This window comes from Trachypithecus francoisi, unplaced genomic scaffold (assembly GCF_009764315.1).
Source record: "Trachypithecus francoisi isolate TF-2019V2 unplaced genomic scaffold, Tfra_2.0 Lachesis_group15, whole genome shotgun sequence".
Lineage (NCBI taxonomy): Eukaryota > Metazoa > Chordata > Mammalia > Primates > Cercopithecidae > Trachypithecus > Trachypithecus francoisi.
The window spans coordinates 49,109,395-49,397,752 of NW_022681460.1; the positions used below are offsets into that span (position 1 = coordinate 49,109,395).

The 288,358-nt window shown below is 41.0% G+C and overlaps 1 protein-coding gene and 1 pseudogene across 2 annotated transcripts; both read right to left on the reverse strand.

Annotated features, from left to right (window-relative positions):
• Positions 1 to 36,139: 36,139 nt before the first annotated feature.
• PREP (prolyl endopeptidase) lies at positions 36,140 to 176,214 on the reverse strand. 2 transcript variants are annotated; one of them, XM_033234727.1, is made up of 15 exons: positions 175,455 to 176,214; positions 170,134 to 170,208; positions 143,258 to 143,391; positions 141,998 to 142,128; positions 138,919 to 139,128; positions 134,519 to 134,640; positions 118,870 to 118,975; positions 99,477 to 99,668; positions 95,016 to 95,213; positions 89,853 to 89,956; positions 45,468 to 45,604; positions 42,150 to 42,244; positions 39,125 to 39,256; positions 38,440 to 38,596; positions 36,140 to 36,899 (listed from the first exon to the last, which is right to left on the reverse strand). In XM_033234727.1, the coding sequence occupies exons 1-15, from the start codon at positions 175,497 to 175,499 to the stop codon at positions 36,605 to 36,607; spliced, it is 2,133 nt and encodes a 710-aa protein (XP_033090618.1). In that variant the 5' UTR covers positions 175,500 to 176,214; the 3' UTR covers positions 36,140 to 36,604. The 2 variants fall into 2 exon arrangements, with proteins under 2 accessions (XP_033090618.1, XP_033090619.1); XM_033234728.1 differs by lacking the exon at positions 175,455 to 176,214 and adding an exon at positions 168,733 to 168,882 and having other exon boundaries at positions 170,134 to 170,207.
• Positions 56,844 to 57,768, reverse strand: LOC117097146 (annotated as a pseudogene).
• Positions 176,215 to 288,358: the final 112,144 nt, after the last annotated feature.

Here is a 288,358-nt window from a genome sequence, read left to right on the forward strand (position 1 = left end):
GGAAATTCTGACACATGTTACAACCTGGATGAACCAGGAGGACATTATGCTTAGCAAAATAAGCTAGTCACGAAAGACAAGTTATTATTTAATGGATACAGAGTCTTAGTTTTGCAAGGTGCACAGAGTTCTGGAGACGGGAGGTGGTGGTCATTGTACAACATAAACTCAGCACTGCTGAACTGTTCATATGGTTTTGCTGTGTCCCCAACCAAATCTCTTCTTGAATTTCCACATGTTGTGTGAGGGAACTAGTGGGACATAATTGAATCATGGGGGCAGGTCTTTCCCATGCTGTTCTCATAATAGTGAATAAGTCTCATGAGATATGATGATTTTATAAGGGAGAGTTCTCCGGCACAAGCTCTCTTCTTTGCCTGCTGCCATCCGTGTAAGATGTGACTTGCTCCTCCTTGCCTTCTGTCATGATTGTGAGGCCTCCCCAGTCACATGGAACTGTAAGTCAATTAAACCTTTCTTTTGTAAAAAAAAAAAAAAAAAAAAAAGCAAAAACAAAACATCAACAACAAAACAAATTACACAGGCAGCAAAAGGCATGATAAATGCAATTGTGTCTCACATTTCAGTACTAACATTGAATGTAAATGGCCTAAAAGCTCCACTAAAAAGATACAGAACCAAATAATTTTCTGTTTTTTCCTTAGATAATCTTAATTTTTTATCACTACACAAAGCTAAATATTCTAGCAGTGATGTAATGAAAAATTACATCTTACTGTTGATGTATGTATGCTGTGGTACACAGATGTCATTTTGTTGTCACAGCACTACAGTGAAATACACAAATAAAAAATTTATATAATGACTTAAATGTATGTTAGAATTGACAACATAAACTACTTTTTTTGAAATGATATATGCTTTAGTAAAATCATACTCAAAATTTTAAAAATGATACAGAACTGCAGAATGGATAAGAACTCACCCACCATCTGCTACCTTCAGGAGACTCACCTAACACATAAGGGCTCACATAAACTATAAAGGGGTAGAAAAAGGCATTTCATGAAAGCGGACACCAAAAGTGAGCAGGAGTAGCTGTTCTTATATCAGACAAAACTAACTTTAAAGCAACAGTGGTTAGAAGAGGCAAAGAGAGGGACATTGTATAATGGTAAAAGGCCTTGTCCAGCAGGAAAATATGACAATCCTAAACATATAACACTGGAGCTCTCAAATTTATAAGAAAATAACTAGACCTAAGAAATGAGACAGACAGCAACACAATAATAGTATGGGACTTCAATACTCCACTGACAGCACTAGACAGGTCATCAAGACAAAGTCAACAAAGAAACAATGGATTTAAACTATACCTTGGAACAAATAGACTTAACAGATATTGACAGAACATTTCATCCAACAAATGCAGAATATGCACTCTATTTAACAGTGCATGGAACTTTCACCAAGATAGATCAGGTGATAGGCCATAAAATAAGCCTCAATAAGTTTAAGAAAATTGAAATTATATCAAGCACTCTCTCAGACCACAGTGGAATAAAACTGGAAATAAACTCCAAAAGGAACCTTCAAAACCATGCAAATACATGGAAATTAAATAACCTCCTGAATGATCATTGGGTCAAAAATGAAATCAGGAAGGAAATTAAAAAATTCTTCAAACTACATGACAATAATGACACAACCTATCAAAACCTCTGGGATACAGCTAAAGCAGTGCTAAAAGGAAAGCTCATAGCCCTAAATGCCTACATCAAAAAGTCTGAAAGAGTACAAACAGACAATCTAAGGTCACATCTCAAGGAACCAGAGAAATAAGAACAAACCAAAACCAAACCCAAACCCAGCAGAAGAAAGGAAGTAACCAAGATTAGAGTAGAACTAAATGAAATTGAAACAAAAATATATATATACAAAAGATAAATGAAACAAAAAGCTGGTTATTTGAAAAGATAAATAAAATTGATAGACCATTAGCAACAGTAACCAAGAAGAGAAGAGAGAAAATCCAAATAACCTCACAAAGAAACAAAACAGGAGATATTACAACTGATACCACTGAAATATAAAAGATTATTCAAGGTTACTATGAACACCTTTATGCAGATAAACTAGAAAACCTAGAATAACTGGATAAATTCCTGGAAAAATACAACCCTCCTAGCTTAAATCAGGAAGAATTAGATACCCTGAACAGATCAATAACAAGCACTGAGATTGAAGCAGTAATTTAAAGATTACCAACAAAAAAATGTCCAGGACCAGATAGATTCACAGCAGAATTCTACCAGACATTCAAAGAAGAATTGGTACTAATCATTTTGATACTATTGCACAAGATAGAGAAAGAAGGAACCCTCCCTAATTCATTCTATGAAGCCAGCATCGCCCTAATACTAAAACCAAGAAAGGACACAACCAAAAAAGAAAACTACAGACCCATATCCTTGATGAGCATAGATGCTAAAATCCTTAACAAAATACTAGCTAACTGAATCCAACAACATATCAAAAAGATAACCTACCATGATCAAGTGAGTTTCATACCAGGGATGCAGGCATAGTTTCACACACACAAGTTAATAAATACGATACACCATATAAACGGAATTAGAAACAAACATCACATGATCATCTCAATAGATGCAGAAAAATCATTCAACAAGATCTAGCATCCCTTTATGATTAAAACTCTCACCAAAATTGGCATACAAGGGACATACCTTAAAGTAACAAAAGCTATGACAAACCCACAGCCAACAATACTGAATGGGGAAAAGTTGAAAGCATTCCCTCTGAGAACCGGAACAAGACAAGGATGCCCACTTTCACCGCTCCTCTTCAACATAGTACTGGAAGTCCTAGCCAGAGCAATCAGACAAGAGAAAGAAATAAAGGGCATCCAGATTAGTAAGGAGGAAGTCAAACTGTCCCTGTTTTCTGACAATATGATCATTTACATTGAAAACCCTAAGGACTCCTCCAGAAGCTCTTACAACTGATAAAAGAATTCAATGTTTCCAGATACAAGATTAATGTACATAAATCAGCAACTCTTCTATCCACCAACAGCGACCAGAGAATCAAATCAAGAACTCAACCCCTTTTACAGTAGCTACAAAACCAAACAAACAAAAACAATAAAATACTTAGGAATGTACCTAACAAAGGAGTTGAAAGACCTCCACAAGGAAAACTGTAAAACACTGCTGAAAGAAATCATAGATGACACAAACAAATGGAAACACATCCCATGCTCATGGATGGGTAGAATCAATATTGTGAAAATGACCATTCTGCCAAAAGCAATCTACAAATTCAATGCAATCCCCATCAAAATACCACCATCATTCTTCACAGAGTTAGAAAAGATTCTTCTAAAATTCATATGGAACAAAAAAGAGCCCACATAGTCAAAGCAAGACTAAGCAAAAAGAACAAATCTGGAGGCATCACACTACCTTATTTCAAACTATATTATAAGGCCGTAGTCACCAAAACAGTGTGGTACTGGTATAAAAATAGGCACATAGACCAATGGAACCTAATAGAGAACCCAGAAATAAACCCAAATACTTACAGCCAACTGATCTTCGACAAAGCAAACAAAAACATAAAGCGGGGAAAGGACACCCTTTTCAACAGATGGTGCTGGGATAATTGGCTAGCCACATGTAGGAGAATGAAACTGGATCCTCATCTCTCACCTTATATAAAAATCAACTTGATGGATTAAGGATTTAAACCTAAAACCTGAAACTATAAAAATTCTAGACGATAACATTGGAAAAATCCTTCTAGACTGACCAAGAACCCAAAAATCAGTAAAAACAAAGATAAGTAGCTGGGACCTAATTAAACTAAAGAGCTTCTGCATGGCAAAAGGAACAGTCAGCAGAGTAAACAGCCCACAGAGTCAGAGAAAATCTGACAGAGGACTAATATCCAGAATCTACAATGAACTCAAACAAATCAGAAAAAAATCCCATCAAAAAGTGGACTAAGGACATGAATAGATAATTCTCAAAAGAAGATATGCAAATGGCCAACAAACATGTGAACAAATGCTCAACGTCACAAATGATCAGGGAAATGCAAATCAAAACCGCAATGTGATACCACCTCACTCTTGCAAGAATGGCCATAATCAAAAAATCAAAAAACAGTAGATGTTGGCATGGATGCGATGATCAGGGAACACTTCCACACTGCTGGTGGGAATGTAACCTAGTACAGCCCCTGTGGGAAAGCAGTGTGGAGATTCCTTAAAGAGCCAAAAGTAGAACTACCATTTGATCTAGCAATCCCACTAGTGGGTATCTACCCAGGGGAAAAGAAGTCATTATTCGAAAAAGATACTTGCACACACATTTATTGGCAGCACAATTCACAACTGCAGCATCATATAACCAGCCCAAATGCCCATCAAATCAATGAGAGTATAAGGAAACTGTGATATATATATATGATGGAATACTGTTCAGTCATAAAAGGAATGAATTAACAGCATTTGCAGTGACCTGGATGAAATTGGAGACTATTATTCTAAGTGAAGTAACTCAGGAATGGAAAACCAAACATTGTATGTTCTCACTGATATGTGGGAGCTAAACTATGAGAATGCAGAGGTATATAAATGATACAATAGACTTTTGGGACTTGGCGGGGAAGAGTGCAGGAGGATGAGGGGTAACATACTACAAATATGGTCAGTGTATATACTGTTTGGGTGATGGGTGCACCAAAATCTCACAAATCACCACTAAACTTATGTAACCAAATGCCACCTATACCCCAATAACTTATAGAAAAATAATTGTTTTTTAAAAAGAACTGGAGTGAAAAATGAAGGTGGTGTTGGAGTACAGAGAAGTAATGACCAAAGATCACAACGGAGAAGTGTTAATAGCTGCAGATAACACATTCAATAGCAATTCTTAATGGCAGACACTGTGGGTTCCTGTACGGTTTCTTTTACGCTGAATTATGGCACTGAAGCAAACTGTTAATTACAAAAGGCGGAGATGAAGCCTTCTCGATGCTGACCTATAGCTCTTACTCATCTTTGGCAAATGCTGTTCCAGGGCATCACAAGCTCTACTCATGGGGTTGAAAGTGTTTCTTTAATACTCATTTTAGTTCATGAGGAGACCGCTATCTTCCAGATCCATTTATGCTGCTTGATTTTTAAGGAATCAGGTTTCAGTTTCCAGGCAAAGCAAATTCAGGATAAATAAAATAGAAACACTGATAAGATAGGGCACTTCTATTTGCCTGAGTCAGTATTCATTGTAATATATGTATATATGTGTGTATATGTATATAAGTATGTATATATTATCTGTATATGTATATATATTTAAAGTTATTTTGGAATAATTTTAAAAGTATGGAAAATTGCAAATATAGTAGAGAGAGTTCCTATATACTCTTCATTAGCTTCCCCTGATGTGAACATCTTATATAATATTGATATATTGTCAAAACTAAGAAAATAACACTGGAATACTATTAATTCAACTAGAGATTTTATTTGTATTTCATGAGCTTTCCCACTACTGTACTGCTTCTGTTCCAAGGTCCTATCCAGGATGTCATATTGCAAGTAGTGGTAGTGTCTCGTTACTCTCCTCTCATCTGTGACAGTTTTTCAGTCTTTCCTTGTTTTTCATCAACTTGACAATTTGAAGAGTATTGGTCAAGTACTTTGTAGATGCCCCTCAGTTTGGCTTCTCTGATGTTTTCTGATGGGGTAGGGGTTTGAGAGATAAATACTACAGAGGTAAAGTGCCATTTTCATCACATTATACGGAGGAAAATACATGATGAATATGACTTATCACTGGTGGTATTAACCTTGATCACCTGGTCAAGGTGGTATTTGCTAGGTTTTTTCACTGCCAAATTGCTGTTACCTTTCCCATTGGCCACAGTCTGTCCTTTGCAAGCAAGTTACTAATTCAAGTGGGGGAGGGGATTAAGTTCTACCTATTGGAGGGCAGAGAGCTACATACATTATTTGCAGTTCTTTGTAAGGAGGACTTGTCTCCTCTCCCACATTTATTTCTTCATAATTTATTTACATCAGTATGGACTCGTGGATATTTATGTTATACTTTGGATTCCAAATCCAATGCTATTTACTTCATTGCTCAAATTGTTCCAGCTTTGCCCACTGGGAGCTCTTTCAGGCTCACTCTTGTTTCCCTTTGACATGCCTCATCTTTTAAACCTTTTATGCATTTATTTTTTGAGCACTTTCTTTCAGGCATTGAGAGATGTTCCAGGCTTATCTTGTACTTTTGCTGCCCTATGATCAGCCATTTATTCGAGAAGCCCTGGTGCTTTTCATCGGAGACTTGTGCCTTATATTTAATACCATTCTGGAAGCCTTAGCAGTCCTCTCTGCAGAGAAAACTTTGGCACAAAGGAAATCACTTTGGGTGCAGACTGAGAGAATGAAATGTTAGTAGTATTAGGTGGTCTTACAAGAGGCTTCAGGGCATGGATCCAGAGGGTTTGAAATCATGCGTCAAGTGACAGGGTTACCACGTCTTGGTTTTTCAGAATTGATGCAGAGAAATATGAATTATTTTGCCCAGTCTTTCAACAGCAATTGGGGTGCCTAAGTCAAATAGGTTTTTGTGCTTGTTATCTGTGATTCTCAAGCTTGGGGAATTAATCTTAATACCTCTATTGCCGACAGTTGTTTCAGTTAGAAATCTCTTTTGTGGGTCATAAATCGTTGGAAGTTGTTGTCTGTGGATGTTATAAACAAAGAATAGACTGGAGATGCCCTGTGGAGATTATGAACTGGAGAAAGGTTGAGTAAGAGTGAATTGCTGTTAATAGCAGAGAGAGAATATTGAATAAAAGTTGCCAACTGTTACTAGGAAGTAGATGACTTTGGTCAGAACGTTCCTTAAAGAAAGTTAACCTTACTATTTTTGTAGCAGGACAACCTGTTATTTTATGTTTTATTCATACTGTTGTAGAAGATTCAAATAAATAGTTAATTCCTACCCATCCTTTCTCCTTCTTCCTCTACTTCCTTAGCGCACGCACGTGCGCGCGCACACACACACACACACACTCTCTCTCTCACACCCTAACCTCCATATATTGAGTATCAGATATTTGCTCTTGAGCTCTAGGATCTCTAGCCCCTGGAAGGAGTATCAGTGACTTCGGGCCAAATTCTGAGGAACTAGATTGTAAACTGATTTTCTGAAAGGGGGAGGGAGCAAGCCTGTATTCTTCAAGAAAGGAGGGGGCTGAGATGAAATCTCTAGAAACTATGTTACCCTGGAGTTGTCTGGACTTTGGTACAGGGGATAGGAGAGGGTAAAGCGGGATGTCTGTATGTCAGCCAGTGGACAGCTGGAAGGCCCACTGTGCGGAGCACCATTGCCCAGTGCCTGGGCCATGGGAAAATAAGCAGTAGTGAAATAGCAGCAGCCATAGACTGAAAGCTTCTTGCAGGATGCTTCCATAATTCTACGGAAGGGGAGAAAACTTGAAAATGATTTTCTGGCCGGGTGTGGTGGCTCACGCCTGTAATCCCAGCACTCTGGGAGGCCGAGGTGGGCAGATCACGAGGTCAGGAGTTCGAGACCATCCTGGCTAACACGGTGAAACCCCCCTCTCTACTAAAAAATACAAAAAATTGGTGGCGGCGCCTGTAGTCCCAGCTACTCGGGAGGCTGTGGCAGGAGAATGGTGTGAACCCGGGAGGCGGAGCTTGCAGTGAGCCGAGATTGCGCCATTGCACTCCAGCCTGGGCGACAGAGCAAGACTCCGTCTCAAAAAAAAAAAAGAAAGAAAGAAAGAAAAAAGAAAAAGAAGAAAATTATGACAGTATGTATAAATCAGCCTTGGCAATGATGGATGTAGACCAGAATTGCTTTGATTAGAAAAGTAAAGAATAATTACAGCATCTGAACTGAAAGAATGGCTACTGTGACTCACACGACACAGCATATAGTGGTACTCATGGCTATGATTTATTACAGTGAAAGGACACCAAGCACAGTCAGCAGAGGGAAAAAGTGCGTGGGACAAAGTCCAAGTAGACCAGGCACAAACGTTCAAGGGTCCTCTGCCAGGGTAGTCACACAGGATTCCCTTAATTCCCCCAGCCATAAGTTGTCGTAACAATGCATGTGAAATGTTACAAACATTACAGACCTAGTGTCCAGGGTTCTTACTGGCGGCTGATCATGTAGGCGCCCTCTGCCTGGCATTATACCCAAGTTCCAGATTCCTGTAAGGAAAGTATTGTTCACCATAAACCACACTGTGTGGACAGATAGTTTAGATGCAGTAAGCCACACTTATCGGCTAATGATGGAAATCTTCCCAAAATCTAAGTTCCCAAGACACCAGCCAAGAGCCAACCTTGTAAGCAGGACTTTGAACATTAACTCTTTTCTGCACAGTGTGGCTTTGGATTCTGTTTTAAGTAGGACAAATGGACAGAAGAACCTTTGTACCACTCTCACTCTCCTTCAGAATGTATGGGCACTACTGGTGGTTTTGACTGGTCCTTTATCTCAACCGTACCTAAGGAATTTTTAATTTGTGGAGGTTACTGACCGCATAGGGATGCTAATGCCACTGAAAAAAGAATGTATTATTTACAGTTCCCAAGAGAGTGGGAGCATGCCACACAGAGCCACATGGTGAGCACTAGGTTTGGTCAGGAGGCAGAAAAAGTAAAAGGAAAGTAGAGCCTTTATTATGTTTTCCACGAGAAAGGCACACAGCCTAGGATTAGCTAGTTCGAATAATGTTGGCGGGATCTGGGTGGTTTCTGGTTGTCTGGTACCTGGCTCTGGATTGATTTAAGGCAATATAATTATTGGTTTTGTGTGTGAAAGTCAGATTAAGTAGGGGTGGCTGGGGATGTAAACTAGGGACTGATTTGTTTGTATATTAGAGAAATGCTTGCAGGCAACTTGTTATCTCTAGGAATTAGCCCTGGGAAAAGGCCGTCTCTCTCTGGCCAGCAAAGCCCCCAAGATGTCAAAACATCATAATATATACACATGGTTACTAGACTGTTAGTCCCAGTTCTTATTGCACAACCACTGTGTGGTCATTTACAGTCATCTTCATCTGTCTCCATTGATCAGATTTCCACATAGAGGCACACACATCTACAAAGACCAAAGGACTGATAACGCTGGTGTCCACTGGGACTTGTCATAGGCTCCTAAGGAAAATCACTTATGAATATGCAATGAAGTGTTTTAGAAACATTTGAGATGGCTGGAAAGAGAGAAACAGAGATTTTAACTGGGTAGAAAGATCTATTTTATGAGAGTGGATACGTTATATGGGAATATTGGCTAACTATTTGGTTTTCATGAATGAGCATATAGACTGAAATCAGTTGAGTTAGGGCAAGGGGTAGGGAAGTTTGTCACTGGTTGTTCTTAGACATGTGGGTTGAAAAGCAACTGAGAGGTACCTTTGCGTTGGAAGATGATGAAGTGTTCAAAATCATGTAAGAAAGAAGAGTCCTATATCTGGGAGCAAGGGAATGGGAATGATTAAAGAAGCCAAGGGGTAATTTGCAGATAGGAAGATCAGTAAAGAGCCTTGTAGGGGAAACAAGCTGAGGACAAATAGCGGCTGGATGTTAATAAAGAAAGGGAAGACAACTTCTCCGGTCTTGGCAATATGAAGAATGATTGGCAAAACAGTGGGAAGAGCCCAAGTGCCCATTGAGAGATAAGTGGATAATCAAATGTGGTCTATCCATACAATGGAATATTCAGCTGTAAAAAGGAATGAAACTGCTGATACATACAACAATAACATGAATGCATTTTGAAGACATCATGAGTGAAATAAGGCAGACACAGAAGGACAAATATTGTCTGATGCCACTTACATGAGGTAGGGCAAATGCATAGAGACAGAGAATAAAATAGTAGTTAGCAGGGCTTGATGGAGAGGCGGGAATAGGAGTTATTTTTAATGACTACAGAGTTCGTTTCGGTTGATGAAAAGGTTCTGGAGATAGACAGTGGTGATGGTTACACAACATTGTGAAAGTACTTAATGCCACTGAATTGTACACTTAAAATGGTTATAGTGGTAAATTTTAGGTTATATATATTTTACCACAATGAAAAAGAAAAAAAAAAAAACATGATGAAAAAAAGAATAAATGGCAGTTGAATAGTGACTCTGAGATAAGCCCGGAGGACAAGATGGGTGGTAGTAATCTGATGACTGGTAAAGCCAATACCAAGGTCATAGGCCCTGTGGGCCTATCATCGTTAGTGCCTGGCCCTACTGACTGTTCCGTGACTCCTGGCTGAGTACTGTGAATGACGGTTTGAGTCCAAGGAAGACAGGAGGGAGTACTGACAGAACAATGCAACGTTATCAATTCTCCTGAAAAATAAAATAAACACCTTATGATAATGAGTCAGGAGACTTGTCTCTGTGTGTGTGTGTAACCCAAAGACTATACTAGTAATAAAACCATGGGGGTATAACTCTGTGAAAAATAAAGGACCGTCTACTTTTGCGGAAAGAGTACTAAATAAGGCATTCATATCTGTGAGTTCTTGTTCTCACTTTTTCTTAATTGCTTGAGATTGGACAGGTCATTCCCCTCTCTGAATCTGTTTTCTTAATTTCCCTTCACTTTAAAATAAGGAGGTTATTGACTTTATTTCTGTTTTTAGTAGTTATTCTTAAAATTTTAAAGTCATTAGTTCTGTCTACAATTAATCAGTATCTCTACATTTGGGAATGGCACTGCTGATGGCCATCCCAAAGGTCCATCTATATCCTTTCTTTGCAGTAGAGTTTGCCTCCCGCTAAAGTGTTGAAGATCCTAGATGCTCCCTTGACAGTCTACCTTCCATCAAGAACCTAAGCATGTGACAGAATCCCTGCCTGGGGCTGAGGGGAAGTCTGCTGAATGGGAAAGTTGCTTGCCAGGAAGTGAGACACGCGTGAGGAGCAATGCCATTGCTCCTCATCGTGATGGTTAACTTCGTGTGTCAACTTGGTCAGACATGGAGTGCTCAGATTAAACATTATTTCTGGTGTGTCTGTGAAGGTACTTCTGGACAAGATTCACCATTGAATCAATGGATTTAGTAAAGTAGACTGGCCTCCTCATTGTGGGTATGCATCATCCGCTCCACCGAGGGCCTGAAAAGAACAAAAGGCAGAGGAAGAGGGAATCACCCTCTTCCTGCCTGACTGGTTAGTCAGAACCATCCATCTTCTCTTGCCCTTGACATTCCTAGTTCTCAGGCTTTCCAGCCTGGACTAGAATCTACATATTGGCTCCTCTGGTTCTCAGGCCTCTATATTTGGGTCTGAATTACACCACAAGCTCTCCAGGTTTCTAAACTGCAGATGGCAGATCATGGAACTTCTCAGCCTCCATAGTTGTTCAAGCCAATTCCCTATAATAAATTTCTTAATATATACATATATATGAAGATATATAGGCTGGGCATGGTGGCTCATGCCTATAATCCCAGGACTCTGGGAGACTGAGGCAGGCAGGTCACCTGAACTCAGGAGTTCATGACCAGACTGGGCAATGTGGCGAAATCCTGTCTCTACTAAAAATACAAAATTAGCCGGGTGTGGTGGTGGGCACCTGTAATCCCAGCTACTTTGAAAGCTGAGGCAGGAGAATCGCTTGAACCTGGGAGACAGAGGTTGCAGTGAACTGAGATTGAGCCACTGCACTCCAGCCTGGGTGACACAGCAAGCCTCTGTCTCAAAAAAAAAAAAAAAAAAAAAAAAAGAGAGAGAGAGATGTATATATCTCTCTCCATATCCTAGTGGTTCTTTTTCTCTTGAGAACCTTAACACTAATCTCTGCCACTGAACTTTGATCAGACACTATTATGTCTTCAGCATCCATCTTGCAACCATGAAGGGTCAAGTTAAAACAAGTTAAAAGAACCACGTCAATACCCTGAAGGCTAAAATGGGAATCTGGAAAAAGGCTGAAACCTCGGAGTTGTCCCTGAGCTACTGAACAAAACCTGGAACTGTCTACTTCAGAACTACTTGTAATGATCCTGATTATTTAAGCCATGTTTTATTGGATATTTTGTTTTTTCCAGCCCAAAGTACTCTAGATGTAATTTACTTCCTGAGAAATATGAATAACCTTATAAAACAGAAGCAATTCAAAGACAACTTTGACATACCATCATTAAATCTAGTAATCTCAGCCAGGAACGGTGGCTCACGCCTGTAATTCCAGCACTTTGGGAGGCCAAGGTGGGCGGATCACTTGAGGTCAGGAGTTCAAGACCAGCCTAGCCAACATGGTAAAACCCCACCTCTACTAAAAATACAAAAATTAGCCGGGTGTGGTGGCGGGCAACTGTAGTCCCAGCTACTTGGGAGGCTGAGGCAGGAGGATTGCTTGAACTCGGGAGACGGAGGTTGCAGTGAGCTGAGATCACACCACTGCACTACAGCCTGGGCGACAGAGCAAGACTCCATCTCAAAAAAAAAAAAAAAAAAAAATCTAGTAATCTCCTGTGTACCTATACCTTTCTCCCCTCCTGTTACAGTGGACAAACTGTCCAAACTCCTGCTCAAGTACTACCCCTCCATCTGTGCACAGATTCCGTCCTCTTCTGCCTAATCAAGGACATCACGCTCTCTTTGTTTGTTGTCATCATTTGCTCTCTCTGGATTATTTCCTCTCTGTGGATTATTCCCACCAGCACTGTATATACAGTTCAATATCTGCCATTCAAAACAGAACAGAACAACAAATTTTTTTTTTTTTTTTTTTTGGAGACAGAGTTTCCCTCTATTGCCCAGGCTAGAGTACAGTGGCGCAATCTCGGCTTACTGCAACCTCTGCCTCCTGGGTTCAAGCGATTCTCCTGCCTCAGCCCCCGGAGTAGCTGGGACCACAGGCACATGCCACCATGCCTGGCTAATTTTTTTGTATTTTTAGTAGAGATGGGGTTTCACCATATTTTCCAGGCTGGTCTTGAACTCCTGACCTCGTGATCCACCCACGTTGGCCTCCCAAAGTGCTGGGATTACAGGCGTGAGCCACTGCTCCCGGCCCAAAAATGTTTTTTACTCCATCTCCCAGACTAGTCACTACCCCATTTTCTTGCTTGCATTATGCCACAATTCTTTGAAATATTTCGCTATACTTCACATTCTTCACTCTCCTTCCTCTTATTCTCTCTTGACTCCACTGAATTCAGGCTTTTGTCTCTGCTACTTTTCAGAGATGCTTATCAAAGTCACCCATGACTTCCATGTTACTGCATCCAATGGCCAATTCTCAGCACACATTTTTTTAACCCATCAGGAACATTTGGCACAATTGTTACTCTCTCATTAAAACACTTTAATTTCATTCCTTTCTATATTCTTCTCTCTTATTTGTCTTCCTACATATATTGGGGCTCTTCCTCAATCTCTTTTGTGGGTTCTTTTCAACTTCCTGACCACTAAATGCTGGAGTGCCTAAAGTGCTGGAGCATCTCAGGGCTCAAAACTCTTCTGTTTACCATCTACATTCCTCAGGTGATTTTATTTAATTAAATTCCATCTCTACTATGATGAATTCCAAGTAATTCCACCCAGAATGACAGTTCAATCCACCCAACTGTCTAGTAGATATCTAGGTTTGGTTGTGTAATGGACATCTCAAATTTAACGTGGTAAAAGTAGTTTTTATTTTCTTAAAACTGCTTTTCTCATTGCTTTTCATTCTCAGTAAATGGCACCTCTATTGTTTCAAAAGCTCTGGCCAAAAATCTTGGAGTCATTCTTGATGCATTTTTAAGCAGCAGATACCTCTTGGTAGAACTTCTGCTACCATCATTGCCCAACTCTTACCCATATTATTGCAGCAGAATCTAAATCTGTTAAATATTAAATTTGGCTACAAGGAGATTGTTTATAAAAGTATTCCTTTTTGGATTAGAATGATTCAGCAAGTTTATTTAATACTACAAGTGAATAACGAACTTAACTATAAGATCTCTTTCCTAGCACAATCACAACACACTTATTGATTGCTGCTTTTTCCTACGGCCATTATTCTTCCCTACCTTTGTGAATAATGGCAATAAAAGCTAGGTCTACTCCTCATTTTTCCTGAAAGATTGCTCCTAATTCTTAACAATGCTTCCCCAGGACAGGCACATGACTTCCCATTTTTATTTCCATTTATACAGCGCTACAAAGGGTACTGCTGAAGACTGTCATGGTTCAACCTTGATATCTCCTACCTTTAACACACCAGAGGGAATCTGAAATTGCAGGAACAGCAGGCAGCCATAACCTGACCCTTGCTTGGCCCCTCACAGAGCTGAATACTGTGGTATGCATTAAATATTCAGCAACCTATTCCCAGTTTAAAACAAACGGAGGTGATCTTTTCAGACTGTCTAGTGGGCCTGCATTGCAACTGAAGAATGACTTCCCTGCTTCATTAAACATTTAGGCTACTTCTTGGCTTGGTGCAGCTGCCTGTCATCATGACAGCAAATAGAGTGCGGTAGTGTAGACTCCCTCTTTTTTCAGTACATGAAAACTTCCATCGCATTTTTGATGATCTTTGGCAAAGGTGACAGGGAGGGGATGGCAGTGTCAATTCTCAGAAAATTGGAACAGATTCTCAAGAAACAAGTGTTAGACCTTTCAAATATGTAGGAGGCTTGACAATGGTATTACCACCATCTATTTCAGTTTTGAAACACATTCTCTCTTGCTCTGTGGTCTTGATGAAAGCATGAGAGATTTCTAAGAGCATAGCTAAAACTGTGAAAAAAAACTTGTCTTAATATACGTATTAATAATGGCCTAAAAGACACTAAAACTTTAAGCTGTTCTTGTGTATTAACTAGTTCCTTTGCATTTGGAGCTATCTGGCCCTCCTAAATTTTTACCATCATTATTTCAAGATTATAATTTTGCCCTATTTTCATAAGGATGCACTTACTATTTGGGCTGTCACCTTCTGCTTTTGTAGCATGTATTAAAACTCAAGAAAGAGCTGAGTGCACTGGGAACTCAAAGAACCTGTGCTCGACTCATCTAGTTAGTTGATAACAAAACCATGAATTACTCTGTATTTGTAAAGTGAAATTTGAAACCATGAACTACTCTATATTTGTAAAATGCTTGGAAATTGTGCTCACAACTTTCTCAGTGTATAAGAGACCATTTTCCATTTCTTCTACTAAAACCAGTGAAAATGTAAAAGATGTTAAGTATAAATTCATTTTAAATGTAAGGTCTCAAATTATTTTCTTTGCGTGTCACTTTCTCTACCTTCCATTCATCAATCTATTTTTGCATTGTAGCTTCTTTCTCATGATCACATAGAAGCAATTCCAAAAAGTCTTCTGTGCAAAGATCACATGCTACTCCTTTTTTTTTTTTTAATTGTTGTTGTTCAAATTCTACTTTGGAGCAGAGGCTCTTTTCTAAAAAAACTGGTTTAATGTAATTTGTCCTAAGAGACATTTCAATGGATAACGTTGTTTTGGCCTAATTCTTCTACATTCTTCTGGTTCTTCAATATCATTTGGTAATAAAATTTTCAGGCTGGATCTGATTTCAGATTATTTAACTTCCTCATTTTATAGATATGACACTGAGGTCTAGACAAGTGACATGCACTGCCTGACAGTTGTTTAAATCCTTCTCACTGTTCTCAGTTTTCTGTCCCACAGGATAATATTTTCATATTTGTCCTCATAACCTTGTCCTTTATGACGTTCCACTTTGTTCCACTTACCACGACCTTTTCCAGGACAAGTCTTCCTGGGTCGTGCACATCTTCCTTGCAACTCCCCACCCTCCCCCACCGCCTACTGTCCCATCATTTCTAGCTCCATCATTTTGTGAAAGGGATGGTTTGACCTTTGACATGTGAATCTTTTAATTTTCCGCCCTAAATAAATTTCCTAAACTGAGACGCAATTATGTATAAATAATGTCCACTTCCTCCGATGGCAGAGTCACAAAATGTTTTGTGCTCTAGTCCTTATATCAGAAGGTTTCCATCCATCCAATTTCTGTCGCTTGCTCCTATGAACCAGGTAGAGCTAACACACAGAAAGCGGACATCAAGCAACCTAAATTTTGTCCTACCTCTTTCTGTTAATGTCCAAATTCACCAGTTATATTTTATCCTTTCTGCTTTATTTTTGTGTCACAAATTTTTTCCCCATATTTTTTCTATTCAAAGTGTGTGGCAAAGAATTATCACTGGCCTGGCTGCCACGCATACTTCTTCAATAAAATCCCACTTCTCCACTTTCTTTTGTGGTTTTGCATTTTGCTTTATTAACTCTTGCTTCAGATTCTCTGGGTTATCAGATACGCATGTCAACCCAGAACACCAGTTTACTGATTTTCACAGGAAACATAAAATACCCAGAATCAGTGTCTCTTTCCCTGGACAAGCCTGGCTTAACCTCATACACCTGGTCTCACTCATACACCTTTGACTCACTCTTTTTTCTAGATTTTGGGCTAAACAGTTTTCCTCAGCATGTTACTCCTTGCTGTCAGATTATGGTACAATGGAGTAAAGTACTGCATTCTTTGGCCACATTCCAGGCTGAGAGCTCTACCCTGCTCGCCCTGATAGGGCTTTGCCAGCATCGGCACATGACGTGAAATAAGTGACTCTTAACATGTTTATTTAAGTGGATCTATTTTAATTTTCAAGTTCCCAGCAACATTTTTGCAATGAATATTTGCTTGCTTATTCTAAATTTTGCTTAATTTCTTCCACTATATTTATTAGTTTCCCTCCAAAGGGGCCTTTTCTAGTTCTTTTTTCTGTTTTTTTTTTGAGACAGAGTCTCATTCTGTCGCCCAGGCTGGAGTGTAATGGCATGATCTCGGCTTACTGCAACCACTGTCTCCTGGGTTCAAGCAATATTCCCTGTCTCAGCCTCCTGAGTAGCTGGGATTACAGGCACCCGCCACCACACCTGGCTAATTTTTTAGTAGAGACAGGGTTTCCCCATGATAGCCAGGCTGGTCTTGAACTCCTGACCTCAGTTGATCCACCTACCTCTGCCTCCTAAAGTGCTGGGATTACTGCTGGGATTACTGCTGGTATTACAGGCATGAGCCAATGCACCCAGCCCCTTTTCTAGTTCTTGACTCTCCTTCTTTTAAATATTTATCTCGGCTGGGTGCAATCCCAGCACTTTGGGAGGCCGAGGCAGGTGGATCCTTTGAGGCCAGGAGTTCAAGGCTAGCCTAGCCAACATGGCAAAACCTTGTCTCTATTAAAAATACAAAAAAAAAATTAGCCAGGCGTGGAGGTTGCAGTGAGGTTGCTACTGCGCTCCAGTCTAGGTGACAAAGCGAGACTCTGTCTCAAATAAAAACAAACAAACCAAAAAACATAAAGATTGATCTCAAGTTTTAGCCAGACAACTAATTCTGGCTCCGATATTTAGTAATGTCAGTGCTCTCCAGTTTTTATTATAGTCATATGCTGAATAAAATTTCGGTCGACAACAAACTACTTATACAACAGTGGTCTCATAATACCATTTTTTTAAACTGTACTTTCTGTGTAGGTATGTTTAAATGCACAAATACCATTGTGTTACAGCTGCTTACAGTATCCAGTACATGAACATGCTGTGCAGATCTGTAGCCTGGGAGCAACAGGCGACACCACATCACCTAGGTGTACCTCGGCTGCACCGTCTCGGTTTGTGTAAGTACACTCTGATTGCACAGCAATGGAATCATCTAATGACATGCTTCTCAGAACATTTCTCCGTCATTAAGTGATGCATGACTGTATTCTCCCTTTACTTTTATAATTAACCTTTACCAGCATTCCTTGTTTTGCTTGTTTGTTCTTTCCATTACTGTTCTCTATAGACCCCTCTCTGCCTTCCATTTGGATGAAAATCCTGGGGATAAAGAGTGGTCTCAAGTTTCATGGTATAATAGCAATGTTATCCCCCACTTCTCTGGTTACCAAAGCACATCTCCCCTCTCAATTAGCAACTTAGAACAGCTAGTAGAACTGCAGGAGATTTCTTTGCTGCCCCTTGTATTCTGTTCTGGCTTCTGTCCTCTCTCTAGCTTTTAACAAAGCTTGGCATAGAGAAGTGCCATTTCGGCTGTGGGTCTTGCTAGCACTTCAGCTTCCTCCACTTGACCAGACGCCAACAGACTTGGACCATGACGGTTCGGTTCAAGGTAGTTTTATTAGTAACCATCTGGAGAACTCAGTCCCGTGGAGTGAGTCTGCTGTGGCTGTAAAATAGCTTTCAGGGAATTTTCCAGCACATGACTTAGTCACTGATACACAATCACATGCGAGAAGTGCCCCCTTAGACTCCACAGTTAGTGCTCCTGGAGCATTTTGTACCTCAGTCACGTTTTCCATTGTTTCAGAGCTTCCTATGTAGTTGCTCCTCCCCCTCTCCCTCTCCCTCCATAGTTGGACTTTTCTGGGGTGCAGGGTCCCTGACTTACTCATCTCTACGTTGCCTGCAGCACTGTGCCCTAGAAGGAGTGGAGTAAAATGTCTGTATGAGGAATTTCACAAAATATTTTATAGAATTGGGATTGAGAATGAGCAGACTCTTAGGGGTGGTGAAGAGCTGTTAGGGTAGCAAAAGAGCTATCCACAACTGTGAGAGGTTTGAAAATCTGTTTTAAAATTCCTATCACAAGGGATGCATGTCTTTTGAAATCTTACTTTAAAGGAAAGGAGACTGAATGTTTGAACCCAGTTGTCTTAAGACATACACATGACCTACAGGCAGTAGGTGATGAGGCGAGGGAAAAAGAGCTGCAGCGACTTGCTTTATCCTCAACAATCCATTTTTCTAGCCCCTAGCCCCCGTCTTTCCAACTTCTTAGTTTAAGTTATTCCTCTTAGGGGAACTTTAAACCCTCTTTAATTAGGAGAGAGAAAATGTGAGATGGAGAGAGAAACTATCACAGGGAGGGGTGTGGCGTTCTGAAGAAGTGTTTGTTATTTGAAATATATTCAAGTATAGCTTTGCATTTTCTGAGCAGGAATGTTTAGTGTTCCTCCAGGGAGGGTTAGGACGGCTGCAGCAGGAATACAAGGAGAAAGACTCGAGTCTAGGATTCAGTCCTAGACTTCTAGAGGAGGACTTCCGGGTTTGCAGAAAAGCACTAGTTTTGAAAGGCAAGCTTTGTGGAGAGAGAATTTCTTTAGCATCTATTAAGAGCTGTCCTGGTGGACCAGATGACAATAAACAGCAGGGACAGAGAGAAGTAGCCTATGACAGGGGAGGAGGAACGTGTGAGAGAGGAGGGAAGATAGACGGAGGGGAAGCAGGCAGTGAGACATGTCCTGACCACTCCTTTATGGGCTGATGGCTGGAGAGAGGAGCCATGGTGAATCAGTGGACCCAAAAGCAAAGGGGTTTGTGTCCTGCCCCGCTCTGGATCCCTTGGGAGGATGGCAATATCGGCTGGTTGGCACATTGGCTGTGATGTGTCCCTGAGCGAGAAGCTGGCTGACAGATGGGCCTGAGGCAGCTCCTGGCTCTCCCCAGCCTGCAGACGGTGTGCAGAGGACTAGAGACCCTTAAGAGTCCTGCTGAAGAAATTGAGGGATTCTGGGAGGATGGAGGAGTAGCTGGAGCCTGAGGTCAGCATGAAGAAGCTGCAGAGCAAGTGACTGGCACGCTGGAGCCAGGTGGTGGATGACAGAATGCTGTCCCCAGTGGGCAGACGGATGGGCCTACTGATCCTCAGCAGTCACCAATGTGAGACATGAGCTGGACCCTAGAAGGAAGATGGAGAGACCAGCTGGCAGAGAGGGTATCTTTGGGTAGGGCAGTCATTTACTCAATCCAAGTATTATATAATAGCCTTTTTGAGATCAATAGATTTGTATTTTGTGACTGAGAAGCTGAGGCTCTTGAAGTGAGGGTAATTCACCCAAGTTCATCCAGGAGCCTGTAGACTCAGGGCTAAGTTCTGTGTTCAGCCTCAGCAGTTCATCCCATGTGCTTAACGTCAGTTTCTCTGCTCCTTTCAAGTTTTTTTTTTTTTTTCTGGTTTCTACTTTTAGATGTCTCATTTAATCTCCAAAGACGTTCATGATTCTTCCGAGATACATACTCCAAACAGATAAAACGTAGTGTGGTTTGGCCTTATAGTAATGACTCAGTCCATCACCTTTTAATAAAAATGCTGTAGTAATCCCCAGTGGAAAATCCCATACAGTATAAAATTGTTTTTTGGTGAAACCCTCAATTAGTTCTCCCAGTTGATTTTATGTTTCATTCATTTGGAGCTTATTGGATTTACATTTGAGACTCCAAAATTAAAAAGTAATAATTAAACACAGCAGAATACTGAATTTTTCAAATTCATAGTACTTTGTTAATTTTCAAGTTTTCTTTCTTTTGCATATGGTCAGAGTCTATGATAAAGATCTTATCCCACTATGTATATTTTCCTCATTCATTCATGCAAACTACAAGAAAGTTTCTTTTTTTTTTTTTTTTTGAGATGGAGTTTCGCTCTTGTTGCCCATGCAATGGCTCCATCTCAGCTCACCACAACCTCTGCCTCCTGGGTTCAAGCTCTTCTCCTGCCTCAGTCTCCCAGGTAGCTGGGATTACAGGCATGCGCCACCATACCTGGCTAATTTTGTATTTTTAATGGAGATGGGGTTTCTCCACGTTGGTCAGGCTGGTCTCGAACTCCCGATCTCAGGTGATCTGCCTGCCTTAGCCTCCCAAAGTGCTGGGATTACAAGCGTGAGCCACTGTGCCTGACTGAAAGTTCATTTCTTAATCAAAATTTTGTCATAATTTGTATCCATTAATTTTTCTTAACAGTTAAAAAATACACATTTGTAGACTCCTGGTTTCTCTCTTTCATGTAAAGAGCTTGGAATCACTGTTTCATCCTAATAACGAGTAAAACCTGAACAGACTAAAAAGTCAAGAAGTCTTCTTGGTCTGTGAGAGGGGAGGACACAGGGCAAATTGTTGTTCCCAAGATTGGAGAGAGGCAAATACAGAGAGACACAGCTTACTGGAGCAAAGACTCACGCCCAAGTGGAACCTCGATGGGAACCAGTGCCAGAGTAGGAAAACCTTAACTGTAATTGATGAATTCTCAGAGATATAGTGTGGACAGCACTGACTTTTAAAAACTCCAGGGGCCAGGCATGGTGGCTCATACCCATAATCTCAGCACTCTGGGAGGCTGAGCTGGGAGGATTGCTTGAGCCCAGGAGCTCAAAACCAGGCTGGGCAACATGGCGAAACCCTCTTTTTACCGGGAAAAAAAAAAAAAAAAGCTCCAGGAGGACCTGGTCATAGTGGGGGCCCTTACAATATTGTGAAATTTCTCTCCAAGAGCTTGAGCAGTTCCAGAGAAAAATTGCCTTGTACTTTTGGTAAAGGGAGGGGAAAATGAACCCTGTTGAAATATGCCAGGGTACTTTGTTCTTAATACCAGTGTTCGCTATCAGGAGAAACTGGCTGACCAGAACCTAATCTGCTGGGTATTATCAAAGCCTAACAGATGGGGGTAGGGAATACCCAATTCCAGTCAGTTTTAGCATTTCATGTGGAAGAAGGGAAATACCCAACTCCAGCCCACTCCAGTCATCCTGTACCACCTAAGGGGAGGGAAAAAACTGAGAAACACTTGTGAAGTTCACAGCCCAGAGTGAGTCATAGGACCACTAAGACCGAGATATAATTATAGCACTATAGCATGCTGCCCCGCCACCCATACCTTACCCCACCACATTACAAAAGAACTATTTACAGCATTTCCTTTGATCCAACACATTGTGTCCAGCTATCAAGAAAAAATTACAAGGCATACTAAAAGTCAACAAACAAAAACAGAAAAACAAACACACCACAGAGCAAGTATCAGTGGCAGGCATGGCAACGATGTTGGAATTATCAAATCAGGAGTTTAAAACAACTATGATTAATGTGCTAAGGGCTCTACTGGGTAAAGTAGACAGCTTGCAAAAACAGATGGGCAATGTAAGCAGAGAGATGGAAATCCTAAAAAAGAACAGAAAAGTAGTGCTTAACGGATATGAAGAATGCCTTTCATAGGATTACTAGTAGACTGGACATGGCCAAGGAAAGAATCTCCAAGCTTGAGGATACATCAATAGAAACTTCGAAAACTGAAAAGCAAAGAAAACAAAGATTGAAAACAACTAACTAGAATATCCAAGATCTATGGGACAACTACAAAGGAGTAACATGTGTGTAGTGGGAATACCAGAAGAAGAAGAAAGAGGAGCAGAAGAAATATTTGAAACAATAATGGCCGAGCGTGGTGGCTCATGCCTGTAATTCCAGCACTTTGGGAGGCCAAGGAGGGTGGATCACCTTAGGTCAGGAGTTCAAGACCAGCCTGGCCAACATGGTGAAACCTCGTCTCTACTAAAAATACAAAAATTACCTAGGTGTGGTGGCGGACACCTGTAATCCCAGCTCCTTGGGAGGCTGAGGCAGGAGAATCACTTGAACCTGGGAGACAGAGGTTGCAGTGAGCCAAGATTGTGCCACTGCACTCCAGCCTGGGCAATACAGAGAGACACCATCTCAAAAAAAAAAAAAAAAAAAAAAAAAAGAATTCCTCCTATTAACATCAGACACCAAACCACAAATCCAGGAAGCTCAGAGAACACTTAGCAGGATAAATGCCAAAACACCCACACCTAGGCATATCATTTTCAAACTACAGAAAGCCAAAGATAAATAAAAAATCCTTTTGCTTGAGATCAGGAGTTCAAGGCTACAGTGAGCTGTAATCACGCCATTGCACTCCAGCCTGGGTGATAGAGTAAGACCTTGTCTCTAAAAATGAATAAAGAAATGAAGCAAAGAAAAAAGAAAACCCTGAAATAAGCCAGAGGAAAAGAACATGTTACTTTTAAAGGAATAAAAAATAAGAATTGCATCCTGCTTCTCCCCAGAAAGCATGCAAGCCAAAAGAGAATGGAGTGAAATATTTGAAGTGTTGAAAGAAGCTCGGTGCAGTGGCACATGTCTGTAATCCTAGTTACTTGGGAGGCTGAGGGAGGAGAATCACTTGAGGCCAGGAGTTCAAGGCCAGCCTGGGCAACATAGTGAGATTCTGTCTCTAAAACAAAATGGAAAAAAATTATATCAGAAATGAAAAGAGGGGTCATTATTACATACCCAAGGACATTAAAAGGATAACAAAAACATACTATGAACAACTCTACACCCACAAATGTGATAACCTAGAGGAAATGGATTGATTCCTTGAAATACGCAAGTGGCCAAAATTCAAACAAGAAGAAATGGACTATTTGAGTAAGTCTGTATCTATTAAAGAAATTGAATCAATAATCAGCTTCCAAAACAGAAATCACAGGCCCAGGTGGGTTCACTAGTGAAATCTACAAACATTTAAGGAAGATATTATATCAATTCTTCACAATCTCTTTCACAGGATAGAAGCAGAGGGAATACTTTTTTTTTTTTTTTAAGATGGAGTCTTGCTCTGTCAGCCAGGCTGGAGTGCAATGGTGCAATCTTGGCTCACTGCAGCCTCTGCCTTCTGGGTTCCAGGGATTCTCCTGCCTCAGCCTCCCAAGTAGCTGGGACTACAGGCATGTGCCACAACACCTGGCTAATTCTTGTATTTTTAGTAGAGACGGGGTTTCACCATATTGGGTAGGATAGTCTCAATCTCTTGACCTTGTGATCTGCCTGCCTTGGCCTCCAAAGTGCTGGGATTACAGGCATGAGCCACTGCACTTGGCCCAGAGGGAATACTTTCTAACTCATTCTATGAGGCTAGCATTATTCTAATAACAAAGACATTACAAGAAAACTATAACCAATATTTCTGATGAACGTAGATGCAAAAATCCTCAAAAGAATTACCAAATCAAATCCAACAATGTATAAAAGAATTATACACCATGACCAACTGGGATTTATCACAGCTATTTCCAGTCCTGTTCAACATTTGAAAATCAATTAATCCACCATATCAAAAGGCTTAAAAAGAAAAAAATCAGTGTTATCAATAGATGCAGGAAGAGCATTTGACAAAATCCACACTCATCCATAATAAAAATTCTCAGTGAACCAGGAACAAAGGAGAACTTCTTCAGCATGATAAAGAATATCTACAGAAAACCTACAGCTATATCATGCTTTATGGTGAGAAAAAGCTTTCCCCCTAAGATCAGAAAGAAGGCAAGGATGTCGCTTCTCACAACTCCTTTTCAAAATGGCACTTGAAGTTACTAATGCAATAAGACAAGAAAAGGAAATAAAAGTTAAACACATTGGGAAGGAAGAAATAAACTCTTGTTCATAAATGTCATGATCATCCATGTAGAACATCCAAAAGAACTGACAAAAAACAAACTACTGAAACTATGAAGTGATTATAGCAAGGTTGCAGGGTACCAGGTTAATATATAAAAGTCAATTGCTTTCCTGTATTCTAGCAGCAAATAAATGGAATTTGAAATTAAAACCACAATACAAATGTAAATATTACATTAACACCTCCACAAATAAAATATTTAGCTATAAACCTAACATGTATAAAATCTATGTGAGGAAACCTATAAAACTCTGAATGGACTCAACTACATAAGTGGGCTGATATTCCATGTACATGGATAGGAAAACTAATACTATTAAGATGTTGGTTCTGACCAGGAGCAGTGGCCCACACCTGTAATCCCAGCACTTTGGGACACTGAGATAGACAGATCTCTTGAGCTCAGGAGTTTGAGACCAGCCTGGGCAACATGGCAAAACCCTGTCTCTACAAAAAATACAAAACTTAGCCAAGCATGATGTTGTGCACCTGTAGTCCCAGCTACTTGGGGGGTGGAGGCAGAAGGATTGCTTGAGTCCAGAATATCGAGGCTGCAGTGAGCTGTGATCGTGCCACTGTACTCCAGACTGGGTGACACAGTGAGACTGTCTCAAAAAAAAAAAAAAAGTTCTTTTCAACTTGATCTATACATTCAATGCAATCCCAATCAAAATCCCAGAAACTTATTTTGAGGCTATTAACAAACTGATTCTAAAGTTTATATGAAGAAATGAAATATCCAGAATAGGCAACACAATTTTGAATGAGAATAACAAAGTTTGAGGACAGACACTACCTGACTTCAAAACTTAACTATAAACTACAGTAATCAAGACAGTAATCAAGCCAAAAGAACAGGCAAACAGATCAATGGAACAGAACAGACAATCCAGAAATAGACCCACATACATCTAGTCATCTTACATTGGCAAAGGAGCAAAGGCAATACAATGAAGAAAGACAGTCTTTTCAACAAATGGTGCTGGAACAACTGGACTTCCACAGGCAAAAAACAAAAACAAAACAAAAAAAAAAACATAGACCTTACACCCTTCACAGAAATTAACTCAAATGGATCATAGACCTAAATATAAAATGGAAAACCGTAAGAGTCCTAGAAGGTAACATAGACAATCTAAATGACCTTGGGGATAGCAATTACTTTTAAGATATAACACCAAAGGCATGCTTTGTGAAAGAAATGGTAAGTTGGACTTTATGAAAATGAAAAACTGCTCTGTGAAATACAGTGTTGAGAAAATGAGAAGACAAGTCATAGACTAGGAGAAAGTATTTGCAAAAGTCTTATCTGATAAGAGACTATAATCCAAAATATAAAAAGAACTCTTAATATTGAAGAATAAGAAAACAAACAAGCAGTATTGGGTTCTCAGCAAAATTTAAGAGGAATGTAGAAATTCCTCTTTGGCCCTTAAAAAATGGGCCAAAGACCTTAACAGACATCTCACCAAAGAAGATATACAGATGACAAATAAGCATATAAAAAGATGCTCCGGCCAGGCGTGGTGGCTCATGCCTGTGATCCCAGCTACTCGGGAGGCTGAGGCAGGAGAATCGCTTCAACCCGGGAGGCAGAGGTTGTAGTGAGCCAAGATCATGCCACTGCACCCCAGCCTGGGTGACAGAGCGAGACTCCACCTCAAAAAAAAAAAAAAAAAGATGCTCCACATCACATGTTATCAGGGAAACACACACACAGAAAACAAATACCACTACATGCCTGTCAGGATGGCCGAAATCTGTAACACTGACAAATGCTGGCCAGGACGTGGAGCAATGGGAGCTCTCATTCATCGCTGGTGGGGATGCAACATGATGTAGCCACTTTGAAAGACAGTTTGCCAGTTTCTTACAGAACTAAACATTCTCTTATCATACAGTCCAGCAATTGTGTTCCTTAGTATTTACTCAAAGGAGTTAAACTCACATCCACACAAAACTCGTGCATGGGTGTTTATAGCAGTTTATTCATAACTGCCAAAACTTGGAAGCCACCAAGATGTCCTTCAGTAGGTGGATGGATAAATAAACTGTAGTACACACAGATAATAGTATGTATTTCAGAACTAAAAAGAAATTAGCGATCAAGCCATGAAAAGACATGGAGAAAATTACTAAGTGAAAGAAGCCAATCTGAAAAGGCTACATGCTGTAAAATTAACTATATGATATTCTGAAAAGGCAAAACCATGGAGACAATAAAAGGATCTGGGGTTTTCAAGGGTTGGGGAGGATGAATATGGAGCACAGAGGATTTTCAGGACAGAGAAAATGCTCTGTATGATACTAAAATGATAGATACATGTCATTATGCATTTTTCCAAACCAACAGAATGTACACCACCAAAAGTGAACCCTAATGTAAACTATGGACTTTGGGTGATTATCATGTGTCCATGTAAGTTCATCAGTCAGAACAAGATGTACCTCTGAGGTGGGGGATGTTGATAATGGGGAAGTCTATGTCGTGTGTGCGGAGAGGGGATATATGGGAAATCTCTACATTCCTCTTTAATATTGCTGTGAACCCAATACTGCTTAAAAATAGTCTTAAAAATATATGCATATGTGTGTATATTTGCCACAAGAAAAAATATGAAGGAACAGGTGGTGAATGAGTTAGCTCTAGACCTACAAAAAAGTCACATTCTGCAGTGGTTCTGACTTAGAGTAGAGGGTTTAGGGAACTGGGAAGTACAAATGATCACAAGCCAGTATCTACTGAGACTCCTCTACTCCCCATCTCCTCTCTCTCTGCCAGCATTTCCCCAGCGCATTCAAGTGCAAAACCTGCAACATCAGGAGAAGTGGAGGGAGGTACATGTGGACTGAAAAAAAAAAAAAATCAGATTAGATGCCACTCCTTTTATTTTGTTGGGAGATAAAATGTTTGTTCACATTTTATCTGTACATAGATTTAAATATGTTTTTATTTTTATCGATTTAGGGAGTACAGATTTTTTTTTTTTTTTTTTTTGAGGCGGAGTCTCGCTCTGTCGCCCAGACTGGAGTGCAGTGGCCGGATCTCAGCTCACTGCAAGCTCTGCCTCCCGGGTTCCCGCCATTCTCCTGCCTCAGCCTCCCGAGTAGCTGGGACTACAGGCGCCCGCCACCTCGCCCGGCTAGTTTTTTTTTGTATTTTTAGTAGAGACGGGGTTTCACCGTGTTAGCCAGGATGGTCTCGATCTCCTGACCTCGTGATCCGCCCGTCTCGGCCTCCCAAAGTGCTGGGATTACAGGCTTGAGCCACCGCGCCCGGCCCAGATTTCTTACGTATGTTGCATAGTGGTGGATTCTGGGCTTTCAGTGTACCTCTCATCCTAATAGTGTTCACATTATTTAGTGTTTAATGTATAATATATCATATATTATAAATTAATATAATTAAATTAATATATGAATATTATATATTATATTTAATATATATAAGTCGAACTTTAAAATTCATTGGTGGATCATGTATTTTGCTATCTTAGAAATGAGGCTAAAGGTTACCATGCAGGGAATTATGCTGAGGCATTAATAAGTCTGGCACAGGTAATGAACTTGATAGAAATAATTGCTTACTTACGTTTTTGAAATTGCTGAGTTTTTATTTAAATTTCAAAGTATTGGGGCTAGGCACGGTGGCTCACGCCTGTAATCCCAGCACTTTGGGAGGCCTAGGTGGGCAAATCATCTGAGGTCAGAGGAGTTCAAGACCAGCCTGGCCAACATAGAGAAACCTCATCTCTACTAAAAATGTAAAAATTAGCTGGGTGTGGTGGTGGGCGCCTGCTGTCCTAGCTACTCTGGAGGCTGAGGCAGAAGAATTGCTTGAACCCAGGAGGCAAAGGTGGCAGTGAGCTGAGATTGCACCATTGCACTCCAGCCCGGGTGACAAAGGAAGACTCCATCTCAAAAAAAAAAAAATTGGGAATGACTAAAAATACATTTTTAGCACTAGGTGAACTGGCTGTATTTGCCTACTCCACAGCCATGCACAGGGCCCCACCTAAATTTTAAAATATGGGGACCAGAGCTTGGTAAATGTTCTTTGCTGGACACTGGGATCTTTAAAATAGGACAATAGAACTACATATCATGATCCCAAGAAGATTGTATGCATACCACTAGGGATTTAAATATAATGAGTCTTAGGAAATAAAATGATCACCATTCTTAAGAAAAAGAACATTCTTGTAATAATGTGCAAATTCAACAGAAGTTAGAATATGCAAAGAGTTCATATTTTGCTGATTTTTAAATAAAACCTTTAGTATAATATAACTTTTAAAGATATATTTAGAAATTATAGCAGAATTGCAACAGCATTACAGAAAGTTGAAAAATGGAGGAAAAAGTTCCTCCTGGGAACCAACATCAGAACTGACATCATTTTGCTGTGTTAAGTCAGTGATTCCTCAGTTGACCACCAAATTGGAATCACCTGGGGAGCTTGTTAACCAGCAGCTCTTGGTTCCTTGTGAGTCAGAATCTCTGTAGGTAGGACTCCATGGATTTATAGCTGTAATAAGCTCTCCAGCTGATTCTGATCTGCAGCTGGGAGATTAACTTGTTCAGCTGCCTAGATCATTCTACCACCAGTTCATCCTGCAGGGCCCATCCCAGGCTTTGCTGCAGAGATTGTCTCTGCTTAAGACAAGCCACAGAAGGCTTAAAATGGGAGGTGACCTGATCTTACCCATTTGTATAAAGCCCTGGAGTAGAATCTGAAAGGAACAAAACTTGGAGTCAGGGAGAGCAATTATGAAGCATGGTGAGGATAGAGAGACATGGGTACATTTGAGGCAAATTTAGAAGGTAGAATTTGGTAGAACTTGCTGACAACTGGATTTAAGAAGGAAAAAAATCAAGACATCGTCCAGGTTTAGGGACAGATGGTAATAACTATTTGAGATAGGACACACAGGAACCTTATTTATATAAATTTTTATTATAATTTGTCTGAAATATTTTTCCAAAGTGGTATTTAAATATGCATCTGAATTAAGACAAAAATACAACTTACCTTAAATTTTAAGGTAATCTTTGAGAGGGAAAAATAGTCACTTTATAGTGGAGAGACTAGGGAGACACCACCTTAACCAAGTGATCCAAATTGATGTCACCAGGAATAAGACATATGAACACCCTGTGCCCCCATTAGGACGCACTGAGAAGAGCACAACGTCACATCTGGGGTATGCTTGCTAAAACTGCATAACCTTGGCTGGCGTGCTGTGGCTCACGCCTGCAATCCCAGCACTTTCGGAGGCCGACGGGGGTGGATCACCTGAGGTCAGGAGTTCGAGACTAACCTGGCCAACATGGTGCAACCCTGTCTCTACTAAAAATACAAAAATTAGCCAGGCATGGTGGTGGGCACCTGTAATCCCAGCTACTCGGGAGACTGAGGCAGGAGAATCGCTTGAACCCAGGAGGTGGAAGTTGCAGTGAGCTGAGAACGCACCATTACAGTCCAGCATGGGCGACAAGAGGGAAACTGTCTAAAATAAATAAGTAAATAAAAAATAACACTTAGCTTAAAACACATACATTGGGCTGGGCGTGGTGGCTCACCCCCGTAATCCCAGCACTTTGGGAGGCTGAGGCGGGCAGATCACAAGGTCAGGAGATGGAGACCATCCTGGCTAACACAGTGAAACCCCATCTCTACTAAAAATACAAAACATTAGCCAGGCATGGTGGCAGGCACCTGTAGTCCCAGCTGCTTGGGAGGCCGAGGCAGGAGAATGGCATGAACCCGGGAGGCAGAGCTTGCAGTGAGCTGAGATCGCACCACTGCACTCCAGCCTGGGCGACAGAGCGAAACTCCGTCTCAAAAACAAGAAACACATACATTGTACAGCTATACAAAACTATTCGTTTTTCATGTATATATATATTTTTACTTTTAAAGCCTTGTTAACTAAGACACAAACACACACATTAGCCTAGGCCTACATGGGGTTAGGATCATCAGTATTGCTCACTGTCTTTCACTACACATCCTTCCAAGGTCTTCAGGGCCAGTAACGCTCATGGAACTGTGATCTCCTATAACAGTGACTTCTTCTGGAAAACCTCCTGAAGACCTTGCCTGAGACTGTTACAGGGTAGCTTTTTTGTTTTTAGGAGTATCCTCCAAAATGATAAAAACCATAATATAATGAACACATAAACCAGGAACAGCTGTTATGATCAAGTATTAGGTACTGTACATACTTGTTTGTGCTAGACCTTTATACAACCGGCAGTGCAGTAGGTCTGTTTACAACAGTATCACCACAAACACGTACGTGTTGCACTGTGACATTAGGGTGGCTATGATGTCATGAGGTGATAGGAATTTTTCAGCTTGTTATAATCTTATGGGACTATCATTAAACAATGCACTCATATGCAGAAATGTCGTTATGTGGTGCATGATTATGTCTTGGATGAATTGCAGAATTTCACACTCCAAGGCAAGACGAGAGTAGTGACGGAGCAGGGGGTGGCACTGGTGTTCAGGTTCCTGCATCTTCTGGGGCCTGAGGTCGCAGGCAACCTGGTCCTCTGGAAAAATGCCAATCACAGTGCCAACGCCTGAATGTCCTGGGGAAATAACTCAGTGCTACCTGTGTTAACTTCCATCATTTTCTCTGGAGTTTTAGGGTGATTATGTTTTGATGCTGACTTTGTTTTCAAATTAACCTCAGTTTGACTCTCCATAGAGGTGACTGGAAGCTGATGTTTATCAAAGCCTTTAATACATTGGAACTCAAAGACACTATAATATTTTGTTAATTAGATGTAAATCAGTTTCTAAATCATATATTACCATTATGACATTTTGTTTATAATTTCTGGGATTATTTGGCGTTAATAACTTCCACAAATGGCCACCAAGACATTTTCTCTTGCATGATAAACAAGAGCTTCCTTAGTCACTTCCTTGGCATTGAACGAATGCCTCCTTGCCTGTGCCTCCCCCCTGCCTGCTTCTCAGTGCTGCGGTCTTGTGGCTGCAGGAGGCCCTGAGCTCCCGAGCAGAGCAAAGTCTGTAAGGTGGATGCAGGGCATATTCTCAGGACACCGTATCAGCAGGCCTGACATTTGATCTACAGGAGCAAACTCAGCAGAGAGAGAGAGAGGGACAGTTTTGCCTGCAAATGTGAACTCTGACCTAAAGACGGCTGCTCAAAATAGCCCTCATCCTCTTTGCGTAAAACTGATATGCAAGCTTTTATCTCAGTTGCCCCTGGTCACCTGCCTTTCTTACTTGACTCTGTAATTCTCCAGGTGGCTATTCCTGGATGACACTCATCCAGAAAGGGTCATTGCTCCTTTTTCTCTTTATTTCACTACCGGAGATTATTTTGATAACATTATGATTTACAAACCATAAAATTCATACATTTCAAGTGTACAATTCAATGACTTTTTTGTAAATTTACCAGGTTGTGCAACCATTACTGTAATGCAGTTTTAGAACATTTTCATCATCCCGGTTAGATCCTTTATGCCCAAGTAGTTAATTACCATCTTCACCCCCAACTCCAGGTAGCCACTAATCTACATTCTGTCTTTATAGAATTGCCTTTTCAGGATACTTCACTTAAATATAATCAGACTATACACGGTCATTTGTGTCTGGCTTCTTTCACTTATAATGTTTTTGAGGTTCATCCATGATGTGGCATGTCAGTGATTTCTGTGATGGTGGGTTCCTGCTGCCCCCTGCCCCCAAATTCCTTAAAGGTGCTAAGCCACCTGCTCTTTGAATAACCCCCGCCGCTTCCCCCTAGGATCTCCTTCCGTCAGTTTCCCAAGGGTTGTCGGGTCTCATCTCTCGGTGGCTTCACCTGACTGAGCTGCCTGCCTTCTCCAGCCTATCCTCCAGGCCCCGCCTGGCTCCCTGTTCCCCCCACACTGGCTTCCTGCTCTTCCTCCAAAGGCTTGGCTGGTTCCTGCCTCAGGCTCTGCCCATTGCTGCTGTCCCTACCACCCCCCGCCAAAGCCCCAAATCTTTACCCAGTGTTTGTCCCCTCATTCTGTTCGGGTCTTTGTTCAAATGTTGCTTCCTGAGGCACCCTGACCTCGACTCAAATAGCATTCCTTCTCTCGGACTATTGATTTGCCTCACTTTGTTTCTTCACAGCTCTTTTTATTCCTGTTTCTTGTTAATTCCTGAAATTATACTTTCTGTTTATTATCTTAATAGGCTCGTGGCTATCTTAGTCTGTTTAAGCTGTTATAATAGCATAAACTGGTAGCTTATCAACAACAGAAATTTCTCTCTCACCGTCCTAGAGTCTGGGATATCTAAGATCAAGGCACTGGCAGATTTGGTGTCTGATGAGGGTTGCTTCCTAGTTCATAGGCGACACGGTCTCCTGTGTCCTCACATGGTGGAAGGGATGAGGGGTCTCTCCTTGGGCTCTAATATAAAGGCACCAGTCCCATTCATGAGGATTCTGTCCTCATGACCCACCACCTCCTGAAAGGCCCTGCCTCCTAACACCATCACTCTGGGATTTACGATTTCAACATACACATTTTGGGGAGGATATAAACACTCAGACAACAGCAGTAAGAGAGCTGTCGCGGCCGGGCATGGTGGCTCATGCCTGTAATCCCAGCACTTTGGGAGGCTGAGGTGAGTGGATCACCTGAAGTCAGGAGTTCAAGACCGGCCTGGCCAACATGGCGAAATTCCATCTCTACTAAAAATACAAAAAGATTAGCTGGGAGTGATGGCATGCACCTATAATCCCAGCTACTGGGGAGGCTGAGCCAGGAGAATCACTTGAACCCAGGAGGCAGAGGTTGCAGTGAGCTGAGATAGCACCACTGTACTCCAGCCTGGGCCATAAGAGCAAAACTCCATCTCAAAAAAAGAGTGCAGTCTCCAAGGCCCAGCTCCTGGGGTTACTGCCCTGCCTGCCCACTTCCTGGCTGGGGGACTTAAGAGACTTTTGCCAAATGGGGAAAAGGTATTATGTGCTTCCTAAAGTTGTGTGAGGACAAACATTCATCCACACAGAGCGCTTACAGCAGGTGGCACAGGGTAAACACGAGCAAGATAATTTATCATCTCTGAATATCAGTATCAGTTGATATTCCAGGGAGGAATATCAACTGAATGAGGGCAGGAATTTTTCTCTCTGCACCTTCAGTCCCTGAGATATGGAGGCAGAGAATGGCTCAATGTTTCTCCTTCATGGGCCTCAGTCCTCATCCCACTGGCCTGACCACCCCAATAGTATGACCTCTGCCTCTTTACAGCAACCCCCACAGCTTTCCAGCCTGTCCTTAACCTGCCTTGGAGTCGTTGCAACTCCTTCTGGGCATTAGCTGTGTGGCCTGCTGGGAACTTCCAGAGGCTGGTAAAACTGACAAACCTTGGGAGACTGGTGACAGGCTTCCTTAGTTGAAATTTATCCTTTTCAAACTCGTAGCACCATTTGTGTGTAGCTGCTTAAGCTTTAGTGGGAGTATTTAAGAAACATGATTAATTGGAAAGTTTTACAGTATTCCAGGTATGTACATAGTGAACATAGATGTGACTTTATCTTACTAAGGTAACAAATGCTCTGGTGTGTTTAGCAAGGCCTTGTGACAAAGCAGTGAGGCCACCTGTGCAACATGTACAACTATTTTTTTTTTCAAAACAACACTCCTCAAAAAACTAAACATAGAGGTCCTCTATGATTGAGCAATTCCACTACTGGGTATAAATCCAAAAGAAAGGAAATTAGTATGTCAAAAAGATATCTGCACTCCTGTGTCTACTGCAGCACTATTCACAATAGCCAAGAGAGGGAATCAACTCACGTGCCCATCAGCAGATGAACAGATAAAGAAAATGTGGTGCATATATACGGTGGAATATGATTCAGACATAAAAAAGACTGAGATCCTGTCATTTGCAGCAACATGGATGGAACTGAAGGTCAATATGGTAGTGAAGTAAGTCAGGCACAGGAGGACAAACATCGTATGTTCTCCACTCACGTGGGAGCTAAAAAAAGTAGGCGGAGAAAGGGAGAATGAAGAGATTAATGGGTACAAATACACAGTTTGAAAGAAGACCTAGTGTTAGATCAGTAGGGTGTCTATAGTTTACAATCATCTGTGCATTTCAAAATAGCTAGAAGAGAGGAATGATAAGACAGACCCTAAGGGCAGAGCACAGGATACGGAAAAGTGGGATCGAACAGAGAAGAATCCCTTAAAGTTCTGGGTAGGAGCCCAGTCTCAAGTCTTATTTCTAATGTTTAAAGCTCCCCACACTCCCCAAAATATCTTTAGTTGGTGGGATTAGTGATCCTGTTAAAATCTAGATACAAACATTAGGTTGGAAAAGAGAATTCCTAACTGGAGGCCGATCATGCTAGGCATTAAAAATGTATTACTGTATTCCTCATCATCAGTTCCTAAGTGACATTTGAGATTTGAACCCAGTCCTGACGTCTGAAGCTCAGACACTACACACTGTATTTTCTGCTGTGAAGCAGACCTCAGAAAGTATGGTTAGATTCTGTGCAACCTTGAAAATGCTCTGGACTCGGTGGATACAACTCAGCTATCTGTACTTCACACAACACAGCTAGTCTAGGAAAGAGGCTGCCTTTGGCTTGACTGTGCAAATGTATTTTCTTTCTTTCCTGCCATGCTGGTCAGCAGTTATACCAAAGCTAGCTAGTATCGGCTTCTGAGTAGATGGTGATGATGATGGAGACATGGTATGCAACACTGGCTACTGACACAGTTTCCAGAGGGGTTATGGTGAATCATATGTTCAATGACAGCTATATTATGTACAGTACTCAATAGTAATGGAAAACATGATTCCAGAAGAGAAAAACCAAGCCATATAGCTGTCTTTCAGTATGCTTGGTATGCAGTGATATGATACAAAATGGTATGTCTAATTTTTGACCATAACTTGAAGTAGAGAATGAGAGAGAGCTCTTAAAAGCACATACATGTACAGCTTGGAAGATGGGACTTACTTGGAAAAGTACAAAATTATTGGAATAATGAAGTATTTTAAGTTATTTTATATAAGGTTAAGATACTATATAAAATAATTTTCATCATATCTGATAAAGCAAGACAAAGGGGAAAAAACTGTTTTAAGTTAGATCAGCATTTCCCAAACTGATATTCAAAGGAACATTGTTTCATGAGATGTTAAAATATATGTCCTGAAAAAAATTATATGGATGAAAGTTTAAGGAATAGTATATCTTAAAAAACTTTTTTTTTCCCCCCAAGTATAACTATTTCTATTTCCAGGAGTGATCTATGCAAGAGAAACAGCTTGGGAAATGCTGGAATTTCTGACTGTAAGATACGCTTGGATATATGTATCTGTTTGGATAATGTACTCATGTGATCTCTTGGAACCAACGATCCTTGGTTCCGAGAGCTCCTTGGGGAACTCTGATTTCTAGGAATACTTTGTAAACAAATCAATACACAGACCAATAGGTGAATAATCTGAATTTTCCAGTCCAGTGATTTTTGAAAGGAGGCATCCAAACCAAAAGATCCCCAGATTTTTACCCAACTAAGTGGTTAGTGTTTATGATAGTGAACCCCCTCTGACAGCTTCATCACCTCTAACAAGGGAGATGGAGTGGCTGAACAACTTATTTTCAAAGCTAACAAACATTCTATGACTTCACTGCTTGGAAACTAACTTGTTGCAGAAAGGTGAAATGCTTTATTCTCACAGAAAACTCCACTTCTGGAGTTTGCCCCTCAATATGAAGAAACCGGAAGTAAAGCCTGTCATTCTTAAATAACATTTATTATTGTTGCAAAGAAGTCTTCTCCATGAGAACATTTCTCACATTTATTGAAAGATATAGAGGTTATGGATATAGAAGCAAATTTCGCTGAGGTGTTATATATAAGTGTGCCCGACTATGATCCTTAATTCAGCAATCTAATATTCACAATGTGTTTGTTGCCATTTAGCTATTTATCCAAACATGCCTTTTTTTTAAAAAAAAAAAAAAAAAAAAAAAAAACCACATGTGCCTAGACTGGGTGGAAAAAGAAACGCCAAGGGCTTGCTAAAAAGGAGAAGCCTAAAAAAGATAAAATTCCCACAGCAGTTCTGTTCAACTGTAGCCTGTGAGTGCAGGAATAATGTTCCCGTGGGGAAGCATTATGCCCAGTGGTTTCTCGGTCTGAACGTGGGAAAGCCCTTGAGGTTTTCTGTCGTTGCCAGGAGGAAGCAGGAAACTGTTTATGGAATCCAGTCGATGTTCAGGCACCGCGCTATGAATGCAAACATGTCTGAGACTTCCTCTATCACTTTGGCTGTGGGCTTCCCTGCCCCATGGCCCGCCTTGGTGTCCACGTGGATAAGCAGGGGGTTGCTTTGCTTCCTGCTGCGGCCCACGATGTACTGAAGGGTGGCAATGAACTTCAGGGAGTGAAGAGGGACCACACGGTCATCATGGTCAGCAGTGAGGAGCAGCATGGACGGGTACTGGATGTCATCTGCTTCCGGTAACTTCACGTTATGCAATGGAGAGTATCTGGAAGGCAAAAACGCCTTTGTGAGGCTGGAGAGCAACAGTAGAGTTTTATGGCACAGGGACGTAGGTAGTTTACTAGCAAGGAGGACTGCAGTTAACTAGTATGTGAGTGACTACCACAGACTGTGCTTGCATTACCATTTAGGCCATGAGGCAAGGGCTCCTGGAAACTGGGGAGCTGTGTCATTTATGTGGCTCCAACTTTGAAAGACTGTAAGAAGTAAGCTCACGGGGCTGCTGAAACAACGCAAATCATAGGCACGCTTACTGCCAAAAAGAAGTTTTAATGTCTGTTTACTCATTGTTATCAGCATAGTGGTTGCAGGATACGAGGGAAGTTGTATAGGATTTCAATAATGCAACTTGCAGTTTCAAACATATGTAGCTATATTGAGCATAAAAGAAGTTTAACTGTACTTGAATATATTCCTTTTTTTTTTTTTTTTTTTTTTTGAGACAGGGTCTTGGAATGCAGTGGTGTGATCTTGGCTCACTGCAACCTCTGTCTCCCAGGCTCAAGCCATCCTTCCATCTCAGCCTCCCGAGTAGCTGGAACCACAGGCATGCACCACTGTGCCCAGCTAATTTTTTAGAGACAGTGTTCCACCACATTGCCCATGAAGGACTGGTCTTGAACTCCTAAGCTCAAGTGATCTGCCTATCTTGGCCTCCTAAAGTGCTGGGATCACAGGTGTGAGCCACCACACTCAACACCCTCTTCCCCTACTTTTGGCCTATCATTTCAGGAGCATATATTCTTTGCTTAATTTAGAAAAGGAAATCCCATATATGGATATAAAGTATAATAATACCTTTTGATTGCTATAGTAACAAATTACCACAAATTTAACAGCATGAAGCATCACAGACTTCTTATCTCACAGTTCTGTAAGTCTCAGTTGGCTCAGCTGGGTTCTCTGCTCTGGGTCTCCCAAGGTCAAAGTCAAGGTGTTGGCTGGTTGGACTTTTACGGGGAAACTCTGGAAAAAACCTACTTGCAGTCTCGGGATGTTGGCAGAATTCAGTTGTGTGCGGCTGTGGGACTTAGGTCTTGTTTCCTTGATGGCTGTTGGTTAGGGGTTGCTCAAAAGTTCTAGAGGTCCTGCTTCCTCCATCGTCAAAGCCAGCAATGGCAGGCTGAATCCTTTATATGCTTCCAATTTCTCCCACCTCCCTTTCTGCTGCATCCCTGACTCCAGCCAGAGAATGTGCTCAGCCTTTAAGGGTTTATGTGATTTGGGACCCCTCAGGTACTCCAAAGAGCAGCAGATTAATATCCTGCTCCCTCACAGCAAGCAGTACCTAGATAAGTGTCTGAATAACAAGGGTAGGAATCTTGGGAGGCCCTCTGTAGAATTTTGTTCTACCACATTTTTGTAACATTTTTGTAGTTTGTTGCTTTTGTTAAAGACTATATTAAAACAAGAAAGACAAGTAGGTATTCCTACCTCTTCTCCAGTAGATTATATGCAAATGCAAGGCACTGTGTTCAACTTTATATTAAACCACTAACAACATATATATGTCAATAAAACCTTACTTGACAAGCCATTCAAAGTGTTGTTTGCTGTCCGAGCACCCATAATCAGTGGTCCAAGCATGGCCGATGGTATATTTATGAAACTTCAGCATGTCCATTACTCCAACTTGGGCAATAACACAACCAAACAGGTCAGGTCTCTGATTTGCACAGGCAGCTAAAAACCCAAGGTAGAAAGAAAAGGGAGGCAGTCTATCATTAAACAAAGCAAGGCAATACTTACAAGCTTCCAGAGCCCTGGTTGCATTTATCCTTAGAGCATAGGAGGAAACCATCAGAAATCACCTGCCCAATGGCCCCAAAGCTCCCCACCCTCTCCGGTATCTGTCAGAGGCATGGGGATTCTCATCAGTAATAGAGCTTTACTCCCCAAAGTGAATGTTGAAAAGCTTGAGGACTTTCTGGAAACCCTGTATCCCCTCCTCCCATCCTCACTTGCTTTCACAGTGATAAGGGAGATTAAGGGACTTGTTCAAGATCTCAGGACCTGCCCAAGGCAGAATAGGGTCTCTTTGTATGTCATTTATCAGATGCCCAAATACAAATGGTACAAACAGGTTTTGCTCTCCTGATACCACTTTGTGGTCCTATCCACAAAGTAAATCAAGAGCTGCCTACAGATGGTGTATCTGAAAACCCCAAGAGGGCTAACTAGTAAGTACAATGAATAAAATCCAGTACTTACCCACTAAGAGGCCTCCATTTGAACCTCCATTAATAGTCAGCCTCTTGGGAGATGTGTAACCTTCCTTGATCAGATACTCAGCAGCGCACTGAAAGTCATCAAAGCAGTTCTGTTTGTTGGCCAAGATACCACCTACAATGTGCCAAAGTGGAAGAAAGTTAATTAACAAAACATAAAAATCAGTTTAAAGGGAATTCAAATGATAGGGCACAGTTTCAACTACTGATTAACTTAAAAACCATGGGTTAACACTGCATTAAAAAAAAAAAAAGCCTCAATTTAAGTTCTGTTATGCACTGTGGAAATATATCATCAATACCACAATGCTAATCCATATGGCGGATCTGTATTTTTCTAAAAGCCTCTAGAACTTAAACAGGAAACGCCCCAAAGGGAACAGATGGTTGGTTCTAAGAGAAGCATGATGATGAAAGGATAGCAGCATGGCATCACAAGGAACCTGTATTTTGGGAAGCTGAACTTACAAGTATAAACCAAGACCTGCAGCAGTGTTTAGTCCTCTGGGTTGCACCCGACACCTGAGTCGGAGCTGGCCGTGGGAGTGCTCGTGCCTCCCCTCCCTGCAAAGATGGAGGTGGAAGTGCTCTGCAGAGGCGTGCTTCCCACCCCACCTCTGCAGGAGTCTGACATGGTCGGGGATGAGGAGAAAGAAATTCCCCAGTCTTGCTCTCAGTTGTTAATGGAAAGAACCAGCAGGAATTGGGTGGTGAGGCAGTGCTGCAGCAGAGCATCACATTATGGTTTCTCAATTCCAGAACGAAAGATCTTCAACATTTCCCCAGAGAATCTGGGCTTTATCATCTGCAAATCATTCCAGTGTATTAAACCAAACAAATTACTTGGAGAAACATTTACAGGGCCCTGAAATATCTATAAGTAAAGGCCAAAAGTCAAAAGCATGTCCTCAAAGGAAGAGATGTCTGAAATAACTGCCTTTGAAATGAACAAAGACCAGACACAGATCTAATTAGATATTTGAGATTAACCACTTCTGCTGAAATTTAATTAAAGATAAAGCAGTGCTACTGAAATGTTTTTCGTATCAAAACAAATGTTAAGATTTCAGTAAGAAATTACCAGTGAATTTAGAATAGCTAGGATTACTTAGTTACCGGGAATAACAGTATTTTGGGTATATGACTATATTTTAAAAAGAGCATTAAATTTTAAAGTCAATTAACAGAATGGAATTCAGATTTACCAGTGTTATATCCTAGGCTATAACTGGAAAAGGTCTATTTCTGGTCCTTTCATCATGGCCTAAATTTCGAGGAAGTTTATAAATCAGTCTAAACATAGTCTACTGTTAGCCTTAGTCAAGCTTGAACCTGCCTAATCCCAAGACTGGAAAATAACTTGGTTCTAATTAATAAAAGAATGGGAGAGCAGACTAGGAGCAAAGTTACTCTTCCCTATCAGAGCATGGTGGACATCTGATGACCAAAGGGGTTTTCTGGAGAAGAATCCAGTTCTTTCAGGAGAGGATCCCAGGATCAGGGGACCATGAGTAGGGGGTATGGTACATAAACTACATACAACTTAAATAAGAAATCAGGTGAGTCAAGGGGTTCAGAATTAGCACACATATTTGGGATGTAAATCAAACATGGTATACAGAAATTTTATCTTCTTATCACTCATCTTTTAATATCAGTTTCACAGTATGATTTTAGTGTAAACTCTAATCTCAGCTCAAAATTATGCAATGAATTCTTTGCAGTTTCAAAGACAGTCACAGTCAGTAGTTTCTGGGGATGATACCTGGCAACGGTGGACCAGATGGCCAGCCAGGGGCACTCACTTTCACTAAGGTGCACTTGAGAAGTCTGCTGTCAGCCCCTGGCGTGCATGTTGGATGCCCAGGGGTCAGGCCTAAGCTTTTCCTGCATACGGTACCTAACAGGTACTTACGGAAATCTCTTTACAGGTTTATCCTCATGTCTGCTGATTTGATTTGATGAAAAAATTCCGGAGCCTCAGGCCTCAGGTTTAGGGATGGCGTAGGAAACAGAAGGGAGGTACAGATATCTGAAGGGTGGTCTCTGATACTGAGGAGACCCCTCTCACGTAGAGCTGCTGACCAACCCCAAGCACTGGGGGCCACGCTGGTGTCAAGATTGGGGGAAGCACAGAGCTGGTGGAGGTGAAGGTGCTTTCCCATGTCCTCCCTCCCCCAAAGACACAGGACCAAGACAAGTGAAGAACCTCTCCAGACCACTGGTTAGTCTATGAATTCAATTTCAGATACACAAAAGCCTGGGTGAGGGGTGCTCCACATAGAAAGAAGTGGAACAGATGTGGTTTTAAAATACAGACGATCATTCAAAAAAATTGTGACCATCTGGGGTATAAAGTTGGGTATTAGTCAATCAGCTACAATACATGCTTCAGGAGGCCAGAGAATGGAGATGGAATAAAACTAGGAAAGAAAAATCACTGTTTTTATGTCTAAAACTCACGCACAATAGAGTCACAGCAGCAATGCTAGGAGGATGCGATTTCTCAGCAATGCCGGGAAGATCTCAGAAAACCAGCAGGAGGATGCCCACACTGGGAACAGAAAGCTCCAAGATTGCTCCTTTCTCTTAAGAGAAAATGACCTGCCTTGACTTCTGTTTCAAGACAGTCAACTCATGCTAAACTACAAAAACAAGGCTAACAGGAGATGGAACAAATACCAAAAAGCTCTCCAAGATTCACTCCTGACAGTGATAATTAAAAACACAACCTCTGAGTTAAGCCCCAAAATAACAGGGAATGCTTCTGAAAAATATGTACTTCATCTATTTATTGTAACAAAGGAAAATAAAATCTGAAAAGAGTGAGTTGTTTTTAAGGGGGGGGGGTGGTGCCTAAATGTGTCTGATAATATCCTTGCTTTTCATTCATCTAGCCAAAAAGCTTTCCTGCTTCTAACCCCCTCAGCTCATTCCAACAGGAAGGATGAGCACAACCTCAGCTTTGATTATGTCAGACTTGTGTTTCTGTAGAGCAAACACCTCACCTTTATGCCACGTCTCTCCATATTCGCCACCTCCTCTGATGTTGGCCACTGCCAGGATACCGCCCATGTGTCTCACGAAAATAAGCCTGGAAACACTGAGAAGCAGTAGAAACAGTTAACCTTCCATTAACTGCCTAGTGAAGACCATGCTCTCTCTCCATCTCAAAAAAGTGTATGCCCAGCAACACTCTGAGTAATATCAGAATAGAAGCTTGACATTTCTTTTATTGCTCGATTAAAGTAAAAAATACATAACTTCCTATTACTACTTAACTGCAAAGCTAATATATATACATATTTTTTGAGACAGAGTCTCACTCTGTCACCCAGGCTGGAGTGCAGTGACACAGACATGACTCACTGCAACCTCCACCTTCCGGGCTCAAGTGATCCTCCAGCCTCAGCCTCCTGAGTAGCTGGAATTACAGGTGTGTGACGCCATGCCTGGCTAATTTTTGTATTTTTAGTAGAGACGGGGTTTTGCCAAGTTGGCCAAGCTGGTCTTGAATTCCTGACCTCAAGTGATCCGCCCGCTCTGGCCTCCCAAAGTGCTGGGATTACAGGCGTGAACCACTGCGCCCAGGCAAAGCTAATATGTTTTCATGAGCATTCAGTGTCTTATTTTTCTACATTGATAAATATTTCACTACACAATTCATAATCTAAACAGAGAAAAAAACAAAACCCTGCCAGCCCAGGCATGAATGGTGCTGGGCTCACAGGAGGACCTGATGATAGTCCCTTTTATCATTTTTTGAGTAACTTTCTCCAAACTGTTTAAGTTGGAAAAAAGAAAAAGCTTTTTCTGGAACATGGATTTTTAAACATGTTTTCCAGTTCTACAGAAATTTCCATGGTAAATTAACCAACACAGGGTGTGCAAGAGGTAAAGGAGATCAGGAATAGAGTTATCAGGGCTGGAGGATATTTTCTAAAGATAAGCAGAAGAAACTACAGCACAAACCCTCTAGGAAACAGCATTAAGTCCTTTGGAAAATCTGGATTTTGTTTCCCTCTTCTCTTTCCATGGTGACCCTAAAAGTACTGACACGCTGTTAATTAAAATTAACTGTGCTTTGAGAACTATTTCTGAGAACTGTGTCACTCTTTTAGTAACTGGGGAAACCATGGACTTCTATATACTGAAGGCTCTCAGTGATTTGAATGCTAATTTCCTGAGTATTGAGGATGAACAGGAAAGGTCAGATGAGTTAGGGTAGATGTATCAGACCACCCAACCACACCTTATTAGCCAAACTGATGTTTGATCACTTGGTCCTCTCTTCAAGATTTTCACGCATCTCTGATGGTCTCTCCTGAGACTATTATTAAATGCACTGGGTTCTGGGGTGAAAATGGCCCCAGGACTCATCTCTTGAATCCCAACGGGGCAGGCTTAATAAATGCTTGTTGCCCAAATGAACAAAGACAAGTGGTTTTAGCTACAGTAGATCCACTTGGGAATCAGTGTTGTCTTGATCCTGGCCCACCTGCTGGGACCAAGGGAATGGGGCTCGAGGTGACTCATTGTCCACTGATGAAGCACGCGTTCACTGCCCCAAACTCGAGCATTGCTGTGAGGTAAAACTGAACCCTGCATTTTAATACTTCGAGTGATATAAGGATTAGGTTAATACAATATACCCCTACATTTATTGTCTTTTTTATTTTTATTTTTCAAGGAGCAAGGTTGCTCTACCTGAGGCTTGCATTCTTAGACTAATAATGTCAGAGAATAATATGGCATGTAATATTAACACATAGATATCAATGTGTTAATATTACATATTTGTTATTACAATCATAACAAATCTTGTTGCCTGGGAAACTTTGGAAAGAGATGGGAAGTCCCCATATCTGGAATGTTGCCTGGTATATGGAGCTGTCAATATAGAATGAATGAACAGCAACCGTTATGACACTTTTCTAACTAGTTTCCCTTCATTTGCTCATATGATGATGCTACATATATCTTTCGAAAATACTGTTCTACATCGTGATTTTACACAAAGCCTCCCATCAGCTCCTTGCTAACAAAAGGATAAACGCAAACTCTTCAGCCAGTTATTTGAGGTCCACAATTTCATTATAAATCACTTGAGGGCAGGCATCATATTTCATACTTCATTAAATCTAAAATAATGAGCTTCTACAGATATTGAGTGCTCAAAACAAAGTACCAGTGTTCTTGTATTCAACTTCGGGACAGATGGTTGAATCTATTCTGAATTTATGTCCTGGTAGTCACCAGTCCATGAATCTCTTCCCAAACAGAGAAGATCCTGGATGAATCTGTGAATCAGATTTCATATGGGGTTCTATTTAGAAGCTGGCTCAAAGCTAGTCTTGCTGGTGGGAACCTCCTTGTTTTTATTAAAAGTGCTCAAAGCAAATTCCATTTTATACTAGCAATGGGATATTAAAATTAAGTTTGCAAATAACAAGATATTTATACCAACAATAGCAAACATATAAATGTAGAATTTTCTCCCTGAACGTAGTTATCTGGGAAATAATCACAGAAACAGCACACAATAGTCTAAAATAGATGATGTAACAGAGTACACAGAAAACATTTATGGCTGAATGTTAAGACAGTCTATTTTAAGACTGCTGGTGAAAAACATCATCAGCTAAGAAATCATTCCCTCTGAAGAGAATACTGAAGGTAGTGTGGTGGCAGCAAATGACAAACACTGAAGAAAGGAGCTTCCTTTAAGACCTTGATTAATACTAATCTTCTGTAGTCACGCAGCCATAGATAGCCTCCCTATCCAGTTCCCAAACAACCTATTACACTGAGGACATTTTTGGTTGTTTTTCAAGATTAGCTTGTAAATAATCCTTCAATTCCTGGTCAAAAATTCAGATAGTTAACACATAATCCTCCCCATCTATGAAAACAAGCAGCAAGAATTTTCCAGAACTGTATTTTATTTGAGATGGAGTTTCGTTCTTGTTGCCCAGGCTGGAGTGCAGTGGCGTGATCTTGGCTCACTGCAACCTCTGCCTCCTGGGTTCAAGTGATTATTCTCCTGCCTTAGCCTCCCGAGTAGCTGGGATTACAGGCATCCGCCACCACGTCCAGCTAATATTTTTGGTATTTTTAGTAGATACGGGGTTTCACTACGTTGGCCCGGCTGGTCTTGAACTCCTGACCTCAGGTGATCCGCCCGCCTTAGCCTCCCATTATAGGTGTGAACCACCACGCCTGGCCAGTAATGTATTTTAGAAAGTTGATTTAGTAGAGCACTCTGGTTTGTTTCCACTATATGGAAAAGATCAAATACTAGCACTCTGAGTGTGTTCTGAGCTCACCTGTAGTTGGGTGTGATGGATATGTTGAAGCCGCCATAGCCATATAAGAAAGCGGGATGAGAGCCATCCAATTTTATGCCTTTTTTATGCACAATGAACATTGGAATCTTCGTACCATCCTTGCTAGGGTAGAAAATCTAGAACATAAGAAAGCAGAATATAAGATTTAGCATTACTCAGTAAATACTGCATGCTTTTAAATGGGAAAGATAGTAAATTCTCTCTTTATGATGTACAGTAGCACAATGAAAACCTAGCACCTCTAAAGGGCTATTTGGTGAAGCATCTTTCAGTTTTTATGGAGAGAATATAGAGCAGTTTAAAGAGCCTGCATTTGAAAACAGGGAAACCTGCATTGGAATTCTTATTCCACAACTATCTTGCAGGATGCCCTTCACATATCATTTATCCTCTCCCAGCCTCAATTCTGCATCCCCACATGTGGCCGTTGTGCCCACCTCTCTGGGCCTTCCTGAGGCACACAGAAAACAGCCTTTCCATTCTCTGCTCCTTCTCATCCGTCTCAGTGCTGGGAGGGGCAGATTTGCCATCCTGCCAAGCAACTCAATCTAGTGAGGCTTGTATTCCAGAAAACAAATTTCATATTCAACTTCCTCTCTAAATGTTAAGATGCTCGACGTCATTTTTCTATGCTGAACTACTAAACAAATGCTAGCAGCAACAAAACTTATTAGCTTAGAAAGTTGATGAGGAAAAACACAGAAATCCTATTATTCCTGGTTAAACAAAGACCCTTCTCTCCACTATTGATAATTAAGGTTCATAAAGCCTTCTTGAATCTGGGCTACCTCTGGTAAGTTCAAAGTCAACATCTCCATATCCTTTTGGATAAAGGATTAAAAAAAAAAAGGCATAAAGAAGGGAACATTAAAAGTTAGTCAACTGATAAGCCATAGAATAAGTAAGCCACAAAAAGCTGATAATGCTTTTTCTCCCAAAAGGAAAGCTGTGAATAGCTTTCTCTTTGTGTAAACATGGTGTTTTTACCCCCAAACAACCCCTGGAAAGTGCCCCAGTTTGGAATCATCTTGTTGACCTTATGTTCCAGTCACGGGCATAAGTCTTTACACTTCATGTGACCTGGAGCCATATTTTATCCGCAACTTTTTAAGGTAGCAGTTCTGTTGCGCAAAGTTGCCACCAAGTCCATAGAAATAACTATGGGGCGGGGGGAGGTGTGTGGAGGGGGAGAATGGGCAGGGATGCAGATTTAGAGATAGGAGTTACAGGACCATGATAAATGCCTGCAATCTGGTAGTTTTCTGAAACCTGCCAAGAAACAGTAATATAAAAAGCATGTTTCGGACTCTGTAGAGAAATACTGAGAGATACATTTAAATTTGGCATCTGAAGAATCATGGAGAATACTCTTCAGAGTTCAAAATTATCAGAGGGAATACAGTTTTATTTAAAGTTATTTAGTGCCAGTTAGCAGCCACCAATAGAATGTAACTGTGTGGGTAGGTACAAGTAAACACGGAGTAAGAGGAACAAGTTCCAAGGGACTGGCTGGGATTAGTGAGCTAAAATACATAGCCTTCAACTCAAGAGTTAGAATTCAGAGCACTATACCCACAGAGGCAACAGCATCAATGAGCAAGCGAGCAAACCATCTCACATGATGCTACCTTCACTGAATCATCTGTTCAAAAACTCAAATTCCCTCCAACTACCCCCAGCTTCTCATCTAGTTTCAAATCCAGGTGCAGCTCAATTCTCCCCAGGCTGACCCCTTCTCATGTACCCTGATCTTCATGCAGCCAGCTGGACTGATATACTCCTCATCCCAGCTAACTGACTCTCAGACCCTCCATCATTCCCAACGTGCTCTATCTCTTGATGCTTCATGACAATTCAACTTCCTCCTCCCATATCACTTTTCTTGCTACCATCTGTAAGATTTCTAGTACCTGAAAGCCAGCCTGCAACTCACTTATCTGACTCCAGGACAAAGGCATCCTTGGAGAATACCACTGAAAGCACAAAGTTCCCATTATCCCTGTAGTTGCAGAAATATATCCAAGCTTTAAGCTGGTGTGGTTCTAATGTTAAAAGCAATATTTTGAATGCAGTCCAAAATGAAAGAACACTGTGAAGATGACTTAATTGTGGGCAAGAAGACTCATTACAGGAAGTTTCTGTATTTTAGTCTTGAAATAAACATACAGGCATACCTCGGAGATACACTGAGTTTTTGGTTCCAGACAACCACAATAAAGCAAATAAGGCTATAGTTGACATACATTCCTCAGCTGGATCTGGGTAAAGTCAATTGAAAACCTTCTAGAAAGGATTCACCATTCTAGATACCATGAAGAACATTCATGATTCAAGGGATGAGGTCAGAATATCCGCATTAATAGGAGTTTGAAAGAAGTGATTGTAACACTCATGGATGATTCCAAAGGGTTCAAGACTTCAATGGAGGAAGTCACTGCATATGTGGTGGAAATAGCAAGAGAATGAGAATTAGAAGTGGAGCCTGCATATGTGATTGAACTGCTGAAATCTCACGATAAAACCTGAAGTTCAAAAAATCAAATTCCCTCCAACTACCCCCAGCGAGACCAGCCTAGACAACATGACATGGCAAAACGCTGTCCCTACTAAAAACACAAACATTAGCTGGGTGTGGTGGTGCGTGCCTGTAATCTCAGCTACTCAGGAGGCTGAGGCAGAACAGCTTGAACCCGGGAGGCGGAGGTTGCAGTGAGCTGAGATGGTGCCACTGCACTCCAGCCTGGGTGACAGAGTGAGGCTCTGTCTCCAAAAAAAACCGTAATAACAAAACATGAAAAGGCCGGTGGGATGGCTCACACCTGCAATCCCAGCACTTTGGGAGGACAAGGCAGGAGCATCACCTGAGGTCAGGAGTTCAAGACCAACCTGGTCAACATGGAGAAACCCTGTCTCAACTAAAAATACAAAAAAATTAGCTGGGCATGGTGGCAGGCACCTGTAATCCTAGCTACTTCAGGAGACTGAGGCAGGGGAATTGCCTGAATCCGGGAGGTGGGGGTTGCAGTGAGCGGAGATCTGGCCATTGCACTCCAGCCTGAGCGAAACTGTCTCAAAAAAAAAAAAAGAAAAGAAAAAAGAAAAAAGCCCATGAAAAAGGAGTATGTGAAGAGACTGGGAACTTTTTTTTTTTTTTTTTTTTTTTTTTTTTATCAGTAGGAGAGTCTGTCATTTGCTAGTGGACACCAGCTTGACTGGAGACATTTGATCTAGATTTGATTATGAAATTCACTTGCAAATCCCAGGTTTTCCAGGACAAAGAGCGAGTGTATGTAGCTCTCATCCTTCCCTTGGCTATGAGGAGCCATCTTCTTAGGGAACTGCGACTTGGAGAAATATAAATGGGTCACTATAAATTATGTCAATGAAAACTAACAAACCTAAAAGGTCTACCTGGTTCTTGAGGGCTTTTTATATGAACTGTTTTTTTGTAAGGGACACAAATTAATATCAACTAAAACCAGAAGTTTTCCCAGAATTCTTGATCATTTTAATACAAGTCTCTATACTTCTCTTTACCTGGGTCTCCTGTGATTTCCCTCAGTGACTAACAGTGAAGCCTGTCCAGCATCCTCACCTTAGAGATACCTGAATGCCTCAACACCAAGACCTTAGTTTCCACCCTACCCTAGCTGCTGGTTCCCTCCAATGTTTGCTGTGTGTCTATTATGTGCCAGGGACTGCACTCAGCCCTGGAGATGTAAAGAAGGCGAGATGCATAATCCCTGCCCTCATGGGACTTAAGAGTCTCCTGCGACAAACCAACAGCATGATACTCACCCATCACCTTGGTTACACCTTGGCCCTTAGAGCCTGAATTTCTTCTGCAAGGAACTAGGACAACCCCCCTTGTGGCTCCAACTTGCTCTTTTGCCACTTCTGTCATTTCCTTACCCCGGGGTATCTGCCTTTATTTTTTAAAAAACTCTAATGAAGTCATTCAGTTCTTTACATTCTCTCAGGCTGTCAGCATTGCTTGGGCTTTCCTGGCCCAGCTTGGGACCCCTGGGCAGCTCTTTAAATGTCACTAAGTTCGGAACTCCTCTACTTCTGACCCAAACCCACGGGATTCCTTCTCCTCCCCTGGGCTGCTGGACACTCAGGAAATGGCAACTTGCTTCATTACAAAAGAAGACCTGATTTCAGCTGGCTCTGAACTTACGTCTTTTCCTTCCTCAGTGTCTTCCATCTTTCCCCACCTAAATCAATTCAAGAGTAGTTTCCAATGTCTTCTTTTTTTTTTTTTTTTTTTTCATTTCTGACAGCACAATTTGCATCCCTACTCTCTGCCTCTGGCCTTGCCTATCCCTCATAGGGTCCATCTGCTTGTAGCTCCTGGTAAAGTTAGTTTCTGCTAACTTCATTCAGTCTCTGCAAGCCCAGAGAAAGGAGGATCGCCCTGTCTTGATTCCATTCCTCACTGCCTCCACTACTACTGTGCTCTTTCAATTATTAGTTTTTGTTTTTTGTATTTTTTCCCTTTGGCATACAGCTAGACTCAAATTTCTCCTCTCCTAGCCAACAGAACCTTATGTATCACCCTGTCTGCCTCTTCAGCTACATCTCCATCTTCCTAATCATTAATCCTGAGTACCCCATACTCACAGCTCACCACTTTCCCACCCCATTGATTCCCATCCCCATCCCTGCTCTTTCAAAGGTCATCAATGAACGTTTCTGTCTTTCTCGTTGCCTCTCCATCCCTGCCTCTATCTACCCTGTTGGTGTATGTTCTTCCCAACATTTTCATGGGTGTATAGAGACACACCTATTTACATGTTCAAATACACATAGGGGTTATTATTAGTGATAAATGAGATCGGGCTAATATTGGGCTATGATTCATTCTCCCTCTTCACATAGCAATTTATCATGGAATTCTTTTCAGAGTAAAACACCCAGATTTACCTCTTTTTAAAAATGGCTGCCTAATATTTCATTCTATGGATGCACACACATTTAACCATTTTCTCACTGATATTTAGGTTATTCTTTATGTTCTGTGATTGTTAATGACGCAATAAATCCCTTTTAGATAAATCTGGTATTCTCATGGTATGATTTCTATATGATATATTCTTAGACATGAGACTGCTAAATCAAAGTATACATACACTCAAAAATTCAATAAATCTGGACCAAATATTCTCAAAGAGGACTGGACAACTTAGGTGCCCAGGGATAATGTCTGCCTAAGTGTCCATGCCTCATCAGTAGTGGATGTTAAAATGGATTTTAATTTTTACTAGTCTAACAGGCAAACACTGCCATTTCCTTATTGTATTTTTTTATTAGCAAACATTTTCATAGTCATTTTATATATTGTCCTTGGAGAACAAAGTATACCTGCTCTTTTATTCTGTTACTTCTCCTTTCTGATTACAGAAATTTATCTTAAACTAAAGGGTAGTAACCTTTTTTCTATCATGCTTTGTTTATATTTTGTCCCAGTACACCACCAGTTGTTGTTGTTGTTTTTTTTTTTTTTAACTTTCTCTGTGGTGTCTTGAGATGCAAGAAGGTGTTAATATTTATGTACCCAAATATCTGTTTTTCCTTTTCAGCTTCCTAGCTTATAAAACATTCTTGACCCCAAGTTATAAAAATATTTGTCTATAATTTCATCTTGACTTTTTACATTTATATTTTATGTTTACATATGGTCTGGGATCTAACTACTTTTTCCCAAATGGCCAACTATTAGACACCATTTATTGGAGAATCTGTTCTTTCTCTTTCTCTCATTGTTCAGAAATGACATTATTGAATGGTTCCTTTCCAGGCCTCATCCCTTTCAATCCCTCTATGGCAACTGTTTCTTTGGCTTCCTGGGTGGAGTATTTCTCTGGTTCCTTTACATTCCTTGAAATCTTTTTCAACCTTCCTAATTGATCCATTATTACCTCCTCTTCCTCCTGTTTTGCAATTTTCTATACTTGGCTATCTCTTTTCTCTTTTCAAATTCCCTCTTTGCCATCTCAGAGAGCTCCAACAATCTGCTCTATGCAAAGGACCTCCATGTCCACATCTGCAGGGCCATAGCCAGACGTGTGTTTCCTGGAAGTCACCTGTGAGGGGCTGGTTAAGAAGCTGGTCAACTTGCCTAGGCTATGGGAGTTCATGATCTCATGTGGTAGATGGCCTGTCCACATCTCCAAATCAATGTGCCCAGATACATGCTCCTCCATGGGCCTCTTACTTGGGCTAATAGCAACACTCTCTTCTCAGCCACCCTATTTTCAACCCTCAGGATCATCTTGTGCCAAGGCCCCTACACCCAGGCACCCACTTGGTCATTTAGTTTTACAAGCAAGTGTCTTCTCTGTCATTTGTACAGGCAAACCAGCTCAGAGCTCTCTACTTCACTAGCATCATGACCAACCAGTCTCCCTGACTCCTCTCATCGTCTACAGTGGAGTTGTGGTAGGAATATTAGAACCTTAAACTATTATTAGTAACATATAAAATGTCATTTATACATACATATAAGAGCCATTAGTGCTTGATAAGTAAACAGTTGCCAAAGCTCAAATGCATGTTGTTTCTTTGCTTGGTAGTTTATTGCTACCACAGTACTCAGGTTCAAGGTAAACAAAATTACTTCCTTTTCCTTTTTCCCATACTGTAACCAATGAGAGAGCTGATAATACACCTCCATTCTTTCTGAGTGTCCACTGTGCACACAGTTCTGTAGTAGGATGCCAAAGCTTTTATGAGACCCTCAATGGACAGGAAGACAAAGTGCTCACATGGGATCTAACAGATGCCCACTTGAGTAATAGGAAAAGTCTGTCTGTCTTCCAGGGCTAACAGCTCATCATGTGAGGCAGACAGGGCCCTGTCTTCCTTCTTCTTGTCAACAGCAGAGTAAATGGGTTGTACAATAGATCCAGTTCGACAAGGAGCCTGGACCTGGCACCCCCTTTCACCTTAACAGACTACAAGCACCACCAAAGAATTCACAATGAAGAGAAAGATTGTCTTTGGAAGCACCGGTAAGATCTCATAAGCGGGACTATCTTGGAGTATATTGATATGAAGCCTTCATGACGGACACAGAAAATAAAACCAAACATTACGACAGTGATTCAAAACCACAGTTAGTTCTAAGCATCAGTGAGCCAGCCAGCAGCCGACCGAAGTTACACAGTAAATTAAGAAGCTGCTTTCCTTAATTTCATTTTCTTCTTCTTTAAACGTTAGACTCTACTGGTATCTTGGGCAGCTGGAGACGGTGGCCCCAGGCCCTGTTGTGAAGAAGCAGGCAGCCAAGGTGATGAATCACCTGAGAGAGACCCAAGAATGTTGGCACTTGCAGGACATCCAACCCCAAGAGACCTCACCTGCTTTGTCAAGCAGCCCCGCTACATCCAGCTGTGGTGACAAAGGACTGTCCTCTAAACATGGCTGAAAGTGCCTTTGTGAGGAACCAGTTCGTCCAGGCCTTGGGCAGCAAAACAGCACTCAGCTGCCTAGGCTGGCCCACAGGTACTGACCAGAGACAGAGCAAGAGAAGAAGCGATGGCTGCTGGCCTGGGCTGAGAAGAAAGCTGCCGGCAAAGGGGAGGTCCCCACTGGAGACCACCTGTCCTTGCAGCAGCGGTTAACACTGTCGCTACCTTGTGGGAGAACAAGGTGGCTCAACTGGTGGTGACTGCACACGACATGGATCCTTTCCAGCAGGCTGTCTTCCCATCTGCCCTGTCTCATGAGAGGGGGTTCCCTACTACGTCATAAAGGAACGGCCAGACCGGGACGTCTAGTCCACGGGGAGACTGGCACCAGTGTTGCCTGCATACAGGTTAACTGGGAAGACAAAGGAGCTCTGGCTAAGCTGGTGGAAACTACCGGAACCAGTTACAGTGATGGGTATGCTGAGATCACTGTCACCCGGGAGGCAATGTCTGGGGTCATAAATCTGCGGCTTACATTGCCAAGTGGTAAAAGGCAGAGAGGTCAAAGAACTTGCCACTAAACTGTGTTAAATATATACTGCTGAGTTTCTGTACTTAATAAAAATTCTCCTTCAAAAAAAAAAAAAAACCCAAAAAACTTGAACTCTTCACTGTGGAGACACACAGCAGCATAACAGTATTATTCCACATCCCAAACCAGTAACATTAAGCACCACAAGGCTGTAAGGAACCACACCCTTCACGAAGCCCACATTGATTCTTGATAAAGGGCTGAGAAGGGTATTTTTGGAGCAGTCACAAGACTGTATCACCTGGTAAACAAAGCTAGTGTCAGTTCTTTCTCAGCCCTGAGGATATAAGATAATAATAGTAAATTCTGGGACTTCAAAATGTTTCAGATATAAGGAGAGGTTGTCACTCCAGGCTTTCATCCAGCTAGCAGTCCTCTCTTATTTTACAAATGACAAAATAAGAGTCAAGAAGATAAAGATACCTGCCAAGGGTTGGGTGTGGTGACTCATGCTTGCAATCCCAGAACTTTGGGAGGCCAAGGCGGGCAGATCACTTGAGGCCAGAAGTTCAAGACCAGCCTGGCCATCAAGGCAAAACCCAGTGTCTACTAAAGATTCAGAACTTAGCCAGTTATGGTGGAGGGCACCTGTAGTCCCAGCTATTCAGGAGGCTGAGGCACGAGAATCTCTTGAACCCAGGAGGCAGAAGTTGCGGTGAGCCGAGATCGCATCATTGCACTCCAGCCCGGGCAACACAGCCAGACTCTGTCTTTAAAAAAAACAAAACAAAACAAAAAACAGAAAAAACAAAAAAGATACCCGACAAGGCAACACTGCCAGCTTATGGCAAGTTACTACCAAGGTCTCCCAAGTCCCTGGTTCAGTGTTTTTTTCCTACTACATCACAAAGTAATTAACTTCAAGTTATTACTTCCTTGTAAATATCTTTATTGGGTGCAATTATGCAAAATGTTGAAAGTGTTAGAGCCTTTGGCATAGATTTAACACATTCATTTCTTTCTTTCCCAAGACAATGACCACCCATCTCTAGGGAATCCAGGGGACAAATATCATTCTGCCAGAGATGCTATCCCTTATTTGCTTTTTTTTTTTGAGACGGAATCTTGCTCTGTTGCCCAGGCTGGAGTGAAGTGGCACGATCTCAGCTCACTGCAGCCTCTGCCTCCTAGGTTCAAGCAATTCTCCTGCCTCAGCCTCCTGAGCAGCTGAGAATACAGGTGCACACCACCACGCCCAGGTAATTTTGGTATTTTTAGTAGAGACAGGGTTTCACCATGTTGGCCAGGCTGGTCTCGATCTCCTGACCTTCAGTGATCTGTCCACCTCAACCTCCCAAAGTGCTGGGATTACAGACGTGAGCCACCGCACCCAGACTATTTTCGTTATTTTCTTAAAAAGGAGACTCATTCAAGCATTTCAAAAGCGATATTCCAGATACAAGAGTGGCTGCTGTTACTATTTTAGCCAAATGAGTCAGCTTAGAAAGATGATCCTTTTCCACATAGTCATTAGTGTTACCATCTTGAAGACAGATTATTAAAACAATAAAAATCCCACTACATCTTTCCATGGCCATTCTACTAAAAAAATTCCATTTCAATAGTATTTTTTTAAGGCTTAACAGACACCATTCATTTCACAAATGAAAAAAATGCTTGAGCGAATCATAAAGCTCTCCCAACTTTTTAAGTAATCGTAATCAATTAAATTTAAAGCAGCTTCTGATTTTGCACATTTAAAACCATATTCTAAGAATAATTGTTTAACAGATAAGAACTCACAGATCCTTGAGCTGAATGTTTTGCATTAAAAAAAAAGGAAGAAACGGTGTACATTTATATAAAGTACATAAGTATAAAGTTTCACAAATCCCATCTCTGTTATCAAGCACAACTTTCCAGAGGCATCACCAATGATAAAGCAGTTTAACTCTGGAAGCATGTTTTAGCACAAGATGGCAATCACTAAATACACATCTAGCTGCCTTAACATGCAAATCTGGTTTCAAAAAAAAAAAAAAAATCTTCCTTTAAAGAAAAAAGTAAGTATGACAAATCAATGGAACATTACTGTTCCTTCAAATGAATGACCTTAGTTGTGCAAAGATCACCTGTCTCTCTTGAAATTATTCTCCTTGAGATGCATACATTTAGTAACAAAATCAATTGTGTTAAGACACGCGAATGTGCAATCAGTTAGGTTCCTGAAAACAATCTTCAGTAACACATTTGATCCAGTTCAGATACTGTGCTATCTGAGGCAAATGCCAGGACTCCCATTATCGCCAGTCATGGGATGTGCTCATCTATGAAAGATGAAAGTAGGCTGCAAAGGGCAGCCCCTTCACACAGAAGAATGTCTGGTGATAGCAACTCCTGCCTAATTTTAGAGCCTGACAGGTTTAAAGAAGAATGTTCATAGAAGGGTGTTGAGCTCCCCCTTTCTATCAGAGTTGACAGAGGCCACTTGTGTGGTCTGTGCTACATGTGCCAAATAAATCTGACAAGGAGCAGAACTGCTCTGAGTCCACCGGCAGCACATAGAGGAATAAGACATTCCATTACCAAAAGAACTGGGCAGTAGGCAGGCAACCTCTGTGCTTCAGTTACCCTGTAAAACGAGCATATGAAGAACTTCCCAGGACTCAGAGGGAGGCACTACATGTTTCTGTGCTGTACTAAGGTGAAAAATGCTAGCCTGGCATTAGAAGGTTGTCATCTTGTCTATGTTCCAGGCATTTCACTTTTGGGGAGTGGAGAGGAGTTAAAGAGTCATCTTTGGGCAGAAAATAGGGAAGGAAAGCCTATTCCAGACTGCTGTAGTTTTTCCAAGGATGGCTGGTCATTTTGGTAACACTGGGGATTTAAAAGCTCCCTTAGGATACCTCAATAACAGCAAAGTCTATCTATTTAAAATCTGTTTTAACTTTCAGTACATTTCTTGAGCACCAATAATGTGCTAAGTGCTATACTGATCATCTCTGCAGAAATTCAGCAGCTTTCTAAGGCTCAACCATCTGTTTTTTGGAATAATACGCCTTTTCCCAGTCTCAAACTGTGAAGCCAAAAGTGAAATAGAAAGTGGAAGTTCTGAACACAAGGAAAGAAGGGCAGCGATGGAGGCACAGCTGGACCTCATGCTATGGCACTTTGATAAGTTTATTTGGATTTCAGCGGTAACCTGGTGTTTTGAGGTAGAAAGACTCACAGGGCTATGATGAATAAATCTGACTTGATTGTAGAACATCAAAGCCATCTTCAGTTGCACTGGTCTGATCTCTTTGTAGTCAATGAAGACACACAATCAGACATTTTCATTAAAAGTGAAGGAACCCTGCTACACGCGGAGGCCCAGAGAAAGCAGCTTCTGTTTTGGTACAGCCAGAAACTGCCCTGTAACATGGCTCCTTGCAATGGGATTTAGGCTGCACATGAAAGGCATATGCTGTGTGTTTTGCTCCTGCATGAGAACCACATGATGAATCCATCATCAGGGGGTTATGAGTTCTGCATTGTTTGCCTTCAATAATATTTGTTGAATGAATACAGAATTGCATATTAAATACACACTTTTCTTTTGTTTTCCTCAGCCAGTTCTCTTTTTTGACAATGTGACGACGTTCAGGCCTTCACTGTGTACTTACGCAGCGGGTACAGCCACTCCTTCCGCGGCTGTTTCTTGGTCTTCCGGTTCTCCTCGTGCTTGCTGGGCCAGTGGCGCATAGCACACGTCTTCTCAGGCCGCAGGTCCAGAGGTTTGTACTTCTTGCCCTTGTAGAATTTCCTGAGGTTTTCTTTGTGTTGAGTCTGGTTAATTACGGTAAGAACACGGGCAATGGAATTGCGGATGACACGATCTTAGAGAGCTTGGAGGCTGGTGGCGACGCGCGGCTGGGACTGCTCCACCTTCAGGTCGTCTAGCTGTTTGAGCAGCTCCTCCTTCTTACCGCGAAGGTCTCGAGACTTGATCTTGGCCATTGCTGCACAGGCCGCCCCTGCCGCCTGCTCCGAGGGCTAAATACTCTCTTTTTGATCCTCAAATACCTATACCAGCTTGCCTCAGGTCTGGAGCTCAAAGTCATTGTAGTTACCTCTCCCACACCATCTTATCCCTGCCTGCCTGCACAAGGGCCTTGGCTTCCAGGACTCCTGCTTCCAATCTGAGCACCTGTTACCAGATTAATCCATCTAAAACCTCCTTTTTAATCTAAGTCACTCTCCTATTCAAAAATGCCTCTCCATTCTCTACAAAATGAAGTCCATGTATGTATGTATGTATGTATGTATGTATATAAAGCAATCCTCATCCTCCTGGCTCAGCCTCCTGAGTAGCTAGGACTTCAGGCATGCACCACCACACGCAGCTAATTATTTTTTGTAGAGACATGGGTCTCATGATGTTGCCCAGGATGGTCTCAACCTGCTAGCCTCAAGCAATCCTCCTGCCTGGGCCTCCCAAAGTGCTGGTGTGAACCACCAAACCCAGCTAAAGTCCACGTTTTAGACCAGCAATTAAAGCTCTCCACTCTCTGCCTTCAACTTCTCTCAGTTCTTCCCAACTTCAACCAGCCTCTCTAGCGATATTGCTGTTTCACACCTCCAGAGCCCCAATCCCAATGTCACATGCCTTTCTAGACCAAATCACGAATGAAAAAAAAAAAATCTATTGGCTCTTAGAAGTTCACTTGTTTGACCTCCTCCTTCCCTACCCAATGCAGACACCCACAAAGCTACATCTCAGGCAGGTTCATCCTTTGCTTAAATATTTCTAGTAGCAAGAAAGAAACTTAAAACAGCACAAATGGCCATTCATTGCATTTTGGAGCCTCTCTGTTAGAAAGTTACTCCTTACCTGAAAACGTTAAAACAACCAAAACCAAAAGAAACAAAAGTTAGCCAAGGTTCTGGAGACAGAACTTAGTGACAGAAGCTTGCAAGCTAATTATCAACTAAAGTTTCCATACATTTAAAAACAAATGTTAAAATACCTGCCAGTTAGTTTATTTTTCACAACAGAGTTTTCTTTAGTTCATACTTTGGTCAAAATTCACATTATCTATTTTACTTGACTTGTTTAAAACACTTATTTAGTTCTTACCATGTATCAAGCAAGCCCTAGTCTAAGGGCTTTAAAAAATTCTTTCTCATTTTAATCCAAATATGAGGTCTATACAGTTGGCTCTCTATATCCACAGGATTCACACCTGCAGATTCAACCAACTGTGGGTTGAAAAAAATTTTTTAAACCCAACGAAAAATAATAATACAATTAAAAATTTAAAAAACAGGATAGTATAACAACTATTTACATAGAGTTTACATTGTATTAGCTATTATACATAGTCTAGAGATAATTTAAAGTGTGTGGGAAGATGACCATAGGCTGTATGCAAATGCCGTGCCGTTTTATATAATGAACTTGAACATCCTCAGATTTTGGTATCCACAGAGTGTTCTGGAACCAATCCCCCGTGGGATGTACTATGAATATTCCCACTTTTCAGCTGGGGTCATTCTAACCCAGATAAATTGTTAAGTAAGGAACCCAAGTCATACATCTCGTAAATGATGGAGTCAGAATTTGAACCCAAGCTTTCTGGCTCCATGCTCCATGCTCTTAGCTACTCTAAAAAGGAAATCAGCCAATCCCCTCCCTGCTCCTCTGGGGGCCCCTCCTGAACTCTCCATGGCACTCTATTATGCTCCCATGTGTCCCCATTCTAGGCCTGTGCATCTGTTTGCCTCCGTATCCAGCACGGTACTCAGAAGACAGTAGGCGCTTAGAAAACATGCTAGATTAATACATAAATTAATGCCCAAACTACACCCTATATTTCAATTAAGTATCAGAAAAGGTAGTCTGAATGGTGTTTCATTAAAAAAAAATTTATACAAACGGAGCAGCCTACAGTCTTGCCTGAAAATGCTTGTAAGTTGAAAAATAATAAGATAAAATTAACTTTGGTTGAGGCACTTAAGAGATTATATAAGCTTTTTGAGGTCACAAATTTCCAACTTAATACTAATGAAAAATACTTAACATCTGACATATTCCTTATGTGTAGCTGTTAATCTATTAATTTAGCAATGCCAGGGCAGAGGAGCTTTATGGGCTCTTAAACTGGTTAGTTATGGTAATTTACTGCATAAGATTGCACCTGCATAATAAAAACCCAACAAGGATACGTGAAATCCATTTCAAATCCTCATTAACTCAAAACTACAGCAGACCACTTATTTGTTTTATTGCATTAGGTAGAAAAATAAAATTAATAACCAAAATGCTAGAAAGACAAACTCTGGTCAGAATGTTCATTAATAGAACAGAAGAGAACCGTGCAGCCTTAAAAATTTGTGGCTGGTAACTATTCACCCCTTAAAAGGGTGAACTATTAAAGACAGGCAGATGTTAGTGGGGAAAAAGCAGAGCAGTGTTTGTGCAAGCAAGCAGGTCATGACAGTGTACGGGATTAAATGGGACTGTATGAAGCTGAGTGTGGCCCCGAATTGAGGACAGCATCAACAGAAGTCCTAGAATCAGGAAGTTGGCATAACTGTTCAATATCATTTTTTGTTTTGCAAAGAGGTGGTCAATTAGAAGAGACTGAACTCGAGGTGTAGAGGCGGCATCACAAATAGCTACTGGGAAGCAACTCACTAGGGTGGTGGGGAAAAATGGGCGGGGAGGTGGGGGATGAAGGCAAATCACAAAGTTCAGGAATCCTGCTGTGAAGGTACAAGAACAAATTCTTTTTGATTTATATTCTGAACTTGGCTGTGTGAAATGTTTTATATTTGTGCAGTGGAGTAACAGTAGCAGAAATCTTACCAGTCAAATCATATGTATCTTTTTTGATGGCCCAGACTGCCTCCCACCACTGCAGCCCCAGTGCTATCATCATAGACAGATTTTTGCATATTCGTTTCTAAACACAGAAATACACTTTTAATCTTATAGATATACCCTTTTCTTTCCCTTTTTTTTTTTTTTTTTTTTGAGACAGGCTATCACTCTGTCACCCAGGCTGGAGTACAGTGGTACAATCATAGCTCACTTGCAGCCTCAAACTCCTGGACTCGAGGGATCCTTTTGCCTCCGTCTCCTGAGTAGCTGAGACTACAGGTATGTGCCACCATGCCTCACTAATTTTAAAATTGTTTGTAGAGATGGGGTCTCACCTGTGTGTCCCAGGCTAGCCTCAAACTCCTGGGCTCAAGTGATTATCCCGCCTTGGTCTCCCAATGTGCTGGGATTACAGGCGTGAGCCACCTTGCCCAGCCCTATATATACCTTTTTATTATCACCAGTAATCAACAAAATGAAAGCTGAAGATGACTAACTGAATCATGTTCATGAACGATTTAGAAAAGAACATGGTATACTTTAATGATAGACGGCATACAGGATGGTGGATGGGGAATATTGATGATTATGAAGTACTGGGGTGCATACAGAAAGGCTGGCAACAAAGTCAGTACATGGAGTGCAATCGCTTTCATTTAGTGCATTTCAAGTAATATTTCTACTACCTGGTAATTAGCACACATGTCCTGGGCTGTAAGGAAACCCCTCAATCATGAGGAGCAGTTAGGCTCCCTGACCCCTCACATGGCCAATTCACTACTACTTGACATTCACTGGCTCCTCTCATAGTCAAATGCTCACGGCCAATCCCAACACTGCCCAGTCTATATGCCCTGTGACTTCTCTGCAATACCACACCATCCTCCTTGAAACTCTTCTCCTCCGGCTTCTGTGATGCCAGCTTTTGTGGCTCCTCCTCCTCCTGTGTCCCTGAAATGTGAGTGTTCCTGGAGACTGTGGTCCTCTTCTCCCACCACACACACTGCTGGAGTTTTCGGCTGTGCCCATGGGCTCCTCCACCACCACCACTGCCCCGCCCTCACCACCCCCTTCACAACTTTCCCTGGAACGTGACTAATTCTCCAAGCACCTGGTACGTAGATGGCCTGATGTGAATCCTACACAGGCCCTTAAGGGTCTGGATCTGTCTCCCTTTCCAGGCTCATGTGCTGTGGGGCTCCAATCAGTCTACTTGCTTTATCTGCAGCACTGTGAGGACACCTTTGCTTTTGTACAAGTGATTCATTTCCACCAGATTGGTGCCTTCTAATTCCAGGTTGCTGCACGCTTACAAATGTTTGGAAAGTTTTTAGACAAGCTGACCAATAAAAAAACAATTCTACTAACATGTAAATTCCACCAACCTAGTTCTTATTGTGTTTTATGAGACTCTGGGATCATTACTTTGGATTTATTTTCTTCAGACTCCGGATGCTTATAGCTTCATCCTTTTAGTGGCTTTTGGCTTTTCTAATATCATGTTTTTAAAAGTAGCTTATTTCTTGCATTCAAGTTCCTTTCCCTTCTTTGCTTCTCAGTATTTGTATGAATTTTTATGTATGATTTGTGTTTTCTTCATTATTTGCTTCTTGTGCTCTTTCTGTCTGCCCAAAGCTCCTTTCCAGGAGGCCTTGTTTCCAAGAGCAGCCGCCTTAGATACTACTCCTTCTCCAGGTTCCCACAGAACCTGTGAGCAGCTTATTCATATGGTTTTCCCGCCACTGAATTGCTGCAAATACTTGACTACATCTCCATTTTCCCTAGTAAACTCTATCCTGCCTTATATTTCCAAAAATAATCATTTCACAGATATTTACTAAGCATACCACAGTGCTTAATAAATATCTGTGACATAATTACTTTTATTTGCTTAAGCAATCTTTTCACTCAGTCATTCTTTTTTTTTTTTTTTTTTTGAGATGGAGTCTTGCTCTATTGCCCAGGCTGGGGTGCAGTGCCGTGATCTCGGCTTACCACAACTTCCACCTCCCGGGTTCAAGCGATTCTCCTGCCTCAGCCTTCTAAGTAGCTGGGATTACAGGCACCCACCACCACACCCGGCTAATTTTTGTATTCTTAGTAGAGACAGGGTTTCTCCATGTTGACCAGGTTGGCCTTGAACCCCTGACCTCAGGTGATCTGCCCGCCTCAGCCTCCCAAAGTGCTGGGATTACAGGTGTGAGCCACTGCGCCCAGCCACACTCAGTCATTCTTAGATGCTTACTGTGATTTCTCACTTGAAAGTGAAGAAGGAAAAGGAAACTGAATGCATGAAAGAAGCTATTTTTAAAAAGATGATGTTAAAAAAGCCAAAAGTCACTAAAAGGATGAAGATCTCATGGTCCAGAGTTTGGAAAAAAAAACAAAAAAACAAAAAAACAAAAAAACAAAGCAATGATCCTAGATTCTCATAAAACACAATACGGAATGGGTCAACTGAATTTACATGCCAGTAGAATTCCTTTTTTACTCGTCAACTTGTCTAAAAGATTTCCAAACCTCTGTACACATGCAACAACCTAGAGCTGGAGGGCTCCAATAAAATAAAAGCATGCTAGGAAAACAGAAAAATTTACTTTGAAGCTCTGTAAGGGAGGCATAATATTATTTTCTGTTTTGGTTATAAACTGTGGCCTAAAATAACTCTTAAAGACTAAATAGCACAAAAAATTTCACAGAGGTAAAACTGGTAGTAAAACATTTATTTTCTGACAATATTTGTCCATTTCTAGCGGACAAATTACCCTACCAGAGGAAAGGGAGATGGTCCAACACAGAAATATTTTTTAAAAAAGAAATGTTTCACTTTTATAGGTTTCTGGCAACAACTAGATCATTTCAGACTCCATCTGTCACAACTGCTTTCATTCGTCAAGCATTTATACATAACTACTCTGTGTTCTGGACTCTGGGGACACAGCAGTGGGGAAAACCATATTCTAAAGGGCAGACAGACAAACACATGAATGAAACTCTAATGTCAGCTGGTGATGAGTGCAATGGAAATACGGGTAAGTGAGTGGGGAAGGGCTGCTACAGTACACAGGATGGAGAGGGAAGGAGTCTCTGATCCATGCACAGAGTAAGTGACTCTGCATAGTACAAAGGATGGAGGGCCAGGAGTAGGGGCAGTCCAGGCAGAGGGGAGGGGGAGAGTGGATGAGTACATGCATGTATGCCAAGCAAAGAAAGGAGGCCAGAGCGGCTGCAGCAGGTGGGTGAGGGAGAGTGGCAAGAGATGAGTGAGGGAGAGGGCAGGGGCCAGGCTGGTGGGGTCTCATGGGCATTGCTCAAGGCTGGTCAAATTGGCAGACAAATATGATCGTGAGGGCTAGGCTATTTATTAAGAAGCCACTTTATCCTATGAAAAAATGGCAGAGTCCCTACTGTTTTAGTTTTGATCTCAGGACTGACTGCCCTGCCTGCTAACACCGACCCCAGCCAGGATGTCAGCCCACTAATGCATCAAGAATGATACAAATCATTCCCCAAACTGACAGCAGCACAAGCTCTCAATATTGTGGGGGTAATGTGTTTACGCGATCTCGACTCACTGCAACCTCTGCCACCCGGGTTAAAGCAATTCTCCTGTCTCAGCCTCCCAAGTAGCTGGGACTACAGGCACGTGCCACCACACTTGGTTAATTTTTGTATTTTTAGTAGAGACAGGGTTTTGCCATGTTGGCCAGGCTGGAAAACAACTTTTTTATTTTTATTTTTAGTTGAAACTCAAGAAAAAATAAGTAAGCAGATGGAGAACTCAGGGCCTAAGAGGTCTCATAGAAGGAGAGCAAGGAGCTGGTGCTTGGATAACCTGCACTGACGCCCCCAGGCACTCTTTTACATTTATTTTTGGTTTTTTATTATACTTTAAGTTCTAGGGTACATGTGCACAACGTGCAGGTTTGCTACATATGTATACATGTGCCATGTTGGTGTGCTGCACCCATTAACTCGTCATTTACATTAGGTATTTCTCCTAATGCTATCCCTCCCCCTACCCCATGACAGGCCCTGGTGTGTAATGTTCCCCTTCCTGTGTCCAAGTGTTCTCATTGTTCAATTCCCACCTATAAGTGAGAACATGCGGTGTTTGGTTTTCTGTTCTTGTGATAGTCTGCTGAGAATGATGGTTTCCAGCTGCATCCATGTCCCTACAAAGGACATGAACTCATCCTTTTTTTATGGCTGCATAGTATTCCACAGTGTATATGTGCCACATTTTCTTAATCCAGTCTGTCACTGATGGACATTTGGGTTGATTCCAAGTCTTTGCTATTGTGAATAGTGCCGCAATGAACATACATGTGCATGTGTCTTTATAGCAGCATGATTTATAATCCTGTGGGTATATACCCAGTAATGGGATGGCTGGGTCAAATGGTATTTCTAGTTCTAGATCCTTGAGGAATCGTCACACTGTCTTCCACAATGGCTGAACTAGTTTACACTCCCACCAACAGTGTAAAAGTGTTCCTATTTCTCCACATCATCTCCAGCACCTGTTGTTTCCTGACTTTTTAATGATCGCCATTCTAACTGGTGTGAGATGGTATTGTGGTTTTGATTTGTATTTCTCTGATGGCGAGTGATGATGAGCATTTTTTCACGTATCTGTTGGCTTCATAAATGTCTTCTTTTGAGAAGTGTCTGTTCATATCCTTTGCCCACTTTTTGATGGGGTTGTTTTTTTCTTGTAAATTTGAGTTCACTGTAGATTCTGGATATTAGCCCTTTGTCAGATGAGTAGATGGCAAAAATTTTCTCCCATTCTGTAGGCTGCCTGCTCACTCTGATGGTACTTTCTTTTGCTGTGCAGAAGCTCTTTAGTTTAATTAGATCACATTTGTCAATTTTAGCTTTTGTTGCCATTGCTTTTGGTGTTTTAGACATGAAGTCCTTGCCCATGCCTATGTCCTGAATGGTATTGCCTAGGTTTTCTTCTAGGGTTTTTATGGTTTTAGCTCTAACATTTAAGTCTTTAATCCATTTTGAATTCATTTTGTATAAGGAAGGTATCCAGTTTCAGCTTTCTACATATGGCTAGCCAGTTTTCCCAGCACCATTTATTAAATAGGGAATCTGTTCCCCATTTCTTGTTTTTGTTAGGTTTGTCAAAGATCAGATGGTTGTAGATGTGTGGTATTATTTCTGAGGGTTCTGTTCTGTTCCATTGGTCTATATCTCTGTTTTGGTACCAGTACTATGCTGTTTTGGTTACTGTAGCCTTGTAGTATAGTTTGAAGTCAGGTAGTGTGATGCCTCCAGCATTGTTCTTTTGGCTTAGGATTGTCTTGGCAATGCGGGCTCTTTTTTGGTTCCATATGAACTTTAAAGTAGTTTTTTCCAATTCTGTGAAGAAAGTCATTGGTAGCTTGATGGGGATGGCATTCGATCTATAAATTACCTTGCGCAGTATGGCCATTTTGACGACATTGATTCTTCCTATCCATGAGCATGGAATTTTCTTCCATTTGTTTGTGTCCTCTTTTATTTCATTGAGCAGTGGTTTGTAGTTTTCCTTGAAGAGGTCCTTCACATCCCTTGCAAGTTGGATTCCTAGGTATTTTATTCTCTTTGAAGCAATTGTGAATGGGAGTTCACTCATGATTTGTCTCTCTGTATGTCTGTTATTGGTGTATAAGAATGCCTGTGATTTTTGCACACTGATTTTGTATCCTGAGACTTTGCTGAATTTGCTTATCAGCTTAAGGAGATTTTGGGCTGAGACGATGGGGTTTTCTAAATAAACAATCATGTCATCTGCAAACAGGGACAATTTGACTTCCTCTTTTCCTCACTGAATACCCTTTATTTCCTTCTCCTGCCTGATTGCCCTGGCCAGAACTTCCAACACTATGTTGAATAGGAGTGGAGAGAGAGGGCATCCCTGTCTTGTGCCAGTTTTCAAAGGGAATGCTTCCAGTTTTTGCCCATTCAGTAAGATACTGGCTGTGGGTTTGTCACAAATAGCTCTTATTATTTTGAGATACGTCCCATCAATACGTAATTTATTGAGAGTTTTTAGCATTTAGGGCTGTTGAATTTTGTGAAAGGCCTTTTCTGCATCTATTGAGATAATCATGTGGTTCTTGTCTTTGGTTCTGTTTATATGCTGCACTACGTTTAATGATTTGCTTATGTTGAACCAGCCTTGCATCCCAGGGATGAAGCCAACTTGATCATGGTGGATAACCTTTTTGATGTGCTGCTGGATTAGGTTTGCTAGTATTTTGTTGAGGATTTTTGCATTGATGTTCATCAGGGATATCGGTCTGAAATTCTCTTTTTTTGTTGTGTCTCTGTCAGGCTTTGGTATCAGGATGATGCTGGCCTCATAAAATGAGTTAGGGAGGATTTCCTCTTTTTCCATTGATTGGAATAGTTTCAGAAGGAATAGTACCAGCTCCTCCTTGTACCCTTGGTAGAATTTGGCTGTGAATCCGTCTGGTCCTGGACTTTTTTTGGTTGGTAGGCTATTAATTATTGCCTCAATTTCAGAGCCTGTTATTGGTGTGTTCAGGGATTCAACTTCTTCCTGGTTTAGTCTTGGGAGGGTGTATGTGTCCAGGAATTTATCCATTTCTTCTAGATTTTCTGGTTTATTTGCGTAGAGGTATTTATAGTATTCTCTGATGGTAGTTTGTGTTTCTGTGGGGTCCGTGGTGATATGCCCTTTTATCATTTTTTATTGCGTCTATTTGATTCTTCTTTCTTTTCTTCTTTATTAGTCTTGCTAGCGGTCTGTCAATTTTGTTGATCTTTTCAAAAAACCAACTCCTGGATTCATTGATTTTTTGGAGGGTTTCTTGTGTCTCTATCTCCTTCAGTTCTGCTCTGATCTTAGTTATTTCTTGCCTTCTGCTAGTTTTTGAATGTGTTTGCTCTTGCCTCTCTAGTTCTTTTAATTGTGATGTTAGGGTGTCAGTTTTAGATCTTTCCAGCTTTCTCTTGTGGGCATTTAGTGCTATACATTTCCCTCTACACACTGCTTTAAATCTGTCCCAGAGATTCTGGTATGTTGTGTGTTTGTTCTCATTGGTTTCAAAGAACATCTTTATTTCTTCCTTCATTTTGTTATGTACCCAGGAGTCACTCAGGGGCAGGTTGTTCAGTTTCCATGTAGTTGAGCGGTTTTGAGTGAGTTTCTTAGTCCTGAGTTCTAGTTTGATTGCACTGTGGTCTGAGAGACAGTTTGTTATAATTTTTGTTCTTTTACATTTGCTGAAGAGCGCTTTACTTCCAACTATGTAGTCAATCTTGGAATAAGTGTGATGTGGTGCTGAGAAGAATGTATATTCTGTTGATTTGGGGTGGAGAGTTCTGTAGATGTCTATTAGTCCACTTGGTGCAGAGCTGAGTTCATTTCCTGGATATGCTTGTTGACCTGTCTACTGTTGACAGTGGGGTGTTAAAAGTCTCCCATTATTATTTGTGGGAGTCTAAGTCTCTTTGTAAGTCTCTAGGGACTTCCTTTATGAATCTGGTTGCTCCTGTATTGGGTGCATATATATTTAGGATAGTTAGCTCTTCTTATTGAATTGATCCCTTTACCATTATGTGATGGCCTTCCTCGTCTCTTTTGATCTTTGTTGGTTTAAAGTCTGTTTTATCAGAGACTAGGATTGCAATCCCTGCCTTTTTTTTTCTTTCCATTTGCTTGGTAGATCTTCCTCCATCCCTTTATTTTGAGCATATGTGTGTCTCTGCACATGAAATGGGTCTCCTGAATACAGCACACTGATGGGTCTTGACTCTTTATTCAATTTGCCCGTCTGTGTCTAATTTTAATTGGAGCATTTAGCCCATTTACATTTAAGGTTAATATTGTTATGTGTGAATTTGATCCTGTCATTATGATGTTAGCTAGTTATTTTGCTAGTTAGTTTATGCAGTTTCTTCCTAGCATCGATGGTCTTTACATTTTGGCACGTTTTTGCAGTGGCTGGTACTGGTTGTTCCTTTCTATGTTTAGTGCTTCCTTCAGTAGCTCTAAGGCAGGCCTGGTGGTGACAAAATCTCTCAGCATTTGCCTGTCTGTGAAGGATTTTATTTCTCCTTCACTTATGAAACTTGGTTTGGCTGGATATGACATTTTGGGTTGAAAATTCTTTTCTTTAAGAATGTTGAATATTGGCCCCCACTCTCTTCTGGCTTGTGGAGTTTCTGCTGAGAGATCTGCTGTTAGTCTGATGGGCTTCCCTTTGTGGGTAATCTGACCTTTCTCTCTGGCTGCCCCCAAAATTTTTTCCTTCATTTCAACTTTGGTGAATCTGACAATTATGTGTCTTGGAGTTGCTCTTCTTGAGGACTATCTTTGTGGCATTGTCTATATTTCCTGAATTTGAATGTTGGCCTGCCTTGCTAGGTTAGGGAAGTTCTCCTGGATAATAGCCTGCAGAGTGTTTTCCAATTTGGTTCCATTCCCCCCATCACTTTCAAGTAGACCAGTCAGACGTAGATTTTGTCTTTTCACATAGTCCCATGTTTCTTGGAGGCTTTATTCGTTTCTTTGTACTCTTTTTTTTCTGAACTTCTCTTCTCGCTTCCTTTCATTCATTTGACATTCAGTCACTGATACCCGTTCTCCTAGGTGATCGAATTGACTACTGAAGCTTGTGCATTTGTCACGTAGTTCTCATGCCATGGTTTTCAGCTCTATCACGTCATTTAAGGACTTCTCTACACTGGTTATTCTAGTTAGCCATTCGTCTAATCTTTTTTCAAGGTTTTTAGCTTCTTTGCGATGGGTTCAAACTTCCTCCTTTAGCTCGGAGAAGTTTCATCATCTGAAGCCTTCTTCTCTCAACTCGTCGAAGTCATTCTCCATCCAGCTTTGTTCTGTTGCTGGTGAGGAGCTGCATTCCTTTGGAGGGGGAGAGGCGCTCTGATTTTTAAAAATTTCAGCTTTTCTTCTCTGTTTTTTCCCCATCTTTGTAGTTTTATCTACCTTTGGTCTTTGATGATGGTGACGTACAGATGGGATTCTGGTGTAGATGTCCTTCCTGTTTGTGGGTTTTCCTTCTAACAGTTAGGACCCTCAGCTGCAGGTCTGTTGGAGTTTGCTGGAGGTCCACCCCAGACCCTGTTTGCCTGGGTATCAGCAGTGGAGGCTGCAGAAGAGTGAATATTGCTGTACAGCAAATGTTGCTGTCTGATCGTTCCTCTGGAAGCTTTGTCTCAGACGGGTACCCAGCTGTGTGAGGTGTCAATCTGCCTCAACTAGGGGGTGCCTCCCAGTTAGGCTACTCGAGGGTCAGGGACCCCCTTGAGAAGGCAGTCTGTCCATTCTCAGATCTCAAACTCCATGCTAGGAGAGCCACTACTTTCTTCAAAGCTGTCAGACAGGGACATTTAAATCTGCAGAGGTTTCTGCTGCCTTTTGTTTGGCTATGTCCTGTCCCCAGAGGTGCAGTCTACAGAGGCAGGCAGGCCTCCTTGAGCTGTGGTGGGCTCCACCCAGTTTTAGCTTCAGGGCCGCTTTGTTTACCTATTCAAGCCTCAGCAATGGCGGGCGCCCCTTCCCCAGCCTCGCTGTCCCCTTGCACACTCATTCCCTCCTGGCAGAATGGAGAAAATGCCTCTTTTCCTCTGAAGGTGAATTCTTCCTCTTAGGGCTGTGGCTCCCTTCCCTTTCTCAAGGAACTTGTTTCGGAGTGATTCCCTCCCTCCAGAACCATCCCATCAATGCACCGAGGCAATCTACTTTCTCTCACTAACATGCCATTCAACTCATATGCCCCATGCAAGTTTTCATTGTATGGGGCCCATTTTCTTCCCCTCTCCTACCTTCTCGCTAGTCCTGAACTTAAGGACACAAAAGCTATGGAACGCCTTGTTGGTCAAGTTTTATGTAATTAAGATTGATTTTTTCTATAGGTTTTCTTAGCATAGCTGTACAAGTTATTCTACAGGAAGAAAACATCAAATCTGAAAAGCAATCGGAAGAAGACAGAGAGTAGGAAGACTGGGAAGAAGATGTAAATCACAGCTGTTAAAAGTCAGAGATGCTTGATTAATGTACCAGGGCTTGTATTTTTCGTAAGAAATTTGTTGCTAGTTTAAGCTTTTCATATCATACCATTAACACAAGATTAATACAAGTCCTTATTTTATTGCAAAAATGCAATAAAAAATATGTAAAAGTATAGCTAATTCTCCCCATCTTCAATCACACCTACCCATAAAGAAACCAGTAATCAGAGCATCTACTTACTCCTCTCTTGTCTTTCCTGACACACCCTGGTCAGCCCTCATCTGCCCCACTACTCACTGAAAGTGCTCTTATCAATATCTTATCAATAATCCATCTTGCCAAATCCAGTAAGTCCTCTTCCTTCCTCATTTGCCCAACTATCAGCACTGGGTGTGGCCTGCCACTCCCTCCTTTTAATCCCTTTTCCTGGACTTCCTGCTCTGCCAGGTGAGGTCTCTGCTGGTTCAGCTCTCACCTCCCTGGCTGCTCCTTCTCAAGCTCCTTTGCTGGCTCTTCCTCCTTCAACTGACCCCAGTAGATGTGGGGCTGCCCTGGGCTCAGTCCTGAGCCTTCTCCACTCTTTATGTGCTCTGCATGTGAATTTACCCTTGCCCCTGGATTTAAGTAACATATTTATGCTGAAGATTTCCACTTAATCCTCTAACTCAGATCTCTCCTTTGAGCATGAGACTCAAATATCTAACTCCCTATTTGACACTGCCACTTGGATGATATTTAACATGTACCAAAAACTTAACACGTTGAAAATATTTATCCTACTAATCTCATCCTACACAACCCACTGCCAACTCATTGATAAATGGTACCAGTTTCTCAGATCCAAAAATCTCAGTCATTCCTCATGCATCCTTTTCTCTCAGCCCTCCAACATGCAATCCCTTAGTGTGTCTTTGCAATTCTACCTTCCAGGTATATTCCAAACTCACCAGCCCACCTTGTCTACAGTCCCCACTCCAGCCTGGACCACCTTATCTCTTATCTGGTCTACTGCTACCAATGTCCATCTGCTCTCTCTGCTTCCTTATCAGCCCCTCTAATCTGTTCTCCACAAAACAGAAAGTGATTTTCTTACATCAGAACCATGCTGCTCTCCAGTATAAAACACTGCAGTGACTCCCATCACACTTGGAATGCATGTGACATCCCTAACATGGCTATGAGGCTCTCTGCCTTCCCCCTGCCCTTCATTCCACTCCCCGCTTACTCACTGGGTTTCTCTTAGGTCCTCTCTGAGACCAAGTGCTTTGTTCTCAGGGTCTTTGCTTTAACATTCTGGGCTGCCTGTCCCCCATTTTCACTTGGTTAGTTCCCTCTGAGCCTTTAGGTTTCCATTTAAGTGAAAACTCAGGGGAGCTTCCCATGACCACTCCAACTGCAGAGGGCCCTCTGTCATTCTTGGCTGCAGTCTTTGTTTACTTCATGCACCGCTCTTCTCCCAACTTGCAATGCTGACATTTATTTTCTGTTCACTTGTTTTTGCCAGTATTTCTTCTCATAAGGGCAAAGACAACCTGTCTTCAGGTCGCTGCTACATTCCCAGTGTTTAGCACAATGCTTGGCACATGGCAAATTCTTAATAAAAACAAACTGACAGGATGAATGAAAGGGGTTCTTCCCCATCCCACCTCCACCCATCAATACTGATAGAGAATTTCTGATGAAGGCAAGGAAAGGCAGCCATACATAGACATAAATGAATTGTAAATCCAAACAGGTGAGCTTTAGGAATCCCAGAACACTCCTTCGTTGCTATTATCTCTAAGGATTCTAAGCAATGGTGTCAAAGTCAGCATTTCCAAACACAATCAAATCTGCAGATTCTTAAACATGCCGTCCACAGTTCAGATTATACTCTAAGTCTCTTCCAAATACTTAAATTAGCTATATACATATTAAATTCTGGAGTTGAATTAGATATATCCTAGGCAAAACAGAAAACTTGAGGCTCCAGATGTAGGTAGCACATATATAATGATTTTTTACTTGCAGGCTAAATGATTTTCTATTTGAAATACAATTTCACAATCACCCTCTACCTGAACTGAGATCAAAAAGCATGCTGTTTAAAGACATGCTTGTATGCATTTATCAATGTTTAGGGCTACTTCCATACAGGCATATGTATACAAATGTACACACATAGAAGTTAGGAGGAAACAAGGATGCTGTTAGATGCTCTTAAAGACAGAATTAAAATGGGCTGCATTTGTCAATTCAGCCTGAGAAAATGATTTAAATTTTTCTTTTGAGACATGAACCAACATAAATGATGAAGCTTTCTCTAGTGTTTTAACAAAGCCACAGTGTTTTATATCAATTTCTACATGAAGACCTAGAACTAACTACCTCAGAGTACTCAACTGTTTACTTGTGACAGCCTGATCAGAGAAGCCAGCACTGCTTCTCAGGGCAACTCAACTCTGAAGCAATGAGTTTATGTACCAAGAATATGGGCACACATCCATGCTGTATTTTCAACTAACAGCTGACTGTCCTCTTTCCCTGTCTTCTGCTTTACACTGAGCTCCCAGGGGCAGGAGCAAGAAGACAAGCTTCTACAGGACAGCTGGCATTTGGATGAATATTGAAAGATGTGTGGAATTTCAGAAAATAGTAAAGAAAAATGAGCAGAACCGGGATGGGTCATGGAGAGACGAGACAGAGGTGAGTCTGAGTATGATGGTCCGGGGCTACAGGGCGGCACTGGGGCAGGGCTGAATGAAGAAGAGCATCGAAAGTTGTGTGAAGGAGCATGTACCCCACACAGACAATGACAAGGAACCTGCATGTGTTTCTAAGAGGTACCCTCACAATGCCTTCCACTTCACAATATTTTACTACCATTTTTATAACTATGACAACATTTCTCTCTCTATCTTACATTGAGTCAGCACAGAGGGTGAACAGAGAATAATCCAGTCTACCTCCCTAAACCCAGGTCAAGGTATACTTAATCCAAATCAAAAGACTACACTTGTGGAGATGGAAATTTTTTCCTCCCTCCTTCACAGACCAATGACAGTAATGCCAGTAATGGTTTTTCCTTCAGGGAGATGACGGAATACCCCTAGCACTGGGTCTATTTTTACTCACTCATCACCCATCGACCATCAGTGTAACTCCAGGCAAAACAAGTGGAGGGGAGGAGAGGGAAGAAATCTGTGTAGCAGGTGGACAGCTCACTCGAAGCTTCTATTGTCTCTCCTCTCCTTTTGTTCTAAAAGAGTATGGCAGAAAGCCAAAAACAGCTGAGTCGCTGGCAACCTAAAATGTTGCCCCTGTGGTTTAAGAAAAGCAGGAAAAGATTACCCCCAAGTCTTTCCTGCCAAGCCTTCTCTAGGCAGAGCAAATCTAAACAATGATCACACTTGTGTTTCTAGATGGCCTGCTAATCCTATTAATTATTTGTCTACCATCACCTATTAGGATGGCAGAAATAGGGTGACAGACACTGGGACAGATGTAACCCTGCAGGTAGAAAAATCACCTGCTTTGAGTACAGAAGTGGCCATCCAGATTCACTGCACAAGGGGCCGAGGTCTTGGGCTACCGTTTCCAAAACAGATCTGTGAATATTCTTCTGAATTTGAGTTAGAAGGTGGCTGGTGCCAGTGTTGGCATGAATGCCAATCCCTGAATACGATCCTGAGAGAAGTCAACCAGAGATAAGATGACAAAAGCAAAAGAGTAAATAAAGTTTTATTTTATTTCTGAATATATTCCAAGTGGGGGTTCAAGCTGCCACATGGTGACCAACATTAGGACTTAAATAAAAATCTAAGTGTGTGTCTATACAGGCACACCTCATAGATACTGTAGTTCAGGTCCATGCCACTATAATAGAGCAAGTATCACAAAAGAAGAAAGTCACACCCACTTCTGGTTTCCCAGTACATATAAAAGCTGTTTACACTGGTGTACAAAGCAATAGCATTATGTCTTTAAAAAAAAAGTACCCACCTTAATTTAAAAATACTTTATTGCTATAAAATGCTAATGATCATCTGGGTCTTCAGTGAGTTGTAATCTTTTTTCTGGCGGAGGGGGGTCTTGCCTCAATGTTGATGACCGCTGATGATTGGGATGGTGGTTGCTGAAGGATGCGGTTGCTGTGGCAAATTTCTTAAAACAACAATGAAGTTTGCCACACTGGTTGACTCTTCCTTTCATGAAAGACTTCTGCAACATGCAATGCTGTTTGATAGCATTTGCCCACAGTAGAATTTCTTTCAAAACTGGAGTCAAGCTTCTCAAGCCCTGCCACTGATTTATCAACAAAGTTTATGGGATATTCTAAATTCTTTGTTGTCATTTCAACAATGTTCACAGCATCTCCAGCAGGAATAGATTCCATCTCAAGAAACCAATTTCTTTGCTCATTCACAAGAAGGCAACTCCTCATCCATTCAAGTTTGATCATTAGATTGCAGCAGTTCAGTCACATCTTCATACTCTACTTCTAATTCTAGATCTCTTGCTATTTCCACATCTGCAGTGACTTCCTCCATTGAGGTCCTGAATCCCTCAAAGTCATCTCTGAAGGATGAAATCAACTTGTTCCAAACTCGTGTTAATGTTGGTATTTTGACCTCCTCCCACAAATCATAAATGTTCCTCATGGCATCTAGAATAGTGAATCCTTTCCAGAAGGGTTTCAATTTACTCTGCCCAGATCCATCCATTTGTAAGGCAACTAGAGCCTTACAAATGTAGTCAAAATTACTGCTTCATCCATGGGCTGCAGAACAGATATTGTGTTAGCAGGCATAAACACAACATTAATCTCTTTGTACAGCTCCATCAGAGCTCTTGGGTGACGAGGTGTGTTGTCAATGAGCAGTAATATTTGGAAAGGAATTGTTCTAAGCAGTAGGTCTCAACAGTGGGCTTAACAGATTCAGTAAACCACTGTAAACAGATGCGCTGCCATCCAGGCCATTTCTAGAGCACAGGCAGAGTGAATTTAGCACAATTCTTCTTTTTTTTTTTTTTTTCATTTCTGTTTAAGAGACAAAGTCTCGCTCTGTCACCCAGGCTGGAGTGCAGTGGTGCCATCATGGCTCACTGCAGCCTTGAACCCCTGAGCTCAAGTGAGCCTCCTGTCTCAGCCTCTTGAGAAGCTAGGATTACAGGCACATGCCACCATGCCTGGCTAATTTTTAATTTTTTTGTAGAGAAATTTTGTATGGGATCCCACAGCTCATCTTGAGCTCCTGACCCGAGAGTTCCTACTGCCTTGGTCTCCTAAAGCATTGGGATGACAGGCATGAGTCACCATGCCCAGCTAATTTAGCACAATTCTTAAGGGCCCTAGGATTTTAACAATGGTAAATGTGTGCTAGCTTCAACTGAGAATCACCAGCTGCATTAGCCCCTAATAGAATCAACTTGTCCTTTGAAACTTTGAAGCCAGGCAGACTTCTCTTTAGCTATGAAAGTCCTACATGGCATCTTCTTCCAACAGAAAGCTGTTCTGCCTATTGAAAATGTTTTAGTGCAGCCACCTTCATCAATTATTTTAGCTAGATCTTCAGGACAACTTGCTGCAGCTTCTACATCAGCACTTGCTGCTTCACCTTGAACTTTTATGTTATGCAGATGGCTTCTTTCCTTAAACTTCATGATCCAACCTCTGCTAGCTCCCTAATGTTCTTCTGCAGCTTTCTCATGTCTTAGTCTTCACAGAACTGAAGAGAGTTAGGGCTTTGCTATGGATTAGGCCTTGGCTTAAGGGAAGGTTGCAGCTGGTTTCATCTTCTATCCAGACCACTCAAACTTTCTCCATATCAGCAATAAGGCTGTTTTGCTTTCTTACCATTCATGTGTTCACTGGCATAGCACTTTTTATTTCTTTCAAGAACTTTTCCTTTGCATTCATACAAGTTGGCTAACTGTTTGGTGCAAGAGGCACCTATAGCTTTTGGCCTATCTTGGCTTTTGATATACCTTCCTCACTAAGCATAATAATTTCTAGCTTTTGATTTAAAGTGACAAATGTACGTGTTTTCCTTGCATTTGAACATTTGGAGGCCACTGTAGGGTTATTATTTGGCCTAATTTTAACATGATTATGTCTCAGGGAACAGGGAGGTCTGAGGAGAGGGAGAGAGATGAGGGTACAGCCAACGGGCGGAGCAGTCAGAACACACACAGCATTTTTCAATTAAGTTCACCACCTTCTTTGAACGCATTCGCGATGCCCCAAAACAATGACAAAAGTCACATCAAAGCTCACTGATTACAGATCATAACAGATGTAATCATGAAAAAGCCTGAAACATTGTGAGAATTATCAAAATGTACAGACATGAACTGAGCGCATGCTGTTGGGAAAGTGGTGGTAACAGACTTGTTCAACACAAGGTTGCTTCAAACCTTCAGTTTTTAAAAAATGAGGAATCTGCAAAGTACAATACAATAAAGCAAAATAAAATGAGGTATGCCTGTATGACATAAATAAACTAATGAAAAGGCACTACAATCTCCATTAACATGTAACAAGGAGACTAGAAGTGAACATTAACATTCATTATAAAATATTTAAAATTATTTATAAAACAAGTCATTAAATCATATTTACAAATCATAAAAACATAAATTTGTGGTCCCTCATTATCTCCCCTTTTACACTGAGTATTGTTATCTAACAGGTTCTATAAGGATCTACAAAGTAATCACAAGATACTTACATGGTGTAGAAACTATACTTTTTAGAGGTAAGAAAGCTTAGGGATTCAGAGGCCATTTAGTCCAATAATTAATTAATTTTTTTTTTTTTAGAGATAGGGTCTCGCTGGAGTGCAGTGGCACAATCATAGCTCACTGTAACCTGGAACTCCTGGGCTGACATGATCGTCCTGCCTCAGCCTCCCGAGTGGCTAGTGCTACAGCTGTATACCACCGTGCCCGGCTAACTAAAAAAAAAATTTTTTTTTTTTTTGTAGACATGGAGTCTTGCTATGTTACCCAGGCTAGTCTTGGACTTTTGGTCTCCAGTGATCTTCCTGCACCAGCCTCTCAAAGTGCTGGGATTTCAGGTACAAGGCACTATGCCTGGCTAGTATGTTTGTTTAAGAGGCGAGAACAAAAACCCTGAGCTATAGAGAGAATAACTTATCTTGATAACAAAATGTGCAGGATTAGCACAGATCTAGAGTTCTAAGTTCCAGTCTTGGCTCTGTCAATTGTTAACAGTTTAACCTCTGTTAATACATTTACACTGATTGAATTTTAGTTTCCTTGTCTGTAAAAGAAGAGGGCTCCATTAGATGAACTCTAACATACATGCAGCTGGAAGGCATATAACTCGTCCTGAGGCCGGAAATCACATTAGTGGAAAAACATACCCCCTAGGAAAAAGTGGGGTCGTGCCATGCTTCCATTCCAAACAGCAGGCGCAAGGATGGGCTGTGTCCACATCCTGCTCAGGGACTGTGTAGCAGGGCAGTTGCGAGTTGGGTCATCCCAGGCAAGACGCTGACTTAAACACCTGGAAAGCCACCTGGACACTAGCTTACGCAGCTTCCTCACCATGCCAGGCAATCCCTCAGAGTCCATCCTTACGCCCAAATATTTCCAGACACTTGCATCACATTTCATGTTCTAGAAACGGTATTAAATTTCTTTCTTCATGGGAGAAGTGCCTCCTGAACAGGTGCTTCTGTCTTTGTAGTATGTGATTTCTGCTGTCAACAATTATAATGTCTGAAAATTCTATTTTTTAGGAGCCTTCATTTTTCCAAATCTGATCCTGAGATTTAGGTACCTGGCCACCAGGTGGCATTTGGGTGCCCTGATCTCAGGGTCTATACCAAAAAGCTCTTGCTGAAGGTCTTTTTTGCATTGTGTGGCAGACTGCTAGTTGTCCCCCAATATCTATCTATTCCTCTTGTTTCCTTGATAAAAAGGCCCTAATTTTTAGCTGGCCAAATTTTTTATTTTCTGGGAATAAAACTACATCTCAAACCTCTTTGCAATTGAGTGTATATTTTCACCAATAAGACATAAGCAGATAGAATGCACATCACCTCCTAACATCTTTATAAGCCAGCTGACACACACCCATTCACCATATCATAGGTAATGTAGTCTCAGGTTGTTGCAAAGTAATGTCCTCTTTTAGACACAGGAGAGAATTTATGTAGAGTGGAGTAGAGACTGCAGCAACTACAGACTTTGGCCATATAACTTACTTCTCTATTATAAGACAGCAAGAAAACAGACTTATCTTCCAGGATCACACAGCTGGTATCCAGAGGAGGAGAAAGGGACACGAGTATGTACACTCTGAATATGAATACTATGCTCTCAATCTAGAACGCCTGCATGATGTGTGAAATTCTGACGTAACATATGTCACCGTGAAGCATAATATCAAAAATAACACAAACGCTCAGGCACTAAATCGTCAAGAACAGCTGACACCAATTCAAGCAGTTTCCTAATCGTATGAAAGCACAGTGACCCCTCAAAAAGCTGCATTTTGAAAATGCTGCCCCATTCGCCCTTCACTAAACTGTTCTGAAAATTTCTGACCTGTACCCAATCACACGAACACGCTGCTATGGGAAGACACTGCCACCCGTTCAACAGTCAGCTCACCAAGGATGTGGATGAGGCAACACTCAAAAGCTGCATGTGTCATGAACTCGGCGCAGAAATTAATGAGTATTAAAACACTAATTAATGTTCTGAGAATATATTCTTTGAATGGCAAAGCCTATATGCTAGTAAGCACCAATCAGCTATCGCTAAGATTAGAAAAATCTGAATTAAAGGGAAAAAAAATCCCACTCCCTCCACCCCAAGGCATGTTGGTAAAGCCAAATAATCTTCTTACTTTAGTATTTTGGCTCAGCTGCAAAGCAAACTGCCTTAGGGATGTTATTGATGTTTCATATGTACTATAGCAGGTAATCCCCAGAAAAGCCAAATCCTATTAAGTGTAAGAGAACAACAGTAAAGATAATAAAATCAATGTTAACTACTTATAGAATCTTTATTATTTTTCCTTGGTATTAAGTTTGCTCCCCTTCTTAAAATATGAATACTTGGATTTTCTTAATTTATACTGATTTTTATAAAATGTAGACACTTGTTAATGGAGTTGACTCAGGGTATAGACTCAGTTAAGTGTTCTTTTCAGGTCTATAAATTTTGTCTTTCATTTGGAAAGAAAAGCCAATCTCTAGCTGGCTTAACAAAGATGAAACACTGAGGAATCAAAGTGTATTTCTGCTACATTACATTCCTTTGTGACACCACGTTCAACCACAGTACACTATTTCATCCACAGAGAAGTGCCCCAGGCAACCACTGCACAGGGTACTGAGGGTAGGATTATTATTTTCTTGAATTCACTGTAACAAAAAGACAGAAGCAATCTTTGAACAAAGGACAGTGGTAAAACTGTTCAGGAATCTCAGTGGGGAACTGGACATTATAAAAACACCCATTCCCTCAAAGCCCTGCCCAACTTCCATCCCTCCTGTGAAGGCTTCCTCCATTATTCCAGCCAGATGGCCTGTGACCACCACAGCACTGACCGAAGCCTGTGCCTTTCCCCGACCACTGTGATAACATCCTTGGGTTCTTCGATCTTTTCAGATCTGTATGTTTCAACTTTCCAGTCAGACTGTAAATTTCCCAGGGGCAGTGCTTATGTCTGGAATTTCTTTGTATTCAAACAGTACCTGGCGTTGCATATCATACTATGAATATTGATAGGCTACATTTAACTACCATTTCCCTGTTACTTCACTTTGTTTAAAATGAAACATATTGCTGATCGTAAATGTAGACAGATTTTTCAGGTAAAGTCACTTACCACTCAATCTGTTTTACAAATGTAATTTTTATGTTCAATATTTCGACTTATTTTTAAAAGACCATGGCACACAAGTTCTAATCAATATGACATGGTTGTGTCATTCACAATAAAAAGCAGGAAAAAGATGAATCAACTGCAGATTTGATAAACCTATTTAAAACTGAATTCTTATCTGTATTCCAGATTGGAAGATAAACTGACAGTGTTTCTAGGATCAGATTTTCAAAATTGTATTTCCGGTACAGATCAATTTTCTACCCACAGCTATAATCAGGAATGGATAAAGGCTATATAGACAGCAGCTCTGTTTGTGTCTGTCTGTAAAATATGACACCAGATCACTCACCTTCCCAGTCGAGATGCTCAGGGTCTTGAAGGAATGTATTAACAGATCACACAAAGAGGAGCACTCTGTGGCTCATTTAGCCATGTTTATTTGGCCCTTCTCCTTCTCCTGGCTGGTCTATTTTATCAGCTACACCACCAGGTAGGCAGCACCATGAAAAGAGGTTCTTGGTCACAGTGTTGACTAACCATGCAGAGTAGTCTGTGCTGCAGTATTCACATCCAAATGATAATATGCCTCACAGAATGAATGAAGAAATGACAGACAGCCTGGGACATACTCTTTTCAAGTCACCTATGGGGTAAATATAAACCCCAGAGTCAAGTGGAATCAAAAGTAACATTATCCTAAAGTAACTGAAAATGAAAATAAAGTGTAATAGAATCAAAAATGTGGCTTCTATTACGCACCATTAGAATGCTTTCCATTCATCCACAAATCTCTCCAGAGTCTGCTTTTTACAGTGGTAGGTCATTGTTGGCAACACTGCCAAGAGCCTGATCAAAATGTGAGAACATCTGTCACGCTCTCATTGCATGTCAAAGCTCTGCTGCATACATACACTTGAATCTAAACCACTGCAAAACAGATTTTAAGCCATACAAGTCAATGCTGTTGTGGCAATGCTGTTGTGACATCATATTGTGTTTCAAAGGCACCTTTTACACAATGAAAGAATTCTATTTTAATAACAGTACAACATGTACGAGGTACATAATCAGTAGATAAAAGATCTATTGGCATTATACATAGGGCAAAGTTGCATTTGCTAAATATGGAAACGAAGAGCAACGCATTAAAATCTGTACTGTCCAGTTACTGTTTAAATATTTACTATGAGTCTTTTTATTCCTCATATTACAGCAGTACAAAAATTATAAGTATTTAAGAGGCTCAATGCCAGGAAGTTTTCTTTGGGAAGTGGCGAGCCAGGTACAGGGAAATTCTGGGAGTGTTCCATTGCCACAGGCACCTGGGGGCACCTCAGTGCATGTTCTCCTCAGCTTAACCTGGACATTCCAGGCTGCTATGCATGTGGCTGGTAGATTTGTATTCCACAGAGGCACTTGCTTAGCTGTCATGTTTTATCTTTTCATTTGTAAATGAAAACAATACACATTAGGTGGTAACTAGCCTGTCATCTGTAAAGAATATTACCATTATCAGAACAGAAAAAAAAAAGTCATTGAACAGGGGAAATACTCCAATCACACTAAGTGGTAAGAGGTATTTCTGGGGTGGTTCCAAGATGACCAAATAGGAACAGCTTCAGTCTGCAGCTCCCAGCGTGAGCGATGCAGAAGACGGGTGATTTCTACATTTCCAACTGAGGTACTGGGTTCATCTCACTGGGGCTTGTCAGACAGTGGGGGCAGGACAGTGAGTGCAGCCAACTGAGCGTGAGCCGAAGCAGGGCGAGGCATCGCCTCACCTGGGAAGCGCAAGGGGTCAGGGAATTCCCTTTCCTAGCCAAGGGAAGTGGTGACAGACAGCACCTGGAAAATCAGGTCACTCCCACTCTAATACTGCGCTTCTCCAATGGTCTTAGCAAACGGCACACCAGAAGATTATATCCCGTGCCTGGCTCGGAGGGTCCCACACCCACGGAGTCTTGCTCACAGAGCCTCGCTCACTGCTAGCACAGCAGTCTGAGATCTAACTGCAAGGCAGCAGTGAGGCTCGGGGAGGGGCACCTGCCACTGCTGAGGCTTCAGCAGGTAAACAAAGCGCCGGGAAGCTCCATCCGGTGCAGGCAGCACAAAGAGGCCTGCCTGCCTCTGTAGACTCCACCTCTGGGGACAGGGCATAGCCAAACAAAAGGCAGAAGAAACCACTGCAGACTTAAATGTCCCTGTCTGACAGCTTTGAAGAGAGTAGTGGTTCTCCCAGCACAGAGTCTGATATCTGAGAACAGACAGACTGCCTCCTAAAATGGGTCCCTGACCCTCAAGTAGCCTAACTAGGAGGCACCTCCCAGTAGGGGCAGACTGACACCTCACATGGCCAGGTACCCCTCTAAGACGAAGCTTCCAGAGGAACGATCAGGCAGCAACATTTGCTGTTCAACAATATTCACTCTTATGTAGCCTCCACTGCTGATATCCAGGCAAACAGGGTCTGAAGTGCAAACTCTTAACAGACCTGCAGCTGAGGGTCCTGACTGTTAGAAGGAAAACTCACAAACAGAAAGGACATCCACACCAAAACCCCACCTGTAAGTCACCATCATCAAAGACCAAAGGTAGATAAAACCACAAAGATGGGGAAAAAACAGAGAAGAAAAGCTGAAAATTCTAAAAATCAGAGGCCTCTCTCCCTCCAAAGGAACGCAGCTCCTCGTCAGCAACAGAACAAAGCTGGATGGAGAATGACTGACGAGTTGAGAGAAGAAGGCTTCAGATGATGAAACTTCTCCGAGCTAAAGGAGGAAGTTTGAACCCATCGCAAAGAAGCTAAAAACCTTGAAAAAAGATTAGATGAATGGCTAACTAAAATAACCAGTGTAGAGAAGTCCTTAAATGACGTGATGGAGCTGAAAAGCATGGCAAGAGAACTACGTGACAAATGCACAAGCTTCAGTAGTCAATTCGATCACCTAGGAGAACGGGTATCAGTGACTGAATGTCAAATGAATGAAAGGAAGCAAGAAGAGAAGTTCAGAAAAAAAAGAGTACAAAGAAACGAATAAAGCCTCCAAGAAACATGGGACTATGTGAAAAGACAAAATCTACGTCTGACTGGTCTACTTGAAAGTGATGGGGGGAATGGAACCAAATTGGAAAACACTCTGCAGGCTATTATCCAGGAGAACTTCCCTAACCTAGCAAGGCAGGCCAACATTCAAATTCAGGAAATATAGACAATGCCACAAAGATACTCCTCGAGAAGAGCAACTCCAAGGCACATAATTGTCAGATTCACCAAAGTTGAAATGAAGGAAAAAATTTTGGGGGCAGCCAGAGAGAAAGGTCAGGTTACACACAAAGGGAAGTCCATCAGACTAACAGTAGATCTCTCGGCAGAAACTCTCCAAGCCAGAAGAGTGGGGGCCAATATTCAACATTCTTAAAGAAAAGAATTTTCAACCCAGAATGTCATATCCAGCCAAACTAAGTTTCATAAGTGAAGGAGAAATAAAATCCTTTATAGGAGCAAATGCTGAGAGATTTTGTCACCACCAGGCCTGCCCTACAAGAGCTCCTGAAGGAAACATGAAACATGGAAAGGAACAACCGGTACCAGCCACTGCAAAAACATGCCAAATTGTAAAGACCATCGATGCCAGGAAGAAACTGCATCAACTAATGAGCAAAATGACCAGCTGACATCATGATGACAGGATAAAATTCACACATAACAGTATTAACCTTAAATGTAAATGGGCTAAATGCTCCAAATAGAAGACACAGACGGGCAAATTGAATAAAGAGTCAAGACCCATCAGTGTGCTGTATTCAGGAGACCCTTCTCACATGCAGAGACACACATACGCTCAAAATAAGGGATGGAGGAAGATCTACCAAGCAAATGGAAAGCAGAAAACGGCAGGGGTTGCAATCCTAGTCTCTGATAAGACAGACTTTAAACCAACAAAGATCAGAAGAGACAAAGAAGGCCATTACATAATGGTAAAGGGATCAATTCAACAAGAAGAGCTAACTGTCCTAAATATATATGCACCCAATACAGGAGCACCCAGATTCATAAAGCAAGTCCTTACAGACTTACAAACAGACTCAGACTCCCATACAATAATGGGAGACTTTAACACCCCACTGTCAACATTAGACAGATCAATGAGACAGAAGGTTAACAAGGATATCCAGGAATTGAACTCAGCTCTGCACCAAGCAGACCTAATAGACATCTACAGAACTCTCCACCACAAGTCAACAGAATATACATTCTTCTCAGCACCACATCGCACTTATTCCAAGATTGACTACATAGTTGGAAGTAAAGCACTCCTCAGCAAATGTAAAAGAACAGAAATGATAAAAAACTGTCTCTCAGACCACAGTGCAATCAAACTAGAACTCAGGACTAAGAAACTTACTCAAAACCACTCAACTACATGGAAACTGAACAACCTGCTCCTGAGTGACTCCTGGGTACATAACAAAAGGAAGAAATAAAGATGTTTTTTGAAACCGATGAGAACAAAGACACAACGTATCAGAATCTTTGGGACACATTTAAAGCAGTGTGAAGAGGGAAATTTATAGCACTAAATGCCCACAAAACAGGAAAGATCTAAAACTGACACCCTAACATCACAATTAAAAGAACTACAGAAGCAAGAGCAAACATATTCAAAAGCTAGCAGAAGGCAAGAAATAACTAAGATCAGAGCAGAACTGAAGGAGATAGAGACATAAAAAACCCTTCAAAAAATCAATGAATCCAGAGCTGTTTTTTTGAAAAGATCTACAAAATTGATAGACGGCTAGCAAGACTAATAAAGAAGAAAAGAGAGAAGAATCAAATAGATGCAATAAAAAATGATAAAGGGGATATATCACTACTGATCCCACAGAAATACAAACTACCATCAGAGAATAGTATAGTGTAAACACCTCTATGCAAATAAACCAGAAAATCTAGAAGAAATGGATAAATTCCTGGACACATACATCCTCCCAAGACTCAACCAGGAAGAAGTTGAATCCCTGAATAGACCAATAACAGGCTCTGAAATTGAGGCAATAATTAATAGCCTACCAACCCAAAAAAGTCCAGAACCAGACAGACTCACAGCCAAATTCTACCAGAGGTACAAGGAGGAGCTGGTACCATTCCTTCTGAAACTATTCCAAACAACAGAAAAAGAGAGAATCCACCCTAACTCATTTTATGAGGCCAACATCATCCTGATACCAAAGCCTGACAGAGACACAACAAAAAAAGAGAATTTTAGACCAATATCCCTGGTATCACTGATGAACATCAATGCAAAAATCCTCAATAAAATACTGGTAAACCGAATCGAGCAGCACATCAAAAAGTTTATTCACCATGATCAAGTGGGCTTCATCCCTGGGATGCAAGGCTGGTTCAACATAGGCAAATCAATAAATGTAATCCAGCATATAAACAGAACCAAAGACGAAAACCACATGATTATCTCAATAAATGCAGAAAAGGCCTTTCATAAAATTCAACAGCCCTTCATGCTAAAAACTCAATAAATTTGGTATTGATGGGATGTATCTCAAAATAGTAAGAGCTATTTGTGACAAACCCACAGCCAGTATCTTACTGAATGGGCAAAAACTGGAAGCATTCCCTTTGAAAACTGGCACAAGACAGGGATGCCCTCTCTCTCCACTCCTATTCAACAGTGTTGGAAGTTCTGGCCAGGGCAGTCAGGCAGGAGAAGGAAATAAAGGGTATTCAGTGAGGAAAAGAGGAAGTCAAATTGTCCCTGTTTGCAGATGACACGACTGTATATTTAGAAAACCCCATCGTCTCAGCACAAAACCTCCTTAAGCTGATAAGCAACTTCACTAAAGTCTCAGGATACAAAATCAATGTGCAAAAATCACAAGCATTCTTATACACCAATAACAGACAGAGAGCCAAATCATGAGTGAACTCCCATTCACAATTGCTTCAAAGAGAATAAAATACCTAGGAATCCAACTTACAAGGGATGTGAAGGACCTCTTCAAGGAGAACTACAAACCACTGCTCAATGAAATAAAAGAGGACACAAACAAATGGAAGAACATTCCATGTTCATGGATAGGAAGAATCAATATCGTGAAAATGGCCATACTGCCCACGGTAATTTATAGATTCAATGCCATCCCCATCAAGCTACCAATGACTTTCTTCACAGAAGTGGGAAAAACTACTTTAAAGTTCATATGGAACTAAAAAAGAGCTCGCATTGCTAAGACAATCCTAAGCCAAAAGAACAAAGCTGGAGGCATCACGCTACCTGACTTCAAACTACACTACAAGGCTACAGTAACCGAAACAGCATGGTACTGGTACCAAAACAGAGATATACACCAATGGAACAGAACAGAGCCCTCAGAAATAACACCAAACATCTATAACCATCTGATCTTTGACAAATCTGACAAAAACAAGAAATGGGGAAAAGATTCTCTATTTAATAAATGGTGCTGGGAAAATTGGCTAGCCATATGTAGAAAGCTGAAACTGGATCCCTTCCTTATACCTTATACAAAAATCAATTCAAGATGGATTAAAGACTTAAAAGGTAGATCTAAAACCATAAAAACCCTAGAAGAAAACCTAGGCAATACCATTCAGGACATAGGCATGGGCAAGGACTTCATGTTTAAAACACCAAAAGCAATGGCAACAAAAGCCAAAACCGACAAATGGAATCTAATTAAACTGAAGAGCTTCTGCACAGCAAAAAAAAAAATTACCATCAGAGTGAACAGGCAACCTACAGAATGGGAAAAAATTTTTGCCATCTACTCATCTGAAAAAGGGCTAATATCCAGAATCTACAAAGAACTCAAATTTACAAGAAAAAAACAACCCCATCAAAAAGTGGGCAAAGGATATGAAGAGATGCTTCTCAAAAGAAGACATTTATGCAGCCAACAGACACATGAAAAAATGCTCATCATCACTCGTCATCAGAGAAATGCAAATCAAAACCACAATGAGATACCATCTCACACCAGTTAGAATGGCGATCATTAAAAAATCAGGAAACAACAGGTGCTGGAGAGGATGTGGAGAAACAGGAACACTTTTACACTGTTGGTGGGACTGTAAACTAGTTCAACCATTATGGAAGACAGTGTGGCAATTCCTCAGGGACCTAGAACTAGAAATACCATTTGACCCAGCCATCCCATTACTGGGTATATAACCAAAGGATTATAAATCATGCTGCTATAAAGACACATGCATACGTATGTTTACTGCGGTACTATTCACAACAGCAAACACTTGGAACCAACCCAAATGTCCATCAATGATAGGCTGGATTAAGAAAAATGTGGCACATATACACGTGGAATACTATGCAGCCATAAAAAAGGATGAGTTCATGTCCTTTGTAGGAACATGGATGAAGCTGGACATCATCATTCTGAGCAAACTATCGCAAGGACAAAAAACCAAACACTGCATGTTCGCACTCATAGGTGGGAAATGAACAATGAGAACACTTGGACACAGGAAGGGGAACATCACATACTGGGGCCTCTCGTGGGGTAGGGAGAAGGGGGAGGGATAGCATTAGGAGATATACCTAATGTAAATGATGAGTTAATGGGTGCAGCACACCAACATGGCACATGTATACATATGTAACAAACCTGCATGTTGTGCACATGTGCTCTAGAACTTAACCTATTAAAAAAAAAAAAAAAAAAAAAGTATTTCCCTGGAAGAAGCATCCTCCCTGGCAGCTGTCATTATTATAGGGGTCCTTCCCTTCCCCACACTCCAAAGGCAGTTAAACACTTGGGTATTAAATGTTTGTGGGAAGTGGACAAAAGAAGAAAGCAGTGTCTTGTTTTACACAGAGCTGAGCCCCCTCACAGGCATGAGAAGATCAGGATCTCTCTTGGGCAACCCTACCCCATCCTACCTAGGGTAGCTGAGACTGTGCTCTTGAGAGCAGAGTAGAGAACACTTGCTGGGTGCTGCCTGGCTGTCCCTGGCATTCCTGTTAGGAGAGGCACACCTATCCTTGCTGGGGATACCCAGGCAAGGACCAGAACTAGGCCTTGAAAAGACCAAATGTCATAGCTGATAGGGACACATTTTCTACAAATTAGAGAAAAGAAAAAAGAGCAAAGAATGCCAGACTAAAAGTGAACTGACGTTAAAAGATTGATATAGGATGAGGGTGAATTTATGAACCATGAAAATACCAGAGAGGGGCTACAGGCCCCTACAGGATCTCACTCCAGGCAATGGCTCACTGTGAAAACAAAACTAACAAGCCAAATAAACAGGAAACTAAAAGTCTGTTATATTTAGTTCTAATGTTGATTGAAAAAAATAGATTATATTCTACTGCCAGTTCTTTAATATACCTTCTCTGTTAATAATCCCACAGGAATCCTAAAAAACAGATACTACCAATCTCTACTCTACAGTTGAAAAAACTGGCAGAAAGGTTAAATGACTTGCGCCAGGTGGATTTCAGGCCTGTCTGACAGAGCTTCTTGACCCTGTATGTCTTCTTGGCCCTGTTTGTCTATCAAGAATGTTGTGCTTTTAAATGCTATTTACATAGATGAAGATTCTGCAAAGTTTTTCTTCAAGGGCAAATATTAAGTATTTTAGGCCTTCTGGACCATAGAGTTTCTGCTGCAACCACTCTAAGTGCTAAAGCAACCACAGGCAATATGTAAACAAATGGGCATGTGTTCTCCAATAAAACATAAGGCCAGTGTGCCAAATGCTGATATAGAACAGGGGCTGACAAATCATAGTTCTACACCAAATCCAGCCCACCACCTGTTTTTGTAAATAGAGCTTTATTCATGATCTAGATGTAGCCTATCATCTAGAGCATTTCTAGCCAACTGAAGGATAATTCACCAAGCTATAATAATGCCCTAGTTTCACAGAAACATTGTGGGGAACATCCAGAGCTCTTTGTTCTAATCTTTCTTCACAAATAATGTTCCGATTCCTAATCTGTGACCTGTGTGGTCCAGCCCTCCAGGTGGGAGGGCCTTGATAAACACCTCGTGCCCTACTGGTGACCTCTCATTGCAAAGGAACAAAGACATTCTTCATCATCATCAATCAACCAGTGATTCAATTTCTGGAAGACTCAGTACCCTTGGGGAGCTGAAAAAAACAAAAAAGGAGATTCTTAACCTGAAAAGATGGTGGCCAAAGACGAAGCTTGTGGTGACATGACAATTAATTAATTTATTCATTCAAATGTTTTATTGTCTACTCTGTGCCATGCAGAAATGCACACGAACTTCAGACTAAAAACACTGACTCACAGCACTTAAGTCAATACTTTACATAGAGCAAAACCCCATGTTATTTACAATGCCAAATGACCTGAGCTAGAACACAACCCATATTCAAGCAAGCAGATTGACACAGACAGAAATGTTGCAATAGGAGCCTCAGTACAAAGAACTCCAGCTTCCTGTCCAAGAGTAGCAGCCACAGGAGCAGAACCTGCAGGCTATAGGAGGGCAGGGACTATGCCAGCTCACTGCTGAATCCTGAGTGCCTGGCTCAATGACCGTTAACAGTGGGGGCTAGAAAATACTTGTCTGTATTACCATGAATTACCTCCACCGCTTCTGATAAGCTGCAGTGTGAATGGCCCAGCCTGAAAGTCAGACTTCCTAACTCTCACATTAATGAGAGCTTATTCTCCATACCTGGACTGTCTGGTAATCAGAAGCATCAATTCCTTTTACGGTCACCTCTCGGAAAACTCTTGGCTCCAGTTCCTCTTTGGTAAGATCACAGTGATAAATGATACCTAAAAAGTAGAAGAAGGCTTGGTTTAGCCTACGGAACTCACTAGATGCAAAGGGGGCAAGGATAACAAACCACAACCAAATGCCAGTAATAGCAAGAGAGGAGTATTTGTCAGGGACTTGGTTAATCCCTACCACAATCGAAGGCTCACTGCAGACAAGTGCTTAGAACAGAGTCTGGCATGAGGGGTGCTATGTAAGTGTTCATCCTCATCATCACCATCTCATGCAGCCTTCTTTTTTACAATACTAGTAAGTGTATACATTTTAGAAGATTCTAATGCATTCTGTGAATATGAGAAAAGGTGAGAAACCTAATTGTGGAAATTTAACTGGTCTTCCCCAAGCTGGGTCACTTAGGAATTCAGGTCAAAAAAATGGTAGACTTCATCTAGCGCCATTTGACCTGGGAGGTCACTGACAAAAAACTCAAGTGATTTGCCCAGGGTCAAGAGCCAGTCAGGGGTCTCTTGATAAACACTCTGGGGCTCCTGCTACCTGACACCTACCTCTCTGTGGACACTCATGTGGACAGCAATCACGGAACAAAGATGATCAGCAGGTATTACAAAATTGCTTTTCCATTTGGATAATCCCAGTAATTGTGCACAACACAAAATGACTACTATACATACTAAGAATTCCAGCTTAGGTAACACTAATTAAACATTTCCCGAATTTAATGCTACTACTTTCTAACATTTAAGAACTAAATCAAAGAAATAATAAGACAAGTCATTAATGTTTGAAAACAATGACACTGCTATGGTTTATAAAACAGAATCAGTCATCCACAGAGTGGCTGGTGTGGAAATAGCACCTCCCCACATAATACTTTAAACATATGCTGTCAAGTATATGAAAAATCGATTTAGTGATCCCATCAGTACTTGCTGGAAAACCAAAAACCAAACAGTACTCCCACAGGGCACATTTAAATGGAATAATCATTATTAAAATGTCAGTCCTTTCTTCTCGACTCCTCTGTGTATGCACTTCACTAACAGCTGGGAAACAATATGCTGCCCCCGGCTGGAAAGGAGTAATACATTTAGATCGGTGAACAGCACAGCCGCCAATCCTTATGAATGTTGTCTCAATTCTCATGATTACAGACAAACTGTTTTAAGGTTACCATAACAGGGTGTACGATTAACGCTGACAGTAAGATGTATAACATGACTCAAGTATTGACTTTCTTAGTTGAAGTTACGCTTGGATATTTGTTAGAATATACCTTTATATATACTTCCAGTTGCATTCTGTGAGCATGCATTCTAATTTACCAGATATACTGAACACCGTACTTGCCTAAATCAATGTAATCTTGAGGGTAAAAGGCTATCTCTTGTGGTAAGTTTTAATTTTTAAGAGCTTCTTGATCAGTACCTGGTGCCCCCCACAAACACAAAAAGCATGAGAATCTTTGAAAAAAAGGACAAATCAACAACAACAACAACAACAACAAAGACAGCGTGCAGACCAAGCATGTGCCATTTGAGCACCTGCCTCACCCTGGCATCACCATGACCTATAGTACAGCAAATGACAAAGGCCTAGGGAGCCAAAATTCCCAGCTCTGCAAGTTGCTAGCTCAGTGACCTGAGACAAGGCTCCAAAGTTCTGTAGTGAAAGACAATGAGTAGGAAATAGACTCTAAACGCCTATTTATCTAGAAAGGTTGAGACATCAAATCTAACCGCAGAATGAAATAAATATGCAACAGGCGCTGGTTACTGTTCACGGAAAGCGTTTCAAATGCTGACCTCCCTATTCTGTCCTGTGCGCCAGAAGTGGTGCCTTGAAGGAGGCTGTGTTAAACCTGGAGGTATTGGCACTTAACACATTTTATCGATACTTTCTATTTACAGATCCATCTAGGTTAGCCCCTTGCATATTCACAGCATAATGTGAACCCCTATAATCAAATGATGCTTTGTGTCCCATCTGATTTGGCTCACAGAGGATAAGAACAAGGAAGGTGGGGTTTGAAGAAAACATCCTAGAATCATAAACCAGAGTTGGTCAGGTGATCGCTAGGAAATAAACTTCAAAGTTTAAGGCTGAAAAAAGAGAACTGAACTATGGAAGTCCCTTAAGGCCAGAGGAGGTATCTGGACTTGAGAAGGAGGCAGGGAGATCAGCTGGTATGTTCCCAGTGTAATCTGAAATAAATGTAAGGAGAAGCAGGAGTAGTCAGGAGAAAGAGACAACTCTAGGAGAAGCCACCAAAACAAGAATCAGGGGATCCGAAAAGTCACGTATGTAAAAAGGCGGCACACTTTGTAACCCACAGAGATTTTGTTTTAACTGATTTTAGGTTGGGTTTTAACATTATTAAAAGAACGAAAGAAAAACAAGTCTCAAAAAGTTTAGACTTTCACTGATAATCCCTGAAAGGCTTTTCTATGATTTCTCACCCTTGACTCCCAGAGCCACGCATATGGGACTGCTCTATGAGATTATTACAACACGCAGGTCTGGAGCTCACCCTAGGCAACTCTCCAAGGTTCCACAAGTACAGAGTTCACAGGTTCAACCACTAAGTGGTTTGAACCACAGGGAATAAGTGCACTGTGCTCTAACCTGCTACGGCTGCCTGTTTTCTTCCAAATGTGACTCAAGGTGCCAAAATAAGTCAAGTGGCTTGGGCTCAAGATGTGTTTTCACCATGTACCTCCAAGGAAAACAAACTCAGCTGGTGTGCACCTGCCAGAGGTACCACATGTCTGCAGCAGGAAGCTGGAGCTGCAGTTATTTGTGACCCTGGGGCTTTCCATATAATTGAGTGCCTCTGCTCTTTCCTGTAGTAGTGAACAGCTAGCCTTCAGACACCAGTGCAAGACTACTTGTGAGCTGATGTGTATATACACACACTGACAATCCATGCTTTCGTGAGATCTAATCTAATTATCTGATGGCTGTTTTTGCATTTGGTCTCACAAGATCTGAGTGTGGAAGCCCCATTCTCTGGTTTTAGAAATCCAATTGCATTTGGGAGAGAAAAGAGAAAAATGGAGGCAAAACTAGTAAAAGGAGACAGACAAAGCTTGGTCAGAAAATTAAAGCTTGGTCAGAAAATGCCTGGCAGTACAGAACGAGGAACACACTTCTCTTTTCAAATTTCATAGCCACAGTCATGAATATTTCATTGCTTGGCACAGAACCCAACATTTTACACTTGGACAATAAGCCCTTTCTTCCCCAGGTAATGATGAGCTTGTTCCTGACATAAATGGTCACATGCGGTCACTGAAGGAGGTTTACAGGCCTTTGGGGACTCCAGCTTTTATTAAGAGCAGGTGAGTCACCCTCACTGCCCTCCTCATTATCCTTTATCCATTTAAACTGTTTAAGATACAAAATTTTCCAAAGTCAAACTTCTGTACCTAGTGTAAATCTGAGGAAATAAACTGTGGGTACTGCAGCAGTGGGTTAAGAATGGCTATCGAGAAGAAATGATTTTCCTCATCTGTCTACTGGCTGCTGCTGTATTCCAGGTTCTAGGGGGAAGAGGGAATGGGGGAAGGTGCAGGACACCCTGAAGTCGAATTCTTGAACAGTCGCTTCCTGGCTTCTGGCCCTTGTGCAAACGGTTTCCACATTCTTGTGGGTGCTTTTCCTAGTTTCTCTTGATCCACTGCAAGGTGCTTGGGAAAGTAAAGTCTGCTAGGTTTTCAAGGTATACTATCAGACCTATTTACAGAACATTATTCTTTTGGTTTTAATAACCCTGACAGCAACCTGCCACCACAATAAGATTCCTTATGGATTGCCTGCTCTGTGACTCAGAGGCTCAAAATAAAAGTGCCGAGACATCACTGTCAACTGGCCAAATCCCAAGAGGCGGTCGGGGCCACTTGAGCACCTGCCTTGCTCTCCCCTAAGACTGCTTTTTTTGTCTAATGACCAAACGACTGCAGCAAAACTGAGTGGGACAAAAAGCACTTTGGAGGAGTTCAACATTATGTGCATAAGGAAAGTGCAGACTTTTTTTCAGCCAGATTGCTTTTAGGAAAGGGTCTGCCTGGTCAACTGCAAACTGCCAACTGAGCCAGACTCCTGGGACAAACCACAGTGTGTGTATGGCCATGACGCTACAAAAACAGTGCAGACGGACGGAATGGAGGAAAAAAACCAAACAAAGCAAACTGAACGTGACCAATTTTTTTTTTAAGTTAAAAAGAGAGCTATGTTTACTTTGGGGAAAATTAACCCATACCATAAAATGTAAAACCACAACTTACAAGTGTTTCCCTTTCCTATTAGAACCAAATAACACACATTTTTTCATGATGTAAGACATACTTTTAGAATTACATTTTATTTTGGTTTAACAACAGCAGAATTGATTCTCAGCTTATTCCAGAGAACATTTTTTTGTCAGATATAGCTAAATATTTTACATTTTTATATCTGCACTGTGTTCTTGTGCATATAGACCAAAGACTGAATCAAATGTTGTATTCATTGGTATTAATTTTTTTTTTTTTTTTTTTTTTTGAGATGGAGTCTCGCTCTGTTGACAGGCTGGAGTGCAGTGGTACGATCTCAGCTCACTGCAACCTCTGCCTCCCGGGTTCAAGCGATTCTCCCACCTCGGCCTCCTGAGCAGCTGGGACTACAGGCGCATGCCACCATGCCAGGCTAATTTTTGTATTTTTAGTAGAGACTGGGTTTCACCATGTTGCCCAGGATGGTCTCAATCTCTTGACCTTGTGATCCACCCGCCTCGGCCTCCCAAAGTGCTGGGATTATACGAGTGAGCCACTGTGCCTGGCCCATTGGTACTAATTTTTAATCAACCTAGAACATTAGCTGTTCCTGCCTCCAGAAGAACAGAGACTTGGAATATAAGATTAATGAGAGTGCCATTTTAGGCATTTACATTTCCCTTTGTTCTGGGCGTCTGTTCTAGCGTTTTATTCCCAGTAAGTAATTTTGGCTACAATACAGCATATGCGATTTTCAATAACATAGCATTACACTTCCATTTCCCCAAAGAAACCCAAACACCAGTCTGATTTTTAAAGTGAACAGCAACAGTGAAAAAACACTTGCCTGGAGATAAAAAGGAAGTAAACTGATAGAAGATTTCAGTGTCCTTCTTCTGACCGCTGTACCCCACGATGCTGCCGACCTCAAGCGGGAAGGTCTTAAGGAGAGCACCAGTAGTCAGGTCGTGGAGCTGCAGAATGTTCTTGACGTCATGGAGGTAGCATAAGACCAAGAAGTTGGACCTGACACAAGCTACCCACTCTGAAAGGATAAGAAAACACCTAATGCAATTTTAAAAATTAATGAAAACATATTTAATTGAGCAACAGTTCCAGAGCTACACATAGGACTCTATGTAGCAATGAGACTTGCAACATCACTTTTACTTTTTTTTTGGAGACAGGGTCTTGCTCTGTTGCCCAGGCTGGAGTGCAGTAGTGCAATCTCAGCTCACTGCAACCTCTACCTCCCAGGTTCAAGGGATTTTTCTGCCTCAGCCTCCCAAGTGGCTGGGATTACAGATGTGTGCCACCACGCCTGGCTAATTTTCATATTTTTAGTAGACGGGGTTTCACTATGTAGTCCAAACTGGTCTTGAACTCCTGGCCTCAAGAGATCTGCCCATCTCGGCCTCCCAAAGTGTTGAGATCACAGGCGTTTACAGGCGTGAGCCACTGCGCCCAGCCTGATAATTGGTTTTAATTATTCATCTAGATTTCAACATATTCCTTTAATAAATGACTATTTCCTCGGCCAGGGGCTTTTGATGACCTAGATAACGTGTGGAATAGTAACCCTGCCTTCCTGTTTTGTGCCCATTATCATGCTATAGGAGCTATAAGGAGGAAAACAATAAAAGCCAAATCATGGTTCATGTCTGACAGGATTATTAGATAAAAATGTAATAAGCCCTTGTTATCCACCAGATTCCCTGCAAAGTGCTAGAGAGACAAGTAGGAAGATGAGGTCGATTCTGCTCGTGAGACAAAATCATATAAAAATGCAAGTAATAAACCATAAACAAGGGTAAGTGACTGGTTGGTTGAGGATCCAAAACGAATGACAGCCCTAAAGCAAGGGTTGAATTGAGTCTCAAGTACAGGAGTGTGGAGATGGAGGGGAAATGGGGGCTAGCAGGAAAAGCACAGCATCCTATGGGATGAGGTGCAGGAAGATAGGCGACTCCTGGCACGAAGGTCAGAGCCAGGAATGGGGAAAGGAACAGAAAGGACAGAAAGAAGACTGGTAAAAAGAGAACAAATGAGAGATCCGTTTTCAAGAGGAAGAGCTGTTCAGGTTAAGGCAGATGGAGATGCTGGTGGTGGCCTGATAGGCCATCCAGTGAGCCAGGTAGAGGGGAGTTTAGTTACCTGTGACTGTGGAGCCACTGTTTGAACACAAGGGCAACACAAAGATGGCATTAATCAAGGATGCATGTGTCTGACAGCGGAATGCAGAACAATGGAAGTCTATGGAGGGGAGAAGAGTAAGAGCACTACTGCAACAAGCCAGGGAGAATACCACATCAAGCGGGGGATAAAGTCTGGGCAGGAAAGAAAATAAATGAAAGGCACTTCCCAAGAAGAATAGCCAGGGCTTGATGCCTGCAGGGATATGGAGAGTAAGGTAGAGAAAAGAGTTCTCCTCAACTCCCAGGGCTGCAACTTGCAGTGACAGAGTTCAGTGACAGAGCTGGGAGAGTAGGAGTGAGAGGTGATGAGGAAAGGAGAAAACGAAGGGCAAGCACAGAGGTCTGCCTGAGGTAGGGCCAGGTCCCCCAGAGGCAGAGACACCGCAGCAAGTGGAAGCCAGGACAGGGCTGCAGGTGACAGGCCACATGTGCTGAACAGACAAGCCTTTCTTGGGTTTCATGTGGTAGGGTGGGGTTCTTTACGCTGCTTATTTTGATAACCCAAGAAATTAGCAGTTCACGTTTTTAGGATGCTAGAATTTATCCACATGAAAAAACAAGATGCTGGCCAGAGGCAACCCTGAGGGTCACCGGGGCCTTGACCTTGGGCTGCTGAGATTACTGCAGCAAGCTTTTTTTTCTCAAGTGAGAACATAAAGAAGAACTCACACAACCAAAAGTAATTTGCTCATTCTCCAATGCACTTTTTAAAAAAACCTCAATCAGGCAACATATTTCATGTGGCTTAATGTTTTAAAGAGACAAAAGTATGGGGGGAAAATGAAGTAAATTATAGCTGTCGAAGAATAATCAATCTGTGTTAACTATGAGTACATCAGAATTATAAAACAGACAAAAGTGAGTAACAAAAGGACAAGGTGATTTGTAGACTGTCATTAATAAAAGCTCTGACTTTACAGCTGTACTTTATGACTCATTTCTAGTTCTTTTTTCTCAATAGGGCGCTCCGTGCTAATGATATATGGCACATTCAAATTCAACCATGCTTCTCTTTAAATTGATGAGTTCTAGTGAACACTGAAGGTTTCCCCTTTCCAGTCTGAAAATCTTATAACCTTTCAGAAGGAAGGTTATACAAATACACCACCCCCTCAACAAAATCTCCTAGCATTAATCTGCATTTCATTACATCTATAAGATGGAATGTCACCTTAAGGCACAGTTAAAACCCCTCTTTTGACTTTAAATGGCAGAAATTCAGATGCCTTGGGAAACAGTGACAACATCCATGATGGTGTCCTATACAAGAATCACTGTTTAATCCTGACCTGTGCCTGAAAAACTCCTTGAGCACCTACATGAAGACTTACGCCACCCAAGCCTCACTGGGATGCACCAACGCATGCGGTCTGTGCATGAAGAACAGAGTGCTGAACCTGGCACGCAGGAAGCCCTCACTAGCTGCTGGCTGTAACTACCCTTAGGGGGACATTCCTGCCCTGGTTTGGACAGAAGCCATCAGGCTATCAAAGTGACTATGAAACAGATTCACTACACAAAGATACTGAAATAAATGGTCAAAAATCTGTTGTGTGTCTCGTGGATCCCTCATCCAAATATAAATAAGGGTCAGAATGTGAACAGAGGGTTTTGAGGAGACAGGTGATAAAATTCCCTCTTGCTCTTGCCTGTAAGTCCCCCGCCCTATGGGAGGGTGACAAGATTATCACCTTCTACCAACCCCAGCCTAACACAGACAGGGTACTGATGCCTGATCCAGATCTACAAGTTATAGGGACTGTGCCTGGAAATCCAAAAGGCAGGAGAATGGCCAACGACTTGAGAGGAAGAGCCTGGAATGGGTTGCTATCTCAGGGTTACAGACGTGAATTTCGAGCAGGGATGCAGTTGTCTTGGGTCCTGTCCAACAGAACTGCCTACAGGGGTACGGAGATCTAAGTACAAAAGGGTTGAGGGGTGCAGTCAGGTGCCCAGGGGCTGAACAGACTCAAGAAAACACCCAGGAGTGCTTTCTCCAGTGTCAAGGGACCTGCAGAAACAAGGGACCAGCAGGAAGTGCCCACAGCAACCTGTGATCCCGAGAGAAGCAGCTGGAATCAGCTGCTCCCCCGCCACCCCCAAGCAATGCTAAGTTTAAATACCTGCCAGGCACAGAAAGCACACCACCTTGAACAAGGGAGAAATCGTTCCTTATTGATCAAGGACCTGAACGTGGATCTGCCTGACTCCAAGACCTGTGCTTTAATTCACTGGAAAACACATTTTAGGACTGCTTTATCTCAGATACGGCCACTCTGCAGCTCTCAAGGGGGACTTTTTTTCCTCATTATATACCACATATATTTGCATTTTTAAATGGTCCTATTTTATCCTCATTCAACCCAGCAGCAGAAGTTCACCACCACCAAGTAAAGTTCCTTGGCTTAATGGTACTGAACTCTTCTTTTGTGTAAAAAACTGTCCCCAAATTAATGAGTTTTATTCTAGTCAAAATCAACTTTCATGCAACAAATAATTTATAAAGCAGCATATCATTTTTGGAAAAATCACAGAGAATGAATAAATGGGAACTGAAAGGCTCTCTGTGAAACATGACTGATACGGAAGTGACATTCTCAAGAGGTTAACATAGTTCACTGCACAAAGCAGCAACTGCGATGAGTTTCAATTCAATCTGACAATAGTCTATTCCCTTTTCTAATAAGAGGGCTCTAAATCTACACTAAGATCAACAACAGGGATACTGCCAATAGCCAAAGGTTACTCAAAAGCTTAAAGCTAAGGATTCTAAATCTAAATAGTTTTAAAAATTAAATGTTCGTGATTATTACCAGACATTAAATATACAAAGACAACTGACCTACTTTTTAAAAAGCAGTACCTTCGAAGTCTGAAATCCTACCTCTACAATTTTTATGAAGACCCTGCATTTCTACATGATACAGTACTAAGCTACAAAGATATGACACAATGAAAACTTGGATGAACTATTTAGACACTTCATTCCTGATGACTATAGGTTGAAGGTTTTTTTATCTTGTAACAGGTCACTAGAGAATGAGAGATGCACTAACTTGTTGACGTTCTCATCAAAAACAAGAGCACAATTTTCAAGTAACATGTGTTCTCACCTAAGACATCTTTCTCATGCTCAGGAACAAGCACTTTCCACTTAGACTCTTCAGGATCCCTAAAGTCAATGTTGATCACGCGATAGTTGGGACAATGGCGATTCGTCTTGAACGTGAACACCGTCCCCTCATTGGTCACGTAGTCATATTCTCCTTCAAAGTTGTCGATCAGTTTTACCCACTTTAGGATTCCTGGCAAGAGACCAAGCATTATCATCTCTCTAATGTTTAAAAATGGTGTTGCTTTGTGTGTAGGGAGGGGAGGGTGGATCTTTCTTATCCCCAAAACATAAAGCAGAGATATTTGGGAGATCTAGGGCATGAAAAGGAGCAAGGACCAGTTGTAGGTGGATTGAAAAATGCTAAGGAGCCCTTGAAACACCCAGCAAGGAGGGCAGAATGAAGGACCTCTCTTCCCAGCCCATCACCCCCACAAAATCTGGTAAATCCTCTTCCACCTGAGCCAGCCTCAAATCGGGGTACTTCTCTCCACCTCTCCTGCCACCACACCATTCCAAGTCGTCGTCGTCTCCCTCCCAAGTCTTTGTGTTCCACAGCAGTGGCTCCCAACCACGGACACTTTCACCCCCAGGGAACGTCTGAAAATGTCTGGAGACATTTTCGGCTGTCACAACTTGAGGGTGGGGCTACCACTGGCACCTAAAGGTTAGAGACCAGAGATGCTGCTAAACATGCTACAAGGCACAGGACAGCCCTATAACAAAGTAGCAGCCAGCTAAAAAGGTCAATAGTGCCAAGTCTGAGAATTCTTGGTCTATAACATTAGCTTCCTGCCTGGTCTTCCCACTGTCACTCTTGATTTTCTCAGTATGGCAGCCATCACAATATCTCAATCTTCTAAACTGGTCCATGTTAGTGCCCTTAGAAACTTTGAATGACTTCTCCATTATACTTGAAATAAAATCAAAATTCCTTCCCATGGTCTTGCATGCTACAGTCCTTTCCCACTTAGCCAACTTCAGATGGTTCCAACACTTGCTTCACTCCCTGTCCTTTACTGGCATTGGCCTTTATTAGATGCCACTTTTCATTGGCACCCAGTTTGTTTCTTCACAGCACTTCTCTCAAGATATATTCATTTATTTATTTTTGTTTGTTAAAAGATGAGGTCTCTTGGTTGGGCATGATGGCTAGTGACTGTAATCACAGCACTTTGGGAGGCCAGGGAAGGCGGATCACTTGAGGTCAGGAGTTCGAGACCAGCCTGGCCAACATGGTGAAACCCTGTCTCTATTAAAAATACAAAATTAGCTGGGTGTGGTGGCACATGCCTGTAATCCCAGCTACTCGGGAGGCTGAGGCACGGAACTGCTTGAACCCAGAAGGCAGAGGTTGCAATGGGCTGAGACCACACCACTTCACTCCAGCCTAAGCAGAGTGAGACTCTGTCTCAACAACAACAACAACAACAACAACAACAACAACAAGAGATGAGGTCTCTCTACATTGCCCAGGCTTGAACACAGTGGCTATTCACAGGCATAATCATAGTTCACTGCAACCTCCAACTCCTGGGCTCCCAAGATCCTCGCTGCCTCAGCATCCCGAGTAGCTGGGACTACACGTACACAACCTAGTGCCCAGCTCTTTCTCAAGATACAATCATGTATTTATTTGCTTTTTGTTTGTCTTTTCATTCACTGTTTCATACTTGGCACAAAACTGAGTGGCAGGTAACTTGAAACATAAAAAATAAAATTTTCTTTGGCATAAAAGGGACATTTTCCAGTCTTTAATACTAAGAACTAGAGATGATCATCACTAAAGAAAATTTTCACTACGTCCATATCATCATCACTTAAATAGCTCCCTAAACGCCACTTTTAATATTTAAAGTTGAAACCACAAAATCCCTTGGAAAAACATCTGTTTTACCATGTGTTTGACACAGATGATGTTCAGAGAACATTTTAAAAGTTCTATAAACAAAAAAGTTCTATGACTTCTAAACTACTAAAAGGCAATGCCAGATCTTAGCTATTCTCCAATTATCTACTTTTAATTTCACAGTGAAATTGCTACACTAATTTGGGTAGTTCATTTACATTCCCTGAATCTCTCAAGGCAATTTTACATTCATTATCTCATTCATCTCTGCAGCATATCTTCATATAATTTGTTATTGAATTAAACTTAACAGGGAAATAAACTCCACCATAGAAAGAGTCCTGTGGTCATATGTTTGGATTAAAACCCCAGTTCTAACACTATTTAGTTGGGTGACCTCGGGCAATCTCTTTATTCCTTGCTAAGCCTCATTTTCTTAACTGTAAACTAGCAATAATAGGTAAAGATAAAAATACTATAGGGCCAGGCGCAGTTGCTCACGCCTGTAATCCCAGCACTTTGGGAGGTCAAAGCGGGAGGATCACAAGGTCAGGAGATTAAGACCATCCTGGCTAACACGGTGAAACCCCATCTTTACTAAAAAAATACAAAAAAATTAGCCGGGTGTGGTGGCCGGCACCTGTATTCCCAGCTACTCAGGAGGCTGAGGCAGGAAAATGGTGTGAACCCGGGAGGCAGAGCTTGCAGTGAGCTGAGATTGCACCACTGTACTCTAGCCTGGGTGACAGAGTGAGACTCCATCTCAAAAAAAAAAAAAAAAAAAAAAAAAAAAATTCTAAAAGTAACTATTAGTACCTTCCCCATAATAAAAACTCAAATTTAAAATAAGTGATTGGAGGCTGGCTATGGTGGTTCACACCTGTAATCCCAGCACTTTGGGAGGCTGAGGCAGGCAGATCTCTTGAGGCCAGGAGTTTGAGACCAGCTTGGACAACACAGCAAAACCCTGTCTCTACTACAAACACAAAAAAATTAGCCAGGCATGGTGGCACACACCTGTAATCCAAGCGACTTGAGAGGCTGAGGCAAGAGAATTGCTTGAATCCAGGAGGTGGAGGCTGCAGTGAGCCGAGATCATGCCACTGCATGCCAGCCTGGGCGACAGAGCAAGATCCTGTCTCAAGAAAATATATATAAAATATTCCCATATGTTACTGAAAAGAATGTGTATTCTGAAGTTGTTGGGTGTGATATGGTAAACATGCCTATTAGGTTGTTAATCAGATTGTTCAAATCTTCTATATATTTACTGATTTCTTTTAGCCATTCTGTCACATAAAAGGTCTATTAAAAAATGTTCGTCTAGGCCTGTGGATTTTTCTGTTTTTGCTCATATTTCTATTAACTTTTGCTCCCTGTATTTTGTAATCATGATGTTAGATACACAAAGAAGTATCACATCTAAATAAAACTGAATTGAACCTTTTATGAAGTATTATCTCTAGTGATGCTTTCTGCTTTAAAGTCTACTTTCATATTAAAATAGCTACAGCATTCTCATGGTAGTATCTTAGACTAGTTATTAATCACTTTCTTATTAGCTATGTGATGCCTTCAAACAGGCATTTTCCCCAGCTTTTCTAGTTGTCTTCTGCAAAGTGGTTTGTCTCAATCTGTATTGGAAAGAGTCTGCTCTTTCTGTGCCTATAAACTTCTGTGTCTATAAACTCAATGTCCACCGCGTGATGGGCTGTATTCTAGATAGTTCCTTTATATATCTACATTCTATTTCACTAATTATCTCTTTGGCTGTGTCTAATCTCTTCCTTAGCCTAATAAATGAATGTTTAATGTTAATAATCTTTTTTTAAATTTCTAGAAGTTCTACTTAGTCATTTTTCAAATCTGGCTGGTCATTTTTTACAGTATCTTATTTATTGCTCATCCTTCCAAGCTTCTTGTTTATTTTTTAAAAGGAGCATCATACTGTTTAAGTATATTTAATATATACATTTTTCACTAGGCATCTGATAATTTGACCAGCAGCCAGTATTTCTGCTGGCTCTAATTTCTCATGCTGGTGAATTTCTTCATCTGATTTATGATCTTTTTTTACTGTGAACTGCTGATTTTCTTTGAAACATTATCTGTGAAAATTATTGGAGGCCTGGGTTGAAGTAGCACTCTTTCAGAGATGTGTGTTTCCTTTCTTGCCTCTTGGGATGCAACCAACCTGACAGCAATATAATTAAATTCTTGGCATGAGGATTTTGGATCTCATTGGAACAACCAAGTCAACCTGCACTCATGTGATGGCCTTTCTCGTGTTTTAGGATAATTCACACCCTGTCTTCCCCTACCCCTTCTAGTGCCTAGGTAAAGACAGGCAGGTTTCCTTACTGTTCACTCCTGATCCCCAGCCTCTCCACTGGCAAATTTATTTTTATCAGTCGTCCTTATATTGACAGTATGTCTCAGCAGACTCCCAATTATGCTTTATTTCCTATCCCCCTTTCCCTCTTTCCCCAGCAGAAACATTCAGGGACAATCCAGCTCACATTCCTGCATTCCTGCTTTCATTTCATCTTTGGTCTTTATGGTTTCCCTTCTTTCATGCCAACTTAGCAATATATTTGGAAAGATACTTGATATTTTACATTTCAGTTGTTTCAACTGGGAGTCATTCAGAGTATATAAACTGCCAAACTCCCAGAAATAGACGTCTTACAACTAATTTTCAACTAATTTGAAAAAATGTTCATAAACTCTGCATCTGAGTTGCAATTAGCTTTTTTTATCCAGTGATAAACTACTAACCTCAAAAGACTACTCAGCAGGTGATCCACTCAAAGGCAATTCATCTTGGCCTACATAAAACAATGCTTTAAAAAAAAAAATCCCCATTCCTTAAAAGAAAAACAATTTAAGAAAAATATTAGCTGGTAATACAAAATTTGAAGAGAATAAGAAAATGTACATTTGCTTATAATAAGAACAATGAAACAATTTTCTGGACTATGACATTTGTAGACATGAAATCTTGGCTCAGTGAAATGTCAGATTCCTTAAATGTTCCCCCAACAATAAAGCATTTCCTGATGTGAAACCTTTATTTCACAGAGTAACCACCTTATGGTTGCTGCCTGACAAGGTCCTGGAGCCAGTGATATTTGTTATGACTCCTCCCTACCCAAAGTCACTAGAGTATGCACCAACGGCAAAGCACAGTGGAAATTTCCTTCAGTCCTGCTGTCTAATTAGATAAGCCTGAAGATGTGGCACAAATGAAAATCATTCAAGCTCCAGGAGGGAGGTTCCAAGATGGCCGAATAGGAACAGCTCTAGTCTACAGCTCCCAGCGTGAGTGACACAGAAGACGGGTGATTACTGCATTTCCAACTGAGGTACTGGGTTCATCTCACTGGGGCTTGTTGGACAGTGGGTGCGGCCAACAGAGCAGGAGCCAAAGCAGGGCGGGGCATCGATTCACCCGGGAAGCACAAGGGATCAGGGAACTCCCTTTCCTAGCCAGGGGAAGCCATGACAGATGGTACCTGGAAATTCGGGACACTCCCACCCTAATACCGTACTTTTCCAATGGACTTAGCAAACAACACACCAGGAGATTACATCCCGTGCCTGGCTCAGCAGGTCCCATGCACACAGAGCCTCGCTCGCTGCTAGCACAGCAGTCGGAGATCAAACTACAAGCTGGCAGTGGGGGTGGGGGAGGGGCACCTACCATGGCTGAGGCTTGAGTAGGTAAACAAAGTGGCTGGGAAACACAAACTGGGTGGAGCCCACCACAGCTCAAGGAGGCCTGCCTGCCTCTGTAGACTCCAACTCTCAGGGCAGGGCATAGCTGAACAAAAGGCAGCAGAAACTTCTGCAGACTTAAACGTCCCTGTCTGACAGCTTTGAATAGAGTAGTGGTTCTCCTAGCACAGAATTTAGATCTGAGAACGGACAGACTGCCTCCTAAAGTGGGTACCTGACCCCCAAGTAGCCTAAGTGGGAGGCACCTCCCAGTAGGGGCCGACTGACACCTCATACGGCTGGGTGCCCCTCTGAGGCACAGATTCCAGAGGAAGGATCAGGCAGTGACATTTGCCGTTCTGCAATATTTGCTGTTCTGCAGCCTCTGCTGGTGATACCCAGGCACCACAGGGTCTGGAGTGGACCTCCAGAAAGCTCCAACAGTTTGCAGCTGAGGGTCCTGATTGTTAGAAGGAAAACTCACAAACAGAAAGGACATCCACACCAAAACCCCATCTGTATGTCACCATGATCAAAGGCCAAAGGTAGATAAAGCCACAAAGATGGGGAGAAACCAGAGCAGAAAAGCTGAAAATTCTAAAAATCAGAGCGCCTCTCTCCTCCAAAGGAATGCAGCTCCTCACCAGCAATGGAACAAAGCTGGATGGAGAATGACTTTGATGAGTTGAGAGGAGAAGGCTTCAGATGATCAGTAATAACAAACTTTTCCGAGCTAAAGGAGGATGTTCGAAACTATCGCAAAGAAGCGAAAAACCCTGAAAAAGATTAGATGAATGGCTAACTAGAATAAACAGTGTAGAGAAGACCTTAAATGAACTGATGGAGCTGAAAAACCCATGGCACGAGAACTACATGACAAATGCACAAGCTTAAGTAGCCGATTTGATCAAGTGGAAGAAAGGGTATCACTGACTGAAGATCAAATGAATGAAATGAAACGAAAAGAGAAGTTCAGAGAAAAAAGAGTAAAAAGAAACGAACAAAGCCTCCAAGAAATATGGGACTATGTGAAAAGACCAAACCTACGTCTGATTGGCATACCTGAAAGTGACGGGGAAAATGGAACCAAGTTGGAAAACGCTCTGCAGTGTATCATCCAGGAGAACTTCCCCAACCTAGCAAGGCAGGCCAACATTCAAATTCAGGAAATAAAGACAATGCCACAAAGACACACCTCGAGAAGAGCAACTCCAAGACACATAATTGTCAGATTCACCAAAGCTGAAATGAAGGAAAAAATGTTAAGGAGAGAAAGGTCAGGTTACACATAAAGGGAAGCCCATCAGACTAACAGCGGATCTCTCAGTGGAAACTCTACAAGCCAGAAGAGAGTGGAGTCCAATATTCAGTATTCTTAAAGAAAGGAATTTTCAGCCCAGAATGTCATATCCAGCCAAACTAAGTCTAACAAGTGAAGGAAAAATAAAATCCTTTACAGACAAACAAATGCTGAGAGATTCTGTCACCAACAGGTCTGCCTTACAAGAGCTCCTGAAGGAAGCACTAAACATGGAAAGGAACATCCGGTACTAACCACTGCAAAAACATGCCAAATTGTAAAGATCATGGATGCTAGGAAGAAACTGCATAAACTAACGAGCAAAATAACTAGCTAACATCATAATGACAGGATCAAATTCACACATAACAATATTAACCTTAAATGTAAATGGGCTAAATGCTCCAATTAAAATTAGACACAGACTGGCAAATTGGATAAAGAGTCAAGATAAATCAGTGTGCTGTATTTAGGAGACCCATCTCACATGCAGAGACGAACATAGGCTCAAAATAAAGGGATGGAGGAAGATCTACCAAGCAAATGGAAAGCAGAAAAAGGCAGAGGTTGCAATCCTAGTCTCTGATAAGACAGACTTTAAACCAACAAAGATCAGAAGAGACAAAGAAGGCCATTACATAATGGTAAAGGGATCAATTCAACAAGAGCTAACTTTCCTAAATATACATGCACCCAACACAGGAGCACCCAGGTTCATAAAGCACGTCCTTAGAGACTTACAAAGAGACTTAGACTCCCATACAATAATAATGGAGACTTTAACACCCCACTGTCAACAGTGGACAGGTCAACAAGCATATCCAGGAAACGAACTCAGCTCTGCACCAAGCGGACCTAATAGACATCTACAGAACTCTCCACCAGAAATCAACAGAATATACATTCTTCTCAGCACCACATCGCATGTATTCCAAAACTGACCACATAGTTGGAAGTAAAGCACTCCTCAGCAAATGTACAAGAACAGAAATGATAAAAAACTGTCTCTCAGACCACAGTGCAACCAAACTAGAACTCAGGATTAAGAAACTCACTCAAAACCACTCAACTACATGGAAACTGAACAACCTGCTCCTGAATGACTCCTGGGTACATAATAAAATGAAGGAAGAAATAAAGATGTTTTTTGAAACCAATGAGAACAATGACACAACGTACCAGAATCTCTGGGACACATTTAAAGCAGTGTGTAGAGGGAAATCTATAGCACTAAATGCCCATAAGAGAAAGCAGGAAAGATCTAAAACTGATACCCTAACATCACAATTAAAAGAGCTAGAGAAGCAAGAGCAAACACATTCAAAAGCTAGCAAAAGGCAAGAAATAACTAAGTTCAGAGCAGAACCAAAGGAGATAAAGACACAAGAAGCCCATCAAAAAATCAATGAATTCAGGAGCTGGTTTTTTGAAAAGATTAACAAAATAGACCACTTGCAAGCCTGACAAAGAAGAAAAGAGAGAAGAATCAAATAGACACAATAAAAAATGATAAAGGGGACATCACCACCAACCCCACAGATATACAAACTACCATCAGAAAATACTATAAACACAGCAAATAAACCAGAAAATCTAGAACAAATGGATAAATTCCTGGACACCAACACCCTCCCAAGACTAAACCAGGAAGAAGTTGAATCCCTGAACACACCAATAACAGGCTCTGAAATTGAGGCAATAATTAACAGCCTACCAACCAAAACAAGTCCAGGACCAGACAGACTCACAGCCAAATTCTACCAGAAGTACAAGGAGGCGCTGGTTCCATTCCTTCTGAAACTATTCCAATCAATGGAAAAAGAGGGAATCCTCCCTAATTCATTTATGAGGCCAGCATCATCCTGATACCAAAGTCTGACAGAGACACAACAAAAAAAGAGAATTTTAGACCAACATCCCTGATGAACATTGATGCAAAAATCCTCAATAAAATACTGGCAAACCAAATCCAGCAGCACATCAAAAAGCTTATCCACCACGGTCAAGTTGGCTTCATCCCTGGGATGCAAGGCTAATTCAACATATGCAAATCAATAAACATAATCCATCATATAAACAGAACCAAAGACAAAAACCACATGATTATCTCAATAGATGCAGAAAACGCCTTTGACAAAATTCAACAGCTCTTCATGCTAAAAACTCTCAATAAACTAGGTACTGATGGGACATATCTAAAAATAATTACAGCTAGTTATGACAAACCCACAGCCAATATCATACTAAATGGGCAAAAACTGGAAGCATTCCCTTTGAAAACTGGCACAAGACAAGGATACCCTCTTCTTACCACTTCTATTTAACATAGCGTTAGAAGTTCTGGCAAGGACAATCAGGCAAGAGAAAGAAATAAAGGGTATTCAGTTAGGAAAAGAAGAAGTCAAATTGTCCCTGTTTGCAGATGACATGATTGTATATTTTGAAAACCCCACTGTCTCAGCCCAAAATCTCCTTAAGCTGATAAGCAATTTCAGCAAAGTCTCAGGATACAAAATCAATATGCAAAAATCACAAGCATTTCTATACACCAATGACAGACAGCCAAATCATGTATTAACTCCCATTCACAAGGGAGTTACAAGGAGAATAAAATACTTAGGAATCTAGCTTACAAGGGATGTGAAGGACCTCTTCAAGGAGAACTACAAACCACTGCTCAACGAAATAAAACAGGACACAAACAAATGGAAGAACATTCCATGCTCACGGATAGGAAGACTCAATATCGTGAAAATGGCCATACTGCCCAAGGTAATTTATAGATTCAATGCCATCCCCATCAAGCTACCAATGACTTTCTTCACAGAACTGGAAAAAACTACTTTAAAGTTCATATGGAACCAAAACAGAACCCGCATTACCAAGACAGTCCTAAGCCAAAAGAAGAAAGCTGGAGGCATCACGCTACCTGACTTCAAACTATACTACAAGGCTACAGTAACCAAAACAGCATAGTACTGGTACCAAAACAGAGATATAGATGAATGGAACAGAACAGAGCCCTCAGAAATAACACCACACATCTACAACCATCTGATCTTTGACAAACCTGACAAAAACAAGAAATGGGGAAAAGATTCCCTATTTAATAAATGGTGCTGGGAAAACTGGCCAGTCATATGTATGAAGCTGAAACTGGATGCCTTCCTTACACCTTATAGAAAAATTAACTCAAGATGGATTAAAGACTTAAACGATAGATATAAAACCATAAAAACCCTAGAATAAAACCTAGACAATACTATTCAGGACATAGGAATGGGCAAGGACTTCATGACTAAAGGACCAAAAGCAATGGCAACAAAAGCCAAAATTGACAAATGGGATCTAATTAAACTAAAGAGCTTCTGCACAGCAAAAGAAACTACCATTACAGTGAACAGACATCCTACAGAATGGGAGAAAATCACAATCTACCCATCTGACAAAGGGCTAATATCCAGAATCTACAAAGAACTTAAATTTACAAGAAAAAATCAACCCCATCAATAAGTGGGTGAAGGATATGAACGGACACTTCTCAAAAGAAGACATTTATGCACCCAGCAGACACATGAAAAAATACTCATCATCAATGGCCATCAGAAAAATGCAAATCAAAACCACAATGAGATACCATCTCACACCAGTTAGAATGGCAATCATTAAAAAGTCAGGAAACAACAGGTGCTGGAGAGGATGTGGAGAAATCGGAACGCTTTTACACTGTTGGTGGGAGTGTAAATTATTTACGTTCAACCATTGTCGAAGACAGGGTGGCGATTCCTCAAGGATCTAGAACTAGAAATACCACTTGACCCAGTCATCTCATTACTGCGTATATACTCAAAGGATTATAAATCATGCTGCTATAGAGACACATGCACACATATATTTATTGTGGCACCATTCACAATAACAAAGACTTGGAACCAACCCAAATGTCCATCAGTGATAGGCTGGATTAAGAAAATGTGGCACATATACACCATGGAATACTATGCAGCCATAAAAAGGGATGAGTTTATGTCCTTTGTAGGGACATGGATGAAGCTGGAAACCATCACTCTGAGCAAACTACTGCAAGGACAGAAAACCAAACACTGCATGTTCTCACTCATAGGTGGGAAATGAACAATGACAACACTTGGACATAGGATAGGGAACATCACACACCGGGGCCTGTCATGGGGTGGGGGAAGTAGGGAGGGATAGCATTAGGAGATATACCTAATGTAAATGACGAGTTAAGGGGTGCAGCACACCAACATGGCACATGTATACACATGTAACAAACCTGCACGTTGTGCACATGTACCTTAGAACTTAAAAGTATAATAAAAAAGAAATATATTAAAAAAAAAATTCAAGCTCCAACGAACAAAAAACAACAGGAAGGTGTACGTTATTGTCTGCCACCAAATTCTGAAGCGTTAACCTTAGCCATAAATACATACTGCACATCATAAGTTCATTCAGAATAAGGAATGTGGCTGGATTCACAAAAGTCTAGCTAGAAAATTTGAAAAAGAGTCCAAAGCACAGGCCCTCACAGGGCCGGATGTCTTAAATGAGAGCTCTTGCTCTCCTGAAATCTTGTTCTACAGGGCTTTGGTAGAGAAATAAATCAAGAGAAAAGGTATTTCAGTTGAACAATGGGGCTGATTTTTGCTACTCACAAATTAGAACACTGTTGATTTAAATGGAAAACAGGAAAATTACTTTTTAAAAAGAAAGATGATTTAACTCTTTAACCATTTCACTTTTTGGCTACCTTCTCTCAGGTTCTTTTGTCTATAAAGTGGCATTATTCACTCTGAAGCCAAAACAATTTTCAATTCCCAAACCTCTCTACATTCAAATGTTAAAATTACTTTTTATAAACCTGCTTCTTAGTGGGGACTGATTCATTTATTGAGTGAAGATTAGTTTAAAATAAATTATCTTACGCTTTTCCTAGAGCAGTCATACTTTTATTATTTTCTTTGAAAAATCATCAACTAAACTATATTAACTACTTTTCATAGAAAATGCTGTGCAAGCTCCCTGATAATGGCAGGTAAAGTGCTTTCATACTTTACAAAAACTCTAAGGGGTAGACATGTCACGACAACAAATGCTAGGAGTGGTCAGGCACTGAGGCTGCAGGGTGCACAGGCTGCTGTTGTCCTGAATGACTTCCTTCTGTCTCAGTCTGCCACATGATTAACAGTTAGAATACAGGCTTGGGAGTTAAACTGACATGGATCCAAGTGCTTAAATGGCATTAGGAAAGCCAGTTGGCCTCAACAGCCTCAGTTTCCTGGGGATAATAATTCATGCTCCTCAGAAGCTGTTGAGAAGACTGAATGAAATGCCTACATTTGTAGCTCAGCACCTGACACATAGGAAATGTTACATAAACAGTATTAACTATTATTCCAAGTAACACCAGTGTTCAAGTGACAAAAGTAAACTGAACATGTTTTAAAATTAGTATAAATACTCATTTAATCATTAGTATTTTGTCTTTTACATAGAATTTCCCATTTTGGGTCTTGTTTTTATACTGTCTTTCGACGTCCCAATTCTTTTTCGTTTTCCCGCATTCCCACTCTGACACGCAGATTTCCTACCAACTCCCTATCTTCTCTCTGAGGCCCTCCTCCCTTGTTCCCTTGTTGGTTCGCTTTTAGCACTCAGATGACTTTGCTAAGCTTTGGACAGCTCCTTTGCTTAAAGCTTCTCGAATGTTTATCTCCCCTTTTCCACTCTATGCCCAAAGAATGTTCAGCCCTACCAGGCAAGAACAAAAGAGTCAATATCATCTCTGCTACCTAAAAACAAGAGCTGCATTAGTCAGAGATGGTGAAATGACCAATCTACATGTCTGCTAAATACCACATTTCCTTCTATGGTTATGTGTTATCATGTAATGCAAATTTAATTCCTAATGCAGGAAAAAGCCAATTTTCTTTGACACGAAAGCATTAAAATAAAAATATGGTAGGTACTGAATACTTTATCAATCTAAAACGATCCAACTTTTAGCAAAAAAAGGAAAAAGCACAGACAGGTTAGTGAAAGTCTGGGCAAATCTCAGGTAAGCTGTTATTTCCTTACAGAAATCAGCATGTCACCACCATCCACCTTTTCTCCCTAAACGCCTCATAAATGCTGTGACATGAGCAAAGACCGCTCTGGGCCTGTCTTAAGGATGCCTATATTGAAGGAGGTTGTTAAGTTACTAACAACAAAGATTTCAGACTTATGGGATCTTTTCACCTAACAATCACTTCTTAAGAATTCTATTAAAAACCTCTGATACAATTAATTTTAAATGTAGGTCGGGCGCAGTGGCTCATGCTTGTAATCCCAGCACTTTGGGAGGCTGAGGCAAACGGATCACCTGAGGTCAGGGGTTCATGAAAAGCCCGGCCAACATGGTGAAACCCCATTTCTACTAAAAATACAAAATTAGCCGGGTGTGGTGGTGGGCACCTGTAATCCCAGCTACTCGAGAGGCTGAGGCAGGAGAATCACTTGAACCCAGCAGGCGGAGGTTGCAGAAAAAAAAAAAAATTTCAGGACAGGGACTAATGGTAAGTTCCTTTTTTGCTGCTATCATCCTATAAAGCAGGGAATAAAGTACCTGACTTTCTACTGGAAAGTTAACCAAAAAGAAAAGAAAATGACAAAAAGAAAGAAAACAGAAGAGAGAGGAAGCCTGAGCCTGAATCTGTGCGCTGGGCCACAGCACTTCAGACACCCCCTCGAACTGATGATATCCACATCTTACCATCGAGCAGATGGGGAGCACTTGAAGGGCGAGGGCCACCACGTATCATTACAAGTGCTCAACACAGTGCCTGGCACAGGGTAGGACGTTAATACAGGTCTAATTCATAACTAAATATGTGATTTAGGTACTCCTACATTTTAGACTGAACCTTACATACAGCTGTTTATAATGTAGACAACAAAAGTAACCAAAGTTAAATTTTACACTTGATCTTAGCCAAAAGGCCGAGAAGCGATCCAAAGTTAAATTTTAAAGAAGTTATTAGTATCTTCCGCTTTTGTAATAAAAATATTTAGAAATATATCCCTGAGTTAAATGTATTTATATTTTTAAGGCATAAACTTCCTTAAGTTTTCATGTAAATTTTTTAAAGTCCACATACTTGAGAGAAAAAGAGGGCTCTTAGCCCTGACACTTACCCATACTGCAAAAAATATTCAAAAATTTATTCTGAATTTTGTCTATGTAACTAAAGTATACAAGGCAACTTTTAATATATTCAAAATAGGGCCAGGCACAGTGGCTCGCACCTGTAATCTCAGCACTTTGGGAGGCTGAGGCAGGAGGACTGCTTGAGCCCACGTGTTTGAAACCAGCCTAGGTAGGCAATATAGTGAGACTCCATCTCTATTTTATATTTAAATAAAGTAAATAAATAAAATAGGGTTATAGCAAACTTAGGAAACACAGTATATACATACTTCAAAAGAAATAATATTGATTAGAAAGGCATAGAAAATATGAGAAAATCCAGACAAATTATTTTCTTGTAAGGTTCAGGATAATTAATTTCAATAAATCTGTGGGCATGAATCGTATCAAGAATCACAGGAGTCAAGACTCAGCTGTCTTTTCTACTGCAGAACTAAACAATGTCATGCTAGCCTGGTGTCTTTAATGGTACCTTGATACTTTCTTCGCTTTTGATGTCAAGCAACAGAGTAAGAGAAGCAAAAATCTTCTGCTCGCACAATATACAGGAATGAAAAAAAGAACCCATCATTCTCAGGGCTTAACAAAGGACAAAAATGTAATGAAAAAAAAAAATGTAGGAAGCCACAGGGATAAAGATTCAAAACGCGCAGAAGTCAGTAACAGTTACAGAGGGAGGGCGGCTTATCAAGCAAGGCCACCTGAGCACAAGGATCCCTAAAGGGACACATCATTTGAGACAAGCTGGTACACATCTGCTGTGAGTCCAATAGGGACTGTCCTAGGTGCCGGCAACTCCATGGGGAACAAGACAGGCAACATCTCTAATCTCATGCAGCTCATGGATCCTCACACAAAGTGTTTTTGTATGGAGAGAAAAGGAAATGAGAATGGAGGAAAGGAGGAGAAGGGGCAACTCTGGAGAGAAAGGTATCTATCAAAAGTACAAGGAAGGCCGGGAGCAGTGGCTCATGCCTGTAATCCCAGCACTCTGGGAGGCCGAGGCAGGTCAGGAGGTCAGGAGATCGAGACCAGCCTTGCCAACATGGTGAAACCCCATCTCTATGAAAAATACAAAAACTAGCCAGGCATGGTGGTGTGCGCCTATAGTCACAGCTACTCGGGAGGCTGAGGCAGGAGAATCACTTGAACCTGGCAGGTGGAGGTTGCAGTGAGGAGATCGCGCCACTGCACTCCAGTCTGGGCAACAGAGCGAGACTCCATCTCAAAAAAAAAAAAAAAAAAAAAAAAAAATACAAGGAAGCCCGGTAGCCCCTGACAGGGACCTCTCTTCTCTCAAAGCAAGAAAGTAGTAACTCCACACATTTCTCTGGTAAACCAGTGGAGAAGAGGACGTGACTCTTTTGAGAGGATCTGCTTAGCTGTTCTGAAGAGCTGAAAAATTATCATATATAAGCTTCTAAAGCCCAGATGACAGGCCTAATTCCATTTCTACACAGTGATGCACGAGGTGAGTCATGGAAATTACCTGTTCAGAAAAGGTAAGAAGGAGCAATTGCCAGCCTCTACTGCAGTTACTGGGTAAAGGATGTGATCCACAGCTTGCAACAAACGTGTTCATATTCTTAAGTGAAAATACTGCAAATGTAAATGGCAGAAATGAGGTTCTCCAAAGAAAGGTAGAGAACAACAGAGACAGCACTCCCATAAGGCAGCAAAAGAACAGAAGTCCATCCTTATTTGACAAAATGAATCCAGTTTTAATTCATACAGATCTCACTTAACTTTCAAGTTGCTAAGATATTTTCTATCCTGCTATTTTAGTTTTTTCTCCCTATGTGCTATTTAAAAGATATTAAATTGCCATTGGCCTTTTTTGGGGGGCTTTTGTCCTCTCATTTCAAATGCACATGGACAGGTTTTCTTGGGAGACACAGATGATGGCAATGTGACATGAGCCACCTAAGTGAAATTCTTTAGTCCTCAAAAAAGACATTCGAGTGGTGTTTTAAATATATAATTAATTAATTTATACAAAAAAGGTGATAATTCCCCTAGCTTTAAGGGAAAACAGATTAAAATCCTAGCAGAAAGGCTTTCAGATATCAAAAGGGGTACAGATTTTAGTAAAATAAAATTTGAGGTTTCACAACATGGACTGAGTTTTCAGGCACCAGTTGTTCAGGTCTAAATCATCGAACATTCAAGTTATCTAGTGCATTTAGCATTTTAAGTTAAATGTTAATTATTCTATTTTTAGTGTAGAGAGGATAACAAAATTGGCGAAACACGTTAAAAAAAGAAAAAAAGCAAAAAAGATCCTAGGAGTTAGTCATGGTCACCAACCGGGCATACAGACTCCTGAATTTTCAATTACCAACCTGCACGATGAGACATGCTCTCTCACAGTCTCCTCTTTTGTGATTATGAATCTGGCTTTGCAGAAACAAGTTAATTTGAAAATCTGTATTTAGAGCAGCTTTGAATCTGAAGATAAAAGACTTTGTTTTTTGTTTTGGTGTCCTCAATCTAGTTTTCTAAGCTACCTAAAACTAAAGTACAGTGATTCTAAATATTCCTCTTTCAGTCAAGAAACAAAGAAAAAAAGAAGGAATACTTGAGCACCCACTGTATGCCAGAAACCCTGCTAAGTTCTTTTCTTTGCATTTTCATTATTCCCCACAATTCCCTATGAAGTAGATATTATTTCCTTATTTGCAGACATGGAAATATTAAGGGAGAGAGAAAAAAACACTTTGCCAGGGTAACCAGTTATTTAGTGGCGGAGCTGAGATTAACATTCAAATCTGATTTGAAAGGCTATGGTTATGATACCAATATATCCAACTGTAATTAACAGGAACCATTGCTTTTTAATTTAATGATCCCTATCTCAATCTGCTATGTCTCCTCTTTTATAGACTAAATTTACTTAATCTTTTCAATAGTAAAACAATCACACACAATACTTGTTTCTCTGAATAGTCATAATCATCAATGATTCACAATGAAACCAGTGATCGATTAAAAAGCAAACAAACAAGAGTTCTCTAATCCTGTCCTGTACAATTGATTTTTGAACCTAAGAGTGAAAACTGCTATCTCCTTGGTGAATAACTGCAACTGTCGAGAACTTTCAGAATCCCAGAACCATCATTCAAAAGAATAACTACTCTGAAGTTTATGTTATCCACAAATGTAATGCTAGCAAAGCAATAATCAGAAAAAAGATAACAGGCTCAGTGCTACACCTGGAACCTAGCAGCTACCACTGGAGAATGCTGATCCAGTTCATCAGTATGCAGCTCAACAGCTTCAGTTCCACCTATCCTTTGTTATTCTCTTCATATTCTGCTTTCTGGTCCACAGGATACGCCATACTTTGCCAAATGCATCAGTGAAGCCCTAACATTGACAAATCAGGTTAGTACCACTGGACTTGTTTGTTCTACATGGTTTTCCATGAGCTTACTGTGATGGTCTTTTTGCTATCAACTTGGCTAGGCTAGTGTTCCTCATTAATCAATCAGACACGAATATAGATGTTGCTGTGAAAGTATTTTGTAGATGGGATTAAGGCCCATACTCCACTGACTTTAATGAAGAGAGGTTATCCTGGATAATCTGAGTGGGCCTGACTCAATCATTTGGAAGGCCTTAAGAGCAGAGCTGAGGCTTCCCTGGAGCTCTGAATGGATCATGGCCACTCAGACTTTCTTAGATGCTCCCCTTTTTTCTTCTTCATATTCATTCTTGGCTGCACTATCTAGAATTTGCTTTTTGAGAGCCTAGTGCACCTCTGTACTGTCTTCCTTTTGGAATCCCAATCTCCAGTACCCTCTTCTCTAAATGCTAACACTGCAATAATAAAATAACTGGGTTGCGGGGGAAAGATAGGGACTGAGAGGTTGGGGGGAACAAAGAGGGTTTCCATGAGTTTTGCCAGCACTTGAAAGTTTTATTCAAAATATTATTATCCCTTATTAAAGTGGATATAGCAATAGCAGTCTGGTATATAAATATATGGACAGAATTTTCTTCTCTATATTTGGAACATGTGCGCAGGATAACAGCACCGTAATGTCTCATGTCACTCATTCGTTCAGGCTCAATCTGAAAAGGTTTGCTCAGTTCTATGAAGACCTATGCTTGCAACTCAAGTGAACAATTCCTGGATGGTGGTTTGGCCTGACAGAGAATGCAAACACTGATGTGGCCGATGCTGATTTCTTGACACCAAGATGAATGTATCTCTTTTTCTTAACAGAAAAAAATACTCAGTTTTATTAAACGGATATATATTTAACTCTAGGAAAAAAGTTGCTGACTTTATCCTGCTATATGTGTGAATGGTGCTCTGTAGTATCTAATGTTAGGATGCAGATCTTGCTCAGAGAAGTTTAAAAATGATGCAATGCTCAGACAAATATTTTTGTATCACAATGTAACACAGATTAGAAACTAATAATGAGGTAAATACATTATTACAGAAATGTACTTAGTATTTTGAAAATCTAGGTCAACCCTCTCTAAAATATTATTTCTTTGGCATTAACTAGAAGATAATGTAATTAGCTTAGCGTCTGTCCTTATCGGGATGCCAGTACGTCTGACAGGATTTCTGGGTCTGGGAATTTTGAGCATAGTAAATTGTGCAGCTGAAAAGTTTTTGCGCTTGATGATAGTGCTGGTATGATAGAGACGATGGAAGAGAACAACATTTAAAATGAGCCATCTCCAGAATCTGTAACTGGCTGGTTCTATGCTTATCATGATATGTAAGGCTTTGGCAAACAAACACAGGCTGTTCTTTTCCTAAGTACTGAGGGCCACTCTACTGACTATGTTAATCTAGCCAATTCCCATTGGTCTAATAACCCTTGCCTGTGACAGTTTGCAACATTATGCCTTTTTTATTTTAAAGACAGGGTCTGGCTATGTTGCCCACACTAGTCTCCAACTCCTGGCCCCAGCTGACTTCCTGCCTCAGCCTCCTGAGTCCCTAGGACTGCAAGTATGATGCCACTACGCCCAGCTACACCATTAAATCTAAATAGTTATAGACCAAAAGGGTCAGCTTCTCCTTCACGCTCTTCATGTGCAATACTCACGGGATATTTTCACACTACGTGCAGAAAGTACAGCTAATCTCAATCTACAGAGAAAATGCTAAAGCCAACAGTTTCATTCAATTTTCCCTCATTTTATGGAATAGTACTAAAAGAAAAAAAATCAGATGAACTGACAAGATGTGGTAGAATGGAAGGTCTTGGGAAATCAATTAATAGACCAAAATAATACTTTTTAAATGAAGTTTTTGGGAATAATTATCTGTGTCTGATAAAATAACTCACCAGTGATGCCATTGGATTCCTGCTGTAGGTCACAGTACCACAGTCGGTTTACTGGATCACATCCCTCCCTTATTGATAACAAGACATAGCGGCCATCATCAGATAACTAAAAAAGAAAAAAAAAAATAGTGCAGGGGGCTAATTAGAATATATTTGTGTGAGAACATTATTGAATATTAAGTTAAAAAATTAAGGTTAATTTCCAAAGGCAGTGTCTCTGCCCCAAACTCATGATCTGATAAGTTATCTGAATAAAAAAAGAACATCAATTTTATCTTATTTCACCCATAATCATAGTTTAACAAAACACAGTGAATTATTTTAGTTGAAAATATCAGCAGAGGTAACTGAAAGTCGTAACTTCAATGTAATTTTTATTTTAATTTCTTGTCTATTCTTTAAACTGAAAATATGTAAAATCCATCATTTTGACTATAATATCCTTGACTTTAAAGTTTTCTCATGGGTTGCATAATTTAAAGTTCGTTGTTCTCAGTAAGAATTAGCAAAATGGGGCCAGATGCGGTGGTTCACGCCTGTAATCCCAGCACTTTGGGAGGCCGAGTGGGGGTGGATTACCTGAGGTCAGGAGTTCAAGAGCAGCCTGGCCAATGTGGTGAAACCCTGTCTCTACTAAAAATATAAAAATTAGCCAGGTGTGGTGGTGGGCGCCTGTAATCCCAGCTATTCGGGAGACTGAGGCAGAACAATTGTTTGAACCCAGGAGACAGAGGTTGCGGTGAGCTGACACAGTGCCACTGCACTCCAGCCTGGGTGACAGAGTGAGACTCCATCTCAAAAAAAAAAAAAGAGAAAAAAAAGAAAAGAATTAGCAAAATGGGTATAGATGCAAGAAATTCACTATGGTCCACACTGGTCACACTGACAAGTGCATATTTTTAGTCCCTTCTACCGCAAGATCTCAGAAATGAAAGGCCTATGCTCAGAGACTTTCCTTGTTAGTATAAACAGCAAAAAGAATCCTAATAATCTAAAACAAACAATATATTATTGTTTTGAGTTGACAAAATTGATACGTGGTATCAAACTACACATATTCTTTTGCAACTAATTTTTTTCATTCAATGTAAGTTTTATCATTAGTCCATGTTGGTACGTGCAAATCTAGTTCATTCATTTTAACTGCTGTACAGTATTACAATCTAGAAATATACCACCATTAGTTGATCCATCATCCTATCCATAAACATCTATATAATTTGTTTTCTTACTATTACAAATAATTGTTTAGAAAATTTCTGTAATATGTTTGTGACCTAAAATGCTTCCCTATATATATAACTAGAAGTAAAATTGCTCAGTGGTAGGACATGCACATATTCAACTTTATGAGATGTTGCCAAATTATTCTCCAAGGTGGTGGTACCAACTTACACTCTTACTTAGCAGTACTGTATGAGAGTTCCTGTTTTTCCATATCCTTATTATAAGAGTTAATTTTATATGTCAACCTGGCTAGGCCACAGTGCCCAGATATTTGGATGTTAGTTTAGATGTTTCTGTGAAGTTTTTTTTGTTTTGTTTTGTTTTGTTTTGTTTTAAGATAAGATTACATTTAAGTGAGCAGACTTAGAGTAAAGAAGATCACCCTCCATAATGTGGGTGGGACTCATCCACTCAGTTCATGGCCTTGACAGAACACTGACCTCTGCTGAACAGGAGGGATTCAGCCAGCCAACAGCCTTTGGACTCAACTATAACTCTTCCTTGAGTCTCCAGCCTGTGGGCCTACCCTGCAGGGTTAGGACTTGCCAAGACTCCACAATCACATGAGCCAATTCCTTAAACAAATCCTCTTTATGTATATGTATATATACATACACACACATCCTGTTAGCTCTTTTTCTCTGGTAAACCCTGACTAATAGCTCTTATTCTTTCATTTGCTCCTTCAATAAACATTTGCTAAGCAGCTATTTTGTGCAAGACATTTTTCTAGGTGTTAAAGATACATCAATAAACAAATCAGGAAAAGAAAGTTACATCTATTAAGAGAGAAGAACACATAAATATGGAATTATGTAGTATATTATGATAAATGCCATGGAAAACATGAACAGGTCTGAGTAAGGGAGACAGGATATGGTGGGCGGGTTGCAGTTTTTTTTTGTGTGTGACGGAGTTTCACTCTCGTTGTCCAGGCTGGAGTGCAGTGGCACTCCAACCTGCAATCTCTGCCTCCTGGGTTCCAGCGATTCTCCTGCCTCAGCCTTCTGAGTAGCTGGGATTACAGACGACCACCACCATGCCCAGCTAATTTTTCTATTTTTAGTAGAGATGGAGTTTCACCAAGTTGGTCAATCTGGTCTTGAACTTCTGACCTCAGGTGATCCACCCACCTTGGCCTCCCTAAGTGCTAGGATTATAGGCGTGAGTCACTGCGCCCAGCCAAGGCTATAGTTTTAAATATGGCAATCAAGGTAAACCCGATTAAGAAGACATCTTTCCACTGTTTTCTGACTTGCACCGTTTCCACTGGAAAGTCAGTGTCATTTCTTATCTTTCTTTCCCTATACGTAATGTGTGTTTTCTCCTCTGGCTGCTTTTAGTATTTTGTTATCTTCGGCTTTCTGAACATTGATTATTCTGTAATGGGCTTTGATGTAGTAACCTGCTTGAGATTAATTGAGCTTCTTGAATCTGTGGATTTCTGTATTTTATCAAATTTGTAACATTTTTGGCCATTTGTTCCTCATGTATGTATTTTTTGTCCCCTCACCCCATTCTAGAACTTCAAATACATACTGTTACATAACTTGGTATATTCCACAGGTCAATGAAACTGTGTTCATTTTTGTTTTAGTTTCTCTTTGTGGTTTAGTTTCGATTGTCCTGTCTTCAACTTTTGCATTTTCTTTTATAGCATCTAAATTGCTATAAACAGATACTTTTTCATTTCAGAGTTTCATTTTTTATTTCTAGAAGAGTATGTGATTTTTATATTTTCTATTTCTTTGTTCATTATAGTGACACTTAGTAAAGATTTCTAAAAAGTATTTTTTTACGATAGCTTTTTGTAAGTCCTCATATGTTAATTCTACTCTGGTATTTCTGGATCTGTTTCTATTGACTGTTTTTCCTCTTGGCTATAAGTCACATTTTTTTTTGCTTCTTTTTTAATAACTTTATTTACTTATTTTTTGACTGGATTCTAGACTTTTGAATGTTGTCTGGATTTATTTTCTGGTCTGTCTGTAAAACATTTTGTGGCAGTTAATTTGTTGCCAGATCAGCTTGATCCATTCTAGACTTGTTTTCAAAGGTTTGTTGGGTAAGGTATATAGCCCTACTGCTAAGGCATGGCCTCTCTGAGGTCTAATTGAATACCCTGGGTGTTCACAAAGTCTTTCCCCTCTGACTTGTCAGAATGTGAACGTCTCTCCCAGTTGTTTTAAACCTTTGGGAGTTGTCAGCTTACAAACCCCTAGTAGTTCTTATCTTGAATCATAAAGTCTTAATCAGTCAGTGTACACGCTGCTTAACAGCTGAAAACATGAGGGGATTCCAAGGCAGATATCTGAAACTCTTAGTGGGCAGTTTCCTCCTCTTGTTACTCTGCCCTGCAAATTCCAGTGTCTTCAGTTTCCCTGATTTCCAATCTTTGGATCCTTAGCTCAGTGAGACTACAATACTCTGAGCTCCTCCTCCTTGTGCCAGAGGCCAAAAAATACCTCCAGGCAGAAAGCCAGGGCAACTGTAGGACTTACCTCTTTCCTGGATCAGTCTAGGGCAGCCTATTGATCAATATCTGAAAACAGTTGCTTTGTCTATTTTGCATAATTTCCTAGCTGTGTACAGCAAGAGGACTAGTCCAGTACCAGTTATATCATCACGTCCAGAAGCAAAAATCTATCATTATGTCTTAAACAAGTCTCTTGCAAATGAATACAATTTGAACACATCTAGTCTTTAAAATCCAATCTAAAAATCTGTATGCCATATCCATTAATTTTTATTGCTGAGGTATTGGCTTCCACATTTTAAATTTTGAACCTTTTATTTATCTTGCTTTCCCCAGTGTCTTTCCTCTTTGTATTATATTTTTCCTTCTTTGATTTGGGAATTACACATTCTATTATCCTTCAGCTTTTAATATACATGGCTAACTGTTCAGAATTTTGGTTCCACCTTATTTTTAAACCATCCTATATTAAGATTATCCACAACTTCACAATTATAATCTTATTAATATAATTGAGAGCAGCATCAATACTACTTTAAACTTTTGTTCTCTTGTCCTTTAAATAAAGACAGACTCTTTACAGCATAATGTTTAAAGTCACTTTACATCAATCATAAATGATGGCTAATCCAGTTGTAGTGATTCAGTCATCAGAAAGATAGGGCAGTAAAATTCACTGCAAGAATCATACCAAACCTTCAATGACAGCTGTCTCAAGCACATCTAATGAGTTTTTCTCAGCATTTCTGGCTGTGCTAAATAGCTGTAGCAGTTTATACTTAATCTAAAGCAGGAAGTCCCAAGGTACATTGCTGTTATAATGCCAATTAAGTCAGTCCTCTTCATTATAATTCTCTTATCACAATCTGGAGTTGTTCCATACCACTAAAATTTGCTAAACTGAAAACAACATTGAATTTTCAAATGCTCAAAGTCTCAAGCCTCAAAATCATTTGTAAGTCACTGTTGCCCCAAAATGTACAGACTAAAAACATACCTTCTTCCACTTAAATTTAAACAACACACATTTAACAACAGCCCCACACTCAGATTATTTCAAGGCAATTTAAAAGATGAATTTTGGAAATCATTGGGAGGGGAAGACATAAATCCTGTTGATGTGGAGGGCATGTGACTATCAACAGAATAAAGTTATTTTCCTAAAAGCCAGATTTAAAAAAAGAAAAGTAGAAAAGAAGGCAAGCCAAGAGCCCATCAGGTCTTCGTGGAACAGTTTGAATTCCGGTTCAACAATACTGTTTTTTTTTTTTTTTCTTTAAGCGATATAATATCCCAGCTAGAATAATTGTGCTCTCCAGAAGCAATTAATCTGATTTGCAAACACTGATTTTTTCTTTTGCAAAAACTGTAATAATATTAGCCTGACCAATTATGAAATAATTCCTAAATTTGTGCTTTCATGGCTTCCTTCTATTTTAAATCTGTATTATTTTAAGCAAATTTTCCTTAAGTAAAAATGACTTGCCTTCATAAAAATCTACCATTTATGTAAATAAAACATTAGCAAAAACAAAATTAAAAGAATTACTATAAATGAAACACTTACATTATTGACATTAAATCTATTACTTGCATTCCTAATAACAATAAACATCAAGGCTAAAACTCTTTACCATGTTTATTAGTCAATTTTTAATATGTAGGTTACTTTGACAGTCTACTTCTGCAAAGTCATCTGTTGAATTATATTTAGAGTACTGGTTAAATATAATTAGAAAATGTTAAAAGAGAAGAAAGTACTAACATTTGCATTGATAAATGTATTTGGAAAGAGGAAAAAATCTAGATGTAGAGAGAGCATGGTATTCTACAGATGGGCTAAATAACAATTGGTCATTCACTGGTACTATGCCTTTCATTTTCCATAAGCAGACAAAAACCTGGGAGGTTATAAAAAAAACAAAGCCAAAAGCCACAACCCCACGCTCCTTCTCTGGTGGCTGGCAGAAAGACATGTCTCCTGAAGGTGGGAGGAGCACTCATCTCCAGGCTTCAGGGAGTAATTCACTCTTCCCTCTTGCCTTGGCTACTCTTTCTTGGCAAAGTTTCCTCAAATTTAACTTCTCTTTCCACCAGAGTAGAATCAAGGTCCTCAACGAAAGGGGAAAGTCACTCAGCTTGCTTTGGTTAAGGGTACTTGGATATGCCACTCGTCATTGTAAAATGGATCTTCTGGGTGGTCCAGCCCAGTTCTCCAAAAGAGCCAACTACCACTGCCTCAAGGGCAAAAGCCTTTTCATAAAAGTGTATTCATGTGCCCAGGGTGGATGAGGTTGGACATAGCTACTATCACCAGAAGTGGCTGATCTTAATAGGAAAATCTCGGTCAACTTCCCATCCCCAGCCAACTTCTCATCTTCCGTACCAAAGACACAATTTAACATGTGCCATTAACCACTGCAGTCCACTATTCAGGGCAGCCACAGCTGGGGTGTGTATTCCACCATCATTTATCAAGGGTCTACCAAGTGCTGGCTGCTGAACCAGGCTCAGGCACACACAGATCAATAGGCTAGAACCTTCAAGAACTCACGCTCAGGTGGGAGAGACAGACACACTGAAGGACACAGACACACACAGAAAGAGCCATGTTGTAGAACATTAATAGCAAGAAGTACAATGTATGATGGGAATGGCTGAGAGGGGCATCTACAGGGTGGTGAGCTGGACGGAAAAAATGAATTCTGAGAAGGCTTTGGGGAAGTGATGACCCCTAAGTGATTATTAAAGAAGTAGAGTTCCCCTAGTTTCTTGAAATTGTCCATGCTTAAAATTCAAAGGCTACCCTGGTTTATGTTATCTAGTACAGAGAGCTATGTCTAACATATACTCAAGTACATACATTCATTCTCAAGTGTATATCTCACTGACAGACATCAGCATGTGTAGTGGGTGCTGTGCTGGGCTGCCTTCTAGAGCTGAAGCCCTCATTTCCCAGCTGAGGGGTGTTGGGAGCAGACAGCTCTCAGATGAGAATCTCTCCAGGCCTCATCCTCAAGTTGAAGATGCACCTCTTCCAAGGTCATACATTCTTTTGGGTTCATCCACATATGACAACCGGTTAATGTAGGTTTATAAAGGCCTGGACCCCTCTCCCTCCTGTTAGGACAATGCTGAAGGGCTCACCTAGCTTGAGGGTTCCTGCAGGACTGCCTGACACCTCTGTGATGATTGCATCACAGTTCAAGTCCTCCCTCTGCTGCCTTCGTTCGTCACACAGGCAGAGATTTTGAAAGCTCTCCCAGCAAACTTCCAGCACACAAATTTCTATCTCAGAGTCTGCTTCCCAGGGAAGCTGATCTGTGACAACATGTAAGGCATCGCTAATATCCTGTAAATATGCAGTTGTACAACACAGCCCACAGCTACTCTTCTTCCACTCAGTGTCCTTGCCAGGCTCAACAAACAGTTCAGTTCTCCCCGCCTGAAGTCTGAATCAACTAGAAACAGAACAAGAGTCAACAGATGGAGAACCGAGATCTCAACTTTACTGCTGAATAAGTATACACTTAAGAATGTGGCTTAGTGCTGTGAGTCAGTTAATCTGTGAACTCCCAACCTCTCTCATGTCTAGTCATTGAGAAACCAAGATTCAGTGAAATTTCTCGGCAGGAAGATCAGAAGAATGGGGAAAGAAGTGTTCCCCTTTCATCTTGGTGGTTTCTTACCCTGGTATATTTTATGCTAGCCTGAGGAAAACTATAAGTCTTGGCTTCTACTTTTGAAGAGGGAACCCAATAACAGCTATCATACTAATTTACATTTATCAAAAGGTAGGACATAAAGTATGGGGGTATTGTATTTTATAGTTTCATTAAAGAAGACACATTAATTCATTAACAATTCTACTTGTGTATACTGTGGTACTAGGCTACACCAAGGAAGTCAAAGAAAACTCTCACTAGACATAATTCAAATTGTTAGAGTACATATTTTATACTTTACTCCATTAGGTTCACAAGTACTTGTCTGATAAACGCATAATTTGGACAACTTAGCATATTCAGGAAAATAACTCCTACAAAAATCACAGAATTTAGAGGGATAAGTAGCAACCAGAGTATTTTTAAGGAAATCTAGTCCCAAAGAAATGTTTTTACAAAATGTCTTCAGTTAATGCCTCACCTAGGTGTGATGTGATTCACTCAGACCAGAGTCTTGATCAAGCTATTCCATTTCACAAGGTCATCGGCTCTAGCATTGGGTCATTTGAAGGCTTTGCACACACACATACATATATACACATATGTACACACCATATATATATGAGTCTTCAGGATAAGTATGAAATAGATACTAATATCTCAATACGGCAGTTTCTCTGGAAAATGGGTATATATTTTAAACAATAAACCTCTGTTATTAATATTAAAATGAATCTGGCTATTTTCAGTCTCAACACCATATAACGCAAAGAATACTTGAGCTTTCCAAATGACCAAAATAAACAAGCCTTTCTTCATATTGAGACAATTAACAGAAAAGCATTTCATGTTTTAAACTCCCAATAATTTAACTATGTATGAAGTAATTTGTCCTTAAAAACAACAGAACACAAAACCTAACATTTATATATATATAGACTATGTGGACTTACATCAAACATATTTTCAAAGAAAAACTCAAAAGTCATTTTATGCTAGAGCAACTACACTCCAGTTGTGTGGTGTTGTATTAATAAGGAAATTTTCATGGCCATGAAATTTCTTTAGTATATTTAATTTTTTTCTCTTAGAACCTAACAAAGAAAAGGCGAAGAAAGTTTTTCCATTATTTGAATCTACATGCACTTTCAAACTGAGGAAGGTATTTTCTTTTATATGTTATAACAAAGGAATTAGTTGCATGTAAAAAAAAGTATTCTAAAAAGCAGTGACACTTGAAATTGTCCTGGAAATGAACAAAAGGAGTGAAAATGGATCTTAATAGCTTTGAGAGTTAATCATGCTATTCTCAGAGCAGGAGACTTTATCAAATTTATTTTATATAAATCTTTTGAATTCCTTTCACAGTAGTTGTGAATCATAGCAACATCCCTTTAATATTATTTTTCTAACACTTAGGAAAACTTTTAAAACTAACCACCTACAATGATGACTTTTCATATATGAAACTCATTTATGGATTTGTAATAAAAATAAGAGGCAATGCCAGTAACAGACATACAGGGGAGGCATAAGCACAGGTGAGTATGCCTTAATAATTTTAATAAATAAAGTTACCCAGTTTTCCCAGTACAGTGTGGTTCTACAATAGAAGAAAAAAAGAAATCAATCCAAATACTCTATGATGTGTTGCTTGGTATGCCAGAAACAGATACAACAGAAAATTCTAAGAAAACAAAACACATGCAAAATAAATAATGATATTTTGACATGATATAGGCACTACTGTTTCTAAGTTATCTGGTTGTTTGGTTGATAGATTTGGTTATTCAACATTCTACTGTTTGGGTCAGGTGTGGTGGCTCACGCCTGTAATCCTAGCACTTTGGGAGGCCGAGGCGGGAGAATCATTTGAGGTGAGGAGTTCAAGACCAGTCTGGCCTACATGGTGAAACCCCGTCTCTACTAAAAATACAAAAATTAGCCGGGTGTGTTGGCACATGCCTGTAATCCCAACTACTCGGGAGGCTGAGGCACGAGAATCGCTTGAACCCAGGTGGTGGAGGTTGCAGGGGACCAAGATCACACCACGGCACTCCAGCCTGGGCGACACAGTGAGACTTCATCTCACAAAAAAAAAGTATCTACGGTTTGTCTTATTTTCTCCCTTGCTGAGCAAAACAAGTGTTCTGTAAGAAAAGTGACTTATCAACAAATCCAACATGTCTACTAAAAATGACGCTCTCCTGCAGGATTGTTTTATGTATAAAGAGCAGCACAGCCTTCTTGCTTTACTCACATCCAGGTCTCTAGCTTGGCTTTCTAACTTTTCTGCCTTCCCAACTATGCTGCTGAGATTTTCCTGTGTGCTAATCAGCACGGTGAATACTATCATGTAAGGCAGTGCTAAGGAAAGGAAGCAGTGGTGGACACAAGGCAAGCGCTAAGTACTTGGGGAATAAATATGCACTGTGCCAACTGGGAGGAGGGCTGCTGAGCAGTTACTGGTCCAAGTCAAAAACAGCCAATCAGCAAGGGGCAGAGGAGGCCGAGATCCCCCACCAGGAACACCAGCGGACTTTTCTATGTCTGTTCTGGAAGGTGAGACCCTGCTGATCTTCATGTGCATGAACTTCCGCAGGGGACGTGGGAAGAGTAAGGAAATTAACATTCACTGCATACCTACTATAAGTCAAGCATCAGGCAACACACTTTGTATATTAATATATGTGTAATATAGATGTTTTAATTACTAGGGATCACAGGTGAACATATAAAAATGGCTTATGGAGATATGTGACAGATATTAAGATTCAGGATTACTTTTGGAAAAAAAAAACTTTTCAAGAATTAGGTATAACAGAATTAGGTTCTCAATATAGGATTTAGCGAGATAATCACAAAGAAGCTGGGCATTTTCTCCTTATCCTTTCTAAAGGATGATGCATTTTCACAATCTTCATTCTAGAGCACCCTCTGCTGGGAACACTGCCACAAAATGTTTGATTTCTTTAGGATTTTTTTCTCCCCAAATGCTAACAATTCACTTTAAAACAGAGTTTTGTGGGTTTTTTTTTTTTTTTGTCCAACAGAACCTGACAATATCTACCCTGCCATGAAACTGTCCTTCAAGTAAAGCCTCACAGTCTATATTAAATAATTGGCATCTCTGTCCATCAAAGCCCAGTACCAGCTGTTTCATATTATACCCCAGGGGCCCAAGGGAGCTCTTGTTCCTGAGCCCAGCATTTTGGACATGTGCAGGAGGGACTGAGTGTAGGAGGCTTCCTGAGGTCCTTGGCTGTAAGTGAGGAGGGCAGTGAACACAGCTCGTATTTCCAGGACAGAGTAACCCAAGGATATGCCTTCCCCTGGAGCAAGAGGTACCCAGGAAGCTACTAGGAAGACTGCTGGCCTCGAGTCATCTTGAAAGGTCCCTGATGAAAAAGGGTGGAGGAAGGAAAGGCAGGGAAGTCTGAATCTCGAGGGAATGCTTTTAGGATCAAAAGCTTTGGGGGCAGGCAGGTGGTGCAAAAGGGCAGCCAGAGAGTTTATAACCCACATCAGGGAACAGCAAAGTACAGAGGCTCCTAAAATCGAGGGCTCTCTCTAAAAAAGGATGGCATAAGGAGAGCTGGAATCTGGACACACATCCTCACTGCAAGCAGCCAAGAGAGGCCAACAAACAATCACCAGCAAACAATTCCCAATAAGCAAAACTCCCGTTTCTCTTGTCTTAATCCTCCTCCCTGCGTGGCTACTGGAAAAACTAACAGGATGAATATGCAAGGAGAGGGACTTGGCAAAATTGAGCTGGGTAGAGGGTGAAAGCATGTAAATTGGAGAGAGCAATATTTTGTTTTGGACTGCAATTAACCTTTAATAGCAGGTCCAATACCCATAAGTGTCCACAAAGCAAGGAGTTCTGCCGGGTTGAAAGCAGTCATCCCGGGAAGACACGCTGTCACAGCGTGACGGAGGGCAACAGTGGGGAAACTAAAGCTGCTTCCTGATTGGAATTTCCTGAGATCTGCCTGATCAAGGCAAGACAGACCTGTCCATGCAGGAAGGCAGAGGAGGTATCTGTGAAGAAGGAAGATGAGTCACGAGGAGATAGCATCTAGGATATAAAGAGAACTTCTCAGTGAACTTGGACTGTGGCAGTCGAAGGGGAGGGGGACGGCAGCAAGCCAGAGAAATCTGCACACGTCCATAAGCACATCCAGTCTGTGCCCACAGGGTTCCTCCACCCACACCCTCAAAGTCTGCATCCTGCCCTGTGTCCTGCTTCTCTCACACCCAGCAGCTAAGTTCTCTCCCAGGAGGCTAAGAGATGCTGTGATAAATCCTCCGTCCAGTTTCAGAGCTGAAAAAGCCCTGGAGGAAACAAAGGAAATGACCTTGAACAGATTAATTTGCCCAAGGCCACAGAGAGAACTACAATAAAAATTTCTGTTCCAATACACTCCTCTCACTCTAACATTGGTTCTCTCATCACAGACACTGTAAAATGCATTATCTAAATACTAGGTTCTATGACTGTACTAAAAGTAAGTACTTTTATAATAAAAGCAACAATGAAATAAAAGCAACAATTGCAGCACATGCCTTTGGTACATGGTTATAAAGAGGACTACAGCTGAGCACGGTGGCTCATGCCTGTAATTCCAGCACTTTGGGAGACCAAGATGGGCGGATCACTTGAGGTCAGGAGTTTGAGACCACCCTGGCCAACATGGTAAAATCCTGTCTCTACTAAAAATACAAAACTTAGCCAGGAATTGTGGCGCGAGCCTGTAATCCCAGCTACTCGGGACGCTGAGGAGAGAGAATTGCTTGAACTTGGGAAGCAGAGGTTGCAGTGAGCCGAAATCACACCACTGCACTCCGGCCTGGGTGACAGAGTGAGATTTCGTTTATTGCTTTTCTTTAAGATGCAAATCACTAAATAAAGGCTGTTAAGAAACTGCTTCATTTCCAGTGAATAGCCTGAGTGCTAATGTGTCCACCAGTCATGGGTGCTTCTGGTCCAGCTAGTTCCACCTGCTTCTTGGACTCTCCGGGCTTTATCACACTTCTTGAAGGACATAAGAAATTCCCACCTCAAGATTTTTTTCATGATCTAGATTTTTCTGAGTGAAGACTTGGAACTAGACCATCAGTTCAGGTTGGACCTGAGGCTTCTGAGGCGTCACACCAGCAGAACTCTAGAGTTCATGTTTAAGTGACAAGAGTACTCCTCCATGTAGCCAGATGGTCCTTTTGCTCAGAAGGAGATCATACACAGCTGGGTTGGGAAAGGAGGAAGCAGCACTCACCTAGCCAGCCAGACCTGCCTGACCAGCCCTGGTAACTGGTGGGATGACACCAGTCACAACAAGACCACCCAAGTTCTGGAACACTGTTTGAGGCAAGTCTACGCCCACTTTTTGTTTACGGACCCCACTAAGTTTTCTTACAGACTTCCTCTGCATAATTCACTAAATAGGGCCCTGATCCAATAAAGATCAAATATAAAGGACTCACTTTATACTGTTCCTTTAGCTTTTTTTTTTTTTTTTAACAACTTCACTTATTACTTCTGTAAAGTAGAGATGCATCCCTTTATTTATTGCTGTTCTTTAAAGTCATTACTCTTAGGCTGGGCATGGTGGCTCACGCCTATAATCCCAGCACTTTGGGAGGCTGAGGCCGGCAGATCACCTGAGATCAGGAGTTTGAGACCAGCCTGGCCAACATGGTGAAACCCTGTCTCCACTAAAAATACAAACATTATCCTGGCGTGGTGGTCCACGCCTGTGTAATCCCAGCTACTCGCGAGGGTGAGGCAGGAAAATTGCTTGAACCCGGGAGGCAGAGGTTGGAGTGAGCCGAGATTGAGTCACCGCACTCTAGCCTGGGTGACAGAGCAAGACTCCATCTCAAAAAAATAAAAATAAAATAAAAAATAAATAAAGTTATTACTCAATTTTTGTGTGCCCTTTCCTCTTGATCAGGGAAACAGTGTACATAGTGGTTACAAAGATACAGGCTGTGGCAGTTCCAGAAGGAACAGACCCAGCAGGCAGTTCCAGAATGGACTTGTAAGATAATTACCCTAGTAGGTATTTTATTTTCTTTATGCATTCCTTCCTTCTCAAACTGTAGTAAAGATTATATCAGATGAGTTACGCAGAGTGTACATCTATTGAAAGAATGGTAGAAGAATCATCTAACCTATTTAAATTTGCTTTTCTTTTTATTTGCCTAGCTAGCAGAAGTGACTATACATATGTTTAACGCATGTGATCTATTTCCACTCTATTTGTAAACACTAGCTGCTCACAGCAGCATTACTCATAACAATACTGTGGAAAGCAACCCTAGTGCCCAAGGATGAACGGATAAACAAATGGTGGCACACATATACACTGGAATATTGTTCAGCGTTAAAAAGGAGGGAAACTAACACATGCTACAAGATGGCTGAAGCTTGAAGATGTTATGCCAAATGAAGTAAGCCAGTCACAAAAAGACAAATACTGTAAGATGACATGTATATGAGGTACCCAGAGCAGTCAAATACAAAGGGACAGAAAGTAGAATGGTGGCTGCCAGGTGATGGCAGTGGTGGGTGGAGAGGGGTGGGGTAAATGGGGAGTTATTGTTCACAAGGCGGAGTTTCCGTTTTGCAAGACGAGAAAGTTCTGAGGATCGATGATAACGGTTGTACAACAATGTCAATGAACTTAATGCCACTGAACTTGTAAGTTCACTTAAAGTACACTTCACTTAAGTACAACTTGTAAGTTGTACACTTAAAAATGGTTACAATGGTCAATTTTATGAGATTATACATCACCTAATATTTTGGTAGCATATTTATCTTAATTGTATTTCACTCAGATGAAGGTAAAAAATGTATATTATTTTGTATCTATGGTACGCAGAAGCCCTATGTATTAGAAAACTTAGCAGAAACAATCTCCAAATAGATCTCAGAAAAGCCATTAAAAACAAATATGTGAGAAAAAAGACAATAGTAAATGCACAAGAAAAGCTGGTAGAGTGGGAAGTCAGATGGGAAAGAAAAGGCATAAAAAACAGACACATTTTAAAGTAACAAAATGTCCTACAAATTTATTTCTAACACGTTCTACTAAAATCTGGCAAACTTTTTCTATAAAGGTCTAGACAGTCCATATTTTCAGCTCTGTGAGCCATACGGACTTCTGTGGCAATTACTCAACTCTGCAGTTATAATTTGAAAGCAGGTAAAAATGGGTGTGGTCGTGCTGCAAAAAAACTCCATTTACAAAAACAGGCAGCAGGCCAGATCCAGCCCAGTGGCAATTTGTTATTGACCCCTGGTCTAGAAAACCCAAATAAATAAAAGGACGATTTGGAATACAGAAGATCAATTCCCATGGAATAATATACCATAGATTCCTGTTTTGTCCTCCAACGAAGTAGACCTAGGAACAGAAGTTAAAATTGAAAATGTGCCTTTCCTAACAAACTAACTGTTTTTCAATAGAAGAGGTGTCTCGATGAGCTAAAAAGTTTGTAGTACATTCCTCATTCCCACTAAAAATGGAATACATCCCACCCATATTAAAACATTCAGAATGCTTCTCTAACAAGAAATATTTCTTAGCACACAGGAATGAACTAACCAGAGTCAAAATTTTACTCCAAGTACCCCTAAGTTTCTTCACAGCTGATTCTCAAAATACAGACTAAATTTTAGGCCAGTAACTTAAAAACCTATCACACTTCAAGAGGTTGGTCCCTGTCAAGACCCCCAAGAAATACATGAATATTGATGAGAAAATGTCTAAAAGATACTTATTTTAATGTAAAAACAAGTGAACAATATGCACGAAAAGAGCACAGTTGTGTAAAAAAGGGAAAGACACACACACTGTCTTTTTCCCATATTCTCACTTGTATGTACAAAGAAAATGTGTGGAAGGCTATGACACTCACCTCTGAGAAGCAGGATTCTGAGTTTCGAAAGGTTCATGTTTTACCTTACTAGGTACTTTTATAGTTTTTACTATAAGTAAAATTACTTTTTTAATACTCAAAAAGTATTACTTTTTGAGTATACAAAAAGTATACTCAAAGTATTACTTTTAATATTAAGAGTAATAGGTTGAGATTGCAGTTAAAAGGTTTATCACCTCCATTATTAAGAGTCAATCTGAATACCAATATTTTTAACAAAAGAATATTCACTCACGGGATTTCTACCATCCATAAAAGTCACCACATAATATTTATACACACATCCACGAAACACAGTCTTTGAGGGTAAAATTTCACAGCTGTACAATACCTCAGCTCCACCCATCCATTTAGGTTCATCAGGAAACTCAGCACACAAAGTATCTTCTGACTGATCGGTTCCCAAGACATGGTAGTAGAGCTTTTGGTGGAGATTGGTGGATGTCTCTGTGCCTGAAGGAGTTAAAAATGTACACTGAAATGCACTTGGTAATTTTAAGAAAATCAATTCCACCCATATTGCAGAATGCTAGAAACATTTAAAAAGTTAAGTAGCTGGCTGCAGGATGCAAGGTTAACATACAGAAATCAATTACTTTCCTATAAACCAGCAACGAACAAGTAGATTTTGAAATTAAAAACAATACATTAGCACCTCCAAAAACGAAATATTTAGGTATAAATCTAACAAAATATGTGTAAGATCTATCTAAGGAAAACTGCAAAATTCTGATGAAAGAAGTACAAGAACTAAATAAATGAAGAGCTAGTCCATGCTCATGGCTAGGAAGACTCAATATTGTTAAGGTATCAGTTCTTCCCATTTTTGTCTATGGATTTAATGAAATCCCAAAATCCCAGAAATGTATTTTGTGGATTGACAAACTGATTCTAAAGTTTATATGCAAAGGCAAAATATACTGACTAGCCAACACAATACAGAAGGAGAAGAAAGTTGGAGGACTGGCACCTAGCTTCAAGATTTATTACAAAGCTACAGTGATCAAGATAATGTGGTATTAGCAAAACAACAGACAAATAGATCAATGGAACAGAAGAGAGAGCCCAGTAGCCTTTTTAAAAAACGGTGCTGGGACAATCAGACATCCACAGGCAAAAATATGAATCCAGACAAGATCTTACACCCTTCACAGAAATTAACTCAAAATGGATCACAGACCTGAAAGTAAAACATAAAACTATAAAATTCCTAAATATTACAAAGAACTCAGCAATAAGAAAACAAAAATCCGATTAAAAACTAGGCCAAAGGCCTTGACAAACATCTGGCCAAAGATACACAGATGGCAAATAATCATCTAGAAAGATGCTCCACATTATATATCATTAGGGAAATGCAAATTAAAACAATCAGATATGGCCAGGCATGGTGGCTCACACTTGTAATCCCAGCACTTTGGGAGGCCAAGGCAGGTGGATCACCTGAGGTCAGGAGTTCGAGATCAGCCTGACCAACATATGAAATCCCGTCTTTACTAAAAAAAAAAACACTAGCCAGGTGTGGTAGCATGCACCTGTAGTCCCAGCTATTTGGGAGTCTGAGATAGGAGAATTGCTTGAATCCAGAAGACAGAGGTTGCCATGAGCCAAGATCACACCACTGCACTCCAGCTTGGGTGACAGAGCGAGACTCCATCTCCAAAAAAAAAAAAAAAAATCAGATATAACTACACACCTGTAAGAATGACCAGAATTCAGAACCCCGGTAGCACCAAACACTGTCCAGGGTGTGGAACAAGAGGAACTCTCATTCATTGCTGACGGGAATGCAAAATGGTCTAGCCACTCTGGAAGAGTTTTGGAGGATTCTTACAAAACTGAACAGACTCTTAACAACATGATCCCACAATCATGCTCCTTTACCAAAGGAGTTGAAAACTTGTGTCCAAACAAAGACCTGCATACAGATTTTTTATAGAAGTTTTATTCATAAGTGCCAAAACTTGGAAGCAATTGAGCATTCTTTCTGTAGGTGAATGGATACACTGTGGCACATTCAAACAATGATTATTCAACACTAAAAAGAAAGGAGCCATCAAGCCGTGAAAAGGCATGTAGGGAACCTAAATGTATTATTAGTAAGTGAAAAAAGCCTTTCTGAAAAGGCTACATACTATTTAATTCCAACTACAGTATGTTCTGGAAAAGACAAAACTATAAAGACAGTAAAAAGATCAGTGACTGCCAAAGATTGGGGTGAGAAAGGAATGAATCCTTGGAACACAAAGGATTTTTAGGACAAGTGAAATTACTCTGTATGATACTACAACACTGGATACATGTCGCTATACATTTGTTCAAACCTACAAAATGTACAACACCAAAATCAAACCCTAAAGTAAACTATGAACTTGGGTGATAATGATGTGTCAATGTAGATTTGCCAATGAAACACAAATGTACCACTCTGGTGGGGGATGTTCACAATAAGAGAGGTTATGAATATGTGGGGACAGGAGGTACATGAGAAGTCTCTGTATTTTCTTCTCAATTTTGCTTTTAAAACTGTTCTACAAACTAAACTTTACTTTTTAAAAAGTTAAGTATCGGCCAGGCACAGTGGCTCACGCCTGTAAGCCCAGCACTTTGGGAGGCAAAGGCGGGAGGATCACAAGGTCAGAAGTTCAAGACCAACATGGCTAATACGGCGAAACCCCGTCTCTACCAAAAATACAAAAAAAATTAGCTGGGCGTGGCATTAACTAGTCCCAGTTACTCAGGAGGCTGAGGCAGGAGAATCGCTTGAACCTGGGAGGCGGAGCTTGCAGTGAGCTGAGATCACGCCACTGCACTCCAGCCTGGGTGACAGAGCAAGACTCCATCTCAAAAAAAAAAAAAAAGGTTAGGTATGGGTTGAATATCGAACTGAAAGTAATTAACTCATATTTGCTGATTCTGGAGACTTCTTTGAGGCTGAACTTCTTTTTTTCATGATGATGATGATGTACCAAGCTTTCAGGGCAAGGGAGGGAAAAAGGTAAGATAATACCATAATGTAAAACAAGCTTTATGGCACTTAAGCAATTGTCATTGAGCTTTCAGGGACACTGGTAAGAAGCACATGGTAGGAATTGCTTAGCTTCATTTCTAAGGGTCCCATCACAGTCTGAGAGGCTACTGAGATCCTAACAAGAGGGAAGCAAAATTACAGCTGGAAGAAGATGTTGTCTCTCTTTTAGCTATCACAATTACTAATTATTATTATTTTGTGCCACTGAAAGCTGATGGTAAATGATGACTTTTGGTTTTTACAAGTTAACGTAATAACGTTCTCTAACATGAATTGGCCAGTTATACTTTTTTGTCTCCCAGAACATGGAAATAACTAACATTTTCTAACTCTGGGGCACTCTTAACACAGGCAGCTAATTTCGTTTCCAGAGCACAGATGTCTTTCTTTAGCCAACATCTTTGAATAAAAAGCCTACTTTTAGCTCCTCTTGTAATTCGTTGGTGAATTTATAAAAAAGGTCTTGATGTAGCCTAATCAAAAAGCAGAAAAAGCTAAACATAGCCAACAGATGAAAAGCACCATAGCCTTATTCCCAATTCAACTGCGGGGGAAAAAAACAGAAAAGAAAGCAAGGATATTTAAAGATGACAAAGATACAGCAAGTCATGATAAGGGGACAACATGTACAGCAGAAAGCACTGGAGTAGCTGTGCTTCTTGCCAGACCCCAGCCCTCAAGAAAATTACTGAGCCTTCGTGCCCAAGCTCCTAATCTCTAACACAGGGATTGTAAAACTCACCTGTAAAGACCAACTAACGTAACAAGAAAATGCTACATACCACATTGAAATGTGGGGTAGCAAAAGGAAGAAAATGACACATTGTACAGTAAGGTACAAGGTACATAGCCCTTCCTGTCTGGGAAAATTAGAAGTGAAGGAGTAAAGAAGGAGGATCTTTGAACACAACAGGATCTTTGTGCAATTAAAGAGGAGAACAATAAAGGTGTGTCCAGGAAGTAACAAGGAGAAGAGCATGAAGATAAATGCCAACCAACAGGTGACCTATAACTTCTGATCAGAGAAGAATATGCGATTACAACAGTAGTAAAATTTTATAATCATTCAACATCATCAAATAGTTTGGTTCAGTTTAAAAATTCATCTTCTCCATAATCTCCTTAGGAGATATAACACATCTATAAGGGACTGATTGATTGTAATAATGATCCCAATTTTCCACAGTTCCCTGTATCTATTTCTCCACCATTGAAAAGGTGACAGCCCTCTGGCTTGCTTTAGCCAACAGAATGTAGCAAAGGTGACGTGCCAGGCGCAAGCCTAGGCATTAAGAAGTCTGTGTTGTTCAGCTCCCCATCTTGTAATTCTACTGAGGTGCCACGTGAGCAAGCCCAGGCTAGTCTGCTAGTCGTCCCAAGCTGAGGCCCCAGATATGTAAAAGAGCCAAGCCAAGATGAACCAACTGACCTGCAGCTGACCACAGATACATGTTAGAACTCAGCCAAGCCCAGAACTACCTGGCCAACCCACAGGCTCATAGCAAAAATAATTGGTTACTATTCTAAGCCACTATATTTTGGTGTGGTCTATTACACAGCAAAGCCAACTGATACAACACCCTTTGAGGAAACATGGTTCTGGACCACACAACTTCTATGTAGGGTTTAGCGTCTCTTCAGTCACTTCAAGTCACACTTCATTTTGTGAAAAATGTGCTTCATCTGAAGTCTTCGCTCACCATCACTTTTTCCATCCTGTTGGGGGTAGGAGTTGTAGAACATTCCCTTCCCATCATGGGTCCAGGCCATACAGCTGAACTTGACTCTTTCAAGCACATCTGGAAGCTCTTTGGCACCATCAACTTTCATGAACTTGATTGTCACCCAGTCTGAGCCACTGGCACTCAGACCATAGGCAAAATATTCACCATCTTCGCTGAACGCGTAACCTATGGGACACAGGAGAAATCATCCAACGACAACCACAGGAACACAACTCCACTGCCCTCTATGCCATCTGACAAAGCTCTCCTCCATAACACGGAAGTAGAATGTGGCAATAAAAGGGATAGGAATCTGGTAGTGAGGAATCCTGGGGACTCAGCCCAAGTTTTACAAGAATTACCCTTATAACCTTAGACAAGCTTCCTAACCTCTCCAGGTCTTAATTTGCCTATAAAATGAAATATTAGATTATATGCCTACTAAAATGCTTTCATTTTGAAATTTTTATAATGCAATAGGCAGTTCAGTTAAAAGCAGAGCTCATCTGAGACTTCTGTCATATTTTATTTATACTCTAAAGGGAATAAGGAGAAAAAGGAAACTGCTTTTAGAGTAATGACTGAATTATGACACATAACATATAATAGAACTAAATTGGAGCCATTAGGTAATTTGAGGGATTGATTCCAAACTATCTAAAATCCCTTGTTACAGCCTCATTTTCGGAGCATTACCTGTGCACAAGGATTAATGTCCACACTGTCTGACCATCACAGGCCCAGGTAAATAAAGCCTGAGGGTTTGCAGTGAAGGTGCCCAGCGTGCACATTCCACAAGAAATTGTGAAAGGGAAAGCAACATGTCTATAGACGGTCGTACCATGTACAATCCTTTAGGGCCCTGGTGGAATGTTCTAATCACTATGAAATGTTTCCTGGCAAATACTTGTGTTTCATATTAGCTGTTTCAATTATGAAGTATGTAAAGCATCTGATACAACACCTCCTATTGAAGAATCTGACACCAGAGATTTCCTCTTAGGCTGTTTGCTAAATGTTATTTGGGACTGAAAATTTTAAGAAGCTCAACTATTATTAGAGGTTTCCTATTCTTTTACATGGAATTTTAATTAATGAGGAATTAGTTTAAAATTTCACAGAACCTACTCATTAACCATTGTAAGTCCTATAAAGTATCTAGGCTCATATGTATGTAAATGCAGAAAAGAGTCTAGAAGGTGATAGGAAGAAGAAACACATTCACCTTTTATTCTACATAGCACTGGAGTGTTTGAATTGTATATATGTGTGTGTGTGTGTGTGTGTGTGTGTGTGTGTGTGTGTGTATATATATCAGAAAATTATCAGAAAAATTGAAATTAAACATTTTGATTTGAAATATATGTTTAGGCCAGGCGCGGTGGCTCAAGCCTGTAATCCCAGCACTTTGGGAGGCCAAGACAGGCGGATCACGAGGTCAGGAGATCGAGACCATCCTGGCTAACACGGTGAAACCCCGTCTCTACTAAAAAATACAAAACACTAGCCAGGCGAGGTGGCGGGCGCCTGTAGTCCCAGCTACTCGGGAGGCTGAGGCAGGAGAATGGCATAAACCAGGGAGGCGGAGCTTGCAGTGAGCTGAGATCCGGTCACTGCACTCCAGCCTGAACGACAGAGCAAGACTCCGTCTCAAAAAAAAAAAAAAAAAGAAATGTATGTTTAAAAATCATATACTATAAAAATAATCTGAATGTTTACTCCTTTTGTAATAACTTCCCTATAATACCGCTCTTAGAAAACTCAATGACTGTTTGAGGCAGGTCTCATGCCTAATTTATCTTCTCACCCATTAAGGCTTTGTCCATGGCAGACACTCCATAAAGAAGTCACTGGAAGAATGCATTATCGGGGTGGGAGTTAAGACCCTGTCCCTCTGATGGGTTGCAAGATAGATCCTTGTGGAAACTAAATGAATTCCTATATGGGATATGTTACTTCAACAGAACCTGTGTATTAAATTCATTGAAAACTACACGGTCAGATTCATGGAAGAATCTGAGCTGGCTGACGTCTTATTTTCAATATTGGTTCGATAAAGGATCATTGTTTATATACACAGCCTATTCAGAGGGAGGGGAGGGTGGACCACTGAATGACTGGATCATGGTTAGAAGTGTTCGTATAAAAGGGTCTTTGCACAGGTCTGATGGAACGGGACTCTATAGCTCCCATCTTATTGATTACAGAGGACTTCAATGTCTCAATTTCTCAATTCTAGAGGGCCATAACTAATCATATGTTTTTTTCCTACAAAACCAGAAGATACTAAAGGGGAAAGGCTGAGCCAACATCGTCTAGGACATTATCATTGTAGAGTTTACAATTATTAAAACACAGAACTGGAGAATAACTTAGTTCCTTACTCTAGAACTCTGCTTACTGCACAAACCTGGGATAATCTTCTCTATGGCCTGTGGAGGAGGTTACCTTAGGGGCAGAGTTAAGTAGGAGATGTATAGCAACTGTGGACCAACTTAGTCTTTAAACCTGCATCTTCAGGGAACAGGACACCCAGCTGTTCAATTTCTACAAGACTTGTGTGTTTTTACTTGTAATTCTGACATGCTGACAATTAACTAGATTTTTAAGACTCTGATCACTTCCTTCCCAAGAGGGAAATTGATCTGATAAACATTCTTTCCTGTTTAATATTCATAGTTGGAGCATTCTTTGTACAGCTTAAATTTCTTATGAAAGATGACTTTTTTTTTCTAATCACAGGTATGTCTCAGGGATGTTACAGGAAATGATGATGATACTTCAAGATTCCAGAAGCCTTAAAAGCTAATTTGGGTCCAGTGTGAATTATTCTCCAGTTCTGCTTCATGCCATCAGAGTGGAAAAGAGGAATGTGACTATTCATGTATTCTAAATATACTGTGCAAAAATTAGCTTTCCTGATATTGTATGTGCATCTGTTCTACAATATGGTCCACACCCTGCCTGGTATTTCAGAGGTAAAGCAACTGCACTAACTTCAGAGCTCCAAGTGAGGGTCTTGTATGTTCCACGGGCCTCTCTGTATAGCACTTACCTCGGAGTGCCACTGTGCCATCATCAGACAGTATGTTGGGGTCCAAGAACACTCTGGCTTCACCCTCTAAGGAATCCTGTACATATAATACTCGCTGGTTCTGTAAACCTGTATTGTAAAAATAAAAATACCTGGAGAACAGAGATGGTCTTTATTTAGCTGTGGAGTTTTCTATTTGTGGAGTAAAACCAAACACACACAAGCAAAAACCAAAACAAAACCAAAACCCTACAAAGGTATAACTGTAACCTGGCCATCACAGGGACGTGGGGACATAGGTGAAAGGGCCCATCATTTCTCTCCACCTAGAGCCTGTTAACGGAACTGCTTTCCATATTCAAATCATGTACTGTATGTAATTCTGCACATTAGCTAAGTAGAGACAAATAAAGACCATTTTATGTGTTAAAATAAAAACTGATATTCAAATAAAGCAGTAACTTTTTCTTTTAAATGAAGAAGAAAACAGACTTTTCTGAAATCAAATTCTGGTTCTTTTCCTTAGCGAGGCTGCTAGGGTGGAAGGTCAGCACACTTTCTCTGTAAAGGGCAAGACTGCAAATACTTCAGGCTCTGTGAGCCATACAGTCTGTCACTATAATACTCAAGCCTGTAGCTGCAGCACATGGACAATACGAAAACCGATAAGCATGGCTGTGTCCCAATCAGACCTTATTTATGAAAACAGTAGGTGGGCAGGGTTTGGTAGGCAGACTCTACTTTGCTGATCTCTGTGTAAGAATGGCAGAAGGCTGAAGAAAGTCTAAAGTAAATGTGTGATAGTGGCTCCAAACAGATTTAATAAAAGATCAAGAAAATGTGTGTAAGTGGGTGTTAATGGGACAGGAACAAGATAAGTGAATTCACCCATTTCACCATTCTTTGATGGAAGAAATACACAGAATTAAATGTTTCCAAGTAGTATACATTAAAGATAATTAAATTTGGAGGCAAACAAACCTCCACTGCTGTCTATGAATCATCCTGTCTCACCAATTACTACCCATAAGACAACAACAATTTCCTATAATCTAGATTTCTTTATATGACCTATCTCTACTAAATTTCTTAACCATTATTTTAACAATTCGGACAATATGTAATAAATCAAAAATATTATTCTCATATTCAGACACAGAAATTAATTCCTTATAATGAATTAATCTTATACAAGGACAAGTTATCTGGAATTTGTATTTTACAATTTAAGCAAGCATTTACTTTGAAAATAAAAAGGAAATTCAGTAAAAGCAATCTCACCGTTTTCCTTTCTTGAAGTGGCAACTATACTTGGGATAATCATATAGTTCAGTCATTCTCTCTTTGTATAAACCTCTGATGGGACACTGCTCAAGAAATGGCACAGTAATCTTATTCTGGGCCTCCACAAAGGCCTGTGGAGAAATTAAAATGGACAAAGCAAGTCAAATATAAAATTTTCCATGTGAAATGTTATCCACTAACATGTATCAGAAAAAGCACACTCTGTATCTCAGCCAGTGCCTCTTCTCTCATTACCAGCCTCTCTCCTCCTTACTCTTCTTCATACCTGCCCAGCTCCTGCCAAGTGGCTGATTAATACATAGTAACAACCAGGGCTTACATGGCACTAATTCAGCTAATGTTTACAGGGCAAGTATTATCTTATTTAGAACTCACAATAATCCTATGGAGAAGGTGCTTTTATTAGGCCAACTTTACAGATGGGGAAACTGAGGTTTGGAGTGGTTAAAAAGTTGCCCGACATCATACAGCTAGGAAGTGGCAGACGGCAGAGTTGGCTCCCAGATCCACACTCCTAACACACTATACTGTAGCTCAGATCACACACCACCAATAATCTGCATTTACATAGTGCCATGGTTCCGGGCTTCTCATTCAGCAGCTGGCCATCCCAAGACAAGCTAGAGTTAAAATGAAAAAGTTAGGGATACCCAGGTGCTATTTTATCAATTTTGGTTTTGACTTGCTAAGACCGACTACCATGTTAATTTCAATCAGAGACTTTGCTAAAATTTGCAACCAAAGAACATTGAAAAAACATTGGAGGCCGGGCGCAATGGCTCATGCCTGTAATCTCAGCACTTTGGAAGGTTGAGACAGGTGGATCACTTGAGGTCAGAAGATCGAGACCACCCTGACCAGCATGGCCAAACCCCGTCTCTAGTAAAAATAAAAAATTTGTTGGGCGTGGTGGTGGATACCTGTAATTCCAGCTACTCAGGTGGCTGAGGCACAAAAATTGCTTGAATCTGGGAGGTGGAGGCTGCAGTGAGCCAAGATCGTGCCACTGCACTCCAGCCTGGGTGACACAGGGAGATTCTGTCTTAAAACACACACACACAAACAAAAAACACCAGAAACAAGTAGCATCGCAGAAGAGTATCGGCAACATGGTTTATAAGAAAGGCAAGAGATGGCAGTCAGGAAATACAGGCAGCGAAGGCAGGAAAAGGGGCTTTTACAAAAGATGACTTGTATCCAAGCACAGCCTGTTTGTAACTAACCAGTTAAAAAGTTGACAATACTATATAAAAACTTGGCCAGTAGTAATTCACATCTGACTATTAGCAAGAAATGAAACAAGAACATTGTATCAGCTTTAAATTCAATAGAAGATTTCATCAGATGTCTATAAATAAGTAAATCATCAGATAAAAACTTAAGGAAATTAAGACCATAATATATTTTGCATGGCAGGCAAAAATGCAATATTATCAGAGTCCACTTTTGGATATATCATCAAGCTCTAAGGGCCCATCCAAGCTCAAAATGGTCTTCAAATGTGCAACAATGCTTTGGGTTCCCCTACAAAAACCACCAATCCCGCTCTGGAGAACTATGATTTTGTGGTGAGACAAACTGTTCCAAAAATCATTGATTATGATGCATTTAAAAACAAGAGACAAGGGTGTAAAGTATGAATACAGTAATTAACATTTTTGCAAGAGAGCCAGTTCAAGAAAAAACTGTTACAGGTCACATTTCTGATTTCATATAAACAGAAAATAAAACTTACTGAGTCCCACAGAAATACAATTCCGACTATCACTAGGGATTGGCAGTCTTTGCCCTGGCCCGCTTTCCTGCAGCTCTGGAGATCAGAATGGTTTCTATATTTTTAAAGAGCTGGGGGGAAAAACCAACAGACTTAAGTGGCTTGCAACATTTAAAATATTTACTATGTGGCCCTTTACAGGAAGTTTGCTGACTGCACTTTCCCTCATTAAAAACATCAAGGAGGAAATTGGATTTTGTTTTTTAGTTATAAAATCAATGCCTATCTGAGAAACCACTCAGGGGAGCATTTTGGAGATCACAAAGTGTGTCCAAAAGCACTACTTCATTTTACAGTAGAAGAAAACACCATGCCTACTTCACAGATACGGAGATGGAGGCAAGTGGTATTAAAGTCCCCTGGTTAAGGTCATGCAGTGAGTTAGCAAAATTACTCAGAGACTGAAAAAGGAGGTGGAGATGAAGCAGATCCACCCAGGAAAGAAGGGAGATGCAACCTGGGCCTCCCATGATTTTCTTCTGCGTGAACTGGGCTGTGCTGGGTAGGAACATCAGGGAGCTGGAGCATCCACATGGACTAAACACAAATCTTGTGTGTGTTTACACTGATCGTGGCATTGTGGATGGATGAGTGACAAGTCCAAGCTAAAATCCCTGTCATCACGGATCTCATCTACCGGGGATACACCCACAAAAAGCTAGAGGGTTGCAGAACAGTTGGTTCTAAGGACATGTACACAGGGTAATCAGCAGAGCAATGCTGCTTGCTACCCAAAGTGTCAACTACAGATCAGTATTGGCCTGAACTGTTTGCTACCAGCCCAAAATGAGAAGAGTATGGAAAACAAGAGTGAGTGCTGAAAACCTTGATGGCAATTTGACATTACTACAGCATCTTCATTATATTTTGGAAAAACCTCAATCCGCAAATGGTTTGGAAATTTACAAACCAGCCATTCCTTGCAGATCTTGAAAATCACTGGGAAAGAAGGCACCTAATTAAGCAGGGTGGTCACAAAAGGCCTTCTGAGGAGGTTTCAAATTGAGGTCTGAGAGGGAACAATGATGCAAGGTGGGGCAGAATGTTTTGGGCAGAGGAAACATCAGGTGTGGGAGTCCTGGCTCCCACAGAGGGAATAGCTTGGCAGGTGTGAAGAAGAGTAAAGACGTGAATGAGGCTAGGAATGAGCTGAGGCCAGAGGACCAAAATGAGCTACAGCAGGCGGCACCTGGTGGGCAGACAGGACGTTTCCATCTCTCATTGAAGTGCAAATAAGCCATGATTGGGTAAAGAGATTTACATTTTTTGAAAGATTACTGTGCTTTGGATGGAGAACAGACTATAGGGGAGCAAAAGTGGAGACAGAGGCAGGACAGTTAGGAGGCTGGGACAGTGGTTTGGGTGAGAGACAAGGCTCTCTTGTCTCTCACATGTTAGTTTGCAGCACATGTTAGTTTGCATGTCTCAGCACATGTTAGTTTGCAGTTTTGGTGGCTATTTCTCAGAGGGCCTCACCAGAACGTTCTAGTCAGAGCCCTAAGAAGAATTCCACTCTGAGATCCCAACATGCTGAGGGTCTTGGTTGGCCCCTGCCCTTCCACTGAGGGATTCTCTAAGGAGAGCACCCTGAAGATATCACTTCCCTGATCCTTCTGATTTGCATCAGTTTGCACGTAGGCTCATAGTGAGTCCAAGGGTCAGAGGCTGCTCAACAGATTGCTCAGTTCATTTTCCTTGGAAAAGCAGAATTGTGTTCTCCAGCTGTTTCTCTATTTTGCTTTGCTTCTTTTACATGTCTCATAGTATAATTACAACTACTACAACAGAATTCATCTCACCCTGAAGCAGACACACTGGCTTTTCACATATAAAATTTTCATAAAACTGTTATGCCAGGCGTAAAAATGCTACCAAATAATTCTAGGATTAGTAACATCCAATTCTGTCACCTCCTACCCACCAATGTTAGCTAATTACTTTAAATAGACCATTACTTAAAGACTGCACTCTTCTAAGTCAAATATCTAGAGTTAAAACCAAAGAGTGTCCGAATTCCTACAAGTCTCAAGTTCTTTCATAACACATCTTTGTAACTCGGGCAAATCATTTTCATGAAGGTGGTAGAAAATTTCTGTGAAGAAGCTTTGTTAAATTTAGGGTTTCATAAATGCCAATAATATTTCTGATATTTTAACCAGGAAAATACCTTCTTGGTCATTTATGTATTTAACAGGTATACCATCTTGGTTGATCTAAAAATTAGAAAAAAAATTGGGAAAAAGGGAGAAAAAGAATAAAAATTAAAAAAAAAAAAAAAGGAAGAGTTCCATGGTGATAAGGAAGCAGGGTGAGGAAAACTCAAATTCCTTGTTGTTCAAGGAGTTTCAGTACCCGCACTCTCATTCTAGTACGTATTAAAATAACTGAAATATGAAAGCCCCAATGCATGCAGCTGAGCTGCTAGAGAGAGGTAACAGTTTAGATTTTAAATCCACAGATGAATCTGAACACATTTTCCTAGGAAAGAGTAGCTGCTCAAAACTAAGAAATCTTACTTATATCTCATTTGCCTTGACTATTAGAAAGCTTAAAAGCAAAGCAAAGCTTCAGTTATGCAAGATCATTAAGTTCTAGAGATCTGCTGTACAACACTGTACCTATAGTTAGCAATACTATATTGTGCACAGAAAACTCTGTTACAAGGGTAGCCGTCATGTGAAGTGTTCTTACTGCAATTAAAAAAAGAAAAAGAAAAGCTATCTGGCAAAGGGTGGCTTAATTTGGGAGCCGAGATTCCTTTGCTCCTAATGTCTTCAGAAGAATTTCTTCAAACTGCCCTCATGTACTCTATTTTAATACACAAAATACTGCAGTCCTACAAAATAAGCCAGGCACAGAAAGATGAATACCTCATGCTCTCACTTATATATTTTATTTAAATGAGTCAAACTCACAGAAGCAGTAAAATGGTATTTACCAGAGGCGGGGGTTGGGGGAGATGTTGGTAAAGGACACAGAGTTTCAGTTAGACAGGAGAAGTAAGTTCAAAGAGATCTACTGTACAACATGGTAACTACCTGAAAATTGCTAAGAGGGATTTTAAGTGTTCTCACCACAAAAAAAAAAAGGACGTGAGGTAATGCATATGGTAAATAGCTTGATTTAGCCATTTCATAATTTCTATATATATCAAAATAACATGCTGCACACCTAAATATATATAATTTTCACTTGTCAATTTAAAAAACTGACTTACGAAATACAGATATAGGCTCATTTACTGATTGCTCCATATCTGAATATATAATTCTAACTTTTCCTTTTCTAAATGGAAGTGTAAATTAAAAATACTGTTCACTTAAAAAATACTCATCTTTTTACTATTCTTACATAAATGAATAAAAGTTATACCTAGAGTTACTAAATAAATATTCATACAAAACACTAAAATGTGCACCACAGTGATTAGCAAGATGAATGAAAGACAAAGATATGTGCTAGAGGAGAACAAATAAAGAGGAAGCTACTTCCAGGACAGGGGAGGGTGGGCTGGGGCAAGTGCCGTCGGCAGGCAGGCAAGATGACCAGGGACTTCCAGGTAGAGACTGGCTCAGGCCCAGGTATCAACCTCCCCTCTTCTGAAATACCAATGAAAACTAGGAATGGTGCTATCTACATCCCACAAGCTTTGAGGAGTATCTGCTACAAATAACAAATGTAGGACTTGGTTAAGCAATTATCAGGGGCTTCTGGAGAAAGTGGCAAAAACCATAATTCCAGTTTAAGAGAAAAGTGGGGGCAGGACACTTGGATCCCCTCTCACTTTAGCAGAATTTGGAATTTGGAAATGACTCTCCAAGTACAGGGACAGCCCCATCAGAAAGCAGCCTAGAGGCGGTAGAGCTCACCCTGAGGCTGCAGGACTTAGGGCCAGGAGGGCAGGACGGTCAAGGTAGGTCATAACCAAAAGAGAATTAGATGCAGCTGCTTTTCAGGAAACATGTCCAGAAATGGAAACCATAAAAGATTAGAATAATGTACTTTCCAAGGCTAATATCTATGCCAAGGAATCTCTACCACTAAAAAAAAAAAAAAAAAAATGAGTGCTCGTAATTTTCCAGGACTTACTGAATGTTTACAAAAATTAGCAGCCCATCAGACAACAAAGGGGGAAACTTAAGCCCCAGAAAGAAAAGCTTGTTCAGGTCACAGTTTTGACCACAATGCCATTAACCTCACCCCATGAACTGCTTTCTTTTCCTGGCCCACAAGCACCCACCTGCTCATTCTCAAGCTGGAGAAATATTCTCGTTCAGTCAGTGAGAGTCCAAAATCCTTTGGGCTCAACTTTAACATAAAAAACCCAGAGTGGGCCCATCTCTTCTCCCTGGGACCACCTACTCTTGGGTAAAAAGGGCTCATAGTAAGCTTCTAGCTGCACATGACCAGCAGGCTAGGCAGGGCCTTCTAGAAGCCCAGCTAGGCCTCTTTCCACCTCTCTGCTTGTCCCCGTGTGGGTAAATCAACTCGTTCCCTCACTGGGGCCAGTTACTGTCAACTGGGGAAGAAGCAGAAATCATCACTCTGACCTGACATTCAAGCCTTGTTCTCAATACTCGTCATGACCAGGGAGCCCACTCAAAACTGAAATTTTAACCCCTTTAGGCTCTGTTCTTTGGTGTATACTCTCCTGACAAAAAAACCTGAAGAGGTGATTTGCACCTCAAATCCAAACCTAACTAAATATCTGATCATGAGGACACTAAACACACATATCCTCCCTCTCCTGAATAAGTCTGTATCAATGAGGAAATCCAAACTATAACAAGATTACTTAGAAAATACAAAAAATTAAGAAAAACAAGACTATCACACGTTAAGGCTCATAGGATGTGGCAAACACTGTTGGAGTTGACATCTGTTTCTTTCCGATGCTGTATGAAGTCCCACTTATAGTTGGGGGGAAAGGGTGTGACCACTGCTGGCCAATCAGAATGTCCCTACCCCAGACCAGGGCTGGGCAGGACCTCAAGCAGGTGAGGCTGTGGCTGATCTCAGGGCTTTCTGGCATGACTCACACATCAGGGAGCCAGCCTCTTCCAGTCCTACACTACTGAACTCAGGAGCATGCAGGAAGCAGGCTTAGGAGACTGAGTGCTCATGCTTGGTTACGCCAGGTACTGAAGGGCAGTGATCACACTGTGACTGATGAGGAACATCTGGCTGGAACGGTGAGAGTTATACCTTCAGGAAGTTTGAGGTTTACCCTCTTTCTCCATCAGATCGTATCATCTGCAATCGAGCATTCTCAGTGAGGATTCTCGGTACTGGTCGCTTGTACCTCCATCTGTCATAGAAAATGTGACAGATACCTCTGTCTGTATTCTAACTATGCTAACTCCCTTCCATGTTCTTTATATAAGTAAACCCTGTTCATTTTCATAAGCAAAGTCTTTCCATCAATTCTAACCCACAGACAATAGTCAACAAAATAGTAATAGTAGTAAACCCAGGCAAAATAATCAGAATCCTTTTTTAGGGACAGAGATGAGTATTTGAAGACAGAAGTTATCTCAACTTAAGACACTTGGGGCTACAAGGACTGTGTGCAACCCAAAGAGACAAGACCCATCTTTCTCTACCACATAGGAGCAGCTGCTGGAAAAATAAAATTATCAGAGAAAAGCAGATGACCTTAGAGAAAAAGACAGGTTCCCAAAAATACAACATGCACTCCTGGATCGGACTGTGCCTAAAGGCACTTATACCCTGAACCCCAATAACATGAGCCACTCAGCTCCTCTTTTTAAGTGAGCTGGTCTGAGTTGGGTTTCAGGTACCAGTAATCAAGTGTCCTGACTAACATAGCTTTCCTTGGAAGCCTCTGGTTTTCTGAATGAGATGGGACTGGATGACCATGAGCAGGCTGGAAAGAGGAGAGCTGACCAGAATCTTGCTCCAGGGCTGGCTGGGGATGACTGAACAAGTTCTTTACAATAAAGGCGTTTTATGAGAAAGAATGAACTTTAAGCATTAAAATAAAAAATTTAAAAATAACAAGAGAAAATAAGAAATCGATGAACTAGAAACTTTTAAGCATGAAACTTACAGACTTCCTAGATACACTTTAAAAAAGAAAAAAAAAAAGCACATTTAGCCAAAGTTCTGGCTAAACTAATCAAGCAAAGATGATGCTACAGATTCTCAAATTTAGAAATTATAAACAAATATAACCGCGGATTGGGAGAGTAAAGTCATTTTAAAAGCATATTACACACAACTTCATGCTAGTAATTTTTAAATCTCAATGAAATGAATAATTTACTAAGAAATACAAAGGACTAAAATTGATCCAAAAAGAAAGCAGAACTGAACAGAGCAATGACTGTGAAACAAAATGGGGGGAAGGAGCCCAAGAATTAATTGCAATAAAAGAACTTACTCCAGATAACTCTAAGGATGAAGTCTTTCAAATTATCAAAAACCGTAATTTCCATACTATTTAAACTGCTCAATAACAAGTGCAATGGTGAGCATTTATTAAGCACTTACTGTGTGCCTACTACTTTGCTAAATGGCTCAAAAACACTATCATTTAATTTTAACAATTATATAAGGTGGTTTTCTCCAAATTACAAGTCAGAAAAATGAGGCTAAAAAACATGACCAATGTCGGACCAGGCACGGTGGCTCACGTCTGTAATCCCAGCACTTTGGGAGGCCGAGGCAGGCAGATCACGAGATCAGGAGATCGAGACCAGCCTGGCCAACATGGTGAAACCCTGTCTCTACTAAAAATACAAAAATTAGCTGAGCGTGGTGGCACATGCCTGTAATCCCAGCTACTCAGGAGGCTGAGGCAGGAGAACTGCTTGAATCAGAGAGTCAAAGACCAGAGTGAGCCAAGATCGCGCCACTGCACTCCAGCCTGGTGACAGAGAGAAAATCCATCTCAAAGAAAGGAAAAAAAAAAAACCAACATGACCAATGTCTAATAAAATTGTGGAGCTAAGATTCAATCCTGACTTTCAACCTCTAAAGTTGCTCACTTAACAACTATACAGGCAGAGCTTCCAACATCTCTAAGGGTTCTCATTAGTTATTAGAGGGAGCAGAGTAAAAAGAAAAGTCTGAAGACATTGTCAAGATGGCCGAATAGGAACAGCTCCAGTCTCCAACTCCCGGCGCGAGCAACACAGAAGACTGGTGATTTCTGCATTTTCAACTGAGGTCCTGGGGTCATCTCACTGGGGAGTGCCGGACAATCGGTGCTGGTCAGCTGCTGCAGCCCGACCAGCGAGAGCTGAAGCAGGGCGAGGCATTGCCTTACCTGGGAAGCGCAAGGGGGAAGGGAATCCCTTTTCCTAGCCAGGGGAACTGAGACACACAACACCTGGAAAATCGGGTAATTCCCACCCCAATACTGCGCTTTAAGCAAACGGGCACACCAGGAGATTATACCCACACCTGGCCAGGAGGGTCCCACGGCCATGGAGCCTCCCTCACTGCTAGAACAGCAGTCTGCGATCTAACTGCAAGGCAGCAGCGAGGCTAGGGGAGGGGCGCCCGCCATTGCTGAGGCTTCAGTAGGTAAACAAAGCCACTGTGAAGCTCGAACTGGGTGGAGCTCAGAGCAGCTCAAGGAAACCTGCCTGTCTCTGTAGACTCCACCTCTGGGGACAGGGCACAGCTAATCAACAAAAGGGGAAGCAGCAGAGGCCTGTGCAGACGCGAACGACTCTGTCTGACAGCTTTGAAGAGAGCAGTGGATCTCCCAACACCGAGGTTGAGATCTGAGAACGGACAGACTGCCTGCTCAAGTGAGTGGGTCCCTGACCCCTGAGTAGCCTAACTGGGAGACATCCCCCACTAGGGGAGGTCTGACACCCCACACCTCACAGGGTGGAGTACACCCCTGAGAGGAAGCTTCCAAAGTAAGAATCAGACAGGTACACTCGCTGTTCAGCAATATTCTATCTTCTGCAACCTCCGCTGCTGATACCCAGGCAAACAGAGTCTGGAGTGGACCTCAAGCAATCTCCAACAGACCGACAGCTGAGGGTCCTGACTATTAGAAGGAAAACTATCAAACAGGAAGAACACCTATACCAAAACCCCATCAGTACATCACCATCATCAAAGACCAGAGGCAGATAAAACTACAAAGATGGGGAAGAAGCAGGGCAGAAAAGCTGGAAATTCAAAAAATAAGAGCACATCTCCCCCTGCAAAGGAGCGCAGCTCATCGCCAGCAACGGATCAAAGCTGGTCAGAGAATGACTTTGACGAGATGAGAGAAGAAGGCTTCAGTCCATCAAACTTCTCAGAGCAAGGAGGAATTACGTACCCAGCGCAAAGAAACTAAAAATCTTGAAAAAAGAGTGGAAAAATTGATAGCTAGAATAATTAATGCAGAGAAGGTCATAAATGAAATGACAGAGATGAAAACCATGACACGAGAAATACGTGACAAATCCACAAGCTTCAGTAACCGACTCGATCAACTGGAAGAAAGCATATCAGCGATTGAGGATCAAATGAATGAAATGAAGCGAGAAGAGAAACCAAAAGAAAAAAGAAGAAAAAGAAATGAACAAAGCCTGCAAGAAGTATGGGATTATGTAAAAAGACCAAATCTACATCTGATTGGGGTGCCTGAAAGTGAGGGGGGAAATGGAACCAACTTGGAAAACACTCTTCAAGATATCATCCAGGAGAACTTCCCCAACCTAGTAGGGCAGGCCAACATTCAAATTCAGGAAATACAGAGAATGCCACAAAGATACTCCTCAAGAAGAGCAACTCCAAGACACATAATTGTCAGATTCACCAAAGCTGAAATGAAGGAAAAAATCTTAAGGGCAGCCCGAGAGAAAGGGCGGGTTACCCACAAAGGGAAGCCCATCAGACTAACAGCAGACCTCTCGGCAGAAACTCTACAAGCCAGAAGAGAGTGTGGGGCCAATATTCAACGTTCTTAAAGAAAAGAATTTTCAACCCAGAATTTCATATCCAGCCAAACTAAGTTTCATAAGTGAAGGAGAAATAAAATCCTTTACAGATAAGCAAATGCTTAGAGTTTGTCACCACCAGGCCTGCCTTACAAGAGACCCTGAAGGAAGCCCTAAACATGGAAAGGAACAACCGGTACCAGCCATTGCAAAAACATGCCAAAATGGAAAGACCATCGAGGCTAGGAAGAAACTGCATCAACTAGCGAGCAAAATAACCAGTTAATATCATAATGGCAGGATCAAGTTCACACATAACAATATTAACCTTACATGTTAATGGACTCAATGCTCCAATTAAAAGACACAGACTGGCAAACTGGATAAAGAGTCAAGACCCATCAGTCTGCTGTATTCAGGAGACCCATCTCACATGCAGAGACATACATAGGCTCAAAATAAAGGGATGGAGGAAGATCTACCAAGAAAATGGGACAAAAAAAAAGCAGGGGTTGCAATCCTAGTCTCTGATAAAATAGACTTTAAACCATCAAAGATCAAAAGAGACAAAGAAGGCCATTACATAATGGTAAAGGGATCAATTCAACAGGAAGAGCTAACTATCCTAAATATATATGCACCCAATACAGGAGCACCCAGATTCATAAAGCAAGTCCTTAGAGACTTACAAAGAGACTTAGACTCCCATACAATAATAATGGGAGACTTCAACACTCCACTGTCAACATTAGACAGATCAACGAGACAGAAAGTTAACAAGGATATCCAGGAATTGAACTCAGCTCTGCACCAAGCGGACCTAATAGACATCTATAGAACTCTCCACCCCAAATCAACAGAATATACATTCTTCTCAGCACCACATCGCACTTATTCCAAATTGACCACATAATTGGAAGTAAAGCACTCCTCAGCAAATGTCAAAGAACAGAAATTATAACAACTGTCTCTCAGACCACAGTGCAATCAAACTACAACTCAGGACTAAGAAACTCAATCAAAACCGCTCAACTACATGGAAACTGAATAACCTGCTCCTGAATGACTACTGGGTACATAACGAAATGAAGGCAGAAATAAAGATGTTCTTTGAAACCAATGAGAACAAACATACAACATACCAGAATCTCTGGGACACATTTAAAGCAGTGTGTAGAGGGAAATTTATAGCACTAAATGCCCACAAGAGAAAGCAGGAGAGATCTAAAATTGACACTCTAACATCACAATTAAAAGAACTGGAGAAGCAAGAGCAAACACATTCAAAAGTTAGCAGAAGGCAAGAAATAACTAAGATCACAGCAGAACTGAAGGAGATAGAGACACAAAAAAACCCTCCAAAAAATCAATGAATCCAGGAGTTGGTTTTTTGAAAAAATCAAGAAAATTGACAGACTGCTAGCAAGACTAATAAAGAAGAAAAGAGAGAAGAATCAAATAGACACAATAAAAAATGATGAAGGGGATATCATCACGGACCCCACAGAAATACAAACTACCATCAGAGAGTACTATAAACACCTCTATGCAAATCAACTAGAAAATCTAGAAGAAATGGATAATTTCCTGGACACTTATACTCTTCCAAGATTAAACCAGGAAGAAGTTGAATCCCTGAATAGACCAATAACAGGCTCTGAAATTGAGGCAATAATTAATAGCCTACCAACCACAAAAAGTCCAGGACCAGATGGATTCACAGCTGAATTCTACCAGAGGTACAAGGAGGAGCTGGTACCATTCCTTCTGAAACCATTCCAATCAAATGAAAAAGAGGGAATCCTCCCTAACTCATGTTATGAGGCCAACATCATCCTGACACCAAAGCCTGGCAGAGACACAACAAAAAAAGAAAATTTTAGACCAATATCCCTGATGAACATCGATGCAAAAATCCTCAGTAAAATACTGGTAAACCGGATTCAGCAGCACATCAAAAAGCTTATCCACCATGATCAAGTGGGCTTCATCCCTGGGATGCAAGGCTGGTTCAGCATTCGCAAATCAATAAACGTAATCCAGCATATAAACAGAACCAAAGACAAGAACTACATGATTATCTCAATAGATGCAGAAAAGGCTTTTGACAAAATTCAACAGCCCTTCATGCTAAAAACGCTCAATAAATTTGGTATTGATGGAACATACCTCAAAATAATAAGAGCTATTTATGACAAACCCACAGCCAATATCATACTGAATGGGCAAAAACTGGAAGCGTTCCCTTTGAAAACTGGCACAAGACAGGGATGCCCTCTCTCACCACTCCTATTCAACATAGTGTTGGAAGTTCTGGCTAGGGCAATCAGGCAAGAGAAAGAAATCAAGGGTATCCAGTTAGGAAAAGAAGAAGTCAAATTGTCCCTGTTTGCAGATGACATGATTGTATATTTAGAAAACCCCATTGTCTCAGCCCAAAATCTCCTTAAGCTGATAAGCAACTTCAGCAAAGTCTCAGGATACAAAATTAATGTGCAAAAATCACAAGCATTCTTATACACCAGTAACAGACAAACAGAGAGCCAAATCATGAATGAACTTCCATTCACAATTGCTTCAAAGAGAATAAAATACCTAGGAATCCAACTGACAAGGGATATAAAGGACCTCTTCAAGGAGAACTACAAACCACTGCTCAGTGAAATCAAAGAGGACACAAACAAATGGAAGAACATACCATGCTCATGGATAGGAAGAATCAATATCGTGAAAATGGCCATACTGCCCAAGGTTATTTATAGATTCAATGCCATCCCCATCAAGCTACCAATGACTTTCTTCACAGAATGGAAAAAACGGCTTTAAAGTTCATATGGAACCAAAAAAGAGCCCGCATTGCCAAGACAATCCTAAGTCATAAGAACAAAGCTGGAGGCATCATGCTACCTGACTTCAAACTATACTACAAGGCTACAGTAACCAAAACAGCATGGTACTGGTACCAAAACAGAGAGATAGACCAATGGAACAGAACAGAGTCCTCAGAAATAATACCACACATCTACAGCCATCTGATCTTTGACAAACCTGAGAGAAACAAGAAATGGGGAAAGGATTCCCTATTTAATAAATGGTGCTGGGAAAATTGGCTAGCCGTAAGTAGAAAGCTGAAACTAGATCCTTTCCTTACTCCTTATACGAAAATTAATTCAAGATGGATTAGAGACTTAAATGTTAGACCTAATACCCTAAAAACTCTAGAAGAAAACCTAGGTAGTACCATTCAGGACATAGGCATGGGCAAGGACTTCATGTCTAAAACACCAAAAGCAACGGCAGCAAAAGCCAAAATTGACAAATGGGATCTAATTAAACTAAAGAGCTTCTGCACAGAAAAAGAAACTACCACCAGAGTGAACAGGCAACCTACAGAATGGGAGAAAATTTTTGCAATCTACTCATCTGACAAAGGGCTAATATCCAGAATCTACAAAGAACTCAAACAAATTTACAAGAAAAAAACAAACAACCCCATCAAAAAGTGGGCAAAGGATATGAACAGACATTTCTCAAAAGAAGACATTCATACAGCCAACAGACACATGAAAAAATGCTCATCATCACTCGCCATCAGAGAAATGCAAATCAAAACCACAATGAGATACCATCTCACACCAGCTAGAATGGCAATCATTCAAAAGTCAGGAAACAACAGGTGCTGGAGAGGATGTGGAGAAATAGGAACACTTTTACACTGTTGGTGGGATTGTAAACTAGTTCAACCATTATGGAAAACAGTATGGCGATTCCTCAAGGATCTAGAACTAGATGTACCATATGACCCAGCCATCCCACTACTGGGTATATACCCAAAGGATTATAAATCATGCTGCTATAAAGACACGTGCACACGTATGTTCATTGAGGCACTATTCACAATAGCAAAGACTTGGAATCAACCCAAATGTCCATCAGTGACAGACTGGATTAAGAAAATGTGACACATATACACCATGGAATATTATGCAGCCATAAAAAAGGATGAGTTTGCGTCCTTTGTAGGGACATAGATGCAGCTGGAAACCATCATTCTTAGCAAACTGTCACAAGAAGAGAAAACCAAACACCACATGTTCTCACTCATAGGTGGGAACTGAACAATGAGATCACTTGGACTCGGGAAGGGGAACATCACACATCGGGGCCTATCATGGGGAGGGGGGAGGGGGGAGGGATTGCATTGGGAGTTATGCCTGATATAAATGACGAATTGATGGGTGCTGACGAGTTGATGGGTGCAGCACACCAACATGGCACAAGTATACATATGTAACAAACCTGCACGTTATGCACATGTACCCTAGAACTTAAAGTATAATAAAAAAAAAAAAAAGAAAAGTCTGGAAGAAAAGACACAAGTTAGGAAGTTACTGAACATCTAGCTCAGCGGCAATGTATGTGGGACGCAGGGAGGTGCTGGCATGGACAAGAACAAGCGGAAAGTTATGAGATTTTATGGAGGTACAACTGGAGCTCCAGAGAGTCATGTATATAATGAAACGAAGAGCTGATTCAAATGGTCAGAGGATCTGGAAGAGTCCCAGAAATTTTGTCACATGCCTTGATTTCCCCCAATGAGAAAAACTGGAACCATTAACACTAATTTACAAAGATGCTATAAACAACAGTGAGGCATCTATTAGAACTTAGCTGCTTATGAAGCTCTTAAAAAAATGAAAGGTATTATAATTATTCTTTTTTTTTTTTTGAGACAGAGTCTCACTCTGTCACCCAGGCTGGAGTGCAGTGGTGTGACCTCGGCTCACTGCAAGCTCCGCCTCCCGGGTTCACGCCATTCTCCTGCCTCAGCCTCCCGAGTAGCCGGGACTACAGGCGCCCACCACCATGCCCGGCTAATTTTTTGTATTTTTTAGTAGAGAGGGGGTTTCACTGTGTTAGCCAGGATGGTCTCGATCTCCTGACCTCGTGATCCGCCCGCCTCGGCCTCCCAGAGTGCTGGGATTACAGGTGTGAGCCACTGCACCATCCTATAATTGTGCTTTAATCAAGTAATCTAAGTATTCCCTAGGGAAGTTTTCCCAAACTTTCCGGGTCTGAAGAATTACCTGAGGGTGAGGAGTGGGGCTCCTGGAGAACAGATTTATGCTGAAATCCAATGCTCCAGATTGAAGCCTGAGCATTTGTATTTTTAACAAGTGCCCTGGTCATTTTTATGGCTAAGCACTTTCTCCCCTGAACATGGCAGAAAGGGATGGTGAATTAGGCACCTAAACACGGTGGGGGAAAAAAGAAGTTAAGGCCGGGTGCAGTGGCTCATGCCTGTAATCCCAACACTTTGGGAGGCCCAGGTGGGCGGATCACTTGAGGTCAGGAGTTCGAGACCAGCGTGGCCAACATGGTGAAACCCCATCTCTGCTAAAAATACAAAAATTAGCCAGGCGTGGTGGCGGATGCCTGTAGTCCCACCTACTCATGCTATTCGGGAGGCTGAGACAAGAATTGCTTGAACTCGGGGGGTGGAGGTTGCAGTGGAGATCTGCCACTGCACTCCAGCCTGGGTGACACAGCAAACCTCCATCTCAAAAAACAAAACAAAACAAAAAAGAAGTTGAAAGAAATCAGTTATCATAGTTCTTTAGATGTTCACTTTTTAACAGCTGTTTTCCCAAAAATACCATATCTGATGCCAGCATTTTTCACTGAAAAACTTCAAATGACTGAAACCAAAGCTGAGTAACTGCTTACAGAGAAAACAGCAACATTAAATGTATACAAGTACTTGAAACAATTCATCAATGATTTAGGGTGTGCTTTTCTAAAATGGAGCTTTCCCTGAGAGCGAACCAATGGGGCGAGAGTCTTAACCTCTACAACAGGAGCGTCCAGTCTTTTGGCTTCCCTGGGCCATATTAGAAGAAGAATTGTCACAGGCCACACATAAAATGCACTAATACTAATGATACCTGATGAGCTAAAAAAAAAGAAAAAGAAAAAGAAAGAAAAAGTCGCAAAAAAAAAAAAAATCTCAGAATGTTTTAAGAGTTTACGAATTTGTGTTGGGCTGCATTCAAAGCCATCCTGGGGCACATGTGGCCAGTGGGCCGCAGGCCGGACAAGCTTGTGCTACAAGATGTGGCTTGGCCTCCTTTCTGCTCCGATCTCTAGCAGCGCAGAGATCAGGTGGTTTGCCCATTTTCAATCTCTGGTCCTCCCAAGCTACAATGCAAATTCCATGCTGGTATGGGCATCTGTCTTACTTATGACACCGCATCCCCCTTATTTAATCCAATACTCAGCACAGGGGGCACACAGATAAACTAAGGAGAGAGGAGGAAAGGTGAAGAAGTAGGAGGAAATGAAGCACATATGGAGAAAAGAGAGAGAATGAAACCTACAGGCATGTGACACTCGGAGTAGCCAGCATCCATTCTCCCTTCCTAGTGCCCTCCCTTCTAAGTGGAGCAGGTAGCTCGGCTGCCACTGCAGAAGCCAAAGAGAGTCCCTGAGGCTTCTACCAAATCTCTTCTCTTACTGCTGCAATACAGCCAAGGGGCGAGCACACAACCACAGCTTGGCCAATCAAGACTCCTTTTTTGGGATACCATCACTTGAAAAAGAGATGGCAGGCTGAATGACTGGAGATCACTGAAGCCATAGCAATGCTGGGTGAAAAGTGACATTCCTGCCCGCTCAGAGCCTGGCCCTTGGTCCATTCCAAGCTGCCTTCATATCCTTGCCATAAATGCCTATTTGCCTAACTTGCCCAGAATCAGTTTTTGCCACTTGCATCAAAAACCCTATTACAGAAAGCAAGAGAAAGGAGATGGGGAGGTGGGGGTGGGGAGAAAAGGGAATGTAGTGATTAAGAGTAGCCCAGTACCAGCAACTTCCTCATACTTTTGACAATTATCCCATCCAGAGATCAGAAGGAAGGTATTCCCTAAATACATATTTCCTTGTGAATTTATGAGAAGTATGTTTACAAACTGTAATAAAGCTAAACATTCCCACAGAAGGTAATAAGACTTTTAAGACCTTAGAAGTCTTAAAGACTGAGATGATATGTGGTAAAATAGTTACTAAACACATTTCCCATATCTACTAGAGCATGGATACATACAGCAGTAATTCTCAACCCAGGCCCATATATGGAACATGAATGAATGGGTGGAAGGCGTCTCATAGGCCAGTTTTGCCAGTGGGGTTCAAAGGTATCAATTTAAAAAGACGCTACTTTAAGGCTATTACCTTTAAGTAATCTTTGGCCTAGTTTCATCACTACACTTGAGAACAATGAAACCACACTTACAAGTCACAGTTCCAATGAAAAAACAATATTCAGAATGTATCTTTTTGTGAAAAATCTAGAATTCAAAAGGAAAATCGGCTTAGTTTTGTGGATAAAAATAAAAAGAGATAAGAGTCTTTAAAGTCAAACATTTTGACTAAGCAATTAGGAGACTAGAGTCAGAAAGTCTGTACCCCGATACATGAAAGCTGCAATGCCCAAGCAGCACCGTCTTCGTCTGACCGGAGCTTTGTTGTACATGGATTTTTACATACATTTTCTCACTTGGGTGTTATTATAACGGGGAGCTAAATGAATGAATATTACTTTAACTCTTTACAGATGAAGAAAATGAATACTAGATTAGATAGCTTGCTACAGTCATAGAACAAGAAAAGAGAAGACCAAAGACTGCAATTTGTTATCTTCTGACTTCTAGTACCATCCAGCAAATACTCCATTCCTCCACACTGCCTTGCAACAGAAGCAACATCGGAAATGCCTGCCAACTCACAGAATGAAGGAACTATCCGCGCAGATACCCCCGGTTTATTACAAAGTTTTCAAAGAACACTGTACACCAAAACCAGCCTTTTATACCTGTAATTTCTGATGATCGGCAGCTCCATCAGTAAGCTTTAACTGCTGGCTTTTGGCTTAGAGACATTTAACCAGCCCCTCATGTACTGCAATTTCCTGGGGGCAAGCTTCCACCCCAATAGCTCTCCTTTAGCCTGAAAAGGTAGTGGCCAGATGGGGAAAGGCAATCAGACAGATCAGTCCCTGCTTACCTAGCTAAGCACCAGTTCTTTGAGAAGCTGGCTCTGGATCCGGACTAGGGAAAGCACATGATCCAGGCAGACCTAGGCCAGACTGTCACCGAAATTGACACCAGAAAGAACAGAAACTCCTCAAGCTACACACTTTAAGGTTAACTCCAGAGACCAAAAACAAAAGCAAGCAAGCAAAGAAACAAACAAAAAGACTTCAGGACAGACAATGAAGGGCACCAGGGAAAGCAGATGTTTTCCTACACAAACTTTGTTCTCCGCTGATCTCTGTGACACTAAAATACCTACACAGAAATCCTAGGATTTAAATATCCCAGATATGATCAGAAGTCCTTTAAGATTTAAAACTTTCCTGCCAAGGAAAGAAACCGTACTGAGACAGGGGGAAAAGGTGGTGACATTTAAAGGATTCTTATCCTGCAATCCTGAAGGATTTCTGTTCTAATTGCCATAGCCCCTTAATCAGCTGGTGTAACGGGGTCACTTTCAGCTAGTCAGTGAGAGAATGAAAAGTGGGAACTCACATGCCCCAGAAAAGAAATCTACATTTATATTCCTTTCATCCTCTCCGAAACAAATTGGTATTTTATCTTATTTTTCAGAAGGAATGAATATAAATAAAAATACTTTCTTCCAATTCTGTTAGAGTTCTCTTCTCAAGGTCTGTGAAGGAAATGGAATTGCTGTTACTCTCATTTTGCCCAGGGCAGCACTCAGGGAGAATAAAAAGTTATTAGATAAATGCCACTGATATTCTACATTTAGCTAACTCATGTGCCCAAGCTCCAGGACAGTTCTGTGAAAGCCAGACCCGACAATCAGTTACAGTTAAGGCAGTCACCCCTTGAAAGGTGTACATTTTTCTTTTGTGTTTTCTCCTTCAGTAACTCAGTAACAACTTCTAGAACATTCAGCTAAAAGGGTGAAGACACAATAAGATGGGGTAAGATGGGGAGACTGAGATTACAAGAACATTGCTTCTACCTGGACCCCTGGGTTGCAAAACCAAGCCAGAAAAGTAAAAAAAAGAAAGTATCACTATTAGGAAGGGGAGCAAATTATGCAATATAAACTACCTGGTACCACACAGGTAAAGAGGCCAGGAAGAATAAATGCTAATTTAGCATTCCCCCAGGGATCAGAGAGATGCTGCCTCCACGATGAAAGCAACGTAAAAGAGCAGGGCTGACGGAAGAGCATTCTCCTTGCCTATAAGTCCCAACTCTACAATTCACCCTGGACATGAGGTCCATCTCCCTAGTGAGGAATAAATGCTGATTTATCTAAGTCTCTGGTTATATACATACACACACACACACACACACACACACACTTTTTTTTTTTTTAAATTAAAGAGACAAAGGCCGGGTGTGGTGGCTCACACCTGTAATCCCAGCACTTTGGGAGGCTGAAGCGGGAGGATTACTTGAGGTCAGGAGTTCAAGACCAGCCCGACAAATAGGGCAAAACCCGGTCTCTACTAAAAATACAAAAAATTGGCAGGTGGTGGTGGGCCCCTGTAATTCCAGCTACTCAGGAGGCTGAGGCACAAGAATCGCCTGAACCCAGGAAGCAGAGGTTGCAGTGAGCTGAGATTGTGCCACTGCAATCCAGCCTGGGTGATGGAATGAGACTGTCTCAAAAATAAACAAATAAATAAATAAAACAAAAATGCAGGGTTTCACTATGTCATCTCAGATGGTCTCAAATTCCTGGGCTCAAGTAATCCTCCCATCTTGGCCTCCCAAAGTGCTGGGATTATAGGTATGAGCCACTGTGCCTAGCCTGATTTCTAGAAGTCTCTGGATTTGGTCACTGGGCCACCACTGATCTTGAAGAAAATAGTTTATGCTAATGGGAGATGTTACTGGGAGTGGTACAAAGAAAAGGGTGGTTTCAACTATGTCAACAGGCATGCAGAAAGCGGCTTGTGGACAGGCAGGGAAAGAGAGGGAGAGAGCCCATGATAAAGTAAGATCTGAACAGGGCACACGTTCTAAGGGACCAAGAGACCGACTGAAAGGAAGAAGGCGGTTCAGAAGAGCTAAGGCAAAGTGTGGGGTTTGGGGTTTGCTTATTTGTTTACCAGGGGAAGTAAGTACACATACCAGAGGGAAATTTAGAAAGGTAAAGTTTAGGAAGTCAACCACATGTTTAAATTCACACACTGGAGAATCAAGTTGCCAAACACGGCATACGGCAAGACTGCGTCAAACTTCCTTCTTCAAGCTACAAAGGATAAGCGGGAAATGCGTGCGGAATAGGAAACATGCCTGATTATTGGGACCTACTTATCTAGTCTTCAAATCATTTTTTTTTTCTTTGAGACAGAGTCTCATTCTGTCGCCCAGGCTAGAGTGCAGTGGCGCAATCTTGGCTCACTGCAAGCTCCGCCTCCCGGGTTCACGCCATTCTCCTGCCTCAGCCTCCCGAGTAGCTGGGACTACGGGTGCCCCCCACCACGCCCAGCTAATTTTTTGTATTTTTAGTAGAGATGGGGTTTCACCATGTTAGCCAGGATGGTCTCGATCTCCTGATCTCATGATCCGCCCGCCTCAGCCTCCCAAAGTGCTGGGATTACAGGTGTGAGCCACCAAACCCGGCCTCAAATCGTTTTAGGGACTGCAAACTCCTTCTCTGGCCCTTCATGCTAATGCTACCATGGTTACCCTGATATCCCATTTACACCAGTGAAATTACACTGTGTTAAGTGCACTTAAACAGCATATTATACTTAGTAGGAATCTGAAGGATTTCTAAGTCAAAGTTTTTCCTTTACCTTACTTTTGGTGTTTAGTTTGTATTTCCACACAGTTCTCCCAGACCAGTTTTTACAAATGTAGTTTTTGTTTGTGTGTTTGTTTGTTTGAGACAGTCTCGTTCTGTCACCTAGGCTGGAGTACAGTGACATGATCTTGGCTCACTGCAACCTCTGCCTTCTGGGTTCAAGCGATTCCCCTGCCTCAGCCACCCAAGTAGCTGGAATTACAGGCGTGTGCCACCATGCATGGCTAATTTTTCTATTTTTAGTAGAGATGAGGTTTTGCCTTGTTGGCCAGGCTGGTCTTGAACTCCTGACCTCAGGTGATCCACCCGCCTCAGCCTCCCAAAATGCTGGGATTACAGGCGTGAACCACTGTGGCCGGCCCCATGCTGACCTGTTCAGACAGCATACTTCAGGTGTCAGAGGGGGCCTTTCCTGTGCATCTTCCATGCATACCTCTCATTCGTCCCTAGACAGGCTTGTTATTGATGCCAGTGAGTCTATCATCTTGGATCTGATGAGTTAAATTTTGGTCCCAGACTGAAGAGGTATGGTGTGTTTTTCATAAGAGCAGAAAAGCAGCATGAACATTTTCTATTTATGGTTATTAGCATGTACACAAAGGTGTATTAGCCATACCTTGCTGTAAAAAGGAGAATCTTTACAGAATCTCTAAAACAAATAAAGAGCTGCTTATTACACTTCCAATAAAAAACAGTCAAGAAGTGAGAAACATCTGTAGCTCTTTTACAAGATCTGAAATGCTATCAGTAGGTCTCGGATTTAATCTAGTATTTAATTTAGGTTGGCCAATCCTGACAGTGCCTGGCATTTAAGGCTATATCCTTTATAAAACAAAACCAGAGCAGACTTGTAACAGAAAATTCTCAAAAACAGGGGCGGGGCAGGGGGTAGAGGGAGAGTTGAATCTGGATGAATCTTTTCTAGCTGTCAAGGCCCATATTGCTATTTTATAGCAAATGCTTCAGATTGTACAAGATAACACATAATTCAGTTGATTCTCTGAAGCAAATCTAAGGCTGATATGAAAAATGTTAACAGAGATATTTTGTAAAGAAACAGAGGAGCAGCGCTGCTGCCCAATAGATACATTATGCAAGCTACATATACAATTTAAAAATTTCTAGTAGCCACATTAAGGAAAAAAAAAATTTCAATAATATATTTTATTTAATCCACTACACACAAATCATTTCAACCCTGTTTTTGAGAATTTTCCATTACAAGTCTTCTCTGATTTTGTTTTATAAAGGATATAACCTTAAATGCTAGACAGTGTCAGGATTGGCCAACCTGTATTAAATACTAGATTAAATAGAAACTCTATTTCAGATCTTATAAGAGAGCTACAGATGTTTCTAATGTCCTGACTGGTTTTATATAATCCATATAAAATATTAAGGTATTTCACATTTTTTTGTTCAAACTAAGTGTTTGAAATCCGGCATGTATTTTATGCTTACAACACATAATCAGTTCAGACTAGCCACATTTCAGGTCCTCAGGAGCTACAAGTGGCTAGTGGTTATTATATTGGATAACAGGATATTGACCAACATTTCTTGTAAATATAGTTGTAACGAACATAAAAGCAGGTAAGAAAAAATGGAATTTTACCACAGGAATTCAAGGACATTTTAATATTATCAGTAAAGCTATATAATTATCCTGATTGGTATTAAAAAGAAATTGAAATCCAAAACTAAAAGCAGGAATAACAATGCTTAAACAAGACGACAAATATCATTCAAAATAACAATTTAAACACTAGGCTAGAAAGTTCTTTGTCACTACTATTCGTACGTGTTTTGCAGAGCTTTGACCAATTCAATAAGACCTGAACCAAAATTTGGTAGAGGAGAAAATAATATTTGATTGTAGATTATATGATTATGTATCTAGAAAACCTAAGGGAAATAACTGAAAACTTATTTGAATCAGTGAGTTCAAAAAAACTACTAGGTACAAAATGTATAAAATAACCAAAGTTTCGTAGAAGAGAAAATAGAATTATCACTAAATTTGATTATATGTTATGATTATGTATCTAAAAATCTAAGGGAAATGACTGAAAATTTAGTGAGTTCAGTAAGGGAACTAGGTACAAAATAAATATAAAATCGGTAGCAGGAGCTAGTTTAGTCGGGTGTGGCGGTATGCACCTGTAGCCCCAGCTACTTGGGAGGCTGAGGCAGGAAGATGGCTGGAGCCCAGAAGATGGCTGCACTCCAGTCTGGGCGAGAGCAAGACCCTGTATCTAACAAGAGTCAGTAACACTTGTATATGCCATCAATAATGAAAAAGGAATGCATTTGATAGCAATGACAAAAAGCAAATACCTGAGAATGGAGAAGAGATTTCAAGGCTACTGCAACAAGTAGTCATATCATTGTCAGAAATGTGGAGATCTAGAAAAGCGTGTGTTTGGGACATTACTTGTAATAGTGAAAAGTTGAAAACAATAATTTCCAAGAGAAGTCATTAGGCGTAATATCGTGCATCTGCCTGATGAAACAGTATGACTATTAAAATTCTGGGCTGTAAAGATTGCTTTCTAATACGAAAAATTGCCATGGTAGACTATGAAGTCAGAGAAGAATGTAAGATCACAGTACCCTGAATTATTACAATTTAAAATATATATATATTTTAAAAAAAGAACAGGTTAGCATGAGAGCGGGGGCTGGCCCAGGGTTCACACATGAGGGCCTACAAAAGCACATGGCAAGCACAGACATGAATAAATTCCTTTAGCTTGCATCTACAAAGTATTACGCCCAGTCTTTTTATTTTTATTTATTTTTTAATGTGCAATTGATAACCACCTGGTCTACCCGGGTTACCCCTGACTACACACTTACTAGCTGAGTAATCATGGACAACATACTTAATCACTCAGCACCTCCATTTCTTCATCTGTAAAACGGGGGAAATAAAAATATCTATTTCAGAGTTTGAGAATCAAATGAAACACGATATACAAAACTCCCGGTAAAGTGCCTGGCACATAGTAAGCATCCAAGAAACGTACACCACAAAAATAACAGTGTACACTCCATTGCCTTAGTTTCCACCAAGAGCTGACTGTAAGATCATTAATTAGCAGTTTCATCCACTAATTGGAAGCTTGATATCCACTAATAAGTGGCTTGTCATCCACGAATCTGTCATTATCAACTAAGGAATAGCAAAGTATACATTCATTAACAGATAAAATCTGGGTCATTTTGACAGCACTCAATCACTCAATCACCATCAAAGGCTGTAGAAATCCAGGTTACAGCCAATACTTCAGGCGAAGAAATCATCGTGTCTTAGGGACAGTCTTCCAAGAGATGCACAAGAACTTCACCCTTTCCCTGGTGCTTTCTAGCCTGTACAGGTTAGGCAGGTGTGTGTGACTCTCCACTCCCAGACCCAATCCCTCTGTCTCAGCTCAGTCCAGTGCTGAACAATCAAGGTAATCTGTGGCAGGGATGAAGTGGGGCGGTAACCCCACACCTGTTCTCTGTTCCCCCAGACTTACCTGCAGAGCTACAGCCTTCACCATTCCTAAAGATACTCCTGGGTTTCTCACTTTAGAATTTCTGCCCATCCACTACTATAACCCAGTGCTTCCAGAAAGAAAAATTAAACCCCAAATATCAACCATTCTCATCCATGAGATCTTTGTCTTTCTTGAAGGGGGTTAGAGAAAGAATGTAGGATTGCAGATAAAAGTAAAAAGCACTGGGAAATCTCAAAATAGCAGTGTGCTTACTTTAGGGACAAAGGATAAAAAGAAGTCGTTAAGAGCTTTGCAGTGGGCTAAGGAGAGACGCTACTCACGAAGAACAGGTGAGGATGGCAGAAAGCAGGTGAGCCAGTGCTTGAGACTAAAGGAAGAAGAAAGAGATGATCATATGGTTTACTCCCCTACCTCTACTTTCTCCTCTTTTCTCCATATACCATCATGCTCCGGCTAAGCTCTTCACTCCATCCCTTTCCTTGTCCCAGTGGGGAGATGGGCAATTCCACATCAGGAAGGGATGCTTTTCTGGCAAATCTGAATTCAGGTCTCCAGAGAACACTGGTATATACGGTGGCAAGGGACCGCAGGAAACAGGCGGAGTTAAGACACAGGCGTTTGAAGACTGGCCTGAAAAACTACCTAGAGCGCCATTTAACATTTTTTTTTTTTTTAAATGGGAAACATACCCTGCGACTCTAAAGAAGCTCGAATAAATTTCAGGATGGTGAACACATTAGAAACAGTAAATATGTACTAAGTATTATGAACTATGACTATAAATAAAAGAACCAAAGAACGTAAGATGAACTTGAGAAACACTATTCCCCGACCCAAGCAAACTTAATTAACTACATAAAGTATATATAAATAGGCTGGGCACAATGGTGCACACCTGTAATCCCAACACTTCGGGAAGCCGAGGCGGGAGGATCACTTGAGGCCAGGAGTTCGAGACCAGCCTGGCCAACATGGTGAAACCCCCGTCTCTAGTAAAAATACAAAAATTAGCAGGGTGTGGTGGCACATGCCTGTAATCCCAGCTACTTGGGAGGCTGAGGCACAAGAACTGTTTGAACCTAGGAGGCGGAGGTTGCAGTGAGCCAGGATTGCACTAGTGCCCTACAGCCTGGGTGACAGAGTAAGGCTCTGTCTTCAAAAAAAAAAAAGTATACATAAGTGACAACTCCCAGGCACTCCAAAAGGTGAAAAATGTGTGTGGGACATAGGACTCAGGGCCACCTTCACTACTGAATGAGACTTCAGCAGGATCCTTGAAATACTGTTTCTCCAAAAGAATACAAAAGCTTTGTGTTTTTAGGGGAGAAAATGCTCCCCTCTGCCCCTTTACTACTTAGCTTTTGTTACATTGTTGTTGACATCAATAAGCAATCTAAGGACAGTATTCAGTTTTCAAGACCTGATACTCATTTCATATACAAGATGTTCTTTTCTTTAGAAAAAAACATTGAGGTAATTTTTTCCTTTAACATCATTTCTATCTAGGTTTCCAATTTTTCTTTTGGCAAAAATCAGTTTTCTGATGTTTTCACTTAAAATAGCTCATCAGTGTCACCATGAACCATAAACATTATCTGAAACACTTACATGACTTTCTCTGGGACTAAGTCATGCTTTCGTCTTTTTCCCATGAATCACTTGACAAAAAGTAGTGGTAACAACAGGTATACTCACCATCCCATGGCAGAAAACCCAGGAGAACACCAGAAAGGAAAAGCTGTAGTTAACTGACAGTTAGAGTTTGGTGCCAGCTACTAAGGCTGCCTTATCTTTAATTAGAAACCAAATTACCTTTGTCTGTTCACTGTCGGGATCTTCAAGCCAGGCATAAGGGTCACAAATTTTATGTCCATGATAATCCTGTACCTGTAAAAGACAAAATGAGGTATTAGATAATTACTCTCTAACCCCGATTAAAACTGGTATTTTTTTTAATGTAATGGAGAAATACGAAAGGGACGGACAAAAATACTAATTGGCTCACTGGCAACGTGTCTGCCCCAATTACCACATGAACCAAAGTTGGCAGGTTCTCAAAGGTGTCAAGCCACCCTTCATGAAAAGAATGTTTTAGCTAGAGAGGAAAGAAAGATGAAAGGTCAGAACAGGAAACCGCTCTGTCCCTACAACACAAAACAAAGACCTGCCACTGTGCTAAAGAAACTTGAAAACGTGCTGTCAGCAGCCAAGCACAGAATGACACAATACAGTGGACAATACAGTGAGCACACAAGAAGGGCACGTCAGGGAGGGGCTCACACACACGTGCTCGCTCTCCTGTTCCACTGAGTTTCCCAATGATTAGAAAATCTCCCTGCAGTATAGCCCAGTTTTGCTTTTAAGTCTACACTGCCAAAAAGCAAGTTACTAATATGTAGTATAATGATTCTAATTGACATATGTTTAAAGAGCTGACTTAAATGCAATGGCAAAACATTTTAAAACTAATGCCTTTCTTCCTTTTTATTGTTATGAAATCCTTTTTTTTTTTAATGTTTACAAAAAGAAGGTGCAAAAGCATCACCCATTCAGGTTACCACGATATTGGAGGAAATAAAACTGCTTAGTGTAAGTAGAACCCAGCCAAAGGAAGCTTTCTGGAGCTTCTAAGGCCTGGCCTTAGAAGTCACCTGAAGGCATCTGAAGGAGCAAGTACAAGCAGTTTTCACCATTCCTCAAATGATTATGCCAAAAGTATTATCCAGCAGTAAAATCATTACAAAAATCTCTCCACCTGATACCATCAAGATTAACCTCATTAGGGCAGGGTGTGGTGGTTCACACCCGTAATCGCAGCACTTTGGGAGCCTGAGGCGGGCGGATCACTTGAGGTCAGGAATTCTTTTTTTTTTTTTTTTTTTTTTTTTTGAGGCGGAGTCTCGCTCTGTCTCCCGGACTGGAGTGCAGTGGCCGGATCTCAGCTCACTGCAAGCTCCGCCTCCCGGGTTTACGCCATTGTCCTGCCTCAGCCTCCCGAGTAGCTGGGACTACAGGCGCCCGCCACCTCGCCCAGCTAGTTTTTGTATTTTTTTTAGTAGAGACGGGGTTTCACCGTGTTAGCCAGGATGGTCTCGATCTCCTGACCTCGTGATCCACCCGTCTCGGCCTCCCAAAGTGCTGGGATTACAGGCTTGAGCCACCGCGCCCGGCCGAGGTCAGGAATTCAAGACCAGCCTGGTCAACATGGTGAAATCCTGTCTCTACTCAAAATTTAAAAATCAGCCGGGCATGGTGGCAGGTGCCCGCAATCTCAGCTACTCGGGAGGCTGAGGCAGGAGGATCTCTTGAACCCAGGAGGCAGAGGTTGCAGTGAGCTGAGACCACACCATTGCACTCCAGCCCAGGCAACAGAGCAAGACTCCATCTCAAAAAACAAAACAAAACAAAACAAAAAGATTAACCCCATTAATGAAACCACACTGACAATGTCTTGCCAATCAAGTCTCTGAACCACTCCAACATACTGGTTAAGGCTTTCTGTATAAGGCTGTTGGGAAGACTACCTCTATCTCAGATGAATTTTTAATCTGTCTCCTTGCTTTGTTCTATAATGCCAGAAGGTAAGGGCTATTTCCTAAAGAAAGCTTAGCGCTGCTCCAGTTGCAGTGTGGCTGCTGGCTAGGTGAGAACAATCTCCCTGGCCCTTACAACACTGGGCCCTCCACATCTGTCCTCGTCTGATGCCAGCTGAAAGAACTCCTGGGGAAATGCACAACTGGATAAATGGGCAGGTAAGCCAGAACACTCTGTATATATTCTCATTAAACAACTGACGGAGCAAGAGACATAAAAACAAGAGCAAGGAACTTAAAATCCGACTAAAGCCTCTCCTGATGGGTCTTCATAAAGTCACCAATTTCCAATCCTGACCTCTCTAAATTTTAGCAGATTGTCACCACCGAACAAAAGCTTTTTATCTTCTCATCTGCAAGTCTTTTACATTTTACACACCTTGAAGTGGTTATAAAATAGGCTTAAAATAACAATCTTCTTTTCCTAGCATTAAGAAATCAGAAAATGTTGAATTGTAAAGCATCTTTCAATCATACACTTCTAGGAGCAATAGCAGGGACAAGGTTGGGTAACGTGACCAGAACCATATCAAGTTCAGAACCAGACCTGGGACTAAAGCAGTCAGCCCACCGTTTTCCCCAAACACTCATCAGAGGGGGCAGAATAGACACTTAAAAAATGTTCCTGGATATGTTACTAAATTCAAGCATATCCAGAAATTTACACCAAGCAGCCCTATCTGCTCAGACCAGGCAACACCATTTACAGCAGATGGAAGTTATTGATTAGATATTTTTAACTAGGATAAGAAACTGATTCTCTCTAGGACAATTCCACAGTCAATCCCAGGAGTCACAACTCCCCACCTCCAATTTTTTCTAAGACCACACCCTACAAATGAGGTGGGTGTGTCTTATCGCCACGTCCCTTGAATCAAATTCTTCCACCTGATTTAAGTTTGCTCATCATTCTTGATCTCCCCAAGAGGCTTTAAAAATAGAGCCCTGATAAGGTACTGTACTACTTAATCCTGTTCGATATTTGTACCGTTCAACAGTTCACCCACTGCCTTCACGACAAAGTGCAGACTCGTACACACAGCACGCAGGACCCATCAAACCTGCCCTGGTCATCTTTCAAGCCCCAGGCCAGTTTATCCACCTACTGATGGTCTGGTCAGAACGGCCTTCTTGCCACCCTACAAACAAATGCAATTCCGCAACCATCCAGGTCTGCCTAGCTATGACTTTATTTTAGTCACAGGATCAGGAATGTCCTTTGTCCCTTACCCAACTGGTCAACTTCCAGACTCAATTTACATAATACTTCCTCCTCCTGATAGAAATTAGTACCATCCTATTCTGTGTTCTCCTCTCATCCTAAATCCTCTTCTATCAGAGTGTGAGTCCCCTGTAGTAGGCCTGTATTTCCAGATAGCAACTCTCTTAAAGCAGTGATCAATGGCATTGCACAAGAAGTGTCACGGCTTCCAAATTTCTGCCCAAAGAGGCAGAACTCCACCAAAACGGTTTCAATGCTCCAACACTTTCAGCAGAATATTGAGCATGTGGATGAAGGTGCTCAAGTGAAAGAGACAGAAAGCTACAGCAATCCCCAGCTGATACTGGGGAGAAACAAACCCATCCTAGAAACCAAAGGTTACAATTTAAGCAAATACCTAAGTCAAGCCTAGGGCTTAGTAACCAAATCTTAATGCAAAAAAAAAAAAAAAAAAGATACTCCACCGTAGGCTGAGGTAGCCACAGAACAGGATTCAGACTGAGCCAGAGCTATATTCCCTTGGCCCTGAGGCTTCGAGTTATCATGAGTTGTTTAATGAGAAGGAACTGGAGTGTATTAAAATCCACAGTATACTCTTCCGAGTTAATTGTTTATAATCTTTTAGATGTCTTCATAAAATCCCCACTTAAACCTTTCATGAACTATTAAACACAGATAAATAAACTGTAGGATTTAGGCACCCAGAGTGGTGAAAAACTAACAAGTAACTCTAAAAACAAACTTAAAACTGCACTTATCAAACCACAGAATGGGTAGTTCTTTATATTCTGAACCTCAAGAACCAGAACCAAATAGTCACATGTCTTCCCATTACTAGTCTGGAACACTGCAGAGCTAGACTGTCACGTGAATGAATGAATGAATGAATGACAACATTCCTACTGCAGAAGCAAGTAAGTCCTATGGTCAGTCCAAATATTTCACATAGAGAAAAAAGGCCCATAACAGGTAAGAGCTGCTAAAAGTCACCTAACTAGTGAATGACAGAACCAGAACTAGCACTCTGGTCTTTTCATTTAGTCCAGCCTCTTTCTCTATTCCAGCAGGATCACTTTACTCCCATATACAAAGGAAACAACCCTTTAAATCACAGGAATAGAGCTTCTTGAGCTGTTAGGGTGAATTTAATAAGCAAGCAGCTGAGCAGACTGAGAAAACATGGTTACCAGATGGCCACTGGTCAAAGAAACTATGAATGAATACATCGGTGTCACTTGGAAGTCTTAATTTAAAACAGTATGTCCTTTAAAGCGTCAGCATCCTTTACCCCAACGTAACACGTGCTTTAAAGTAAACACTTTCTGGCATAAATCGGGAAAGTAAACAGAAAAACATTAAAACTGTGTTACACAAATACATACTCATTCTGATTACATTTTAAGTAATCTGAGAAATGTAAGAGAATTAGTAAGAGAATCATGGCCACATGTGGATGCAATCCAGTTCTTAAGACGTCAAATTCACGTTTACACAAAAAAGGTGTCTGCCCAGAATTCCGCCTACTGGATCTCAACAGTTACCTTGAGTTCATCTGCAGCTTAGGCAAATGGTGGTCAACTCCGCCACTAGACAAAACTTACTTATTCTGAAAAAGATCAACCCCTCTCCCTTCTAAGACCTCCTCTCACCCTCTCTCAACTCCTTCTCTTGTTTAAGAAAACATGGATCAGCATGGCCACACTATGGGGTCACTGCTCCGCCTTCCCCATTTCTGTCTGGGTCTCTGGCACCCCCAAGGCCCAATGCGCATCATCAGACCTGGGACAGGGTAGGCGCCCAATACACCTTTTAAAATCGAACGAATATGCTTCAACTCTAAGGACTTTTAAAGTGTAAGTTTTAAAAAGTTTGTTTTCGTTTATAAATGTGACATATCACACACACACACACACACACGCGCGCACACGCACACACCAGCGGACACTTTCTCCTACCACCATATTTAAGCAAGAGGCTTCGCCAGTCAAAAAAGCAGTGACACCGTCTGTCTTCCCACTCCCTACAGACACTCATTCCTACCCGGGCGTCTGCCCTTGACCCCATTGATTCTGGAAAGCCGCCGGTCGGCGCTGCCCACAGACTCCGCCGCCAGCACTAGCAGAGTGACCGCCCGCGGGGCCCCAGCGCTGTAGAGGAGCCCCGCGCCCCCGGCCCAATTCTCCCAAACAAAGGCCGAGGGGGAAGGGAGGGACGCGGGGGGGCAAAGGGCTGCAGGGAGAGGAGCTGCGAGCGCCACGGGTCAGGCCGGCGGGGCACCTGCGCCCTGGAGCCCTGTGGGCGGGGGCAGGGGTACTTACGGCAGTCTCGTCGCGGTACACGTCGGGGTACTGAAGGGACAGCATGGCCGGGGACAGGCAGGGGGCAGCGTGGAGGGGCGCGGGCTCCGGGAGCGGACCTGAGCAAGCCGGGCTGACCGCGAGGCGCGGCTGGGGCGCAGGTAGCGGCAGGGCGGGCGGCTCACGGCCACAGCGAGCACAAACCGACTGGCGGCGCGGCGGCGAGGACGTGCAGAAAGCAGGAAGCCGCTGTCGGCGAGGCCGGGAGCCCCTCCCCGGCGGGCGGGCCCAGCGGCGGCGGCGGCGGCAAGAGGGAGCGGGCGGTGCCGAGCGTGCGCCAAGCCCGGCGCACAGCTCCCTCTGCAGGAGCGCCGGCCGCGCCCGCGCCGCCCGGGCGCATGGAGGCACGCCGGCTACGCGCTCGCCCACGCCCGGCCGCCTGCCGGGCCTCTGCGCCTGGGACACGTCCCTCCACCGAGGCCAGGTCCCCGCGTCTTCCCCAGCGCCCTGCCTCGCTTTGGCAGCGCTCGCAGGACTGCCTGTAGGAGAGTGAAGGCCCTGGGTTTCCTTGCTGATGGAGTCCGCCACTATCCCCAAGCCTTCCTGTTCCCGGGCTGGGTACGGCGGCGAAGGGAGACCTTGCCTCTCCCCAGCCTTGGAAGCAGAGGGTTGGAAGCAGTGGCCTTATGTCCACTGCCTGCGACTCTGGACTTGAAGGGAAGAAGTAATCGATCATGATGACCGTGAAAGAAACACGTCTGCCTTCATCCCAGGACCCCTGGTGGACACTGGGTGGTTTAGCATCCGGACTATGGAGATGCTTTGGAGGTGTTGGCAGGACTACGGCTGAGCCCTTATTTGAGATTTACCAATTGAGAAACGACCAAGATTAAGAGGCCTGGAACTCATCGGGGGTATTTTATTTATCCTGCCTGTTCCTCATTTCCCCTCCTGCTGTCATGCTTGTTTATTGAACACCTACTGTTTATGGGGAAAAAAAGATATTAGACAAGATGCTTGACCTCAAACCCATGAAAATTTAACAGTTACATGTCATCATCCTCGGGCTAGCAGCGGTATGTGTTCTGGTCTTACTTCCTGGACCACCCAGAAGAGACTTTATAGCCCCAGTCATCAGGGATATAGTGTGTGCCCAGTATGTTTTCTATCCCTGGCTTCCAAAAAGTCCTGGAAGAAAGAATAGGTGTAACCAGAAAGTCCTTCAAGTCCTGAATCTAAGTGGATATGGTAACTATTGTAAACTTGTGTCCTCCATCTCTTTTGTGATATGGTCCCAATTCCACGCCTCGCCCTTAGTTCACCATTTCCATTCATAGTAATGTGTCATCATTTCTGCGTCTGATCCCGGATACCCCCTCCTTGGGCAATCTGAGAATTCTCAATTCTGGGAGAACTCACGCTATTGATAACAAACTTCGTGCAAACACAGGGGCATAGCCCGCTACAGCCCAGAAGTCCCAATTCCAGTCCCCACCTCCTGCCTTCCCTAGCTGTCACCTGATGCAGGGACTGGCAGGCATTGTCTCCTTCTGCCACTGTGATGGATTTTTTAAAGAGCAACCCAGGAGCACTTGACCCAGCAGACCCCCTAATGATCATGTTAATGCTTATTGAGTGTTTTTTTCAATGCATCAGCAAACTATGCTTATTGTTTTTTCAATGTATCAGGAAAGTATCTAGAACTAACGTCCCAATTTTATAGTTAAGGAAAACTGGGACTGACTTTTGCCCAGGACTTCACAAAAAGTGAAAAAGTAGAGCCAGGATTCAAACCTAGGTCTCTCTAATACCAATGCTCATTCTTAACCACTCTGACGGCCCTCCTACCCATAAATAAGTAGAGATACTCTAGAGTCTAGGGGCACCCCTTAGCAGGGAAAACTTCAATTTAGCAGGGCCTAAAGAAAATGTGGAAATTGTGGTACTCAAAAGACAAATCAAACCTCAGATATCATCCTCTCTTCCCTTTCAGTCAACTGTTCTGATGCCTAGTTCCTCTGGGCCCTGAGAGCTAAAGGTTTGTAGTGGCACAGACAGTGCAGTAGGCTCCCAGCAGGTTGTCTGCACCTGGAGTGAGATGGAGTGGGAGGGAAGGTGAGAGAGCACCCTTTCCCCTCCCATTGGCCACATCAGTTGCACTTCCGTTTGCCAATGTGTTGTCTCCTTTAATCCTTATAGCAAAGACCATTTTACAGATGAGGAAAAGGAATCTCAGCAGCTTTAAGGGAATTAGTTCAAAGTCATCACACAGCTAAGACAATACAAAATTCATATTCATCAGTTGACTGCAAAGTTAACTTTGTCCATAGACAATGAAGAGAAAGGAAGTATTTGAACTATCTCAGAATGGAAGTGCTACCTCCAGAATAAATACCAGAGCACTCTTTGACCTCTGACACATAGACTGTTTTCAGGGGAGTTGTAGAATTTACACCATGATAACTCATGCTCTAACTCAGAACCCTAGGCCCTTGGGGGAATGAGGGTGAGCAGAGACACAGAAGGACTTCCAGGGCAGCCTTCAACCTCTCTTCTGACCTCAAACTTTGTGCCCCACTCAGTTAAGCAGAGTCACCCTCCGAAGAAGGCAGGCTAGTGATCATTTACTGCTGCTTGGCTGTCTCTACCCCACCTTGAGTTGCTTATGAAAGCAACCCCCACCCACATGTGGTCTACAAGAGAGGATTTCTGGTAAATGCACGAGGATGCCCACCCAAGGGGTGAAGTAGGGACTGAAATACATCTCACTCTCCACTTGCCACACTGCAAACAGGTGCTGGCACATTCACCTGGAGGAAGGGATGTCCTAGTCTCAAGGGGCTGCACCTTCCCGGGTAAAGGATATTTTTCTAATCACACAAGGGTGCTGTCTTGTTAGCACCCCTTAGAGATGGATGCTTTGAGTGCTGCCTGGATAATCCACCCTTTAATCTGACTCTGGTTACCAGGTAGCTAGCTAACATACTGACTAATTGGGGGAGTGGAGTCATTTCAGACTGTGTTTCCCCAAAGATTTATGTTGCTTTTTCCAGTGTGACCTTTAGTGGAAATTCTTATGTATTCTTGTATATCTAATCTTTGCAAGGCATCATGAAATGTGAAATAGCACCTAGGATAAGAGTAAGTAAGATTCTCTTTCAGGCTCTGTCACTAACTCGTTTCCTAACTTTGAATGAGTCCATCATATCATCAATATTTTAATTTAGAAATTGTGGCAGTTGGGTCAGGTGGTTTCAAAAGAATCTAAGATTCTTTAATTCTGAGTGGGAACAGAAGGTACAGGAACCTCAGAAGTAACTCCGAATTAAGAATAAGATTGTCCTGAGAGAGAATTGTCCAAACCTTATGGACAGATGCTGGTAAGATTGGGCAGTAATTATCAGTCTACTGAAAAGACTTTCTCCATAGTTTTCTTCTGTTTTCAAACAATTCACAAGAGAAGATTTGGCTCTAGGGACTATTGTTGGGCCTGTAGTCCATACTAAATTCATAGGTCTGACCTTTTCAGGAACTGTAACTGTTCCCTTATTTTATTTATTTATTTATTTATTTATTTATTTTTTTGAGACGGAGTCTTGCTCTATTGCCCAGGGTGGAGGGCAGTGGCACGATCTTGGCTCACTGCAAGCTCTGCCTCCCGAGTTCACGCCATTCTCGTGCCTCAGCCTCCCAAGTAGCTAGGACTACAGGCACCCGCTAGCATGCCCAGCTAATTTTTTTCGTATTTTTAGTAGAGACTGGTTTCACCGTGTTAGCCAGGATGGTCTTGATCTCCTGACCTCGTGATCCACCCACCTCGGCCTCCCAAAGTGCTGGGATTACAGGCGTGAGCCACCGTGCCAGCCCTTCTGTTCCCTTCTAATACCCTACTCTCAGCATAGGCATATGGTTAAAAGGAGATCTGAAGGGTCTGGAATTACAGCTGTGAAATCCAGGTCTCCACCTCATTCTTCCCCTTCTCAGTTTAATGCTTGGCTGAATTAAGCACTAAAATGAGAGGATAGGGCTGAATTCAATCCAGATTAAAAATGTGGGCAGAGAAAGTAAATCAAGAATGAATCTGAAGTATTTTTCTACTTCAGTTCATGGAACTTATTTAAAGCATTTCTAATGAAGTTCCTAAGATAGGAATGTTTTTAAATCAGGAGAGAGGAATCTTTTTTCTTACGCCAATGGTAGGAGAAAAATCAGGCGTGGCCCCCTGCATGAAAAATTAACTTGTTTCATTTAAGTAGAAAAAGAGTAGAAAAAGATGAAACGATCTATTCATCTACTGTTTTAAATGGAGAACTGAGAACTTAAAACTATTCAATAAATACAACGTATAATAGAAAATGTGTCAGTTCAAAATGATTGGGTATAAAGTTAGAGAGGGAGGAGTTTAGGAAGGAAAAGAAAGGGGGAAAATGGGATAGACAAAGCAAGATGGACACACAGCATCACAGCTTTGCTCATACCAAGAAAAGTAAAGGTAAGCACAAAAAGATAGTATGGAGACAGGTAAGCACATGAAAACCTACAGAAAATCAGGGTTGGACAACTGCAAAGAGAGTTTGATGGAGCAACATTTCATCTTGTGGCCTTTAGGATATTGTTACAAATTTTAAGTTCTATTGGAATTTGTAAAACTCTAGGATAATTAATAATTATCCTTTTCGTGCCTTTTTTTTTTTTTTTTTTTTTTTGAGACAGAGTCTTGCTTTGTCACCCAGGCTGGAGTGCAATGGTACAATCTCGGGTCACTGCAACCTCTGCCTGCCGGTTCAAGTGATTCTCCTGCCTCAGCCTCCTGAGTAGCTGGGACTACAGACGCCACCACTATGCCCAGCTAATTTTTGTATTTTTTTTTTTGAAATGGAGTCTTGCTGTGTCTCCCAGGCTGGAGTGCAGTGGCCGGATCTCAACTCACTGCAAGCTCCATCTCCCAGGTTTATGCCATTTTCCTGCCTCAGCCTCCCGAGTAGCTGGGACTACAGGCGCCCGCCACCTCGCCCGGCTAGTTTTTTGTGTTTTTAATAGAGACGAGGTTTCACCACATTGACTAGGCTGGTCTTGAACTCCTGACCTCAAGTGATCTACCCCCTTCAGCTTCCCAAAGCGCTGGAATTACAGGTGTGAGCCACTGCACCCAGCCTCTCCTGGTGCTTTTCTAATTAATGTAAACTAAGCAGAATATCTGACCTACATGTTCCAGGTTCTTCACCCTGATCAGTTTTCTCCAGTTTTCTCTGGAGTTAACTGAGTAGCAACCAGGTAATTGCTTTTCCATTTGCTACTGCTTCTCTCATGCAGTACTCACTGCTATCTTGATTTAGAAAGAACTAACCCTGGCTGGGCATGGTGGCTTACGCCTGTAATCCCAGCACTTTGGGAGGCCCAGGCCGGCAGATCACGAGGTCAGGAGATCGAGACCATCCTGGCTAACACAGTGAAACCTCGTCTCTACTAAAAATACAAAAAATTAGCTGGGCGTGGTGGTGGGCGCCTGTAGTCACAGCTACTTGGGAGGCTGAGGCAGGAGAATGGCATGAACCCAGGAGGCGGAGCTTGCAGTGAGCCTAGATCATGCCATTGCACTCTAGCCTGGGCGACAGAACGAGACTCTGTCAAAAACAAAAGAAAAGAACAAAGCCTATATTCAAGTTTACTGTGCTGGTCTTATTTGACATTTATAGTTTAACCATTTATCAATAAACCACAATGTAGCATTATAGCCTCTGCAAAGTAATATGTTCTGAGGAAGTTTTGTCTTTATTCAGTCCATTATACCCTGCACTGTGGAGAGTCAGTCAAAAAGTCCAGTGCCAAACCGATTTAGGGATTTGCCCCAATCCTTAAGACAATCTAAAGTACCTAAGCCCTGTCTTGGGGTAGCTCAAATTCCATTGAAAGATAACTGACAGAATCCCCAGCTCTCTCGTGGGGAAGGGAGAAAGAAAAACTGCTTCTGTTTTTGTTTCTGTCAAAGTGCTACATGGAAGTTTTTAGTGTGGGCAGTAAGGTGGACTAGACAGGTCCTCCTAAAAGAAAGAGTTGCTATTACATTGCTCTTACTCTTACTCCTTACACTCTTACTCCTTCCAAACAGATCAGCCATTTAAAAATATGTACCAAAAAGAGAACACTGAGAAGCAATAGGGTCCCTGTGATTGAAAAAATTAAAAAAAAAACACCAACTCCAAGGGACATTATTTACATGATATTCCATGTAAGTGGTACTCTCTGGAGTTGTGAATGTAATTTCCCTGTACACACTCAAGAAAGGTTGCCCCTGAAAATAAATGACTATATCGGAGTTGTCAATCATAAGTGGCCATCTTTGAAAGAAAGCGTCCTAATGTAGGCTCAGAGATTTTATACTGATTAAATCAGCCATGATTTAAATCACTATCAAAGATCATGCAAGGACACTGTACTGGCTTTTTGTCTCTTAGTATCCAGCAACATTTTCACACCACTTTGCTATCCTCTGTACTGCAAAGGGCTGCAAGCCTAAAAACATTTCCTGAACTCCATTGTCGACTCATTTCTGGCTAGGTTCTACCAATGAGAAAATAAAGATGAGAATGGGGAGGAAGAGAGATACTACTTTTCTCTTTTAACTTAGGTTCTGGCAATGGCAGGAACTTTCCAATCACTGAAGTCTGCTGCAATAGGAGCATAGGTGGATCGGCAGTGGGGAGCCTGGGGTCTCAGAGGCATCAGCAGCTAATTTAGCAATTTCAAATGGCCTATGGACTTCCAGGACCTTGCAGAGCTAGTGGAGCTTCTTATGCAGTAGCAGCAGTAACCAGAATAGTAACAGTGGTGCTGACGCAGCATCAGCAGTATTGTACTCATGAGGTCTGCATGCATATTAGGCTGTTCTTGCATTGCTGTGAAGGAATACCTGAGACTGGGTAGTTTATAAAGAAAAGAAGTTTCATTGGCTCATGGTTCTGCAAGCTGTACAGGAAGCATGGTGCCATCATCTACACTGCTTCTGGGGAGGCCTCAGGGAACTTTCATTCATGGTGCAAGGTGAAGCTGGTGCAGGCACATCACGTGGCAAGAGCGGGAGCAAGAAAGAGAGAGGAGAAATGCCATGCACTGTTAAACAACCAAATCTCCTGAGAACTCAGTGTCACGAGGATAGCACCAAGAGGAGGAGGGTGCTAAATCATTCATGAGAAACCCGCTGCCATGAGCCAGTCACTTCCCAACAGGCCCCACCTCTAATACTGGGGATTACATCTAACATGAGAATTAGAGGGGACATCCAAACTATATCATTGTGTCCCTGGCCCCCCAAATCTCATGTCCTTCTCACTTTGCAAAACAGAATCAAATCTTCCCAATAGTCCCCCAAAGTCTTTTCGTCTCACTTCTGTGATCCAGACTGGAGTGCAGTCATGTGATCATGGCTCACTGCAACCCTGACTTCCTGGGTTCAGGTGATTCTCCCACCTCAGCCTCCCAAGTAGCTGGAACTACAGGTACACACCACCATGCCCTGGTAATTTTTTGTCTCTTTAGTAGGGATGAAGTTTTGCCATGTTACCTAGGCTGGTCTCAAACTTCCAGACTCAAGCAATCCACCCACCTCAGCTTCCCAAAGTGCTAAGATTACAACCATGAGCCACTAGGCCTGGCCTCCAGGCTTTCTTATACATCCTCTGAAATCTAGGCAGAGGCTGCCAATCTTCCTTCACTCCTTGCAACTCTGCACTCACAGGCTTAACACCATGTGGAAGCCACCAAGGCTTACAGCTTATACCATCTGAAGCAGTGGCCTGAGCTGCATCTGAGGCTCTTTGAACCAAAGCTGCAGCTGAAGTGGCCTAGGTGCAGGAAGCAGTGTCCTGAGGCTCAGCAGGGCAGCGGGGTCCTGAGCCTGGACCACGAAACCATTTATTCCTCCTAGGCCTGTGGGCCTGTGATGGCAGGTGCTGCCTCAGAGAGCTCTGAATTGCTTTCAAGACCTTTTTCCTGTTGTCTTGGTTATCAGCATCTAGATCCCTTTTAGTCATGTAAATCTCTCTAGGAAGTGGTTGCTCTGCAGCTGCTTGCATTCTTCCCCTGAAAAAGTTTTTTCTTTCTTTTTCACATGGGGCTAGGCTACAGATTTTCCAAACTTTTATGCTCTGCTTTCCCTTTAAGTATAACTTCCAACTTTCAGTCATTTCTTTGCTCCTGCATCTGAGTGTAGGTTGTTAGAAATAGCCAGAACACCCCTTGAACACTCTGCTGTACAGAAATTTCTTCCACCAGATACCCTAAGTTGTCACTCTTAAGTTTAAACTTCCACAGATCCCTAGGGCATGAACACAATATAGCCAAGCTCTTTGCTGAAGTGTAACATGGGTGACTGCTCCAGTTCGTCATTTCCATATGAGACCTCAGCAGCTTGGTCTTCACTGTCCATATCACTATCAGCATTTGGTCACAACCGTTTAACCAGTCTCTAAGAAGTTCTAAACTTTCCATCATCTTCCTGTCTTCTTCCAAGTCCTCCAAATTCTTACAATCTTTACCTGTTACCCAGTTCCAAAGCCACTTCTGCAATTTTAGGTGTCCTCATAGCAATGCCCCACTCTTTGGTATCAATTTTTACTATTAGGTCATTCTTGCCTTGCTGTAAAGGAATACCTGAGACTGGGTAATTTATAAAGAAAAGAGATTTCATTGGTTTATGGTTCTGCAAGCTGTGCAAGAAGCATGGTGCCTACATCTGCTCAGCTTCTATGGAGGCTTCAGGAGCTTTTACCCATGGTAGAAGGTGAAGTGGGACCAGGCACATCACATGATGAGAGCAAGAGCAAGAAATAAGGGGTGGTGTCACTCACTTTTAAACAACTGAATCTCCCGAGAACTCATTCACTATCATGAGAACAGCACCAAGGGATGGTGCTAAACCATTCATGAGAAGTCCACCCCCAAGACCCAATCACCTCCCAAGAGGCCCCACTTCCAACACTGGGAATTATATCTCAACGTGAGAATTGGAGGGGACATCCAAACTATATCAGCATGATACCACCTAACCTTTTGCTCCTCCAACCTCAGGCATACGAGTGGCTTCTAACAGTTACTAATCTCTAGGTACCATCACCTTTCTTCTTCTTCTTTTTACTTTTTAAAATCATCCATCCAGGCCTTCCCACTTGCATAACAAATTTCTTTTTTTAAATGTTTTGTTTTCATTTTTTATTTTATTTGAATAAGGATCCAAACAGATTTCTTATATTAAACTCCCTCTATTTGAAGTACCTTCCTCTGTTTTATTCTATCTAGACTCTTTTTTTTTTTTGAGACGGAGTCTCACTGTGTCACCCAGCCTGGAATGCAGTGGTGCAATCTCGGCTCACTGTAGCCTCTGCCTCCCGGGTTCAAGCAATTCTCCTGCCTCAGCCTCCTGAATAGCTGGGACTACAGGTGCATGCCATCACGCCTGTCTAATTTTTTGTATTTTTAGTAGAGATGGAGTTTCACCATGTTAGCCAGGATAGTCTCAATCTCCTGACCTTGTGATCTGCCCGCCTCAGTCTCCCTATTCTACCTAGACTTTTTAACGTGAATGTGAGAAAGAAAAAATAAGAAGCAGCATATTTAGATCCTCTGAGGGTTTTATTTATTAGAAAAATCAAATACAGAATATGGAATGCCAAGATATAAAATATTTCAAGAAAAAATGCTATCTTCAAAATAGCAAGTTGCAAAAAAATGTAGAAGTGACCTATTGGATTTGGAAAAAAATTAAAGATAACATTTAGTAATAAAAAATAAATTGGTAAAATTACAAAACATCATCAATAAGTTAATCAGAGGGCCAAGCAAGATGGCAGAATAGAAGCCTTTACTGTTTGTCCCCTGCCACAAAAACACCAAATTTTAACAACTATCTCTGCACACAGAAAAGTACCATCACAAGGACTAAAAAATTAGGTGAGCAATTACAGTACTTGGTTTTAACTTCATAGTGCTGAAGGAAGCATTGAAGATGACTGGAGAGACAATGTTAAATTACCAATGCCACTCATTTCTCATCCCTCAGCAGTGGCTGTACAGCATGGAGAGCCTGTGCACTTGGGGAAGAGACAGTGCAGTGACTAGGGGACATTATATGAACTCAGTGCTGTCCTGTTATAGCAGAGAGCAAAGCTATGCTGGACTCAGCCAGTACCTGTGCCTGGAGGGAGCATTTGGACCAGACCCAGCCAGAAGAGACTTACCCATCCCAGCAGAAGGAACTTGAGTTTCTCAGCAAGCCTTGCCACCTCAGGCCAAAGTGCTCTGGGGTGCTAGGTAAACTTGAAAGGCTAGTGTACTAGTCCTAGTCCTCGTTACTAAGGACTGCAATTCCTAGGCAACTCATAGTGCTGGGCTGGGCTCAGAGTCAGAGGACTAGGGTGGCACATGACCTAGGGAGATACCAGCCAGGGTGGTGAAGGGAGGACCTGTGCCATCCCTCCCCTAACATCAGGCAATGCAGCTCATAGTCATGAAAGTGACTCCTTCCTGCTGCTTAAGGAGAGGAGAGTGAAGAGTAAAGAGGTCTTTGTCGTACATCTTGGATACCAGCTCAGCTACAGTAGGACAGGACACCAGCTAGTCATGAGGCCCCCATTTCAGGCCCTAGCCCCCGAATGACATTTCTAGACACACCCTGGGCCAAAAGAGAATCCACTGCTTTTAAGAGAAGGACCCATTTCTGGCAGGATTCATTACCTGCTGAATAAAGAGCCCTTGAATCCTGAATAACCAGCAGGTAGTATGCCATGGGCCTTTGCTCTGAGACATGATGATTACAGGTATAATCCAGCACATTCCTAGCAGAGGTGGCTATGGTGAAAGACTGCTTCTGTTTGAGAAAAGCAGAGGGAAAAGTAAAGGGGACTTTGTCTTGCACCTTAGGTACCAGCTCAATCACAGTGGAGTAGAGCAACAAACAGGCTCTTGGGGTCCTTGAGTCCAAGCCTAGGGTCTTGGACAGCATTTCTGGACCTGATTTGGGGCAGAGGGGAGCCCACTGCCCTGAAGGGTGAGTCCCAGGTCTGCCAACATTCACCACCACAAGCTGTCTGAAGAACCTTTGGGCTTTAAGTGAACATTGATAGTGGCCTGGCAGAACCACCCCACTCTCTGTGGACAGATGATGGTAGTGGCCACAGGGAGAGGCCCCTCTACCAGTAGAAAGGGTAAGGAAGAGCAAGTAGGACTTTGTATTGTGATTTGAGTGCCAGTTTAGCTGCCGTAGAGTAGAACATCAGACAAATTTCTAAAGTTTTTGACTCCAATCCATGGGCCCCCAGATAGCATATCTGGTCACAGCTGGAGGCTGGGGGAACTCACCACCCTGAAGGGAAAGACACAAACCTGGCTGACTTTGCCATCTGCTTATCACAGAGCCTTTGGTCCTTGAGTGGATATAGGTGGTAGCCAGGTAGTGGTTACAGTGAGCCATGGATGAGAATCAGTGCTGTGCTGGCTTCAGGTCTGACCACAGGGGTGCTTGCCTCACCACACCCTCAGTTCCAGGCAGTTCAGCATAGAGACAGAGGGTCTGTTTGTTTGAGAGAAAATAAGGGAAAAGAGAAAGAGTCTCTGCCTGGTAATCCAAAGAATTATTCTAGATCTTATTGAAGACCACCAAGGTGGTACCTCTATGAGTCTGCAGAAACCACTGTGATATTGGGCTTGGGACCCAAGTCCCTTTGAATACCTGGAAAGCCTCCTAAAGAAGGATGGCACAAACAAGCCCAGACTGTGAAGACTACAATAAATACCTAACTCTTCAATGCCCGAACATTGACAAACATATGCCAGCATCAAGAGCATCCAGGAAAACATGACCTCACCCAGTGAACTAAATAAGGCCCTAGGGGCCAGTCCTGGAGAAGGAAAGACATTTGACTTTTTAGACAGAGAATTCCAAATAGCTGTTTTGAGGAAATTCAAAACAATTCAAGATAACACAGAGAAGGAATTCAGAATTTTATCAGGTGAATTTAACAAACGATTGAAATATTTAAAAAGAATAAAGCAGAAATTCTGGAGTTGATAAATGCAACTGACATACTGAAGAATTTATCAGAGTCTCTTAATAGCAGAATTAATCAAGCAGAAGAAAGAATTAGGGAGCTTGAAGACAGGCTATTTGAAAATTCACAGTCAGGGGAGACAAAAGAAAAAATAATAAAAAAGAATGAAGCACATCTAAAAGATCTAGAAAATATCCTCAAAGGGGCAAACCTAAGAGTTGTTGGCCTTAAAGAGGAGGTAGAGAAAGAAGTAGGGGTAGAACATTTATTCAAAGGAATAAGAGAAAACTTCCCAAACCTGGAGAAAGTTATCAATATTAAAATACAAGACAGTTATAGTACACTAAGCAGATTTAACCCGAAGAGAAATACCTCAAGCCATCTAAGAATCAAACTCCAAAGGTCAAGGAAAGGATCCTAAAAGCTGCAAGAGGAAATAAACAAATAACACACAGTGGAACTCCAATACATCTACCAACAGACTTTTCAGTGGAAACCTTACATGTCACAAGAGAGTGGCATGACATATTTAAGATGCTGAAGGAAAACAACTTTTACCCTAGAATGGTGAAAATATCCTTCAAGCATGAAGGAGAAATAAAGACCTTTGCAGACAAACAAAAGCTGGGGGATTTCATTAACATCAGACCTGTCCTACAAGAAATGCTAAAGAGAGTTCTTCAATTTGAAAGAAAAGGGTGTTAACTAGCAAGAAGAAATCATCTGAAGAGCCAAAACTCACTGGTAATAGTAAGCACACAGAAAAACACAGACTATTATAACAATATAATTCTAGTGTGTAAACTACTCTTAAGTAGAAAGACTAAAGGATGAACCAATCAAAATTAGTAACTACAACAATTTTTCAAGACATAGACAGTAGAATAAGACATAAGGAGAAACAACAAAAAGTTAAAAAGCAGGGGGAAGAAGTCAGAGTGTAGAATTTTTATCAGTTTTCTTTTTGCCTGTTTGTTTATACAATCAACGTTAAGTTGTCATTAGTTTAAAATGATGGGTTATAAGATAGTATTTACAAACCTAACATAACTTTAAATGGAAAAATATACAACAGATAAACAAAAATAAAAACAAGAAATTAAATGATACCACCAGAGAAAATTATCTTCACTAGAAGGAAGACAAGAAGGAAGAAAAGAAGGAAGATAAAATTACAAAACAACCAGAAAACAAATAACAAAATGGCAGGAGTAAGTCCCTACTTATTAACAATAAGACTGAATATAAATAGACTAAACTCTTCAATCAAAACACATAGAATGGCTGAATAGCTGGTTGGGGGAGGGGGTGGGAGGGCAAGTTAAGGGTGGAGGAAGCAAGACTCAGTGATCTGTCGCCTACAAGAAACACACTTCACCTATAAAGACACACATAGATTGAAAATAAAAGGGATGGAAAAAGATATCACATGGCAATGGAAAACAAGAAAAAGCAGAAGTAGCTATACTTATATCAGACAAAACAGATTTTAAGACAAAAACTTTAAGAAGAGACAAAGAAGGTCATCATATAATGATAAAGGGGTCAATCCTTTATCATTATAGCAACAGGATATAATGATTATAAATATATATATGTACCCAACACTGGCACATCCAGATATATAAAGCAACTATTACTAGAGCTAAAAAGAGTAATAGACCTCCATAATAGCTGGAGACTTCAACACCCCACTTTTAACACTGGAATGATCTACCAGATAGAAACTCATCAAAGAAATGTCAGACCTCATCTGAACTATAAAACAAATGGACGTAATAGATAGTTACAGAACTTCTGATCCAAAGACTTAAAATACACATTCTTTTCCTCATCACCTGGATCATTCTCAAGGACAGACCATATGTTAGGTTGCAAAACAAATCTTGGCTGGGCACAGTGACTCACACTTGTAATCCCAGCACTTTGGGAGGCCGAGGCAGGTGGATCACGAGGTGAGGAGATCGAGATCATCCTGGCCAACATGGTGAAACCTCGTCTCTACTAAAAATACCAAAATTAGCTGGGCGTGGTGGCATGTGCCTGTAATCTCAGCTACTCAGGAGGCTGAGGCAGGAGAATCACTTGAACCTGGGAGTCGGAGGTTGCAGTGAGCCAAGATGGCACCACTGAACTCCAGCCTGGCAACAGAATAAGACTCTGTCTCAAAAAAAAAAACAAGTCTGAAAACATTCAAAGTTGAAATAATGTCAAGCATCTTCTCTGACCATAATGGAATAAAACTAGAAATCAACAAGAGGAATTTTGGAAACTATATAAACACGGGGAAATTAAGCAATATGCTCCTGAATGACCAGTAGGTCAATGAAGAAATTAAGAAGGAAATTGAAAATTTTCTTGAAGCAAATGTTATTGGAAATACAACATACCAAAACCTATAGGATATACTGAAAGCAGTACTAACGGGGAGAGTTATTGCTAAAAGTGCCTACATCAAAAAGGAGAAAAAAGCTCCAAATAAATAACCCAATGATGAATTTTTAAAAACTAGAAAACCAAGAACAAACTGAGCAAAACCAAGAGCAAACCAAGAGCAAAATTTAGTAGAAGAAAACAACTAATAAAGATCAGAGCATAAATAAATACATTGAAATGAAGAAAACAATATAAAAGATCAATGAAACAAAAAGTTAGTTTCTTGAAAAGATAAACAAAATTGACAAGCCTTTAGCGAGACTAATGACAAAAAAAGTGGGGGGCGGGGGAGACCCAAACAAATAAAATCAAAGATGAAAAAGGAGATATTACAATCATTACAACTGACACTGCAGAAATTCAAAGGATCATTAGTGGCTACTATGATAAACTATATGCCAATAAATTGGAAAATCTAGAGAAAATGGATAAATTAGAAGAAACATACAACTTATCATGACTGAACCATGAAGAAATCCAAAACCTGAGCAGACCAATAACAAGTTAATAAGATCGGAGGTGTAATAAAAAGTATCCCAATAAAGAAAAGCCTGGGACTCTATGACTTCACTGCTGAATTCTACCAAACATTTAGAGAGTGAATACCAACCAATACTACTCAAACTATTCTAAAATATACAGAAGGAGGGAATACTTCCAAACTCATATCTATGAGTCCAGTATTCCTCTGATACCAAAATCAGACAAAGACATATCAAAAAAAAAGAAAACTACAGGCCAATATCTCTGATGAATATTGATGCCAAAATCTACAACAAAATGTCAACAAACCAAATTCCACAATACATTACAAAGATCATTCATCATGACCAAGTGGGATTTATCCCAAGGATGCAAGCATGATTCAACGTATGCAAATCCATTAATGTGATACATCATAACAACAGAATGAAGAACAAAATCCCTATGATAATTTCAATTGATGCTGAAAAAGCAGTTGATAAAATTCAACATCCCTTCATGATAGAAACCCTCAAAAAACGAGGAATAGAAGGAATATGCCTCAACATAATAAAAGCCATATACAACAGACCCACAGCTAGTATTATAGAATGGGGAAAAACTGAAAGCCTTTCTCAAAGATCTGAAATAAGACAAGAGTGCCCTTTTTCACCACTGTTATTCAACATAGTACTGGAAGTCATAGCTAGACCAATTAGACAAGAGAAAGAAATAAAAGGCATCCAAATTGGAAAGGAAGAAGTCAAATTATCCTTATCTGCAGATGATATGATCTTACATTTTTAAAAACCTAAAGACTCTACCAAAAACTGTTAGAACTGATAAACAAATTCAGCAAAGTTGCAGGATACAAAATCAACATGCAAAAATCTGTAGTATATCTATATGGCAACAGTGAAGAATCTGAAAAACAAATTTAAAAAGTAATCTAATTTACAATAGCCACAAATAAAATACCTAGAAATTAACTGAACTAAAGAAGTGAAAGATCTCTACAATGAAAACTATAAAACACTGATGAAAGAAATTGAAAAGGACACAAAAAAATGGAAAGATATTCCACGCTCATGAACTGGAAGAGTCAATATTGTTAAAATGTCCTTATTACCCAAAGCAGTCTATGGATTCAATGCAATCCCTATGGAAATACCAGTGACATTCTCCACAGAATTAGAAAAAACAATTATGGTCTATTCCAAGATGGCCAAATAGGAACAGCTCTGGTCTGCAACTCCCAGCATGATTGACACAGAAGATGGATGATTTCTGCATTTCCAACTGAGGTACCTGGTACATCTCAATGGGACTGGTTGGACAGTGGGTACAGCCTATGGAGGGCAAGCCGAAGCATGGCGGGGTGTCACCTCACCCGGGAAGTGCAAAGGGTCCAGGAATTTCCCTTTCCTAGCCAAGGGAAGCCATGACAGACTGTACCAGGAAAATCGGGACACTGCCACCTAAATACTACGCTTTTCCAATGGTCTTAGCAAATGTCACACCAGGAGATAATATCCCACACCTGGCTCAGCGGGTCCCACACCCACGGAGGCTTACTCACTGCTAGCGCAGCAGTCTGATTGAACTGCGAGGCAGCAGTGAGGCTGGGGGAGGGGCGTCCGCCGTTACTGAGGCTTGAGTAGGTAAACAAAGCCACCAGGAAGCTCGAACTGGGTGGAGCCCACTGCAACTCAACAAGGCCCACGTGCCTCTGTAGACTCCATCTCTGGGGGCAGGGCATAGCTAAACAAAAGGCAGCAGAAGTTTCTGCAGACTCAAACATCTCTGACTGACAGCTCCGAAGAGAGCAGTGGTTCTCCCAGTATGGTGTTTGAGCTCTGAGAATGGACAAGTGTCTCTTCAAGTGGGTCCCTGACCCCCATGTAGCCTAACTGGGAGACACCTCCCAGTAGGGGCTGACTGATACCTCATACAGCTGGGTACCCCTCTGAGACGAAGCTTCTAGAGGAAGGATCAGGCAGCAATATTTGCTGTTCTGCAGTATTTGCTGCTCTGCAGCCTGCACTGGTGGTACCCAGGAAAACAGGGTTTGGAGTGGACCTCCAGCAAACTCCAACAGACCTACAGCTGAGGGACCTGATTGTTAGAAGGAAAACTAACCAACAGAAAGGAACAGCATCAATATCAACACAAAGGACATCCACACCAAAACCCCATCTGTAGGTCACCATCATCAAAGACCAAAGGTAGATAAAACCACAAAGATGGGGAGAAACAAGAGCAGAAAAGCTGAAAATTCTAAAAAGACAGTGCCTCTTCTCCTCCAAAGGATTGCAGCTCCTCCCCAGCAACAGAACAAACCTGTACAGAGAATGACTTTGATGAGCTGGCAGAAGTAGGCTTCAGAAAGTCAGTAATAACACTTCTCCAAGCTAAAGGAGGATGTTTGAACCCATTGCAAGGAAGCTAAAAACCTTGAAAAAAGATTAGACAAATGGCTAACTGGAATAGTGTAGAGAAGACCTTAAATGACCTGATGGACCTGAAAACCATAGCACAAGAACTACGTGATGCATGCACAAGCTTCAGTAGCCAATTCGATCACGTGGAAGAAAGGGTATCAGTGACTGAAGATTAAATTAATGAAATTAAGTGAGAAGAGAAGTTTAGAGAAAAAAGAGTAAAAAGAAACGAACAAAGCCTCCAAGAAATATGGGACTATGTTGAAAGACCAAATCTACATTTGATTGGTGAACCTGAAGGTGAAGGGGAGAATGGAACAAAGCTGGAAAACACTCTTCAGGATATTATCTAGGAAAACTTCCCCAACCTAGCAAGACAGGCCAACATTCACATTCAGGAAATACAGAGAACACCACAAAGATACTCCTCAAGAAGAGCAGCCCCAAGACTCATAATTATCAGATTCACCAAGGTTGAAATGAAGGAAAAAATGTTAAGGGCAGCCAGAGAGAAAGGTCAGGTTACCCACAAAGGGAAGCCCTCCAGACTAACAGCAGATCTTTCAGCAGAAACTCTACAAGCCAGAAGAGAGTGGGCGCCAATATTCAACATTCTTAAAGAAAAGAATTTTCAAGCCAGAATTTCATATCCAGCCAAACTAAGTTTCATAAGTGAAGGAGAAATAAAATCCTTTACAGACAAGCAAATGCTGAGAGATTTTGTCACAAACAGGCCTGCCTTACAAAAGCTCCTGAAGGAAACACTAAACATGGAAAAGAACAATCGGTACCAACCACCGCAAAAACATGTCAAATTGTAAAGACCGTTGATGCTAGGAAGAAATTGCATCAACTAATGGGCAAAATGACCAGCTAACATCATAATGACAGAATCAAATTCACATATAAAAATATTAACCTTAAATGTAAATGGGCTAAATGCCCCAACTAAAAGACACAGACTGGCAAATTGGATAAAGAATCAAGACCCATCAGTGTGCTGTGTTCAGGAGACCCATCTCACGTGCAGAGACACACATAGGCTCAAAATAAAGGGATGGAGGAAGATCTACCAAGCAAATGGAAAGCAGAAGAAAGCAGGGTTGCAATTCTAGTCTCTGATAAAACAGACTTTAAACCAACAAAGATCAAAGGAGACAAAGAAGGCCATTACATAATGGTAAAGGGATCAGTTCAACAAGAGCTAACTATCCTAAATATATATGCACCCAATACAGGAGCACCCAGATTCATAAAGCAAGTCATTAGAGATCTACAAAGAGAGACTTAGACTCCCACACAATAATAATGGGAGACTTTAAGACCCCGCTGTCAATATTAGACAGATCAATGAGATAGAAGGTTAACAAGGGTATCCAGGAATTGAATTCAGCTCTGCACCAAGCAGACCTAATAGACATCTACAGAACTGTCCACCCCAAATCAACACAATATAAATTCTTCTCAGCACCACATTGCACTTAGTCCAAAATTGACCACATAATTGGAAGTAAAGCACTCCTCAGAAAATGTAAAAGAATAGAAATCACAACAAACTGTATTCTCAGACCACGGTGCAATCAAATTAGAACTCAGGATTAAGAAACTCACTCAAGGCCGGGCACGGTGGCTCAAGCCTATAATCCCAGCACTTTGGGAGGCCGAGACGGGTGGATCACGAGGTCAGGAGATCGAGACCATCCTGGCTAACATGGTGAAACCCCGTCTCTACTAAAAAATACAAAAAACTGGCCGGGCGAGGTGGCGGGCGCCTGTAGTCCCAGCTACTCGGGAGGCTGAGGCAGGAGAATGGCATAAACCCGGGAGGCAGAGCTTGCAGTGAGCTGAGATCCGGCCACTGCACTCCAGCCTGGGCGACAGAGCAAGACTCCGTCTCAAAAAAAAAAAAAAAAAAAAAAAAGAAACTCACTCAAAACTACCCAATTACATGGAAACTGAACAATCGGCTCCTGAATGACTACTGGCTAAATAACAAAATGAAGGCAGAAATAAAGATGTTCTTTGAAACCAATGAGAACAAAGACACAATGTACCAGAATCTCTGGGACACAATTAAAGTAGTGTGTAGAGGGAAATTTACAGCACTACATTCCCACAAGAGAAAGCAGGAAAGATCTAAAATCAATACTCTAACATCACAATTGAAAGAACTAGAGAAGCAAGAGCAAACAAATTCAAAAGCTGGCAGAAGGCAAGAAATAACTAAGATCAGAGCAGAACTGAAGGAGATAGATACGCAAATAAAACCCTTCAAAAAATCAATGAATCCAAGAGCTGGTTTTTTGAAAAGATCAACAAAATAGATAGACCACTAGCAAGCCTAATAAAGAAGAAAAGAGAGAAGAATCAAATAGACACAATAAAAAAATGATAAAGGGAATATCACCACCAATCCCACAGAAATACAAACTACCATCAGAGAATACTATAATTACACCTCTACACAAATGAACTAGAAAATCTAGAAGAAATGGATAAATTCCTGGACACATACACCCTCCCAAGACTAAACCAGGAAGAAGTTGAATCCCTGAATAGACAAATAACAAGCTCTGAAATTGAGGCAATGATTAATAGCTTACCAACCAAAAAAAGTCCAGGTCCAAATGGATTCACAGCCGAATTCTATCAGAGGTACAAAGAGGAGCTGGTACCATTCCTTCAGAAACTATTCCAATCAATAGAAAAAGAGAGAATCCTCCCTAACTCATTTTATGAGACCAGCATCATCCTGATACCAAAGCCTGGCAGAGACATACAAAAAAAGAGAATTTTAGACCAATATCCCTGATGAACATTGATGCAAAAATCCTCAATAAAAACTGGCAAAGCAAATCCAGCAGCATGTCAAAAAGCTTATCCATCACGATCAAGTTGGCTTCATCCCTGGGATGCAATGCTAGTTCTACATATTCAAATCAATAAACATAATCCATCACATAAACAGAACCAATGACAAAAACCACATGATTATCTCAATAGATGCAGAAAAGGCCTTTGACAAAATTCAACAGCCCTTCATCCTAAAAACTCTGAATAAACTAGTTATCGATGGAATGTATCTCAAAATAATAAGATCAAACCCACAGTCAATATCATACTGAATGGGCAAAAACTGGAAGCATTCCCTTTGAAAACTGGCACAAGACAGGGATGCCCTCTCTCACCACTCCTATTCAACATAGTGTTGGAAGTTCTGGCCAGGTCAGTCAGGCAGGAGAAAGAAATAAAGGGTATTCAATGAGGAAAACAGGAAGTCAAATTGTCCCTGTTTGCAGATGACATGATTGTATATTTAGAAAACCCCATCATCTCAGCCCAAAATCTCCTTAAGCTGATAAGCAACTTCAGCAAAGTCTCAGGATACAAAATCAATGTGCAAAAATCACAAGCATTCCTATACACCAGTAACAGACAGAGAGCCAAATCATGAATGAACTCCATTCATAATTGCTACAAAGAGAATAAAATACCTAGGAATTCAACTTACATGGGATGTGAAGGATCTCTTCAAGGAGAACTACAAACCACTGCTCAACAAAATAAAAGAGGACACAAACAAATGAAAGAACATTCCATGCTCATGGATAGGAAGAATCAATATCGTGAAAATGGCCATGCTGCCCAAGGTAATTTATAGATTCAATGCCATCCCCATCAAGCTACCAATGACGTTCTTCACAGAATTGAAAAAAAAACTACTTTAAAGTTCATATGGAACTAAAAAAGAGCCCGCATTGCCAAGACAATCCTAAGTCAAAAGAAGAAAGCTGGAGGCATCATGCTACCTGACTTCAAACTATACTACAAGGCTACGGTAACCAAAATAACATGGTACTAGTACCAAAACAGAGATATAGACCAATGGAATGGAACAGAGGCCTCAGAAATAACACCCAACATCTACAACCATCTGATCTTTGACAAACCTGACAAAAACAAGAAATGGGGAAAGGATTCCCTATTTAATAAATGGTGCTGGGAAAACTGGCTAGCCATAAGTAGAAAGCTGAAACTGGATCCTTTCCTTACTCCTTACACGAAAATTAATTCAAGATAGATTAAAGACTTAAATGTTAGATCTAAAACCATAAATACCCTAGAGCAAAACCTAGGTAGTGCCATTCAGGACATAGGCATGGGCAAGGACTTCATGTCTAAAACACCAAAAGCAACGGCAGCAAAAGCCAAAATTGACAAATGGGATCTAATTAAACTAAAGAGCTTCTGCACAGCAAAAGAAACTACCATCAAAGTGAACAGGCAATCTACAGAATGGGAGAACATTTTTGCAATCTACTCATCTGACAAAGGGCTAATATGCAGAACCTACAAAGAACTCAAACAAATTTACATGAAAAAAACAAACAGCCCCATCAAAAAGTGGGCAAAGGATATGAACAGACATTTCTCAAAAGAAGACATTCATACAGCCAACAGACACATGAAAAAATGCTCATCGTCACTCGCCATCAGAGAAATGCAAATCAAAACCACAATGAGATACCATCTCACACCAGTTAGGATGGCAATCATTCAAAAGTCAGGAAACAACAGGTGCTGGAGAGGATGTGGAGAAATAGGAACACTTTTACACTGTTGGTGGGATTGTAAACTAGTTCAACCATTATGGAAAACAGTATGGCGATTCCTCAAGGATCTAGAACTAGATGTACCATATGACCCAGCCATCCCACTACTGGGTATATACCCAAAGGATTATAAATCATGCTGCTATAAAGACACGTGCACACGTATGTTTATTGTGGCACTATTCACAATAGCAAAGACTTGGAATCAACCCAAATGTCCATCTGTGACAGACTGGATTAAGAAAATGTGGCACATATACACCATGGAATATTATGCAGCCATAAAAAAGGATGAGTTTGCGTCCTTTGTAGGGACATGGATGCAGCTGGAAACCATCATTCTTAGCAAACTATCACAAGAACAGAAAACCAAACACCGCATGTTCTCACTCATAGGTGGGAACTGAACAATGAGATCACTTGGACTCGGGAAGGGGAACATCACACATTGGGGCCTATCATGGGGATGGGGGAGGGGGGAGGGATTGCACTGGGAGTTATACCTGATATAAATGACGAATTGATGGGTGCTGACGAGTTGATGGGTGCAGCACACCAACATGGCACAAATATACATATGTAACAAACCTGCATGTTGTGCCCATGTACCCTAGAACTTTAAATATAATAAAAAGTTTTGTAAAAAGGCAAAATATATAAGGAACTCAAACAATAGCAAGAAAACAAATAACCCTGTTTTAAAGATGGGAAAAGGACTTGAATAGCCATCTTACAAAAGAAGATACACAAATGGCCAACAGGTATATGAAAAAATGACCAAGATCTGTAATCACCAGGGAAACACATATTGAGGCCACCCCAGTGAGCTATCACCTTACACCTGTGAGGATGGCTATTATGGAATAGACAACATGACAAGTATTGGTGAAGACGTGCAAAAAAGGGAGCCCTTATGTACTGTTGGTGGGAATGTAAATTATTACAGCCATTAGGGAAAACTATGGCGTTTCCTAAAAATAAAACTATGTTATGATCCAGTAATCCCACTACTGGGGATATATCTGAAGTAGGGGAAATCAATATGTTGAAGTGATATCTGCACTCCCATGTTCATTGCAGCATTATTTACATTAGCAAAGATATGGAATCAACCTAAATTTTCATCAATAGATGAATGGGGAAACAAAATGTGGTACCTATACAGGATGAAATACTATTCAGCCTCCAAAGACCAGGAAATCCTGTCATATACGACAACATAGATGAACCTGGAGGACATTATGTAAATGAAACAAGCTAGGTTGAGAAACTACATCTAACTTATATGTGAAATCTAAAAACAGTGAACTCATGGAAGCAGAGAGTAGAATGGTGGCTACTTGAGGATGGAGTGAAGTAGGGAGATTGTGAAAATGTTGGTCAAAGGATACAAAATTTCAGTTAGGAGGAATTAAAAAATAAAAGATAAGAAAATTATAATGACTAACTAATATAACTTGTGAACATAGGTACCAAAATTATAAAATATTAGCAATGTATAGAAAGGACAATCTCCTATAGTCTAGTTGATTTATCCCTGGAGTACAAGGTTAACATAAAAATCTATAAATTTTGCCACATTAAGATAGTAAATGGGAAACATTATGTATTTTAATTTTTTTGGAAATATGTTGAAAAAAATTTATTGTTCATTCATGAAGTATGAAGAAAGATGATTACATAGGTATATAATTTAAAAATCTATGCATAAATGATTGCAATTACTAAAATTTTAGGAAGCCACTGGTTATAAAATGAATATATAAAGACCAACTGTATTCTTATATATAATAAATATGTTAAAACAATTGTGAATTTGGTCAGACATGGTGACTCATGCCTGTAATCCCAGCACTTTGGGAGGCCAAGGCAGGTGGATTACTTGAAGTGAGGAGTTTGAGATCAGCCTGGCCAACATGGTGAAACCTTGTCTCTACTAAAAATACAAAAATTACCTGGCTATGCTGGTGGGCGCCTGTAGTCCCAGCTACTTGGGAGGCTGAGGCAGGAGAATTGCTTGAGCCTGGGAGGTGGAGTTTTCAGTGAGCTGACATTTGCACTCTAGCCTGGGCAATACAGTGAGACTCCATGTCAAACAAACAAACAAAACAAAAAACAAAAAAACCAACCAATTGTGAATTTGTACAAAAAAATTAAAATTTGACTTCTACCTAAGTCACATATAAAAATAAATTCTAGGTAGATTAAAGAAAACATAAAAAGGATAACTATAGACTTTTTAGAAGAGAAAACAGGAAAAAACCTCTTAGAGTGAAGGATTTCTTTTCTTTTTTTTTTTTCTTTTGAGACAGACTCTTGCTCTGTCACCCAGGCTGGAGTTCAGTGGTGCAATCTTGGCTCACTGCAACCTCCTTCTTCTGGGTTCAAGTGATTCTCGTGCCTCAGCCTCTCAAGTAGCAGGGATTACAGGTGTATGCCACTACCCCTGGCTAATTTTTGTATTTTTAGTAGAGACAGGATTTCACCATGTAAGCCAGGATGGTCTCGATCTCCTGACATCGTGATCCACCCACTTCGGTCTCTCGACATTGTGAGCCACCCACCTCGGTCTCTCAAAGTGCTGGGATTACAAGTGTGAGCCACCGCGCCCAGCCAGAGTGAAGGATTTCTTAAACAACAACACTAATGATAAAGAAAAAGAATGATAATTATGACTACATTAAAATTAGGATCCCTTATTCATCAAACTACATTCATAAGGAGAGTGAAAAGTCCACATTAAGAGAAAGAATATATAGCACATATAACTATTAAAATCCTGTATAAAATATTATAAATATTCCAAGAAATCAATAAGGAAACATTTATCTGGTCAGTAGACAATGAGCAAAAGATATTTACGATCATGTTTTCATGTCTCTCAATAGTGTCCTTTTCTTTTAGCTTGAAGAACTCCCTGTAGCATTTCTTTTAAGACAGGTCTGGTGGTGATGAACTTCCTCAGCTTTTGTTTGTCTGGGAAAGTCTTTATCTCTCCTTCATTCAGAAGGATCGATTTTCTGGGTAGAGTATTCTTGGTTGGTAGGGGTTTTTTTTTTTCCTCCAGTACTTTGAATATATCATCTTACTCTCTCCTGGCCTGTAAGATTTCTCCTGAGAAGTCTGCTACCAGCTGTATTGGAACTCCCTTATATATTATTGCTTCTTTTCTGTTGCTGCTTTTGGGACTCTTCAATATTTGAGGTTATTGATCTTTGGATTTTTTTTTTCTTTTAATAGTCTGGCCACTTTTCTGTAGGGCTGCTGCCGTTTGCTGGGAGTCTGCTCAAGTTTCTAGTCATCTTGGATTTTTCAATACCTGGAGGTGACACCAGTGAAGGCTGCAAAAAAGCAAAGATAGTAGCCTGTCCGTTCCTCTGGGAACTCCATCCGGGGGGTATGGACCTGTTGCCAGCCCAGATGCATCTGTAGGAGGTAGCTGAAGACTCTGGTTGGGAGGTCTCACCCAGTCAGGAGTAATGGGATCAGGGACTTGCTTAAAGAAGCAGTCTAGCCATGTTTTCATAGAGCAACTGTGCTGTGCTAGGATACTACTTCTACCACCCTTCCCCGCCCACCCCCTCGGTTGGCTTGGGCTATCCAAAGGCCATAGGCTGAAACATGTAAGTTGCCCAAACAGCAAAGATGCTGGCCCACCCCTCCTTCTAGGAACTTTGTCTCAGGAAGAAATCAAATATCTGTCAGGTCAGAGAAAATGGGCCGGGGTGGCTGAAGGCTCTGGTTGGTAGGTCCCACCCAGTGAGGAAGAAGGGATCAGGGTACTCTTAAAGAAGTAGTCTGGCCACATTTTGGTAGAGCAGCTGTGCTGTGCTTGGGGATTCCTTCTGCCCCCGTTCAGTGTGGACTCTTCAAAGCCCCCAGGCTGGAATGGCTGAGTTGCCCAAACAGCAAAGATGGCAGCCTGCTGCTTTCCCCAGGGAACTCTGTGCTGTTCCAGGTAGGTGCAACATGTTGCTGGTGTCTGGCTAGAATGCCAAGCCAGTGGGTGTTATCCTGCTAGGTGCTGTAGAAGTGGGGCCTGGAGACCATCATTGCTTGGCCCCCTGGATTCAACTTATTTCCTAGGGGTATGTATGGAGGTCTAACCTCCCTACTTGCCTGAGTTGCAGTCACCTTTTCTAGGGAGCCTGAAACCAGAGTATGTAAAAGTTCTGGGTCTCCATGCATGCCTGAGCAGCTGCTCTGATGAGACTGCACACAGCTCTGTGTGTCAGACCAAAGGCCCTGGTGGAGTGGGTTCACGTGGGGCTCTCCTGACCCAAGGGTGTCAAGATCCATAGGAAAAGCATGGTTTCCAGGGTTGCACATCTACTAACTGCTTTCCTGGGCAGGGGGAGTTTCCCTCAGCTCCATGTCACTCCTGGGTGTGCCATCGCCCTGCTTTGCTTTTCTCCATTCTCCATGGGTCATGCTGTTTTGCTGATCAGTCCTGGCTGTTTCAGTTGAAGGTGCTGTATTTACTTGTTCCTTTCATCCCTCTTGGTGAGAGTCACACACCATAGTAGCTTCGAGTTGGCCATCTTGGGACCACCTTCTCTGACAGTTTGATTATATTGTTACTGGTGGAAGGTGTCCTGGTTCTTGGTGTCTTGAATAAAGAATTGGACAAAATGCACACACACAAAAAAAAAAAACAAGGAAAGAATGAAGAAATTTGTTGAAAATGAAAGTACACTCTACAGTGTGGGAGTGGGCCTGGGCATAGGGGCTTAAGGACCCTGTTACAGAATTTTGGGGAGTTTAAATACCCTCTAGAGGAGTCAATTGGTTAGTTGGTGTACACCTTATGTATAAGAAGAGGATGAAGTAAAGTTACAAAGTCATTTACTCGGTGTACGTCCTATGGAGAAGATATTTCCTGTCATAGCCAAGGCGTGAATCAACCTTATGTTCCCTGCCTCCAGATTCTATTTCCCTGCCTCAATTCCCGCCTGAAAGATGTGATCCCCATACATCTTTATGGGAGGGAGAGGGACAATGGTCTTTCTTCTGTAACTGCTTCATGCTGGCTTAGGGCATAGTCCCTGCCTATTGGGGATCACGGACCTCACACCCTGCTCTGTGCAGTGGAAGCAGGGTGGCTTCTGAATGGCCAGGGGTGGTATCTTCAACTGGAACTGGCTGGAACCTTTGTTGCATGATCATCTGAAGCTTGATGGTCTCTAGGTGAGAGGAAATGAATGTGGTTAAAAGATTTAATGGGAACTTCAGGGGGTGGATACCTATGCTGTCAGGAATGTTTGCTATAGAGATTTGCAGGAGAAAAAATAAAACCTGACTTGTTCTAGAATCTATGTGTTTCCTTAACGTCTTAGCACAAAGGACTCCATTTTTTGTTTGGTTTGGTCTGCTGGGGCCCAGTGCATGGACTTAGTCCAAAACGATGGCCTCCCAGAATTTTGTTTTAAAATTTCCCCTTTTTGATTAGGTTCTCACTTAGGTGAGAGTGTGACCAAAACTTAGGGCCTTAGTGCCACTCTCAGTTACCATTATTTTGGATTTCCAGTCAGAGTACATCATTTATAGGTTACAGTGTCCTCATGGTTGCACATTTCTTTCAGCTCCTGTCATTCCAGTTCAAGAGAGATCATGTGACATTCTAGATGTGGCTGCACACAAGCATTTAAAATCTTTGAGAGAATACAGTGCACCAGGGAGACTATTATTATGATTATTGGGAGGATAATACAAAGAGTTCAGAGTATGATCCTTACCCAAGGTCCCCATAAACCAGACCTCCTAAAATCAAATACATCAAAGGGTAAGCTAGATAAAGAGTCTATGTACTTAATTAAGCAGTTTCTTCATTAATCTGCCTTCACAGGAGAATTTGCTATAGAGCCTATCATGAGGGATACATTTCTAGTCCTTGCTTCATTTACTTTAAACCACGGAAAAAGGACCTAACAAATGATGCCCTTCTAGAAGAGTGAAGACCTCCTGGCAATGTTGTCTTTAACCCATGATGCAGGTTAACAGGAGTGAACCAATGTTTTGTTTCTGACTGATGATGAGGCAACATATGTACCATTAAAGTTTCTTACCTACATTGGGCCTTCATTCTTTTATCTATCAAAGTACAAAGTTATCCACATATAAGATCAGCTGCAAACTCCTTAAAATAAAAGTATACCCCATAAGTGCATGTAATAGACCCCCTTTTCACTTCTATTGTTCACAGAGGCATAAGCAAGGGAAACTATCCAAAGATAAGAGTTTCATGATAGTAGAAGTCTTAATCTGTGAACTTGGCATAAGCTGTTTACATTAAGGATGCCCTTCTTCTCTGGGGAGAAACCTCCCTGGTTAGTTTTACCTTAACAGTTCCAAGAGTGTGGAAGGACCCTTCTCAGTTGTGAGATTATGAACCCAAAGTTCAAGGTCCCAAAGTTTGGTTGTAGTGTGGATGGCAAGGACAGTTTTTCTTTGATGTTCTCAGAAGATCCAAACCATAAAAAGTTTTCCTTACCTGGTGAAAATACATGGTAGCATAATAATCTACTGTTTTAACATCAGCCCTCTTGCATGAGAAAGGTTTTACGCAAGCAGAAAACATGCATTGAAAATAACAACTGAATGAAATCCCTTTATAAAATGTTTAAATGGCCCACCAGGTGACCAAATGTATCTGAAGCTTTAGTTGTTTACCCAGAAATATGGAACCAAACGTTGGTTATAAACTATTTTAGTAATTTGTAAGTTACCACAACAATGTATTTAATTTAGATCATTTTATCTTTTCCAGGATGAGTCATAGAATGCAGAACTTTTAATAATAAAAGCTCTAAGGACTCAGGAAGCACAAGATGGCCATCCCGATTCTCCATGAGTCCATGCTTACTTAACATTAGACATATCCTCTTGAATACCAGTTGTTTTTCCAAATTAGGTGGATAGCACTGATAACTGAGGGGTTATCATAGGTAATTTGACTTTGACAGTGGAGTTCATTCAAATTGTATATTTAAACAATTTCAGTATCAGCTGATTTAACATGAAAATCTGACAAAGTATTTTCTTGGCATTTAATTAATTTTTTGTTCTACTTGGGTTAGTAGCTTTATACAAGGAAATTTGGTTATTTCTGTGATTTATAATAACTTAATAACTGTAATTATACATAGACATTAGAATTTTAGAAATCCCATATGATTTTTGAACATGTATTAGTGTCATTCACAAAAATATAACCTAAAGAAGATGGAACATCATTTGGCAATCCCGTGTACCTAAACATGTCAAATAATCCTGTTTACCTCGTATCTGGATGTTTTCAGGGGCCTTTAGATCCATTCAAAAAGCCAGGCATTAGAAAAGATAATTTTGAAACTGAAGTTTGATTTTGGAATTCCAGATTATCATAAATTATTTATTTTGCCAAAATGATGACTGAGAAATTTTAAAAGAAAAACCTTTTGGCCAGGCGTGGTCGCTCACACCTGTAATCCCAGCATTTTGGGAGGCCAAGGCAGGTGGATCACCTCAGGTCAGCAGTTTGAGACCAGCCTTGCCAACATGGTGAAACCCTGTCTCTACTAAAAAATACAAAAATTAGGCCGAGACGGGCGGATCACGAGGTCAGGAGATCGAGACCATCCCGGCTAACACGGTGAAACCCCGTCTCTACTAAAAATACAAAAACTAGCAGGGCGAGGTGGTCGGCGCCTGTAGTCCCAGCTACTCGGGAGGCTGAGGCAGGAGAATGGCGTAAACCCGGGAGGCGGAGCTTGCAGTGAGCTGAGATCTGGCCACTGCACTCCAGTCCGGGCGACAGAGCGAGACTCTGCCTCAAAAAAAAAAAAAAAAAAAAAAATACAAAAATTAGCCAGGCGTGGTGGCGGGTGCCTGTAATCCCAGCTACTTGGACAGCTGAGGCAGGAGAATCACTTGAACCTGGGAGGTGGAGGTTACAGTGAGCCGACATCACGCCATTGCACTCCAGTTGGGCAACAGAAGTGAAACTCTGTCTCATAAAACAAACAAACAAATACCTTTTATAACCTTTTACAAAAAGAAAAACAAAAACACATTCTACCATTTCATATACACCTTGAGTGTAAAACTGTTACTAGTAGTTTTAATTGCATGTTATAATGGTGACTCTTAGCAATTTTAATTTTAACGTAAAACCTGGTAAGTTACGTTAATTGTGTGCCAGGTGCTGATAAGGACCAATTATTTCCAGCATAGCTAGGGGCATGCCCAACTCCACATGTCCCCAGGCCGTACCTAGCTGTAAAGCAGGCAAGTTAAACAATTTCCAAAAGCCAAAGAAGCAGCTCATGACCTTAAAGCATTTAGCAAACCTAATCTTTGAACATAATTTAGACCACATGTTTACATTTTGAAGACATTTGTATTTTACCAATAATCTTTAAAATTGTTTATTTCACAAGGATTACTAGAGTCATGTGAACTAGAAGGCATTACACTTTTTACTTTTCTGACAAAATATTTGATTTAAGCTCTTATTATTACACCAATTTATTAAAACTCTTTTGTATTAATTAAAACTTTACAGAGGAGATAAACAGTGATTGTTACCTTTCATTTAACTAGTTTGCACAGTGAAAAAGAGGCCAGAGACTGACTGGTAAGAAATTCTTACCCTTTTACCAGCAAGCCAAGTTTATGGGTTCTCACTCCCTAAGCAGCCCTATGGACCCTGCTCAACTATCTGCAAACAAACACATTGCCATGAATTAAGAATATTCACAAATAGTTTACAAATTTTGAAGAAATTAGGCAGAGAGAGAAATATGACTTAAATTCTACTTATGAAAGTATATTCAACACACTTAAAACGTATCAAGAAGCCTAAAATCCAAAAAGTTAGTTTAAGGTTAAAAGGCTAGTGTGCTCCATTAATTCCTGTGGGCTCAACAAAGGTAGCTTAGGAATTCCAGAAAAATGGAACAAATTATTACTTGACTAAGTTTTAATGATGAAAATGTTAATTAGCTAAATGTCTACAATTCTCTATTAGATTTTAATGAATGTTTTATTATCTAAACTTTTTCCACATCTTTCTCCCTTACTTAATGGTTCCTTACTACATTGTTTCATAAATAACATTTTAAAAATCTGTAATTTGAACTAGCTTTTTGATAACTTCTGAATTAGACAAAATTATTCTTTTTCTCATTAATAACATACACAAAAAGTTTACCTAAAACATTTATCCCATTCATTGTACTCAATTCTTTCACTTTTAACAAAGGAGACATGAGACACCAGTTAGTACATGTAAAATGAACATTGGTTTGGTCTGGAAAGGCAGGACAACTTGAAGCAGGGAGGGGGCTTGGGAGCTTCCATGTCTTTTGAGTTTCTGATTAGCCTTCCCAAAGGAGGCAATCAGATATGTATTTATCTCAGTGACTTTGAATACAATGGGCGGCAGGTTTGCCCTAATATTCCCAGCTTGAATTTTCCCTTCAGCTTAGTGATTTTGGGGGGACCAAGATATTTTCCTTTCATAAAATACTCTCATTCTTCAAAAGAAAGCACACAAACCAAGATCATTTTGTTTTGGCTGGGTTTGTAGTTTTATAACCATCTATGCCAAACACTGACATCTCAAAATATCTAGCAAAGACAAGCATAAAATCTGACAATTCTGATGGCATTTCTATTTTTATTCTACCAATAATTTTAAAACAAGCTTGTTTCAAACATAACCAGTAAAGTTATATTTAAGTCACATGAACTTGAAAATTGCTTAATATTTACTTAATTTATGAGTGTTCTTTTACTTATAAGCCAAGTTGGTAGACACAACATATAATAAGAAGTGTACATAGAAATAAACAGATCTGGACATCTATACACACACATAAATGAAGATCCAATAGCTTGGAACCTTAGCCACAAGACAGCAATAAAATCTTGCTGGTTTTACTTTGGCCCAAAAGATAATCCAATGAAGGCTGTGAACCAAAATTTTGGATAAAGTAGTCTCCATGGCAGTTTGATTTTTTAAAGGTCAAACAGCACCAAAAAAGAGTACCACATGTTAACCAGGACCCTTGCTTAGAACAGCAGCACAAAAGCCCGGATACATGCAATGCCATCCCACTTTCCCATTCAACAGTAAACTCCAGATTCCAAACAATATTGGGGCCAAGCAGTACTGCAACTCTGAGAGAAAATTCTAAGGAGGACTTAATACCAGACCTCAACCTCTCCAAAGGGGCCACCCTTGGTAGAGGTTCTGAGGTATGGAGAATTCCTCCTTGGGGGTCCCCCAGTGGGGTCCAATCTTAGAGTTTCAGATGTCTCTGACCTTAGGTGGGCACTGGTGCCACTCGCATGTTTTCCCTCCGGAGCGTACTATGAGCTTCCCTTTTGTCCTTAGCCAGTAGAGTAGGGGAAGGGAAGAATTTAGCATAAGAAAAGGAGGTTTAAGGCCTAGTGCAGTGGCTCACACCTGTAATCCCAGCACTTTGGGAGGCTGAGGCGGGTGGATCAAGAGGTGAGGAGATTGAGACCATCTTGGCCAACATGGTGAAACTCCATCTCTACTAAAAATCAAAAAAATTAGCTGGGCGTGGTGGCACATGCCTGTAATCCCAGCTACTTGGGAGGCTGAGGCAGGAGAATCGCTTGAACCCAGGAGGCGAAAGTTGCCTTGAGCCGAGATCACACCACGGCACTCCAGCCTGGTGACAGAGCAAGACTCCATCTCAAAAACAAAGGAAAAAAACAAAGAAACAAAAGAAGATTTAAGTTGCCTGAAACATGTATGAGTGTGCTCCAAGCCATGACGCATGTAGGGATCAGGGAACACAACTGGAAAAGATTGAAAAAAAAAGAGTCCTTCCGCCTTTGGGTCATTGCAATTATGTACAGCCACTGAAAGACTAAAAAAGAAAGAAAGGAAAAAGAAAAAGAAAAAAAAAAAGACCCAAGTCCCTTAAGTGAACTAGGAAATTGCAGTTAGGTTCTTGCACATGGACGCCCCTTAGTTGCACCAGCCACAGACAGGAACCTGTAGCTGCTTCCATCTTTACGCATTGCCCACCAAGGGTCCCAAGTTGGAAAGCAGGAGAGAGAGATAAAGATTTCCCTGTATATAAAAGGGAAAAGGAGAAAAATAAACCCCAAACTTCGGGGCTACCTTCTCCTGGCTGGCTTGCCAAAATATGTTACCAGTGGAGGGTGTCCAGGTTCTTGGTGTCTTGAACAAAGAATTGGACACGATGCACAAACAAAGCGAGGAGAGAATGAAGACATTTATTGGAAATTAAAGTACACTCCACAGTGTGGGAGCAGGCCTGAGCATAGGGGCTCAAGGGCCCCATTACAGAATTTTTTGGGAGTTTAAATACCCTGTAAAGGAATCCATTGGTTACTTGGTGTATACCTTATGTAAATGAAGACGATGGAGTAAAGTTACAAAGTCATTTACTCAGCTCATGCCCTATGGAGAGGATATTTCTCTTCATAGCTGAAGTATGAATTAGCCTTATATCCTCTGCCTGAAGGCCCTATTTTCCTGCCTCAGTATGTCTTGGGAAAGTCTTATTTGGATTGAATCTGACTGGAGACCTTTGACCTTTCTGCACCTGTTATTTACATCTTTCTCCAGGTATGGAAAGTTTTCTGCTATTATTTCTTTGAGTAAGTTTTCTACCCCTTTATCTTTATCCTCTCCTTCTTAAATTCCTATGATTACAATATTTGCTCTTTTGATGCTGTCACATAAATTTCATAAGCTTTTAAAATTTCTTTTAATTATCTCCCTGCTTTTTTCCTTTGATTGTATATTTTCACATAACCTGTCTTTGAGTTCACAGATTCTGTCTTCTGCCTGATCAGTTCTGGTGTTGATATTCTCTATTGCATTTTAAATTTTGTTCGTTGTACTTTTCAGCTTCTGGATTTATGTTTGATTTTTTAAAATTTCAATCATTACGTTTCTCATTCTGGTCACTCATTGTTTTCCTCATTTTGTTGAATTGTTTGTTTCTCGGTATTTTATTGAAGTTCATTGACTTAAAACGGCTATTTTGAATTCTTTGTCAGGCACTTCATACATCTTCATTTCTTTCAAGTCAGTCACTGGCACCTTTTTTGTCTGTTTAAGAATGTCATGTTTCTCTGATTGCTCTTGATTCTTATGGTAATGTAATGATTTTTGCACATTTTAAGAAGTACTTTAGTGTTCACAGACTGGCTTTGTCTTAAAAGCCCTGCAGCAGTATGGCACTAGGTGCACCAGAAGCCCGGGGCAGATGCAACTGGTATAGCACTGGGGTGCACAAAAAACCCAGGGTTACTGAGGGCTGTCTGGAAGCTGAGTTTGTTGAAGCTGGCTTGATGATAATGTGGGCTGGAGACTGAGTCTGCCATGCAAACCTGAAGTGTGGGGCTCTGTGGTTCTGCCTGGAGCTGGGGAAGGCCTAGAGTCTCAGTCTGTGGGTACCCACCTGGCTTATGGGCAGTTGAGGTATGCCCTCTTTGAAGTTTTACTGTGGTGGGCCCAGTGTTGGGATCCAAGGCAAAATTCTGATTTCTGAACTCACTTCCCTCTCTTCCTCCATGCTGAGGGTCCCTCACTCCAAGCTGTGCTACCTGGGGTTGGGGGTGGGGTCATAAGTGTAATGTAAACTTGTCCTTTCTACCCTCTTCAATGCATCTTTTCTTATTTTGGGGATATAACCCTGTACTATGATCTTTCACCTGGTTTCCTAAACTCTGTGAAGGTATTTGCCTGTGTGATAGCTGTTCAAGTTGATGTTCCTGCAGGGGGATGATTGCTGGACAGTCTTATTCAGCAACCTTGTTCTGCCTCTCCCCTAAAAGATTTAAAAAGCCTCTTCAAAGAAGAGGAAGTCTGAATGACCAATTTACACATGCAAAAGTACTTAATTTCACTAGGAATCAGGGAAATACAAATTAAAACCATGGTGAGGTATAATTACAGATCCACTAGATTAGAAACAATAATTCTGGGCCAGGCATGGTGGTTCACACCTGTAATCCCAGCACTTTGGGAGGCCAAGGTGGGCAGATCACAAGGAGATCAAGACCATTCTGGCAAACTCGGTGAAACCCCATCTCTACTAAAAACACAAAAAATGAGCCAGGTGTGGTGGTGGGTGTCTGTAGTCCCAGCTACTTGGGAGGCTGAGTCAGGAGAATAGCGTGAACCCGGGAGGCAGAGCTTGCAGTCAGCGGAGATCACGCCACTGCACTCCAGCCTGGGCAACAGAGCGAGATTCTGTCTCAAAAAAAAAAAAAAAAGAAAGAAAGAAACAATAATTCTGAAAATACCAAGTATAGGGGAGGGATGTAGAACAAGGGAGATTCTTCTCATGCACCACTTGAAGGAATGTAGATTGGTAAAACCACATTGAAAAGCAGTTTTGCTTTGCCTAGTAAAGTTGAAGATTCATATATGTTACACCAGTAATCCCCCTCAGGTATTTTTAAGAGAAGCTTATGGAAATGTGCACCAGGATATACATATAAGAATGTTTATGGCAGCACTTGTGCATAATAGCACCACACTAGAAACAAAACTTATGTCCACCAGTAGTAGATTGAATAAACTGTTGAGTATGTACACACTAGATTATATAATACAGACAATTTTTTTATTTTTATTTTTATTTTTTATTTTTTATTTTTATTTTTTTTTTTTTTATTTTTTTTTTTTTTTGAGACGGAGTCTCGCTCTGTCGCCCAGGCTGGAGTGCAGTGGCCGGTCCTCAGCTCACTGCAAGCTCCGCCTCCCGGGTTCACGCCATTCTCCTGTCTCAGCCTCCCGAGTAGCTGGGACTACAGGCGCCCGCCTCGTCGCCCGGCTAGTTTTTTTTTTTTTGTATTTTTTAGTAGAGACGGGGTTTCACCGTGTTAGCCAGGATGGTCTCGATCTCCTGACCTCGCGATCCGCCCGTCTCGGCCTCCCAAGGTGCTGGGATTACAGGCTTGAGCCACCGCGCGCCCAATTTTTTTTTTTTTTATTTTTTTATTATACTTTAAGTTCTAGGGTAATGTGCATAACGTGCAGGTTTGTTACATATGTATACTTGTGCCATGTTGGTGTGCTGCACCCATCAACTCGTCAGCACCCATCAATTCATCATTTATATCAGGTATAACTCCCAATGCAATCCCTCCCCCCATCCCCTCCCCATGATAGGCTCCGATGTGTGATGTTCCCCTTCCCAAGTCCAAGTGATGTCATTGTTCAGTTCCCACCTATGAGTGAGAACATGCGGTGTTTGGTTTTCTGTTCTTGTGATAGTTTGCTAAGAATGATGGTTTCCAGCTGCATCCATGTCCCTACAAAAGGACACAAACTCATCCTTTTTTATGGCTGCATAATATTCCATGGTGTATATGTGCCACATTTTCTTAATCCAGTCTGTCACTGATGGACATTTGGGTTGATTCCAAGTCTTTGCTATTGTGAATAGTGCCGCAATGAACATACGTGTGCATGTGTCTTTATAGCAGCATGATTATACTCCTTTGGGTATATACCCAGTAGTGGGATGGCTGGGTCATATGGTACATCTAGTTCTAGATCCTTGAGGAATCGCCATACTGTTTTCCATAATGGTTGAACTAGTTTACAATCCCACCAACAGTGTAAAAGTGTTCCTATTTCTCCACATCCTCTCCAGCACCTGCTGTTTCCTGACTTTTTAATGATTGCCATTCTAACTGGTATGAGATGGTATCTCATTGTGGTTTTGATTGCATCTCTGATGCGAGTGATGATGAGCATTTTTTCATGTGTCTGTTGGCTGTATGAATGTCTTCTTTTGAGAAATGTCTGTTCATATCCTTTGCCCACCTTTTGGGGGGTTGTTTGTTTTTTTCTTGTAAATTTGTTTGAGTTCTTTGTAGATTCTGGATATTAGCCCTTTGTCAGATGAGTAGATTGCAAAAATTTTCTCCCATTCTGTAGGTTGCCTGCTCACTCTGATGGTAGTTTCTTTTGCTGTGCAGAAGCTCTTTAGTTTAATAGATCCCATTGTCAATTTTGGCTTTTGCTGCCGTTGCTTTTGGTGTTTTAGACATGAAGTCCTTGCCCATTGCCTATGTCCTGAATGGTACTACCTAGGTTTTCTTCTAGGGTTTTTATGGTATTAGGTCTAACATTTAAGTCTCTAATCCATCTTGAATTAATTTTCGTATAAGGAGTAAGGAAAGGATCCAGTTTCAGCTTTCTACTTATGGCTAGCCAATTTTCCCAGCACCATTTATTAAATAGGGAATCCTTTCCCCATTTCTTGTTTCTCTCAGGTTTGTCAAAGATCAGATGTAGATGTGTGGTATTATTTCTGAGGACTCTGTTCTGTTCCATTGGTCTATCTCTCTGTTTTGGTACCAGTACCATGCTGTTTTGGTTACTATAGCCTTGTAGTATAGTTTGAAGTCAGGTAGCGTGATGCCATGCAGCTTTGTTCTTTTGACTTAGGATTGTCTTGGCAATGCGGGCTCTTTTTTGGTTCCATATGAACTTTAAAGCCGTTTTTTCCAATGCTGTGAAGAAAGTCATTGGTAGCTTGATGGGGATGGCGCTGAATCTATAAATTACCTTGGGCAGTATGGCCATTTTCACGATATTGATTCTTCCTATCCATGAGCATGGTATGTTCTTCCATTTGTTACTGTCCTCTTATTTCACTGAGCAGTGGTTTGTAGTTCTCCTTGAAGAGGTCCTTGACATCCCTGTAAGTTGGATTCCTAGGTATTTTATCTCTTTGAAGCAATTGTGAATGGAAGTTCATTCATGATTTGGCTCTCTGTTTGTCTGTTACTTGTGTATAAGAATGCTTGTGATTTTTGCACATTATTTTGTATCCTGAGACTTTGCTGAAGTTGCTTATCAGCTTAAGGAGATTTTGGGCTGAGACAATGGGGTTTTCTAAATATACAATCATGTCATCTGCAAACAGGGACAATTGACTTCTTCTTTTCCTAACTGGATACCCTTGATTTCTTTCTCTTGCCTGATTGCCCTAGCCAGAACTTCCAACACTATGTTGAATAGGAGTGGTGAGAGAGGGCATCCCTGTCTTGTGCCAGTTTTCAAAGGGATTTTTCCAGTTTTTGCCCATTCAGTATGATATTGGCTGTGGGTTGTCATAAATAGCTCTTATTATTTTGAGGTACGTTACATCAATACCGAATTTATTGAGCGTTTATTTAGCATGAAGGGCTGTTGAATTTTGTCAAAAGCCTTTTCTGCATCTATTGAGATAATCATGTGGTTCTTGTCTTTGGTTCTGTTTATATGCTGGATTACGTTTTTGATTTGGGAATGTTGAACCAGCCTTGCATCCCAGGGATGAAGCCCACTTGATCATGGTGGATAAGCTTTTTGATGTGCTGCTGAATCCGGTTTGCCAGTATTTTATTGAGGATTTTTGCATCGATGTTCATCAAGGATACTGGTCTAAAATTTTTTTTTTTGTTGTGTCTCTGCCAGGCTTGGTATCAGGATGAGGTTGGCCTCATAAAATGAGTAGGGAGGATTCCCTCTTTTTCTATTGATTGGAATAGTTTTCAGAAGGAATGGTACCAGCTCCTCCTTGTACCTCTGGTAGAATTCAGCTGTGAATCCATCTGGTCCTGGACTTTTTTTGGTGGGTAGGCTATTAATTATTGCCTCAATTTCAGAGTCTGCTATTGGTCTATTCAGGGATTCAACTTCTTCCTGGTTTAATCTTGGAAGAGTATAAGTGTCCAGGAAATTATCCATTTCTTCTAGATTTTCTAGTTTATTTGCATAGAGGTGTTTATAGTATTCTCTGATGGTAGTTTGTATTTCTGTGGGGTCCGTGGTGATATCCCCTTTATAATTTTTTATTGTGTCTATTTGATTCTTCTCTCTTTTCCTCTTTATTAGTGTTGCTAGCGGTCTGTCAATTTTGTTTTTTTTCAAAAACCAACTCCTGGATTCATTGATTTTTGGAGGGTTTTTTGTGTCTCTATCTCCTTCAGTTCTGCTCTGATCTTAGTTATTTCTTGCCTTCTGCTAGCTTTTGAATGTGTTTGCTCTTGCTTCTCCAGTTCTTTTAATTGTGATGTTAGAGTGTCAGTTTTCGATCTTTCCAGCTTTCTCTTGTGGGCATTTAGTGCTATAAATTTCCCTCTACACACTGCTTTAAATGTGTCCCAGAGATTCTGGTATGTTGTATCTTTGTTCTCATTGGTTTCAAAGAACATCTTTATTTCTGCCTTCATTTCGTTATGTACCCAGTAGTCATTCAGGAGCAGGTTGTTCAGTTTTCATGTAGTTGAGTGGTTTTGATTGAGTTTCTTAGTCCTGAGTTGTAGTTTGATTGCACTGTGGTCTGAGAGACAGTTTGTTATAATTTCTGTTCTTTGACATTTGCTGAGGAGTGCTTTACTTCCAATTATGTGGTCAATTTTGGAATAAGTGCGATGTGGTGCTGAGAAGAATGTATATTCTGTTGATTTGGGGTGGAGAGTTCTATAGATGTCTATTAGGTCCACTTGGTGCAGAGATGAGTTCAATTCCTGATATCCTTGTTAACTTTCTGTCTCGTGATCTGTCTAATGTTGACAGTGGAGTGTTGAAGTCTCCCATTACTATTGTATGGGAGTCTAAGTCTCTTTGTAAGTCTCTAAGCACTTGCTTTATGAATTTGGGGGCTCTTGTATTGGGTGCATATATATTTAGGATAGTTAGCTCTTCCTGTTGAATTGATCCTTTTACCATTATGTAATGGCCTTCTTTGTCTCTTTTGATCTTTGATGGTTTAAAGTCTGTCTTTTATCAGAGACTAGATTGCAACCCCCCTGCTTTTTGTTCGTTCATTTGCTTGGTAGATCTTCCTCCATCCCTTTATTTTGAGCCTATGTATGTCTCTGCATGTGAGATGGGTCTCCTGAATACAGCAGCACTGATGGGTCTTGACTCTTGATCCAGTTTGCCAGTCTGTGTCTCTTAATTGGAGCATTTAGTCCATTAACATTTAAGGTTAATATTATTATGTGTGAACTTGATCCTGCCATTATGATATTACTGGTTATTTTTTTTTTTTTTTTTTTTTTCTTTTTTTTTTTCTTTTTTATTATACTTTAAGTTCTAGGGTACATGTGCATATCGTTTTATATCATGTATAACTCCCCAATGCAATCCCTCCCTCCTCCCCCTCCCCATGATAGGCCCCAGTGTGTGATGTCCCCTTCCCGAGTCCAAGTGATCTCATTGTTCAGTTCCCACCTATGAGTGAGAACATGCGGTGTTTGGTTTTCTCTTCTGTGATAGTTTGCTAAGAATGATGGTTTCCAGCTGCATCCATGTCCTACAAAGGACGCAAACTCATCCCTTTTGATGGCTGCATAGTATTCCATGGTGTATATGTGCCACATTTTCTTAATCCAGTCTGTCACAGATGGACATTTGGGTTGATTCCAAGTCTTTGCTATGTGAATAGTGCCGCAATAAACATGTGTGCATGTGTCTTTGTAGTAGAGTAATTTATAATCCTTTGGGTATATACCCAGTAGTGGGATGGCGGGTCATATGGTACATCTAGTTCTAGATCCTTGAGGAATCGCCATACTGTTTTCCATAATGGTTGAACTAGTTTACAATCCCACCAACAGTGTAAAAGTGTTCCTATTTCTCCACATCCTCTCCAACATCTATTGTTTCCTGACTTCTTAATGATTGCCATTCTAACTGGTGTGAGATGGTATCTCATTGTGTTTGGATTTGCATTTCTTGTTGATGGCGAGTGATGACGAGCATTTTTTTTCATGTGTCTGTGGCTGTATGGATGTCTTCTTTTGAGAAATGTCTGTTCATATCCTTTCCCCACTTTTTGATGGGGTGTTTGTTTTTTTTTCTTGTATATTTGTTTGAGTTCTTTGTAGATTCTGGATATTAGCCCTTTGTCAGATGAGTGTTGCAAAAATTTTCTCCCATTCTGTAGGTTGCCTGTTCACTCTGATGGTAGTTTTTTTGCTGGTGCAAAAGCTCTTTAGTTTAATGAGATCCCATTTGTCAATTTTGGCTTTTGCTGCCGTTGCTTTTGGTGTTTTAGACATGAAGTCCTTGCCCATGCCTATCCCAATGGTAACCTACCTAGATTTTCTTCTAGGGTTTTTATGGTATTAGGTCTAACATTTAAGTCTCTAATCCATCTTGAATTAATTTTCGTATAAGGGGTAAGGAAAGGATCCAGTTTCAGCTTTCTACTTGTGGCTAGCCAATTTCCCCAGCACCATTTATTAAATAGGGAATCCTTCCCCATTTCGGTGTTTTTGTCAGGTTTGTCAAAGATCAGATGGCTGTAGATGTGTGGTATTATTTCTGAGGACTCTGTTCTGTTCCATTGGTCTATTTCTCTGTTGTGGTACCAGTACCATGCTGTTTTGGTTACTGTAGCCTTGTGTATAGTTTGAAGTCAGGTAGCGTGACGCCTCCAGCTTTGTCCTTTGACCTAGGATTGTCTTGGCAATGCGGGCTCTTTTTTGGTTCCATATGAACTTTAAAGCAGTTTTTTCCAATTCTGTGAAGAAACTCTTGGTAGCTTGATGGGGATGGCATTGAATCTATAAATCACCTTGGGCAGTATGGCCATTTTCACGATATTGATTCTTCCTATCCATGAGCATGGTATGTTCTTCCATTTGTTTGTGTCCTCTTTGATTTCACTGAGCAGGGGTTTGTAGTTCTCCTTGAAGAGGTCCTTTACATCCCTTGTAAGCTGGATTCCTAGGTATTTTATTCTCTTTGAAGCAATTGTGAATGGAAGTTCATTCCTGACTTGGCTCTCTGCTTGTCTGTTACTGGTGTATAAGAATGCTTGTGATTTTTGCACATTAATTTTGTATCCTGAGACTTTGCTGAAGTGCTTATCAGCTTAAGGAGATTTTGGGCTGAGACAAGGGGTTTTCTAAATATACAATCATGTTCATCTGCAAACAGGGACAATTTGACTTCTTCTTTTCCTAACTGGATACCCTTGATTTCTTTCTCTTGCCTGATTGCCCTAGCCAGAACTTCCAACACTATGTTGAATAGGATGGTGTGAGAGAGGGCATCCCTGTCTTGTGCCAGTTTTCAAAGGGAATTTTTCAGTTTTTTGCCCATTCAGTATGATATTAGCTGTGGGTTTGTCGTAAATAGCTCTTATTATTTTGAGGTATAGTCATTCCATCATACCGAATTTATTGAGCGTTTTTAGCATATAAGGGCTGTTGAATTTTGTCAAAAGCCTTTTCTGCACTCTATTGAGATAATCATGTGGTTCTTGTCTTTGGTTCTTTTTTGAATGCTGGATTACATTTATTGATTTGCGAATGTTGAACCAGCCTTGCATCCCAGGGATGAAGCCCACTTGATCATGGTGGATAAGCTTTTTGATGTGCTGCTGAATCCGGTTTGCCAGCATTTTATTGAGAATTTTTGCATCGATGTTCATCAGGGATATTGGTCTAAAATTCTCTTTTTTTGTTGTGTCTCTGCCAGGCTTTGGTATCAGGATGATGTTGGCCTCATAAAATGAGTAGGGAGGATTCCCTCTTTTTCTATTGATTGGAATAGTTTCAGAAGGAATGGTACCAGCTCCTCCTTGTACCTCTGGTAGAATTCAGCTGTGAATCCATCTGGTCCTGGACTTTTTTTCGTGGGTAGGCTATAATTGTTGCCTCAATTTCAGAGCCTGTTATTGGTCTATTCAGGGATTCAACTTCTTCCTGGTTCAGTCTTGGGAGGTGTAAGTGTCCCGGAAATTATCCATTTCTTCTAGATTTTCTAGTCGATTTGCGTAGAGGCATTTATAGTATTCTCTGATGGTTGTTTGTATTTCTGTGGGGTCGGTGGTGATATCCCCTTTATCATTTTTTATTGCGTCTATTTGATTCCTCTCTCTTTTCTTCTTTATTAGTCTAGCTAGCGGTCTGTCAATTTGTTGATCTTTTCAAAAAACCAACTCCTGGATTCATTGATTTTTGGAGGGTTTTTGTGACTCTATCTCCTTCAGTTCTGCTCTGATCTTAGTTATTTCTTGCCTTCTGCTAGCTTTTGAATGTGTTTGCTCTTGCCTCTCTAGTTCTTTTAATTGTGATGTTAAAGTGTCAATTTTAGATCTTCCTGCTTTCTCTTGTGGGCATTTAGTGCTATAATTTCCCTCTACACACTGCTTTAAATGTGTCCCAGAGATTCTGGTATGTTGTATCTTTGTTCTCATGGTTTCAAAGAACATCTTTATTTCTGCTGTTCATTTCGTTATGTACCCAGTAGTCATTCAGGAGCAGGTTGTTCAGTTTCCATGTAGTTGAGCGGTTTGATTGAGTTTCTTAGTCCTGAGTTCTAGTTTGATTGCACTGTGGTCTGAGAGACAGTTTGTTATAATTTCTGTTCTTGTACATTTGCTGAGGAGTGCTTTACTTCCAATTATGTGGTCAATTTTGGAATAAGTGCGATGTGGTGCTGAGAAGAATGTATATTCTGTTGATTTGGGGTGGAGAGTTCTATAGATGTCTATTAGGTCCGCTTGGTGCAGAGATGAGTTCAATTCCTGGATATCCTTGTTAACTTTCTGTCTCGTTGATCTGTCTAATGTTGACAGTGGAGTGTTGAAATCTCCCATTATTATTGTATGGGAGTCTAAGTCTCTTTGTAGGTCTCTAAGGACTTGCTTATGAATCTGGGTGCTCCTGTATGGGTGCATATATATTTAGGAGAGTTAGCTCTTCCTGTTGAATTGATCCCTTTACCATTATGTAATGGCCTTCTTTGTCTCTTTTGATCTTTGATGGTTTAAAGTCTGTTTTATCAGAGACTAGGATTGCAACCCCTGCTTTTTTTTGTTCTCCATTTGCTTGGTAGATCTTTCTCCATCCCTTTATTTTGAGCCTATGTATGTCTCTGCATGTGAGATGGGTCTCCTGAATACAGCAGACTGATGGGTCTTGACTCTTTATCCAGTTTGCCAGTCTGTGTCTTTTAATTGGAGCATTTAGTCCATTGACATTTAAGGTTAATATTGTTATGTGTGAACTTGATCCTGTCATTATGATATTAACTGGTTATTTTGCTCATTAGTTGATGCAGTTTCTTCCTAGCCTCGATGGTCTTTACATTTTGGCATGTTTTTGCAATGGCTGGTACCGGTTGTTCCTTTCCATGTTTAGGGCTTCCTTCAGGGTCTCTTGTAAGGCAGCCTGGTGGTGACAAAATCTCTAAGCATTTGCTTATCTGTAAAGGATTTTCTTTCTCCTTCACTGATGAAACTTAGTTTGGCTGGATATGAAATTCTGGGTTGAAAATTCTTTTCTTTAAGAACGTTGAATATTGGCCCCCACTCTCTTCTGGCTTGTAGAGTTTCTGCCGAGAGATCTGCTGTTAGTCTGATGGGCTTCCCTTGTGGGTAACCCGACCTTTCTCTCTGGCTGCCCTTAAGATTTTTTCCTTCATTTCAACCTTGGGAATCTGGCAATTATGTGTCTTGGAGTTGCTCTTCTGGAGGAGTATCTTTGTGGCGTTCTCTGTATTCCTGAATTTGAATGTTGGCCTGCCCTACTAGGTTGGGGAAGTTCTCCTGGATGATATCCTGAAGAGTGTTTTCCAACTTGGTTCCATTTTCCCCCTCACTTTCAGGCACCCCAATCAGACGTAGATTTGGTCTTTTTACATAATCCCATACTTCTTGCAGGCTTTGTTCATTTCTTTTTCTTCTTTTTTCTTTTGGTTTCTCTTCTCGCTTCATTTCATTCATTTGATCCTCAATCGCTGATACTCTTTTCTTCAGTTGATCGAGTCGGTTACTGAAGCTTGTGCATTTGTCACGTATTTCTCGTGTCATGGTTTTCATCTCTGTCATTTCGTTTATGATCTTCTCTGCATTAATTAGTCTAGCTGTCAATTCTTCCACTTTTTTTTCAAGATTTTTAGTTTCTTTGCGCTGGGTACGTAATTCCTCCTTTAGCTCTGAGAAGTTTGATGGACTGAAGCCTTCTTCTCTCATCTCGTCAAAGTCATTCTCTGACCAGCTTTGATCCGTTGCTGGCGATGGGCTGCGCTCCTTTGCAGGGGGAGATGCGCTCTTATTTTTGAATTCCAGCTTTTCTGCCCTGCTTTTTCCCCATCTTTTGGTTTTATCTGTCTCTGGTCTTTGATGATGGTGACGTACTGATGGGGTTTTGGTATAGGTGTCCTTCCTGTTTGATAGTTTTCCATCTGACAGTCAGAAGGACTGTCTGTTGGTCTGTTGGAGATTGCTTGAGGTCCACTCCAGACCCTGTTTGCCTGGGTATCAGCAGCAGAGGTTGCCAAAGATAGAATATTGCTGAGCAGCGAGTGTACCTGTCTGATTCTTCCTTTGGAAGTTTCCTCTCAGGATGACTCCACCCTGTGAGGTGTGGGGTGTCAGACTGCCCCTAGTGGGGGATGTCTCCCAGCTAGGCTACTCAGGGGTCAGGGACCCACCTGAGCAGGCAGTCTGTCCGTTCTCGGATCTCAACCTCCGCGTTGGGAGATCCACGGCTCTCCCCAAAGCTGTCAGACAGAGCGTTCGCCTCTGCACCGCCCCCGCTGCTTTCCCTATTGGACCTCAGCTGTGGGCTGTCCCCAGAGGTGGAGTCTACAGAGACAGGCAGGTTTCCTTGAGCTGCTGTGAGCTCCACCCAGTTCGAGCTTCCCAGCGGCTTTGTTTACCTACTTAAGCCTCAGCAATGGCGGGCGCCCCTCCCCCAGCCTCGCTGCCTGCCTTGCGGATAGATCGCCGCAGACGGCTGTGTTAGCAGTGAGGGAGGCTCCGTGGGCGTGGGACCCTCCCGGCCAGGTGTGGGATATATTCTACTGGTGTGCCTGTTCCTTAAAGCGCAGTATGGGGGGTGGGAGTTACGCGATTTCCAGGTGTTATGTGTCTCAGTTCCCCTGGCTAGGAAAACGGATTTCCTTCCCCCTTGCGCTTCCAGGTGAGGCGATGCCTCGCCCTGCTTCAGCTCACGCTGGTCAGGCTGCAGCAGCTGACCAGCACCGATTGTCCGGCACTCCCTAGAGAGATGACCCCAGTACCTCAGTTGAAAATGCAGAAATCACCGGTCTTCTGTGTTACTCGCGCTGGGAGTTGGAGACTGGAGCTGTTCCTATTCGGCCATCTTGCTCGCCCCCACCGAAACTCCATATCTTTATTAACTGGTTATTTTGCTCGTTAGTTGATGCAGTTTCTTGCTAGCCTCGATGGTCTTTCCATTTTGGCATGTTTTTGCAATGGCTGGTACCGGTTGTTCCTTTCCATGTTTAGGGCTCCCGTCAGGTTCTCTTGTAAGGCAGGCCTGGTGGTGACAAAATCTCTAAGCATTTGCTTATCTGTAAAGGATTTTATTTCTCCTTCACTTATGAAACTTAGTTTGGCTGGATATGAAATTCTGGGTTGAAAATTCTTTTCTTTAAGAACGTTGAATATTGGCCCCCACTCTCTTCTGACTTGTAGAGTTTCTGCCGAGAGGTCTGCTGTTAGTCTGATGGGCTTCCCTTTGTGGGTAACCCGCCCTTTCTCTCTGGCTGCCCTTAAGATTTTTTCCTTCATTTCAACTTTGGTGAATCTGGCAATTATGTGTCTTGGAGTTGCTCTTCTCGAGGAGTATCTTTGTGGCATTCTCTGTATTTCCTGAATTTGAATGTTGGCCTGCCCTACTAGGTTGGGGAAGTTCTCCTGGATGATATCCTGAAGAGTGTTTTCCAACTTGGTTCCATTTTCCCCCTCACTTTCAGGCACCCCAATCAGACGTAGATTTGGTCTTTTTACATAATCCCATACTTCTTGCAGGCTTTGTTCATTTCTTTTTCTTCTTTTTTCTTTTGGTTCTCTTCTCGCTTCGTTTCATTCATTGATCCTCAATCACTGATACTCTTTCTTCCGTTGATCGAGTCGGTTACTGAAGCTTGTGCATTTGTCACGTATTTCTCGTGTCATGGTTTTCATCTCTGTCATTTCATTTATGACCTTCTCTGCATTAATTATTCTAGCTATCAATTTTTCCACTCTTTTTTCAAGATTTTTAGTTTCTTTGTGCTGGGTACGTAATTCCTCCTTTAGCTCTGAGAAGTTTGATGGACTGAAGCCTTCTTCTCTCATCTTGTCAAAGTCATTCTCTGTCCAGCTTTGATCTGTTGCTGGCGATGAGCTGCGCTCCTTTGCAGGGGGAGATGCGCTCTTACTTTTTGAATTTCCAGCTTTTCTGCCCTGCTTCTTCCCCATCTTTATGGTTTTATCTGCCTCTGGTCTTTGATGATGGTGACGTACTGATGGGGTTTTGGTATAGGTGTTCTTCCTGTTTGATAGTTTTCCTTCTAATAGTCAGGACCCTCAGCTGTAGGTCTGTTGGAGATTGCTTGAGTTCCACTCCAGACCCTGTTTGCCTGAGTATCAGCAGCAGAGGTTGCAGAAGATAGAATATTGCTGAACAGCGAGTGTACCTGTCTGATTCTTACTTTGGAAGCTTCCTCTCAGGGGTGTACTCCACCCTGTGAGGTGTGTGGTGTCAGACTGCCCTTAGTGGGGGATGTCTCCCAGTTAGGCTACTCAGGGTTCAGGGACCCACTCACTTGAGCAGGCAGTTGTCCGTTCTCAGATCTCAACCTCGGTGTTGGGAGATCCACTGCTCTCTTCAAAGCTCTCAGACAGAGTCGTTCGCGTCTGCACAGGCCTCTGCTGCTTCCCCTTTTGTTGTTTAGCTGTGCCCTGTCCCCAGAGGTGGAGTCTACAGAGACAGGCAGGTTTCCTTGAGCTGCTGTGAGCTCCACCCAGTTTGAGCTTCCCAGCGGCTTTGTTTACCTACTTAAGCCTCAGCAATGGCGGGCGCCCCTCCCCTAGCCTCGCTGCTGCCTTGCGGTTAGATCGCAGACTGCTGTGCTAGCAGTGAGGGAGGCTTCGTGGCCGTGGGACCCTCCCGGCCAGGTGAGGGTATAATCTCCTGGTGTGCCCGTTTGCTTAAAGCGCAGTATTGGGGTGGGAATTACCCGATTTTCCAGGTGTTGTGTGTCTCAGTTCCCCTGGCTAGGAAAAGGGATTCCCTTCCCCCTTGCGCTTCCCAGGTGAGGCAATGCCTCGTCCTGCTTCAGCTCTCGCTGGTCGGGCTGCAGCAGCTGACCAGCACCGATTGTCCGGCACTCCCCAGTGAGATGACCCCAGTACCTCAGTTGAAAATGCAGAAATCACCGGTCTTCTGTGTCGCTCGCGCCGGGAGTTGGAGACTGGAGCTGTTCCTATTCGGCCATCTTGCTCCGTCCTCCACAGACGATTTTTAAATAATAGCTACAGATGGTCTCCAACTTACGATGGTTTCACTTATCATTTTTTGACTTTACAATGGTTATGTCTGGTTATTAAATGCATTTTTGGCTTACAATATTTTTTACTTATGACAGGTTTATCAGGATATAACCTCATGGTAAGTTGAGGAACATCTGTATTGGTATTTGCTTGACTTTAACAGATGAAAAAGAAAAAGAAAAAGAAAAAGTAAAACTGATGGAACTGCTGAAACTTCAGATTGACTTTTCTTTAAAACCAGAGATGTTCGGCCGGGCGTGGTGGCTCATGCCTGTAATTCCAGCACTTGGCAAGGCTGAGGCATGCAGATCATGAGGTCAAGAGATTGAGACCATCTTGGCCAACATGGTGAAAACCCATCTCTACCCATCTCTGGTTGTGGTGGTGCACACCTGTAGTCCCAGCTACCTGGGAGGCTGAGGGAGGAGAATTGCTTGAACCTGGGAGGCGGAGGTTGCAGTGAGCCGAGATCACTCCACTGCATTCTAGCCTGGCGACAGAGGGAGACTCCATCTCAAAAAACAAAAAACAAAAACACAAATGAACCAAAAACCAGAGATGTTAGTTATCAAAAGAGCTCTTTGGAGGTAATATTATGAAAAGTAAACAGAACTGCATTTTCCTCTACTGTTTGTAGTGGCCTCAGTTTAATACATAATTAATAGTATATATAAAATCATAATGCTATAGTCTTTATGGAATGTTCTTATGTGTGTGCCTGTGTGTGTTCTTATTTAAGTACAAGTTTAAACCTCAGACAGTATTTATTGATTTCTTATTTTCTGTCCACTCAGAAAGTCATTGTGGACATGGATTGTTTTAAATTCATGTTTAATTGATCTTGATTTTTCTGGCATAACCCTGGTATCAGAGATACAAGTGGTCTAAGACTACTCTGTGGGCCTGTTTTGTCAACTTATCTGTCCTATGATGGAGGGAATGTTTTCACTAGATAGCCCACTGAGCTGCTGACAATTCAAAGTTCCCTTTGGAGGTCTTGGGGACCAGAGGCTGGTCTCATTGGCCAGTTACATATGGCAGAGGGAAGGAGGGGCCCTCCTTGGAGGCAATAGGACACCCCCTAGGTTGGAGGCAATGCTTAAAGCCATGCTATGGGACCAAGATCCAAGAACCTGGTTAGGGTTTAAAACCTGCCAAATCTGAAAGTTCCAAAGGCAGACACCAAATTTAGGGTATGAGATCCAGAGTTTGGGACCAGGAAAATCAAAGCTTGTGTGAGTTGTGAACTGTAAAACAGAAAAGGATACAAAGAAAGGCAAGAGAGACTTGGAGAAGGTCCTGAGTGATTGCTGCTCACAGTACTTAAAGCATTCACAATCTGCCATGACGTGCTATTTAGGGACCAGCAAGAAAGCAAGGCACAGGTTGTTCTGCAGTAGTAAAATCTTGAGGTGGATCACTAGTAAGCATGCTAACTGTCATGTAATGTAAGGAAATTTCTGTTTTTATAGACAAAGCATTCCATAGCCTGCCAGTAGGAAAGCTTTGAACCCTCACTGAGCGGTCACCTAGGTCTACAGGATATCTTTCACATTCCTTTCCAAGAGTGATGGCAGCAGATAGGGAGGTAAGGGCTTCTCATGATCCACAGCACCACAGTGCCAGCCCCCTGTCAAGCCTACATCAGGAAGAGGTGTGCAGGAGAAAGCTGAGTGTTAGGATTTCACCTGGGCAGAAGAATCTGGGGTGCCAGTTGCAGATTCCTGAAAGAGTGACTGGGACGCAACTTGTTGTGGTCCTTTTTCCTGTTTCTGGAGTCAGAAAAAGGGACCAGCTTACTGATCCATCTTCTTTGAAATGAAGTGGAGATTAATTCCTAATTGTTCCACTTCTCATACCTACACATCACAAGTATAGGTTCACTCCTCATCATTTCTCTGTATTGTATTGTATTGTATGTATTGTATTGTATTGTATGGTTTGTACTGTATTGTAGACAAGGTCTTGCTCTGTCACCCACGCTGGAGTGCAGTGCTGACCATTTCTTTATCGTTTCAAGGCAGCTCTGATCCCACAGACAGTCCTTCATCCCTTCTTCACTAACAGTCCCTCAGTACTGGATTCAAACTCTCTTAAGCCCCAGCCATTTGATGTTTCAAAGTTTACTACACTGCCCTCTGCTGGTCTCAACTCGGATTTACCTAAAAAGGGGGACTCCCATTGCCAAGTACTAAAGTTCAAGATAAATGGCTTCATCAATCCCTATGGCAGCTGATTCCGTTTCCTCATCTGGTGAAGTTTCCTGTTCATATAGAACTTAGAGATGCTTAGGCTTTTGGGCAGTTTCTGCGAATAAAGCACGAGGCTCTTGGAAAGAGAGACTTCTCTACTTAAGGTTGCTCCCTGGCTCCTGGCTTAATCCCTTCAGTGACATTTAATTCTAAGGTCAATGTCTGATGTTTACTCTTCTTTCTAAGCCATGGATCCTTTTTTGATCCTTGAGTATGCTGGCCAATATGTCACCCAGATCCTTAAAAACAGTTAGGAAACCTTTCCCTGAGGTACCCTAGAAGTCTGCAGTGACACCAGTTGCTTCCAGTCTATTGATGAATACTGTTCCTATGAAATCACAGATGCATACCACCTACAGCTGCCAAGATCACTCATTCTGTGTTTAACTCAGGACTGTCTGCTTCCAGTCTGCTTTAGAAATAACATACAAATATTTTTAAAAACATTATCTGCTCATAAGGCAATCTCTCATCACAGTACAGTACAAACACAAGGTGTGTTGTTGAGGATTTATCTGGCACCACAAAATTAGCCATAAAACTTCAGTCTTTTTTTTTTTTTTTTTTTTTTTTTTTGAGACGGAGTCTCGCTCTGTCGCCCAGGGTGGATTGCGGTGGCTGGATCTCGGCTCACTGCGAGCTCCGCCTCCCGGGTTTAGGCCATTCTCCTGCCTCAGCCTCCCGAGTAGCTGGGACTACAGGCGCCGGCCACCTCTCCCGGCTACTTTTTTTTGTATTTTTTAGTAGAGACGGGGTTTCACCGTGTTAGCCAGGATGGTCTCGATCTCCTGACCTCGTGATCCCCCCGCCTCGGCTTCCCAAAGTGCTGGGATTACAGGCTTGAGCCACCGCGCCCAGCCTCAAAGTCTTAAGAATAGGATTATCTTAAAAACTCAACATCACTGATAATTAGAGAAATGCAAATCCAAACCGCAGTGAGATACCATTTCCCACCAGTCAGAATGGTGATCACTAAAAAGTCAAGAAACAACAGATGCTAGTGAGGCTGCAGAGAAATAGGAATGCTTTTACCTGTTGGTGGGAGTGTAAATTAGTTCAACCATCATGGAAGATGGTGGGGCAATTCCGGAAAGATCTAGAACCAGAAATACCATTTGACCCAGTAATCCCATTACTGGGTATATACCCCAAGGAATATAAATCATTCTATTATAAAAATACATGCATGTGTATGTTCATTGCAGCACTATTCACAATAACAAAGACACGGAGTCAACCCAAATGTCCATCCATGATAGACTGGATAAAGAAAATGTGGTACGCATACACAATGGAATAGTGTGCAGCCGTAAAAAGGAACAAGATCATGTCCTTTGCAGGGACATTGATGGAGCTGGAAGCCATTATCCTTAGCAAACTAATGCAGGAACAGAAAGACCAAACACCACATGTTCTCACTTATAAATAGGAGCTGAACAATGTGAACACATAGACACATGGAGGGAAACAACACACACTGGGGCCTGCCCTGGTGGGTGGAGGGCATGGAGGGAGGGAGAACATCAGGAAGAATAGCCAATGCATGCTGGGCTTAATACCTACACCATGGGTTGATAGGTCTAGCAAATCATAACGGCACATGTTTACCTATGTAACAAACCTGCACATCCTGCACATGTACCCCAGAACCTAAAATAAAATAAAATAAAAAATGTAAAAAAAAAAAAAAGATTTTTCTTTGCTCTCTATTCCTTCTTTACCTTTCTTAACTTACCTCTTCAGAATCGATTCTCTTAGAACATTTGATTTTGTGTGTGTGTGGTTATATACCTATATACCTTTCCATCATTGCCATTAGCTTCTTTCCAACAAGCTTTCACAAGTCTAAGAATTCTTGATCAGATTTTTTTTTGTTTTGCTGGCCTACAGGATTTGACATCCACTAAAATCTCCTATCCTTCAGATTAACACTTTAGCCCCAATTCTAAACTTGACTGGATATTACTCTGTTTGCTTAAAATATTTCTGATGTATTTGTATCCGTTTTAAGGCACATCCATTTCTTACATGTATTTAATTGTTTTATTTAAATTGATCTTTCTGAATTTTTCTAATTATCAATTATAGGAAAAATTACACTTCTTATGCATATGGAAGTACATGTAAGAAAATGGATAAGAGTCATTTTGAGGATAAAATGCAAATAGTGCATCAGGCATCAAACTTTCACTTTGAGTTTTCCCTTTAATAACAAAATATGGCCAGGCATGGTCACTCAGGCCTATAATCCTAGCATTTGGGGAGGCTAAGATGGGAGGATCACTTGAGCCCAGGAGTACAAGACCAACCTGAGCAACATAGGGAGACCGTGTCTCTATAAAAAAATTTAAAAAATTAGCCTAGCATGGTGGTATGTGCCTGTGGTCCCAGCTACTCAGGAGGCTGAGGTGGGAGAATCACTTGAGCCTGGGAGGTTGAGGCGCAGGTGACAGAGCAAGACCCTGTCTCAAGAACCAACTGACCAAACAAACAAAAATATAAGTCTTTATCCGAAAAGGGAGTCACTTAACAGATATATACATGTAACACCTGTACACAGGATACTGAATTAAACGTGGAATTATAAAAAGATGAACATATGTTGACTTGTGCTCAAACATGATCTCAGATTACTATATTAGGATTTTGATGGCCACTTCAGGAGCAAGTCTTTCATTTAACAAATATTTATTGAGTGCTTACCACATTCCAGGTACCATGCTAGAAGCTAGAGGTTTATGGAGCCTAGATTTGGGAGTCAACTCTAATCTAGTGTGGTTGAATCTATTGGACAGGATGCTGTGGGAGCACAGATGTCACCTAACTTAGTCTTGGAGGGATAGAGAAGGTGACCCAAGGTAGTAATGTCTAAATTGAATTTGAAAAATGAATAAGAAGTAATGAGGTACAGATCAGAAATAGGGATGGGGGAGTGGCTAGGTGCAGAGTTTAAGGGAGTACCCTATGGAAATGCTGAGGGCTGTGTAAAAGGGATGCATGTGAAGGAGTGTGAGAGTTTGGTATGGTTGGAACCTGTATAAGTCTGTTCTTACGGTGCTAATAAAAACATACCCAAAACGGGGTAATTTATATAGGGAAGAGGTTTAATTGACTCACACTTCAATATGGCTGGGGAAGCCTCAGGAAACTTGGCAGAAGGGGAATCATGGCAGAAGCGGAAGCAAACATGTTCCTCTTCATGTGGCGGCAGGAAGAAACCATCAGATTTTGTGAGAACTCACACACTATCATGAGAACAGCAGCATGGGGATATCCACCCCCATGATTAATTACCTCCCTCTGGGTCCCTCCCACCACACATAGGGATTATGGGAACTACAATTCAAGATGAGATTTGGGTAGGGACACAGTCAAACCATACCAGAGCCTACAGAGCAATGTAGGAGTCAGGAGAGATGAAGCTGGAGAGGAAAACTGGTCAAATCATGCAAGTCTCTTATATTCATTGATGATAGGGAACTAAGAGAGTTATACACTGGCTTTATAGTAAATGGCTTCTACAGTGTAAGTCAGATAATGTCACAGGTGTGATACAAATTATAAGCAGGGTAGGCTTTGCTGCTGCAACAAAGATCTACAAATTCAATGACTTAGAGAACAGAAAGTTTATTTCTTTCTCACTTTATAGGACTGAGTGGTTTCAAGTCAGCAGCTAGAAATGGGAAGAGGAGAAGGTGGGCTCTGCTTTTTGCAGAGACCCCAGCTGACTGCATCTGTGCTATCTTTAACCCATGGTTTCTAGCATCACCACCCCAGGAAACTAGAAGGAGAAAACGGATTGTGAGTAAGTGGTTTTTATGGGCCAGGTCTGAAAGTAGCACGTACTGTTTCTGTCACATTCCATTAGTTAGAACCCGGTCACCTGGTTACAACATATTGCAAAGTACCCTGGAAAATGGAGCCCAGTTTTGTGCTCAGGAAGAAGAGGAAATGGATTTTGGCGAATAGTGTCTGACACAGTGCTGGAGGGAAGTGCTGGTGGGCTATGAATCAGAACCATTGCTCACTCCTTCTAGGAGCCCTTTCTCTAGGTGCCTCTGCTTATCTCGTAGTCCTGGTCTTCTTTCAATTTCCATTTCCCTTATGCAAATACATACAGGGCCTCTTGGATTATTTATCTCAACCCTAGTTACTTGTCGTTCCTCAACCAAGATTCGTGTTTGATCAGTCTCCTCTGACTCTCAGCACAACAGGCTGTTTGCTTGCCCAGCTCAGCCTGTTTTAAGGAGAGAGTCCAACCTTGCTGGCCAGTTAGGGAAGCCAGAAATTCTGGTTGGTAGGTGGCACTCAGTGTCAGCAAGACGCTCATTCCAAAGCAACGTGCACGTAATGAATGCAAGGATTCAGTCACACTCAGGAGAACACAACAACACTGGCTCCCTTGACCTACTTCTTCAAGACTAAACTTTCAAAAGAGTAACCACACCCAGGCTGACCAGGGAACTGTTAAAAACAGGGATGTCAGCATGCTCTGATATGACTGCCAACAAAAATATTTCCTTTGTGTTGATGCTTTCTTCATACTGCACTCAGGAAGGGCAAAGAAGTTTGACCTGTCTGGGTTGGAGAGCCCGGTGAACCACTCTCCCCAGGGTTTCTCTCTGGGAGTTACAGAAAGAGGCCTGCATCTTGTTTCTTTCTAATGGGAGTTGAGGCTACTACTTTCATAACCACTGATTAGTCCTACTTGCTGTTAGGAAATCTCAGGGCTCCCCATCAAAGGCCTCATTGTTTGCATATTTTTTTCTTTCACTTGTGTCACTCTGGAAGGTATGCTTTCACTCAGCAATGTCTTCGGGGTCATTTTTACAATGCTGCTAAAGTGAGGATGAAAGTGGTAAGATCAAGAGTTGGAGATACCAATCCTCACCAAGAGTTTAAAGCCGACGTTCAGTGGAAGTGAGGAGGGATGGGGAATCTATTGATGAATTTGTATTTGTTTGTGTGTGTCCCTTGGGTTTGTTTCCTTTTTGTCCAAATTCAGACATTTAAAACTCATATGTCTACGCTCATGATTTATAGAGATCTTCACTGTCATAAGCAAAACAGGAAGAAAAGGAAAATAAATAAATAAATACATAAACAGGAATTCTGAGTGTTAGGGCTTTTTACTTCTGTCTTCATGTAATATATAAGCCTCATAGAAATACAGGTAAGGACTTGATTTCCTCTAAAGTCATTCTAAGCATTATAGTATATGAGAAATTTGCATTTTGATATTGTTTAAAAACATTGCATAGTTATTATTGACCATCTGATTCTTAGCCATATTTCAAATTAAGCTAGCCATATGAAATAATAGTTCTTTCATCTGTTATTCTTACTCTTTTTTTAGGCTTTCACTAAAACATTTATTCTAAGAAGCCCTCTTTCATTCACCTCGATTTGACTGGGATTATTTCTTTACATTTTACATTTGTATCCCGGACATGGCATGGCCCTTGGACCAGTCAGGATAGTCCAGGTAATGTTGAGGTAATGATCCCAGAATCTCAGTGACTTAGATCAGCAAAAGTGTGTTTCTCCTTCGTGCTCCAGGTCCAATGTGGCTCAGCACACGTGTAGTCACTCAGGGACCAGATCCAGATCAACAGAGGCTCCGTCCTAACATGTTCCGTAAGCATCCTGTTAGAGTGGAGAGAACGTGGTGAAATACATACTGACTTGTAAAGCTTCTATCTGGAAGTGGTGTGTCACTTCTGCTCGTTTTTTTGGCCAAAGGAAGACATATGTTCACAATCAACTGCATATCAATAAGTAGCAAAGGATTGGTTAAATTAACAAACACTCCCTTCCATATGAGTAAGTCTCACAGTTTTAAAGCATTCTCTCAGACATTTCAGGGAGGTTGGAAGGGTAGGTTAATAATTTCCTCATTCTATATATAGGGAAACTAAGGCCTAGAGAAATTTTTTTTTTTTTTTAAGGTCAAACAAGTTTCCTTTAGATTAGCTAATCATGATTACCAGTTTCATTTTTTTAAAAAAAAATCTACAAATTTTCAGCATTATATTTTGTAATGTGCAAATTGATAAGCACCAATTCTGTGGCACAGACCTGGTGTTCAGAGTAATAGGAACAAAACAGCATTTGTCCACCTATGTCGCCATCAGCAATTGAGAGAAGTCTTAGCCCATTTCAGAGTCTTCCCTCTGAACTAATTCCAGGAGTCACAAGGATGTTTACTATGTGATAATTAATGTGGTCAGCCAGGTGCCATGTGTGCTCTGTCCCTGCCCTGACTCTCCAAGGTGACAGTCCCCACTAAGCCACCCTTGATGCTGGTGTAGAAGGAACTTATGCCCTTCCCAGAGTGATGATGGTGCCTGTGAAATCGACTGAGGCCTCAGAGGAGCTGTCTTCTTTCACTTAGGAAGCCAGCACCCAAGAAGTGTGAAGCACTCTTTTAGTTTTTATTGACTCTTGTTCCAGCTCTTTCTCTTTCAGGCTCAAACATGAGCCCTCAGCCACTCTGACACACATTAACCTCTGTGCAGCCTCTTCTGTGTCCTCTTGGGTTAGACCTGTGGGCCTGAACTCTCTTCTCTCATAGAGATGAGTTATTTCCCAGATGGCTGTTCAATTGCTCATGCAAACAGCCAACTGGTGGACCCACCTTCCCCTTCGGCCAGACATATCCACGCTTGATTGAATGTCATATTAGAGAGCCATAGAATTTTTCCTTCAAAATATGGTAAAAAATATTACTAGTTAATATAATGGATTGAAACACATCAGTATTTCACGGCGTTGTGTAAAGAGCACTACGAATTTCAGGTGCTCTGCCACCTATGAAAGCTCAATAAGAGGCATGGGAAAATAAACACTGCACTCCAAGGCCCAAACCCCCAAACCTATGTTCTAGTCTTAGATCTGTCTCCCTTTGAGTGACCTTGAGAGAGTCACTTGGCCCTTCTAGGCCCTTTTATCATGCATAAAATGAAGGAAGTAGTGTGTTTCTAAGGACTTTTTCAAGCATGCAAGTTTGCGAGATTTATCATTTGCAATTACTGTCAACAGGTGGCAGCAAAAACTCAATTTTTAGTGACTTAAGAAAAGCATGCTAGCTGCCTTTGATTAATCCTCAAAATTTCAGAAAACATTTAATTAATTATATTCATTTTAAATATGATGAAAAAGCCATAATCTCCATATTTAAAGATGCTTCATGATAGAAAGACTGTATGTACAATGTATGTTATCAAGTGAATTGAAAAGTAAGGCTTTTAAAATGGTTATGTTTCATAAACCATTGAGCTGAATGGTTTTCTTCCAGTCATTCTGAATGTGGGTAAAGGTCCTAGGATAGTAAAACCACTATATTAAGTGATATTTCAGAATGGGTCTTTTATATCTATTTTTAAGTTAAATGTGGAAGGATAAACTAACAACTTCAAGAATTCCTTTTTAAGTGTTGTATAAGGTTTTTTTTTTTTTTTCTTTTTTTTTTTTTCTCTATTTCTCTTTTTTTTTTTTTTTTTTCTCAGCTCCTCGGGAGACTGAGGCATGAGAATTGCTTGAACCCGGGAGGCAGAGGTTGTAGTGAGCCGAGATGACGCCACTGCACTCTAGCCTGGGTACAGAGCAACACTTTGTCAAAAAAAAAAAAAAAAGAGAGAGAGAGAGAGGAGAGAGAGAGGAGAGGGAGAGGGGGAGAGAGGGGGAGAGAGAGAGAGGAGAGAGAGGAGAGGGCGAGGGAGAGGGAGAGAGAGAGAGAGAGAGAGAGAGGAGAGAGAGGAGAGAGAGAGAGAGGAGAGGGAGAGGAGAGGGAGGAGAGAGAGAGAGGAGAGAGAGAGAGAGAGAGAGGAGAGGAGAGAGAGAGGAGAGAGAGAGGAGAGAGAGGAGGAGAGGAGAGGAGAGGAGAGAGAGAGAGAGGAGAGAGAGAGAGAGAGAGGAGAGGGGAGAGAGAGGAGAGAGAGAGAGGAGAGAGAGAGGAGAGGGAGGGGAGAGGGAGAGAGAGAGAGGAGAGAGAGAGAGAGAGAGGAGAGGAGAGAGAGAGGAGAGAGAGAAGAGAGAGAGAGAGAGAGAGAGAGGGGGAGAGGGAGAGAGAGAGAGGGGAGAGAGGGGGAGAGGGGGAGAGAGAGGAGAGAGAGGAGAGGAGAGGAGAGAGAGAGAGAGAGAGAGGAGAGAGAGAGAGGAGAGAGAGAGAGAGAGTGTGAGAGAGAGAGAGAGAGAGAGAGAAAGAGAAATCACAACATGGCGGGGAGCGGTTTTTTTTTTTAATTAAAAAAAAATTTTTTTTAAGGCAGGGTCTTGCTCTGTTGCCCAGGCTGGTGTGCAGTGGTGCAATCATAGCTCACTGCAGCCTTGACCTCCCGGGCTCAAGCAATCCTCCTACATCAGCCTCCCAAGTAGCTGGGACCACAGGTGCATGCTACCATGCCCTGCGAGTTTATTTTTATTTTTTGCAGAGATGGAGTCTCACATGTTGCCCAGGCCAGTCTTGAGATCCTGAGCTCAAGCGATCCACCCACCTAGGTCTCCCAGAGTGCTGGGATTGCAGGCATGAGCCACCACGTGCAGCAGTTTTCTTATACAAAGGGTGTTGGGAAAAAGCTAACATACATAGCAACATTATCATTACATTTTACATTTTACCATTGCTCATATCTCATTAAAGTGAATTCCAAAGAACTTTTGAAAAATGTAAAACTTTATTTGTTAGCATTTTTCTAATTTTAACAGTTTGAAATGAATGGGCTGTTTTGGAACTTTGAAGTTTCTGCTAGCCAAAGGTTTTGTTGCAATGAGCTAGAGCACAAATTTAAAAATACATATGGATATGCTGTTAAATTGTCAATGCAAACTTGATTCCATTTCATTTAATATTGTGAACAAAACAATGACATATGAAACTGAGAAAAGTGCTATGGAAAAGACTCTTGAAGATAGGAGATATATTGCAGACATAGTCTCTTACAGGAATTTATAATTTTGATAAAGTGAATACCTAGATACTATGTTACTCTATTAAAACTGGAGAGGGTATATAAGCTATCATCTTGAACTATTCCTAAATTACAGACTTGTACATTCAACTGTCTCCTTGACATCTCTACTTAGCCTTAGTATGGACAAAAGAGAACTTCATGTGAACAAATAACTTTAATTTACCAAGATATCAGATCCCTGGATCTGGAGATTTAATTACATTATTTATTAGCAGTGTTTATAAAATTCTTTGTATTATAAAAATCACATAAGTCTCAATCGACCACCATCATCAATCATCAACATTATAGTAGATAAAGAAAGAGTGGAAAAAATAAGAGATACAATCTTGTTGATCGATTTGTATGATTCATATGAAAATCTGAAAAATGCTCCTAAGCTTTTATAGAAGTAAGTACATTCTTCTTAGGTGAGTCACAAATTCCTATTTTACAGCTGAAGAGATTTAATGGTGAAATGACTGGCACAAAGCCCCACACTCTCCAGACTTCACATTTGGTATTTTGTGCCTAAACTAGCTCTTACCCTGATCCTTAATGGCTGTTCCTCCTACTTCTTGCAGAGCGGTTATAACCCATTGGTCTGTAGCTGCACTGCCCAATGAGGTACCCACTAGCCACTATGGCTATCCACTGGAAATTAAATACAAATAAAATTTAGTTCTTCAGTTGCTCCAGCTACATTTCAAGTGCTTAGTAGCCATTTCTGCTAGTGGCTACCAGATTGGACAACAAAGATAAAGTACATTTCCAACATTACAGAAAGCTCTGCTGGATAACACTGGTCTAGAGTGTGGAACACTGTGGCTATCCACCTGTCCAAGTGCCATCTTTTCTGTATATAATGCCCAACTTTTACAACTTCAAAAATACAAAATATACATTGGTAGGAAATTGCATACTTGCTTTCAAATTGCTCCTCTCAGCCAGTGATTTCTCTTTGGGTAGTAAAGTTGAGGATGATAATTCTTGTTTAAATGGCTAGAGTATATCACAAGAAATAAAATATTATGATACCGTTGAAAGAAAATGTCTCTTGAAATTCTTTCCTAAGCTAACTTTCATTGCCTGATATAGAATAATTTTTTTCTTCTACCTAGAGGGAGCTCATTAATGTTTTTTTGGACCAAATAAACTGTAAATATCTAGCTACTACTGGACAGTGTGCCATCAAATAGAAAAGGTAGGCAGTAGCATAATAAGCTACTCTTTGACCCTCTCCTTCCCAGACAGTCTTGACTGCCTATATTCAAGCTCACAGGACACACAATCATAGTGGGTTCTGTGTGATAACTGTTCCTTGATCCATGAGTGACTCCTGTTAATGTGACTATTTCTTCCACTTCAGAATGGTTGTGGTGAGTCAGCCAACTCAAAATAGCTTTGTATTCTCCTTCAGGGCTGGAAGTTGTGGAAAAATGTTAAATTGAAGTGTATCTTTCCTCAGTGAAAATGCCACATTACAGTCAGCCCTCTGTATCCATGGGTTTCTCATCCATGGATTCAACCACCTCTGGGTTGAAAATATTTGGAAAAGAACCCAATAAAAATAACAATACAACAATAAAAAATAATGCAAACAAAAACCAAAACAGTATAACCACTATTTATGTAGCATTTACATTGTATTACGTATTATTATTTATTTATTTATTTATTATACTTTAAGTTCTAGGGTACATGTGCATAACGTTTATATCATGTATAACTCCCCAATGCAATCCCTCCCTCCTCCCCTCCCCATGATAGGCCCCAGTGTGTGATGTTCCCCTTCCCGAGTCCAAGTGATCTCATTGTTCAGTTCCCACCTATGAGTGAGAACATGCGGTGTTTGGTTTTCTCTTCTTGTGATAGTTTGCTAAGAATGATGGTTTCCAGCTGCATCCATGTCCCTACAAAGGACGCAAACTCATCCTTTTTGATGGCTGCATAGTATTCCATGGTGTATATGTGCCACATTTTCTTAATCAGTCTGTCACAGATGGACATTTGGGTTGATTCCAAGTCTTTGCTATTGTGAATAGTGCCACAATAAACATACGTGTGCATGTGTCTTTGTAGTAGAGTAATTTATAATCCTTTGGGTATATACCCAGTAGTGGGATGGCTGGGTCATATGGTACATCTAGTTCTAGATCCTTGAGGAATTGCCATACTGATTTCCATAATGGTTGAACTAGTTTACAATCCCACCAACAGTGTAAAAGTGTTCCTATTTCTCCACATCCTCTCCAACACCTGTTGTTTCCTGACTTCTTAAGGATTGCCATTCTAACTGGTGTGAGATGGTATCTCATTGTGGTTTTGATTTGCATTTCTCTGATGGCGAGTGATGATGAGCATTTTTTCATGTGTCTGTTGGCTGTATGGATGTCTTCTTTTGAGAAATGTGTTCATATCCTTTCCCTACTTTTTGATGGGGTTGTTTGTTTTTTTCTTGTAATTTGTTTGAGTTCTTGTAGATTCTGGATATTAGCCCTTTGTCAGATGAGTAGGTTGCAAAAATTTTCTCCATTCTGTAGGTTGCCTGTTCACTCTGATGGTAGTTTCTTTTGCTGTGCAAAAGCTCTTTAGTTTAATGAGATCCCATGTGTCAATTTTGCTTTTGCTGCCGTTGCTTTTGGTGTTTTAGACATGAAGTCCTTGCCCATGCCTATGTCCTGAATGGTACTACCTAGATTTTCTTCTAGGGTTTTTATGGTATTAGGTCTAACATTTAAGTCTCTAATCCATCTTGAATTAATTTTCGTATAAGGGGTAAGGAAAGGATCCAGTTTCAGCTTTCTACTTATGGCTAGCCAATTTTCCCAGCACCATTTATTAAATAGGAATCCTTTCCCCATTCTTTTGTTTCTCTCAGGTTTGTCAAAGATCAGATGGCTGTAGATGTGTGGTATTATTTCTGAGGACTCTGTTCTGTTCCATTGTCTATCTCTCTGTTTTGGTACCAGTACCATGCTGTTTTGGTTACTGTAGCCTTGTAGTATAGTTTGAAGTCAGGTAGCGTGATGCCTCCAGCTTTGTCCTTTTGACTTAGGATTGTCTTGGCAATGTGGGCTCTTTTTTGGTTCCATATGAACTTTAAAGCAGTTTTTTCCAATTCTGTGAAGAAAGTCATTGGTAGCTTGATGGGGATGGCATTGAATCTATAAATAACCTGGGCAGTATGGCCATTTTCACGATATTGATTCTTCCTATCCATGAGCATGGTATGTTCTTCCATTTGTTTGTGTCCTCTTTGATTTCACTGAGCAGTGGTTTGTAGTTCTCTTGAAGAGGTCCTTTACATCCCTTGTAAGTGGATTCCTAGGTATTTATTCTCTTTGAAGCAATTGTGAATGGAAGTTCATTCCTGATTTGGCTCTCTGTTGTCTGTTACTGGTGTATAAGAATGCTTGTGATTTTTGCACATTAATTTTGTATCCTGAGACGTTGCTGAAGTTGCTTATCAGCTTAAGGAGATTTTGGGCTGAGACGATGGGGTTTTCTAAATATACAATCATGTCATCTGCAAACAGGGACAATTGACTTCTTCTTTTCCTAACTGGATACCCTTGATTTCTTTCTCTTGCCTGATTGCCCTAGCCAGAACTTCCAACACTATGTTGAATAGGAGTGGTGAGAGAGGGCATCCCTGTCTTGTGCCAGTTTTCAAAGGGAATTTTTCCAGTTTTTGCCCATTCAGTATGATATTAGCTGTGGGTTTGTCATAAATAGCTCTTATTATTTTGAGGTACGTTCCATCAATACCGAATTTATTGAGCGTTTTTAGCATAAAGGGCTGTTGAATTTTGTCAAAGGCCTTTTCTGCATCTATTGAGATAATCATGTGGTTCTTGTCTTTGGTTCTGTTTATATGCTGGATTATGTTTATGATTTGCGAATGTTGAACCAGCCTTGCATCCCAGGGATGAAGCCCACTTGATCATGGTGGATAAGCTTTTTGATGTGCTGCTGAATCGGTTTGCCAGTATTTTATTGAGAATTTTTGCATCGATGTTCATCAGGGATATTGGTCTAAAATTCTCTTTTTTGTTGTGTCTCTGCAGGCTTTGGTATCAGGGATGTTGGCCTCATAAAATGAGTTAGGGAGGATTCCCTCTTTTTCTATTGATTGGAATAGTTTCAGAAGGAATGGTACCAGCTCCTCCTTGTACCTCTGGTAGAATTCAGCTGTGAATCCATCTGGTCCTGGACTTTTTTTGGTGGGTAGGCTATTAATTGTTGCCTCAATTTCAGAGCCTGCTATTGGTCTATTCAGGGATTCAACTTCTTCCTGGTTTAGTCTTGGGAGAGTGTAAGTGTCCAGGAAATTATCCATTCTTCTAGATTTTCTAGTTGATTTGCGTAGAGGCATTTATAGTATTCTCTGATGGTTGTTTGTATTTCTGTGGGGTCGGTGGTGATATCCCTTATCATTTTTATTGCGTCTATTTGATTCCTCTCTCTTTTCTTCTTTATTAGTCTTGCTAGCGGTCTGTCATTTTGTTGATCTTTTCAAAAAACCAACTCCTGGATTCATGATTTTTTGGAGGGTTTTTGTGTCTCTATCTCCTTCAGTTCTGCTCTGATCTTAGTTATTTCTTGCCTTCTGCTAGCTTTTGAATGTGTTTGCTCTTGCCTCTCTAGTTCTTTTAATTGTGATGTTAAGTGTCAATTTTAGATCTTTCCTGCTTTCTCTTGTGGGCATTTAGTGCTATAAATTTCCCTCTACACACTGCTTTAAATGTGTCCCAGAGATTCTGGTATGTTGTATCTTTGTTCTCATTGGTTTCAAAGAACATCTTTATTTCTGCTTCATTTCGTTATGTACCCAGTAGTCATTCAGGAGCAGGTTGTTCAGTTTCCATGTAGTTGAGCGGTTTGGATTGAGTTTCTTAGTCCTGAGTTCTAGTTTGATTGCACTGTGGTCTGAGAGCAGTTTGTTATAATTTCTGTTCTTGTACATTTGCTGAGGAGTGCTTTACTTCCAATTATGTGGTCAATTTTGGAATAAGTGCGATGTGGTGCTGAGAAGAATGTATATTCTGTTGATTTGGGGTGGAGAGTTCTATAGATGTCTATTAGGTCCGCTTGGTGCAGAGATGAGTTCAATTCCGGATATCCTTGTTAACTTTCTGTCTCGTTGATCTGTCTAATGTTGACAGTGGAGTGTTGAAGTCTCCCATTATTATTGTATGGGAATCTAAGTCTCTTTGTAGGTCTCTAAGGACTTGCTTTATGAATCTGGGTGCTCCTGTATTGGGTGCATATATATTAGGAGAGTTAGCTCTTCCTGTTGAATTGATCCCTTTCCATTATGTAATGGCCTTCTTTGTCTCTTTTGATCTTTGATGGTTTAAAGTCTGTTTTATCAGAGACTAGGATTGCAACCCCTGCTTTTTTTTGTTCTCCATTTGCTTGGTAGATCTTCCTCCATCCCTTTATTTTGAGCCTATGTATGTCTCTGCATGTGAGATGGGTCTCCTGAATACAGCAGACTGATGGGTCTTGACTCTTTATCCAGTTTGCCAGTCTGTGTCTTTTCATTGGAGCATTTAGTCCATTTACATTAAGGTTAATATTGTTATGTGTGAACTTGATCCTGTCATTATGATATTAACTGGTTATTTTGCTCGTTAGTTGATGCAGTTTCTTCCTAGCCTCGATGGTCTTTCCATTTTGGCATGTTTTTGCAATGGCTGGTACCGGTTGTTCCTTTCCATGTTTAGGGCTTCCTTCAGGGTCTCTTGTAAGGCAGGCCTGGTGGTGACAAAATCTCTAAGCATTTGCTTATCTGTAAAGGATTTTTTCTCCTTCACTGATGAAACTTAATTTGGCTGGATATGAAATTCTGGGTTGAAAATTCTTTTCTTTAAGAACGTTGAATATTGGCCCCCACTCTCTTCTGGCTTGTAGAGTTTCTGCCGAGAGATCTGCTGTTAGTCTGATGGGCTCCCTTTGTGGGTAAACCGCCCTTCTCTCTGGCTGCCCTTAAGATTTTTTCCTTCATTTCAACTTTGGTGAATCTGGCAATTATGTGTCTTGGAGTTGCTCTTCTCGAGGAGTATTTGTGGGGTTCTGTGTATTTCCTGAATTTGAATGTTGGCCTGCCCTACTAGGTTGGGGAAGTTCTCCTGGATGATATCCTGAAGAGTGTTTCCAACTTGGTTCCATTTTCCCCCTCACTTTCAGGCACCCCAATCAGACGTAGATTTGGTCTTTTGACATAATCCCATACTTCTTGCAGGCTTTGTTCATTTCTTTCTTCTTTTTTCTTTTGGTTTCTCTTCTCGCTTCATTTCATTCATTTGATCCTCAATCGCTGATACTCTTTCTTCCAGTGATCGAGTCGGTACTGAAGCTTGTGCATTTGTCACGTATTCTCGTGTCATGGTTTTCATCTCTGTCATTTCGTTTATGATCTTCTCTGCATTAATTAGTCTAGCTGTCAATTCTTCCACTCTTTTTTCAAGATTTTTAGTTTCTTTGCGCTGGGTACGTATTCCTCCTTTAGCTCTGAGAGGTTTGATGGACTGAAGCCTTCTTCTCTCATCTTGTCAAAGTCATTCTCTGACCAGCTTTGATCCGTTGCTGGCGATGGGCTGCGCTCCTTTGCAGGTGGAGATGTGCTCTTATTTTTTGAATTTCCAGCTTTCTGCCCTGCTTCTTCCCCATCTTTGTGGTTTTATCTGTCTCTGGTCTTTGATGATGGTGACATACTGATGGGGTTTTGGTATAGGTGTCCTTCCTGTTTGATAGTTTTCCGTCTGACAGTCAGAAGGACTGTCTGTTGGTCTGTTGGAGATTGCTTGAGGTCCACTCCAGACCCTGTTTGCCTGGGTATCAGCAGCAGAGGTTGCCGAAGATAGAATATTGCTGAACAGCGAGTGTACCTGTCTGATTCTTCCTTTGGAAGTTTCCTCTCAGGGGTGACTCCACCCTGTGATGTGTGGGGTGTCAGACTGCCCCTAGTGGGCGATGTCTCCCAGCTAGGCTACTTAGGGGTCAGGGACCCACCTGAGCAGGCAGTCTGTCCGTTCTCAGATCTCAACCTCCGCATTAGGAGATCCACGGCTCTCCCCAAAGCTGTCAGACAGAGTCGTTGGCGTCTGCACCGGCCCCCGCTGCTTTCCCTATTGGACTGCCGCTGTGCGCTGTCCGCAGAGGTAGAGTCTACAGAGACAGGCAGGCTTCCTTGAGCTGCTGTGAGCTCCACCCAGTTCGAGCTTCCCAGCGGCTTTGTTTACCTACTTAAGCCTCAGCAATGGCGGGCGCCCCTCCCCCAGCCTCGCTGCTGCCTTGCGGATAGATCCCGCAGACTGCTGAGTTAGCAGTGAGGGAGGCTCCGTGGGCGTGGGACCCTCCCGGCCAGGTGTGGGATATATTCTCCTGGTGTGCCTGTTTCCTTAAAGCGCAGTATTGGGGTGGGAGTTACCCGATTTTTCAGGTGTTGGTGTGTCTCAGTTCCCCTGGCTAGGAAAACGGATTTCCTTCCCCTTGCGCTTCCAGGTGAGGCGATGCCTCGCCCTGCTTCAGCTCACGCTGGTCAGGCTGCAGCAGCTGACCAGCACCGATTGTCCGGCACTCCCTAGAGAGATGACCCCAGTACTCAGTTGAAAATGCAGAAATCACCGGTCTTCTGTGTCGCTCGCGCTGGGAGTTGGAGACTGGAGCTGTTCCTATTCGGCCATCTTGCTCCGCCCCCCCAATGTATATATGATCAAAGGTCCCACAATAGGGTGTCTGCAAGCTGAGGAGCAGGAAGCTAGTATGAGTCCCAAAACTGAAGAACTTGAAGTCCGACGTGCGAGGGCAGGAAGCATCCAGCACAGGAGAAAGATGTAGGCTGGGAAGGTAGGCCCATCTGCTGTATTACGTATTATAAGTAATCTAGAGATGATTTAAAGTATACAGGAAGATGTATGTAGGTATAAGCAAATATGATACCGATACCATTTTCTATGAGAGACTTGAGCACCTGTGGATTTGAGTACCCAAGGATGTCCTGGAACCAATCCCCTGAAGATACCAAAGGATACCAAAGGACAACTGTATTTTGTATTGGCATATATTCTAGAATAAGATTTAAGGACACTATTATCCCCTTTTATGGGCTAAAATAATTTAGAGAGAATCTCTCAGTAAGGATGAATACGTCTTTGCTGAATGGTAGGATAGTTCTAACATTTCAGATGTAGTTATTAGTGAACATATTCTATCTTTGAATGCAGTACTTAACAATGGTTGAATTTGTTTGAAATGTTGGATTCAATAACAATGATTCCAACAATTTAAATGAATAAAACTCTGGGTACAACTTAGTATCCAGAGTACCAGATTGAGAGTCAAGAAACATGACTTGTCTCTGGATGGATTTGCTCAGCTCTTGAGTTGAGGTGTTATAAAGCCTAGTAACCTTGCCTATGAGGTGGATTTGATTAAGGCATTTTAGTTACATCATGAGAGATTCTCAGTTACTCTAAGAAGTGATGGGTAAGTGAAAAAGCATGTTATTTTCCTGAAGCTAGTACTGTGCTGACATCCCTGTGTGGTCACTGAGGCAGGGCACGTATGGCTGAAAGGTATGGTAAGAGTGTTCTCTCTCTGGGATGTTCCTGGATGTAAGTCAAAAACTTGCTCACACTCTGAGCCAGTGGCAGTCTGGATGTACCTGCTCTGATACTCCAGGCTATAGAGCAGCTTTAAAGCAAAGAATTGAGAAATAAATGATTTTTAAAGTATTCTATTCAGCTATGCTGATTATCTAGAATTAATTTAAATTAAGTCATTGGAAACATTAGGCAATTTTACCAAATTTCTGGCAGACTGTGTTTGGAGTGATAGATATCTTAGAAATAGATTCCTGTGTTCAGTTGGTATTTTGTGGTAGGGGGTCTTCATACTTTGGGGATGTGGAGTTAGGGGGATTGGATTTGCCTTTTTGCTCTGCCTATCAGCTTCTTACTCATTCATAAAATAAAGATGAGTCTATTTCAAAGATCTGTTCCACTCTTCAGATACAGCTTTTTATGGTTTTATCAAAATTTATTGTAAGAGTATATCATAAAAGAGTATTTTTAGAGTAATCCACAAAGACTGGTGCATATTTGTCAAATAATCAGAACTTGCATGCTTGAAAAAAATCTTAAAACTTTTTTGTTTTAATTCTTTTTTTTTTTTTTGATATGGAGTCTCACTCTGTCACCCAGGCTGGAGTGCAGTGGCCGGATCTCAGCTCACTGCAAGCTCCGCCTCCTGGGTTTAGGCCATTCTCCTGCCTCAGCCTCCCAAGTAGCTGGGACTACAGGCGCCCGCCACCTCGCCCGGCTAGTTTTTTTTTTTTTTTTTGGTATTTTTTAGTAAAGATGGGGTTTCACTGTGTTAGCCAGGATGGTCTCGATCTCCTGACCTCATGATCCACCCACCTCAGCCTCCCAAAATGCTGGAATTACAGGCTTGAGCCAGCGCGCCCAGCTAATTCTTAATTTTTAATTTAGAGATGGGCTCTCAATATATTGCCCAGGCTGGCCTCAGACTCCTTGGCTCAAGAGATCCTCCCACTTCAGCTTCCTAAATAGCTGGGACTACAGATGTGTATCATTGCCTCTGACTAAAGAAATCTTTAATTCCTACCACAAAGATTAAATTGCTCAGGTCTTATTTCTACTTCATTTACTTTAAAAAAAAAAAAACTGTTTTATTTTAAAATGGTTTTGGACTCAACAGAAAAGTTGCAAGGAGAGTAAGAGAATTCCTATATACTTTGTAGCCATTTTCTCCTATTATTAACGTCTTATATTTACTATGGTATATTTGTTATAACAATGAGGCAATAATAATACATTGACATTAACTGAAGTCCATTTATTTTATGGATTTATTCAGATTTCCTTTAGTTTTTACCTAAGGTCTTGTTCAGTTCTAGGGCGGGTCCCATCCATGATACTAGATTACATTCAGTTGTCACGTCTCTTTAGGGTCCTCTTGGTTGTGACAGGTTTCCAGACTTTTCTTGTTTTCGATAACTTTCACAGTTTTCTGGCGTGCTGGTCAGGTATATTGTAGAATGTTCTTCCATTGGGATTTGCCCATTTTTCTTATGATTAGGCTGCAGTAATGGGTTTGGGGGAGAAAGACCACAGAGGTGACATGGCCCACTCATCACATCATCTCAAGGGTACATGCCATCGGCCAGACTTACCACTGTTGCTGTTAACCTTGAGCACCTGGCTAGGATAGTGTTTGTCAGGTGTCTCTGATGTAAAGTTACTTTTATCCCCCCTCTCCTTTCAGTAGTCTTTGGAAGAAAATCACTTTACACAACCCACTCTTAAGACATGGGAAGATTTACCTCATTTTTAAGTAATCATCCATTGAATGTTAGAGTCAAATCTCATTCATGTTAGGCACAGCTTTGAGATTATCAGGTAAGTTTGGTGGCAAACAGTTCTGTAAGTTCTTACTAACCTGCAATAAACTTTCTGGGGGAAAAAAGGAAAGGGCTATGTCTTGTCCTGCTTCTTTAATTTTTTTTCTCCCTTCTTTTGCAGGGAGTTATAAGGTATACTTACACTGAAGAAGTATGAAACCACATGATTCCCTCCCCATCCCCCACAGTCTAGAAAAAACAATCTATTGCTTTAAAATAGGAAGGAAATATGTTTCTTTTAAATTGCTTTAGCAAAGGATTGGGGGAGAGCTGGATCAATAGCATTTTTCCAAGTTCTAGTTTTGCGAATCCTAACATTTACATCAAACAGTTTTTGTGCTTCAGCATCTTTGAAACTTTTTTTGGTCCCCACCTTTAATAAGGAACAACAAATTCCTAAAGTGTGAATGTTCATGCCAAAACAAAATATTCCCAGCCTTTCATTCTATTTTTTTAAAATTACAGAAGTAATATATGTTTTTTTTTAAAGTAAAAAAAAATTAAAACAATCCAGAAGTACATAAAGTGTAAAAGTAGAAGTCTTCCCTGGCTCTGTATGTGGTAGAATTGACTCTATTATTAAATGTTGATTTTTTTTGGCTTTCTATCAAAGACGACAGTGTTATTTTATTAAACATGCTCCACTATAACATAGTATGTAGCAATTAAATGGGGGAAACGACATGTTTGAAATTTGGCTTGGACTGTTAATTTGTTACTTATTTAATCAAATATCTAGCAGATGATGTGCTAGATGTTGGAGATGTGTAGGGTTATAAATGATGCAAAAGCAAATTATCTGTCCTTAGGGGAACCCATGATACAGATATAGAGGGACAGACTTCCATAAACGACAAAGAAGTTAACAAATGTCTTCCACCCAAGCACATTTGTCACATGTAGAACTTTAAAACTAATTTTTGCTTTGCTAATATGATTATGCCCTACTCGGAGTATTTTTTTGTTGTTGTTTTAGTTCGTTAAATTTGGAAGAAAAAGCTCTGAGCTAATTTTCAGAATGAGTGTGAACTGGTTCATTTAACTATGTAACGGAATTTCACTATTTTTCTGAGACTGCACATGGTAATTCTGTTTTTTTAAGATGATGAAAAAAGATTTTATCCTCTGATCATGCCAAGAAGGGAGGACTCAGAATCTATCCTCCTAATCTTTTCAAGTATATCAAGTACACCTTTGATGATGAAAGAATTTTTATGGACTAAGTTTGGTGTCTAAACAAATCTCCTACTATTTCCCTACCTGTAATGATATAAGAAAATATACGTCTGCCAACAATCACTCATTCACTAAACAGGAACTAAATTTTAATGTAAATTATTTATGATTAAATCAGCTTTGAAGTATTATATCAGGAAATTGTAAAAGACCAAAAAAAACACATCATTTATTTTCATTTATTTACAGACCCTTTTGATACACATGAAATGTCTCATAATAGTAGTCTTCTGTATACATAGAATATTACATTATTTTTTCATTATATGTTTCATAAATATTTTTCCATGTGCATCCATCACACTTACTATTTTCATGGTTGCCTAATATTCCACAGCATTGATATTTTGTTATTCAATTATCCTCTACTGTTAGAAATTTAGATTTTTCCAGTTTTAGATAGTATAATGCTTCTCTAGGCATCTCTCTTTATTTGGAGATTTCCAGTAACATCATTTTCTCCTCTTGAATTATTTCCTGAAGATATATTTCCAAAAATAGGATTATCATGTTGCCTTGCGTTTGATATGCATTGTCAAGTTGTTCAAAAGAAATGCTGCCAATTGACAAAACCTAGAAGGATAATGGATGAATCTCTTTTTCTGAAGCCCCTCTGATGTAATTCCCTTTGTGCTAAGCAACAAAACTCAGATTTATTTCTGATTTTATTGGTAAATCTTGAAGTCATTTGGAAATCTCCCTTTACTAACATAAGGCATGTGACATCAATCCATAGATCATGTCCCTAACACCAGGACTGTGTTCACAGATAGCAGAAACACACTGTAGGCTGCCTAAGAACTCTACTTAGGCTAGCCTCATTATCTTCCTTCCTCCCTCCTCCCTCTCACCCTTCTTCTTCTTTTTTTTTTCTTTTTTGAGACGGAGTTTTGCTCTTTTTGCCCAGGTTGCAGTACAATGGCACAATCTCAGCTTACTGCAACCTACACCTCCTAGGTTCAAGCGATTCTCCTGCCTCAGCCTCCTGAGTAGCTGGGATTACACAGGCACAGGCCACCATGCTGGAATAATTTTTGTATTTTTAGTAGAGATGGGGTTTCACCATGTTGGCCAGGCTGGTCTCGAACTCCTGACCTCAGGTGATCTGCCTGCCTCGGTCTCTCAAAGTGCTGGGATTACAGGTGTGAGCCACTGCACCTGGCTCCCTTTCTTTCTTTCTAAATTAGATTCTGAATGGCTGAAACTGGAACAGGGCCAACACTGGTGACAATAGAATGGTGAGTACCAATGTCCTACTAACTCAAAGGGCCTTTGATTCCCTGAGAGTAGCCTGTAATTTTTTGGTTTTCTGCAGGGAAGAGGAGAGAACGGTGCCATCCTGCATCCCTGGAAAGTTTGCCTAGCGGAAGAGTGAATGATATTCTGCTGAGGGAGATTTCTTCTATGACCGCCCTCTCCCTCAGTGAACACTTGTGTGATCACTGCTATTGATCATAAAGAGAATCGAACTAATACAAAGGAAAGAACAGCCCCAGAATATATTGTGAGCAAAACAATTTGCTGAATAAAGTATAAACAATATCAACTCAGATTGCCCAGGACATTTCATTGTTATTAGAATACAAAAAGACTCCCTTTTCAGAGGTAGCTTTCTAAAGACAGGTCTAAAATAATCTGCTGGGGCCCGCAGTCTGAACTTTGACAATTACACAAAATAAAGGACAAAGAAGGGGTTATCAATAATAATAATTTATCAATGGGAGTGTGTTTTCTGCCTTTCAGTGTGTCTTGAACCTTTCAAATGGCATTATTGTCTCCTTAGATGGAGCTGACCAGGCAACCTTCCCGGGAATCTTTGTTGCCTTCCTTGAAAAACATTGAAAACAAACAAGCCCCTTTCTCTTCCCAGAGACAGTATAAGCGATATTAATGGTTATCTACCTGTGATAAGCACAACAGTCTCATTTTACCTGACTTGAAAGGGTCATCTGTACTGTCAAGCCCAATTAACTTGTCTTACTCTCACACAAGAAAGGAAGGTTACTGAAAGGCCACATCTTGCTTTATATCTTGGCTGCTCTGGTACAATGACCTGATCAAAGGCCATCAAACCGTCAGTCCAATAAAGCCAGATCCCGCTTTTTCAGGACACAGACATAGTGCCACACATGGGAACTTTCAGGTTCTTACTGAAAGGCTCAGAAGCCAAGATGGGATTTTATATGAATAGGTTCTCCCAGGGGTTAAAAGAGGCACTAGGCTACTTCCCAATTTTATAATGAGGCTATAAAAAATTGTGATATATTTTAAACATTTGCTGTTAATAAATTAATGCTTTAAATACATAAGCAATACAATGTAATTGCGCTTTTCATAAAATAATTACATGACTTACAAAAAGTATTTAATTTAAAGTGCACTATAGGCAGGATGCCTGTAATGGGACAGAAGCTTATAATTGAATGATAAATACCTTCTGTCAATCATGCGTATGTATCTTTGAGACTCCCTTTGGGGAAAATCACCAAAAGCTCACATTTGAAGTCCTGGGTGAATGGGAAGCCTGAGTAAATTTCCAGTCAATGACTGAACTGGCAGCCCTGAGATAAATTCTATTTGCATGTTTCAAGCAGGTCACAAAACTCATTACTCGTCTGTTCCACAGATCCTATGTCAGTGCTACAAATCTATCGGATACTCAAATGTCTGTTGGTACACTTGGTTCTGTTCCATAGCATTCAAATGCTAGAAAAAACAAACAAACAAACAAAAAAACCTTATTTATCTTCCTGTTTCTAGGAAAGCTTGGCGCAACGTCATCGCCCTAGGTGCCTATCTACGAGTGCTAGAGTGATTTCTTGCTTCCTTTAATGGTTCATTTTGAGGTTTATAAATTCAATTTTTTGAAACAAAATTAAATGAGACTGGGATTATTTGATTTGGAAAAAAAGGAATTTGATAGGGTTCCCAGATGTTCCATATGGATGGGATTCTTCTGTTTTTAAAATAGCATCAACAATACACACACACTCACACATACTCACTCACTTGCTGACATGCACTCACATATGTGGTATTTGTGCCCAGATTAGACACTACAGTGCATTACTGTTAACACAAATTTTGTCAAAATATGTACCAAATTCTGGCAAACCTAGCAAAGATGAACAGTGATAAACATCAAGTATCTACACATCCTCTGGATAAAGTTTAAAACCAGATATGTCTACATTTCTACTATGAATATAAAGGAATGAATAGATTTAAACTAGGTTAGACCAGGAATTGATTTTAGACAGGAGAACTGTTAAACTTCAGAATGTATTGCCAAGAAAATTTGTGGAGCTGAATCCTCTGATGGGATGAAAATCTTAAAATCTTAAAATCAAAACAAGACAACTTCCTCTGATGCTAGTGATTTTTTTTTTCTTGTTTTTGAATCAGAGCTTCAGTCTGTTGCCCAGGCTGGAGTGCAGTGGCACAATCTTGGCTCACTGCAACCTCCACCTCCTGGGTTCAAGCAATTCTCCTGCTTCAGTCTCCAGAGTAGCTGGGACCACAGGTGCCCACCAGCATGCCCAGCTAATTTTTGTATTTTTTATAGAAATGGAGTTTCACCATGTTGTCCAGGCTGGTCTCAAACTCCTGAACTCAAGTGATCCACCCACCTTGGCCTCCCACAGTGCTGAAATTACAGGCATGAGCCACTGCACCTGTACTGATATAAGTGATTTGATTCTTTCTCTGATACAGAAGAGGAATAAATGAGGAAAAATCATTAAGTTCTGTTAGAATTTTTAAAGTATATTTATATTCTACAATTTTATAATTAAATTTAACTTTCCTGAAATATCTCTAATTTTTTTTTTTTTTGTGGGGAGAGGGGAGGGGGCTACTCCTTTCTGAAGATTCCCAACTCAACTGTATAGGCTGAGTCATGAGTTGAATTTAAAAAATACATTTGAATGTATCTGTTTTCTTTAAATCAGGTCAGAGTTTGAGTTCTGGTGTCCTGAGGCATTTTGGAAATGAAAGTTCAATACTTAGAAAAGAGGAAAAGCCAACAAAAGATAAGCCTGGAATTATTGGGAGCCCATTTTAGCTGTAGTAAGGAGATGGCAAATGGACATGGTGGAGCTCATCGGAGTTTCGTACAGAAGCTCTCAGTAGTCCTTGGAGTGTGGGCCGATAGTCCTTCTGAGCAGAAGCCCTTAAATACACATAATAAAGGCAAAGAACATAAGCTGGGCAGCATAAGTTAAGCATAGCACACAACACCTTGATATTCTTTGTCTTCTTTCCTTGTCTGTCTCCAAGTTAGTAGGCAGAGGTGCTGTTCCAGATAAATGCCAGCGCCAAGTGTCTGTGTCTGGTAGGCTTGACCATTTTTAATAGACATTTTTGGACAAAACAGAGCCTTACAACTTAACTAATCAATGGATCCATTGAACAAATGGTTTTGGGAATGTCTTTGGGCATCACTGTCTACTCTGGTAGGCAAAATTATGGGTCCCCAAAGATATCCATGTCCTCATCCCTAAAACTTGTGAATCTGTTACCTTGCATGGCAAAGGAGAATTAAGGTTGCAGATGGAATTAAGGTTGCTACTCTGCTGACCTTAAAGTAGGGAGATTATCCTGGATCATTCATGTGGGCCCAATGTAACTATGAGGGCCCTTAAAAATGGAAGGGGGAGGCAGTAAAGTAGGGAAGAGGAATGTGATATGATAATGACTTGCTTGCTGTTGCTGGCTTTGGAAAGAGGGCAGAAGACCTGGAGCCAAGAAATGAGGGAAGTCTTTGGCCACTGGAAAAGGCATGGAAACGAATTATGCCCTAGAGCCTTCAGAGAGGAATGCAGCCCTGCCAACCCCTGGATTTTAGCCCAGTAAGACCCATGTTGGACTTTTATTCTATAGAACTGTAAAACAATGAATTTGCATTGTTTCAACCTCAAATTTTGCAGAAACTTGTTACTGCAGCCATAAGAAACTAATACACTTACTCAACAATGACATTCCTCTTATTGCACTAAGTAGACCATTGCAGGAAGAAAATGACAACCATGATTATATTTGCCCATGGCAATGAAGATGATTAGTGATACTATATTCTTCCACCTCAAAATGGAGACACTGATCAACCTCACAGCCAAATATATTTGCCTCTTCCACTTCTCCAACACAAGCCCTCCTCACTGTCCCCTAAATTGGCAAGAACACATGGTAGAAAGCTTTCGCATGCATGACACATTTTCTTGGGAGTACTCAAGGTGCTAGGCTTAAATCCCTGTGAATGAGCTATAACTCCAATTGTCCTTCCTTCCTTCCTTATTTTTTTTTTCTGAGACAGGGTCTCACTCTCATTGTCCAAGCTAGAGAGCAGTGGTGTGATCACAGCTCACTGCAGCCTTGAACTCCCAGGCTCAGGTGATTCTCCCACCTCAGCCTCCCAAATAGCTGGGACTGCAGGCATGTATCACCACGGCTGGCTCATTTATATATATATTTATAATATATAAATAAATATATTTATAAATACATAAATATACAAATATATATTTATATATGTATTTAAATATATTAAATATATAAATATATTTATATATTATATATATATATATATATATATATATATATATTTTTTTTTTTTTTTTTGTAGAGATGGGGTTTCACCATGTTGCCCAGGCTGGTCTTGAACTCCAGGGCTAAGGTGATCTACCCACCTCAGCCTCCCAAAGTGCTGGGATTACAGGCGTGAGCCACCATGCTAGGCTTACGGCCCTAGTTCTTACTCATGAAACTTTATCACCTCTCAAAGAAGGCACCTTTATTCCTTCTACTGTGAAAGGAGATAAGCTTACTATGCAATGATCTTGCAAAACATGCCTTCATGGAGGCCTGTTCTTCATATTAGGAATGTTCTTAATTTCTTTTTTTTTTTTTTTTTTTTTTTATTGAGACGGAGTCTCGCTCTGTCGCCCAGGCTGGAGTGCAGTGGCCGGATCTCAGCTCACTGCAAGCTCCGCCTCCCGGGTTTACGCCATTCTCCTGCCTCAGCCTCCCGAGTAGCTGGGACTACAGGCGCCTGCCACCTTGCCCGGCTAGTTTTTTGTATTTTTAGTAGAGACGGGGTTTCACCATATTAGCCAGGATGGTCTCGATCTCCTGACCTCGTGATCCACCCGTCTCGGCCTCCCAAAGTGCTGGGATTAAGGAATGTTCTTAATTTCTTCTCCACATACCTGTAACCTACTTAACACTCAGAGCCCAACTCATTCTATTTTCTTCCCAAGACCTTTTTCCTTATCTCTACAAGCAACTCTGCAGGAATTGACTGTCTATACAAGGGGACTTCAAAAAGTTCACAGAAACATGAAATTAAAAGATAAACATTAAAAATGTAAATTTTATGTCTCAACATAAGCACCATCAAGGTCACGACACTTTTGTAAGTGATGATCCGAGCCATTTAGTCTGTCCCTAAATAACTGAGGGTCCTGGGAATTTAACCATGTCAATGCAGTCTTTTTTACATTATTAACTGAATAAAAATGGGTGCCCTTTAAAGACTTTTTTAAGATTAGGAAACAAAAATAAGTCAAAAGGAGCCAAATTAGGACTGTAAGGTGGATGCCGATGATTTCTCATCAAAATGCTCACAAAATTGCCTTTGTTTGATGAGAGAAATGAGCAGGAACATTGCCATGGTAGAGAAGGACTCTCTGGTAAAACTTTCCCAGGCATTTTTCTGCTAAGCCTTTGGCTAACTTTCTCAAAACACTCTCACAATAAGCAGATGTTATCATTCTTTGGCCTCCAAAAGTCAACAAGTAAACTGCCTTGAGCATCCAAAAAAATTGTTGCCATGACCTTTGCTTTTGACTGGTCCACTTTCACTTTGACTGACCACGGCCACCCCTTGGTAGCCATTGCTTTGACTGTGCTTTGTCTTTAGGATCACACTGGTAAAGCCGTGTTTCATCTCCTCTCATAATTCTTTGGAGATACGTCTCAGGATTTTGATCCTACTTGTTTAAAATTTATATTGAAAGCTCTGCTCTTGTCTGCAGCTGATCTGAGCACAACAGTTAACGGCACCCATGGAGTGGAAAGTTTGCTCAAGTTTAATTTTTCAGTCAGAATTGTGTAAGCAGAACCAATTGAGATATCTATGGTGTTGGCTACTGCTTCTACTGTTAATTGTCAGTCCTCCTCATTTAGGGCACAAACAAGATTATTTTTTTCCTCCTAAATTTATGTGGAATGGTCTGCTGCTGTGGGCTTCATCTTCAACATTGTCTTGTCCTTTCTTAAAATGAGTTATCTATTTGTGAACTGTTGATTTATTTGGAGTATTGTATCCATAAACTTTTTGTAAAGCATCAGTGATTTCACCATTCTTCCACTCAAGCTTTACCATAAATTTGATGTTTGCTCTTATTTCAATTTTAGTAGAATTCATGTTACTCTGATAGGGGTTCTTTTCCAACTGAAATCTTGTTCTTCTTAGTGTCTCAAACAAGATCTTGTTCAGACATATTATAACATGTCAGTTCAAGTTTGTTTTGGTACAAAAAAATTTTGAACACATACATAGTTTTTTCATAAAATGCATTTTCATGAACTTTTTCTTTATTCCTGTTTCAAAACAGGGTCTCATTCTATCATGCAGACAGAGTGCAGTGGCATGATCATAGCTCACTGCAGCCTCAAATTCCTGGGCTCAAGTAATCCTCTTACCTCAGCCTCCCAAGTAGCTGGGACTACAGGTGTACACCACCATGCCTAGCTAATTTTTAAAATTTTTGTAGAGATGGGCTCTCACTATGTTGCCCAGGCTGTCCATGAACTCTTTGAAGACCTCTTGTATATCCTTTATATATAGGATATAGTGATAGCCTTTCCAACACTCAGCACAGGGCTTTGCACATAGTAGGCAGCTGATAGGTAGTGGAAATTCCACAGACCTTGTCTCAGAGGAGTGAGACTTGAATCTCTGCTTTCCCACTTACTAGCAGTGTGGTCCAAGATTCAGTGACCTTATCAGAAAAGAAAAAGAAAAGTAATACACATCTCACAGATTTGTTATCAAGATCAAATGAGCTATTGTTTATAAAAGTACTTTGTAAATTAAAGTACCATTCAAATACAAGGGATCAGAGGATTAAATTAAATCAGTTCTGTATTGCATTTCTTGAACTAGTCCTAAGATTGTTGAACTATGTCCGGTTTTGCATATGAGCACATTTTCATAAGTGCACTATAATGCCATTGAGGAAGCTCAGGATTGTTTATTCTAGTAAAGAGTAGGCCAAAGTGAGTTTTCAAAACAAACTCCAAGTGTTTGTCTACTCAGTAGACAATTGTGAGCAGCTTCACAGAGTCACTGGCCTCAAATTAGAGCAAAAAGGGATTTGGTCCAGACATAAGGAAATACCTCATGAATATAAAGACTGTGAAACCTACTATTAAGGGAAATTGTGGAGACAAATAACAGCCACAAATAAGTTACTTTGTGCTGCCAAATTGACCAAGGAGAAAAAGAAACATGTTTATTCTTCAAAATGTGGATGTTCTGAAGCAATTAAGCATCTTCCCTTGCTAAATTGACATATTTTTGGTCTTGAGGGCAATATAAAATTAAATTCTTGAAAAAATTTTAAAAATAAGAGATGGCATCTCATCTAAAGAAAGAGAGAAAACAAAATGAAGAAACTGCTAAAAATAGAACGATTTAAAAATACTATTTGTAAACTACTATAAAACTTATATAAAGATAGTATAATCTCTAAGAAATTGTCTCAATGAAATAAAACCCATCCCATACATATCTTTTCCCTGTCCTCTTCATATCGCCTCCCCTACAGCCTACAACAGTCCTTAGCTCTATAATTGAGCATAAGCCACTATTATGCTAAGATTGGGAACCTCAGTACCCTACTTGGCATAGCAACTGGTAGGTGATTAGAAGGCAGAGTTGCCTTAGATACCTATATGGATGTTATACAGAAGAGATGAACATCCTAATGTTATTACAGACATAGTTTAAGTTGAACTATAACTTGTACGTGTCTTTCAAAAGGACAGGACTATCTTTGTGATGACTGAATAGTGACAGCTAAGGTAACCCGAGTCCAGCTAAAGGTCACTGACCAAGCTCCATGCTCTACAATAAGCTTATCAGGGCCATCTCTTGAAATAATAGTCACTTCCAGATCTCCTTCATCTTCTTCACTCTTTGCCTTCCTCCCTCCTCCCCCATCAGAGCCCGCCCTGCCCCCTCCAGGATGGATCCTTCAGCAAGGTTCTCTCTTTTCTTGGGCTTTTCCTGTTGCCATCACAGAGCCCTCAATGTTTTTTATAGAGTTATCTTTATCTAACCTTGAGTCAAAGGCCACTCTTGCCCCAGGATAAAAAGCAAATCCCCTCATTTAAGCATCTTCCTTTTAAAAAAGGAAAGGGAGAAGTTTTAACAGAAGTAATACATTAATATACATTGAAGAAAATTTCTAGGCTAAGCAATCCCATTTCATAATTTTTCTTACAGAATCTGGCTGTGAAAAATGTTTCTACCACTTGTAGACTAGTGAAAGGTGGAGTCTTTTTGGCAGGCAGCATTCCTTTGTGTTTCCTGGGTAATTTCTTACAACTCGGTTTTCCTAAAATGTAGAAGTAGATTGGCCAATAAATGCTTCTATTGAATGCCAAAATGATGACCAAAATAGACTCTCGCCATGGCTGCTCCAGGTCTTGTGACACTTCAGCCATATTATTTTGAGCAGATGTCCTCTAAGTTCCACCACGGTCAGCAGTTATATTGAAATAAAAATGATTACTTTTGTTATAGCAAATGTAACTGGTTGATTGCCAAAGACAAGATTATTTGTGCAGAGAATTGCCACAACCTCCAACTAAACATTATATAAGTATTTATTTTGTGGCTGGATATCCCTAATGTGTCTGTTCACAGTTTATTCCAGAGTTTACCTGAAGTTTATTCCAGTTTCTTTGCGCAGTATCTACAGTATTAAATCACAGTGCTGGCCGGTCGCGGTGGCTCACGCCTGTAATCTCAGTACTTTAGGAGGCCGAGGAGGGCGGCCATGAGGTCAGGAGATTGAGGCCATCCTGGCTAACACAGTGAAACCCTGTCTCTACTAAAAAATACAAAAAATTAGCCGGGTGTGGTAGCGGGCACCTGTAGTCCCAGCTACTCAGGAGGCTGAGGCAGGAGAATGGCATGAACCCGGGAGGCGGAGCTTGCAGTGAGCTGAGATTGCACCCCTGCACTCCAGCCTGGGCGACAGAGTGAGACTCCTTCTCAAAAAAAAAAAAAAAAAAAGTGAGACCAAATCCCTATGCTCAGTGGCTAAGGAATGGTCTGTGAAGATTGAAGCTGGGAAGCTGGATCCTTTCCTATCACCTATAAGGTCTGTATCATCTAGCCCTAAGTCCCCCTCTACCTGCATTTCCAGTAACTTTTCTCCTACCTTGCTATGCTCTGGCCATACTGGCTTCCTTTTCCAGTTATTTATTTATTTATTTATTTGTTTGTTTGTTTGTTTGTTTGTTTGAAACACGGTCTCACTCTGTCTCCCAGGCTGGAGTGCAGTGGTGCAATCTTGGCTCACCGCAGCCTCAACCTCCCGGGGCTCAAGTGATCCTCCCACCTCAGCCTCCCGAGCAGCTGAAAGTACAGGTGCATGCCAATGCACACGGCTTAATGCCATGTTGCCTAGGCTCATCTCAAACTCCTGTGATCCGCCTGCCTCAGCCTCCCAAAGCACTAGGATTACAGGCGTGAGCCACCATGCTCAGGCCCTGGCTTCCTTTCTGTTCCTTAAATGTGCTAAGTAAGCTGCTTCTCAGATCCTTTGTCCTTTACACTCCCTCTGCCTGGAACTCCCAGATATACACCCACAGGGCTCCCCTCCTCACTTCATTCAGGTGTCTGTTCATATTTCCCCTCCTCAGAGAGCCTCCCCAGCATCCTATATATGAGAGCATCCTCTGTCACTTACCATCTCCTGTCCTTATTTTAATTTTCTTCCCTTATATTGTTTAATGCACAGCTGTGTCCTCAACACCTTGCCCAGTTTCTGGCATGTGGCTGGTGCTCAATAAACATTGTAAACTAATGAATAAATGGATGAATGGATGTTCAACCTAATGGAGGTCTTGGACAGATTCACAGATAGAAGTCTCATCTTCTGTCCTTTGATGGTTCCTTTATTCTCCTAAACCATGATCCTCCTCACGTCCCCATTCATTCAGCATCATGTGCTCCCAGTGATGCTGAAGAACCTCCTTTTGCCACTAGTCTTTTTTATCTAAGCAAGATGTTCTCCTTCCCCCCAGTCCCCATGGATGAAAAACCCAGCAGTTTTCTTGGTTAGTATCCATTTAAGTATTATACAAGGCCTCTTTTTTAAAAGGTTTCAAATGGAAACCAGGCACCCCATCTTTTCAAGCATTCCACCTAAACAAGTTATATGTTTTGAGAATACATAGGCTCAGACTCAAATCAAGTTCCTTCCTTTTTGCTCAGTTCTTATCTCAGTAAATTTAAGCTGGCACCTAGCTCTGATCACAATTTGACCATCTTCTCTGTGAGAGTTTTTGAAACATCCCAAAGCCCAATAATATTCCTTCAGGACATTCAGCTGCTGTGGTTCCTGAGAAAGAAGGGTGCTCGCTAGCGTTTATTAAATGCCTACAATATTCCATTGCGTTGACCTGGAGGTTTTTTCTTTTTTCTTTTGTAGACAGAATCTCGCTCTGTTACTCAGGCTGGAGTGCAATGACCGATCTGGGCTCACTGCAACCTCTGCCTCCTGGGTTCAAGTGATTCTCGTGCCTCAGTCTCCCAAGTAGCTGGAATTACAGATGTGCATTACTATCCCAGCTAATTTTTGTATTTTTAGTAGCGACGGGGTTTCACCATGTTGGCCAGGCTGATCTCAAACTCCTGACCTCAGGTGATCTGCCCCCTTTGGCCTCCCAAAGTGCTGGGATAACAGGCCCTGCCAGCCCTGGAGATTTATAATGTCACTGAGGTCTACCACAGGGTTCCTATTGGTTATGCATTATTTGAGAAGGCAACCAGAATACCAGTGGCCTCTGAGCCTACCTCCAGCACTTCAGGATTCTCAAAAGCCACAAAAACATTCCTGCTGTCTCTCGAATGATGAAGCACATTATTGAGTGTGAAGGCTAAGCTACTGTAAAAATAAATCAACTTAAATAATAGAAAAGTTACTTCTATTTCATGTAAAAGCCCAAAGGTACTCTAATTGGGCTGGAAAGGCACCACTGGTCTGTGAGTTCATCGAGGAACAAGGCTTGTGGGTTGGTTCTGCTGTGGTCAACGTATGCATCCCTATCAAGGCCCAAGGCAGCTGGTCCAATTGTTGCCATTTCTAAGCCAGCAGGAAGAAGAAAAGTGGAAGCATAGGCTAAGAAAGTTTCATCTTTGAGAAAAAGACCCAGGAGCTACAATACATTTTTTCTTACATGCCATTGGTGAGAATGTAGTCACATATAATACCTGCTGAGGAGGCTAGGAAATGTAGTCTCTAGCTGGTGGCCATGTGCCCAGTTCAACTTGGAGGGAGTTACACGTCTAAGAAGAAGAAGAAGGTGAGAATTGTTCCTTGGAGAGGGTTGGCAGTCTTTTGCCAAACTAGGTTTTTAATTGACTGGATTTTAGGTCTGGGAAATAAACCCTCTGAGTGATATAATGGGCTTTGCATGTTTGTGGCTGACGGGAATCTTTTCAGCAACATTCCTCAGTGTGGAGAATGTCCCATTTTGTGACTCCTGGTTCCCATGAATAAAGGCAATCACTTGTTTTCCCAGCATCTCTTGCAGGAAGGGCCTAAGCATGTGCCCCAGGCTCTGCTGATCTGATATATTGTACAAGACTTCAATTCAGATAAGCAGCATGAAGAGCCTTGCAGAATCCATTTTCTGATGGGAGCGGCAGCTGAGGCATTTGATGTGGGGACAGCAGTGTGCTGGTTCTGTGTCAGCTACATAAGGCCTAGCATTTGTGTCTGGTCAGAGAGTCCCATGGTGTGGATTGGGTATTTTCTCTGGCCGTGCCATTTCTGAGCCTAACTTTCTTGCCCTACCAAAGATTCCCACCTAATGTTCTTTAATGATTTTTTGTTCTTGCTTGAATTGGAGATGTTTTTGTTATTGGCAACTAAGGATCCTTTTAATAAAGCTGAAGATCACCTTGTGTTACTTCTGTGCTTTTGTCTCCTGGGGTGGTCAGATGAGGGTGGGGGCAAGAGGTGTTATATACTTCCAGTCATCAGCCATGTATGGTGCTGTCACTGATGTGTGGAATACATGCATCTGGGATCCAAGATCAAGGGTGAGGGAAGCAGAAGCTGCTTTACTCACCATCACTCCCAGTAACTCACTTATGTTTCCTGTCCCAGCAACTTCTGCCTTTATTTCACCTAGAGATTCTGGTTCTTGAGGTTCTTAATACAGAGGACGTATCAGTTTCCACTACATCTGCACCTGACTGGTCATTTTGGGCTCCTCTGGCCAGTAGATAGGCAGGCAAAGGAAAAAGTATTTATACTGGAAGATGCAATTAACTTTGATTATTACTAGGAGATAGAGTTGCTGTTGCAAAACGAGGGCAGGGAGGAAAATATCCGAAATTCAGGAATTCCCTGGGAATACTTCGTGGTGCTTCCCATACCTGCTGATAATCATAAGTGAGTGATTACAGCAACAAGAATTGGTAATCAAAGGCTTGGACTCCTTCCTGATGGTCTGGGTTACTCTACCAGGCAGGCATCCTAGACCAGCCGCAGTATGGCTGAATGTGAGAGTGAATCTGGGTGATGGAGGAAGAAACAAAGAATGTCAGTTACAGCCTTGGGGCCAACTGCAACATTGGAGACTGTAGCTGGTCTCAGTAACTCACGAATCCTCGTTATTATTATTATTTCTAACACCACCATGAAAGGTTTATGGCAGTGTAGGGTAAATTTAATGTGGAGCATGAGCGGATCTCAGCATGCAAGAGACAGATGATGCTGATGCTGGTCCATATTCCCTTAGTACTGACTGTTTTCTTGCACTCAGCCAGATTTCCAACTGACAACACCTGTGACTCCACTTAAACGCTTTCTTTGGCCATCAGAGCCTACTCTGTCCATGCACAGAGCAGGCCAGAAGAGGCAAGGAATTAACTCCTTCTGGGAATCACCCTCAGCCAATGACTGGGGGAGACCTGTAGAGATACCCCAGTTCCCTTGGCCCTTGGTTGGGGTAACTCTGTGGTTAGGTCTCCATAGTCTTTTAGAGCTCCCCAGTGGGATTAAGCTCCAGTTGTCCAACTAGTAACTTGCTTGATAACACAAACTTTGCTCTCTTCCTTCCCAGAGAGCCTATTCCAGGTCCTTGGAACTCTGGAATTCTATGTCCAAATGGCCCTAAACCTGGTTTCAGGGCTTGCGCAAGGTCTTCTCTTGGCTGTTCCTCCAAAGGTGGATAGCAACAGAAGTGTGCAGACCTCTCAGTCTGAGGGAAGACTGAGGAGTGGCTATCTGGGGAGGGAAGCACTAGATAGAGTGTGAACATGGGGGTCAGAGTGTCCACATGCATGAATGGAGGACCTCTCTCTGTGTGGCACAGTATCAGAAATGGAAGAAAAGAGGTAGTAGAGTAAAGGTAGAACGTTTTGGTACAAAATTCCAAGGAATCCAAAAATTCTAAATTTAACCCAGGCCCCCCAGGTCACTTAGGTAAATTTGTCAAGGCAGAAGGATAGAATCTGTTTTCTTTAGCAGTTTGTTAGCTTGCTTTATAGCCTTGAACTATTTAGACATTTAGGATATGGCCCTCTATTTGCACTCTTTCGCCAAGTCCTGGCAGTAAGTATGTAATCAATGGCTGCATGCTAAACTATAAGATGCGAAGAGCAAAAAGAGACCCAGGTGTGTAGGGTACCAGCCTTTCAGACGAGTTATTCCTGAGGGTTACTCATGTATATTTTTAGTCACTCTCTATTCCAACTCTTAAAGAAAACCACTAGAGACTCTGGACCACTACTGTCTTGAAAAGATAAGAGGAGTCATTGGTGAGGATAAATCACTGCATTGTCTTTTGTTATTACTGCTTTTCATAAAAGTAGCTGGTAATTGGACCCATCTCTGTACCCTGTTCCAAAAGAGGGCAGCATTGCCACTAGCACGTTCCTTCAGCTGTAAATGGCCAAGACCCTCTGCTGGAGTAAGAGTCATCCATTACTTTGGCACCTCCAGGCTATATTCTTGTGATACATTCTATGTATGGAAAAGCAAGGCTTTACTGGCAGCATCAGCTCATACATGACACCCATGCTTGACTCTCTGCTACTCAGAGTCATTTTGATATTATTTGCAACATAGAATGGTTAATCTGAGCCATACTTTTTTTTAGTAGTTCCACAATGTGGGTAAAAGTACGTGTGTGTGTGTGTGTGTGTGTGTGTGTATACATGATAATGAATAGCAAAAAGCAAATATCCTCCTCCTCCACCCCACCTCTGGTATTGATATTTCCTCTATGCTGGTAGGAGTGCAGGGGCAAATACCATTTAGATGTTCTTGGGATTGATATTAAGAAATTTCAGGATACCTCCAAACAACCACTTCAAAAGATGTGCACTTGGGTTCTCTTGCTCATATGAGGTCAAACTAATTGGATTACTTAAACACAGATAATGCAGAAGAGGAAGTCTGGCTGCTCATGATCAATTAAAACAGTTTCCCTCTCAATTTTTTATTTGGTTTGGGTTTCCTTTGCTTTGGACCTTGGCGTTAGAACACACATAGAAACTGTGTGTTTATAATTCCCCTCAGGCTTTTCCTAGAGGTAAGCACTCTAACTGGGGATGGAGATTTTGGTTAATTTCTTAATTGGCTGTGTCCTGGTAATGGTTTTTGCAGGATAAAAGCTCTGCTTCTATCTCAGTCATTATGGACAGTGAGTCAACTCAGGACTTTAAATGAGGTTTATTATCTTCAGAGATTAAGGCAGTATTTTCTGAGCAGATTTAAAAAAAATGATCTTGCTTAATTAAAAGGCTTCACTGGATAGGGTTTGTCAGAGAGCCCGGCTGCTGGCTGTTATTTCCTGTGTCAAACTTCCTCTTACCCCTCAAGTTTGTACATGAGACAGTTAGAGGGGCTGTGTCTCAGCTCTGCCACCCACGTCTCAGCCCACTCACACTCGATTGGACAGAATGTTAAAGAAAACTCAGAACATAAACTTGGGTGGGGAGAGCTCAGAACTCTACGTTATGTTCTGTTTTGTTTCTTACTTTATAGCTCATCATAACCTATGCCTATTATTCTCTTTGGATATTTCATAGATTCCAGTCATAGGCCAGATTCAAGACTCAACCCCAGTTATTGGGTATAAGACAATAGGTACTCAATAAACATCAGTTGAATTGAATTAAATGGGATTGAAATATGCCCCCACTAAGACATAGATCTCTTAGGGGTTGTTTGGCTGCAAAAACCAGAAATCTAGATGACTAGCTAAAGCTAAACAAGAAAATTTACTGTAAGGATACATGGATTTCTTTACGAGAAAATGCAAAAGGAAGTGGAAACTTACCAGGAATGAAAGAGAATGCTCTTTATAATTGTAAGTGCTCTCATTTCTGAAGAATCATTCTATTATTCTCCCTCTCTCTCTCTCTTTCTCTCTCCCTTTTAAACTTTCTTGACTTAGTGTGCATGACAGAAAATGGCATTCCAAACCCCACATAAACTCCTCTTTCAAATGCTTAGTATTTGTCAGCTATAGCCATTCTGTTCTCAACACATGGGTACTGGCTTTCTTTCAAGCTTTGACAGACATCATTGTCGAGCAGAACTTTTTCCCACTGAGCTTGGATGCTGCTTCACATTCTTTTTAAGTCAGAGCTCCAGACAGCCATGACTGGTTGTTGAAATGGCCATCTCTGTTCTAATTCCTCTTTCAATGGATAGCCCTTTCAATATTTTAAGATAGCTCTGGCGTCTTCTGTGAATATATCATTCTAAGGCTTAATATCTCTAATTTCTTCAGTTCTATAACATGGTTTTGAACCTACCTTTAAGTTGCAACAAAACCTCCTTTAACTCATAGAAATTCAGTAATATTTGTGTTGTACCAAACAACAACAACAACAACAATGAGGGAAGAATCCCCTATTCCTTTCCTCCCATTTACACTTGTAGGAGAGGAAAAACCTTTTCTCTAATCTCCTAGATTCTGTAGCTGGGCCTGTGAATCAAGCTGACAAAAGACATGTTGGCAGGAGAAAATCATACAAATATTATCTGATGTCAATATTTTTATGTGGCATGAGGGGCTTCATAGGAAAGAAGTGAAAACCCCAAAGAAGCAGTTAGACTCAGGGGCTTATATACCATTTTAACAAAGGGCAAAAAATTTGTGGAGAAATGACAGGACAAAGGATGGGGGTCCAAAAAGGCCCTAGGGGCAGTAATCTGTGGGACAGTGACTAGAAAATATATGAGAGAAACTAATGGAAGATAAGAGTTATTTCAGTAAGGTTTGCTTGTGCAGACTCATCTCTGCACCATCTCCTCCCCAAATCCTGTTGCTGATAAGAGTATTCTCTTTTTCTTGGTATCAGAAGGGCAACTTTCTCATGAGAAATATGCCTTGCTTTTAAGCAGAAAGGGGAAGGGCAAAGATCCTTTCTTGCAGCTGCTGTTTCTCAATTGTCTTCATCTCAAATAGTAAATATGCAAAAGTGGCATAGTTTGAAGTGGCATTTTTCTGATCCCTTTCACAGTCACCATTCCCACTGGATTCATGAACTAGAGAAAGAGTGAACTAGGGAAAGGGAACTCATAGAAAACGTGCACAGGAAAACAAAAGGAGTTAATTTATGCCTTTTGACCTTATGACCCAGGTCCTGGCAATATAAAATTGATTTAAGAAATATTCAAAGAGGCTGGCTTGGTGGCTCACACCTGTAATCCTCGAACTTTGGGAGACTGAGGCAGGTAGATCACCTGTCTCTATTAAACATACAAAAAATTAGCCGGGTGTGGTGGTGTGTATCTGTAGTTCCAGCTGCTTGGGAAGCTGAGGCATGAGAATTGCTTGAACCTGGAAGATGGAGGTTGCAGTGAGCTGAGGTCGTGCCAGTGCACTCCAGACTGGGCAACAGAGCAAGACATTGTCTCAAAAAAAAAGAGGTTCAAAGACAAAGTTGACTATACATAATTTTAGTGTGGTGACTTTAGAATTTGTGGCCCACCTAAAATGAGATGCTTCTCTGTTTTCTTCCGAAGATGGTCCTACTTGCCCTCTCTCACTTAGAGAATAATCTCTAGGAGTGGAAACAGGATTCCCCATGTGGTCTCAGCAGCAGAAGGTGGTGTGGTTACCATCTTATTAGCTCTAGTGCTATAGTTCTACATATACTGCACATCAGCAGTATAGGGATTACTGAAAGCCCAAAGTCCTGCATTTTCTTGCACTTATTCTAATAAAACCAGGAAATAATGCACCCACTCATAATATGAACTCAAATATGATTCAGTTAACTCCCACTTAGCCCCTGTTCTCATTAACACTGCATTAACTTACCCACTGCAGGATTATACTGTGATTTTTTTAAAACTATAATTAACAAGATAGCTCAAGCAAAAGCACATTAAAGAGGGACCAGTACCAAGAAGGTACTCAGTAAAATCAGCAAATGTTTGCCTCTCCCAGCCTCCACAGGTGCTTTATTGTGCACAGGTACAGGCTTTTGCCTGAATCATTTCATTTTCCCTTGTTGGTTCTGGTTCATAGTTCAAGCCTGTCATAATCTTGGCCGGGCGTGGTGGCTCAAGCCTGTAATCCCAACACTTTGGGAGGCTGAGGCGGGTGGATCATGAGGTCAGAAGATCGAGACCATCCTGGCTAACCTGGTGAAACCCCATCTCTACTAAAAAATCCCAAAAATTAGCCAGGCGTGGTGGCGGGTGCCTGTGGTCCCAGCTGCTCGGGAGGCTGAGGCAGGAGAATGGCGTGAACCCGGGAGGCAGAGCTTGTAGTGAGCCAAGATTGCACCACTGCACTCCAGCCTGGGCTACAGAGTGAGACTCCGTCTCAAAAAAAAAAAAAAAAAAAAATCATTAAATAACACTTTAGAATGTTTTTAAGTAACACTTTAGAATGTTTTTAAGTACTCTGTGTTATACAGTGAGAGAAGTTTTTATCTCCCAGTATAGAGTTTTCTCCTCTATACCTTCCCCTTTCTCATCCATATTTGGACACATAAAAATAAAAGAAATTGCTTTCAAAAAGCCAATTGGCGTGCAAACCTTGGAGGCAGAGCAAATACATTGGATGATGGAACCTGGGCCAAAAAGATTATGACAGGCTTGAACTATGAACCAGAACCAACAAGGGAAAATGAAGTGATTCAGGCAAAAGCCTGTACCTGTGCACAATAAAGCACCCGTGGAGGTTGGGAGAGGCAAACATTTGCTGATTTTACTGAGTACCTTCTTGGTACTGGTCCCTCTTTAATGTGCTTTTGCTTGAGTTATCTTGTAAATTATAGAAAAAAATCACAGTATAATCCTGCAGTGGGTAAGTTAATGCACTGTTTGAAAATCACATGTAACAAGCTGAAACAATAGAACACAATCCCCATAACTGGTCTTCCGTAACATAGTGAAGAGTTTGTATTTCAGCTAATTCTCAACTAGCAAAAGAGAAATAAAGGAACAAGAGAACTAATATTTTGTTGTTGTTCATCCACTTTCTCTCCAATTTAGGGAGCACTGAGGTCAAGGATCTGTCTCACTAGCCTTCCACCTTTGGCTCTTCTTGCAATGGCTCTGGTTCTATCTATGCCTTTACTAAGTCTTCAAATTCTTTAAAGCAGGGAAGTACAAAATTGTTACAAAAGGCTCTGTCAAAAGATTCTTTGAGTAATTAAGGATGGCACACTCTGCATAGGAAATGAAGCCCTTGGAGAGATTTGAGGAAGCCCTCATGGAGAAAGAATTGACCTTCATTATCTCAGGAAGGATTTGACATAAAAGAGAAAGAGAAGAAACTGATTACTTAAAGAGGGGAGAGAGCTGTAAAGAGAACTACAAGGATGTGCATCAGGCTTAAAGTGGCTTAATTTATAAATGGATAATTTAAAATCAGAATAGGAACATTCAGCCTTAATATGACCTACTCCCCTTGCAATCAAAAAGTGAAGGTCAGTATTTAACAAAACCGCAGAGGTTAAGGAACACACATACACACACACATACACAAATATATACATATATACACACATATAAATGTATGTGTATAAAATGTGTGGGTGTGTGTATATATATATATATTTAGAATCAAGATAAAATATATCCTGATATTATAAAATACTTACTCTAATAAGAAATATGGCTAAAATCTAATGACCCTGAATAATCGACGTTGAGTTTTGTGCCTCTTAAATGAAGAAAAATAATGATAAAAAAGAGTTTTGTGCCTCTTGATACATATGCAAATGTACATACACGTGTGTGTGTGTGTATGTGTGTGTGTATGTGTGTGTGTGTGTATACACTATACTGCCTAAAACTGTTAGGTCTGATCTCTAACGTACTGATCTCTAATGTAAAGAGGAGTAGTATGGGGTAGAAAGTAGGCCATGGTGTTTGGAACCAAATATCTGAGGTTTGAGTTCTTGTTTAGCTCTTTGCTATTTTCCTTGACTAAAATTTTCTGAGTTTCAATTTTCCCATTTTTGAAACCGTCATGAAAATAGAAAAGTGACAACTTGTGGTGTTCTATAAAGTCTAGGCAAATTATATACCATCAGTAAACATTTTATCATTAGCTTTACAGCTCTCATTCAAATGCTTCTACAATCCCATCAAGATTCATGAATATCACCATCCTTTCAATTATTTAGTAGATGATAAAATGAGCATTAAGAAAAATCCCTTTTCATGAGCCAAGAATTCCTGGCTGTGCTGTTCATGTTTATTCACCGATTTTTCAATAATTAGGAGAGCAGGAATAACAAAAACACGAATAAAAAGACCTCAGCTTAGTAAAAGTAAGGTAGCCAGAAAACCAATTTCAATGTGTATTTTTATACCTCAGAAAAAGCAATTCACTTTGTAAATGGTGTGTCAGGACCATCCCTAAGGGTCATTGTCCTAGACCAATGATATTAACTATCAGTCTACGTTCCGAACTGGAAATAGAAATACCTCCAGGTATTTGAAGAAGAAAAGGATTTAACTCAGGGGAATAGGCACTTAAAAAATTACTGGAAGGGCTGTAGGCACCACTGAAATTTTTGAGTTTAAGAACAAACTGCTAGTGCTTCTTCAGCAGCTTCTTCAACATCCACCCACCCTCCTCTCCACAGCTTTGCTTGTCAGCAGAAAAAAAAGAAAAAGGAAAAAAGCAAAACTACAGATCATCTTTACTAATGCCTGTAGACAAAAGGATAGATGATGAAAAATTGCAATGTGTTACAAGAGCAAATGTTCAAGGTGTTAAGGGAGCGAGCTCATGATAGTTGGGTTTTAGCTCCCGAGGCTGATAGGCGTGTTTTGTGTTCTAGGTGGTCAGGAAAAAATAAACAGAGTCACTTTCTTCATTTATGAACCTTGTAAACCAGAGACTCTAAGGTTTGATATAAACATTCTGTCTAGTCAGTATATAATGTTGACAGTGATGAAAAAAATTTTAATACAGAGATAAAACAAAAATATTTTTTGCCACGATATAGAGAAACAAAGGTATAATCATTTAACCGCTATTTTCTCCTTACATTATAGGAATTTCCATACCAACAATTTTGGTGGCCATTAAAGTGAAGTTGAGGGAACTGGATAGAAGAGAATTACCCTGACTTTACACTGGAAAGTACCCTTAGCATTGTTCTAGATGGTGACCTAGAGAGTGCCTGATTCATGCAGCTGTATGTAGTTGAAATTGAAAGTTGGCTCTGAAATCACAAGCTTTGCCAGATTCACTCAATGGAATCTTAAACAATAATAGCAAAAACTTCTCTGCATCTTTTCTATAGATGTTTCCTATAATTTTAATATTAAGGCATATGTTCTAATAATGTTTCCTCACTGGTATCCTCTCCCCTGAAGTTTTGACATTCTTGTACTTAGTTTTCCTCCTGGAGTCCCAGGCAAATAATTACTATCTTTCTTTTTTGGGGGGTTGGCAGACGTTATTTGAACTGCCATCCCTATTATGAGATTCAGGTGAGAACAGGCTTGGGAAGGGAGGGAAGGAAGCCACATATGTGCATAAATGTGCCATATCGCCGTGTTCTTGTTGTAAATCCCTTAAGTGATGGCAACAGAGCCAAGGACTGGGAGGTCAGCCACACACCCTCACAATCTGGTGCACTGGCATCCGTTGTGCTCAGAGTGGTTTGTTTCTGACAGTTACGGCAGCTGGATCAACACTTATTTTTTTCAAAATGACTCAGATCTTCATGTTCTGTTGCTTTGGGGTAATACCTATGACAAATATTAGGACGTGACGGTGCAGGGCTAGGAAGAGTGGACGTGACAACAAGCACTCGCTTTAGGACATAGTGTCTGAAGGTTTCAACTCTGAAAGTCTGGTGACTCAGCTACTCAAAATCCTACATGTCACATTCCTGTAAACATCCAACATCTGCTCCAATAATATATATGAGGGGACATCATAAAAGTTGGATTTCATGACAAAAGTTTTGTTGTCTAGAGAGTCTCTCTGATGAGACCATGAGGCATAGTTGTGATCAGTTTTAAGAAGGCATGGCATTTTTGATAGTTGCTCACATCTGTTGAGACTTAATGATATGCCAGGCACTCCCCTATAGGTTTATGTAGGACAACTCTACGAGGTAGGTAGTATTATTATTATTATTACTATTTTATAATGGAAATGGATACACAGAAGGGTTCCAGGTTAAACAGCTTGAACAGAATCATCTAAATCCCAGAAATTGGGATCAGGTTCCTCTGTGGGACTTCTGTTCATGTTACTATCATCATTCTGGTCACTCAGCCTCAAAACGTTAGATCTTGGAGGGACCTGAGAAGTTATAGGGCAACACATTCATTGTAGGGATGAGGAAAACAAAGCTAAGAGAGCATTAAATATCTGTCCTGAGGATCTACAACTGGACTGTGGCAAAACCAAGACTAGCCAATGTTGCTTTTGTCTCTTACATCACACTCTGACTTTTCTCTGCCCATTGTTCTTCATTGCTAATGAATCATCAGTCTTATTCACTTCCTTCTTAACTTTTCTGATCTCTGCCCCGTCCTTCCTATCCACAAATTCAGGTTCTGGTTACTCTTTGCCCAGACAACTACAGCAGTCCTGTGGCTTCAGGACTGCCCACCTGCCTTTTTTTTTTTTTTTAAGTAGGTAGAAATTGGAACAAAAGCAATCAGTAATTATAAAATCACCTTTCAAGAAATGTTATATTTATTCCATTCAGTCATTTCTCAAATGTTGCCAAATTTCTCCTTTGTAATTGCTAATTGTTATTTTAAAAACATCCTCTTTAAACATTATTAGTGCTTAGCTCTCCCTTGTAATTAGATGCAATTATTAGAACATAGTTTATATTAACCTGGGTTTGTGTGTTGTGCTGTTTGAGCCATACTTCCTTCTGACTTGTTCCTGTCCCCGATAAAAATTCCTTCCTTTATTTTTGCACAATCTTAAATTTTGTTTTTAAAAAAAAGCATGTTCATTATAGAAAAACCCAGTGCATATATATAATTACAGAAGAAAAATATTAAAACACTTAGATTCTTATTCATCCAAATCAAGGTTAACACATTGCTGTGTATTATTTCTCTTCTATGTATAGATTTTTGTTTTTTAATGTGCAAATTTGGGAAATGAACTAATATTCCTCTTTGTTAAAATGTGGATAATAATACCTCTATCACAAATTTGTTGGAAGAATAACATGAGAATATACATGAATGACACGGACAGCAGGCAGGGAAATACTGGGTAGAAGTGGGTGGTTTCTTGGCAAAGGCCTCACCCTCAAGCCTAGAAACCTGTAGTGCTAAATGGGAATAGGCATTCCTGTTTTTGTGTCCAAATGTTGCCTTTTGGCCTGCTACACGGCACCCCCCCCATCCTGTACCCATATAAACCCCAAACCCGAGGCTCCACGAGCAGAAGAACAAAGGAGCAGAAGAGTGGCAGAGTGGCACAGCAGAGACAGAAAGAACAGAAGGAGTGTCTGAGCGTCTGAACGTCTTGAGAGGAGTTCGGCTGGGAACAGAGAGGAGATTGGTCACAGGACAGCCAAACTCCAGGGGAAGATTATCTTCCCACTCCATCCCCTTTCCATCTCGCCATCCATCCCTCTGAGAGCCACCCCATCACTCAGTAAAATCCTCACATTCACCATTCTTCAAGTCCATGTGACCTGATTCTTTCTGGACGCTGGATAAGGACTCGAGTACCAAGAGGGCAGGGTGTAAAAGGCTGTCACCCTGACCCTCCACTGAGCTGGTTTAACACTCAGCCATCCGTGGATGGCAACTGCTAAAATAATATTAGTTGTAACACACCCTTAGATGCTACCATGGGGCCAGAGCCCAAAAGCACTTGCCCTGAATCCCACACCTGCCCGTCTGCATGCTCCCCCTCCCATAAGGTGTTTGAGTGCATGGTGACCCGAGCAAATGAGCCACACCCTTATTGAAATTCCTCAATAAATTCGGTACTGATGGAACGTACCTCAAAATAATAAGAGCTATTTATGACAAACCCACAGCTAATATCATACTGAATGGGCAAAAACTGGAAAAATTCCCTTTGAAAACTGGCACAAGACAGGGATGCCCTCTCTCACCACTCCTATTCAACATAGTGTTGGAAGTTCTGGCTAGGGCAATCAGGCAAGAGAAAGAAATCAAGGGTATTCAGTTAGGAAAAGAAGAAGTCAAATTGTCCCTGTTTGCAGATGACATGATGGTATATTTAGAAAACCCCATTGTCTCAGCCCAAAATCTCCTTAAGCTGATAAGCAACTTCAGCAACGTCTCAGGATACAAAATTAATGTGCAAAAATCACAAGCATTCTTATACACCAGTAACAGACAGAGAGCCAAATCATGAATGAACTTCCATTCACAATTGCTTCAAAGAGAATAAAATACCTAGGAATTCAACTTACAAGGGATGTCAAGGACCTCTTCAAGGAGAACTACAAACCACTGCTCAGTGAAATCAAAGAGGACACAAACAAATGGAAGAACATACCATGCTCATGGATAGGAAGAATCAATATCGTGAAAATGGCCATACTGCCCAAGGTTATTTATAGATTCAATGCCATCCCCATCAAGCTACCAATGACTTTCTTCACAGAATTGCAAAAAACTGCTTTAAAGTTCATATGGAACCAAAAAAGAGCCCGCATTGCCAAGACAATCCTAAGTCAAAAGGACAAAGCTGGAGGCGTCATGCTACCTGACTTCAAACTATACTACAAGGCTACAGTAACCAAAACAGCATGGTACTGGTACCAAAACAGAGAGATAGACCAATGGAACAGAACAGAATCCTCAGAAATAGTACCACACATCTACAGCCATCTGATCTTTGACAAACCTGACAAAAACAAGAAATGGGGAAAGGATTCCCTATTTAATAAATGATGCTGGGAAAATTGGCTAGCCATAAGTAGAAAGCTGAAACTGGATCCTTTCCTTACTCCTTATACGAAGATTAATTCAAGGTGGATTAGAGACTTAAATGTTAGACCTAATACCATAAAAACCCTAGAAGAAAATCTAGGTAGTACCATTCAGGACATAGGCATGGGCAAGGACTTCATGTCTAAAACACCAAAAGCAACGGCAGCAAAAGCCAAAATTGACAAATGGGATCTAACTAAACTAAAGAGCTTCTGCACAGCAAAAGAAACTACCACCAGAGTGAACAGGCAACCTACAGAATGGGAGAAAATTTTTGCAATCTACTCATCTGACAAAGGGCTAATATCCAGAATCTACAAAGAACTCAAACAAATTTACAAGAAAAAAACAAACAACCCCATCAAAAAGTGGGCAAAGGATATGAACAGACATTTCTCAAAAGAAGACATTCATACAGCCAACAGACACAAGAAAAAATGCTCATCATCACTGACCATCAGAGAAATGCAAATCAAAACCACAATGAGATACCATCTCACACCAGTTAGGACGGCAATCATTAAAAAGTCAGGAAACAACAGGTGTTGGAGAGGATGTGGAGAAATAGGAACACTTTTACACTGTTGGTGGGATTGTAAACTAGTTCAACCATTATGGAAAGCACTATGACAATTCCTCAAGGATCTAGAACTAGATGTACCATATGACCCAGCCATCCCACTACTGGGTATATACCCAAAGGATTATAAATTATTCTACTACAAAGACACATGCACACGTATGTTTATTGCGGCACTATTCACAATAGCAAAGACTTGGAATCAACCCAAATGTCCATCTGTGACAGAATGGATTAAGAAAATGTGGCACATATACACCATGGAATACTATGCAGCCATCAAAAAGGATGAGTTTGCGTCCTTTGTAGGGACATGGATGCAGCTGGAAACCATCATTCTTAGCAAACTATCACAAGAACAGAAAACCAAACACCGCGTGTTCTCACTCATAGGTGGGAACTGAACAATGAGATCACTTGGACTCGGGAAGGGGAACATCACACACTGGGGCCTGTCATGGGGAGGGGGGAGGGGGGAGGAATTGCATTGGGAGTTATACATGATATAAATGATGAATTGATGGGTGCTGACGAGTTGATGGGTGCAGCACACCAACATGGCACAAGTGTACATATGTAACAAACCTGCACGTTATGCACATGTACCCTAGAACTTAAAAGTATAATAAAAATAAAAAAATAAAAAAAATTAAAAAAAAAAAAGAAATTCCCGCAAGGGGTTTGAGGAGCTCTATCATTCTGTGAATATACTTGGCGTATAGAAATTGCCCAACACGTGGTAGATATGAGCTGTTTTTATATTCAGCTCTTCAAACTCCTGGAATTAGTTTTGATGTCAAGTTTGAAATAGGGGTATGATTTGATATTTTCCCCCAGTGGTTAAGTAATTGATTCGCTTTTTCAAAATTAAAGTTTTAATTTAGAGATAACTGTAGATTCACATACAGTTGTAACAAATTACACAGTGAGATCCTATGTACCCCTTACCTAGTTTCCCCCAGTGGTAACATCTTGCAAAACTATAGAACAATATGAACCAGGATGTTGACCCTGGTGCAGTTAAGATACAGAACATCTCTGCCCAACAAGGATTCCTCTTGTTTGCTGCCCTTTATAGTCATGCCCAATTCCTTCCTGCCCCCACCCACTTAACCATTTGTAACCACTAATCTGTTCTACATTTCTATAATTTAGCCATTTCAAGAATATTATAGAAATGAATCACATAGTATATAACATTTTTGATTGTTTTTTCCACTTAGCATAATTCTCTGATGATTAATTCAACCATTTGCTGTATCAACAATTCTTTCTTTTATAGATTAACTTAGGGAGAATAGGTCCATTTAGGAGAGGTCATAATGTCTCCATCAATTAGTCTTTTTAAAAGTCTCATGGAAATGTTTTGCTATTTTCTTTACTGAGTTCTTACAAATTTTTAAAATTTTATTTTTATATAATGTATACAAATAAATGTGTTATGGATCTACCCAACTTTTAAAATGCATGGGAAATATACTTGTTGAGCATGGTTCTCAGAAGGTCTTGGATTTTAAAAGTATCCTTTTCTTAGGTACTCTGAAACAGTTAAGTTTACTGTTCCACTAGTGTTGGCTCATACTGGTTACCTATATTAAATCCCCATTCTGGGTTTCCTGATAGGCCCCAGAGTGAGACAGGGAGCATTGTGCTCTGTCTTCTTTCCATCTTGGCTTTATTTTGATTGAAGTTGAGTTACATGTTCTATTTAGTAAGAGTTAGAAACGAATGAATCTTGCTGAAAGAAAAAAAAAAATTTGAAGAACTAAACCCAAGACATGATACATTTGGCTAACATCTCCTAAAGACACAACGCACTGTGGTGAGAGAAGTGTCATTTATGTTTCAGTCTCTAAATATTGTGTTTATTGTAGGTTATGATTTGTGAGATTTATCTTGTTTTCTTTCAAAATCACTGTGAGTCTTTTTACTCCAAACACATAAATTAACTCTACGTTTCTGGCACTTGTTCACATAACCTGGTGACATAAGGTCCTAAGTATAGAATTTGTATTGTTATAAATACAGATATATAGAATAAAAATTACTAAGGTATAACTTATATACAATAAAGCACAATCATCGTAAATAATATTTTCTCCATCTCCAGAAGTTCTTTTGTGTCCCTTCTCAGTCAATTTCCTCACCCACCCCTAGCTTCTGGCAATCACTGATTTGCTTTCTGTATTGATAAATTCATTTTTTTAAAGGGTTTTAAGTAAATAGATTCACACAGTATGTACTCTTTTGTGTCTGGTTTCTTTAGTGCAACTTTTTTTTTTTTTTTTTTGAGACAGGGTCTCACTTTGTCATTCGGGCTGGAGTACAGTGGCATTATCCTGGCTCAGCAGCCTCTACTTCCTGGGCTCAAGCCATCCTCCCACCTCAGCCTCCTGAGTAGCTGGGATGTGCCACCATGCCTGTCTAGTTTTTATATTTTTTGTAGAGATGGGGTTTCACTGTGTTGCCCAGCCTGGTCTTGAACTCCTGGGATCAAGTGATCTTCCTGCCTCAGCCTCCCATGGTACTAGGATTACAGGTGTGAGCCACTGTGCCTGGCATTGTTTTTGAGGTTTATCTGTGTTGTTGTGTGTATTGGTAGCTCTAGAATTTGTATTTTTATTAAGGCTACGTCCATTCAATTAAGACATATATTCTGAGGCCAGGCGTGTTGATTCAAACCTCTAATCTCAGCACTTTGGGGGGCTGGGGCAGGTAGATCACCTGAGGTCAGAAGTTTGAGATCAGCCTGGCCAAAACAGTGAAACCCTACCTCTACTAAAAATACAAAAAATTAGCCGGGTGTGGTGGTACGTGCTTGTAGTTCCAGCTACTTCAGAGGCTGAGGCAGGAGAATCAGTTGAACCCATGAGGTGGAAGTTGCAGTGAGCCAAGATCGCACCACTGCACTCCAGCCTGGGTGATGGAGTGACACTGTCCCTCTCTCCCTCATTTCCCCCCCCCCCCAAAATATATATATATATTCTGAGTACCTATTACCTGCTAGGCACTGTTCTTGACAATGAACAGTGTGACAATGAACAATTGTGAATAAAAAGAGACAAATCCCTACTTTCATGGAGTTTACATATTAGTAAAGACAGGAAGTAAGAGCTTCCTATATGTATACACAAATGGTACAATTGCTATAGAATGGGCATTAGAGACTTCTTGGGAAACTTTAGAAAAAGTTTTCTGGGAAAATTTTACTGAAAGTTCATTTTTGAGTATTGAAAGAGTTGAAGGAGAGGGCATAAAGATATTTAGGAAAAGAGCATTCCAGGTGGAAGCAGGTACAAAAGCCCTGGTTCCTGCCAGGAGTCCAAGAAACCCAGAGTGGCTGGAGTGGAATGAGAGTGAGGTCAGAGAGGAAGGGTGGGGTGAGGGGGTGCAGACTTTTTAGTGCCTGTCAGCAGTGTAAGGGTTCTAACTTGAGTGAGATGGGAGCCACTGGAGATTCGGAGCAGTGGAGTGACATGCCTGACTCATATTTTCAAATGGTCACTTTGATTGCTGTATTGAAAACAACTATAGGGAAGTAGGAAGACCAGTGAGGAAGCTGTGGCAACAATCTATGCAAAGATGATGATGGCTTGGACAAAGGTAGCCATGGTGGAGGAGTGGCAAGTGGCCACCTTCTGAACACATTTAATACATACAGTCAACAGGAATTGCTGATTGACTAGATGTGTAGTATGAGGGAAAGAAAAGAATCTAGGATGACTCCAAGGTTTGTGGTCTGAGCAACAGTACAGAACAGAGTTGAGCCTGGAAAAAAATGAGAGAAATAGGTTGTGGTGTAAGAGGGAAAACAATCACTTTAGACATGTTAAATTTGATATACCTATGATTGAATAAGCAGTTATGATCTGCCCTTTAGAGATTAGAACTAGAAATATACATTTGAAGTCAACAGCAGCATATAGATTATTTTTAAAGTTATGAGACTGGATAATATCTACAAGTATGTACTAATGGATGAAAGAGGAGAGGTCCAAGGACCAGGTCATGGGATGACCTTTAGATGTTGTGAAAATGAGGATGAATCAGTAAAGGAGACTACAAGCAGGGGCTGGTATAAAGGAAATAATCCAAAAGGGCATGTGTCCTGGATACCAAGTAAAGAAAGTGATTTAAATAAAAGGACGTGAGCAACTATGTCGAATGTTGCTGAAAGTTCAAATAAAATAGGGACTGAGAATTGGCTTTTGGGTTTATCAACAGGGAAGTCATTGGTGATTGTATGAAGAGCATTGGTGAAATGTTTAGGAGTAAAATACTTATCAGAGTGAATTTAGGAAAGAATAGGAGAAAAGAAATTGGAGACAGTCGGATAACCTTTTTGAGAGATTTTGCTATAAAGGGGAGTACTGACAATGTGATTGATAGTGGTTAGATGGGAAAGTGGGATGAAGAGAAGGATGGTTTTAAGATGGGAGATTTTTTTTCCTCTAATGGAATGACCCAGGAGAGAGGGGAAAAATGCTGAAGCAGAGAAGAGAGAGGCTGAAGTGATAGAGAAGGAAATCTCATGCAAAAGTGGAGGGGTTGGCACAAAATAAGAACATGGAAAGTTTGCCTATGGTAGTGGAAAGAAAAGCAGAGTTGATGGCCTCCAGTATAGGCAGATAAATTGATGTGAAGGGAGCTTGTGAAAACCATCTTTTAATTGCTTCTATTTTAACAATGAAAGGAGGAGCAAAAGTCATAGTCTAAGAGTGAGGATGGAGAATAGGATATCGACAGTTTGGAAGAGGTAAGGTAAAAAAAAAAAAAAAAAAAGAGAAAAAGATGGCATAGTTGAATAACTGTATGAACTCAGGACATGTGGTATTATTATTGTATAGTACCAAGAGTTCACTCGAAGTTTTGGTCATGATTTAAAGACCGGTCAACATATGGTTTTCTCCAGCCTCATTCAGCTTCGGGAATGCACCTATGCCAGTTGCACTCTTGCACAGAAGAGTTGCATTCAATTAGAATTGAGGTATTTCAGTTATAATCTATTGTGACATAACAAATCTCCAAATGCAGTCATTTAAAAATGACTACAGTTTACTCTTTCTTCCAAGTCTATGGTTTGACCTGTTGGTCTTCTGCTTCACAAGGCGTGAGGCTAGGCTGCAGTGATGTGGTGCACTTGATTGGGCTGAAATGTTCACAATAGCTCATTCACATGTCTTTCTGGATGGCTAGAAGTGGATATAATTCCTTTAAAAACTTTGTGGGTTCCTGTGTATCAAATTATAATCCACTCTATTAGACAGAAGCCTCATAGTGCCTGAAAAATCTCCATAGTCAAACTCATCCTTCATTAGGGAGCCTTTTTCTGATGATATAACAGTTTTGCTAATTTTTTGGTCAGTACATAACTTAGGTACTCCCTGTTTTCCAGCCTCCAAGAGCAATTTATTAACTGCCCTTACCATCTTCACTAATAGTCTTCCTGAGGCCTTTCCAGCTTCTATCTGGTCCCAAAGTCAATGTCACAGATTTTTGGTTTTTGTTATCTCAGCACTGAATTTGTAGGAACGAATTTATATTACATTTGCCTATTGCTGTATTACAAGGATCCTCAAAACTTAATGGCTTAAAGCAATAGCAATGTATTATTTCTCACAATTATGTGGACTGACCAAGCTGTTCTTTTGCCTCACGTGGTATCAGCTAGAGCTGCAACCATCTGGGCTTAACTGAGCTAGTGGCTTTGCAGAGATAGCTGTAAGGTTGGGTTCAGCTAGGAACTGGGGATGACTGGGCATCTCTTCTCCATTACGGCCTCTTCATGTAGTGTCTCTACATGGTCCTGCCAGCATGGTAGCTGAATTTCTACATGGTAGCTTACGGCTCACTAAAGTGCAAACATAGAGGCTGTCAGGCCTTCTTAAGTCAGTCCTGGACGGGGCACAGTGTTACTTCCACTGCATTCTGTTGGTTAAAGTGAGTCACAGGTCAACTGGATTCAATATGAGAGGGATCTACAAAAGGCATGAATACTGGGAGGTACGTTTCATTGGGAGCTATCTTTGAAGAACAGATACCACCTCAAATGAGGTGGGTGAAGTGGAGGGGGCAAAGGAACTGAGAAAACATCAAGGGAGTGATTTTAATGATGAAGCATGGAATTTAAGCTGAGTAAGGACACCTATAAAAACTTGGGGGAGGGTCATTGTAGAGGTGATAGAATCACTGGGTCCTCATGGAGTTGAAAAGATTTTTACTGAGATTGGAAAGAGAGTGAACTGAAAAGTTAGGAGGTAGAACATGGGAAGTGGGATGCTTAAGATTGGATCATGCCATGAGCAGGTGGTGGGGAGGTGGGGAGGACTGGGAAGATGTTGGTCAAACGATACACAATTTCAGTTAGACAGGAAGAATAAATTCAAGAGATGTATTGTATAACATGGTGACTATAGTTAAATACAACTACATACTTGTTATATAGTTGTTATATACTTGAAAAGTGCTGAGAGATTTTAAGTGTTCTCATCACAAATGATAAGGATGTGAGGTAATGCATATGTTAATTAGGTTGATTTAGCCATTCTGTAATGTATAGGTATTTAAAAACATCACATTGCACACTATAAATCTGTACAATTTTTATTTGTAATTAAAAAAATTAAAATAATCAAATTAAATAGCTTTTTTCTTTGGGGAAAAATAAAAGATTATGGAGGAGTTGTAGGTATTGATGATGCCAAAGTCTAAGGCAGTGGTTCTCATCCCTGGCATCCCTTCAAGAGTGTTTAAAAATTACCAGTGCCTGGGCTTCTTTCCAGACCAATGAAATCAGAATCTCTGTGGTGGGTCTGATTTTTTTTTTTTTTAGCTTGCCAGGTGATTTTAGCATCCACCTAGGGCTGGGGAACAGTTATCATAAGTGAGTCGTTTATGAAATGCCTACCACAGTGTGTGCCAAGCACTACCCTGAATCCTTATTACATTTCCTCATTTTGTATTCACTAAGTTCTGTGAGATACAGCTATTCTTACCTCCATTTCACAGATGAGGAAACTGAGGCTTAGGGAAAGTAATCAGGTCCACCTGATATCAAAGCCATATTCTTTTTTTTTTTTTTTTTTTTTTTTTGGGACGGAGTCTCGCTCTGTCGCCCAGGCTGGAGTGCAGTGGCCAGATCTCAGTTCACTGCAAACTCTGCATCCTGGGTTTATGCCATTCTCCTGCCTCAGCCTCCAGAGTAGCTGGGACTACAGGCGCCCGCCACCTCTCCTGGCTAGTTTTTTGTATTTTTTAGTAGAGACAGGGTTTCACCATGTTAGCCAGGATGGTCTCGATCTCCTGACCTCGTGATTCGCCCGCCTCGGCCTCCCAGAGTGCTGGGATTACAGGCTTGAGCCACCGCGCCCAGCCAAAGCCATATTCTTAACCACTAATATTTTCTAATTTCTTTTCTCCAATAAATGTGTGGATTTTGGGGCAACTCAAGGATATTTTTACAAATTCTTAGAAATGCACTTAATGTCTGCTCCTTAAGCAAGTGTTTCTGCATATTAATCATATATTATTATTTCTTTAGACAGATTTTGATTTATGACCAGCTGATGTCACTTTATTAGTTCAAACATCATGGTGTCTGAACCCAATTAGAAAGAAGGGATGCCATGGGCATCCTCACAGTGCACGGGCTGTTAGAGAAAATCTGAAAACAATATTTTGTGCTTCTCTATCTACCCTTTACTCATTTAGAGTAATCTACTCAAGGCATTTTTAGAAAGTACAATATTGGAGAGAATTTTAGATCAGAAAAGTCAAAACTGTCAGGTGCTTAGGTAAGAATTAAATTTGACCTAGGTAGTCAAATAGCTGACTCCTTGGAGAGTACATCACTCAAATCGCAAGCCAGAAGTGCCATTTGATATTAAAATTTTCACTTAGAAAGACCAAGGATCTAAACGTTTTGATAGACAAGGAAGGACATTTCATCTTACAAGTGTTCCTCTGGTAATCTATTGCATAACTCTTTTTACTACTAAGACTTAGCTCTAATTCTTCTCCCTCTAAGAAACTTTTCTGATATGCCATACTCCACCTTGGCTACTCCCTCATGTTCTGTCAATTCATATTTATGCCAAAAATTGTTCTGATGCCAGTTAATCTATAGTTTGTATGTTTCTCCAATGAAACTACAAAGTTCTTGAGGTCAGAGACACTATATTCTTCTTCTTCTTTTTTTTTTTCTTACTTTCATGCTCCAATGCCAGATATGCTAGGCATGTGGTTGATACTTGACTAATAAATAAGTGTTGGATGAATGAACTACTACTCAACTGGGGGCCTTAGAAATATGCCTATTGAAGGTAGCACCAGGAAAGAACAGCTGGATTTTCACCCATGTAATTTTATTTAGCCATCGCAATAACTCTGTGATAGTGGTGTTATTAATATTACCACTCAATAGAAGAAGAAACTGAAGCTTTGATAAATTAAATAGTTAACCCAACTTTAAGTGGCTGGAATCATCATGACTCAAATTCAGAGTTGTTTGTTTTTGCTGTCTCTACCACTTTGAGCTAGGGCAGTATTAGGGGCTTTTCTTTTCTAGCACAGGTGATGGTAAACCAACTCAGACTAGCTTGGCCTGAAAGAGGATTGTTATTGGAAGAGTCATAGAATAACGGGAAGGTCTGCAGAAGCCAGGGTCGTTCTGAGAACATTGGTGATGGGAACTGAGAAGAGGCTGCCTGGGCTAGACCCTTCTCTGCTTGGCTCCTGTCTCTCCTTCTGAAGAGGGCTTTCCTCTCTGTGTATCAGGGGAGGGTGAGGGGAAAGAGGCATGATGATCACTAGTAACCCCAGACTCAAATCCTTCTTCTTTCATGACTTAAGAGGCCCCAATGCATGTATTATCTCTTAAAACCTTATTTGTCAAACTGAACTTAATGTGCCTCACAGGAAATCTCTCTGGAGAAAGAAAAGAAAACCATTCAACGGTGTTAGAATACAGTGTCCTAAAGAGGTCCAGTGCTGGCGTGGGTGATGAATGGCCAACCCGGTACCCTAAAGAGATGAAGGCTGAAGTGTATCACATCCTCCCTGCTTTCATCCCACACTGCTCACACCTATGGCCAGTTCTCTGTGTGCACCCAAATCATCATTTTGCTATTCTTAATAGATACATTTGTAGAAGGTACACATACAATGTTTAAAAAAGGGTCTAATTTGGTATTAACAGATAATCAGGTTCTTAATGCCGTAAGGATAACAATGATTACATTTTTCTGTTACGTTGGCCTTTTTCTCTTAAAATGATTAAATCAGTTACTAGTACTAGGGAAAAAAATGACTGAATTGACATTATCACTGTGCCAGGATTTCCTATGTGTTTTGAGGCAGTATAATGTGCACTGGTTTTCCATTTTTTCTTTTCTTTTTTCTTTTTTTGGTCCAGGATCTCCTTGTTTAAACAAAAATTTATCCAGTCTCCCAACATGTGAAATAGATAAAAACTGAGGGAATTTGGAATGGGGTCCAGTGTTCCTGTCTTCCTTTTCTGCCATGCTTCTTTTAGGTAGACTCAGAGGAGGTTTCTCAGGATAGACTTTGAACACCCTGGTGGAGTGGGAGGACCCTGCATTAGAAGCCAGAAGGCTCATGTTGAAGATCTGGTTCTGCTAGTAATTAGTTGAGCAACCTTTAGCAAGACATTTAACCTCTGTCTTTTTCCAGTGATAAAATTATACTTGCCCTTTCCAACTTTCAGGTCGTGTGGACTAAATGACATAATAGATACAAAAGTGCTTTAAAAATGGCAAAAAATTAGTTTAACATGGAAAATGCTTCATTGCATTTATATGTCAGTACATATTTGTTGATGTTGACTGAACTTTGCCACCTAGGTAACAAAAATAACTAAGGATGTTCCACTTTAAAACACTTTGTGGTTCTAGTAGCAGTGAGGTAGAATACACATTAAAGTATTGAAAGGGAATATATTTTTCATGTATATAAGTAGGACAATGACAATTTCACCAATCATCCAAAGTTAGAAAGGTGATCAATCATTAGTTAGGTGCTTGGTCCTGAGAAAAGTCTACGGAAGAAGAGAAGGAAAAAAGTTTAGAGTGTAAAGGTAATTTTTATGAGCAGCAATGATAAATTCCATGAACTCCCGGGATAAGATCATCTGAATTAATTGGCATCACCATCAATCAAAGGCTGTTGATTGCTTTAGTAACAGGGTGTAAATCCCATGAAATGAAAGTGGGGCTGAAAAATATCAATCTATTTTAGCCTGCTGTTAAGAAAGGAAATGAGTAGCGCTGTTCAAATGTTGAATTTCCACTTGCTAAAATCAACAATTAGAACCACACTTTGATGAATTAACCTGTTAAGTGAATAAATCTTCTCTTCAACAGTTTCATGTCATTGGTTCAAATGGTGTAATGTTTCTCACATAAAGAACTTAAGAAGAATAAATCCATTAGGGAAATCGGTGGAATTTATTGTGCTCTAAGGCTGCGCATTTAAACAGACCTCAACTGTACAAGAACACATAATGGCCTTGTGTTTGAGGATTGTCAATTCTAGATTTGCAACAAGCATTATAAGAAACCAACAAACGGTGCATGTATTTATTCTACCTCTCTTCACACTGGACACTGTGCTGCTTTGTGTGTGTATCTTACCAAATGCTGACTAGCTTGTTCCCAGGAGATTAGTGGAAAAGACTGTGTTCCCCAGGTGAGCCATTTCAATTTAATTTTTATTTATATTTCCAGTGAAATCTGTACTTTCCTCATTTCTACAACTGTGGAAAAAATAAAATCTGTAAGCTGACACAAAATTTCTGTTGGCCACATCAGAAACTTCCTGAAAACACCATTTACAAGTTATATCATTTCCCTCAAATGAGCAAATTTTTTTCTCCTTTCACTCTAGGGGTTAAAAAGAAAGCCCCTCTACCTTTTCCATAAATAACAACAGGTCAGGGGAAAGCTGTTTATTTTTCTCCTGAAGCACATTAATGCTACCAACCCACAAGAGCAGCTTTTAAAACTCAGAATGCAAGACTAGAAGGAGCCAGCCACAACCCCCCCGGAGTAACAGCAAACACTTTTTCACCTCAGGCTATTCGTGAGAAAGGATTTTCTTTTTTGCTCTTAGGGGCTCTTTTCCCATTCACAGATATTCACCCCTAACCCCGCATCAGGGAGAATAAAAAGGTTCAGGGACACTTTAAAGTTGGGCTATTGGAAAGTTAAAAGCCTTAAATTGTAGAATAAACATTGACTACTTTGAGCTCAGGTTTTTCACCTCAAACTAGCTGAAGATGTATTTTCTCACAGATCCCTTGATTGGGAAACTTTTTAAACAATTCAAAAATACTAATACAATACACAAATTAAATTTTTTTTTTCATGAATGTTCTGGAATATTCAGGCTAGAAAACTTCGTGCCCATTGCCAGAAAGTCCTAGCTTTTACACAGGAGTTAATGCTTATCTCCAGGGAACAACTGACTTAATAAGTTCTTTAGACATCTCAACAATCAGGAGTGCCAAGTTTCTCAAAGGTAAGCCTCACATTGTGGATTATGGTGGTAGACAAGTAAGACAAGCAAAACCAAACTGAACATATGTTGATCATTCCAGCAATGCAAGTTCTATTATGGTTGGAGAGGCAATGCTTTCTGTAGCTGCTTGATCTTTATGAATCCATTTGCTTCTTTACTATCCCAGTAACTATATTCTTGTTGCCTTCCTTTATATTTGAACAATCTTGAATTCTTTTCTCTATCTTCTGAGTTCCTTGGGTTATGTTTTTCATCAATTCCAGTACTGACAACAGTTCTTTATTAAAATTCTGAAAGGTATTCAGAGAACTCACAGTCTATTAAAACCAGGAAGCTGCTAAAATTCAGAACAATCAGAGAAGAGACATGATCTTTTCAGGGATATATACCTAATTTTTGCCAGGTTGTTGGAAAAGCCCAGATTTCTGGCCTATGACAATCGCCTGCTTTTTCCATCACACCAATCCAATCTATAAGTTAATTCTGAGTGCACATCTGCAGTCTTTTTCTGTAAACAAAGACTTTCCTCCCATACTTAATTCTCCACTCTGCACTACTATTCCACTCAGGGTCACGGCCATAAGTCATTCATCTTTCACACTGAGCATCTCACACAGTGCCTAACACGTAGTGGATGCTCTACAGCATTGTACACCACCTCCATTTACTATTTGATACTTCTCTAATCTGCTCCTGAATAGGCCTTATCCAACCTGATTACAAACTCCCCAAAAGCACAGATTATACCCTGTTATTTCCAAGATATAACAACAGTGCTAGTAGTGTTTAGCACATGTAGGCTATTTTTTTAAAAAAATTGAAAGTAGAGAACAATGTGGTAGATGACATCAACCCAATTTTCTGAAGTACTGTGGTAGGCTGAATAATGGCATCCCAAAGAGGGCCATGTCCCTGGAACCCGTGAATGTTACTTGTATGGCCAAAGGGGACTTTGCAGATGTGATTTACGTAAGGGTCTTGAGATGGGGAGATTACTCTGGATTATCTAGGTGGGCCCACTGTTATCATAACAGTTCCTATAAGAGGATGCGGGAGGAGTCAAATCAGAGAAGGTGATGTGATCCTGGAAGGAGAGATAGGAGTGATGTGCTTTGAAGATGGAGGAAGGGGCCACAAGCCAAGCAATACAGGTGGTCACTAGAAGCTGAAAAGGGCAAGGAAACAGATTTTCCCCTCAGAGCCTCCAGAAGGTAGCAGCTCTGCTGACATCTTGACTTTAACCTAGTAAAATGATATTGGACCTCTGACTTCCAGAATGCTAAGAGAATAAATTTACATTGTCTTAACCAACTAAGTTCATGGTACTTTGTTACAGCAGAATTACAGGAGAATGATGGAAGTACCATGAAGGCCTTTTTTTTTTTTTTTTTTTTTTTTGAGATAGAGTCTCACTCTGTTGTCCAGGTTGGAGTGCAGTGGCATGATCTCAGTTTACTGCAACCCGTGTCTCCCAGGTTCAAGGAATTCTCATGCCTCAGCCTCCCGAGTAGCTGGGACTACAGGTATGTGCTACCATGTCCAGCTAATTTTTGTATTTTTAGTAGAGACAGGGTTTCACCATGTTGGCCAGGCTGGTCTTGAACTCCTGACCTCAAGTGATCTGCCCACCTCAGCCTCCCAAGTGCTGAGATTTCAGGTGTGACCCACTGCACCCGGCCCATAAAGGCAATTTCTGCAAACTAAAAGAGTAAAATACATAACCACATATATGACAAAAACATTGAACAACAGAATGGAAAGGACTTTGAAAAATTATCTTTCTAGTCACCTGACCTGAGACAAAGGACAGTTTGTAGGAGAAACAGTTTGTCCATTCTCTTTTTAAACACCTCTAGGAAAAATGATGCCATTTTGTTTTGTTTTGTTTCATTCTTTTAGGTTAGCAGAAGATAACATTCTGGTTGCCTTTCATTCACTTAAAACACATATAATTTATTTTTTGGTTTTGCCCAAAGGGGAGAAAAAGCTGAGTTGTGTGGCTGGTAGGCAGGCAACTTCACCTGCAATCTTTCCAACACAGATTTGTATCTGGAGATACCAGTAGTGGCAATCAAGTCAAACAATCCAATAAACAGATGGTTTTGGAGAAAAAATATCTAGTTTTCTTGAAGCCAATTCACTTCTGCTGTGGTCTCGCCCTGACCTCAGTTCTACTTTTAAATCCCACAATGTGTGTGTGTGTGTGTGTTATTCATCTGAACTAAGCTCACCCTTGGCTTATGAAACATGTGAATTGGAAAGCTGTTCTCAAAATGAGCTCTCTCCTGGAGGATTTCCCAAAGCTCAGACTGCTTTAATTACTTAACCAAGAAGTTTTCAGTGAACTGTTTTGAACCTGGCATTCACAATACACTTGCCTTGTACTGAGCGATAGCTTTATGACAGGAAGCTTTGTTAGCGGGACCACCCGGGGAATGCAGCTTGAATAGAATATGGCCGCCTGTAGACTCAGGAATGTGGGCTTCTCTGGACACGTCACACCTGTGTTCCCTTAGCTGCCCCCAGCTCCTGCTTATTTCCCATGTAACTCAAGGTGTTGAACTTAATCCACAGAGTTTTGCATCAACAGCCTCATTTATGGGTCCCACTCTGGCCCCGGGTATGCTAGAAATCTCTTCCCATGCAGAAATCTCTTCCCATGCAGTCTGAAGGTGCTGGAAGGTGTAAGGATTATGCCTTCAAATGATACCTGAGATATGATGGAATTGTGTTTATGCAACCGCCTCCAAGTTGTTTGAGAGTGAAACCTTTAGGATTCCCCAAATCATCCATTTCAGTTTTGACTGAATTTACCACCTTCACAATCAAAAGCAAAATAAAAGCATTATTTAGGTTAAGAGACCAACCTGATTTTAACACAATTTTTATATCTGACAGAGATTCCTATAATTTCTATCTATCAGGTTTGTGTTTCAAACAAATTGATAGTCAAAGTTTGCCTCACCACATTGCAATTCTTCTTCTGACAAGGCATCATTAAAAAAAAAAATCATTCCACCATCATCTGGCTTCCATTGATGCTGCTTTTTCCCCCCTCATTCTTTTTACTGTGGTAAAATATACATAACAAAAAAATCATTTTAACCATTTTAAGTGCACAGTTCAGTGGCATTTTGTATATTCTCATTGTTGTGCCACCATCACCACCATCCATCTCCAGAAATTTCCCATCTTCCTATACTGAATCTCTGTCCCCATTAAAAGCTAACTCCCCATTCCCCTTCCCTGGTCCCTGAACCCACCCTTCCACTTTCTGTCTCTATGAATTTAACTACTCTAGGTATTTCATATAGTTGGAATTATACAGGATTATTTTGTGACTGGCTTATTTTGATGTTGCTTTGCTTTTTTAAAAAAAGGTTTATTTTGGCCGGGCGCGGTGGCTCAAGCCTGTAATCCCAGCACTTTGGGAGGCCGAGACGGGCGGATCACGAGGTCAGGAGATAGAGACCATCCTGGCTAACGCGGTGAAACCTCGTCTCTACTAAAAAAAATACAAAAAACTAGCCGGGCGAGGTGGCAGGCGCCTGTAGTCCCAGTTACTCGGGAGGCTGAGGCAGGAGAATGGCGTGGGCCCAGGAGGCGGAGCTTGCAGTGAGCTGAGATCCGGCCACTGCACTCCAGCCTGGGCAACAGAGCGAGACTCCATCTCAAAAAAAAAAAAAAAAAAAAAGGTTTATTTTATTTTGAATTGACAAATAATAATTGCATATATTTATGGGGTATGTGATATTTCAATACATGTATGCATTGTAGAATGGTCAGATTAGGCTAATTAACATACCAATCACCTCCCATGCTTATCATTTCTTTGTGGTAAGGGCATTTAAAATGCACTTTTTCTTTTAGCAATTTTGAAATGTACAATAAAATATTATTAACTATAGTCACTGTACTGTGCAATAGATGAACAGAACTTATT

What these genes read in the sequence shown, in the direction of transcription:
- PREP (XM_033234727.1), bottom strand. Translation starts at nt 175,499, where the DNA reads ATGCTGTCCCTTCAGTACCCCGACGTGTACCGCGACGAGACTGCC. An exon ending in TGTACCGCGACGAGACTGCC is followed by an intron (nt 170,209 to 175,454) that starts GTAAGTACCCCT and finishes TGTCTTTTACAG; the next exon opens with GTACAGGATTATCATGGACA. An exon ending in CTGATTACCAGACAGTCCAG is followed by an intron (nt 45,605 to 89,852) that starts GTATGGAGAATA and finishes CTTATGTTCTAG; the next exon opens with ATTTTCTACCCTAGCAAGGA.